Raw genomic sequence first — 288358 nt, 5'->3', positions numbered from 1 at the left:
AAGTATCATACAAGATCCATAAAGCATATGAATCCCGTCCATATATACCATAGCGTTTACAGTGATATAAATAGTAAAAAACATACTGGTAGACATGGTGCAGGAGAAGCCCGACAGTCCGGATGTCCCGCCTTCTGACCAAGCGGGGAAGGAACACGTGGTGTCAGAGATGCGTCACCCCGACAACAACGTGATCCAACCCGGCAAAAGCCAAGCAAAGCGGGCAACGTCACAGACAAGGGAATTCCCGGAAGTCCCGCCCCTGACTGTGTTAGCCTGGAGAGGGGAGAATAATCTCCATAACACAGGGCATTGAAGGCGCGTAGCCCTAACAACAACTTGACGGGGCAGGGGGTGTCACGGACAAAGAAATTCCCGGGAGTCCCGCCCCAGGCTGTATTGACATGGGGGAGATTGTCTCTGTGGCACAAGAAGTTAAGAATGCGTAGCCCTGACAACAACTTGACAGGGCAGGGGGCGTCACAGACAGGGAATTCCCGGAAATCCCGCCCCTGGCTGTCTTACCACAGAACAGAAGATAGTTATCTCCGTGACAACCAGCAGATAAGTAAGACAAATAGGGCATTCATACAAAACCAAGTCCCCTGCCATTAGATAAAGGGGGGGCATACAATACCCATAAAACATCCCAATAAAAATCATTTCAAGGTTAACACAGAAGAAATTATATATATCGGGATGTGTACAAAATACAAGGAAACGATGGAAGGTGTCTTTCAAAGGACTAAATCCCCATGCTATAAATATAAAACAAATTTCTTATATCAATGGTTGCTATAGCAACCTAAGATATAGCATGGGCATATGTATATATGACAAGAAGAAGAGGGGTGAATGAAATGACTAGATAAGAAAAACTGATGAAAACGGACCGGTCCTGCAATCAGCAGTGAATATCACGGAGTGCAGGCGTGCCGCCCCAGGTACGCGTAACCAAAAGGGCAGGACGCCGACCCCCTAGATAAACCGCCAAGAGCAAGGGCGTCAGTAAGCATCAGGGTAGTGGCATATCCATAGAAGTGCCCCAAATAGATGTAACTACCAGGCCAAACAACCCCTCACAGTAAAATGCATAAGGAGGAGGGGGGGATTATATTCCAAACAAACCACCCATCCACCTGTAATACAATTTCAACCCTGAAGAGAGTATCAGTATGGGGATATGTAAACATGAATACACATTAATCAAAAGAATGATGATCCTCCAGGAAAAAGGGCAGTGTTTCAAAAAGCATATAACCAATGAAGAATGTCCATAAATAGATGACGTGGATCGAGAAGACATCCGTTCGGTATTCATCCATGAAATTAAAAGATAGCCATGAGGATTGTAGACACCGGCTTGGGAACATCAAATACTGGAAATATTATTCCGAGATTCATACGATGGATCAGAAAGTACATCAGAGAGCGACTATAGCCAAAAAATGGTAAAGAGAAGCAGAGTAAATACACACACAATGACTAGCGAGGCAGAGCACACATACCATAATAAAAAATGAGTTAAAGGTAGAAAAGTGAAAACAAATTTAAAAACAATAACAAATAATAAAATAGACCAGATGAAAAAGAGAAGGCCAGTATCTAATTGAAACCAAAATAAAAAGAAAAACAAAACCAAACCACAAAAAGGGCCCTATAGAAAAGAAACAAAACTGATGTTTTCATTGAAACCTGCAGGCGTTAAAGTGCCAAGGGTGGCGATCCAGCGGGCTTCAACTTTAGCCATTCGCTTTTTAAGATCACCACCCAGGGAGCCGCCACGGATAACATCAATGCCTCTAACCTTAAGGCCAGAGGAATCGCACTTATGGAATCTCCTGAAGTGCCGCGGAAGTGTCTTCAGGAGACTCTCATCAGTGACATCTGCTGCACCACGAATGTCACGTACGTGCTCTCTGGTACGTACCCGCAGCTCACGTGATGTAAGACCTATATATACCAGACAACACGGACAAGTAGCATAATAAATCACGTACGTGGTGGTGCAGGTGATGTAATGCCGTATGTTCATAGTCCGTGTACCGTCCGATGATGAAAAAGTCATGGCACGAAGGATATTAGGACATGCAACGCAACGCCCACAGGGAAAACATCCCTGTAAAGGGCCACGAGTGCCGAAAGGATTTGGAGGACAAGGTACATAGTGACTCCTTACCAAGATGTCACGGAGATTTTTCGCTCGGCGAGCTGTCATGAGAGGACCTGAAGGTAAAATATCAGCCAAAATTGGATCTGTACGTAGAACAGGCCAGTGTCTCCTGAGGATTTCCCGCATCAGTTGCCATTGGTTGTTAAAAGTCCCTATAAAACGAATAGGGAGATCAGTCTGTGGTTGTTGTTGTTTACACTTATACTGAAGCAGCTGAATGCGGGGGGTGTTCTTAGCCCACAAATATCCCTTTTTAATGCAGCGGTTACTGTATCCGCGATCCTGGAAACGGCGCCTGAGTTCTGTGGCCTGTCTTTCAAATGATTGGTCAGAGGAGCAGATCCGCCTGATCCTTAAAAACTGACCGGTCGAGATGGCGCGTATGGTAGAAGAAGTATGAGCTGACGATGCATGCAGCAGGGCATTGACTGAAGTGGATTTACGATACATGGTTGTCTGTATAGATGATAGAGAATCCACTTCAATGTTAATATCAAGGAAGTCAATGCGCCTGCTGCTGTATTTGTATGTCAATTTAATATTTAAATCATTAGTATTAAGTTGACCCATAAATTCATCAAGCTGCTCCACTGTGCCCTGCCCAAAAAATAATACATCGTCGATGTATCGAAGCCAGCACTGCACATGGGAGCTGGCGCCTATGCCCCCATCGCCAAATACCAACCTCTCCCACATGCCGAGGAAGAGGTTGGCATACGAAGGGGCACAGGCCGCCCCCATGGCAGTGCCGCGCTGCTGTAAATAAAAAGTTTCCTTAAAAATAAAAAAATTATGTGTAAGGACAAAGTGGAGCATCTCGAGGATGAACAGGTTCAACTCGCCATCCCGATCGCTCATTTCAAGAAAGAGGCGGACCGCCCTCAGACCATCTGAATGTGATATACACGTATAGAGGCTCTCCACGTCTGCTGTAACAATCAGCATATCTTGATCCATAAAGATGCCATCAATCCTCCCGAGGACGTCCGTCGTGTCACGAACATACGAGGGTAAGGTTTCAACAATAGGTTTAAGATGGTAATCGATAAATTTACATATTGGGTCACACAAACCCTCGATGCCGGACACAATAGGGCGCCCCGGGGGACTAAGGGCATCTTTATGGATTTTAGGTAGTAAATAAAAGGTCGGTATCTTAGGATATTTCGTGGAGAGCCCCTCCATCATTTTTTTATTGATTATGCCACTCTCAAGCGCCGTCTCCAGGATTTTGGACAACTCCAATGAAAAGCGCTGTAAGGGATTATGGGGTAGTTTCAAGTAAGTACCCCTATCACGAAGTTGCCGGAAGGCTTCTTTTTCGTAATTTTCCACTGCCCAGATCACAATGTTCCCCCCCTTGTCTGCTGGTTTGATGATGATATCATTATAATTAATCAGCTGAGTAAGAGCAGTTCTTGGTTTATGAGTTAAATTATCACCCTGTCTTCTGACTGAGATTTGTTTGAATTCATCAGTCACCAGTCTGGTGAAAACATCTACAGCAGGACATAGCGACAAGGGGGGGAACTTTGTAGATCTGGGCAGTAGTGAAGCAGGGAACACACCTGTAGAGACACTGGACTGTTCAAGTAGAAGATCCTCAAGGACCTGTAGCGCCTCCTGTTCAGCAGGGCTATCCAGACCATTACTGTCTCGTTTATGGTGAAGTTTTTTAAGGACCATTTTACGTGCGAATAAATGGATGTCTTTCAAAGCTGAAAAAAATTCAAAATTGTTAGTTGGAGAAAAAGTTAAACCTTTGGCCAGAACATCCAGCTGGGTGTCAGAAAGAGTGCGTGAGGAGAGGTTAATCACCTGTAATTTATTTTTTCCTTGTTTGTCATTTTGTTTGACGGCTGTTTGTATATTTCTAATGGTCTTAACACGGGCTCCCACACTCTGTTCAAAATCACATACTCCACTTGACACATCAGAGGATGAACCGCCAGCGGAAGCCAATGAAGACATGGAGACAGATTGCCCACGAGACAGAGTCCTGGTCCGGTAACCCGGACGTGACCTGGAGTGCCATCTATAGACTGAAGTATTGGTGTAATCTGAGAGATCCCTGTTATATTTCTTCAATTTCTGGCCACTGATCTCTTTTTCTAACTTGGAAATCTCATGCTCAATCTCCGTTTCCATCTTGGTAATCCTCTCAGCTGAGCAGTTGGTCTTAATCAATCGTTCTAATTCCTCCAATTCTGCTTCCATGGCGGATAAGGAGGTATTATTGTGGTCCCTGAGCAGGGACAGGAACCCCCTAGAGCAGGCGTGGGCCAGAGACTCCCACTTCTCCCGGAAGGAGGGATCCTCCACCGGGAAGGAGGGGAATATCTGGACACGCAGCCCCCGGGGGATAATGTCCCCATCCAGATATCGGGTTAACAGGGCCCGGTTCCAACAGATTTTCAACCTCTTTTTTAGAAGTTCCCTATATTTAAAAATGGTAGTTTCATGATTGGGAGGGTTAACATCACTGGTCGTGCTGTTACGGTGCTCACGCAAAACGTCATCAAAACATGCGTGCCACGCCCGGTCGCGGGCACGGAAGTCCATGCTCAAATGAGAAGGTGCTGTGAAAAACACAGAAAAGCATACAATAAGAACAATTCTCACATGAAGAGCCATGTAATAAGCACTCTGCCGTCATATGTATACCGGCAGAGTGCATGCACTACTCATTTAGTAGAAGAACAGGAGAACAGCGAGTATGATGCAAAAATACAAAATTTATTAATAAAGGTTGCACACGTATAGACAGCAAGGAAGGGTTAAAAATAACTACCAATAAATCATGGGGGGCACAGAGTACAAAGCGTTACCATAGCGTATAGCGTATACCATAGCGTTTATATCACTGTAAACGCTATGGTATATATGGACGGGATTCATATGCTTTATGGATCTTGTATGATACTTATCTTTTGAGCGACCTAATCCCTTTAGCAACCGCTGCCTAGCGCCACCTACTCTAATGAATACCCTATCAAAGTTTGCCTGGGCGGCTCTAAGAGTTTTGACACACCTTCTCCTCCCCCTGTGCTCCCGCACCTGATTGCAATGTTAATTCCCCTTGGGGCTTTTTATACCTGTCTAGCACACTCTACCAGTAGGATTTTCTCCCTTGAAAAAGCAACAGCACCCTCGCGAAACGCGCGTTGGTAGGCAATCCTGCTCTTTCTGGGTATGTGCACTTTATATTCTGCTTGGCTATTTGAACCTGTTATTGTCACATCTTCCCTTGCAATACCTCTTAAATCCCAGTTTTTACTTGTATGAGTCCTCTGGGACCCTGGTTGTTTGATGCACTTGCACTTCATTGATAACTTCTTTTTATGCTGTTATTAACCGATCCAGGTATTCCCACTGAGCTACATCCCTGTTTTCTGGTGTCTCTTTATGATAATCATGACTATTTCAGATATATACCAATGATTGTATTTCTATAACTGTTACTTGTTTGTATATGATCCTCCTGAATTGTAAAGCGCTACGGAATATGTTGGCGCTATAGAAATAAAGATTATTATTATTATTATTATTATGATCCTGACTTAGCTGTCGGTTTGGTCCTGCCTCCTCAGAACATGCTTTTGCATTTAAAATCAAGTATGTTTCACATCTCACACCTGACCACTGTAATCTGAGTTGGCAGATACTAACTAAAAAAACTTTCCCCTCCCCCCCACACAGTGGCCCCCCAGTGAGCCCCCCCCCTTTTTTTCTCTGTTTACCCTAAATCAATTTTGGTATCACCTCCCACACGGCTAACAGAGAAGATAGGTCTCTGGGTTTCACTTCTCCCACGGCTAGTTGTGACCATGCGCAATTTCTATACGCCTCTTTGTACTCTGTGCCCCCCATGATTTATTGGTAGTTGTTTTTAACCCTTCCTTGCTGTCTATACGTGTGCAACCTTTATTAATAAATTTTGTATTTTTGCATCATACTCGCTGTTCTCCTGTTCTTCCAGCCATGATATAGCCGACAGCTGGGAGCTGGTATTCTCATGCTGGACCCCCCAGGCTAAAAATAGCAGCCTGCAGCCATCTAGGATTATCTACTTTATCATGGATGGGTTCCAAAATTGTGATATGTATGTCTTATGTTGATACACAGCCTTCATCTGCGCTGGGTATCATAATATGGGGGACCCTACCTCAATTTTTTTTATTTATCTTTACACCAATCTAGACACACACAGAGTCTGTGATAGAAAGCAGTCAGACACGCTGTCACACCGGGGGGGCGCAGTCTGACTGCAACCAATCAGAGACTCTGCAACTGCCGGTGAGCAGGGAAAGCAGTGCATATGTATGAAGGCTGTTGAGCGGCCCCGGAAGTAGTATGAGCAGCCCCAGAAGCAGTGTTACAGCCGCACGTGAGACTGGTCAGTATAAGGTTCCTGCTTTTCCCTTTGTTTTGTGTTTCAGTTTTTGTTGCCATAAATTTCCTCATTCAGCTAAAATACGGATTATATATGGCTGACAGTGTGATAGCGGTATGTGTGATAACCCTGGCTGTGCATCTACAATATGGATTTAAGAATAAACTGAGATGATAGATCATCAATGACACATAAGAAACCTCATTTAGTATTTTTTATGATCCATCATGGCTCCAGGATTAATATGTAACGTATGTAGCAGTAGTAATTGTTTGGGGTTTTTTTTTTTACCTTAGTTTTATTAACAAAATAGTCAAGTCAGACATGGTACACCACGGATTGTAAATAGCAAAAAACAAATTATAAAGTACCAATCAAGCATAAAAGCTAATCTCAACCATATCTGGTGCAACGTTATCGTCTATCTACTTTTAACATTGGAACATTGGAACAATCAACGTATCTCTGTGATAGACATGCAGGCAGCCTATTCCGAATTAGTCTGAGATAACCATAACTAAAGATCACAGAAATAACACAACAGACAAAAATAAAGTATAACTGTCGCGGGCGGAGGAGGGCGCAGCGCTCACCCACAGCTCAGGTCCGGCTCTGCTGCGGCCTGCTTGCTCGCTGCTCGGTGGTGGCTCGAGCGGCGGGCTGGATCCCGGGGCCTCGAGCGGCGCTCCTCGCCCGTGAGTGAAAAGGGGATTTGGTGTTTTGGGGATTTGATTGTCCGTGACGCCACCCACGGTTGTGGTGAGATTGTGACACCACCGCTGCTCTGGACGGGGATCCCGGGAGCGATGACTGGGAGCAGCTTGGATGTTGGTTCTCCCCTCCGTGGGTAGGGGGTTGGTTGTCCCGGGGCCCGATGAGGGTTAGGGATTGCAGGCGGGTTGCAGGGCCTGGTGAGGTGCAGGGTCGCGGGGGCAGCGCTGTGCCGCACGGCACGGGGGCACTCACTCAGCCAATGATGAAGACACAGTTCTTGGTAAAACACACGGCTGGATGGACGGCTGCGGTGGTTTCTGCTCCTGGTAGGTTGATGGTGACTGCCTTTCCCTGCACCTGTGTAGTGTAGATGGCTCCAATGGGTTCCCACCGGTAACCTGCTCCCCAGGTTGGATATGTGCTGAAGGAGCCCCCTTTTGCCCGCAGGCTCTGGCCCTGGGAACTCTAGCCTTGGCGGTGGCTGTAATTCCCTCTAACGGTTGGACTGTTGCCTTCTATCGGGTCTTGACTGCTGGGAAACCCAGGAGGATCCCTTCACTAACGGATTTGACAAATTCAATGGCGACTCCTAGCCTTGTCGGGGTCCGTAAGCCCCTGCCGGATGGTGCTGGCTTCTCTTTGCGTACCGGTCCGGTACCGCCGGGCCACCGCCCGTCGACGGTCCTTACGGTCTGCTCCAATAGGCCTCTCCTGCAGACGGTCACCACCGTCTGCCAACCTTGCTGTACCGTCCGGGCCACACACCCGGACCAACTTCAGACTGCTCTCTTGCCACTTCACTTCCTCTCACTTTCTACTCCAAAACTAATCTGCTCTGTTTTCCCGCCTCCAGGACTGTGAACTCCTTGGTGGGTGGAGACCAACCGCCTGGGTCCACCCCCTGGTGTGGACATCAGCCCCTGGAGGAAGGCAACAAGGGTTTTGTAGTTGGCTTTGGTGTGCCTAACCGGGGTGTGGGGTGTGTTGGTGTTGTTCTGTGGTGACCTGGATTGTCCAGGGCGCCACATAACCATACTATCATTATTTGCCGCTGGAGGATGTCACACCTTCAAATTGCAAAAAGAATCATTAGCTACATTAACCTCTCTCTCAAGTTTCTGTGAGTGTGCTGGGAGATAGATCCCAGATTTTATCCCACAGGGGTGTACTAACATATTCAATGCGTCACCAGCGTTCCAGGTCAATGCTCTTCTGAATGCCAGGCACTTCCAGTCATGTGCATTAGATCTCTCTGAAGCTGGGACACATACACCCGGCTTCATACTTTGCTTGACTGGAAGTGCCTGGCATTCAGAAATGTGGTTGCAGCAAACACAGGTACACGCGTCACCACTGATGATGCTGAATTGAATAGCATGTTAGTACGCCCCTGTGGGCCCTTGTGGGCATACTAACATGCTAAGAAGGCAGACTACTCAGGGGATATAACGCCCATGGGACTAGTCCCCGTGGTCATTAGCATAAGATAAAGATTTTTAGAAATACTTTTTCTAAAGATCTCTTTATCTATGCTAGTGTACACAAGGACAGTTTTAGGCGGGCTTTGCACGTTGCGACATCGCAAGCCGATGCTGCGATGTCGCACGCGATAGTCCCCACCCCCGTCGCAGGTGCGATATCGTGTGATAGCTGGCGTAGCGAAAATTATCGCTACGCCAGCTTCACGTGCACTCACCCGCCCTGCGACCGTCGCTCTGGCCGGCGACCCGCCTCCTTCCTGAGGGGGCGGGTCGTACGGCGTTATAGCGACGTCACACGGCAGGCGGCCAATAGCGGCGGAGGGGCGGAGATGAGCAGGATGTAAACATCCCGCCTACCTCCTTCTTTCCGCATATCCTACGGAAGCCGCAGTGACGCCGGTAGGAGATGTTCCTCGCTCCTGCGACTTCACACACAGCGATGTGTGCTGCTGCAGGAACGAGGAACAACATCAGACCGTCGCGTCAGCGTAATTATGGATTACGCCGACGCTGCACCGATGATACGATTACGACGATTTTGTGCTCGTTAATCGTATCATCTAGGCTTTACACAGTACGATGTCGCATGCGATGCCGGATGTGCGTCACTTTCAATTTGACCCTACCGACATCGCACCTGCGATGTCGTAGTGTGCAAAGCCCGCCTTAGGCAGGAATTAGCAATATGCACCCAGAACTGCTCGTGGTTCTGGGTGCTTATTGCACCTGACAGGTTCCCTTTAACAACTACCTGTTAGATCACTGCAGCATATATGTGAAACTTAACCCTTTCACTGCTAGAAGAAATTTTAATATGCTCCAACTCAGGGTAAACGACGAGCAGACACAGGAGGGGATCTGCGATCAACAACACACAGTGACCTTCTGATCCCAGATCCCCCCTGAGATCACATCAGGCTGTGACACACTCATGACATAGTCACAGCCAGTAGTAGATTATAAGAGAAAGCAGAAAATTCCCTGGGTTTATCCAGCCTTATGTGTGCTGCAATGCCATTGCTTACTTATACACGAACATATGGCTCCTCCACCCCTGCACTGTGCAACTTGAGGTAGTCACCGAGGCGGTGCAAGGAGCTGTAAGGCTATGTGCCCACGTTTCGTTCTATTACGTAGCGTGTAAGTCACTGCATATGCGTCTCAGAATGCAGCCGAAATTCTGTATTCTGAGATGCAGTGTAACTGCAGAATTCCTGCAGAATTCATGCGTTCTGGATGCTTGCTCTGACATGGGAAAAGCATCCAGAACGCACATTTTTCACAGTGTGGTCCCACTCGCCTCTGCTGCATCCCCATAGACTTACAGCAGAGCCGAGTGGGACCGCACTGTCAAGAAGAACATGGCTGGCTGAGAGACTGTGCAGCGCGATCAGAATGAACTCAGATGAACTTCACCCGACTTCACTGTGATCGCGCGGCTGTCTGTGTGCCGCGGCTTGATTTGCAATCACAGGTGAAGAATTCCCCGGAGACCGCAAATCTCCTGAGTGAATGAAGTGAGCCGCGCGATCACCAGTGCCATCACTCAGGTTACCCGCGGCCAGCTCGAGTGATGTCTCCGCTGACAGTTCGAATCACTTCAGTTGCTGCGTGGAGCTGACAGGAGCGGCGGTGTTCTACGGCCGCTCCTGTCAGCTTCATGTAGCAGAGCTGGATGCGTCATGGGACCTCGTGAGGATTACGCCGGACCTGGAGGGGTGTTTGGGGATTTTAATAAAGTGGTGAAAGAGGGTGTTTTTTTGTCTTTTATTTCAAATAAAGGATTTTTTTGGGTGTATGTGTTTATTTACTTTCACTTACAGGTTAATTATTGGGGGATGTCTCATAGACGCCTGTAATGATTAACGTAGGACTTAGTGGCAGGTATGGGCTGCCATTAACTCCTTATTACCCAGATTGCCAACGCACCAGGGCAATTCTGGATGAGCCGGGTAGAGTCCCGGGACTCTAATCGATGCGGCAATTCCGGGCGGCTGCTGGCTGATATTTTTAGGCTGGAGGGCTTCCTATAACGTGGGTCTCCCCATCCTGAGAATACCAGCCTTCAGCCATGTGGCTTTATCTTGGCTGGTATCAAAATTGTGGGGGACCGCACACCGTTTTTTTTTAAATTTATTTATTTTACTGTGTCATGTAAAACTGTTGAAGGATCCTCACCCCCCTCCTCTTTGCCATCAGCCACAGATCGTCATGACTATTATCTGATCGGCCTGAAAGTCTAGGTATTTATGGCTTTGGGCGATGGTAGAGCTAAGCCAAGGGATGCAGAGAAAGACAATCCTTTGTGCTGTTGGAGGGAAAAACTCCTAAAACAGTTTTCAAGCGCTACGTTAATGCTAGAAAAATGAAAAACATATTGTCAAAATCCCTGTGGAGTGCTGAACCCAGTGCACCGTTTCACTTGACAAGGAGATCGCCGGTATCAGGACAAATTAGTATTGGCCAGTAAAATCGTGCTAGATGCGTTGTTTGGTATCTATATAAATGTAAAATCGAGATATAAAATATGACGCTAATATCTTTTACCTGAGTGGCCCAGGGGCAAAGCTATGTGGAAAGCTAGAATTAAGGAACCTTTGGACACTGTAAAATGAGGTCACAGAGAAGGGGGGTTACCTAAGGCATAAAAGCGACAGCTCCTTTCTGGGGGAGTCGGTCAGTACTGGAGGGCATCAGTAAGGGTGATGCTGGCCGATTTATACCATCTTCTTCTCTTGGAGTCCCTCCACTCCCTAACTTTGGGCGTCACTTCTATGGCACGAGTTTAGTAAGTTTCACGTTTATACCCTTTATCTTTATGTAACTGTCTATACTGTATTTGTATTGTTCCCTTTTGTAAATTCTTGTATATTTTTTAAACACTGCATATTTTCGGATTAAATATATAAAATTTAATAGTTTCTTTCCTCATGCTTTATATACGAATCCAAAATCTTGAAGGGCCTTATGCTATCTGTAACGGGTCCTCAGCTATCCCGAAAAGCTGGGTGGTGGCAGCATAATTATTATTGCATAGAATTATTGGAGTGCTATCATTAATCGTACCGAGGTATATATATATATATTCCATTAGCGGGAATCGGTGATATATACATTTACCCTTGCTGTGAGACCTCCAATATTTGGCATTATCAGCTCAGCAGCCTTATCTTATGCATTGTCCTGCAGTACCAAAAGTGTCCTGCAGACAAGGGGGGCGCTAGAGAGTAGTCATATTTGTGACAAATCAGCGAACAGCTGCGGGATATCTGAGTGACTCCCCCGGCTGTTCATGACAAATTGGTGGCAAGCAGTGGGATATAGAGCATTAGTGATCTGGTTTGAGCAATCATCCCTTTCACTAAAAACTTGCAAAAGTTTTGAGGATCGAACTCAGTGTTTAAATATACCTGGACCAATACTGTACATGTAGCAGTTACCCCTCCCTTCGCTCTTGTTTTTCTATCCTATCTTTTATTTGGCAATTATGGCTGCATTGACCGAAGCCTGGTACAGCCAGTTGACGAAGGAGACTCGGATTGCCATCTGCACGACCAGAGAGATTGATGTCAATGGCAAAAACAAGCCAGACCTCATTAAAGAACTGTTACAATGGGACGCAAAGCAAGTCCGTTCCCCCAGTGCTGATGACGGGGAGACCAGCCAAGCCCTGGATGATACTGCGACCAGGGCCTCTTCTGCAGCTTGAAGCCAGAGCAGCGACCGGGGCAGCATGGACTCCTACCTGCAGACGGCCCTACAGCAACTCGCTGCAGGTGACCGGGAGGGACGGCTGAAGCACATTCAGCAATTTCAGGAGAGAGCCGAGTGCCAGGCCCAGGCTGAGAGAGCCGAGCGCCAGGCCCAGGCTGAGAGGGCCGAGCGAGAGGCTGAGAGGGCCGAGCGCCAAGCCCAGAGAGACCATGAATTGAAGGTCATCCATGCCCAGCAGCAGACACCTTCCTCACTGAACGGTGAGTCCAATAATGCCAGCAGCTTTAAGCCCCGACCGGAGCACTTTCCTGTGATGGAAAAGGACGGGGATTTGGACACCTTTCTGAGGGGATTTGAAAAGACTTGCTTGCAGTACCAGTTGTCCCCAGCACAATAGGCACGATACTTAACCCCAGGGCTGCGAGGCAAGGCCCTGGACGCGTTTGCCAGTCTCCCTCAAGAGCAGAGTGGAGACTATGAGGCCATAAAGCAAGCCCTAATACGGAAGTATCAGCTGACTCCAGAGGTGTACCTTAAAAAAATTCTGGACCCTCCAGTGCGGACCTCATGACAGCTACAGTGATTTGGTGGGTGGGCTGCAAACCACCTTTGACCAGTGGATCCAAGGACTGTCCATTACAACCTCTGAGGAGCTAAGGGACCTAATGGTGAAGGACCAACTCCTACATCTTTGTCCTGTGGCGGTTCGACAGTTTGTTATGGACCGAGAGCCCAAGGAGGCCTCAAAAGCAGTCCAGATTGTCGACACCTATGAGGCCAACCGTGCATCAGGGGTGCGGAAGCCGTCCACCGCCAGCTGGAAAGGGGGTAAGATGACAACTACGACCACCCCTGCCCCTACCAGCCGACCTCCCGTAGGTCCTGTGTCATCCACCAGTGCCTGGCCCACCTCTGACACTTGCAGGTGTTTTTCCTGCAACCAACCTGGACACCTCAGCTCCGCTTGCCCAGAGAGGCAGAAGAGGAACCCCACATCCAAGGGCCTAGTGCAACTGTCCTTTTGGTGGGGGAGGCGGTGGTAGGGCCTGCGAAAACCTACACTCCGTCACCGTGGGCGGAACCCCCACTGCGAGGCTCAAGGATACTGGGGCCGACCGAACACGGATCCGCCCCGAACTGGTGCCTCCTGAAAACTTTATCCCGGGAAAACTCCTGACTGTCACTGGGGCTGGGGGTGTTCGCCAATCCTTCCCAATGGCCCGGGTTTTCCTCGACTGGGGTGCTGGGAGAAGGTGGAGGGAAGTGGGGGTGTCCGAACATCTACCAACCAATGTTTTATTGGGGACTGATCTGGGAAGATTGGTTGCACAATTTCTCCCTGATGACCCTCTCCAATCCGATAAGTCATGTGATACAAATGTTATTAAGTCATGTGATGCAAGCGCTGTTAAGTCATGTGACCCGAATGTGGATATCCAGAATGTGATTACAAATGTTGTGCATGGTAATAAAGTGGAGGTTTGTGCAGGGGAACTCAGCCATGCCACACTGCAGGGTGACATGGCTGAGGACGACCCCAAGGTAGCAAGTGTCTGTGCTGACAGAGATGGAGGCAGACATGAGAACCACGAGGAAAGTGGTGAAATGCAGCTGACCAGTGTCACAGCGGACAGTGACACAGCCGGTGGTAACTGCCCCAGGATTGGCACTCCTCCTAAGGTACTATGGGATGAGGAGCAAGTAGCACCCAGAGCCGGTCAGGCTGATGGGGAAGAATTATCCCCCGGGAAGACAGCCTTCATCAGTGCTGTCACCTGCAGTCAGAGTGCCCAGAACGCAAATTAAACCTTGCCTTCTGACACCTCTTCACCCAGAGGGATAACAGAACTGGTCACTGACCCAGAGCAGGTCCCAGAGGGTCCCGGTGAGGTTGGAACCTTAACGTCACTTTTGGCTGCCTCTAGCCAAGAGTTCCAGGCGGCTCTACGAACTGATGCCAGTCTAGAGACGTTAAGGGACCTCGCAGAGAAGCCTTCCTCCGAGACCGATGAGAGGATATTCTGGGACCAGGAAAGGTTGTACCGGGAGACTGGTCCCTGTAACCCCCAACAGGAGTGGCTGAAGGAAAGACAGCTGGTGGTGCCTCACCGCTTCAGGAGTGAGTTGCTGCGGATTGCCCATGAGATCCCACTCGCCGGACACTTGGGGGTCAGTAAAACCAAGGCCCGGCTGTCTCACCACTTCTATTGGCCCAAAATGGGGACAGATGTTGCCAATTACTGCACTCCTGTATCATATGTCAAAGAGTGCGAAAGTCAGGGCCTGCTCCCAAAGCTCCTCTGATCTCTTTGCCGGTGATAGAGGAGCCTTTCCAGAGGGTCGCTGTGGACATTGTCGGGCCTCTGGCCGTCCCCAGCAGCTCTGGAAAACGTTTCATCCTTACTGTAGTAGACTATGCTACCCGGTATCCGGAGGCAGTGGCTCTGTCCTCAGTTAGGGCCGATAAGGTGGCAGATGCCCTCCTGGCCATATTCTCCCGAGTAGGATTTCCCAGGGAGATGCTTACCGACCAGGGGACTCAGTTCATGTCTCGTCTAATGGAGGCTCTCTAAGAAAATGCAGGTGCAGCATCTGGTATCAAGCGCCTATCACCCACAGACCAATGGTTTATGTGAGCGATTTAATGGTACCCTTAAGCAGATGCTTAAGATGCTGGTTGAGTCACATGGACGCGACTGGGAGAGGTATCTCTCACACCTGCTGTTTGCCTACAGAGAGGTACCACAGGCCTTAACGGGGTTTTCCCCTTTCGAGCTCCTGTATGGCAGACGAGTCCGAGGGCCTCTTGGTCTGGTAAGGGAATCCTGGGAAGAGGAACTGAACTCCCCAGAAGTGTCCGTTGTGGAGTATGTCATTCAGCTCCGTGATAAAATGCAGTCAATGACGCGGCTGGTGCATGTGAATATGGTGCAAGCCCAGGCCAGCTAGAAGCTATGGTACGACCAACACGCTCAAGAGTGGGTGTACGAAGTGGGTCAGAAGGTGTGAGTCCTAGTCCCTATGACCCAAAACAAGCTTCAGTCGGCCTGGGAGGGTCCATACCTTTTGCATCAGCGCCTCAATGACGTAAACTACGTGGTTACCATCGACCATGCCAGGAAGAGGCAAAAGGTCTTCCATGTCAACATGATGAAAGCTCATCATGAAAGGGAAACCTTCGCCCTTCCTGTGTGTAGCCTTCCTGAGGAAGGCGAAAGCGAAGTCTTGGTGGACTTGGTCGCCTCGGCCCGGGATGGAGGGTCTATCGAGGAGGCGGCATTCAACCCACAGCTATCCATGGACCAAAGGTCCCAGCTGCGGGAGGTAATCTGGCCCTACCTGATGACCTTCACGAATGTCCCAGGGAAGACATCCCTAGCCACCCACCAGGTGGACACAGGGAGTCATTCCCCTGTTCGTCAACCCCCATACCGTGTCTCCCTAGAGGTACAAAAGGACATAAAAGGGAGATCGATGAAATGCTAGTCCTGAGATTGATCCAGAGGTCCAAACGTGCATGGGCCTAGCCTGTAGTTTTGGTTCCAAAAAAGGACCGGACAACCCGGTTTTGTGTGGACTACAGGAGGCTATATGCAATCACAGCACCCGATGTGTACCCAATGCCACGCATCGATGAGCTACTAGATTACTTAGCCGGGGCCCTGACAATCATGGACCTGAGTCGATGGTACTGGCAGATTCCTATGTCCATGTCCAAGGAAGCACAAGAAAGGTCCACATACATCACCCCATTCGCGCTGTACGAATCCCTCGTCATGCCCTTTGGCATGAGAAATGCTCCTGCCACTTTCCAGCGATTGGTCAACCAACTGCTTGAGGGACTAGGAGGGTTTGCAGTCGCTTACCTGGATGGCATTGCCATCTTTAGTCCCACTTGGGAGGAACACCTGGGGCACCTGGAGCAGGTGCTCAGGCGGATCCAAAGCGCTGGTCTGACTATAAAGCAAGGGAAGTGTCAGATCGGCATGACAGAGGTACAGTACCTCGGACGCCGAGTGGGTGGTGGGACCCTGAAACCAGAGCCAGGGAAGGTTGATGCCATCACCTCCTGGCCTACCCCCAAGTCAAAGAAGCAGGTGATGTCCTTCTTGGGTACGGCAGGGTACTATAGGAAGTTCGTTCCTAACTATAGTGCTCTTACTTAGCCGTTGATGGACCTCACCAAAAAGAAGCTACCGCAAGTAGTCCCCTGGACAGTTGACTGTGAACGGTCCTTCAGAGCACTGAAAGCTGCCCTCGCCAGTTCCCCAATCTTACAAGCCCCAGACTTCACCCGACGGTTCATAGTTCAGACAGATGCCAGTGCATTTGGCCTGGGTGCAGTACTCAGCCAGGTAAATGGGGAGGGAGAAGAGCATCCGGTGTTTCTCAGCCGCAAGCTCTTAGCCTGGGAAGTGTCCTACGCCACTGTGGAGAAGGAGTGCATCGCTATAGTGTGGGCCCTGCGGAAACTGCAGGCCTACCTATATGGGCGCAACTTCACCATCGTAACAGACCACAACCCTCTCAGCTGGCTACACCGGGTTGCTGGCGACAATGGTAAGCTACTGCGGTGGAGCTTGGCACTACAGCAGTATGATTTTACCATTCAACACAAGAAGGGTGTTGAGCATGGCAACGCCGATTGTTTGTCCCGGCAGGGGGATGCCAGCGAGGTAGGCTTAGGAGACGATCGGCAAATCAATATCCCACGCTACCTCAAAAAGGGGGAGGTGTCATGTAAAACTGTTGAAGGATCCTCACCCCCCTCCTCTTTTCCATCAGCCACAGATCGTCATGATGATTATCTGATCGGTCAGAAAGTCTAGGTATTTATGGCTTTGGGTGATGGTATAGCTAAGCCAAGGGATGCAGGGAAAGACAATCCTTTGTGCTGTTGGAGGGAAAAACTCCTAAAACAGTTTTCAAGCGCTACGTAAATGCTAGAAAATGAAAAACATATTGCCAGAATCCCTGTGGAGTGCTGAACCCAGCGCACCGTTTTGCTTGACGGGGAGATCGCCGGTATCACGACAAATTAGTATTGGCCAGTAAAATCGTGCTAGATGCGTTGTGTTTGGTATCTATGTAAATGTAAAATCGAGATATAAAATATGATGCTGAGTGGCCCAGGGGCAAAGATATGGGGAAAGCTAGAATTAAGGAACCTTTGGGACAATCTCGGCACAGCCCACAAGAGACTGTAAAATGAAGTAACAGAGAAGTGGGGTTACCTAAGGCATAAAAGCGACAGCTCGTTTCTGAGGGAGTCAGTCAGTACTGGACGGCATCAGTAAGGGTGATGCTGGCCGATTATACCATCTTCTTCTCTTGGAGTCCCTCCACTCCCTAACTTTGGACGTCACTTCTATGGCACGAGTTTAGTAAGTTTCACGTTTATACCCTTTATTTTTATGTAACTGTCTATACTGTAATTGTATTGTTTCCCTTTTGTAAAATCTTGTATATTTTTTAAACACTGCCTATTTTCAGATTAAATATATAAAATTTAATAGTTTCTTTCCTCATGCTTTATATACGAATCCAAAATCCTGAAGGGCCTTATGCTATCTGAAACAGGTCCCCAGCTATCCTGAAAAGCTGGGTGGTGGCAGCGTAATTATTATTGCATAGAATTATTGGAGTGCTATCATTAAGGGTACCGTATATGTGTGTGTGTGTATATATATATATATATATATATATATATAATTCCATTAGCGGGAATCGGTGATATATACATTTATAATACCTAAAATATAACTTTTAATAGTTCCTCTAAAAATAGGGAAGGATCACCTTGCCTATGCATAAAAAATCAATTCAGGGATTAAATCAGTTGCTAAAAATCCTCCAGATTACTAGGAGAGACCAGCAAACCCTGTGAAAATGCAAAAACACCTCAATAACGATTGGTGTTGGCAGATATAAACATATATTCGACTGAGATGGTCAAGATTATTCACACAACTGCTCATTCAAACTCTGTTCACAATAACGGCAGTGGTGTTATTCACAACCAATAGTATCCTCCAGTTGCTAATAGGAGGTAGTTTTTATAAGTGACCTTATTCTCCACACACATTTGGTCACATCACATCCGGTTAGAACAGATAAACAATATCCAGGGATGCAGAAATTCAAGTTGTTAACCTGATATTGTCTAAAAGGGAACAATCTCACCCAATTCCTGGTGTCTTGTTTCCCAATGGTCAGTGTGTCCTCATATCCGGTGTAGTCCAAAAGACCCTCATCAAACAGGTCTAGGACCCCTTATGAATGGACTCACTGTCCTCTCCCAGAGTCTCCTTCTCCCTTCTCCCGACGCGTTTCTTATACACCATTCATCAGGGGAGCATTAAGGAGTAAACCTATACTGGGTTAATCTAAAATAAATGAGAACATGGGAAGAGTAAGAGGGGTTCTCAATTGCAGCCCCCAAACATGAACCTCATACTACGTAGAGGAAACAGAGAAATGAGCGACTTACCAGACGGTGACAGCGCCAATCCTATAAGCTGTACACCGCCGCCCAGTAAAAGCACCTTTTTAAATAATCGCCACTCTCCTGCCGGCGTCTGACGTCACATCCGTGATCGCGCCCACCACCTCCGCCCGGTGGAGCGCATCTGTGGAACGCACGTCCCACAGGAAGTGACGTCGGACAACATCCGGCGCGCTCCTTGTACTACCATAATGATACAAGAGTGGGGCGTAACAACGCCCAGCGGCCCGCCCCCTCAACTGATCGGAACGGCGCAACCAATACTGTACTACCGCGCATGCGCCTAGTCCGTGATCCGGACTTTCCTAACCTTAGGAGGATAAATGTATTGACAAAAACGCACAATACTCAAAACGGGCGATAACCGCTAAAAATACCAGATGACATGACCATGTTTCAAAAATACATACAAACAAAAAAATGAGATTAGATATCAGAGCAGAGGCAAAAACTCAGAATTAGAAAAAAGCGGATTAAAGGACATTAAATCTTACAAATAGTTACTGAAGGTTAACAGAGGACAGTACAAGGCCATGAGAGAAGCACTGGAGGATGGCATCAGCTACAGTATTGCAGGGATAAGGGGATGGAAAGAAGCAGGTTGGAATTAAATGTTGGCAAATTTATATCAGAAAAACCACAGATCACCTTTAGACGAGCCAGGTCACTACAAGACAGGTTGACCCACAGTCACTTTGTGGACAATAGGGGCACGGGGTGCAACTGGCTCAGAAATGGTCCTAAGGGATGCTTTCGTTGTAGTGGGTGTGTGGCATGCAGTATGGTAAAGGTAGGAAAGAAATTTTGGAGTACCAACACAGGGAAGGAATATGACATTCGTTGCTTTGTCAATTGTCGCACTAAGGGTGTCATATACAAGGTTACATGTTCTTGTGGACTAGAATACATAGGGAAGACCAGGAGAGAATTTAGAAGGGTGGGAGAACACCTGAGAGACATAAGAGTTGGGAATGATACCCCATTGGCAAAACATCTGAACACTTTTCATGGGGGTTATATTGATCAAATCACCTTCCAAGGCATTGATGTGATTGTTCCGCTGAAGCGGGGAGGTGATTGGGATAAAAAAATCCTCCAGAAAGAGTGTAGGTGGATTTTCCGACTAAAATCAGTCCATCCTCTTGGTCTCAATGAATGTATTTCCTATGCACCCTTTTTGTAAGTGGAGTCTATAGTGACAGATAGGAGGGAAAGCCATCGGACGAGTGGGGGCGCCAATCACCGACTTTTTAGGGTGCCAACCCCCGCAGTAAGGTAGGGCCAGAACCATCAGATTAGCCTAGTTGGTGATGGAATTGTTAGCTCTTTCTCCACTGTCTTTCTATTCCTTTTAATTCCAACCTGCTTCTTTCCATCCCCTTATCCCTGCAATAATGTAGCTGATGCCATCCTCCAGTGCTTCTCTCATGGCCTTGTACTGTCCTCTGTTAACCTTCAGTAACTATTTGTAAGATTTAATGTCCTTTAATCCGCTTTTTTCTAATTCTGAGTTTTTGCCTCTGCTCTGATATCTAATCTCATTTTTTTGTTTGTATGTATTTTTGAAACATGGTCATGTCATCTGGTATTTTTAGCGGTTATCACCCGTTTTGAGTATTGTGCGTTTTTGTCAATACATTTATCCTCCTAAGGTTAGGAAAGTCCGGATCACGGACTAGGCGCATGCGCGGTAGTACAGTATTGGTTGCGCCGTTCCGATCAGTTGAGGGGGCGGGCCGCTGGGCGTTGTTACGCCCCACTCTTGTATCACTATGGTAGTACAAGGAGCGCGCCGGATGTTGTCCGACGTCACTTCCTGTGGGACGTGCGCTCCACAGATGCGCTCCACCGGGCGGAAGTGGTGGGCGCGATCACGGATGTGACGTCAGACGCCGGCAGGAGAGTGGCGATTATTTAAAAAGGTGCTTTTACTGGGCGGCGGTGTACAGCTTATAGGATTGGCGCTGTCACCGTCTGGTAAGTCGCTCATTTATCTGTTTCCTCTACGTAGTATGAGGTTCATGTTTGGGGGCTGCAATTGAGAACCCCTCTTACTCTTCCCATGTTCTCATTTATTTTAGATTAACCCAGTATAGATTTACTCCTTAATGCTCCCCTGATGAATGGTGTATAAGAAACGCGTCGGAAGAAGGGAGAAGGAGACTCTGGGAGAGGACAGTGAGTCCATTCATAAGGGGTCCTAGACCTGTTTGATGAGGGTCTTTTGGACTACGCCGGATATGAGGACACACTGACCATTGGGAAACAAGACACCAGGAATTGGGTGAGATTGTTCCCTTTTAGACAATATCAGGTTAACAACTTGAATTTCTGCATCCCTGGATATTGTTTATCTGTTCTAACCGGATGTGATGTGACCAAATGTGTGTGGAGAATAAGGTCACTTATAAAAACTACCTCCTATTAGCAACTGGAGGATACTATTGGTTGTGAATAACACCACTGCCGTTATTGTGAACAGAGTTTGAATGAGCAGTTGTGTGAATAATCTTGACCATCTCGGTTGAATATATGTTTATATTTGCCAACACCAATCGTTATTGAGGTGTTTTTGCATTTTCACAGGGTTTGCTGGTCTCTCCTAGTAATCTGGAGGATTTTTAGCAATTGATTTAATCCCTGAATTGATTTTTTATGCATAGGCAAGGTGATCCTTCCCTATTTTTAGAGGAACTATTAAAAGTTATATTTTAGGTATTATTGCTGTATTTCAGGTCCTTATAATTTATATACCATACCAGTGGCTGCATTATATATATATTTACCCTTGCTGTGAGACCTCCAATATTTGGCATTATCAGCTCAGCAGCCTCATCTTTTATGCATTGTCCTGCAGTACCAAAAGTGGCCTGCAGACAAGGGGGGCGCTAGAAAGTAGTCGTGTTTGTGACAAATCAGCGAACAGCTGCGGGATATCTGAGTGCTTCCCCCGGCTGTTCATGACATACTGCACTCAGGGCTGTATTTTGCCTTCGTGCTGCCCTAGGCACTTTAAGTGGTCGCGCCCCTTAGTGACAACGTAAAACTGAGTTTTTGCACACGACATCTGTTTAAGGCAGATCTACTTTGTAAAACACTTGAAAAAGTATCAATGAGAAACGAAGGGCACTAACCCCCCCAATAGGGATCACCACAGGCACATCAAAACATAGCATGAGTATAAAATATTCCCACCAAACCGTCCCCACTTATATACTGTGACTGTCACACTGCCCCTAATAAACTACACACTGCCCTCCCTTATAAATTATACCCACCACACCTTCCTCAATTATGAAATATGATCTGCACATTGTCCTCACATCATGCTGCCCCCTCCTCACAATGTCCCATGCATGCTGCCCCCTCCTCACAATGTCCCATGCATGCTGCCCCCTCCTCCCAATGTCCCATGCATGCTGCCCCCTCCTCACAATGTCCCATGCATGCTGCCCCATGCATGCTGCCCCCTCCTCACAATGTCCCATGCATGCTGCCCCATGCATGCTGCCCCCTCCTCACAGTGTCCCATGCATGCTGCCCCCTCCTCACAGTGTCCCATGCATGCTGCCCCCTCCTCACAGTGTCCCATGCATGCTGCCCCCCTCCTCACAGTGTCCCATGCATGCTGCCCCCTCCTCACAGTGTCCCATGCATGCTGCCCCCTCCTCACAGTGTCCCATGCATGCTGCCCCCTCCTCACAGTGTCCCATGCATGCTGCCCCCTCCTCACAGTGTCCCATGCATGCTGCCCCCTCCTCACAGTGTCCCATGCATGCTGCCCCCTCCTCACAGTGTCCCATGCATGCTGCCCCCTCCTCACAGTGTCCCATGCATGCTGCCCCCTCCTCACAGTGTCCCATGCATGCTGCCCCCTCCTCACAGTGTCCCATGCATGCTGCCCCCTCCTCACAATGTCCCATGCATGCTGCCCCCTCCTCAGTGTCCCATGCATGCTGCCCCCTCCTGACAGTGTCCCATGCATGCTGCCCCCTCCTCACAATGTCCCATGCATGCTGCCCCCTCCTCCCAATGTCCCATGCATGCTACCCCCTCCTCACAGTGTCCCATGCATGCTGCCCCCTCCTCACAGTGTCCCATGCATGCTGCCCCCTCCTCACAGTGTCCCATGCATGCTGCCCCCTCCTCACAGTGTCCCATGCATGCTGCCCCCTCCTCACAGTGTCCCATGCATGCTGCCCCCTCCTCACAGTGTCCCATGCATGCTGCCCCCTCCTCACAGTGTCCCATGCATGCTGCCCCCTCCTCACAGTGTCCCATGCATGCTGCCCCCTCCTCACAGTGTCCCATGCATGCTGCCCCCTCCTCACAGTGTCCCATGCATGCTGCCCCCTCCTCAGTGTCCCATGCATGCTGCCCCCTCCTGACAGTGTCCCATGCATGCTGCCCCCTCCTGACAGTGTCCCATGCATGCTGCCCCCTCCTGACAGTGTCCCATGCATGCTGCCCCCTCCTGACAGTGTCCCATGCATGCTGCCCCCTCCTCACAATGTCCCATGCATGCTGCCCCCTCCTCACAATGTCCCATGTATGCTGCCCCCTCCTCACAATGTCCCATGCATGCTGCCCCTCTCCATGAGCTCCTAATGCTGCCTTCCTCTTTTCCATAATGACACCTCCATGCTGCCCCACTCATCATACTAAGACCACCACACTAGCGCTTATGCTGACACACACACACACACACTACCCCACTCTTGATATTGACTCCCCTACATTGTTCCACTCCATACTGAGCCCAGACATGCTGCCCCTTCTCCATAATGAGCTCCCAATGCTGCCCCCCTCTTATTCTGAGTACTTACACTCCCCCCCCATCGATATTGTCATTGTTCTATCCCTCAACCCTTGTCCTCTGTCTCTAGCATTGGCCCCTCTCTTCCATTCCCCCAGCAGCAGCCTCTCTCCCCCCGCCTCCAGCAGCAGCCTCTCCCTCAGCATCAGCCTCTCTCCCCCCAGCCTCCCCCAGCATCAGCCTCTCTCCCCCCAGCCTCCCCCAGCTTCAGCCTCTCTCCCCCCAGCATCAGCCTCCCTGCTCCCAGCTTACCCCAGCATCAGCCCTCTCTCCTCCCATCCTCCCCCAGCATGAGCCTCCTCCAGCATCAGCCTCTCTCCTCCCAGCCTCCCCCAGCATGAGCCTCCTCCAGCATTAGCCTCTCTCCTCCCAGCCTCCCCCAGCATCAGCCTCCCTGCTCCCAGCTTCCCCCAGCATCAGCCTCCCTCCTCCCAGCTTCCCCCAGCATCAGCCTCCCTCCTCCCAGCCTCCCCCAGCATCAGCCTCCCTCCTCCCAGCCTCCCCCAGCATCAGCCTCCCTCCTCCCAGCATCAGCCTCCCTCCTCCCTCAGCCTCCCTCCTCCAAGTCTCCCTCAGCATCAACTTCACTCCTCCAAGCCTCACCCTCCCCCTCCCAGCCTCCCTCAGCATCAGCCTCCCTCAGCATCAGCCTCCCTCAGCATCAGCCTCCCCCAGCATCAGCCTCCCCCAGCATCAGCCTCCCCCAGCATCAGCCTCCCTCCTCCCAGGCTCCCCCAGCATTAGCTTCCCTCCTCCCAGCCTCCCCCAGCATCAGCCTCCCTCCTCCCAGCATCAGCCTCCCTCCTCCTAGCCTCCCCCAGCATCAGCCTCCCTCCTCCCAGCATCAGCCTCCCTCCTCCTAGCCTCCCCCAGCATCAGCCTCCCTCCTCCCAGCATCAGCCTCCCTCCTCCCTCAGCCTCCCTCCTCCAAGTCTCCCTCAGCATCAGCTTCCCTCCTCCAAGCCTCACCCTCCCCCTCCCAGCCTCCCCCAGCATCAGCCTCCCTCAGCATCAGCCTCCCTCAGCATCAGCCTCCCCCAGCATCAGCCTCCCTCCTCCCAGGCTCCCCCAGCATCAGCCTCCTTCCTCCCAGCCTCCCCCAGCATCAGCCTCCTACCTCCCAGCCTCCCCCAGCATCAGCCTCCCTCAGCATCAGCCTCCCTCAGCATCAGCCTCCCTCCTCCAAGCCTCACCCTCCCAGCTTCCCCCAGCATCAGCCTCCCTCCTCCCAGCATCAGCCTCCCTCCTCCTAGCCTCCCCCAGCATTAGCCTCCCTCCTCCCAGCATCAGCCTCCCTCCTCCCTCAGCCTCCCTCCTCCAAGTCTCCCTCAGCATCAGCTTCCCTCCTCCAACCCTCCTCCTCCCCGCCTCCCCCAGCATCAGCCTCCCTCAGCATCAGCCTCCCTCAGCATCAGCCTCCCTCAGCATCAGCCTCTCTCCTCCCAGCCTCCCCAGCGTCTGCCTCTCTCCACCCAGCCTCAGTCTCTCAGCCTCTCTCTCTCCCCCCCAGCCTCAGCCTCTCTCCTCCCAGCCTCAGTCTCTCAGCCTCTCTCTCTCCCCCCCAGCCTCAGCCTCTCTCTCCCCAGCCTCCCCCCCAGCCTCAGCCTCTCTCTCCCCCCAGCCTCCCTCAGCATCAGCCTCTCTCCTCTCAGCCTCTCTCTCCCCCCAGCTTCAGCCTCTCTCCCCCCAGCCTCAGCCTCTCTCCCCCCAGCCTCCCCCCAGCCTCAGCCTCTCTCCCCCCAGCCTCAGCGCCTCCCTCTCCCCCCCAGCCTCAGCGCCTACCTCTCCCCCAGCCTCAGCCTCTCTCTCCCCCCAGCCTCCCTCTCCCCCGGCCTCAGCCTCTCTCCCCCCAGCCTCAGCCTCTCTTCCCAGCCTCCCCCCAGCCTCAGCCTCTCTCTCTCTTCCCAGCCTCCCCCCAGGCCTCAGCCTCTCTCTTCCCAGCCTCTCTCTCTTCCCAGCCTCTCTCTCTTCCCAGCCTCTCTCTCTTCCCAGCCTCCCCCAGCCTCAGCCTCTCTCTTCCCAGCCTCTCTCTCTTCCCAGCCTCAGCCTCTTTCTCTTCCCAGCCTCTCTCTCTTCCCAGCCTCCCTCAGCCTCTTTCTCTACCCAGCCTCTCTCTCTTCCCAGCCTCTCTCTCCCCCAGCCTCCCCTTGCATGATTATAGTGGACAAAAAGAAACATCGCAACGATCATCAACTAACCTGTAAGGAGCCCATACATTCTAGGCTCTCCCCTCCCCCCATCGCATACAGTTAGCACAGGCATTTCTGAGTATGCAGTGCGCCCCTCCCCCATCACATACAATTAGCAGTAAGCACAGGCATTTCTGAGTATGCATGCAGTGCCCCCCTCCCCCCATCACATACAGTTAGCACAGGCATTTCTGAGTATGCAGTGCGCCCCTCCCCCATCACATAGAAATGCCTGTGCTTACTGCTAATTGTGAGTATGCATGCAGTGCACCCCTCCCCCCATCACATACAATTAGCAGTAAGCACAGGCATTTCTGAGTATGCAGTGCAGTGCACCCCTCCCCCCATCACATAGAAATGCCTGTGCTTACTGCTAATTGTGAGTATGCATGCAGTGCACCCCTCCCCCCATCACATACAGTTAGCAGTAAAGCCCCCCTTCACATATAGACAGCTTATTAGTATTACCTGCTCCGGACCCGGTGATTATCCTCCAGACGTCACACTGGTGCCTGCTGTGCCTGTGAGCTCTGCACAGGTTTGGATGTCCCAGCTCTTGGCAAGAAGCTGATTGGAGCGCGCGTGTTGTGACCCCGGAAATGCAGCTGTCGGCAGTTCCGGGTTCAATCAGCTCCCTGTGCCCGTTGCCTGCAGTGTATTTGTATCCGCTTTAAAGACGCGGATACATACAAATCAATAGAGGGGCGCCCATGCGCCCAACACAACACCCCCCTTTACCCCCCCCCCCCCCCCCCCCCGCGAAAAGACTGTGGATTTAGTGAGATAGGTTAAAAAAAAAAAAAAAAAAAATAATAATTTTAATTTTTTTTTTTTTTAATTTTTTTTTTTTTTTTTTTTTTTTTTGCTGCTAGAAGGCGCCGCCCCCCCGCACCGCGCCGCCCTAGGCACCGGACCACAGGTGCCTAGTGGTAAATACGGCCCTGACTGCACTACATAGACGCGCCCACCGACGGCTGTGATTGGTTGAAGTGAGAGATCTGTCACTCAACGTAGGGGTGTGTCTGACTGCAACCAATCATAGGCGCTGGTGGGCAGGGGAAGCAGTGAATATGAGATGGAATAATGAACGGCCGACATTTTCAAAAGCTGTAGAAGCCGCCGCAGTGTGACAGCCGTGCAGCACCGCGCCGGTGTTCGGTCAGTGATCGGTGAGTATGAGAGAGGGGGAAGAGGGATAGACCGACAGAGAGAGAGACACCGACCGATAGGGAGACAGAGAGACCGACATTGCAAACAAAACGCACAAAAGAAGTGACATGTTGCTTTTTAGAACGCAGCGTCTTGGAAGCGACCGAAACGCTGCGTTCTAAAACGTAACGTGAGGATGGAATTTGCACAATCTTCATAGATTGTGGTGGGGACGCAGGACGCATGCAGTTACGCTGCAGTGCGATACGCCGTGTAACTGCATGCAAATACGCAACGTGGGCACATAGCCTAACAGTCACTGCTCAGAGAGAGACGTCTGATACAACCCTCTACTGTCCCTGAAGACTGAAAGAGACCGGCTGCAGGGAGAATATAACTAATAATATAACAAGTTTGAGGCTCATTAACTTTCATTTTGATGTATACTGATGGTTTTTCTGTTCTCCTATGCATTTTTATGTTATGTTGCAGAACATTTACGTAAAGGGATACATTGCCAACAACAATAATTTTTACGCTGCTATAAAATATTCAATCATTGACAAATGTTTTATTGTTTGACATGTGATGTTTGCACTGAGCAGTGATCAGTAATCCACATTATTACAATCGATTCCCTAGGCAATCATCACATTTCTTAATGACACTTTAGACAGTTATTAATAGAACTAGATAGTGGCCCGATTCGAACGCATCGGGTATTCTTGAATATATTGTGTAGTTAATGTATGATTTTTGTTATATATATATATATATATGTTGTTGTGTGTAGTTGCCAAGTGTTTGTGTAGGGTGCTGTAAATGTGTTCTGGGTGTGGGGGGGATGTGAGCGGTGTTTGTGTGTTGCGTTGTGTGTGTTGCGTTGTTTGTGGAGCGCTGTATGTCTGCAGCGCTATGTGTGTGGTGCTGTGTGTGCTGTGCGGTTTGTGTGTGTGTGTGTGTGTGGTGTGTGTGTGTGTTTTGGGGGGGTGGTATGTTTTGTGCAGTGTGTGTGTTGCGCGGTGTGTGCGTATATTTGTGTGTGCCGCGTTGTTTGCGTGTTGGGTGTTGTGTGTGTGTAGGTGTCTGTGTGTGAATGTCTGTGTAGGGCGGTGTTTGTGGTTTCCAGTGGGTGTGTTGTGCGGTGCGTGCATGGCGGTGTATGTGTGTGTTTTGGGGGAGGTGTGCATCCCCATCGTGCTCCATCCCCCATGCTGCGCAATCCCCATCGTGCTCCATCCCCCATGCTGCGCACTCCCCATCGTGCAGTGGGTGTGTTGTGCGGTGCGTGTATGGCGGTGTATGTGTGTGTTTTGGGGGAGGTGTGCATCCCCATCGGGCTCCATCCCCCATGCTGCGCACTCCCCATCGTGCTCCATCCCCCATGCTGCGCACTCCCCATCGTGCTCCATCCCCCATGCTGCGCACCCCCATCGTGCTCCATCCCCCATGCTGCGCATTCCCCATCGTGCTCCATCCCCCATGCTGCGCACTCCCCATCGTACTCCATCCCCCATGCTGCGCACCCCTCAGAGAGGATGATAATAGGAGGACTATAATAAGAGTATAATAGGAGGAGTAGTCCTGGAAGTGAGGAGTACAATAGGAGGAGTAGTCCTGGGGGGAGAGGAGTACAATAGGAGTAGTTCTGGGGGGAGAGGAGTATAATAGGAGGAGTAGTCCTGAGGGGAGAGGAGTACAATAGGAGTAGTCCTGAGGGGAGAGGAGTACAATAGGAGTAGTCCTGGGGGGATAGGAGTATAATAGGAGGAGTAGTCCTGGGGGGATAGTAGTATAATAGGAGGAGTAGTCCTGGGGGGATAGGAGTATAATAGGAGTAGTAGTCCTGGGGGGAGAGGAGTATAATAGGAGGAGTAGTCCTGGGGGAGAGGAGTATAATAGGAGGAGTAGTCCTGGGGGGAGAGGAGTATAATAGGAGGAGTAGTCCTGGGGGGAGAGGAGTATGATAGGAGTAGTAGTCCTGGGGGGAGAGAAGTATAATAGGAGGAGTAGTCCTAGGGAGAGAGGAGTACAATAGGAGGAGTAGTCCTGGGAGGAGAGGAGTACAATAGGAGTAGTCCTGGGGGGAGTGGAGTATATTAGGAGGAGTAGTCCTGGGGGGAGAGGAGTATAATAGGAGGAGTAGTCCTAGGGAGAGAGGAGTACAATAGGAGGAGTAGTCCTGGGAGGAGAGGAGTACAATAGGAGTAGTCCTGGGGGAGTGGAGTATATTAGGAGGAGTAGTCCTGGGGGGAGGGGAGTATAATAGGAGTAGTAGTCCTGGGGGGATAGGAGTATAATAGGAGGAGTAGTCCTGGGGGGAGAGGAGTATAATAGGAGGAGTAGTCCTGGGGGGAGAGGAGTATATTAGGAGGAGTAGTCCTGGGGGGAGAGGAGTATAATAGGAGGAGTAGTCCTGGGGGGAGAGGAGTATAATAGGAGGAGTAGTCCTGGGGGGATAGTAGTATAATAGGAGGAGTAGTCCTGGGGGGATAGGAGTATAATAGGAGTAGTAGTCCTGGGGGGAGAGGAGTATAATAGGAGGAGTAGTCCTGGGGGGAGAGGAGTATAATAGGAGTCGTTCTGGGGGAGAGGAGTATAATAGGAGGAGTAGTCCTGGGGGGAGAGGAGTATAATAGGAGGAGTAGTCCTGGGGGGAGAGAAGTGTAATAGGAGTAGTCCTGGGGGGAGAGGAGTATAATAGGAGGAGTAGTCCTGGGGGGATAGTAGTATAATAGGAGGAGTAGTCCTGGGGGGATAGGAGTATAATAGGAGTAGTAGTCCTGGGGGGAGAGGAGTATAATAGGAGGAGTAGTCCTGGGGGGAGAGGAGTATAATAGGAGTCGTTCTGGGGGAGAGGAGTATAATAGGAGTAGTAGTCCTGGGGGAGAGGAGTATAATAGGAGGAGTAGTCCTGGGGGGAGAGGAGTATAATAGGAGGAGTAGTCCTGGGGGGAGAGGAGTACAATAGGAGTAGTCCTGGGGGGAGTGGAGTATATTAGGAGGAGTAGTCCTGGGGGGAGAGGAGTATAATAGGAGGAGTAGTCCTAGGGAGAGAGGAGTACAATAGGAGGAGTAGTCCTGGGAGGAGAGGAGTACAATAGGAGTAGTCCTGGGGGAGTGGAGTATATTAGGAGGAGTAGTCCTGGGGGGAGGGGAGTATAATAGGAGTAGTAGTCCTGGGGGGATAGGAGTATAATAGGAAGAGTAGTCCTGGGGGGAGAGGAGTATAATAGGAGGAGTAGTCCTGGGGGGAGAGGAGTATAATAGGAGTAGTAGTCCTGGGGGGAGAGGAGTATAATAGGAGGAGTAGTCCTGGGGGGAGAGGAGTATAATAGGAGTCGTTCTGGGGGAGAGGAGTATAATAGGAGTAGTAGTCCTGGGGGAGAGGAGTATAATAGGAGGAGTAGTCCTGGGGGGAGAGGAGTATAATAGGAGGAGTAGTCCTGGGGGGAGAGGAGTACAATAGGAGTAGTCCTGGGGGGAGTGGAGTATATTAGGAGGAGTAGTCCTGGGGGGAGAGGAGTATAATAGGAGGAGTAGTCCTAGGGAGAGAGGAGTACAATAGGAGGAGTAGTCCTGGGAGGAGAGGAGTACAATAGGAGTAGTCCTGGGGGAGTGGAGTATATTAGGAGGAGTAGTCCTGGGGGGAGGGGAGTATAATAGGAGTAGTAGTCCTGGGGGGATAGGAGTATAATAGGAAGAGTAGTCCTGGGGGGAGAGGAGTATAATAGGAGGAGTAGTCCTGGGGGGAGAGGAGTATATTAGGAGGAGTAGTCCTGGGGGGAGAGGAGTATAATAGGAGTAGTAGTTCTGGGGGGAGAGGAGTATAATAGGAGGAGTAGTCCTGGGGGGAGAGAAGTATAATAGGAGTAGTCCTGGGGGGAGAGGAGTATAATAGGAGGAGTAGTCCTGGGGGGGATAGTAGTATAATAGGAGGAGTAGTCCTGGGGGGATAGGAGTATAATAGGAGTAGTAGTCCTGGGGGGAGAGGAGTATAATAGGAGGAGTAGTCCTGGGGGGAGAGGAGTATAATAGGAGTCGTTCTGGGGGAGAGGAGTATAATAGGAGGAGTAGTCCTGGGGGAGAGGCGTATAATAGGAGGAGTAGTCCTGGGGGGAGAGGAGTATAATAGGAGGAGTAGTCCTGGGGGGAGAGGAGTATAATAGGAGGAGTAGTCCTGGGGGGAGAGGAGTATAATAGGAGTCGTCCTGGGGGAGAGGAGTATAATAGGAGGAGTCGTCCTGGGGAGAGAAGAGGAGTATAATAGGGGGAGTAGTCCTGGGGGGAGAAGAGGATAATAGGGGGAGTAGTCCTGGGGGGAGGTGTCTGATAGGTGGATTAGTCCTGGGGGGAGGTGTCTAGGTGCCCAATGTGTGCAGGGGGCGGGGCCAATCGGGCAATGTGTGCGGCGGGCGGGGCCGAGCAGAGCGGGCAATTTGTGCGGTGGGCAGGGTCGAGCGAAACGGGCAATGTGTGCGGGGGACAGGGCCGAGCGGAGTGACAAATGCGTGCGGGGGGTGGGGCCAAGCGGCTATAATGACGTCAATTTGGAGCAAGACAGACAGACCGACAGAATAAGGCAAATATATATATAATATAGATGTTACATATAATTTCTACGACATTTTTTACTTTTACTTAAATTTGTAATTTTCATATTTAATTACTATAATTTAAGTTTATTTTGTTTAAAAATAAAATCCGTTTTCTTCTTGGCAGATGACTGTACCAGCACTCTGGAAGGACATCTGATACCTTCATATTTTAAAGCAGATGATTGTAGCATCACACAAGATACATATGAAGAGCATGGAAACATCTCAAATATACTCTCAGCCAATGATAGGAAAGAACAATCATCTGATCCTGTTAAAGAACTATCTCCTAATCCATCAAAGACTGTTAAGCAAAACAATAGTGTCAGAAGTGTGAAAGATCAAAGAGCGCACACAAGGTTGAAGACCATTTTATGCTCAGAATGTGAGAAATGTTTTACAGATAAAAGGAAATTTGCTAATCATTGGAAAATTCACATAGGATATTCATGCTCAGAATGTGGGAAATGTTTTAATTCCAAATCTCAAATTCTTAGACATGAGAAAATTCACACAGGGGAGAATCCATTTTCATGTTCAGAATGTGGGAAATGTTTTAATTCCAAATCTCAAATTCTTAGACATGAGAGAATTCACACAGGGGAGAAGCCATTTTCATGCTCAGAATGTGGGAAATGTTTTACAGATAGATCTTCTCTTGTTACACATGAGAGAATTCACACAGGGGAGAAGCCATTTTCATGTTCAGAATGTGGGAAATGTTTTAGTTTGAAATCGTCTCTTGTTAAACATGAGAGAATTCACACAGGGGAGAAGCCATTTTCATGTTCAGAATGTGGGAAATGTTTTAGTCGCAAATTTTCTCTTATTAAACATGAGAGAATTCACACAGGGGAGAAGCCATTTTCATGTTCAGAATGTGACAAATGTTTTACAGATAGATCTTCTCTTCTTACACATGAGAGAATTCACACAGGGGAGAAGCCATTTTCATGTGCAGAATGTGGGAAATGTTTTATGAAGAAATGTTATCTTCTTGCACATGAGAGAATTCACACAGGGGAGAAGCCATTTTCTTGCTCAGAATGCGGGAAATGTTTTAAAGATAGATCTTCTCTTCTTTCACATGAGAGAATTCACACAGGGGAGAAGCCATTTTCATGTTCAGAATGTGACAAATGTTTTACAGATAGATCTTCTCTTCTTACACATGAGAGAATTCACACAGGGGAGAAGCCATTTTCATGTTCAGAATGTGACAAATGTTTTAAAGATAGATCTTCTCTTCTTTCACATGAGAGAATTCACACAGGGGAGAAGCCATTTTCTTGTTCAGAATGTGGGATTTTTTTTAAAGATAGATCTTCTCTTCTTACACATGAGAGAATTCACACAGGGGAGAAGCCATTTTTTTGCTCAGAATGTGGGAAATGTTTTAAATCCAAATCTCAAATTCTTATACATGAGAGAATTCACACAGGGGAGAAGCCATTTTCATGTTCAGAATGTGGGAAATGTTTTAAATCCAAATCTCAAATTCTTATACATGAGAGAATTCACACAGGTGAGAAGCCATTTTCATGTTCAGAATGTGGGAAATGCTTTAGTTGCAAATCTTCTCTTGTTAAACATGAGAGAATTCACACAGGGGAGAAGCAATTTTCATGTTCAGAATGTGGGAAATGTTTTAGTCGCAAATCTTCTCTTGTTCAACATGAGAGAGTTCACACAGGGGAGAAGCCATTTTCATGTTCAGAATGTAAGCACTGTTTTACAGATAGATCTTCTCTTCTTAGACATGAGAGAATTCACACAGGGGAGAAGCCATTTTCATGTTCAGAATGTAAGCAATGTTTTACAGATAGATCGTCTCTTCATACACATGAGAGAATTCACACAGGGGATAAGCCATTTTCATGTTCAGAATGTGGGAAATGTTTTATGAAGAAATGTTATCTTCTTGCACATGAGAGATTTCACACAGGGGAGAAGCCATTTTCTTGCTTAGAATGTGGGAAATGTTTTACAGATAGATCTTCTCTTCTTAAACATGAGAGAATTCACACAGGGGAAAAGCCATTTTCTTGCTCAGAATGTGGGAAATTTTTTAATCAAAAATCCCATCTTCTCAAACATGAGAAAATTCACACAGGGGAGAAGCCATTTTCTTGCTCAAAATGTGGGAAATGTTTTAAAGATAAATCTTCTCTTCTTACACATGAGAGAATTCACACAGGGGAGAAGCCTTTTTCTTGCTCAGAATGTGGGAAATCTTTTAATCAAAAAGCTAATCTTCTCACACATGAGAGAATTCACACAGGGAAGAAGCCATTTTTTTGCTCAGAATGTGGGAAATGTTTTACAGCTAGATCTACTCTTCGTAATCATCAAAGAACTCACACTGGGAAGAAGCCATGTTAATCCCTTGGTGACCTATTTTTTTTGTTATATGTTTATACCAATAAAACAAATGACTATTCTGCATAAAAAGAAGTTGATACATAAGATTTACCTTCTGTCTACTATGGGTGCTTTTACACTGAGTTCCTCTCTCTGTTCAGTGGTCCTGTCGTGGCCTCCATCTGAACCCCTCCCCCCCAACAAAAAAATGGGATTTGGACGTATTCACTTGTGGGGCCACTGACGATAATGGTGCAGATAGAGTCTGTAATGCACCATTTTTGGGTATATGCTTACTGGAGGTTGACACCCAGACGCAGTCTACTACAGCTGGGTATGCGCCTCCATTAGCCGTATACCTCGAAAATGATGCGTGTCAGAGTACACTGGGATTCCATCGGTGCATACTCCAAATCCTGTTTTGCGGGGGGTTCGAACGGAAGCTCCAATGGGACCAATGAACAGGGAGAGGAATGCAGTGTGAAAGCATCCTTATCCTTCAGATGCCCTTTTATTTTACCAAAAGGGTTAAACATTTAGCAGCAAGTTTTAGCTTTGATTATTTTAGGGCAATTTACACAACTTATTTTTTAGGGACCTATTTGTTTTCAAGTGACTTTCTGAGGCCTATGTATTGGACATTTCCTTGAAGGAATATCACTTTTAAAATAGCACCCCGCAAAATATTCAATACGGCTTTCAAGAGACTGTATCGTCTAATTTATTATTTTTTTTTGTAGGCCAAATCAGCAAACAATATTATTATAATTGTGTAACAATTATTTTCTTAATGTAATTCAACTTTTAAATATGTAAAATAAAACTTTTATATAAAAAATACTTATAATTACCAGTAGGGGGAGCATCTTCCTGTGTACACATCAAAAAGCTATAGTAATCCTTAGTAGAATTACGATAGCTGCAAATTTGGGCAGTCACTAGATGACATGCCTATTCTCATCCCCTTTTGGATGTTACACTGCACCCAAAAGGGGAGGTGGTGTATTTCATAGTAATGTGTCGCCATTTTATGGGTGACTGTATATGCATTGTACAGCTCCACCCAGAAGTAAAGTGGAAACACATTTATACATATATATACAGACTGCGGTCATCGCACCCACATATATACACTGACTGTTACACATATATACACTGACTGTTACACATCTGCTATATACACTGACTCGTCTCAGCCCACACATATATACACACTGACTGTTACACATATATACACAGACTGCGGTAATCGAATCCTCCCGGTACCGCCACCGCTGCTTCCATTTCCCACCCGGTACCATGTCCGCTCCCGTGCGAGAGATGAAGCAGCTGCTAAATCAAAAGTGAACAGTAGAAAAAAAAAAGACATACTCACCTGTCTGCAGACTCCCAGTGCCATGTCCGCTCCCAGCTCCTCTCCCGATACCACCGCTCCGGCTGTGTGCCGGCTCCCAGGCACGTCCGATGGGTGCAGGACCTGGCGGTGGATCACCTGATGCGGTCACCTGACGCATCAGCTGATCGTAAGTCTCGTGGTAACGTCGGGGACAGCTATCAGCTGATGCCGTCAGGAGACTTCATCAGCTGATTACCGGCAGCTCCTGGAGCGATCGGACAGAAGTCAGCACGTACGTGTGTAGGGGTTTTTTTGCACTGATGCATCAGCTGATTGTATAAACAGCTTTTATACAATCAGCGCTGTGTCATGTGATTCAGGCCCTTGAACCTGACACATCATCTGATCGCTTTGCCTTTCAGCAAACCGATCAGATTATATTAGATCCGGATTGGACGGCGCGGGACCCTTGACCTAGGATTACTGCGGAGGGGTGTTCTTTATTTCGATAAAGATGGAATCACTAATTGTGTTGTGTTTTACGTCTAAGAAAAATATTTTTCTGTGTTGTGGTTTTTTTTTTATCTGTATTAGAAATTCATGATGGCCATGTCTAATATTGGCGTGACACCATGAATTTCAGGCTTAGGGCCAGCTGATAATACACAGCTAGCACTAACCCCATTATTACCCAGCGAGCCACCCGGCATCAGGGCAGCTGGAAGTGTTGGATACAGCGCCAGAATATGGCGCTTCTATTAAAGCGCCATTTCCTGGGGAGGCTGCGGACTGCAATTCGCAGCGGGGTAGCTCAGAAAGCATGGGCACCCTGCGCTGTGGATTCCAATCCCCAGCTGCCTAGTTGTACCTGGTTGGACTCAAAAATTAGGCGAAGCCCACGTCATTTTTTTTTAATTATTTCATGAAATTCATGAAATAATTAAAAAAAAAAAGGCTTCACTATTTTTGGTTCACAGCCGGGTACAAATAGGCAGCTGGGGGTTGGGGGCAGCCCATACCTGCCTGCTGTACCTGGCTAGCATATGAAAATATGGCGAAGCCCACGTCATTTTTTTGAGGGGCAAAAAACTCCTGCATACAGTCCTGGATGGAGTATGCTGAGCCTTGTACTTCTGCAGCTGTGTGAGGCTCAGTGGTAATCACTATACGATGGCTCAGTGATTAGCACTGTATGGTGGCTCAGTAGTTAGCACTGTACGGTGGCTCAGTGGTTAGCACTGTATGGTGGATTAGGATAGGATTAGATACACAGCCCTGCAAACTGTCACACAGGAGAGGATTAGAAAACACAGACCTCCAGACAGTATTACACAGGAGATGATTAGATACACAGCCCTGCAAACAGTAGCACACAGGAGAGGATTAGATACATGGCTCAGCAGACAGTATCACAGGAGAGGATTAGCTACACGGCTCAGCAGACAGTATCACACAGGAGAGGATTAGATACACGGCTCAGCAGACAGTATCACACAGGACAGGATTAGATACACAGCTACACAGCTCAGCAGACTGTCACACAGGACAGGATTAGCTACACAGCTGTGCAGACAGTATCACACAGGACAGGATTAGATACACAGCTGTGCAGACAGTATCACAAAGGAGAGGATTAGATACACAGCTCAACAGACAGTATCACACAGGACAGGATTAGATACACAGCTCAGTAGACAGTATCACACAGGACAGGATTAGATACACAGCTGTGCAGACAGTATCACACAGGACAGGATTAGATACACAGCTCCGCAGACAGTATCACAAAGGAGAGGATTAGATACATGGCTCAGCAGACAGTATCACAGGAGAGGATTAGCTACACGGCTCAGCAGACAGTATCACACAGGAGAGGATTAGATACACGGCTCAGCAGACAGTATCACACAGGACAGGATTAGATACACAGCTCAGCAGACTGTCACACAGGACAGGATTAGATACACAGCTGTGCAGACAGTATCACACAGGACAGGATTAGATACACAGCTGTGCAGACAGTATCACAAAGGAGAGGATTAGATACACAGCTCAACAGACAGTATCACACAGGACAGGATTAGATACACAGCTCAGTAGACAGTATCACACAGGACAGGATTAGATACACAGCTGTGCAGACAGTATCACACAGGACAGGATTAGATACACAGCTCCGCAGACAGTATCACAAAGGAGAGGATTAGATACATGGCTCAGCAGACAGTATCACAGGAGAGGATTAGCTACACGGCTCAGCAGACAGTATCACACAGGATAGGATTAGATACACGGCTCAGCAGACAGTATCACACAGGACAGGATTAGATACACAGCTACACAGCTCAGCAGACTGTCACACAGGACAGGATTAGATACACAGCTGTGCAGACAGTATCACACAGGACAGGATTAGATACACAGCTGTGCAGACAGTATCACAAAGGAGAGGATTAGATACACAGCTCAACAGACAGTATCACACAGGACAGGATTAGATACACAGCTCAGTAGACAGTATCACACAGGACAGGATTAGATACACAGCTGTGCAGACAGTATCACACAGGACAGGATTAGATACACAGCTCCGCAGACAGTATCACAAAGGAGAGGATTAGATACATGGCTCAGCAGACAGTATCACACAGGAGGGGATTAGATACACAGCTCAGCAGACAGTATCACACAGGACAGGATTAGATACACGGCTCAGCAGACAGTATCACACAGGAGAGGATTAGATACACGGCTCAGCAGACAGTATCACACAGGAGGATTAGATACACGGCTCAGTAGACAGTATCACACAGGATAGGATTAGATACACGGCTCAGCAGATAGTATCACACAGGACAGGATTAGATACACAGCTCAGCAAACAGTATCACACAGGACAGGATTAGATACACATCTGTGCAGACAGTATCACACAGGACAGGATTAGATACACAGATCAGCAGACAGTATCACAAAGGAGAGGATTAGATACACGGCTCAGCAAACTATCACACAGGACAGGATTAGATACACATCTGTGCAGACAGTATCACACAGGACAGGATTAGATACACAGCTCAGCAGACAGTATCACACATGAGAGGATTAGATACACAGCTCAGCAGACAGTATCACAAAGGAGAGGATTAGCTACATGGCTCAGCAGACAGTATCACACAGGAGAGGATTAGATACACAGCCCTGCAGAAAGACACACACACACGGCTAGAACGGGGGCTGGGGAGAGCGGAGGGAGGGAGTTTCATTACAGACGGTAATGGGGGGGAGGGGCGGCGGCAGTTGCAGGGGCTGGGGAGAGTGGAGGTACGGGGTGTCATCGTTAACGGGGGGAGGGGAGGCGGCCCGGACTCACATCCCGGCGATTGACAGGTGTAAAGTGGTGCAAAAAGCATGGCTTGAAGCGCCACAAAAATGGCGCTGAGATCCTCCCTCTGCTGTGATCTGGACAGCCCAGGGGGTGCGTCCAGGTCACAGCAGACGCCCACTGTAACGTTACTCATAGGGTCGGATCACGACTACTGTTCTCTATGCACAGGGGCTGCCATAAAGGAGTGAGTAACTGTCGTTACACACACACCAAATCCAACATGGCCCCCAGTGCATACAGTAAAATTAGAATAACAGAAAAAGTAAATAAGCTGCGATTTTCATTTTGTATTACGATACGATACACTTTATTGATCCCGTAGGAAATTATGGTATTACAGCCGCACAACTTAAATCATAACATGAATTACTTAATTGACAAGACAGTAGAGGTGACAGAACGTTATACTTTAGATCAGGTCATACACAGCGGGTAAACTGAAAAGTAGAAGAAATAAAGAAGTAGACATTCACCTTGATGATTTAACACTAATGTTATTATTGTACATTCCCATAGCAGTTGACACAAATGATTTCCTATATTTTTCCTTCTTACACCTCAGGATTAGCCGGTTACTGAAGGTCTCTTCTGTCTTATGAATAGCTCGTATAATGGATGTGCATTATTATTCATAATCACCATACACTTTTTTCAGAGTTCTTCTCTCCACTACCTCCTCAAAAGAGTCCAGATTGCAGCCAACAGCTGTATTTCATAATAACTTGATTTCAAAATCACTATTTTTAATAAAAAAATAAAAAAACGTGATACAGTCCCTTTAAGGTAGTTTAACTCATTGGGTCCTTCATAAGAAATAATGCAAAATGGAATTATTGGAATGAAAAACTGTGAAACTACCATAATGTGTGGGGAGGCTGTGGGTGCCCTATAGTGGTGTGGGGGCCATCATATAGTGTGTGGGGGTCTGCAATCACTCTCTATGGGGAGTACTGTGGGGACCACCATCAATAGGGCCACTACATCGTGTGTTAGGCCCCTGTGGTGGCAGCCATCATACTGTGTGTGTGGGTGGGGGGCTGTGCTGCTTATGTCAACAGTTTCTGAGATCCGTACCATTTTAATTTTTCCGGTTAGAGCTGTGCAGGCGCTTATTTTTTGTGTACTGAGCTGATGATTTTATTATTTCCATTTTGGGGTGAATACAATGTTTTCATCACTTATTGCATTTGTTTGCAGAAGCATAATCAAGTGGCATAAACAATTTAATATTTTGATAGACCACACTTTTGTGTATGTGGATTTTATTTTTCTGTATTTTTAATGTGGGAAAAGAGGGGTAATTCAAGTAAAACTATTTTTTAGGATTTAAAAAAAAAAATATATATATATATTTTTATTGTATTTAGTAGTTCCTTTAGGGTAATTTACTCGCCATTAGCCGATTTGCTTGTACTACAGGATTGCTGTATATAGCAAAAAGTCATGGTCTCCGATGAACGCTAGCCATGGATTGGTTTTCTTAGCAGTACAATCTTGACGGGCACGGTGTCTTTAGCAGACCCCCAGTTCTCATGATAAACCATCGGCTCACTGTGATTGAGTATCGGGTGGAATGATGGCTGGTTAGAACCCTGTGCCCCTCGGCCACGCGCTGTACATTCCGCTTAGAATAAGGTTAAATGCTGCAGGATGAGCTGCTCTCCACTTGCGGCTGTTAGCGGCATGAGGATGGCTTAATAACAAAACCATCATTTGCCAGCAAACATGCGGGCTCAGCTGAGAGTGCATGAAAGACAGGGAGCCGGCAAATGTCGTGTCAGTACATCATATATGTTATGTTTTAATCCCTTCCCAACATATAAATTTAGCAATGGGATTAGATACAGTATCACATGTAAAATTAGGTTCAGCAGTCAAAATCACACTTGACAGTATTAGATACACAACTCCACATACAGTATCACTGGTGCTTGCATTATACACAGCAACTCAGTAGATTGACACAGATCACAGATGTCCTGATTTGATACATTGGCTTAGAACACAATATTACGCATGCTTAGATACAGTGACTAAGCAGATGGTATCACACATGATAGGATTAGATACACATAGCTCAACAGTGTGGCACAAGACCGGATTAGATACATTGGCTTATAAGACAGTGTGATGGTGGGATATGGTATACTGTGTATCATGTAGTGTAGGTTTGTATTTTACGCTTGGTTCACTGTCCATTATTTGTATTGCTTGTGTGTACATTGTATTGTCTGTAGGTAATCACCCCCTGTAGTGTTACTGTCCCTAAGTCTGGGGAAAGGGGGCCTGGGATCCACCTAAATTCTCTGCTTACCTGGGTGATATGTCATTCTGGGTGAGACTTACGAGAGAGAAGAAGCAGGATTGAACCTCTGAGGGAAAGCTGCGGCTCCTCAGAGAGACCTGGACATTTATCCCATTACTGGACTGTATTCGTGTTTCTTTACTATTTTTACCTTCTGTATGGTGGAATATGTTATGGACCATTTGATTTGCTTTGAATAAATGCTCTTTGGATTGTACAGCCATCTCTGTCTGTTGATTGTGTGATATGGGAGAAGGACCCGATCACAACTGGTGGCAGCAGTTGGGATCAACAAAGCGCAGCCTAATGGAGATCCACCCACAGAGTGAATACAGAAACTGGACCGTATCCAGTCTAAAGAAGCCTTAAAGGGAACCAAACATCAGGATTTTCGTATATAAGGTAAAGCCAGTGCAGTACTGGCACTATCAGGCACATTCTCTACATACCATTAGTGGGCAGCTTGGATGTTTAGGCTTTGAAATCCAAGTTTGTGAAGTTTGAAAATTCATCAGTTTTTTGACTGACAGCTGCACCTCTGCTGATAATATCCGGGCGGGTTATGCACCTGGTTTCCCGCCCAACCCCCCCTCCTCCCCGCCTTTTCCTCCCTCTCTCTGGCTCTATGCAAATTTTTCTATTCAGTAACCTGGCGTTGGAGTTGGCGCCTGCGCATGGCGCTTATCTCCGGCGCCATGTTTCTGAAGCCTGCATTACCAAGTCATTATACTCTTGTGCCTTAGAGGGTGGCGCATGCGCCCTTGATTCTTCAGATCTAGTTGTGACCGCGGGAGTGCGCGCAGTCACAACAGGACTGGAGAACTGAACTTACCGATTACTGCTGTGCTGGCCCGGTGTCCTGGGGCGGCACGATATCATCTGCTGCAGCTAATTGGTAAGATCAGCTGTTCTCCAGTCTTGTTGTGACCACGCGCGCTCCCGCGGTCACAACTAGATCTGAAGAAGCGATGGCGCATGCGCCGCCCTCTAAGGCAGAAGGAGTATAATGACTTGGTAATGCAGGCTTCAGAAACATGGCGCCGGAGATAAGCGCTATGCGCATGCACCAACTTCGATGCCAGGTTACTGAATAGAAAAATTTGCATAGAGCCAGAGAGAGGGAGGAACAGGCAGTGGGGGGGGGGGGGGCTGGAATCCATGTGCATAACCAGCCCGGATATTATTAGCAGAGGTGCAACTGTCAGTCAAAAAACTGATGAATTTTTAAACTTCACAAACTTGGATTTCAAAGCCTAAACATCCGAGCTGCCTACTAATGGTATGTAGAGAATGTGCCTGATAGTGCCAGTACTGCACTGGCTTTACCTTCTATATGAAAATCCTGATGTTTGGTTCCTTTTAATTGATCTACTTGTGGGTGAGAGCCAGTCCACCTCCTCCCAGATGTCTGACGGACAAGCACTGGGGACTGGGATCCCTGCCCCAAAAAGCCAGTGGGTGGTGTGGTTTGCAGAAGAGATGGTGGTTCTGGGCCCAGGTGTATCTCAGGAGTATAAGCAGGAGGCTGCTCGCCTAACACAGAGGAGACAAGAAGCAATGGAGTCCGATGGAGGGAGTAATGTGAGTTGGAGTCTAAACCCAGCGATCCGGGAGCATGTACGGATCACCCGAGCGGACTTCAAGCCATTTGATGAGACTTCCGGCGATATGGAAGGGTTTTTCAAGGACTTTGACTAGTAGTGTGCTGTGATGGAGGAGTCGCACTCGGCTGGATGCGTTTGTTAGTGGGACTCCTGAACGGAAGCCTGGTAGAGGCTTATCGCACCATTAACTCACAGCAGAACCGGGATTACAACATTGTAAAGCGGACTATCCTGGATTACCATGCCATCACCCCAGACTCCCATAGGGCACAGTTCCGAGGACTCCCATGCACCACGGGGGGAATTATTTAGGAAGTATGCCCATAAGATGTCCCAGGCATGTCGGAGATGGCTGGAAGTGGAAGATGCTTTCACTGTGGAAGACGTTATAAAGGTATTTCTTATAGAACAATTTCTTTCCAAGTGTCCCTCAGAAATACAGGAATGGGTCAGAGAGCGCACGCTGTGCAAATTGGATCAAGCTGCAGCCCTGGCTGATGAGGCCCTTACTATCCAACCGCAATGTAGGGGACTTCTGGACAATAAGCCACAGCCTGCTTCTGCTCCCCGATCCTCTCCAGTTATATCTTCCCCTCCACGCAGCTGCAGACCGATAATCACCACGACTCAGAATTCTGGGCCTCAACAGTTCCGACCACGCCCTGGGGGAATTACAGAGAGGAGATGTTATGGGTGCTGGCAACTGCAATCCAGTTGTCCCGCAAGGACTCTGAGGGACCCCCATGCACATCCACTTCGTCCGGTGCATCTTGTGCAGTCCATCCCACCTGAGGAAGAAGTACAACCACCTCCACCGGAATGCACTGCTGACCCCTGCACCATAGATGCCCCTGTTGGAGTGTATGGTCTCCGGCCTTTGTCAGGTTCTCCTACTGCCTTCTCCAGAATGCACACTGGAAGGAGTACGACGCAGAGGAGATGTTATCGATGTGGGCAGCCTGGGCATTTGCAAAACACTTGCCCTGCTGGTTGATTGAGGAATGACCTTGCATCAAATCGACCTGTTCATTCTCTACAGACAAATACAGTGGGGGAAGAGTTCTCATCCCTTCAAGTTGACTTGCTTAATGACTCAGATACTCGTGGTCGACCACTAGGGGTTTATGGGGTGCGAGACACAGCCCTGAGCTCTTCTCACCATCAAAGTAAGCACTTACAGGAGGTTGTGCTGGATGGACAGAGAGTCATTGGATTTTGTGACTGTGGGGAATTTCTCACAATAGCTGATCTCCGAGTGGTTTGGCCAAAGACTAGATACATCTTGGACCAGGGATTGTTATTGAATTGGCTGGAGGACAAAGGAGGAATATCCCAAAGGCGACTGTAGATGTGGACTTTGGCTTTGTGGTCAAGCAATGTGTGGTTGGGGTGATGAGCGGACCAGATATTCTCCTAGGAAATGATGTGGGAGATCTACAATGCCGATTTGTGGGTACAGAAAACACAGTTTGAGTGAAGGAGGACACAAAGGGAAGCTTGTTCTTCCAACCCTACCGCTGTACAAGGGACTATCTACAGCTTCTACATCCGATACAAGCGTGGGACCAACACCAGAATGCTGATGGATTGTCCCAGCAAGAAGAACCATAGCCTATCCACAGCTGAGCAACATCGACTTAAGTGACAATGAATATAGGTATTAAAATTATCTGCATAATGAAAATACAAATATATATCTCAAATATAATTATATAAATATAATCAGCAGACCATGAGGACTATCGTATGGACCAAATCGCAAAAACACTGAATTCAAGCAAAGAAGAGGAAGAGCGATCATATGGTCAAAAATATAAGATTTTATTCATAGAAAAAGTGATAGGGGAGAAAACACGGATTACATCACTGCAAACACCAGGTGTAAATGCATCAGAAATCGTGAAATTAATCATTAGACTGTGTCACGAACCACCGGGGGGGTCACTCAGAAATCCCCCGCGCTGGCTACCAGTACGTCACAATCGGGGGGTAACAAGTGGGGGTCACCCCTCCTTTATACCTCCCGACCGACAGACAGAGCACGTGACGCGCTCTCTAGCGCCCCTCTTATAGTCAGGCCAATTATGGAATTGCCCGACAATAAGCAAGGAGGCCGCTATACTACTTATGCCGATTATTGAAGGGTCCCCGGTGAGAGTAGGGTATATATTCCCCCGACCTCCGCGGGCGGAATATATAAAACCTCCCCGGATCTCACTGGCCTCCCCACAATAATCCTTGGCACAACTCGCTGCCACCAACCGCTTCACGGTAACTATTAGCCGAACACACAGACGTGGGATTCAAGATCGAGATAACAGAACAGCCCAAGATTAATTATATAATTTAATCAGCCTAAAGCACACTAGAAACTACAATATATACAATAGGGAATCTACAGAATATACATAGGTCAGAGTACAGTTACAGATAAAGCATGGTTTACAAACAGGTATGCAATTCAATCAGTTACCTTGTGCGTCTGGCCACAGGGGGGCGCTGTAGACCAGGTTTCTAGGAACTCCCACAGATGTTTCCTGCACGTGACCCCCAGCGAAAGAACACTGGAAAATGGCCGAAGTAGGGTTATCAACCTGGGCAAATCCAGGTCCCCTCCTACCTTCGTGACCTCAGAGGGAGCACTGCTCCACCCCTGGCTGGAGTTATGGACAAAATCCACAACATGGAATATGGCCATAACTTGGCCTGGGAGCGTCGTAGGCGGACGCCAATGCTCTCATTGTGACAGTTATGAATTTAGCTACAGAATGAGAGGTTTCATGACTTGTCTACTAGTTCCACATTGGCTGATATCACGCCTGGGGTATTTCCCAAGCTCCCGCTCCCATAAAAAAGGTGTGCCAGCATCGTCCGCATGCGAAAACACCATTTTTATGGTTGCCGTATTTATCGGAAATATGGCTTGCGAGATATGAACCATTTTTTACTGGAGTCGTTCTGTCTGGCTAGTTCCAGAGCCTTATAATGAGATACAACTCTTGTTACAGGGTGACGGCAGGGAGTCATCCTGTGTCCTTTGTTCCCACATCACCTAATTTCCATATCACAGGAGATGGCCATGGGATGGGTTGCTAAACAAGTTGTGTGAAGGAAAGGGGGGGTGACACCAGGAGAGGGCTTCCTGACATAACTTGAATATCATGATTTATCGTCATATCTCCGGATTTACCTCACACCTCCCCCCTTTTGAGGGCGCTAGGGGGCAGCACACTCCGGTGTTCCCCCGTGCGCCCGTCCGCGACCTCTCCTTGTCGGGACAGCCCGTCTGCGTTACCGTGGTCACGGCCCCTTTTGTGGCGAATGGTGAAGTTGTATTGCTGGAGCGCAAGGCTCCATCGCAACAGTCGCCCATTCGTCCCAGAGACGGTGTGCAACCAGCTGAGGGGGTTGTGGTCCGTCTCCACGATGAAGTGGCGCCCGTATAGATAGGGTTGCAGACGCTGCAGGGCCCACACTATGGCCAGGCACTCCTTCTCCATTGTGGAATAGGCCACTTCCCTCGGTAACAGCTTCCTGCTCAGGTACAAGACTGGGTGCTCTTGGCTCGCAGAGTCCACCTGGCTGAGCACCGCACCGAGGCCGAAGTCACTGGCGTCGGTCTGTACTACAAACGGCCGCGTGAAGTCGGCTGCCTGTAGCACGGGCGGGCTGGACAGGGCGTCCTTTAGGGCCCGGAAGGCTGTCTTGCAGTCCATTGTCCAATCGACTGCAGAGGGCAGCTTCTTCTTGGTGAGGTCCGTCAGGGGCTTTGCCAGGCTACTATAGCATGGAACAAACCTCCTATAGTACCCAGCGGTCCCCAAGAAGGACATCACCTGCTTCTTGGTCCTGGGGGTGGGCCAGGATGCGATGGCCTCCACTTTCTCAGGCTCGGGCTTCAGTGTTCTCCCGCCTACCCGGTGACCGAGGTACTGGACCTCGCTCATGGCCAGCTGACACTTTCCCGGCTTGATGGTCAAACCTGCCCGGTGGATCCGCCTGAGCACCTGTGCTAGATGCTCTAGGTGGTCCTCCCAGGTGGGACTGAAGACGGCAATGTCATCTAGGTACGCGGCCGCGTACCCTTCAAGTCCCTTGAGCAGGGTGTTGACCATCCGCTGGAAAGTGGCAGGGGCATTCCTCATCCCGAATGGCATCACCGTGGACTCGTATAGTCCAAATGGGGTAATAAAGGCAGAGCGTTCCCTGGCCTTGCGAGTCAGGGGGATCTGCCAATATCCCCGGCTCAGATCCATGATGGTCAGGTACTGAGCCCCGGCCAACTGATCGAGCAGGTCATCGATGCGTGGCATTGGGTACGCATCGGCGACCGTGACAGCATTGAGCCCCCTGTAGTCCACGCAGAACCGAGTGGTTCGGTCCTTCTTAGGGACGAGGACTACAGGCGAGGCCCAAGCGCTGTTGGATGCCTGGATCACCCCCAGCTTCAGCATCTCGTCAATCTCCTGGCGCATGTGTTGCTGCACCTCCAGGGAGACCCGATATGCTGAACGCCGGATCGGGGGATGATCCCCAGTGTCCACGTGATGGACAGCCAAGTTAGTCCTTCCGGGCTGGTTGGTAAACAACCCCCGGAAGGGGTGTAGGGTGGCCCACAGCTGGGACCGTTGGTCTTCCAAGAGCTGGTGGCCAACCTCCACATCCTCAATGGATCCGCCTGCCCTAACCTGGGCTAGCATATCCAAGAGGGTTTCCGCTTCTCCCTCCTCGGGCAGGTTGCACACGGGGAGCGCACATGCCTCCCGCTCATGATGTGCCTTCATCATGTTCACATGGAAGGGCTTCCGCCTTCCACGGGCAGGGTCCAGGGTGACCAGGTACGTCACAGGGTTGAGCTGCTGGTACACGAGGTATGGGCCTTCCCAGGCTGCCTGAAGCTTGTCCTGTGGTACGGGGACCAGTACCCACACCTTTTGACCCACTTGGTAGGTCCTCTCACAAGCGTTCTGGTCGTACCAACGCTTCTGATCGGCCTGGGCTTGAGCCATATTGTCGTGTACCAGTTGCGTCAAGGCCTGCATTTTGTCCCGGAAGCGCATGACATACTCGATAACCGACACTCCAGGGGTGGCCAAATCCCCTTCCCAAGCCTCTTTCACCAGAGCCAGGGGGCCCCGCACACGTCGCCCGTACAGGAGCTCAAACGGTGAGAATCCTGTTGAGGCCTGTGGAACCTCCCGGTAAGCAAATAACAGGTGTGGGAGATACCGCTCCCAGTCACGCCCATGGGAGTCGACCAACATCTTAAGCATCTGCTTTAAGGTGCCATTGAACCGCTCGCACAGGCCATTAGTCTGTGGATGGTACGGGCTGGCCACCAGATGTCGCACCTGGACTTGCTTACAGAGGGCCTCCATCAGCTGGGACATGAATTGGGTCCCCCGGTCAGTGAGCATTTCCTGGGGAAAACCCACTCGGGAGAAAATCTCCAGCAATGCGGTGGCCACCTTGTCAGCCCGAATGGACGACAAGGCCACTGCTTCTGGGTACCGGGTGGCATAGTCCACTACCGTCAGTATGAAGCGTTTCCCGGAGCTGCTGGGGATGGCCAGCGGGCCGACCAGATCCACAGCCACCCTCCTGAAAGGCTCATCGATGATGGGCAGAGATACCAGTGGGGCTTTGGGGCGTGGCCCCGCCTTCCCCACTCTCTGACAGGTTTCACACGAACGGCAGTAGGCAGCCACATCGGCCCCCATTTTTGGCCAGTAGAAATGCTGGTTTAACCTGGCCTTGGTCTTAGCGATCCCTAGGTGTCCGGCCATCGGAATCTCATGTGCGATCCGCAACAACTCCGTCCGGAACGGATAGGGTACCACCAACTGTCGGTCCCTGGGCCACGCCTCCGGTGAACCCTGCTGGACCGTGGCCCGGTACAGCCGTCCTTGGTCCCAGACCACTCGCTCCGGGTCCGAGTCCGAGGGAGGCTGGGCCGCCTGCTCCTTAAGAGCTTTCAGGCTGTCGTCAGCTTCTAACGCTGCCTGAAACCCCTGACTAGATGTGGCCAGAATCGACGAGACTGTCACATCTTCGGTCAGTACCCCGGGACCTGTGTCCTGGCCTCCACCTGACTCGGCTGCCACTTGGTCAGAAGGGGAAGAGCTATCGGACCTCCGGGAGGCCCCTTGGCTTCCAGCACTCCCACTGCGGGTGACAGCGGCCACAGCCGCTGCGACCGTGGGTCGTGCCTGCTCCTCCTCCGTTCCTGACCAAGTCGCCGGTTCAGGCAGACCTACCTGGCTTCCTGACACCCCGGTTGTGGGGGAACCATGCACCGAGATCTTACCTGGGAGCACTTCCGCTCCTGGACCGGCCCCAATCTCACCTGCCTGTTCCCCTCCTGCAGCAACAGAACCCCGCTGTGAAATCTCTGGGGACCCCACATTTGCTGTGGTAGCCCCCACCCCACACACTGGTCCTCCCCCTGCAGCACCCTGCTCTCTGCTTATCCCTGCAGAGGGCAACAGATCCCAGCTCACAGGCTGATTACTTGTAGAGGCATTGTCACACCTTTCTCTGACCCCCTCCCCTGTCACAGCTGCAGCTGTGTGTGTGTCTATGGTGTCTGTGCAAGCAGAAATATCAGAGTTCACTCCCCCCTCTCTCACATCATTCATAGATAACACATTAACATTGTCAGGAGTCATGTCCGTACTGGCTGAAGGTTCAGCCCTTGGTGGGGGCCCAAACTGGGAGGTTATCTGCCCCAAATCTGTCCCAAGTAGCACGTTTGCGGGGATCCGATCAGTTACCCCCACCTTCCTCACCCCTCGCCCTGCGCCCCAGTCCACATAAATGTCAGCAACAGGCAGCGCCGGGTCAATGCCTCCAATCCCGGAGACAGCGAGGGTTTTTCCAGGGATCAAGTCTTGGGGGGACACCATCTCAGGCCGCACCAGAGTCACCTCCGAGGCGCTGTCTCGCAGTCCTATGGTCACAGACCGGCCGACGGTGACAGGTTGGAAGCTGTCCAGGGACCTACCACCACCCCCACCCACACAATACACCTTGGGCGGCCCTTGGGACGGGGACGGAGCCGGGGCCTTGGGACGCTGAGGGCACATGGCCTTGAAGTGTCCAGGTAGGTTGCACTGGTGGCACCGTCTTGGTTCTGCCACGGGCCTGGAGAGGGGAGTTGAGGGGGACACCCCCTGCAGTCTAGGGGCAGGTGGGGCAGTCGCAGAGTTCATCTTACCCCCTCTCCAGGTGCTGCTGGTGGCTGCTCTCCTGGCTTCAGGAGCCCGATTGTTGGTGTAGTCATCGGCCAGGGCAGCTGTAGCCGTGGACCCCTTTGGCTTCTGGTCTCGGATGAACTGGCGGAGATCCTCAGGGCAGTTCCACAAGAGTTGCTCCGTGATGACCAAGTCCAGGATCTCTGGTCCGGTGGAAAGCTGCAGGCCTTGGGTCCAGTGGTCGGCAGCTCGGGCAAGTGCCCGCCGGTGGTCAGCCCAGGAGTCCTTTGGTCCCTTCTGCAGGGTCCGGAACTTCTTGCGGTAGGACTCCGGAGTGAGGTTGTACTGTTGGATCAGGGCCCGCTTGATGGTGTCGTAGCCCTGATCTGCCTCAGCAGGCAAGTCCCCAAGGATTTCCAGGGCCTTACCCCTTAAACGGGGGGTCAGGTATTTGGCCCACTGGTCCTTGTCCAGATGGTGCTGCAAGCAAGTCCGTTCAAAAGCAGTCAAGAAAGAGTCCAAGTCTCCATCCTTCTCCAGCACTGGGAAGTCCTCAACACGGACCTTTGGAAGTTTGGTGTCTTGAAGGTCACGTGTGGCTGATGAGGGCTGGAGCTTGGCTAGATGCAGCTGGTAGTCACGGTCTGCCTGTCGCTCCGCAGCCTCACGCTCTGCCTGGCGCTCTTCACGCGCTGCTTGCCGCTCCGCAGCCTCAGCATCACGCGCTGCCTGCCGCTCTGCCCTGCGCTCTGCCAGGAGTTCCTTGTAGCCCTTCTGGTCTCCAGCCTGGAGAAGGGCCATAGCCATTTGAAGAAGGCTATCCGAGCCTCCCAGGCTCGGTGGAATGGCACGTGGTGATCTGCGGCCCGCTGCGGAGCCTGGTGATTCACTGTCCATTGCAGAGCGGAGGGCTGGCATCTGGCTCGTTGAGGACCCTTGGGTGAGCTGCTCCTCATCTTGTCCAGCAGTGCCAGGTTGTGCAATGTCCTCTGCAGAGCTGTTTTCTGGCGTCGAGCTCCTGGAGGACTCGTGGGCAACCTCCTCATTACTGTCCACAGCACCGTCCTCCCTCTCTTCGGCTCCTGCTTTAGCATTGGCCAGTTGCCTAGCTCTGCTCCTGGTGCCATCAGCCATTCTTGCAGACTTTTGGTCACTGACACAGAACTGACACCTGATGCCTCCACACACCTTACAGTATCTGCACTCTGACACTCTAGTGTTGAGCTAGTCTGAAGACCCCAGCAGCCACAGCTGCTGCAGGCAGTCTTTAGTGTCTGGGAGTATGGGTCTCACACTCACACACACTATTATCTCGATCCCACCGCTTGCCACCAATATGTCACGAACCACCGGGGGGGTCACTCAGAAATCCCCCGCGCTGGCTACCAGTACGTCACAATCGGGGGGTAACAAGTGGGGGTCACCCCTCCTTTATACCTCCCGACCGACAGACAGAGCACGTGACGCGCTCTCTAGCGCCCCTCTTATAGTCAGGCCAATTATGGAATTGCCCGACAATAAGCAAGGAGGCCGCTATACTACTTATGCCGATTATTGAAGGGTCCCCGGTGAGAGTAGGGTATATATTCCCCCGACCTCCGCGGGCGGAATATATAAAACCTCCCCGGATCTCACTGGCCTCCCCACAATAATCCTTGGCACAACTCGCTGCCAACAACCGCTTCACGGTAACTATTAGCCGAACACACAGACGTGGGATTCAAGATCGAGATAACAGAACAGCCCAAGATTAATTATATAATTTAATCAGCCTAAAGCACACTAGAAACTACAATATATACAATAGGGAATCTACAGAATATACATAGGTCAGAGTACAGTTACAGATAAAGCATGGTTTACAAACAGGTATGCAATTCAATCAGTTACCTTGTGCGTCTGGCCACAGGGGGGCGCTGTAGACCAGGTTTCTAGGAACTCCCACAGATGTTTCCTGCACGTGACCCCCAGCGAAAGAACACTGGAAAATGGCCGAAGTAGGGTTATCAACCTGGGCAAATCCAGGTCCCCTCCTACCTTCGTGACCTCAGAGGGAGCACTGCTCCACCCCTGGCTGGAGTTATGGACAAAATCCACAACATGGAATATGGCCATAACTTGGCCTGGGAGCGTCGTAGGCGGACGCCAATGCTCTCATTGTGACAGTTATGAATTTAGCTACAGAATGAGAGGTTTCATGACTTGTCTACTAGTTCCACATTGGCTGATATCACGCCTGGGGTATTTCCCAAGCTCCCGCTCCCATAAAAAAGGTGTGCCAGCATCGTCCGCATGCGAAAACACCATTTTTATGGTTGCCGTATTTATCGGAAATATGGCTTGCGAGATATGAACCATTTTTTACTGGAGTCGTTCTGTCTGGCTAGTTCCAGAGCCTTATAATGAGATACAACTCTTGTTACAGGGTGACGGCAGGGAGTCATCCTGTGTCCTTTGTTCCCACATCACCTAATTTCCATATCACAGGAGATGGCCATGGGATGGGTTGCTAAACAAGTTGTGTGAAGGAAAGGGGGGGTGACACCAGGAGAGGGCTTCCTGACATAACTTGAATATCATGATTTATCGTCATATCTCCGGATTTACCTCACAGACTGCATATATCACAGTCGGTAATTGACGGGTCACTGAAATGGCCTACAATAAAACTAATATACTTATATTTCCAACATACTCACGGAGATGAAATGAAATCCTTAATATAAGGTATACACAAAGATACTAATATTATATTAATTGTTATTTAAACCATGCAGGAAGGACACCTAAAAGTGCATAGAGAAAGAGTATATGGAAATATTATACATCTATTCATAGAACAGATGCACACCACCTGCAGCAAGGGCAAAATATCTAATTTCCCCTAATACATGATATGCCAGTAGTATACCAAAATTCACAATTTAACGTCTATAGACTATTAGAAGGTGCCACTACTTAATCTAAAGGCAATCAATAGAAAATGGAAAGAAGTGCATAACATAGTGCCCGAAGCAGCAAGTGGTCATATGCATATAAACACCGCATGACTGCGGGGGAACAAAGTCATGTAAGCCAAACACAATAGAAGAAACATAATCTCATCAATGAAGTAAGGTGATTACCTGCAGGGTATATAATAAAAAACAAACACGCCACAGGACAAGAATTCCATTTGAGGACAAGAGTTTTTAAAATCATTACTACGGGGAGCGCAGCCACTACAGAATTGGTTTACTTCATTTTATAATCTCATCAAGACATAGATAACGTTACCTAGGAATGGGTGGAGGCAGTGTAAATGCACCCGATGCGCATTTCGGTGTAAACCTTCATCAGGGGGCGTGACTGAAAACGGAGGAATTGACATAAATATATAGGCCGCATCTCCCAACTGATCGGATATCAGAGTGACGCATGCATCGCCAATCATGAGGGAAATCCCGCCTCCCAGCCGCAACATGGCCCCAGGGATGCCGGGTAGACAACCCGGCGTCACAGTAACCATGGATACACAGCTGATAGGAACGGGAGATCCAGACAGGCGGCGCATGCGTACATGCCCATAAATAGATAGAAGAAGAGGAGAACGCAGACTGCCACGTATAAAAGGAGCAGGACATCATCTAACAGGATATATAATGCTAGAAATATATGTAAGCATAGTTAAAGCATAAATAAATTGAATACAGCCACTACAATACATGCACTTATATAAAGCCACATCAATGTATATCCATAATAACAGACTAATACATTTTAAACATATCTCTGTTTATAATATACAACGATGGACTCAATACAAAAACATGCCAAACAATACCATATAATCAAGTATAATAATATACATATTAAAAAGAACAGATATATTGTTCAAATAGTAAGATATATATAAATTCATTTAATATACATAATATGAACAGAATAGTATAAGTATATGATTAGATTTTCTTCATGGGTATGCATGCATGTACAGTCAGGGCCAGAAATATTTGTACAGTGACACAAGTATTGTTATTTTAGCTGTTTACAAAAACATGTTCAGAAATACAATTCTATATATAATATGGGCTGAAAGTGCACACTCCCAGCTGCAATATGAGAGTTTTCACATCCAAATCGGAGAAAGGGTTTAGGAATCATAGCTCTGTAATGCATAGCCTCCTCTTTTTCAAGGGACCAAAAGTAATTGGACAAGGGACTCTAAGGGCTGCAATTAACTCTGAAGGCGTCTCCCTCGTTAACCTGTAATCAATGAAGTAGTTAAAAGGTCTGGGGTTGATTACATGTGTGTGGTTTTGCATTTGGAAGCTGTTGCTGTGACCAGACAACATGCGGTCTAAGGAACTCTCAATTGAGGTGAAGCAGAACATCCTGAGGCTGAAAAAAAAGAAAAAATCCATCAGAGAGATAGCAGACATGCTTGGAGTAGCAAAATCAACAGTCGGGTACATTCTGAGAAAAAAGGAATTGACTGGTGAGCTTGGGAACTCAAAAAGGCTTGGGCGTCCACGGATGACAACAGTGGTGGATGATCGCCGCATACTTTCTTTGGTGAAGAAGAACCCGTTCACAACATCAACTGAAGTCCAGAACACTCTCAGTGAAGTAGGTGTATCTGTCTCTAAGTCAACAGTAAAGAGAAGACTCCATGAAAGTAAATACAAAGGGTTCACATCTAGATGCAAACCATTCATCAATTCCAAAAATAGACAGGCCAGAGTTAAATTTGCTGAAAAACACCTCATGAAGCCAGCTCAGTTCTGGAAAAGTATTCTATGGACAGATGAGACAAAGATCAACCTGTACCAGAATGATGGGAAGAAAAAAGTTTGGAGAAGAAAGGGAACGGCACATGATCCAAGGCACACCACATCCTCTGTAAAACATGGTGGAGGCAACGTGATGGCATGGGCATGCATGGCTTTCAATGGCACTGGGTCACTTGTGTTTATTGATGACATAACAGCAGACAAGAGTAGCCGGATGAAGTCTGAAGTGTACCGGGATATACTTTCAGCCCAGATTCAGCCAAATGCCGCAAAGTTGATCGGACGGCGCTTCATAGTACAGATGGACAATGACCCCAAGCATACAGCCAAAGCTACCCAGGAGTTCATGAGTGCAAAAAAGTGGAACATTCTGCAATGGCCAAGTCAATCACCAGATCTTAACCCAATTGAGCATGCATTTCACTTGCTCAAATCCAGACTTAAGACGGAAAGACCCACAAACAAGCAAGACCTGAAGGCTGCGGCTGTAAAGGCCTGGCAAAGCATTAAGAAGGAGGAAACCCAGCATTTGGTGATGTCCATGGGTTCCAGACTTAAGGCAGTGATTGCCTGCAAAGGATTCGCAACAAAATATTGAAAATAAAAATATTTTGTTTGGGTTTAGTTTATTTGTCCAATTACTTTTGACCTCCTAAAATGTGGAGTGTTTGTAAAGAAATGTGGACAATTCCTACAATTTCTATCAGATATTTTTGTTCAAACCTTCAAATTAAACGTTACAATCTGCACTTGAATTCGGTTGTAGAGGTTTCATTTCAAATCCAATGTGGTGGCATGCAGAGCCCAACTCGCGAAAATTGTGTCACTGTCCAAATATTTCTGGACCTAACTGTAGATGCGCCATACTGTAATTCCAATTCAGATCAACATAATCATCCTGTAATGGTTGAAGCATGATGAATGATCCAGTAATATCAGGCTCTCAGTACACGTATCTCACTCATAAATATATCGTGTAAGAAGAGGAGGCCGAAATATAGAGAAAAGACATAAATAAATAACAGTATTCTAAAATTAAAACCAACGACAATTGCCCAAATGTCTAGAGGAATGGGATAAAACTCATTCTCATTTAATCCGTGAGGCTGAACAGTCTGTAGGCGCCATATCCATTTTGTCAAAATGTTCATGCACGGTCAGACATGGTCAGTACATAGCAGGGGCACATACTGTATTTTCTGGATTGTAAGACGCACTCTTTTCCCCAAAAAATTGGGGGTAAAATGGGGGTGTGTCTTACAAAACGGATGTGGCTTACCGGGATGGCAGTGGTGGAGCGGCACCATAGGAGACAGGGTCACAGGACATGCTCAGGGGTGTCGCGGTGGTCGCCATTGATCTGCTGGCAGGATGCGAGGGTGTCACAGGATGGGGTATCTTGGCAACGGGTGCATTGAGCTGACTGCCGGCTCCATTGAATCACGCAATGAATTTCAAGAAAATGGCTGCGGAGGTGGTGCGTGCTAAGATTGATGCGATGGATTTCAAGAAAATGGCTGCGGAGTCATATCTGCGCACGCGCTGCTTCCGCGGCCATTTTCTTGAAATCCATCTCATCAACTGCAGGTGATTCAATGGAGCCCGCAGTCAGCCCAATGCACCTGCTGCCGAGAAACCCCGTCCTGTGACACCCCTGCAGCTCCCCTGCCTGCAGATCAATGGTGCCCGCTGCGACACCCCCTAACTCGTCCTGTGACCCTGCTTCCTATGACCCTGCTGCACCACCGTCTCCCCGGAAAGCCATATCCAGGGGATGCAATGGTGCATGCCGCTACACCCCCGAGCCCGCAGTATTGCCGACCCTACTGAGCCACAACACCCCCTTTTCTGAGCCCGCAGCATCACCTACCCTGCCTCCTGTGACCTTCCTGAGCCGCTCCACCACCGCCACTCCCACTGGTGAGCATTAGGATTTAAACGCACTAGGATTAAGATGAACTCTCATTTTAACATTACATTTTTTTTTCACTATCTTCCTCCTCTAAATTTGGGGTGCGTCTTATAATCCTGTGCATCTTATAAAACAAAAAATACGGTATATGAGAATTTTTTTATCACATTTGTGAAACTTATTTTTATTTCAAGATCTATTGAGTAAAACATACTTTGTGGAACAACCCATTTAAGAATAGACTGAGATGGCAGATGACAAATCTCATGGGAAATGGTATCTCATTACTGTTTTATTTAAAATCCATCATGGCTTTTATTAATATATTACTTAAGTTACCTGCTTGATATATTGAACCAGGTAGAGCTTGAAAAAAAAACAACTGTATTAAGGCAATTGCATCATAGTCACAGCCAGGAGTAGATGATAAGAGAAAACAGAAAACTGCCCGAACCTATCCAACCATAAATTTGACCCAATACCATGCCTTGCTAGTATACAACTACATGGCTCCTCCACTCTGCGCTGTGCATGAGGCTGTCAGGGAGTGAGATGGACACCACATAATAGCACTGACTCCTGAGCATTTCTCCAGACACGAGTGGTACAATGTGAGCGTGTCCAGCAATCTGTCACTCGGAAGATAGGATGATAGTGGTCAACCTGAAGAAGTCACTGAACCATAGACATAATTTCCACATAAAACACTCATGCAATATGGAATCAATTTATTTATTATTATTATTGAAAAACAGTCCAGACCACAGACATGTAATTAGTGATTTTAGTATAGACATGCAATTATACCTGAATTTGCGGTCTCTCCCAAATCCTCCATAGACATGAACATTCTACCAAGCGTTCATCTTTTCTGTACGTGGAGAGAGAAGAACGATGCTCCCATATTATCAATCAGTGCTCGTTATAAGCCAATATCTGCATGTGTAATTTGATCTTTAAAAAGAACCTGTCAGGTACAAAATCACTATTTACCTGCAGCCATAGGAGGTAAATAGTGATTTTGCACCATACGGTCAAGCTGCTTCCACAACAGCTCTATAGGGTTGAGATCTGGTGACTGGGATGGCCACTCCATTACAGGTAGAATACCAGCTGCTGCTTCTTCCCTAAATAGTTCATGTATAATTTGGAGGTGTTCTTTGGGTCATTTGTCCTGTTGTAGGATGAAATTGGCTCTAATCAAGCGCTGTCCAAAGGGTATGGCATGGCATTGCAAAATGGAGTGATAGAATTCCTTATTCAAAATCCCTTTTACCTTGTATAAATCTCCCACTTTACCAGCACCAAGGGCAACCCCAGACCATCACATTACCTCCACCATGCTTGACAGATGGCGTCAGGCAGTCTTCTAGCATCTTTTCAGTTGTTCTGCGTTTCACAAATGTTTTTCTGTGCGATCCAAACACCTCAAACTTCAATTCGTCTGTCCATAACACTTTTTTTCCAATCTTCCTCTGTCCAATGTCTGTGTTCTTTTGCCCATATTAATCTTTTCCTTTTATTATGCAGTCTCGGATATGGCTTTTTCTTTGCCACTCTGCCCTGAAGGCCAGCATCCTGGAGTAACCTCTTCACTGTAGACATTGACACTGGCGTTTTGCAAGTACTGTTTAATGAAGCTGCCAGTTGAGGACCTGTGAGGCATCGATTTCTCAAACTAGAGACTCTAATGTACTTGTCTTGTTGCTCAATTGTGCAGCGCGGCCTCCCACTTCTCTTTCTACTCTGGTTAGAGCCTGTTTGTGCTCTCTTCTGAAGGGAGTAGTACACACTGTTGTAGGAAATCTTCAGTTTCTTGGCAATTTCTTGCATGGAATATCCTTCATTTCTAAGAACAAGAATAACTGTCAAGTTCTCTTTTTCTGGCCATTTTGAGAGTTTAATGGAACCAACAAATGTAATGCTCCAGATTCTCAACTAGTTCAAAGGAAGGTCAGTTTTATACCTTCTCTAATCAGCAAAACTATTTTCAGCTGTGCCAACATACTTGCACAAGGGTTTTCAAGGGATTTCTAAACATCCATTAGCCTTCTAACACAGTTAGCAAACACAAGGTAGCATTAGAACACTGGAGTGGTGGTTGTTGGAAATGGGCCTCTATACACCTATGTAGATATTGCATTAAAAACCAGACGTTTGAAGCTAGAATAGTATAGAATAGTATTTACCACATTAACAATGTATAGAGTGTATTTCTGCTTAATTTAATGTTAGCGCCCTTGAAAAAAAGTGCTTTTCTTTCAAAAATAAGGAAATATCCAAGTGACCCTAAATTTTTGAACTGTAGTGTATATGTCCGCTAAAGGAATCCGCACCGTCTCATTGACAATCACAAAATTTTGCATAGACACCTCATTTGACTCAGGGAACGTCATAGACTATGTTTTGAGGGAAATTTTAACCCTGCGCTTTAAAGTTATTTGCCAAAAAACTGTTTACATTAAAGTCAATTGAGCTGGGAGCTACAGGTCATTAACAGGAGCTGTGATTGATTGCTATAGGCAACTAAGGACATTCTTAGTATAAGAAGCTTGTGTGTGAGGTAATATGATATCAGTGGAGAGACAGACAGACAGGGAAAGAAAAAGACAGGGAAAGAGGCAAACAGACAGGGAAAGAGGTAGACAGGGAAAGAGACAGACTGAAAGAAAAAACGACCAGGCGTCCTGATTGCAGGTGAAAAAATGTATATATATTTATTGATAAAATAAGGTGGACACACTAATATACAGTGTATATATATATATATATATATATATATATATATATATATATATATATATATATATATATATATATATATAAAATATTCTGTATATCTTCTCTATGAGATAAATTGGTATTTATTATAGTTGTCCAGTCTTGATGATAGTGTTCCTGCATTACATATATCTAGTATTCATATACGTTATCTGGATGTATTATTAATTTCAATGGTACCTATATCAGGCTACCCTATATAGCCACCAATGTTGTGAGGACCATCACTATGCCAGGAACCCCTGTTGTTCTTGTTGTTTTTAATCACATGGTGTTTCCACCTTTTTTGATCAATAAATATATTTTTTTCAACTGCAATCAGGACGTCTGGTCGTTTCTTTAATTTTTGCTTTAATTTGGTTGTTTCAATTGCGACCTGTCCAGTATATATATATGTAGTCAATCAGTTGCTGTCAATGCTGCATTAGACTCAGATTTATATGCAAATAATCAATATGCAACTATTTTCACTGTGGCTTCTGCTTTTCTGTAGACAGGGAAAGAGGCAGACAGAGAGACAGACAGAGTCAGACTGACAGAGAGAGACTTGGAGAGAGGGAGAGCGCCAGAGAAACAGTTACTATCCTGGGCAATGCCGGGTAGTGCAGCTAGTATATACACATTATATATATATCTCTGTCTCTATGCAGATACTCAGAGTTGCACCATGTATATAAGGCCCGTTTCACACGTCAGTGAAAAACACAGACGTTTTTCACTGGCGTGTAAAACACGTACATGTCCCTGCGTGTGCCGTGAATCTCGGCACACGTGGGTTGTCTAAGTGCAATCCGGGCTCCGTTCTCCGTGGCCCGTGATTGCACTTAGAAATCAACTCACCTGCGCCCGCTCCCGCTCTCCATGGTGCTGAATCCTCCCGCGGTGCAGCATCCGGCCGGCGCTGACCCCTGCAGCAGCTGCTTCCGGGTCGGCTGTGTCGCGCATAATGAATATGCGCGACAGTAATCAGCCGGCTTAGAAGCAGCAGGGAGAACGGGCTGCAGAGGACATCGCTGGACGCCGGGTGAGTTAAAATGTTTTTTATTTTAAAAGCACGTTTTTTTCTGGCACGTGTTTCACGGACCACACCACTGCGTGGTCCGTGGGACATCAGTGATGCCAGAAAAAAATGGACATGTCTCCGTGCGGCAAACACGCACACGCGGGTACGCTGCACGGAGACACGTGCAGTGAAAAATCACTGACGTGTGAGCAGACCCATTCATTATAATGGGTCTGCGTATGTCAGCGATTCTGGTACGTTTAAAAAAAAGCACAAACGTACCAGAATCACTGACGTGTGAAAGGGGCCTAAGACAGGACACGTATGCTCAGCTGCAAGCTGTTATATCCACAGCTCAACACTATATACTGTGGAGCTGTGTATATACTACATAGTGTAGAGACGTGTATATACTGTAGTGTGGATTCCGCAATATATACACAGGACCAAACTATATAAACATCTGTACAGTATACACACACACGACTCTACATTATATACTATATATACCCAGCACCATACTATATTCTGCTGTATACATCACATATGATACACAAAGACTGGTGTTTATACATCCCATGGGAGATAGTAACTGCAGGCATATATCCTGGCTTATATACAGATGCACATATAAAGGGAGGATTACACACACACACACACACACACACACAGGCAGGTTTATACACTGTATATATAAATATATATATAGGCTAGCATGTGAAATAGAACAAACAATAAGTAAAGACAGAAAGAAACCATCAGTATATAAAGACTGCAATAAGTAACGGGTACGGAGAAAACCCACATGTCCCAAATAGCACAAATATCATGCACCTACCTCAGAGGAATGGCAGTGTGTGTGTGTGTGCTGCTCGGCAGTGTGTATGTGTGCTGCTCGGCAGTGTGTGTGTGCGCTGCTCGGCAGTGTGTGTGTGTGTGTGCTGCTCGGCAGTGTGTGTGTGTGTGTGCTGCCCAGCAGTGTGTGTGGGCTGCCCGGCAGTGTGTGTGGGTGGGCTGCTCGGCAGTGTGTGTGGGTGGGCTGCTCGGCAGTGTGTGTGGGTGGGCTGCTCGGCAGTGTGTGTGGGCTGCTCGGCAGTGTGTGTATATGTGTATGTGCGCTGCTCGGCAGTGTGTGTGTGTGTGTGTGTGCGCTGCTCGGCAGTGTGTGTGTGCGCTGCTCGGCAGTGTGTGTGTGTGTGTGTGTGCGCGCTGCTCGGCAGTGTGTGTGTGCGCTGCTCGGCAGTGTGTGTGTGTGGGCTGCTCAGCAGTGTGTGTGTCGCGGGCGGAGGAGGGGACGCTTCACTCTCCCACTGCTCGGGTCCGGCTGCCGCTACTCTGCGGCTGCTGCTGCTCGGTGGCTCGAGCGATGGGCCGGATCCCGGGGACTCGAGCGGCGCTCCTCGCCCGTGAGTGAAAAGGGGGTTTTGGATTGTGGGGATTTATTGTCCGTGACGCCACCCACGGTTGTGGTGATAATGGTGACACCACCGCTGCTCTGGACGGGGATCCCGGGAGCGGTGACTGGGAGCAGCTTGGTTGTTATTCCTCCCCTCCGTGGGTAGGGGGTGGGTTGTCCCGGGGCCCGGTGATGGGGTAGGGATGGATGACAGGTGGGTTGCGGGGCCTGATCAGGTGCAGGGTCGCAGGGGCAGCGCTGTGCCACACGGCACGGAGGTACTCACTCAGCCCAATGATGAGGACACAGTTCACGGTAAAACAAGCGGCTGAATGGACGGGTCCCTCGGACGGCTGCGGTGTTGTTGCTCCCTGCAGGTTAGCGGTGACTGTCTTTTCCCTGCACCTACGCTGTCTGTACGGTTCCAATGGGTTCCCACCGGTAAACCGCTCCCCGACTTGGATATGGGCCGGAGGAGCCCCTTTTGCCCGCAGGCGCTGGCCCTGAGAAACAGTTGCCTTGGCGGTGGCGGTGTCTCTCTCACTGGGTTGGACTGTTGCCTTCTGTCGGGACTTGACTGTTTGGAAACCCAGGAGGTCCCCTTCACTAACGGATTCGGCAAATTCACGGCGACTCCTAGCCTTGCCGGGGTCCGAAAAGCCCCTGCCACTGGTGCTGGCTTCTCTTTGTGTACCGGTCCGGTACCGCCGGGCCACCACCCGTCCACGGTCCTTACGGTAGACTCCAATCAGCCACTCCTGCAGACGGTCACCACCGTCTGCCAACCTTGCTGTTCTGTCCGGGCCACACACCCGGACCAACTTCAGGCTGCTTGTTCTGCCTTCGGCCACGTGTGAGCTGTGGGACTCCGGCATACAGCTAACCTTCATCCACTGTTTCAATAAACAGACTGTGTTGCCTTTAAGTCTTTATTTATTAAATGATGATGGATAGGTGGATGATCATAAGAAATGGATGATTGATTGGTAAAAACTATAACAAAAGATACAAATCCATATCAGTACAGGCATATCACAAATAACAGAATGACATACATAGTAGTACTGGTATTTACAGAATCTGCATAACATAGAGAGCAATGCATATGACTGAACACAACATTTACACTGCTGAAGCTGCCCTACACCTGCTCTGCATGTATCACGGCCTATGTAATCTGAGTAGAGCCACTGCCACTTCACAGTGCCTACATAACAACTGTACACATATTCCAACACAAATATGTAGTCTAGTACAATGATTCCTACCGGGATCCATTAGTCAGGAGGAACGATTGAAGAACAGGTACTGGAGCCAACCATAGCACCTCTGAATCCTATGGAGGCACCAAGACATCTGTGTTTCCAACTCAGTAAGGGAAGGGAAAAGGGGCAGTCCAAGGAAGTATCTTTTCCTTAAAGCAACAGGCTCCAACCCACAGAAATACTGTAGAGATGTATGAGGAAAACATAAGAAAGCCAACAGTGACCTCTTGTGGGCAACAAACGATATTACCCTTATCCTATTTAATGAATAGGAGACAGAACACTCCCCGCTTGGCGTTAACCAATGCCACTATTGGACTCCTGAGGGGATAACAACAACACAAGTTCAGTGACTGGTCTGGTGAACAGTTTGTTCTCTCCGAGCTTGCTCACTCGGACCTCTACCTTGCGTACTCTCCCATCCTGGCTGGGAAAGGGTTTGGTGACTAGGCCGAGTGGCCACTCATTTCGGTGTGATTGACTGTCCTTTATAAGTACCACATCGCCAAGTCTGATGTTTGGATGGTCTTTCTGCCATTTTGTTCTGGTTTGCAGAGTGGAGAAATATTGTTTCCTCCATCTGTCCCAAAAGGCATTGGACACGTTTTGTACTTGCCTCCATTGTCTTCTGTAGAGGTCTTTCTCGGTGAATTCTCCAGGTGGAGCTCCTGGGACACAGGTTTTCTGTGTAAGTAACATGGCAGGAGTAAGAACTGTTGAGTCTCCAGAATCTCCAGAAAGAGCTGTCAATGGCCTAGCATTCATGATAGCTGTAACTTCGGCCAAGAACGTAGTCAAGCTTTCGTGGGTAAGTCTGGTGTTTGCTTGCAAGAGGATAGAATCTAGAATCTTGCGTGCAATTCCTATCATTCTTTCCCAGGTGCCTCCCATGTGCGAAGAGTGTGGCGGGTTGAAGGTCCAGGTGCATCCTTGCTCACCTAGGTACCTCTCTACATTTGTAATGTCTAGATTGGAAGGGATTTGGAGTTCTCTTGCTGCTCCAATAAAGTTCGTGCCTCTATCAGAACGAATGTGCTTCACAGGGCCTCTGATAGCGATGAAGCGTCGAAGTGCATTTATGAAACTTGAAGTGTCCATAGATTCTATTACCTCGATATGAACAGCTCTGACAGACAAACAGGTGAATAGAACTGCCCAACACTTTGCTTCGGCATGGACCTTCCTAGTGCGTCTTGTAGCTACGGACCAGGGGCCGAACACATCCAGTCCCACGTTGGTGAAAGGGGGTTCAGTACTGAGCCTGTCAGGTGGAAGATTAGCCATCTTCTGGTTTTGAAAAATGCCACGAAGTTTGCGACACGTAACGCAGTTGAAGATGAGTTTGCTCACGCTTCTCTTCGCTCCGACTATCCATAGTCCAGCCGTTCGTAGACTCCCTTCGGTAAACAAATGACCTTGATGTCTCACCAAGATGTGATGATGTTGAATGAGCAAGGTTATGACGTGATGACGTCCGGGAATTATTACCGGGTGTTTCTCTGAGACTTCTACCTTAGCTTCTTGAATGCGGCCACCTATTCTCAGCAGCCCATCTTTGTCAATGAACGGGTCAAGTTTCCTCAACGCACTGTCTCTAGGAATGGGTAGTCCTTTGTCGAGATTGTCTATCTCCTTGTTGTAGGCTTCATTTTGTACAACATGGAGTATTGTAATCTTGGCTTTCTCTAGGTTGGGAGCAGTACACGCATGCTTGCAGTGATGCCAACCTTTACTGCATCTCTGATTTGTTGGTAGTTCGGACTTGTAAAACTGAGTCACGTGTAGTAAAAAAGCGATGGCTCTAACAAGTGAGTTCCAGGTTGAGAATCTACTGAACCGATGAGATCCGAGGTGACGTCCTGAAACCACTGTATGAAGAGCTGACACTTGAGGACGAAGGTCTTCATCGACATCTGGATCCACCAGTTCGAATGTATCGGGCCTGCTGATGTAGGATGTTGTTCGGTACAGGAAGGCAGGGCCTGTGAACCATGTAGTGTCCTTAAGGTGACTTGGTGCAACGGATCTAGTCGCATGGTCGGCGGGATTGTGATGAGTAGATACGTAATGCCACTGATCAGGGCGAGTTGATCTTCTTATTCTCAATACCCGGTTGCTGACGTAGATATAGAAGCGTCGTGTTTCGTTGAAGATGTATCCTAGTACCACCTTGCTGTCAGTGTAGAACTCTGCATCTTTGATCTCCTGATTCATTCCATCTGAGATAAGTTCAGCCAGCTCTACTGCAATGACGGCAGCACAGAGTTCCAGTCTAGGTATCGTGTGTTCACGGAGTGGCGCCAGTTTTGTCCGACTCATGACGAACCCAATATGGATCTGTTCATTCACATCGGTGGTTTTAAGGTATACTACTGCTGCGATTGCTTTGACTGATGCATCGCAGAAGATACAAAGTCTTTGAGATTTGACTTCTGTGGATGGCACAGGAGCGTATGGTCGGTTCACATGAAGATCGGTCAAGGCCTCTAGAGACTTCCTCCACTCTGCCCACAGGTCTGCTTTTTCTGCCGGAAGTGGATCATCCCAATCAGATGTCTCTTGGGTGAAGTCTCTTAGCATCATTTTACCTTGGACGGTAACTGGAGCTACGAATCCCACAGGATCGTACAAACTATTCACAAAGGAAAGGACACCTCTACGTGTGAAGGATTTTTCTTCTTTGTTGATCTGAAAGGTGAAGGCATCTGTCTTCAAGTCCCAAAGTAGTCCTAGGCTCCGTTGCATGGGAAGAGAGTCGATGCTCAGGTCTATGCCCTTCAGATCACTGGAATAGTCTTGAGAGGGAAAGGCTTCCATCAGTTCTTGGCTATTGGATGCAATCTTATGCAACCTTAAGTTGGACTGAGCGAGCATTTCTTGAGCTCTTTTTAGAAGACTGATTGCTGCCTCGTTTGTGGGTGTGGATTTTAAGCAGTCGTCTACGTAGAAATCCTTTTCCACAAAGGATCTAACATCTGACCCGTACTTCTCTTCACCTTCTTTGGCGGAATTCCTGAGACCGTAGATAGCCACGGCGGGGGAAGGACTGTTCCCGAAGATATGTACCCTCATCCGGTACTCTATGATGTCTTTATCTGGGTCGTTGTCACGGTACTAGAAGAACCTCAGGTAGTTTCTGTGTTCCTTTTTGACGAGAAAGCAGTGGAACATCTGTTGGATGTCAGCCATAAATGCCACCGTATCTCTGCGGAAACAGAGTAGAACTTCTAAGAGTCTGTTGTTGAGGTCTGGGCCAGATAGTAGGACATCATTCAACGAGACGTCTTCGCACTTGGCACTTGAGTCGAACACCACTCTTATTTGGCCTGGCTTTTTAGGATGGTACACTCCGAAGATGGGTAAGTACCAGCGTTCCTCAGAGTCTCGTAGTGTAGGTGCGATCTCTGCATGGTTATTTTGGAATATCTTCTCCATGAAGGTAAAGAAATGTTCTCTCATCTCGGGAGACTTCTTGAGCTTGTGTCTGAGGGAGACAAATCGACTGTAGACCTGTTCCCTGTTGTTGGGTAGGCGTTGTCTCCGTGGTCGGAATGGTAAGGGTGCCACCCAGCTGTTCGACTTGCCTTTGGTTATTTCTTGGTCCATGATATCCAAGAACATCCTGTCTTCTATGGACTTTGCTGTTTTGTTGTCCTCTTTGGTCCTGTGAAAGACTGTACAGCCTATGTGGTCTTGTTCGCCCTCACAAGCGTGGTCTTCGTTGGAAGGAACTGCGAAAGGACATGGCAGAGGAGTACTGCTTGGTAATTCCTTTACCAACAGACTGTTGTGACATGGTCGGAAGAAAGACGGACGTCCATTTTCTAGTGTGTTGGTGAGCATACTGTTGACTGAGGCTGGCTTGTGTGCTCCTCCTAGACAGACATCTCCTATTACGACCCATCCTAGGTCAAGTCTCTGCGCATATGGAGCGTTCTGGGAGCCGTTAATGGACTCTCTAGCCTTATGCACACGTAGCATGTCTCTTCCAAGGAGTAAGGCTATTGGAGCTTCTGAGTCCAGTTCTGGAATCAGGTGAGCTATACGCTTCAGATGGGGGTGATGAGCTGCTACCTCTGGTGAAGGTATCTCGGACCTGTTGTCAGGAATCTGGTTGCACTCCAGTATGGTAGGTAATGATAGGCAGGTCTGGCCATCTATGGATTCCACCTTGTATCCGGTTGCCTTCCTCCCCGCCGTCTCAACGGTGCCTGAACATGTCTTCAAGGAGTAGGGAGAACCGGAGCCCGCAATGTTGAAACTGCTGAAGAAGATGGACTTGGCAAGAGATCTGTTGCTCTGGTCGTCCAAGATCGCATAGACCTTAATTGTTTTGTCCCTATGGCCTGCTGGGTAGACTCTGACAAGGCAGATTTTCGAACAGGACCTTCCTCCTGTGAGTCCTTTACAGATCTCCGTACATTGAGAGGTAACCACCGTGGTGTCTTCATCAGTGTTCTTCTGTTTTCCATCGTGTTCTTCTGCTTGCGGCAACACTCGTGTAGGTGGTCCAGGGTGTAAGGCTGTATTGTGATCCGTGCTGTCACATTCTGCACACTTCACACTAGCTTCGCAGTTCCTGGCCATGTGCGATGTTGCAGCACAGCATTTGAAGCAGATGTTGTGTTCCTTGAGGAAGCCTTTGCGATCCTCTAGAGACTTCTCCCTGAAGGCTCTGCATTTTAGTAGAGGATGTGGTTTCCGGTGTAGAGGACACTGTTTACTGATATCCTGGGGTTTGTTCTCTTCTGGAGGATGCTTACTCTCTTTGTGAGCAGGACCTGAGGAGACAATGTTAGTTTTGTGGACTGCCACGGGTGTCCTACTGGGTTTGACACCGGGGGCAGTGGTACACGACAGAGTAAAATCAAAACTAGGGTCATTTCTGATTTTAGCTTGCTGAGCTACAAAATCTACAAATACAACAAAAGGAGGGAATGGCACGTTATGTGTTTGCTTATAGCGTGAACCGTGTGAGACCCACTTTTCTTGTAGATTGTAAGGAAGTTTTTGCACTATCGGATTGACACCCCTAGCGGTATCCAAGAATGCCAATCCGGGCAAATCTCCTTCCTCTTGGGCAACCTGTAACTCTACTAACAGATCACTTAGCTCTCTTAGCCTTTGAAAGCCTTTGGGTCCTATCTTAGGGAAGTCATCAATTCTTTTAAACAAAGCATTTTCAATAACTTCTATGGACCCATAGCATTCATCAAGTCTCTTCCACGCCAAGTGTAGACCTTTGGGTGGTTTTTTAATGTTAATGTCTCTTAGTCTTTTGGCGTGTTCTACCGATTCACTACCAAGCCATTTTACCAGGAGGTCTAACTCCTCACTACAAGAAAGGTCCAAACCTCTTATGGTGTTCTGGAACGAGGCTCGCCACGACCTATAATTCTCGGCGCGATCATTGAACTTTACAAGTCCTTTTGTGACCAGATCTCGACGAGCAAAGAACTTTGCAAAGTCCATGGTGGCTTGGTCAGTGCTGGTGCGAGCCGGTGTGTGGTCGTGTCTATTGTGTGGTGTATCACCATACCTGTAGGGTGTTTCCGCCTTCGGAAAGTCAGCATAGTACCTCCCCGGAGAGGAAGGTGTCTCTTTGTGGTATGATGGTGGTTGTACCTTCCGCTCTGTGGGATAGTAGTTTTGGTGAACCTCCTCGTGCTGTACACTCTCTTGCTTGAAGCGGTGTAATTCGAGGTTGGATGGCTGGCCGTCTGCGTAGTCTATTCGGTAAAGCACATCTGAGCTGTCATCTATCCTGGAGTATTGGTAGACGTATTCTGCGACGTGCTGTACTGGATCCTGCTGGTCTAGGTCCGGCCTAAGAACATCGCTGCGTCTTTCTTCGGGGTGCTCTGTCGCTTCCAAAAACTCTGCCTTGGCTATTGCGGCCGCTGTCTCCTTTTCTACGGCAAGTCTTTCTAGAGTCAGTTGCAGACGTGCACTCTCTGCTTCTTGCTCCGCTTGTAGGCGTGCACTCTATGCTTCTAGCTCCGCTTGCAGACGTGCACTCTCTGTCTGTTTTAGTTTGAGTTGCATTTCCCGTTCAGCGAAGGAGGACCTCACTTTAGCTGCTTCGGCCTCAGCGTGTGCGACGGCAGCAAGCTCCCTAATTGAGGACTTAGTAGAACTTGCCCGTGACCTTGTCTTCAGGGAAGACGCTCGGCTGACAGACATTGTGCACTTGGCTGCAGACTACTTTAGCGGGAAACAGAGTCTATTTGCGGACGGCCTTCCGCGTAGTGGAGAGTGGAATGGTGGTTTCTGGCGTACTGCGGTCTAGTCACTGCGGCTGTATGGTGGCTGCTGCGACATCCATATGCGGTACAGCGTGGATGTTAGCGGTCCCGTACTACAGCCTGCGACCGGCTATCTTTACTGGAGTTGGACTGCGCTCTTGTTCTATGTAGCTGTATGGCGGCTGCTGTAATACCCGTGTGCCGTGTAGCGTGGGTCTTAGCTGTCCCGTACAGTTCGTACAATCGCTGCCTGCGACCAGCAGCCCGTTTTTACTGGAGCTGGACTGCGCTCTTGTTCTATGTAGCTGTATGGCGGCTGCTGTAATACCCGTGTGCCGTGTAGCGTGGGTGTTAGCTGTCCCGTACAGTTCGTACAATCGCTGCCTGCGACCAGCATCCCGTTTTTACTGTTCTGCCTTCGGCCACGTGTGAGCTGTGTGGACTCCGGCATACAGCTAACCTTCATCCACTGTTTCAATAAACAGACTGTGTTGCCTTTAAGTCTTTATTAAATGATGATGGATAGGTGGATGATCATAAGAAATGGATGATTGATTGGTAAAAACTATAACAAAAGATACAAATCCATATCAGTACAGGCATATCACAAATAACAGAATGACATACATAGTAGTACTGGTATTTACAGAATCTGCATAACATAGAGAGCAATGCATATGACTGAACACAACATTTACACTGCTGAAGCTGCCCTACACCTGCTCTGCATGTATCACGGCCTATGTAATCTGAGTAGAGCCACTGCCACTTCACAGTGCCTACATAACAACTGTACACATATTCCAACACAAATATGTAGTCTAGTACAATGATTCCTACCGGGATCCATTAGTCAGGAGGAACGATTGAAGAAAAGGTACTGGAGCCAACCATAGCACCTCTGAATCCTATGGAGGCACCAAGACATCTGCATTTCCAACTCAGTAAGGGAAGGGAAAAGGGGCAGTCCAAGGAAGTATCTTTTCCTTAAAGCAACAGGCTCCAACCCACAGAAATACTGTAGAGATGTATGAGGAAAACATAAGAAAGCCAACAGTGACCTCTTGTGGGCAACAAACGATATTACCCTTATCCTATTTAATGAATAGGAGACAGAACACTGCTCTTTTACTACTTCCCTCCTTCCACTTTCACTTCTCAAACTGTCCTCTCTCCTCTCCAAAACGAATCTGCCTGGTTTTCCCGCCTCCAGGACTGTGAACTCCTCGGTGGGTGGGGCCAACCGCCTGGCCTACCCCCTGGTGTGAACCTCAGCCCCTGGAGGAAGGCAACAAGGGTTTTGTGTACTGGCTTTGGTGTGCCTGCTGGGAGTGTGGGGGTGTTGTGATGTTGTTCTCTGTGGCCCCTGGCTTGTCCAGGGCGCCACATGTGTGTGTGTGTGTGTGTGTACACGCTGCTCGGCAGTGTGTGGGCTGCTCGGCAGTGTGTGTGGGCTACTCGGCAGTGTGTGTGTGCGCTGCTCTGCAGTGTGTGTGTGGGCTGATCTGCAGTGTGTGTGTGGGCTGCTCTGCAGTGTGTGTGTGCTGCTCGGCAGTGTGTGTGTGCGCGCTGCTCGGCAGTGTGTGTGTGTGCGCTGCTCGGCAGTGTGTGTGTGTTATGGGGGCTGTCTGATTATAAAAACCAAAGGGATATCAGACAGTCAGGGTCCACCGTGTAAAGTCTCTGCTGCAGACTATGGCAGAGGATAAGGGATATCTTGTACTACGGAAGCAGTACTGACACTGATACGTCTCAGTGACACTAGAGCCAATCACGGCATGTACTGTTAAAGTCACAGCGACTACCGTATTTAGCATTAACGTAAAAGGACTAGGTTAATGAGAGAGGAAGAGTATATAAGTGTGCCGCTGTAAATAGTAGTAGCATAAGTGCAGAGTGCAATACCTCTGTTAAACTCACAGAGGAATATAATTAGGAAATAAAGCAATTCCTCCCTTACTCGGAGGGTGTGTGGTATGGTCTCTGTTAATGATCACAGAGACAAAAACAGTGAGTGTGAAATGGCACCTACCTAGGTCCATTCCTCTAGCGGTGCCAGGAGACGGACAGCAGCGTAAGCCGCACAAAGCTCCTACCTGCATTCGCTCCACTAGTGTGCGAGGACACGAACCACTAGATATGGCACCTGCCTAGGTCTGCTCCACTAGTGGTGCAAAAGAGACGAACAGCAGCATAAGCCGCACAAAGCTCCTACCTATGTTCGCTCCCCTAGTGTGCGAGGATACGAACAACTGCCAGACACAGTATAAGGAACGTTACCCTAGCGGCAACGTCCACCTACGAGTAGAATCACAAGGCCCAGTCGGACCATGTGCCTCAGGCACCTGCCTATGTCCGCTCCACTAAGATGTAAGGATACGGACAGCAGCCGAAGCTGTAAGGTACAAGAACGCTACTCTGCCGTTAGTGCTCACCTAGCATAGACAGAGAGATGCCTAGAGGGACGTGCACAGAGCGTCTACTCTCATGCATGAACCAAGAGGACTGAGCGCCGGGCGGCATGCGTCAGGGTCTAATATAGACTCTGTGCCTCATCCAAGATGGAGGACACCAGAGCCAATCCGCTGCCAGAACGACAGCAATGACGTCACGCTGGCCTATCACGAAGCAAAGCGTCACAAGCACATGACCAGCGACCCATCGGCATAGAAGGTGTCAGAGACATGTGACCTCGTGTCAGCGATGATGTCACCCGCACATGTGCAATGGCTCCAAGATAGGACTTAGACTCCAGCACTTGCACATGTGCAGTAGCAAGATATCCGGACATAGTCTCCAGTGCCACAGCAAGTGTGTGTGTGTGTGTGTGTGTGTGTGACCATGAGGCGGGGTGGCTTCTACAGTAGTGATGGGTAGTTCATGAGTAGTTCAAAATTAACTAATCTTCATCTAGTCACCATCCTGACAGAGATTAGTTCTTGCTGTTAGTTATGAACTAAACAGCAAGTGTGAGGAGACAGAGTGATCCTCTACAGCTCCAGGAGCTCCTGCTCTCACACTGGCTCTTTATAGCTCCTGATGCTGGAAAAGAAGGTAGTAAAACACTAGACTACACATCAAATACAAATATAATAGGAATAATAATATTAATAAAAACTGAAATTGCACAGTAGACAGACACAGCTCATATGTGTGTATGAGAGAGAGTGTTTGTGTGTGGTTCATGCCTCTCACCCGTCTGTGTGATAAGGTCAGCCTCCTGTAGAGGATCAGCCTCCTGTAGAGGATCACCCTCCTGTAGAGGATCACCCTCCTGTAGAGGATCAGCCTCCTGTAGAGGATCAGCCTCCTGTAGAGGATCAGCCTCCTGTAGAGGATCACCCTCCTGTAGCCTAGAAGATCAGTCTTGCTAAAATCTTTACCACTAGCTCCTGTTCTGTTCTCAAAATGGTGGCTGCTGAACTGCTCCTCAGCTCCCTCATACACATTCATTAGGAGTCAGTACTCTACACTACCACATGGGGCGCTGCTGCGCTCAGATGCATCAGACTGAAATACTGTGCTGATTCATTCTCAATAGAACATTTAGTTCAGCAGCTCATATAGTTCATAGGTCACATGATGCATTTCCTATCAGCTCCGCTCAGGATAGGGTGGAGAGAAATACTCAACTAGATGAACTAATCTTTTGAACTTATCACCAAAATGAACTAGATTTCTCATCACTACTCTAGAGTGGAGTTGATGTTTTGGGGGAAGACATCACCAGAAGGGGCGGGGCCTCCTCAGTGCAGAGCTGTGGGCGGGAAGCAGCAGTGCCCGGTAGTGATGGGCAGTCCGGCTCTTTTTGGTGATCCGGTTCCTATGGCTCCGTTCACCAAAAAGAGCCGGATCTTTCAGCTCGTTCTCGGCTCCTTATGTGTTCACCACAGGTGAATACATATTTAAGATTATAGTAACGCCAAAAAAGCCCCGCCCACCCGCGGTTAAGCCCTGCCCACTTACAAGTGGCCAATTAGATTGCTGAGTAGGCGGAGTTTAGCCGGGGGTGGGCGGGGTTTTGACGGCGAAAAGAGCCGTTTAGTGATTTCAGTGGTTCACCCTGGTGATCTGGCTCCTCTCGTTCACTGCACGGAGCCGGATCTTTGTGTCGAATCGTTCACGACCGACACATCACTAGTGCCCGGGCCCTGTGCAGAGCGGACGGATCCTGACCCTGAGGTGGAGAATATTCAGCTTTTGGTGATTAGTTATAAATCTGGGGTCTAAGGCTATGTGCGCACGTTGCGTAAAAACATGCAGTTACGCTGCGCTTTGTAGCGCAGCGTAACTGCATGCGTCCTGCGGCCCCTGCACAGTCTATGGAGATTGTGCAGGGGCCGTGCGCACGTGGCGTGTTTGAGCGCAGCGCTTCGGCTACTGCCGAAGCGCTGCGCAAAAAGAAGTGACATGTCACTTCTTTCCTGCGCTTTGCCGGCAGCCCCTGCTCTGTCTATGGGAGGAGCTGCAGGCAGAGCGCATGGAATCGGCTTTTTTTTTTTTTCACTACGGACATTTTCGGCAGCGATTTGAAGCGCACATGTGCTCTTCAGATCGCTGCAGAAAATTCTGCAGTGAAGTACGCAACGTGCGCACATAGCCTTACACTGTATTTTAGGGGCAGAAATAAGTGTCTCCTGTCAGTGCTGGGGGCTGCAGCTCGTGTATGTTTAACAGGGAATGTACTGAAGCTGCAGCACGGTGCTGTGGAAGTTTCCATAAAGAAGAGGGGGGGGAGGGTTACACAGGACAGGGGGCGACGCTGCACGGGTAGAGGGGCTTGCAGGGGGAGAGAGGCTGCACGTTGGGGGGCTTACACTAGGCGATACTGCATGTTGGAGGGCTTGCAGTGGAAAAGACTACATGTTGGGAGCTTATACTAGGCGATGCTGCGTGTTGGGGGGATTGCAGGGGGAGAGGCTGCATGTTGGGGGTTTTGCAGGGGGAGAGGCTGCATGTTGGGGGATTTGCAGGGGGAGAGGCTGCATGTTGGGTGGTTTGCGGGGGGAGAGGCTGCATGTTGGGGGGGTTTGCGGGGGGAGAGGCTGCATATTGGGGGGGTTTGCAGGGGGAGAGGCTGCACGTTGGGGGCTTCGCAGGGGGAGAGGCTGCACGTTGGGGGGGCTTCGCAGGGGGAGAGGCTGCACGTTGGGGGGCTTCGCAGGGGGAGAGGCTGCACGTTGGGGGGCTTCGCAGGGGGAGAAGCTGCACGTTGGGGGCTTCGCAAGGGGAGATGCTGCACATTGGGGGGGGGTTCACGGGGGGAGAGGCTGCACGTTGGGGGGGTTGGCAGATGGAGAGGCTGCACGTTGGGAGGGCTGGCAGGGGGAGAGGCTGCACGTTGGGGGGGCTCGCAGGGGGAGAGGCTGGACGTTGGGGGGCTCGCAGGGGGAGAGGCTGGACGTTGGGGGGGCTCGCAGGGGGAGAGGCTGCACGTTGGGGGGGCTCGGGGGGGAGCGGCTGCACGTTGGGGGGGGCTCGCAGAGGGAGAGGCTGCACATTGGGGGGGCTCGCAGGGGGCCGTGCTGCATGTTGGGGAAGTATTTTTAGCCAAGGAGGAGAACATCATAATTTGCAGCAACTCAAAACTATAGTACATACCGTAGATGGGGATCCATAAGGTCCGTGTTTAAACAGGTGCAAGCCACATGTACCGGTATGGTCGTCCGTGTGGTACCGGTAAAAAATGCATGATACTGAAATGAATGGTTTTTAATGTGTAAAGCCTGAAACATTATAGATAGATATAGAAAGATAAATAAAACAGGTATACATGTAGTTAGCTTGACCAGCTGTTTTACACCATTTTTATATTTAAAAAAAAATAAAAAAAAGACGTGGGGTCCCCCCCAACTTTCATATTTAGCACAGGAAAAGAAGCAGGTGGAGGCTGCATCCCTCAGCTGTCTGCTGTAAATTGGCTGGTTATAAAAAAATAGAGGGGATCCCACGTTTATTTTTAAAATTTTTAGATTTAAAAAATTACGTGGGGCCCCTCCATTTTACTAAAAACCAGCCATGGTACAGCAGAGAACTGGGAGAGGATATTATTAGGCTATGTGCGCACGCTGCGTTTTTTTGATGCTGCGTTTTTGTGCGTTTTTGGCCGCTAAAAACGCACAAAAACGCACCTGCGTCGAAAAAATGCATAAAAAAACGCATGCGTTTTTACCACGATTTGGTGCGTTTTTGGCTGCGTTTTGCTGCGTTTTTGATCTCTGCATTTTGCTGCATTTTTCCAATGCATTGCATGGCCGGAAAACGCAGAAAAACGCAGGAAAGAATTGACATGTCCATTTCTTTTTTCAAGCTCAAAAACGCAGCTTAAAAAAACAGTTGTGTGCGGACAGCAAAAATGAAAACTCATAGACTTTGCTGGGGAAGCAAAGTCATGCAGTTTTGAGGCCAAAAACGCACCCAAAAAACGCGCAAAAATGCAGCGAAAAACGCACTGTGTGCACATAGCCTTAGGCTAGGTTCACACACTGCGTTTTTTTGACGCTGCGTTTTTGTGCGTTTTTTGCGGCAAAAACCGCACAACAACGCACCCGCGTCAAAAAAACGCGGCCATAAACGCACGCGTTTTTGCCTTGATTTGGTGCGTTTTTTGCTGCGTTTTGCTGCGTTTTTGCTCACTGCGTCTTTATGCGTTTTTTATCAGTAAACAAAAAAAAAAGGTCTGATGTCATTTCCTTCTTCAATATGTTCTTCATTCTCCACTAGTGTATGCAGGAGAGCAGACAGCTGCAGAACTACAGGGCTCAGCATACTCCATCCAATAGTGTATGCAGGAGAGCAGACAGCTGCAGAACTACAAGGCTCAGCATACTCCATCCAATAGTGTATGCAGGAGAGCAGACAGCAGCTGCAGAACTAAAAGGCTCAGCATGCTCCATCCAGGACTGTATGCTGGAGCGAGAGTCAGGGGGAACAGACCTACAAGGCTCAGCATCCTCCATCCAATAGTGTAGGCAGGAGAGCAGACAGCAGCTGTCGAACTACAAGGCTCAGCATCCTCCTTCCAGGACTGTATGCAGAATTTCTTTGCCCCCCCCCAAACAAAAAAAATGACGTGGGTTTCGCCATATTTTTGTATGCTAGCCGGGTACAGCAGGCAGGTACGGGCTGCCCCCAACCCCCAGCTGCCTATTTGTACCCGGCTGGGAACCAAAAATATAGAGAAGCCCTTTTTTTTTAATTATTTCATGAATTTCATGAAATAATAAAAAAAAAAAAATGACGTGAGCTTCGCCTAATTTTTGTGTCCAGCCGGGTACAACTAGGCAGCTGGGGATTGGAATCCACAGTGCAGGGTGCCCATGCTTTCTGGGCACCCCCACTGCGAATTGCAGTACGCAGCCACCCCAGAAAATGGCGCTTTCATAGAAGCGCCATCTTCTGGCGCTGTATCCAACTCTTCCAGCTGCCCTGATGCCGGGTGGCTCACTGGGTAACAATGGGGTTAGGGCTAGCTGTATATTATCAGCTGGCCCTAAGCCCGAAATTCATGGTGTCACGCCAATATTAGACATGGCCACCATGAATTTCTAGTAAAGATAAAAAAAACACAACACACAGAAAAATATTTTTATTAGAAATAAAACACAACACAATTAGTGACTCCATCTTTATTGAAATAAAGAACCCCCCTCCGCAGTAATCCTGGGTCAAGAGTCCCGCGCCGTCCAATCCGGATCCAATATCATCTGATCGGTTTGCTTGAAGGCAAAGCGATCAGATGATGTGTCAGGATCAAGTGCCTGAATCACATCACACATCAGCTGATTATATAAAAGCCGATTATACAATCAGCAGATGCATCGGTGCAAAAGAAAAAAAAACAACTCACTTATGTGCTGATTACCGGCAGCTCCTGGGGCGGAGACTGATCCCGTCCGATCGCTGCAGGAGCTGCCGGTAATCAGGGATGAAGTCTCCTGATGGCATCCGCTGACAGGTTAAGCCGGCCGGGCGCCCGCGTCACCGCGATACTTACGATCAGCTGACGCGTCAGGTGACTGCATCAGGTGATCCATCGCCAGGTCCTGCATCCTGCAGGCATACGTACCCGGGGAGACTGCACACAGCTGGAGCGGCGATACCGTGAGAGGAGATGGGAGAGGGCATGGCACCGGGACCCTGCAGACAGGTGAGTATGACTTTTTTTTTTTCTACTGTTCACTTTTGTTTTCGCAGCCGCTTCCACCTCCTGCCCGTACATGGCGCCACACGGCAGCATACATGCACAGGACTGGAGGTGGAAGCGGTGGTGACGGTACCGGGAGGATTCACGCTTCTGTGTTTACTGACAGAAGGAATCCTCTTCCTGTACATGTCACTTTACTACCCACCTCCTGCGTTTATAGCTGCGTTTTTGGTCTTAGAAACGCACTAAAACGCACCTATTTGCGTTTCTCATTGCGTCTTTCAACATCCCATTGCACTCAATGGATGAAAAGCGCAGTGAAAAACGCGGGAATAATTGACATGCTGCATTTTTGTGGCACCACAAAAACGCAGCTGAAAAAAAAACGCTGTGTGCAGACAGCAAAAATGAAAACTCATAGACTTTGCTGGGGAAGCAAAGTCATGCAGTTTTCTGAGCAAAAACGCACCCGAAAACTGCGCAAAAACGCCGCGAAAAACGCACTGTGTGAACTTACCCTTAGGGTGGAAAGGGCCATGGTTATCAGCAAATAGTCTTATCTGTCAGATATAAGGAAAACATATAAAATGCCAAATAGAAAAAAAACACTTAGAGCAAATATAAGTTTAAAGGGAACCTGTCACCACTTTTTTTGTGTATAAGCTGCGGCCACCACCACCGGGCTCTTATATACATACAGCATTCTAACATGCTGTATATAATAGCCCAGGCTGCTGTGACAACATAATAAACACTCTGTAATACTTACCTAACGGTCGCTCTGCGGTGGAATAGGGCCTAATGGGTGTCTCCGTTGTCCGGTGCCGGAGCCCCCTCTTTCGGCCATCTTTGTTCTCCTGCTCTAGCTGTGGTGCATGACGGGTCCGACGTCATACACACTCGCCGGCATTCAGGTCCTGAGCAGGACCGGCGAGTGTATGACGTAGCCGCATCATGCACACAGGCTTCAGAAAGAATTCGAAGATGGCCGAAAGGGGAGGTGCCCGTATCGGACAACGGAGACGCCCATTAGGCCCTCATCCACCACAGAGCGACCGTTAGGTAAGTATTATAAAGTGTTTTTTTTATGTTATCACAGCGGCCTGGGCTCTTATATACAGCATGTTAGAATGCTGTCTATAAGAGCCTGGTGGTGGTGGCCGCAGCTTATACACCAAAAAAGTGTTGACAGGTTCCCTTTAATACCATAACTGAAATAGAGCAACCATTTCAATTAAATATAACCTGGTGGTCAGAAACAGCAAGGTCCATCAAGATATGGAGAAAAGAGTACTATGGGAACAATCTCTGCCTCATAATAAAGAGAGGTGCAAGGAGACCTGGTCCGACGCGTGTCGCTAGTTCAGCTTCATCAGGGGCGGTGGGTGTGACACAGGTGAGAGATAATAGCATCATATTTTATATCTCGATTCTTCATTTGCCTAGATACCAAACACAACGTTTCTAGCATGCTTTTATTGGCCAATATCCTTTTCTCGCGATACCAGCAATCTCCTAGCAAAGCCAAATGGTGCGCTGGATTCAGCACTCCGTGGGGATTCTGGCATTATGCTTTTAATTTTTCTAACATTAATGTGGCACGTAAAAAACTGGGTTAATACTTTTTCTATTTAAAAGAACAAAGATGTTTCTGTGTGCACTACTTTGGCTGTAGCTGTTTCAACCCCCAAGTTGTAAACACCTAACCTCTCAGGCCGATAAGATAGTCGTCATGGCGATCTCCATTTCTGTTCCATCTGATAATGGGTAGAGGGGTGGAATAGGAGCCTTCAAGAGTTCTAACATGACACCGCCTCCTTTTTGAGGTAGAATGGGAGATTGATTTGCCGATAGTCTCCCAAGCCTACGTCGCTGGCATCCTCCTGCCAGGACAGCCCGTCAGTGTTGCCATGCTCAATGCCCTTCTTGTGTTGAATAGTGAAATCGTACAGCTGTAGAACCAAGCTCCACCACAGTAGCTTACCATTGTCGCCACCCACCCAGTATAGCCAGCTGAGAGGGTTATGGTCTGTTACTATGGTGAAGTTGTGTCCATATAGGTAGGAGTGCAGCTTCCGCAGGGCCCACACTGTAGTGAGGCACTACTTCTCCACAGTGGCGTAGGCCACTTCCTGGGGTAAGAGCTTGCAGCTGAGAAACACCACTGGATGCTCTTCCCCTCCCCGTTTACCTGGCTGAGTACTGCACCCAAACCAAATGCACTGGCATCTGTCTGAACTATGAACCGTTGGGTGAAGTCTGGGGCTTGTAGGATTGGGGAACTGGCGAGGGCAGCTTTCAACGCTCTGAAGGACCGCTCACAGTCATCTGTCCAGGCGATTAATTGCACTATAGTTAGGAACTAACTTCCTATAGTAGCCTGCTGTACCCAAGAAGGACATTACCTTCTTCTTTGACTTGGGGGTAGGCCAGGAGGTGATGGCATCAATACTCCTGTACATCCAGGGGACTTGGTGTTAGGGCCAGGTGGACGGGCAGACCCAGGAGGTGGATACACTGGGCCGAACACCTTAATGAAGGCAAGGAGTCCGGTAGCCGGAGCACTACGGGTAGCAGGACAGTCCGTGCAAAAAGAATGGAATGGAGAAGTCCCTGGAACCACGGAGTCACTGATGGTAGTCCGGGTGACGGAGCTCAGGTTCGGAGGCCGGGATGTGGTCAGGCAGAGTCCAGAACCGATGGAGCGAGAGGACGGGTCACCACAGGGATCAGAGATGGTACGGACTGACGAGATGGCAGATAGTCAGCGTTCGGGGTTCGGGAATCAGCAGGACCGGATGGCGAGGCAGGAGCGGCTCTAGAAGAGAGATAGGTGAGTATATCACAGAGACAAAAGGAGACCTGACTCCTAGCTTAGGAAACACGAAGAACAGGCCCCGCCCACTTGAACATTAAACCCCTTTATACCCTGTACCTGTGTGTTCAATATCCTGTCTGTGGACGCTGGCCCTTTAAGAAAGGGTCAATGACCGCGCGCGCGCCCTAATGCGCATGCGCGAGGCCCGGGTGCCAGAAGCCAGTGCAGGGAGCGGCGAACAGGAGGCAGGGGAGCCGGGCTGGAGCGAAGCTGCCGGCGGACGCTGGGAGCGGGGACCGGGACGCCTGGGGATCCTAGGTGAGGAGGCCTGGAGGCTGTGGAGCGGGGAACGCCGGACAGAGGAGCCGGGGAGCGAGCCAGGGAAGCCGGGGAGCGTGGCAGGGGAGCCGGGGAGCTGGACAGGGGACCCGGGGAGCGTGACAGTACCCCCCCCCACGCCCCCCTCCCCGCAACCGGGATAGGAAGGCACGTATCAGAGGAGTACCCACATTCTCCCGGGGTTCCCAGGACCTATCCTCAGGACCATACCCCGCCCAGTCCACCAAGAAGAACTGCCGGCCCCGTACGGTTTTCATGGCCACGATATCCCTTACCGCATAGATGTCGTCATCGGCAATAGGAGGAGGAGCCGAACTGGCAGCAGCGGAGAAGGAACCAAGGACAACCGGCTTGAGCAGGGAGACGTGGAAGGAGTTGGGTATCCTCATCATGGCCGGGAGCTGCAGCTTGTAGGAGACCTCATTTATTCTGCTGAGGACTTTAAACGGCCCGATGTAGCGAGGACCCAGCTTGTAAGATGGTAGCTTCAATCGGACATACTTGGAGGCAAGCCAGACCAGATCTCCTGGAGAGAAACATGGGGGATCCAGACGCCTCTTGTCTGCATGTCTCTTCATCCGAAGGGAAGCACGTCCAAGGGATGCCTTGACAGAGTCCCAAATAGTTGCAAAGTCACGGACTACAGCATCAGCAGCAGGGACATCCGAGGAAGAGGATACAGGCAATGGGACGGAAGGCTGAAGCCCATAAACAACATGGAAGGGAGAGCTGGAGGAGGACTCACTGACGTGGTGGTTATGGGAGAATTCAGCCCAAGGAAGAAGCGTGGACCAGTCGTCATGATGGGCGTTGACGTAGTGACGTAAGAAGGAGGTCAAGATCTGATTGACTCGTTCCACTTGGCCATTCGACTGAGGATGGTAGGCTGAAGAAAAGTCCAGAGTCACTCCCAGATGTTTGCAGAGAGCCCTCCAGAAGCGGGAGGTGAACTGAGTTCCTCTGTCGGATACAATGTGGGATGGAAAGCCATGCAACCGGAAGATGTGCTGTATGTAGGCGTCAGCGAGTTCCTGGGCTGAGGGCAGTCCAGCCATAGGGACGAAATGAGCCATTTTGGAGAACCGATCCACCACGACCCATATGACTGTGTGACCGGAGGACAGGGGCAAGTCCGTAATGAAGTCCATTGCGATGTGTTGCCACGGAACAGAGGGTATAGGCAGAGGCAGAAGACGGCCATATGGCAGATGTTTGGGCGTCTTATTCCTGGCACAAGAGGAGCAGGCTGAGACAAAAGAAGCGACGTCTGTGCGAAGGGATGGCCACCAGTAGTGACGCACAATTGTACTCCATGTTCTCTTCTGACCAGCATGGCCGGCTGTTTTCGAGGCATGGCCCCAGTGCAACACATTTTGCCTGTCGGTCTCAGAGACATAGGTCTTCCCAGGCGGTATCTGGGCCAGAGTGACAGGAGCCACCGGAATGATTTTACTAGGACAGATGGTGGGCTGGGATGCCTCCTCCTCCTGCTCCATGGGCAAGAATGACCTGGACAAGGCATCTGCGCGTACATTCTTATCCGCGGGTCGGAAATGGAGCTGAAAATCGAACCTGGCAAAGAACAAGGACCATCTGGCTTGTCGTGGGTTCAGTCGCTGAGCAGACCGCAGGTATTCCAGGTTCTTGTGGTCCGTGTAAATGATCACGGGGTACACTGCTCCCTCCAGAAGGTAGCGCCATTCCTCCAGAGCCAGTTTGACTGCCAATAGCTCTCGGTCACCAATGGTGTAGTTGCGTTCAGGCGCTGAGAAGCTCTTGGAGAAGAAACCGCAAGTCACCATCTTCCCGGAGGAGGACTTCTGCATGAGCACAGCTCCGGCTCCCGAGGAGGAGGCATCCACCTCCAAGGTGAACTGTCGGTTTAACTCCGGACGGTGGAGCACAGGGGAGGAAGCAAATGCCCGCTTCAGGGAGCCAAACGCGGCGTCGGCCGCAGGTGACCAGTCCTTTGGATTAGCCCCCTTCTTGGTCAAGGCGGAGAGAGGTGCAGTCAGAGCAGAGAAGTGAGGGATGAACTGACGGTAATAGTTTGCGAATCCCAGAAAGCGTTGGATTGCCTTCAGTCCAGAAGGAGGGGGCCATTTGAGAATGGCAGAGACCTTCTCCGGATCCATCTGCAGACCGGTATCGGAGATCATGTAACCCAGGAAGGGAAGAGAAGACTGCTCGAAGACACACTTCTCGTACTTGGCGTACAGACGATTCTCCCTCAGTCTTTGTAGTACCAGCTGCACGTTGTCTCTGTGGGTCTGGAGGTCCGGAGAAAAGACCAGGATGTCATCAAGATACACCACCACACAGACGTAGAGAAGGTCTCGAAACACGTCGTTCACCAATTCCTGGAAGACTGCTGGTGCGTTACACAGGCCGAAGGGCATCACACAGTATTCATAGTGCCCAGTATTGAACGCGGTCTTCCATTCGTCCCCTGAGCGAATGCGGACCAGGTTGTAGGCACCCCGAAGATCCAACTTGGTGAACATACGAGCTCCTCTAAGCCGATCAAACAATTCGGGGATGAACGGCAGGGGGTACTTATTTTTCACGGTGATTTGGTTCAATCCCCGGTAGTCTATGCATGGGCGTAGGTCGCCTTCTTTCTTCTTAACGAAGAAGAAGCCTGCTCCAGCAGGAGAGGAGGATCTCCGAATGAATCCCCTTGCCAGGTTCTCTGTGATGTAGGTAGACATGGCCCTTGTTTCGGCGGGAGACAGCGGATATATCCGTCCTCGAGGTGGTGTAGTTCCCGGGAGCAGGTCGATGGCACAATCGTAAGGACGATGTGGCGGAAGTACCTCTGATTCCTTTTTGTCAAAGACGTCCGCGAAGGACCAATTGGCTGAGGGCAGTCCCGGTAGGGACTCTGGAACCGGAGGTCGTCGGATGGGTTGTATAGTCTTCAGACAGTTCTCGTGGCAAGAGGAGCCCCATCGGGTGATTTCACCAGTGCCCCAGCTGACTGACGGGTCGTGTGTCCGTAACCAGGGGAGTCCCAGCAGGATTTGATGGGACATGTGTGGGAGGACGTAGAGAGCGATGTTCTCGGTGTGCAGGGCACCGATACGCAGTTCCACTGGCTTGGTGATCCACGAGATGGTGTCAGAGAGGGGTTTCCCATCCACAGAGGCAATCACGAGGGGTTTGTCGAGTGGAGTAACAGGCACCTGGTACTTGTCCACCGTGGCCTGCTGGATGAAATTGCCTGCTGCCCCGGAATCGAGGTACGCCTCGGCCGTGAACCGCGTCTCTCCCGTTGTTACTTGAACAGTCCACGTAACTGGGTCTGAGAGAGTCCCAGCACCTAGGGTGGCCTCTCCTACCAACCCTAGGCTTTGGAGTTTCCCGGCCTCTCTGGACAGGAGCGTAGAAGGTGTGTGCCCTCTCCGCAGTAGAAGCAGAGGCCCTTGGCGAGCCGTTCTGCTCGGCGTTGTTCAGACTGCCGCAAACGGTCGATCTGCATGGGCTCGTGGACGGAGACACCAGATGAAGTTGACTGAAGTACGGCGGGCTTCTGCGGAGGAGAGGAATGCCGTTTCGGACGTCTCTCACGGGACACCTCTTTGGAATGTTCCTGAAAACAAATGTCCACTCGAGTTGCTAGGGCAATCAGGGCATCCAGGGTGGACGGCACGTCACGACCAGCCAGCTCGTCTTTAATTCGACCCGAGAGACCTTCCCAGAAGGCGGCGGTTAGAGCCTCATTGTTCCACCCGAGTTCCGAAGCCAATGTGCGAAAACGGATGGCATACTGCCATAGCCTGAGGAGAGATGAGGCAGACGCAGAGGCGCGTCCGGGCTCGTCAAAGGTGCCACGAAATGCCTGCAGGAACTCCTGGATGTTGGTGGTCACCGGATCCTCCTTCTCCCACAAGGGGTTCATCCAGGCCAGCGCCTCACCCTCTAGATGGGACATCATGAACGCGACCTTGGCTTGGTCAGAGGAAAAAAGGTGCGGCAGCAGCTTGAAATGGAGAGAGCATTGGTTGATGAAACCCCTGCAGGTCTTGGGATCTCCGGCGTACCGGGGTGGTGAGGCCAAACGAAGTCTGGAAGCATCCGAGGAGGCTGCCACGGGAGCCGTGGCCGTGGATTGTACAGTGGAAGCTCGAGATGCCGAGGATGTGACCGACGCTTGCAGCGTGTTCAGACGGGCGTCCACAGAAGTCATGAAGTTCAGCATGCGGGTCTGGGTCTCACGCTGGCGTGTGAGTTCTTCCTGCAAGGCCGCTAGTGCTTCGGCGGGATCCATGGCCTGTTCTTACTGTTAGGGCCAGGTGGACGGGCAGACCCAGGAGGTGGATCCACTGGGCCGAACACCTTAATGAAGGCAAGGGGTCCGGTAGCCGGAGCACTACGGGTAGCAGGACAGTCCGTGCAAAAAGAGTGGAATGGAGAAGTCCCTGGGACCACGGAGTCACTGATGGTAGTCCGGGTGACGGAGCTCAGGTTCGGAGGCCAGGATGTGGTCAGGCAGAGTCCAGAACCGATGGAGCGAGAGGACGGGTCACCACAGGGATCAGAGATGGTACGGACTGACGAGATGGCAGATAGTCAGCGTTCGGGGTTCGGGAATCAGCAGGACCGGATGGCGAGGCAGGAGCGGCTCTAGAAGAGAGATAGGTGAGTATATCACAGAGACAAAAGGAGACCTGACTCCTAGCTTAGGAAACACGAAGAACAGGCCCCGCCCACTTGAACATTAAACCCCTTTATACCCTGTACCTGTGTGTTCAATATCCTGTCTGTGGACGCTGGCCCTTTAAGAAAGGGTCAATGACCGCGCGCGCGCCCTAATGCGCATGCGCGAGGCCCGGGTGCCAGACGCCAGTGCAGGGAGCGGCGAACAGGAGGCAGGGGAGCCGGGCTGGAGCGAAGCTGCCGGCGGACGCTGGGAGCGGGGACCGGGACGCCTGGGGATCCTAGGTGAGGAGGCCTGGAGGCTGTGGAGCGGGGAACGCCGGACAGAGGAGCTGGGGAGCGAGCCAGGGAAGCCGGGGAGCTGGACAGGGGACCCGGGGAGCGTGACACTTGGGCACATGATCCCCTGCCAGTAGAGGGGGCCCTCCTCCTGCTGCATGAAAAGGTCGGAGAGTGAACGAGGAAAAATGGCGGAGAGGATGCTGGTGTAAGGGTTCAGGCCCTCATTAAAAATAGTAAAAAAATAAACATAACACACACTGTTGTAATTACCATATTCTTGCACTAATAGAAGTAGATAATCAATTATTTTGGATTATCAGATGATTGTAAAGAAAAACAGGAGAGGATTGCAGTTGTATCAATCTCAGATGTAGCTTTAGTGTGTGTGAGCATAACATCTGGCAGATGCCAGCTGTAATACACAGCTGACACCTTTCTGTAAGGCTGGGGTCACACAAGTGTTCTCATGCAAGAGAATCAGATCACAGGTGAGGAGAAGATGGAGAACAGTTCTCAGTGTCGGGGTAAACCTGAAAGCACTCGGATAACAGTAGAGTGCAGTCCGATGTTTTACACGCTCCTATAGACTTCAATGAGTGCGCGCCATACGATATACACTGCAATTTTTTTTCTCAATCTGATTTGGCATTTGAAAAAAAAGCGCTGGTCGGCGCTGCCCTATAGAATAACACTGGAGTGAGTGCTATCCAATAAACCATCAGACAGCCCTCGTCCGAGTTATACACTCACATGAGCGAACCCTAAGACCGGCGGCCGGAGCGCGCTCTAATCGCTGCTGTTTAAACATTAAAAAACGCTGTGTTTAATCCCTGCGTTAGTATTAATATAGCGCAATCATATCAATACTGAGGGGAGAAAGTCATGTGAAAAGAACTACTGAGCATCCACAAAACCACCGGTCACTACAGGCTTTATTACTGAAGGATATTTACCTCCTGGGCCAGCGTCTATGTCCTGAGAGTGTACAGACTATCAGCGAGCGCTCATCAGCTGCAACCTTCACAACCCCACTCTCTGAAGGCTACAGAAGGGGCTTTTATATGTAAAGAGGACCAACCTCCAGGATTTCCCTATATAAACTAAAGCCAGTGCTATACTGGCGCTATCATGCTGATTCTATACATAACTTTAGTTGTGAGATCGGATGTATAGTGTCTGAAATACAGACAAGTAAAGCTTGTGAAATGCACTGTTATTTCATTGATAGCAGCTACAGAATATCTAATAGGTGAGTCGGGTTTTTCTACTTATTCCCGTTCCTCCTCTGTTATTTATGCTAATTACAGTAAAAATGAAATGAAAGATTTACTACATCTCTTTACTAAGATGGCGTCTGAGTTGGCGTCTGTGCATAGCACTTATCTCCGGCACCATCTTTGTGAAGACAGTGTAACATCATCTTATTGTTTTGTGGCCTGTGCGAGGGTGGCGCATGCGCTCCTGCGGTAACAACAAAGGCAGAGGATGCGAGGGCGCATGCACCACCCTCACATAGGCCGCAAAATAATAAGAAGAGAGAGAGACAGGAGGAAAGAGAGAGAAACGAGGGAAAAGAGACAAGAGGGAAAAAAGAGAGACAGAAGACAAGAGGGACACGAAGGAAGAGAGAGACAGGAGGCGCGAGAGAGAGACAGGAGGGAAGAGAGAGAGAGACAGGAGGGAGGAGAGAGAAACAGAAGGGAAGAGAGAGACAGGAGGGAAGAGAGAGACAGGAGGGAAGAGAGAGACAGGAGGGAAGAGAAAGACAGGAGGGAAGAGAGAGACAGGAGGGAAGAGAGAGACAGGAGGGAAGAGAGAGACAGGAGGGAAGAGAGAGACAGGAGGGAGGAGAGAGAAACAGAAGGGAAGAGAGAGACAGGAGGGAAGAGAGAGACAGGAGGGAAGAGAGAGACAGGAGGGAAGAGAGAGAGACAGGAGGGAAGAGAGAAAGACAGGAGGGAAGAGAAAGACAGGAGGGAAGAGAAAGACAGGAGGGAAGGGAGAGACAGGAGGGAAGAGAGAGACAGGAGGGAAGAGAGAGACAGGAGGGAAGAGAGAGACAGGAGGGAAGAGAGAGACAGGAGGGAAGAGAGAGACAGGAGGGAAGAGAGAGACTGGAGGGAAGAGAGAGACAGGAGGGGAGAGAGAGACTGGAGGGAAGAGAGAGACAGGAGGGAAGAGAGAGACAGGAGGGAAGAGAGAGACAAGAGGGAAGAGAGAGACAGGAGGGAAGAGAGAGAGACTGGAGGGAAGAGAAAGACAGGAGGGAAGGGAGAGACAGGAGGGAAGAGAGAGACAGGAGGGAAGAGAGAGACAGGAGGGAAGAGAGAGACTGGAGGGAAGAGAGAGACAGGAGGGGAGAGAGAGACTGGAGGGAAGAGAGAGACAGGAGGGAAGAGAGAGACAGGAGGGAAGAGAGAGACAGGAGGGAAGAGAGAGACAGGAGGGAAGAGAGAGACTGGAGGGAAGAGAGAGACAGGAGGGAAGAGAGAGAGACAGGAGGGAAGAGAGAGACAGGAGGGAAGAGAGAGACAGGAGGGAAGAGAGAGAGACAGGAGGGAAGAGAGAGAGACAGGAGGGAAGCGAGAGACAGGAGGGAAGAGAGAGACAGGAGGGAAGCGAGAGACAGGAGGGAAGAGAGAGACAGGAGGGAAGAGAGAGACAGGAGGGAAGAGAGAGACAGGAGGGAAGAGAGAGACTGGAGGGAAGAGAGAGACAGGAGGGGAGAGAGAGACTGGAGGGAAGAGAGAGACAGGAGGGAAGAGAGAGACAGGAGGGAAGAGAGAGACAGGAGGGAAGAGAGAGACAGGAGGGAAGAGAGAGACAGGAGGGAAGAGAGAAAGACAGGAGGGAAGAGAGAGACAGGAGGGAAGAGAGAGACAGGAGGGAAGAGAGAGACAGGAGGGAAGAGAGAGACAGGAGGGAAGAGAGAGACTGGAGGGAAGAGAGAGACAGGAGGGAAGAGAGAGACTGGAGGGAAGAGAGAGAGACAGGAGGGAAGAGAGAGACTGGAGGGAAGAGAGAGAGACAGGAGGGAAGAGAGAGACAGGAGGGAAGAGAGAGACAGGAGGGAAGAGAGAGACTGGAGGGAAGAGAGAGACAGGAGGGAAGAGAGAGACAGGAGGGAAGAGAGAGAGACAGGAGGGAAGAGAGAGACAGGAGGGAAGAGAGAGACAGGAGGGAAGAGAGAGACAGGAGGGAAGAGAGACTGGAGGGAAGAGAGAGACAGGAGGGAAGCGAGAGACAGGAGGGAAGAGAGAGACAGGAGGGAAGAGAGAGACAGGAGGGAAGAGAGAGAGACAGGAGGGAAGAGAGAGAGACAGGAGGGAAGAGAGAGACAGGAGGGAAGAGAGAGACAGGAGGGAAGAGAGAGACAGGAGGGAAGAGAGAGACAGGAGGGAAGAGAGAGACAGGAGGGAAGAGAGACTGGAGGGAAGAGAGAGACAGGAGGCAAGAGAGAGACAGGAGGGAAGAGAGAGACTGGAGGGAAGAGAGAGACAGGAGGGAAGAGAGAGACAGGAGGGAAGAGAGAGACAGGAGGGAAGAGAGAGAGAGACTGGAGGGAAGAGAGAGAGACTGGAGGGAAGAGAGAGAGACAGGAGGGAAGAGAGAGAGACAGGAGGGAAGAGAGAGACAGGAGGGAAGAGAGAGACAGGAGGGAAGAGAGAGAGAGACAGGAGGGAAGAGAGAGACAGGAGGGAAGAGAGAGACAGGAGGGAAGAGAGAGAGAGACAGGAGGGAAGAGAGAGACAGGAGACGAGAGACAAAATTAAAGAGCGAGAGACAGGAAGTAAACGGTAAATTTCTGAATGTAGGTGGGAATATGGTGAATAATATTACATGAACACGATGCACAATTTTGTGATCAGCAGTTTCCAAACAATGCACAATTGCCGCTTTACGACATGGAGTAATAGGAGACTACAGACCCTCCCTACAGGTCTCAACAGAGAGATTAATTGTCCTGTGTGATATCTTTTCCAACTGACACTACTATTTACCCGATTTGCATTCCTCCACTTCCTCCCCCCCCCTGATCCCTATCTTTCTCTTTCCCAGGTCTAATCTGGTTATTGGATCCATTTGGTCGCTTTTTAGGTCTCGCTGCCATTTTTTTTTGTATTATTTCTCTCAATTCTTTTCTTTCTAATCTTCTCTTCCTAATTTTTGTTAGCTCCACTCTCTTTTCAGTACATATCTGCTTATATCTTGGGCGGCATGGTGGCTCAGTGGTTATCACTGCAGTCTTGTGGTGGCTCAGTGGTTATCACTGCAGTCTTGTGGTGGCTCAGTGGTTAGCACTGCAGTCTTGTGGTGGCTCAGTGGTTAGCACTGCAGTCTTGTGGTGGCTCAGTGGTTAGCACTGCAGTCTTGTAGCGCTGGGGTCCTGGGTTCAAATCCCACCAAGGACACCATCTGCAAGGAGTTTGTATGTTCTCCCCGTGTTTGCGTGGCATTTCTCCGGGTTCTCCGGTTTCCTCCCACACTCCAAACACATACAGATAGGGACTCCAGATTGTGAGCCCCAATGGGGACAGTGTTGCTGATGTATGTAAAGCGCTGTGGAATTAATAGCGCTATATAAATGAATAAAATTATTATTATATTGTCCCTCTTATTCCCTACTTCAGCTATCTTTATTGTACAGATATTGCCCCACTTCCGTCCTGTTGCTCCTCCTTTCTTGGCCGCACTTCCTGTGCTATTCCTTATACACATTCCATGCCCCACTTCCTGCTGCTCCAGCTTTGTCACTTCCAGTTAGCCCCTTTTACACCCCCCGCCTCATGGTGACACACACGGATGAGCAGCACACACACACTGCCGAGCAGCACACACACACTCCCAAGCAGCACACACACACTGCGGAGCAGCACACACACACTGCCATTCCTCACACACACACTGCCATTCCTCTGAGGTAAGTGCATGATATTTGGGACATGTGGATTTTCTCTGTATCCGTCACTTATTGCAGTCTTTATATACTGATGGTCTCTTTCTGTCTTTACTTTGTTCGATTTCACATTGTAAAAACATTAAATATTATTAATATTAATACATCTAGCTACCGTATCAAACCCATTATAATAGGACTTATTGAGTATATATGCTGACAGACCGGTCTATATTGGAGGCTTACATCATGTGTACAGCAAAATCTCCCTATATGGTCTTGAGCAGCTGCATATATAACATGACACTTCTCAGGAGAGGGGGGGGGGGGGCACTCTTTCTCCGGGGAGTCAATCTGCACGTACACATGTCAGCTGCCGAGCCAAAAACCATCCGCCCACCCGGAGCAACACATGGTGACAGGTCTCCAGCATGACCTAACCCATTCAGGAACCAGGGAAAGATGAATGAAGACTTCTACTGATTTAGTAAAGATATGGACTATTATTGAACTCTTCACGTAAGCTCACGAAGAATACTATTTCTCATTTCTGTAACTGAACTAATGAACTTGTCATTTTTACTCAATATAAAATACATTATTTATTTTTACATTTTTGAAGTCTTTATCGGATTTTTAAGCTCATCGCGTATATAAAGAAAAATATATTTAAGGGGTATATTTTTAACACATGCTAGCCTATATATATATATATATATATACAATATATAAACCACGATGCTGAAGTTGGTTTCTTATTCGTCCAGTTTCTTATTCGGCAATTTAGTTTTTTATGCATTTATCAACAAAAATGACACATCACAATAATAAAATACAATGCACTGATGAGCCCTAATATAAATACACTCAAAACCAGCTGCGAAAATTATAAAACTGGCAAAAAAATGGGCATCAAAGTGGGCACCAAAGTATGTTAGTGAAAGGGTTAAATGGCTTTGGGCCACTGATCTAACACCAGAATTACCTATCTAGTGATGCCTCTAATCAAACTCAAGTGTCTCCAGCCTGGCCCAAAGGGGTTCTGGGCATCAGAACTGGCATCAAAGTGGGCAAAACCCCAGTTTTCACAGATTTGAATAAGTAACCAGTGTTTTTGAGGGGTTAAATGGCTTTGGGCCACTGATCTCACACCACATTTACATACCTAGTGATGCCACACATCAAATTCAGATCACTCCAGCCTGGCCCAAACAGGTTCTGGGCATCAGAACTGGCATCAAAGTGGGCAAAACCCAAACAGGCTGGAGTGATCTGAATTTGATGTGTGGCATCACTAGGTATGTAAATGTGGTGTGAGATCAGTGGCCCAAAGCCATTTAACCCCTCAAAAACACTGGTTACTTATTCAAATCTGTGAAAAGTGGGTTTTGCCCACTTTGATGCTTGTTTTGATGCCCAGAACCTGTTTGGGCCAGGCTGGAGTGATCTGAATTTGATGTGCGGCATCACTAGGTATGTAAATGTGGTGTGAGATCAGTGGCCCAAAGCCATTTAACCCCTCAAAAACACCAGTTACTTATTCAAATCTGTGAAAACTGGGGTTTTGCCCACTTTGATGCCAGTTCTGATGCCCAGAACCTGTTTGGGCCAGGCTGGAGTGATCTGAATTTGATGTGTGGCATCACTAGGTATGTAAATGTGGTGTCAGATCAGTGGCCCAAAGCCATTTAACCCCTCAAAAACACCAGTTACTTATTCAAATCTGTGAAAATTGGCTGTGTGCCCACTTTGATGCCAGTTTTGATGCCCAGAACCCCTTTGGGCCAGGCTGGAGACACTTGAGTTTGATTAGAGGCATCACTAGATAGGTAATTCTGGTGTTAGATCAGTGGCCCAAAGCCATTTAACCCTTTCACTAACATACTTTGGTGCCCACTTTGATGCCCATTTTTTTGCCAGTTTTTTAATTTTCGCAGCTGTTTTTGAGTGTATGTATATTAGGGCACATCAGTGCATTGTATTTTATTATTGTGATGTCATTTTTGTTGATAAATGCATAAAAAACTGAAAAAACTAAATTGCCGAATAAGAAACCAACTTCAGCCCCGAATAAGAAACCAACTTCAGCATCGTATATACGGTAAACCTGCCTGTGTCCATGTGTGTGGAATCCTGCCTCCGTATCCGTTACTTATTGCAGTCTTTACTTATTGTTTGTTCTATTTTACATGCTAGCTTATATATAGTGTGTGTGTGTGTGTGTGTGTGTGTGTGTGTATATATATATATATGTGTATATATATATATATATATATATATATATATATATATATATATATATATATATATATATATATATATATATATATATATATATATATATAAAATATATTACACACACAGTATATAAACCTGCCTGTGTCTATATTTGTGGAATCTTGCCTATATATGTGCATCTGGATATAATCCAGGATATATGCCTGCAGTTACTATCTCCCATAGAATGTATAAACACCAGTCTTTGTGTATCATATGTGATGTATACAGCAGAATATAGTATGGTGCTGGGTATATATAGTATATAATGTAGAGGGGGGTGTGTGTGTGTATATTGTATAATATCTATCTATATCTATATCTATATATCTATCTCTATATACACAGTGCTGGCCAAAAGTATTGGCACCCCTGCAATTCTGTCAGAGAATACTCAGTTTCTTCCTAATAAATAATTGCAATCACAAATTCTTTGGTATTATCTTCATTTAATTTGTCTTCAATGAAGAAAAAAAAATATAGTCAAAAAGCCAAACATAAAAATGGGGTGGACAAAAGTATTGGCACTGTTTGAAAAATCATGTGATGCTTCTGTAATTTGTGTAATAACAGCGCCTGTAACTTACCTGTGGAACCTAACAGGTGTTGGCAATAATAAATCACACTTGCAGCAGGTGACATGGATTAAAGTTGACTCAACCTCTGTCCTGTGTCCTTGTGTGTACCACATTGAGCATGGAGCAAAGAAAGAAGACCAAAGAACTGTCTGAGGACTTGAGAATCCAAATTGTGAGGAAGCATGAGCAATCTCAAGGCTACAAGTCCATCTGCAAAGACCTGAAAGTTCCTGTGTCTACGGTGCGCAGTGTCATCAAGAAGTGTAAAGCCCATGGCACTGTGGCTAACCTCCCTAGATGTGGAAGGAAAAGAAAACTTGACGAGAGATTTCAACGCAAGATTGTGCGGATGGTGGATAAAGAACCTCGACTAACATCCAAACAAGTTCAAGCTGCCCTGCAGTCCGAGGGTACAACAGTGTCAACCCGTGCTATCCGTCGGCGTCTGAATGAAAAGGGACTGTATGGTAGGATACCCAGGAAGACCCCACTTCTTACCCCGAGACATAAAAAAGCCAGGCTGGAGTTTGCCAAAACTTACCTGAGAGCCTAAAACATTTTGGAAGAATGTTCTCTGGTCAGATGAGACAAAAGAAGAGCTTTTTGGGAAAAGCCATCAACATAGAGTTTACAGGGGAAAAAAAAGAGGCATTCAAAGAAAAGAACATGGTCCCCACAGTCAAACATGGCGGAGGTTCCCTGATTTTTTGGGGTTGCTTCATAATGCTATGTACACGGTCAAGCAGTCCAGTGCCAGAGGCATCAAAGCAACCCCAAAACATCAGGGAACCTCCGCCATGTTTGACTGTAGGGACCGTGTTCTTTTCTTTGAATGCCTCTTTTTTTTTTACCTGTAAACTCTATGTTGATGGCTTTTCCCAAAAAGCTCTACTTTTGTCTCATCTGACCAGAGAACATTCTTCCAAAACGTTTTAGGCTTTCTCAGGTAAGTTTTGGCAAACTCCAGCCAAAACTTACTTGGCTTTTTTATGTCTCTGGGTAAGAAGTGGGGCCTTCCTGGGTATCCTACCATTCAGTCCCTTTTCATTCAGACACCGACGGATAGTACGGGTTGACACTGTTGTACCCTCGGACTGCAGGGCAGCTTGAACTTGTTTGGATGTTAGTCGAGGTTCTTTATCCACCATCCACACAATCTTGCGTTGAAATCTCTCGTCAATTTTTCTTTTCCTTCCACATCTAGGGAGGTTAGCCACAGTGCCATGGGCTTTACACTTCTTGATGACACTGCGCACTGTAGACACAGGAACTTTCAGGTCTTTGGAGATCGACTTGTAGCCTCGAGATTGCTCATGCTTCCTCACAATTTGGAGTCTCAAGTCCTCAGACAGTTCCTTGGTCTTCTTTCTTTTCTCCATGCTCAATGTGGTACACACAAGGACACAGAACAGAGGTTGAGTCAACTTTAATCCATGTCAACTGGCTGCAAGTGTGATTTAGTTATTGCCAACACCTGTTAGGTGCCACAGGTAAGTTACAGGTACTGTTAATTACACAAATTAGAGAAGCATCACATGATTTTTCAAACAGTGCCAATACTTTTGTCCACCCCCTTTTTTATGTTTGGTGTGGAATTATATCCAATTTGGCTTTTTGACATTTTTTTTTTCCCATTGAAGACAAATTAAATTAAGATAATAATACCAAAGAATTTGTGATTGCAATCATTTTCAAGAAGAAACTGAGTATTCTCTGACAGAATTGCAGGGGTGCCAATACTTTTGGCCAGCACTGTATATACACAGCTCCACAGTATATAGTTTTGAGCTGTGTATATAATGGCTTGCAGCATATATTTTGGAGCTGAGCATACGTGTCCGGTCTTAGGTCCCCTTCACACGTCCGTGATTCTGGTATGTTTGTGCTTTTTTTTAAACGTACTAGACTCACTGACATACGCAGACCCATTATAATCAATGGGTCTGCTCACACAGTGATTTTTCACTGAACTTGTCTCCGTGCAGCGTACACCTGTGGCCGTGATTCTGCACGGAGAGACAAGTCAGTTTTTTACTGGTATCACTGATGACCCACGGACCACACTATGGTGTGATCCGTGTGTGATCTGTGAAACACGTGCCAGAAAATCACTGACACATTAAATATTATCAACTTACCTTGCCTGCGATTCGCTCTGCCTGCTCCGCTCTCGGCAGCTCCTGCGTGGCTCATGAATATTCATGAGAGCAGGAACAGCCGACCAGGAAGTAACTGCAGAGAGTGGTGGGCGGACGCTGCAGAGCAGGAGCCTTCAGCACCATGGACAGCAGGAACGAAGGCAGGTGAGTAATGTCCATATGCAATCACGGATTGCACATGGACAACCCACGTGTGCCGTAAATCACAGAACACGGAGGGACATGTGCGTGTTTTACACGTCAGTGAAGAACATCAGTGTTTTTCACTGACGTGTGAAACGGGCCTTAAACATGGTGCAACTATGAATATCTGCATGGAGATTATATAATTTATATTACACATACTAGCTGTACTACCCGGCATTGCACAGGATAGTAACTGTCTCTCTGGCGCTCTCTGTCTCTCAAAGTCTCCGTCTGTCTACAGAAAATCAAAAGCCACAGGAAAAATAGTTGCATATTGATTATTTGCATATAAATCTAAGAGTCTAATGCAGCATTGACAGCAGCTTATTGACTATCTACCGCCCCGTGCTCGGCGGCAGCCGAGCCGCTCAGATCCGGGGTCGCTGGTGGGTGGCTCGAGCGTCTCCGGACCCGGGCGCCCTGTGGCCACTTCGACCCAAAAGGGAGGGCTGGCGCTTTAGGGGAACGTAGGTGTACGGCCGGAGCCGTGTTTGTAAGTTCGTGACGCCACCCATGGGTTGTGGTGAAGGTGGACCGGCCGCACGTCGCCCTGAACTGCCCCGCTCCCCCCAACGGGTCTCGGGGCCACCACTCCTACTCACGGAGGGGTTAACAACTTGCTGCACAACATCTCCCCCGGGTGCCCCGTAAAACAGCAGCGGTGGTGTCCACCTTCACCACAAAACGTGGGTGGCGTTACGAACTTATAAACACTGCTCCAGCTGTAAACCTAGGTCCCCTAAAGCGCCAGCCCTCCCTTTCGGGTCGAAGTGACCACTGGGCTCCCGGGTCCGGAGACGCTCGAGCCACCCACCAGTGAGCCCGGATCTGCACGGGGCGGTACAGTACAATTGGAGGGCTTTTTAAAACTGAATACTGGAGGGAGCAGGCTAGGTATCATTCAGCCTTGCTCCCCAGCAAACAATGGATGACGAACAGCAATCACCGCAGCGGTGTCCACAGTGGCAGTTGCAGCAACAAATGAAGCTACAAACTTCACCATCTCGAGAAAAAACTTCAAGGCCACGATCTGCCTCACCTAAAATGAAGACGACGTTCCATAAAGGTCGAGACAGTCGTGCAACTAACCCAGGGGTGGGATTCAAATTTTTAACAACAGGTTCTCTGTAAACCCCGCCCATTTGAAAACCACACCAATTCTGTAACCAAACCCATTTTGTTAGCCACACCCATTTTCACGCACTTTCCTCAACCAAAATATACAAGTAATTTAAAGTATAATCTCTTTCCCCTTCTTCCGCTCCTATGCTTTCACTCTCCTGTCCAGCACCAATTGTTCCAGTCACTGTCAGTCATATTGTATTAAACGGTTTTTCTAAAATTTTTAAAAATGATTACTAAAGTATTCCTGCTAAAATTGGAACGGACGAAATTCCCCATACAGATCTCATGCCATGTGGCTGCTTTCCCCCTGCAGATCCCATCCCATTATGACCTCTTTTCCCCTGCAGATCCCATCCCATCATGGTCTCTTTTCTCCTGCAGATCCCATCCCATCATGGACTCTTTCCCCCATCAGATCCCATCCTATCATGGCCTCTTTCCCCAGCAGATCTCATCCCATATGCTCCTTCTCCCCTGCAGATCTTGTCCCATATGGCTCCTTTTCCCATATAGCTCCCACCTATGCGGCATCCTCTCCCCATATAGCTCCCATCTTTTGCGACCTCCTCTCCCCATATAGCTCCCATCTTATATTGTCTCCTTTGCCCACATAGCTCCAATCTTATGTGGCCCCTCTCCCCATATAGCTCCCGTCTTATGCGACCCCTCTCCCCATACTTAGCTCCCGTCTTATGCGACCCCTCTCCCCATATTTAGCTCCCGTCTTATGCGACCCCTCTCCCCATATTTAGCTCCCGTCTTTTTGCGGCCCCTCTCCCCATATTTAGCTCCCGTCTTATGCGACCCCTCTCCCCATATTTAGCTTCCGTCTTATGCAGCCCCTCTCCCCATATTTAGCTCCCGTCTTATGCAGCCCCTCTCCCCATATTTAGCTCCCGTCTTATGCGGCCCCTCTCCCCATATTTAGCTCCCATCTTATGCGGCCCCTCTCCCCATATTTAGCTCCCATCTTATGTGGCTCCTCTCCCTGCATCTTCGGCTCACTGAGCGCTTACCTGCTCCAGGCACTGGCAGCTCCTCCTGTGTCTTCCATCCTCCGCGGCACTGAGCAGGCACACTGACGCTGACAGATGGCAGTGGAGGAGCAACCTCCCCATGCTGCCTTGACCTCTCTGCAGCGTCAGCGCCGGGTCAGGGAGTCGACAGGCTTCACTGAACACGGAAGTGCTGCGCGGAGGTACAGGCATTCATTTGTGTTAGAGTCTTAAAGACACCAACACAAATGAATACAGGGAACCAGATCGCCGCAGCCGTTTCAAGGAACCGGCTGCTATTTTAACAACCGGTTCTCCTGAACTGGACAGAACCGGCTGAATCCCACTACCCCAAGTAGTCGATGCTCAGGGAAGAGTGATGAAGGGGCCGGTCAGCATAAAGTGACGTCTGGTAAATCCAGGGAGCCCTCCAGAGGAGAATCATCAGCTGATGTGAATATTCCAACTTCTAGTCTGGTACGGCCTTTATTCTGCTTCTGAAGGGTGAGTCATCTCTCTGAAAGTTCACATAAAGAGCCCCCCTGTTTTTCTGTTTTTATTTCAGGCTCCTGATAGACCTAGAAAGTGCAGTTCTAAGTCCAAGCACAGGGAATGTGCTCTATGCAACAAAGAGTTGTGTGCCCGTTATTGTCTCCATGTAGAAAACACAGGAAAATTAGTCAAATCAGTATTATCAACTATGGGTATCCAGGAAGAGAAGGTTGAGAAGACAATGCAGGACCGCATGTCTAGCGGGCTAGATTGGAAAAAGCGCCGTACGTTCCCAGTGGGGGATAAGATTGTCTCTGATTTCCAGGGAATGGAAGAAATACTTTTCTCCCAAGCAGGGCCGGATTAAGGTTGGTGGGGGCCCCTGGGCAGAAAATCTGGTGGGGGCCCCATAACGTTAACATTTTTAGCCATAACAGTAGAGCGCGAACTGTAGCATTTAGATAGAAATCCAATGAACATTTATCCTGTTCTGCCACATTCAGATTTACAGTACTACAATACAGACAAAGTCCAGGATCACTCACAGCCGTCACTTATACACGGAAAGTAGAGTTAAGGCTGCTTTACACATTTCGATCTCGTATGCGATCACACCATATGTGCGGAACAGGCAATTTGTTGCCCTTGTCGCACAAACGATTACCCCCCATCACACGTACCTTCCAATTGACCTCGCTGTGGGCAGCGAACATCCACTTCCTGGAGTGGGAGGGACATTCGGCGTCACAGCAACGTCACACAGCGGCCGGCCAATAGAAGCGGAGGGGCGGAGATGAGCGGGGCGTAAACATCCCGCCCACCTCCTTCCTTCCGCATTGCCGGCAGTACGCAGGTAAGCTGCAGTTCATTGTTCCCGGGGTATAACACGGAGCGATGTGTGCTGCCTCAAGAATGATGAACAACCAGACGTTCAATTTTTAGAAAATGAACGACGTGTCAGCGATCAACGTTTTAACGCACAATCAGGGTCGCACGTAGCTGTCACACACTACAATATCACTAACGATGCCGGATGTGCGTCACTTACGACGTGACACATTGTTAGATATATTGTAGAGTGTAAAGCTTTACTCACATTTTTTACTGATCCCAATGTTAAGGCAGCCAGGGCCGGCTCCAGGTTTTTGTGGCCTCCGGGTGAAAGAGTCTCAGTGGACCCCATCCACACACAGACACGCACACACACATACAGGCATACATATACATATTTGAAGACAAATTCAGAAAAATACATATAAACAGACAAATATATGCACAGTCATATACACTGACATATATGCAAACACAGACGCATTAGGGGTCGTGCGCACATTGTGTAATTCCATGCATTTACACTGCGTATAGCACTGCAGTGTAAATGCATGCGTTCTGCGTCCCCTATACAAGCTATGTAGATTGTGCATGATACGCGCGCACGTAGCTTTTATGAACGCAGTGATTTGGGTGCTAAAATGTTGACCCAAATCTGTGCGTTCATAAAATGAGCATGTCAATTATTCCGTGCGCTATGGATGCAGCTCCCGCTCTGTCTATGGTGGGGGCAGCAGCCATAGCGCATGAAATCGGATTTTCTGTACAGAAAAACTGAATCCATTATGCAGTGTTTCTGCAGCGATTTGACGCGCACATGTGCTGTCAACTCGCTGCAGAATATTCAGCAGTTACGTGTGCATGAGCCTTTACAGGTATTAATATGGGGAAGTCGCCAGCAGCCTCACTCACCTCTCCCGCTTGTTTCCGTCCAGCTCCTTCAGGACATGTGGCTGTGTTTCACGATGGCTGTCACTAACAGACATGACTGCACACTGACAGCACCGCTGTATATACATCACAGGAGGGGCAGGGGGCATAGACGTTACTGGAGTGGCAAACAGCTCTGGTGGTGTACTCATTACTGCGATGGGTGACATAGCGCTCTGGGGGACCCATATAGTTCTGGGGGGGGCCGCACAGACTGCTCTAATTCATATATACACACACACACAGTACTGCTTCTTACACACACAGCTCTGACACACACACACTACAATGCACCCTCTACACACACACACAATGCACCCCACATCACCTCCTACACACACACAATGCACCCCACATCACCACACACTACAATGCAGCCCCCCACACACACACACTGCACCCCACATCACCTCCTACACACACACACACACACAATGCACCCCACATCACCTCGCACACACACACACACACAATGCACCCCACATCACCACACACACACACAATGCACCCCACATCATCTCACACACACACACACACAAAATGCACCCCACATCACCACACACATACACACACACACAATGCACCCCACATCATCTCACACACACACACACACACACACACACAATGCACCCCACATCACCTCACACACAATGCACCCCACATCACCTCACAAAAACACACACAATGCACCCCACATCACCTCACACACACACAGAGAATACAATGCACCCCCCATTACACCTCCCCCCACATAAAATACAATGCACCCCCCCATTAAGCCTCCCCCACACACAATACAATGCACCCCCCCATTAACCCTCCCCCACACACAATACAATGCACCCCTCATTACCCTTCCCCACACAGAATACAATGCACCCTCCATTACCCTTCCCCACACACACGATACAATGCACCCTCCATTACCCCTCCCCCCACACACAATACAACCCTCATCACCCCCTACACACACAAATTACACTGCCCCATCACTACACACTCCTCCCCCCTTCCTCGGAATACAGTACTCCTCCTCTGCCTGTCACAGAGCTGTGTTCCTTCACAAATGTTCCCCGTTGTGTCCTCAGCTCCTCCTCACTCATCCCCATTAATTACACCTGTCTCTTCAGCTCCTTCATGGAGCGCTCGCTTCCTCTTGTCCCCTGTGTGGCGCCTGCAGCACTGTGATGACGTCAGCAAGGTGCTGATCTCATCACGTTGCTGCACGTCGGGGGCGGGGCCGGGTCCCGGCACGCTGTTCAAATGTATTTACGTCTGAAAGATGCAAATACATTTGAATAGGAACGGAAAGAGGAAGCTGCGGTCATCGGCTCTGCTGCGCTCCTCTACACTGGGTGCATGCCGAGCACAGCACACAGCAGAGCCGACAGAGCACAGCGCGCTGCCTCCTGCTAGTGTGCCTGGCATGCACACAGTGTAGAGGAGCGCAGCGGGGACAGCAGATACAGCAGCGCACTACACCGTGCCCCTGCTTCTAGGGAGGGGGAGAGAGGGGAGGGGGGGCAGCTGCCCGCCCCTCGCTGGGTACGGCCGCAGCACATAGCAGGGAGCATTAGCACACCTGACCCCGGAAGTACAAGCGGCCGCTGGTACTTCCGGTGTCAATCAGCGTCCTGTGCCCGCAGTTTGTTTTTGCGTCTTCAAGACGCAGATACAAATAAATAGCGGTGCTTCAACACCCCGCGCCTCCCCCCCCGAAAACACAGCTGATTTATTAGACTGTCTTTACGGAGGGGGAGAGGGTGTGAAGAAAAAAAAATGCTGACAGGTGCCAAGTATGGTGGGGGCCCCCTTAAAAGCTCTTTTGGTGGGGGCCCCTGGGCTGGAGCCCCGTCTGCCCTGCCTATAATCCGGCCCTGCTCCCAAGGCAGGCATCCGCTGACGCCTGGGTGTGCACCTGGTAAAACCTGGCAAAGGTATGTAGGCTGGACCACGTGACAGCTCTGCAGACTTGTTCGGCCGACGCCTGATGTCTGATTGCCCAAGACGCCCCTACTGCATGGGTGGAATGTATCTTTACTCCCCTCAGAGGAGACATGTTCCTAATCCTGTAGGCTTCCGATATGGCCGACCTGATCCATCTTGCAATCGTGGCCTTGGACGCCGGCATGCCCCTCTTGGGACCAGTAGGCAGGACAAACAGACTGTCTGACTTGCGGAAAGGAGCAGTTCATGAGATGTAAATTCTGAGAGCTCCCACTAGGTCTAGTGTATGCAAGGACCTTTCCAGGCTGTGTGCGGGGGCCGGACAGAAAGATGGAAGTACGATCTCCTCGTTCAAATGAAAAGGAGATACTACCTTTGGCAAAAATGATGGAGTTGGGCGCAAGACAACAGGAGTACTTGGGAATCATAAATAAATTATGTTAGGGCATACGAAATGTCAAGACAAAATAATGAAAGAAATCACTTTGTTGTAATGTGGTACACTTACCGGACCCTGGTCCAGTGACGCCTGCTTCTACCACTAGATGCCGCTGTACTGACTCTGAGGGCAGCACTGGTGATAGATGAGGTGGTGATGTTGGCAGCGATTGGTGGCTCAGTGCCCACATGAGATTCTAGTAAAAGCGTCCATCTAAAACATTCCACGAGAGTTTTCTTTCTGTCTGTGACTTACATTTATTATTTTGGATTTTTATAGCAAAACGGGGATCACCGCCGCGCTAGACACCAATGACATTTAGTAGTTATTGTTCCAAGTCATTTATTCAAAGAGCATATACAGGTCTACGCGTTTCAGGGGTCTCTGCCCCTTCCTCAGGACAGTATATTAATGACACAGAAGATCTGACATTCAAAAATGCCCTTTGAATAAATGACTTGTAACAATAACTACTAAGTGTCATTTGTGACAAGCGCGGCGGTGATCCCCGTTTTCCTATGAAGATCCATTTCCACTATTGCGAGTCCGCAGCTGTCTCCACCAGCGATTATGAGTCATTAGGTGTTGTGACTTTCACAACATCTATAGGTGAGTGCACTTTGTAATTTTTCATAATTGTTTTTATTGGTTAAGACCCTATGCGCCTGTCTTTCCTCCACAGTCTTTGAAATCCCACATTTATTATTTTCACAGTTTTGAAATCCAGGCAAATATCCGAGGAAGAGTCATCTTGAAGGCATAATGGAGAAAGGAGAAAGCAATGTGTGGGGAGATAAGCGGTGCAAAGAGGAGGATCCTACAGGTAATCGCCATGGCGAGGAGTAATGACTTGTGATGGGCAGACCCGGGATTGGCAGATGCAACCAGGTCTATAGGGACCTGAATCAGGCGCTTTAAAATAGTGTAGAACTTTAAAGAATATGTGACCCACCCCTAAAGTATAAAGCCAAAATTGTTAATTAGGGGAAACCCAAAAGTTACCACAGGACCACAATATAAATGCAAAAGTGAAAAAATATTTTATTGAAATAATTTACAAAGGAAGGTGAAGCAGTAAAACAAGGAAGAGTGGCTAAGATGGAAAATGCCACACAAGGGGAACAGAGTAAAATACACTCCAACCAACCTCCGTAGTGACACCCAGTAAAGGGTTAATTACATATAGTAGTGCAAATTACAGCAGCATATAAATAACCAGAAAAATTGAAAACTGGTCAGCGACTCACAGGTTAAACTGTTTGATTGTTACAAGTGAAAAGGTTTTGGTACCATGATAGCCAGTTGAAAAATTATTGAATGTTCTCAGTGAAAGGAACAAAATTATAATCTTGTGATACCTTTTAATGGCTAACTAAAATAAAATAAAGTGATGTTACAAAGCAAGCTTTCGAGACATCTCAGGTCCTTTCATCAGGTATGGTATGACAAAATATCTGAAGAAACAAATATATGCACAAACAGAGCAGAGGGATGGCATAATAAAAGACATTTTAAATAAACACTGAGCTTAGAAAGTGAATCCTTAAATCCTCAACACTTAAATAGTGTTGTGAGAGTTTTATTGTCCCAATATCCATGTAGGATCAGAGGTCTGGTGAGTCTCTGGAATAGATTCCTCATATTTTGTAATGGGCCATAAATCCTCCTGACAGGTTGAGTCCTGTGTCCACAGAGTTAAACAGTTAAACATTTTAATGAATTTGTATTCCCAGACCCTGCAATAGCTCTGTGATCTGAAGTTGCCTTTTAATATGACAACTTTCAAATGTTTTATGTTGTGTCCTGAAGCACAGAAATGTTTGGCCATAGGTAAATGGATTTTTTTTTGTCTGTAATTGTGTGGCGGTAAGATCTCATCCTTGCTCTCAGTCTCTATCCTGTTTCTCCAACATAGAGGCCCCCAATAGGACATATAGTGCACAGGATTAAGTACACCACGTTGGAAGAGGAACATGTGAATGTCCCAGGAATTTTATAGTCCTTCTGTGTGTTAGGGATCTGTATCCGGTCTTTGGTCTCTACATGAGTGCTGGTTTTGCAGCTCTTTACATTGCAAGGATAAGTTCCTCTTGGTGTCTCTGAGGGCATAGAGCTTCGGATCATGATGCTCCCTAAATTAGGAGGTTGCCTGTAGAACAGCAATGGAGGATCTTTGAATATTGTTTTAACCGGTTATCCTTGTGTAGAATGTGGTGAAGTTTCTTGGCTGTTCTCAGTACCTCAAGCTGTGGGTTGTAGGTCACCACTCGACTATTTTCCTCTTTTTGTTTGTATTGAAACAGTTCACTTCTAGGGGTCCTTGTTGCTCTAATGATCTGATCATCTATGGAGGTGGGGTGGTAGCCTTGGTTTAGAAATGTCTTTTTAAGATGGGTTAAGAGTTCATCCCTGTCTGCAATGCTGGAACAGATACGACTATATCTGAGGGCCTGGCTGTAGACAATGGAGTTTTTAATGTGTTTGGGGTGAAAGCTGTTCAATCTGAGTTATGTGGGACGGTCAATAGGTTTCCGATACACCGATGTCTGGATTGAACCATTTTGAATTTTTATGGTTGTATCCAGGAAGTTGATTTCTGTTTTTGAGTGGTCCAATGTCAAGTTTATGGTTGGATGAAATGCATTCAATTTTTCATGGAATTTTAGAAGCTCTTGTTCAGATTCAGTCCAGATTATTAAGATGTCATCGATGAAACGGAAATAGGCCAATGGTTTGAGGTTGCAGGATGCTAAAAAGTCATTTTCCAGTTTAGCCATGAAAAGGTTGGCATACTGTGATACTGTGGTGCCATTTTGCTTCCCATAGCAGTTCCTGTGCGTTGTAAGTATAGCTCCTTGCCAAAAGAGAAAAAGTTGTGTCTGAGGATGAATTTGGTGAGTCTTAATACAGACTCAGGAGGGATCCCATTAGCTACAAGAAACATTTGGCAGGTGGTTAGTCCATCTTCATGTGGGATATTAGAGTATATGGATTCCACATCCATGGTAGCTAAGATGGTACTCTCGGGTAGGGGGCCTATTGTAGATAGCTTTTTCAAAAGGTCAGTGGTGTCCTGTATATAGCTGGTTGTGTTTCTCAACAGTGGCTTAAGGACATTTTCTACCCACCCAGAGAGTTTTTCAGTGAGCGTTCCCACCCCTGAGATGATTGGGTTACCTGGTTTATGAATCTTGGGTAGCATTTAGAAAACTCCCATCCTTGGATGCTCAGGTATTAGGTCCAGGAGGTTTGTGAAATCTGTGCCCAGACATCTGATGACTCTTTTCAACTCCCTCATATTTTGGGGTTGGGTCATCATCCAGTCTGGTGTAGTACTGTATATCCGTCAGTTGTCTGTTTGCTTCTTTAATGTAGTCCATTGTATTCAGGAGAACTACGGCACCCTCTTTATCTGCTGGCCTAATGGTGATCTCCTTGTTTTTCTTCAGGCTGTGAATTGCCCTTCTCTCCTGCACACTGATATTAGATGTTTCTTCTGCTTTTTTGTCCAATATTGTTGAGTGTACCGAATATTTAAATGAGTCAATATGCTGGTCCAAAATGGTGTTGCGGCCAGGAGGAGGTGTCCAGTCAGGTTTTCTTGTTCTTTATTTTGATTTGTTTTTGGCTGTTTAGAAGCTTCAAGCTTTCTTTAGCATCAAAGAATTCCTTCAGTCTCAGTCTCCTAAAGTATTGTTCCATGTCTGTTATGATACGATGTTCAACAACTACCATAAGCAGTTTACCCGAGCCGTATCGCCCTAATGCTGACTGCAGTCCTGAACCTGACGCCAACTAGAAGTAGCTGAGCAACACGCCTAACGCTCCCTATGTACCTCAAACCCAGCCGGAGAAACCTAAAGGCAGAAAGTGGAAAAGCTATCTTGCCTTAGAGCAAATTTTCCCCAAGAGATAGGAGGACCACCACATATAATAACGGTTAGCAAGATGAAAGGACGCACACAGTCAGAACTAGATTGAACAAAGTGAGGCCATATGCTAATTTCTAGGATACAAAAAGGACAGGATAGTAAACTCTACAGTCCGCATAAAAATCCTAATATCCTACACTGAGTATGCAAAAAGGTGTGAGTAACCTAGTACTCATATATACGTACTCCGTACAATGCTCGAGTAACCCTGCAGAAAAAATGACTAACAAAGCCCTGCAACTAAGATCTCCAACATGGATTACCAGGGAGAAAATTCCCCCTTTTTGAAGGTAAAAACAATTCTAGGTAAACACAAATACCTTCAGAAATAATATGCAAACGCACGAATCACATAGCATACAAAATGTATGAAACAAAACTTATGGACTTAGCTTCAGGCCAGAGTAGTTCTGCTCTCCTGCCTTCCACTATCAGATGACTGGCAACAGCATGAGGTCCAAACACCCCTATATCCAAATCAAGCCAGCACTGAAAATCAGCTGTGCAACCATCCAGTCACAGACCTCAAAGCACCAACACCGGCGACCACCGGGGGGAGCCCAAGAGCGGAACCCATCCAGACAGCATTTACAACACATGTCACTACAAAGCTCTGTTTTGTCTAGAGATTTTGTAGGACAAAATGTGAGACCTCTGGAAAGCACACTGAGTTCTAGATTAGTGGGTTTGTGGGATGACAAATTAATAACACAGCTGACGGTACCTGTGTCCCTCTGGCAGTTTTGCTCCATGCTGCTGTGTTTAGGAGGAACTTGGCTGGTGCTTGAGAAAAATCCTGCTTTCAGCCAAAGTCTGTAGAGTTTCTATTTCTTGTTGGCTATTAGGTATGACTGCAGTGCTGTATAAAAATTCGGAGCCAGCTATATACATGACACCACTGACCTTTTGAAAAAGCTATCTACAATAGGTCCCCTACCCGAGAGTACCATCTTAGCTACCATGGATGTGGAATCCTGATACTCTAACATCCCACATGAAGATGGACTAACCGCCTGCCAAATGTTTCTTGTAGCTAATGGGATCCCTCCTGAGTCTGTATTAAGACTCACCAAATTCATCCTCAGACACAACGTTTTCTCTTTTGGCGAGGAGCTATACTTACAACGCACAGGAACTGCTATGGGAAGCAAAATGGCACCACAGTATCACAGTATGCCAACCTTTTCATGGCTAAACTGGAAAATTACTTTTTGCATCCTGCAACCTCAAATCATTGGCCTATTTCCGTTTCCATCAATGACATCTTAATAATCTGGACCGAGTCTGAACAAAAGCTTCTAAAATTCCATGAAAAATTCAATGCATTTCATCCAACCACAAACTTGACATTGGAACACTCAAAAACAGAAATCAACTTCCTGGATACAACCATAAAAATTCAAAATGGTTCAATCCAGACATCGGTGTATCGGAAACCTATTGACCGTCCCACATAACTCAGATAGAACAGCTTTCACCCCAAACACATTAAAAAGTCCATTGTCTACAGCCAGGCCCTCAGATATGGTTGTATCTGTTCCAGCATTGCAGACAGGGATGAACTCTTAACCCATCTTAAAAAGACATTTCTAAACCAAGGCTACCACCCCACCTCCATAGATGATCAGATCATTAGAGCAACAAGGACCACTAGAAGTGAACTGCTTCAATACAAACAAAAAGAGGAAAATAGTCGAGTTTCTCTGGTGGTAACCTACAACCCACAGGTTGAGGTACTGAGTAGAACGGCCAAGAAACTTCACCACATTCTACACAAGGATAACCGGTTAAAAACAATATTCAAAGATCCATCATTGCTGTTCTACAGGCAACCTCCTAATTTAAGGAGCATCATGATCCGAAGCTCTATGCCCTCAGACACACCAAGAGGAACTTATCCTTGCAATGTAAAGAGCTGAAAAACCTGCACTCATGTAGAGATCAAAGACCGGATGCAGATCTCTAACACACAGAAGGACTATAAAATTCCTGGGACATTCACATGATCCTCTTTCAACCTGGTGTACCTAATCCTGTGCACTATATGTCCTATTGGGGGCCCCTATGTTGGAGAAACAGGACAGAGACTGAGAGCAAGGATGAGATCTCACCGCCACACAATTACAGCCAAAAAAATCCATTTACCTGTGGCCAAACATTTCTGTGCTTCAGGACACAACATAAACCATCTGAAGTTGTCTTTTAATATGACAACTTTCATATCACAGAGCCATCACAGGGTCTGGGAATACAAATTCATTAAAATGTTTAACTCTGTGGACACAGGACTTAACCTGTCAGGAGGATTTATGGCCCATTACAAAATCTGAGTAATCTATTCCTGAGACTCACCAGACCTCTGATCCTACATGGATATTGGGACAATAAAACTCTCACAACACTAATCAAAGCTAATTAAGGATTCACTTTCTAAGCTCAGTGTTTATTTAAAATGTCTTTTATTATGCCATCCCTCTGCTCTGTTTGTGCATATATTTGTGTTTCTTCAGATATTTTGTCATACCAAGCCTGATGAAGGGACCTGAGATGTCTCGAAAGCTTGCTTTGTAACATCACTTTATTTTATTTTAGTTAGCCATTAAAAGGTATCACAAGATTATAATTTTGTTCCTCTCACTGACAACATTCAATACTGTTTGATTGCACACACTATAGACATTCCACATAGCTATTCACTCATTAAGTGTGTACAGCAGCAGTTAAGCTGGTTAGTAACTGCTGTGATGCTGCGTACGCCTCATAAGCAGACACTAACACAAACAGACCCCCATAAAACAACACTATTTCAGTGCCAGTCAGCATGCAAAAATAAGGGGGATATATACATATATTCATATATATTACAGTACAGACCAAAAGTTTGGACACACCTCATTCAAAGAGTTTTCTTTATTTTCAAGACTCTGAAAATTGTAGATTCACATTGAAGGCATCAAAACTATGAATTAAAAAGTGTGAAACAACTGAAAATATGTCTTATATTCTAGGTTCTTCAAAGTAGCCACCTTTTTGTTTTCATTACTACTTTGCACACTCTTGGCATTCTCTTGATGAGCTTCAAGAGGTAGTCACCGGAAATGGTTTTCCAATAGTCTTGAAGGAGTTCCCAGAGATGCTTAGCACTTGTTGGCCCTTTTGCCTTCACTCTGCGGTCCAGCTCACCCCAAACCATATTGATTGGGATCAGGTCTGGTGACTGTGGAGGCCAGGTCATCTGGCGTAGCACCCCATCACTCTCCTTCTTGGTCAAATAGCCCTTACACAGCCTGGAGGTGTGTTTGGGGTCATTGTTCTGTTGAAAAATAAATGATAGTCCAACTAAACGCAAACCGGATGGAATAGCACGCCGCTGCAAGATGCTGTGGTAGCCATGCTGGTTCTGTATGCCTTCAATTTTGAATAAATTCCCAACAGTGTCACCAGCAAAGCACCCCCCACACCATCACACCTCCTCCTCCATGCTTCACGGTGGGATCCAGCCATGTAGAGTCCATCCGTTCACCTTTTCTACAAAGACACGGTGGTTGGATCCAAAGATCTCAAATTTGGACTCATCAGACCAAAGCACAGATTTCCACTGGTCTAATGTCCATTCCTTGTGTTCTTTAGCCCAAACAAGTCTATTCTGCTTGTTTCCTGTCCTTAGCAGTGGTTTCCTAGCAGCTATTTTACCATGAAGGCCTGCTGCACAAAGTCTCCTCTTAACAGTTGTTTTAGAGATGAGAAGGTGTGTCCAAACTTTTGATCTGTACTGTGTGTAATATATATAATTTATTTATAAATATACAGACCATTAAAACCCACATTACCTTGAGTCATGCTGTTAGCACACAAAGACTTGGGGCACAGGGAGGCCGGACGCACCTCGACGTATTTTTCACCTGAACGGCTTTGTCAGGAGGCGTGGCTATATGGGGAGGGAAGGGTTTTAATACCCCTTTTCACAAAGTCCCAAATAGAACAAATCAACACGCTCAGCGCCATGTTGTCCTGCTCCCCCACATAATGCGCCTGTGGCCCACCGAGGATGATGGGAAGGAGGACATATGTCATCCCCCCCATCACCACGGCAACGCTCAACTACCACAGTGCGAGGTAGTCCGGGACAGCACATGCGTATGTGTCCATGGGAATGTATAGAGGAAAGAGTAGAGCAGGTCAAGTGCGTCCAGTGTCACGCCATCCTGCCCTCCCCTTCCGCACGATGCGGCGGCAGCCCACCGAGGAAAAAGGGGGAGTGATATGATACGATGTTCAACAACTACCATGTAGCTGTTTACCCGAGCCGTAGGGCCCTAATGCTGACTTCAGCCCTGAACCTAACAACAACTAGAAGCAGCCGGGCAGTACGCCTAACGCTCCCTATGTACCTAAAACTCAGCTGGAGAACTACATAAACCTAAAAGCAGAAAGTGGAAAAGCTATCTTGACTCAGAGCAGATTTTCCCAAAGGAGATTGGAAGACCACCACATATAATAACGGTTAGCAAGATGAAAGGGCGCACACAGTCAGAGCTAGATTGAGCAAAGTGAGGCCATATGCTAATTTCTAGGATACAAAAAGACAGGATAGTGAACTCTGGAGTCCGCATAAAAATCCTAATATCCTACACGGAGTATGCAAAAAGGGGTGAGTAACCTAGTACTCATATGTACGTACTCCGTACAATGCTCGGTAACACTGCAGAAAAAAGGACTAACAAGAAACCCTGTAACTAAGATCTCCAACATGGATTACCAGGGAGAAAATTCCCCCTTTCTGAAGGTACAAACAATTCTAGGTAAACACAAATACCTTCAGAAATAATATGCAAACGCACGAATCACAAAGCATACAAAATGTATGAAACAAAACTATAGACTTATCTTAGTGGAAGGCAGGAGAGCAGAACCACTCTGGCCTGAAGCTATCAGACGACTGGCAACAGCATGAGGTCCAAACACCCCTATATCCAAATCAAGCCAGCACTAAAAATCAGGTGTGCAACAATCCAGTCACAGACCTCAATGCACCAACACCGGCGACCACCGGGGGGAGCCCAAGAGCGGAACCCATCCAGACAGCATTCACAACATTTCTCATTTTACTCGGCTGTACATGACTGCTACTCCAGGTTAGACCTCTTTTTCCTTAAACATGGGGATCTACATTCTCTGGTGGCTTCCTCAATCGAGTGCATATCATTCTCTGATCACGCCCTGATCACAATAACTCTATCCCTCGGTTGCCCCATTGGGAGGCAGAGTCAGTGGACCCTGAACACTTCGCTACTCGACGAACCAGTGACAATGCAGGAAATAAGGGAGGCCTTGAGGGAATATTTCAGCTGTAGTGGGGGGGGGTGAGGTGTCCCCGGGCATAGTCTGGGAGGCGCACAAATGTGTTGTGAGGGGACTGTTCATCAAACATGGGGCTCGTCTGAAGAGAGAACGGGAAGCTAAGGTTACATCTATTCTGGCAGACATTAGAGAGCTGGAGGCAATACACAAGGGGTCTCTGGGAGGGGACGTGGGGGCCACTTTGGTCAAGAAGAGGGAGGAGCTGCGGTCCCTGCTATATTATAAGGCTAGGGGAACATTGGCTAAGTGTAGACGGCATTTCTACAAATTTGGCAATAAGAGTGGCAGGACCCTGGCTAGAGCTCTGAGGACACAGAGAGCGAGAGGATACGTCTCTAAGGTGCACACCTCGGGAGACAGGTGGGCTACTTTGCCGAAAGACATTGCCTCCGCTTTTAAAGATTTCTATTCCACCCTCTATGCAATTGATGAGGGGCGGTCTGAGAGGGCCAGGACGGAATTGCGTAGCCGTATACGGAGGTACATCGCGGACTCCGGCTTGGGACATCTCAAGCCGGAGGCTGTGGCCGACCTGGAAAGGCCCATATCGAAGGAGGAATACCGGTCCGCAATTAAAAAATCCCCCACAGGTAAGGCCCCTGGCCCGGATGGTTTCCCTCTGCTCTATTACAAAAAACTGGATTCCATTTTGACTTCCCCATTTCTCTCAGCATTCAACCGTGTTCCACATTCTGTAGCTGCCCCCTTGCCAAGGGATACCCTAGCTGCTAATATAGTAGTCATCCCTAAAGAGGGCAAAGACCCTACTTCGTGCTCTAGTTACCGACCCATTTCCCTCCTCAACACAGATTTGAAGCTCTTCACTAGGATTCTTTCGGATAGGCTATCTCCATTGCTGGGGGAGATTGTTCACCCGGACCAGGCTGGGTTCATGACGGGTAGGGAAGCAAGGGACAACACGACTAAGGCTTTGAACTTAATACACAAGGCAAAATCCGATGGGCTGCCTTTGATGCTTCTGTCGACCGACGCAGAAAAAGCGTTTGACAGAATGAACTGGATTTTTATGGAGGAGGTTTTGCGGGCGGTGGGGTTGGGGAGCATGATGCTTCCTTGGATTTGTTCCTTGTACAGCAGCCCTTCAGCAGCAGTCAGAGTGAACGGTCTCCTTTCAGAGAAATTCCCCATTCGTAATGGAACAAGACAGGGTTTGCCCTCTTTCGCCCCTGATTTTTATTTTGACTTTGGAACCCCTGCTCAGTCGGATTAGAGGCAACATTAACATATCGGGCCCTAACGTCTCAGGTACTACTTATAAAATTGCGGCTTATGCGGACGACTTGCTTTTCTTCATTACCGATCCTCGGGTTTCCCTCCCTAATCTTCTGAGCGAGTTGGAAACATACTCCTCTCTATCCAACTTTAGAATTAATATGTCAAAATCGGAGGCCCTAAATATATCTCTCCCCCTTGAGCAAGTCACATCGTTACAATCCGCATTCGAGTTTAGGTGGGCTAGCCAGTCTTTGAAGTATTTGGGCGTTCAGTTGTCTGCGGACGCTGGCCAAATCTATAAGTTGAATTATCTCCCTCTTCTGCAATCTATTAGAAAAGATTGCGCTAACCGGGGGAAGGGTTACTTCACATGGTTTGGGAGATGTTCAATATTGAAGATGAATATCCTGCCACGTCTCTTATACCTCTTTCAATCCCTGCCGATTAGGATTCCTAACTCTTTCTTCAAGGAACTGGCCTCTCTACATATTAAATTTATCTGGGCCAACAGACCTGCGAGACTTTCCCGGTCCCTCTTGTGCAGACCTAAGAGTAGGGGTGGCCTGGGTATCCCAGACCTTAAAAAGTACTATTTGGCCACGCATATGGTTAGGGTATTGGATTGGTGCCGCCATTCCAGAACAAAGCCGTGGGTGGCCCTAGAACAGAGTTTCTCGGAAATACACCTCCCGGCCACCCCCTGGCTTTTGAACCTCTCCCTGCCTGCCCTGAGATCCCATCCCACCATTGGCGCCACTCTGGAATGCTGTTCGAGAGGGGAGGTCAGACGTCTCCTCTTGCCAGTGCCTTCCCCTATGTCACCCATACTAGGTGATCCGGAATTCCGTCCTGGTCTTTCGGACCCGGTCTTTAGAAATTTGGTTCAGGGGGGCAAATTCAGAGCTTGCCATCTGGGTAGAGAGGGGGAATGGCCTTCACTAGCGGATATCCGGGGCCTCTTGCCCTCGGGTCCCCTGGGGGAATGGAGGGCTATGCAGTTGAGGCACTTCATGCACTCCCTCTCTCATTTCAGTCGGTATGCCGGACCTCCTACGGGATTCGAGAAGTTGTGCCTAGCAGAGGGAGTCCTTCGACACTCACTATCCCTGGTATACAATATGTTAACAGATCCGGGAGATTTGCCCCCCCCCCCCCGGCCTACCTACTGCAGTGGGAGAGGGACCTGGGGATCAGTTTATCCGACTCACAAAGAAACAACATCCTCCAGTTGGCACATAGAACTTCGATCAGTTCCAGACTGTTGGAAGCTAATTACAAACTGTTGGCTAGGTGGTACAGGGTCCCGACCAGACTCCATAGAATGTTTCCCTCAGCTGACCCTGCTTGTTGGAGATGCGGTCTGGGGGAGGGTGATTTTGTGCACATTTTTTGGTCTTGTCCTTCTCTGCAGTGGTTTTGGTCAGAGGTGGGGGAGGTAATCAGACGGGTGACCAGCACATCTGAGACACTGGGTCCGGAGCTATTTATCCTTCAGCTATCCGAACTCCCGGTCTCTAAATATAGGAGATCGTTGCTTAGATTCCTGGTCATGTCTGCCAGGTCTTGCATTCCGCTTGGCTGGAAGTCTACTACCCCCCCCACGCTGACACAGTGGGTTTCTCGGATTAACGATCTGATGCATATGGAGGATTTGACATCCTCTATTAACGACCGTCAGGAAGACTTTTATAGGACATGGTTTCCATGGTTGGAGTTCACCTACTCGGCAGAGTACGCGGATTTGTTCTCTGTTCCTCAGGAGTCGTGATCCTCCTTCCCCCCCCCCTTTTTTTTTTTTTTTTTTTTTCTCTCTCTCTTCCTCTTCCCCCCTCCCTCCCTTCCCTTTTTCCTACACCACTCTCTGGCCCCCCCTCCTGCTTTCTCCTCCCTCCCCTTTCTTTTCATCTCTCTCTCTCTCTATAGACCTTCAACCTTCTTTAGGCTTTGATCTCTTTTTCTTTGCTCTTCTCCCTACTATCATTAAGCTGGGTCGGCTTATAAAAAGTGTAAACTGGGCCAGACTCGAGTAGTAGTGGGGATGGGAACTGTAGATGTGTGCTGACTGTTTGTATATACATTATGTCATTGCTGTAATAATACCTGCGTCCCCGCGGGGAGCAGGGGATGTTTTGTCTAGTTACGAGTTTGGCTTTAAAATAAAGAATTTAAAAAAAAAAACAAAAAAAAAAAAAAACCAAACATTTTATTTGTTCCTATAGCAACCACTGACAGTTTCTATTAATAGCCTGTAGCTCCCACCTCCCTTCAGTTTAATGGAGGCAGGATTGCGTAGAGTAACTGTAAAGCGCGGGGTTAAATTTTCCCGTCAAAACATAGTCTATGACGTTCCCTGGGTCACGTGGAGTGTCTGTGCAAAATTTCGTGATTGTAAATGCAATGGTGCAAATTCCTTTAGCGGACATACATACATACATACATACATACATACATACACTCAGCTTTAGACCCGTTTCACACGTCAGTGAAAAACACTGATGTTCTTCACTGGCGTGTAAAACACGCACATGTCCCTCCGTGTTCCGTGATTCACGGCACACATGGGTTGTCCATGTGCAATCCGTGATCCGTGATTGCACATGGACATTACTCACCTGCCTTCATTACTGCTGTCCACGGCGCTGAAGTCTCCTGCTCTGCAGCGTCCGCCCTCCGCTCTCAGCACCTACTTCCTGGTCTGCAGTTCCTGCCCTCATGAATATTCATGAGCCAGGCAGGAGCTGCCGAGAACGGAGCAGGCAGAGCGAATCACAGGCAAGGTAAGTTGAAAATATTTAATATGTCCGTGATTTTATGGTGCGTGTTTCACTGATCACACACGGATCACAGCATAGTGTGATCCGTGGGTTATCAGTGATGCCATAAAAAAAACTGACAGGTCTCCGTGCAGAATCACGGCCACGGGTGCACGCTGCATGGAGACAAGTTCAGTGAAAAATCACTGATGTGTGAGCAGACCCATTGATTATAATGGGTCTGCGTATGTCAGTGATTCTGGTACATTTTTAAAAAAAGCACAAACGTACCAGAATCACTGACCTGTGAAAGAGGCCTTATATTAAAGATTTACTGGGTGTCACTAGGGAGGTTGGTTGCAGTGTATTTTCCTCTTTTTCCCTTGTGTGGCATTTTCCATCTCGGCCACTCTTCCTTGTTTTACTGCTTCACCTTCCTTTATAAATGATTTCAATAAAATATTTCTTCACTTTTTCATTTTTATTGTGGTCCTGTGGAAATTTTTTGGGTTTTTCCCTAATTAACAATTTTGGCGTTATACTTTAGGGGTCACCTATTCTTTTAGGTTCTATGTCTATCCTCTTGGACCAGACCATTCCTTTTAGGAATAATTTCTAGGTTTTGCTTTAAAATGGTGGTAGAAGGGATAGGGGAATTAGAGCAAGCGCATTATACTTACCGGTCTCACACACAGCTATAACGCTACTTCCAGGGCCACTCATTATCCTTCATACATATGCACTGCTACCCTCGCCCATAGGCAATGCTGGTGTCTGTGATTAGTTACAGTCATACTGCGCCCCCACCCTGTGTGTCCGACTGCTTTCAATCACAGACGCTGTATGAGTTCCTAGATTGGTGTAAAAATAAATAAAATTGGCTTAGGGTCCACCATATTCAGATACTTAGCACAGGTAAAGCAGATGGCTACAGGCTGCAGCACCCAGCCGTGTGCTTATCTTGGCTGTGTAACAAAATAAGAAGGACCGCATGCAGCTTTTTTTATACAAATAACTTAAATAAATAATTTTTAAAAACCTGTATGTGGTCTCCTTCAATTTTGATACCCAGCCATGATGTAGCCGACAGCTGGGAGCTGGTATTCTCAGGCTGGACCCCCCCAGCCTAAAAATAGCAGCCTGCAGCCATCCAGGATTGTTTGCTTTATCATGACTGGGTTACAAAATTGGGATATGTATGTCTTATGTTGATACATAGCCTTTATCTGCGCTGGGTATCATAATATGGGGGACCCTACCTCAATTTTTTTTATTTATCTTTACACCAATCTAGACACACACAGCGTCTGTGATTGAAAGTAGTCAGACACGCTGTCACAACGGGAGGGGCGCGGTCTGACTGCAACTAATCGGAGACGCTGCAACTGCCGGTGGACAGGGAAAGCGGTGCATATGTATGAAGGCTGTTGAGTAGCCCCGGAGGTAGTATGAGCAGCCCCAGAAGCAGTGTTACAGACGGACGTGAGACTGGTCAGTATAAGGCTCCTGCTTTTCCCTTTGTTTTGTGTGTTTCAGTTTTTGTTGCCATAAATTCCCTCATTCAGCTAAAATATGGATTATATATGGCTGACAATGTGATTAGCGGTATGTGTGAGAACCCTGGCTGTGCTGTATGTCGCAGTAGTATTATTTTATTTATTTTTTACTTCGTTTTATTAACAAAATAGTCAAGTCAGACATGGTACACCACGGATTGTACATAGCAAAAAACAAATTATAAAGTACCAATCAAGCATCAAAGCTAATCTCAACCATATCTGGTGCAACGTTATCGTCTATCTACTTTAACATTGGAACAATCAACGTATCTCTGTGATAGACATGCAGGCAGCTTATTCAGAATTAGTCTGAGATAACCATAACTAAAGATCACAGAAATAACACAACAGACAAAAATAAAGTATAACCATACTATCACTATTTGCCGCTGGAGGATGTCACACCTTCAAATAGCAAAAAGAATCATTAGCTACATTAACCTCTCTCTCAAGTTTCTGTGAGTGTGCTGGGAGAGGAATTCCATAGATCCCAGATTTTACCCCACAGGGGCGTACTAACATATTCAATGCGTCACCAGCATTCCCGGTCAACGCTCTTCTGAATGCCAGGCACTTCCAGTCATGCGCATTAGACCTCTCTGAAGCTGGGACACATACACCCGGCTTCATACTTCACTTGACCGGACGTGCCTGGCATTCAGAAATGCGGTTGCAGCAAACACAGGTACGCGCGTCACCACTGGTGATGCTGAATTGAATAGCATGTTAGTACGCCCCTGTGGGCCCTGGTGGGCATACTTACATGCTAAAAAGGCGGACTACTCGGGGGATATAACGCCCATGGGACTAGTCCCCCATGGTCATTAGCATAAGATAAAGATCTTTAGAAATACTTTTTCTAAAGATCTCTTTATCTATGCTAGTGTATACAAGGACAGTTAAGGTCCAGTCACACTAAACAACTTACCAGCGATCCCAACAACGATAGGGATCGCTGGTAAGTTGCTAGGAGGTTGCTAGTGAGATGTCACACTGCGACGCTCCAGCGATCCCACCAGCAACCTGACCTGGCAGGGATCGCTGGAGCGTCGCTACACGAGCTCACCAGCAACCAGTGACCAGCCCCCAGCGCCGCGTGGAAGATGCTGTGCTTGGTAACTAAGGTAAATATCGGGTAACCAACCCGATATTTACCTTGGTTACCAGCGCACGCAGCTACACGTGCAGAGAGCAGGGAGCAGCGCACACCGCTTAGCGCTGGCTCCCTGCTCTCCTAGTTACAGCACACATCGGGTTAATTACCCGATGTGTGCTGCAGCTACATGTGCACAGAGCAGGGAGCAGCGCACACTGCTTAGCGCTGGTTCCCTGCTCTCCTAGCTACAGTACACATCGGGTTAATTACCCGATGTGTGCTGCAGCCACATGTGCAAGGAGCAGGAGCCGGCACTGACAGAGCGGCGGAGGCTGGTAACGAAGGTAAATATCGGGTAACCAAGGACAGGGCTTCTTGGTTACCCGATGTTTACCGTAGTTACCAGCCTCCGCAGAAGCCGGCTCCTGCTGCCTGCACATTTAGTTGTTGCTGTCTCGCTGTCACACACAGCGATCTGTGCTTCACAGCGGGACAGCAACAACTAAAAAATGGCCCAGGACATTCAGCAACAACCAACGACCTCACAGCAGGGGCCAGGTTGTTGCTGGATGTCACACTAAGCAACATCACTAGCAACATCGCTGCTACGTCACAAAAGCTGTTCGTTAGCAGCGATGTAGCTAGCGATGTTGCTAGCGATGTTGCTTAGTGTGACAGGGCCTTTAGGCAGGAATTAGCAATATGCACCCAGAACTGCTCGTGGTTCTGGATGCATATTGCACCTGACAGGTTCCCTTTAACAGCTAACTCAATGAATGCCCTATTGGAATCCCATCCAAGGGATAATCAATGCGATTGCACTTTAGATGTTTAATCAAATGCGATTTTATTGTGAAAAAATATATAAAACATCCAAAAAAGTGGAAAACAGGGAGCCACCAGGAGGGACATCAACCTAAGTGCTGAAGTTGATGGTTCCACCTGCGTTCCAGTGTGCGCAATGCGGAAGTGATTTGAATGGAGGTGAGCAGTCAGAGCTCCATGCGCCATAATCACCTGAGAAAAGCACAGGTTCTTATTTAAAATGCATCGTTTTAATTGGTTACGGGTACTTTATATAGACTGCTTGACCCCACCCTGACATGCCTCTTTGAGAAAGCATTAGTGAAACGTACGTCAGAGGTGGAGGGGCACGCCAATGCTGTTGAATGTAATAAGGTAAATGCTGTTTTTCAATGCCATTGATTCTATTAACAGATAGTTTTTACAGGATTGGTAATATCGCCAATATGAGCTTTTGCATGTGTTATATGTGATGCCATGTCTGTGATATACCTGCATGTGATGTGGACAATGTGTAAAATTTTGGGTTACTATGGAGCCTTTTATATGAACACAGCCAGCTGGCCTTCACTTATATGCTAACGATATCGGACATATAGCCGCAGGTCAGTGCCATCTCCCTCACATGCGGTTATATTGTTTGACGGGTCGCATATACCTATGCGCATTCTATTTCCTTTGTATACTGCACCTTAATTGGCTCTGTGGGTGGTGTATACACTTGGTTATCCACGATACACAGACCCAGCTTTTAGGGGATGCGGCTATAAGGTTTAATTATTTGTAGTTTCACGAGCGCAATCTTCAATTGTTATATACATATTAAATTCTGTCTATAAATGGATACTGATAATTGACTTTATTAATAGTATATGTAATTTTATATTATACGCATACATATATATACACACACACAAATATTGTATAATTACAGTGTATTATAACAGTTGGCGGATTATTTATTATAATTATACATATCAGCTTCAGCACTTTGGTTTATGTCCCTCCTGGTGGCCCGTAACCAATTAAAACGATGCATTTTAAATAAGAACCTGTGCGTTGGTTTATGGTTTATAGCACTTTGGTTTATGTCCCTCCTGGTGGCTCCCTGCTTTCCACTTTTTTGGAAGTTTTGTATATTTTTTCACATAAAATCGCATTTGATTAAACATCTATAGTGCAATCGCATTCATTGTCCCTTGGATGGGATTCCAATCGGGCATTTATTGAGTTAGTTTATGCACACACGATAATATAAACTAATTGTAAAGGACAAATTTGTTGATTAACTATCCCTTTAACAACTACCTGTTAGATCACTGCAGCATTTACATGAACCTTAACCCTTTCACTGCTAGAAGAAATTTTAATATTCTCCAACTCGGGGTAAACGACGAGCAGACACAGAAGGGGATCTGCGATCAACAACACACAGTGACCTTCTGATCCCAGATCCCCCCTGAGATCACATCAGGCTGTGACACACTCATGACAGTCACAGCCAGGAGTAGATTATAAGGCTATGTGCCCACGCTGCGGAAAATTTGCGGGATTTGCCACGATTTTTTCTCGGAAATTCCGCGGATTTTTCAAAAATCCGCAGTACAGCGAGTCCCCAGCCATTTCTATGGCATTTGAGGAGTGCTGTGCCCATACTGCGTTTTTTTCCGCAGTGGAAATAATGCGAATTTCCCTGCGGAAAAATCTGCAGCATGTGAATTATTCCTGCGGATTTCTCTGCAGGGTCCCATACTTACCTGCCTTGATAGCAGCGGTGCAGACTGGAGCACAGTGGAGCTAGGAGCAGGAAGGAGGTGGGCGGGGCCTGCACGAGCTCCAGTCATGTGACAGCCAGAGCTAGTGCAGGCCCGCCCACCTTCTCCTGCACAGTGCAGAGATACGGCGGGAAAGTGACGTGTTGCGTGATATAGGAAAGTATGCACCCCTGGGGGATCACTCCAGCACTGGTTCTGCATTGAGGTTACAGTGCCGAAGCCATGGTACTGTATCCTCAATGCAGGACACCACAGCATATCCGTAGGATATTCCGCAGCATGTAAACAGACAAAGTTGTGCTGCGGTTTTCTGCGAGCTCCTACAGAATGTTCTGCGGATATATCCGCAGGACACTCTTCCCGTGGGCACATAGCCTAAGAGAAAGCAGAATATTCCCTGGGTTTATCCAGACTTATGTGTGCTGCAATGCCCTTGCTTCCTAATACACGAACATATGGCTCCTCCACCCTGCACTGTGCAACTTGAAGTAGTCACCGAGGCGGTGGAAGGAGCTGTAACAGTCACTGCTCAGAGAGAGAGGTCTGATACAACCCTCTACTGTCCCTGAAGGCTCAAAGAGACCGGCTGCAGGGAGAATATGACTGATGATAAAACAAGTTTGAGGCTCATTAACTTTCATTTTGATGTATACTGATGGTTTTTCTGTTCTCTTATGCATTTTATATTGCAGAACATTCTCTATTTACACAAAGGGATACGTTGCCAACAACGATAATTTTAACGCCGGTATAAAATATTCGATCAATGACAAATGTTTTATTGTTTGACATGTGATGTTTGCACTGAGCAGTGATCAGTAATCCACATTATTACAATTGATTTCCTAGGCAATCATCACATTTTAGACACTTAATAGAATATTACAGACAATTTCTACGACATTTTTTACTTTTACTTAAATTTGTAATTTTCATATTTAGATTACTATAATTTAAGTTTATTTTGTTTAAAAATCAAATAAGTTTTCTTCTTGGCAGATGACTGTACCAGCACCTCCGAAGCACATCTGATACCTTCATATTTTAAAGCAGATGATTGTAGCATCACACAAGATACATATGAAGAGCAAGGACACATCTCAAATATACTCTCAGCAAATCATCAGAAAGAACTATCATCTGATCCTGTTAAAGAACTATCTCCTAATCTATCAAAGACTGTTAAGCAAAACAGTAGTGTCAGAAGTGTGAAAGATCAAAGAGCGCACACAAGGTTGAAGACAATTTTATGCTTAGAATGTGAGAAATGTTTTACAGATAAAAGGAGATTTGCTATTCATTGGAGAATTCACATAGGAGTGAAGCCATTTTCATGCTCAGAATGTGGGAAATGTTTTAGTTGCAAATATTCTCTTGTTAAACATGAGAGAATTCACACAGGGGAGAAGCCATTTTCTTGCTCAGAATGTGGGAAATGTTTTACAGATAGATCTTCTCTTCGTACACATGAGAGAATTCACACAGGGGAGAAGTCATTTTCATGTTCAGAATGTGGGAAATGTTTTCTGAAGAAAAGTAATCTTCTTACACATGAGAGAATTCACACGGGGGAGAAGCCATTTTCTTGCTCAGAATGTGGGAAATGTTTTCATCATAAACCTCATCTTCTCACACATGAGAGAATTCACACAGGGGAGAAGCCATTTTCATGTTCAGAATGTGGGAAATGTTTTCTGAAGAAAAGTAATCTTCTTACACATGAGAGAATTCACACGGGGGAGAAGCCATTTTCTTGCTCAGAATGTGGGAAATGTTTTCATCATAAACCTCATCTTCTCACACATGAGAGAATTCACACAGGGGAGAAGTCATTTTCTTGCTCAGAATGTGGGAAATGTTTTAGACATAGATCTTCTCTTCTTACACATGAGAGAATTCACACAGGGGAGAAGCCATTTTCTTGCTCAGAATGTGGGAAATGTTTTCATCATAAACCTCATCTTCTCACACATGAGAGAATTCACACAGGGGAGAAGCCATTTTCATGTTCAGAATGTGGGAAATGTTTTCTGAAGAAAAGTAATCTTCTTACACATGAGAGAATTCACACGGGGGAGAAGCCATTTTCTTGCTCAGAATGTGGGAAATGTTTTCATCATAAACCTCATCTTCTCACACATGAGAGAATTCACACAGGGGAGAAGTCATTTTCTTGCTCAGAATGTGGGAAATGTTTTAGACATAGATCTTCTCTTCTTAGACATGAGAGAATTCACACAGGGGAGAAGCCATTTTCTTGCTCAGAATGTGGGAAATTTTTTAGAAATAGATATTCTCTTTTTGAACATGAGAGAATTCACACAGGGGAGAAGCCATTTTCTTGCTCAGAATGTGGGAAATGTTTTACAGATAGATCTTCTCTTCGTACACATGAGAGAATTCACACAGGGGAGAAGTCATTTTCTTGCTCAGAATGTGGGAAATGTTTTAGACATAGATCTTCTCTTCTTACACATGAGAGAATTCACACAGGGGAGAAGCCATTTTCTTGCTCAGAATGTGGGAAATGTTTTACAGATAGATCTTCTCTTCGTACACATGAGAGAATTCACACAGGGGAGAAGTCATTTTCATGTTCAGAATGTGGGAAATGTTTTGTTAGGAAATTACAACTTGTTAGACATAAAAGAACTCACACTGGGAAGAAGCCATGTTAACTCCATGGTGACAACCTAATTCTTTTGTTATGTTTTTACCAATAAAACAAATGACTATACTACATAAAAAGTTAATACATAACATTTACCTTCTGTCTACTATGTCAGCTTAAGGGTGCTTTTACACTGAGTTCCTCTCCCTGTTCAGTGGTCCTGTCGAGGCCTCTATCTGAACCCCCCCCCCCACCCAACTCCCCTCCCAAAAAAAAAAAAACCGGAATTTGGATGTATGCGCTGATAGGGCCACGGACAATAATGGTGCAGATGGAGTCTGTTGTGCTCCATTTTCGGGGGTTTATGCTTACTCGAAGTTGATACCCAGATGCAGTCTGCTACAGCTGGGTGTGCGCCTCCAATAGGCGTATATGCCTGAAAATGGTGCGCGACAGAGTTCCATTGGTGCATACGTCCAAACCCTGTTTTGCGGGGGGTTCGAACGGATGCTCCAATGGGACCAATGAGCGGGGAGAGGAACGCAGTGTAAAAGCGGCCTTATCCTTCAGATGTCCTTTTATTTTGCCAAAAGGGTTAAACATTTAACAGCAAGTTTGAGCTTTGATTATTTTAGGGCAATTAACACAACTTATTTTTTAGGGACCTATTTGTTTTCAAGTGACTTTCAGGGGCCTATGTATTAGACATTTCCTTGAAGGAATATCAGTTTTAAAATACCACCCCACAAAATATTTAATACGGCTTTCAGGAGGTTTAAGTCTTCGGGTGCTTCATAAGAAATGCAAAATGGAATTATTGGAATGAAAAACTGTGAAACTATCATAATGTGTGGGGGGGCTGTGGGTAACCTGTAGTGGTGTGGGGGCCATCATATAGTGTGTGGGGGTCTGCAATCACTCTCTATGGGGAGGACTCTGGGGACCACCATCAACAGGGCCACCTCATCGTGTGTTAGGCCCCTGTGGTGGCAGCCATAATACTGTGGGGGTGAGGGGGGTTGCTGTGGTGCTTATGTCAACATTTTCTGAGATCCGTACCATTTTCATTTTTCAGGTTAGATCTGTGCGGGCGCTTATATTTTGCGTCCTGAGCTGATGTGTTTTTATTATTACCATTTTGGGGTAAATACAATGTTTTCATCGCTTATTGCATTTGTTTGCTAGAGGATAATCAATTTAATATTTTGATAGACCAGACTTTTGCGTATGAGGATTTTATTTTTCTTTATTTTTAATGTGGGAATAGAGGGGTAATTCAACTAAAACTATTTTTTATGATTAAAAAAAAAATCTATATATTTTTTATTGTATTTAGTAGTTCTTTTAGGGTAATTTACTCGCCATCAGCCGATTGCTTGTACTTCAGGATTGCTGTATATAACAAAAAGTCATGGTTTCCGATGAACGCTACCCATGGATTGGTTTTCTTAGCAGTACAATCTTGATGGGCAAGATGTCTTTAGCAGACCCCCAGTGGTCATGATAAACCATCCGCTCACTGTGATTGTTTATCAGGTGGGACGATGGCTAGTTAGAACCATGTGCCCCTCAGCCACGCGCTGTACATTCCGCTTAGAACAAGGTTAAATGCTGCAGGCGGAGCGCCTCTCCACTTGTGGCTGTTAGCGGCATGAGGATGGCTTAAAAACAAAACCATTTGCCAGCAAACATGTGGGCTCAGCTAACTGAGACTGCATCAAAGACAGGGAGCCGGCAAATGTTGTGTAAGTACATCATATATGTTATGTTTCAATCCCTTACCAACATATAAATTCAGCAAACAGTATCACATGTGCTCAGATTAGATACAGTAGTTTAGAAGATGACATCACATGATTTGGATTTTATAACCGCTCCGTATATGGCATCACACATGCCTACATTAGATACTATTTTGGGATTAGATACAGTATTACATGTAAAATTAGGTTCAGCAGTCAATATTACACTTGACAGGATTAGATACACAACTCAGCATACAGTATCACTGGTGCTTGCATTATACACAGCCAGCGGATCAGTAGATTGTATCACAGATGACCTGATTTGATACATTGGCTTAGAAGACAATATTACACATGCTTAGTTACAGTGAAAAAGCAGATGGTATCACACATGATAGGATTAGATACACATAGCTCAGCAGTGTGGCACAAGACCGGATTAGATACATTGGCTTAGAAGACAGTGTGATGGTGGGATATGGTGTACTGTGTATCAAGTTGAGTAGGTTCATATTTTATGCTTGGTTCACTGTCCATTATTTGTATTGCCTATGTGTACATTGTATTGTCTGTAGGTAATCACCCCCTGCAGTGTTCCTGTCCCTCAGTCTGGGGGAAGGGGGCCTGGGATCCACCTAAATTCTCTGCTTACCTGGAGGATTTGTCGTTCTGGGTGAGACTTACGAGAGAAGAAGCAGGATTGAACCTCTGAGGGAAAAGCTGCGGCTCCTCAGAGAGACCTGGACATTTATCCCATTACTGGACTATATTCGTGTTTCTTTACTATTTTTACCTTCTGTATGGTGGATTATGTTATGGACCATTTGATTTGCTTGGAATAAATGCTCTTTGGATTATACAGCCATCTCTAGGTCTGTTGATTGTGTGATATGGGAAAGGGACTCTACCACAGACAGTATCACACAAGATTAGATACAATAGTTCAGCAGTCAGAATCACACTTGATAGGATTAGATAAAAAGCTCAGCAGACATTATCATGATAGGATTAAATACAGTAGATTAGTAGACGGTATCACACATGATGGGATTAGATACAGTGGGTTAGACCGTATCACACATGATGGGATTAGATACAGTAGATTAATTAACAATTAATACACATATGAAGATCATTTACATAATCACAAGTAACTCCATGAGTTCCTACAAGCAAGTCAATACAAATATAATGTAATTATACAAATATAATTCATTCCCTTAGGTTATTTTGTATCCAATTTTATAATCCAATATAGTTCTCTTAACAAAAGGGTTTTTTTTTTCGTATATCTCCCCCTGTAATCTGATCATCCATTTTCTCTATACCATAAAATGTGAAATTATGCAGCTCACTATTATGTTTCTCCACAAAGTGTTTGCATGCACCTGAATATCCAGAATTTTTATTTTTGATATTCGTGATATTTTCCGCTATCCGTTTTTTTATTTCCCTTATTGTACAACCTATATATTTAATTTCATGTTTTTTTTGCAGTATATACAATAAACTACAAAGTTCGTATTGCAGTTAATTCATTTTTTATATCCGTTTTCATATAAATTTTTTGCGTTTGTAACGTATATTGGCATACATTACATTTTGGGCACGTGCATTTATAAAAGCCATTACAACAGTGTCACGTCTTTTTGGGGTTTTTTTGTGGCACATATAAACTCGGTGACAAAATCGCACTCAATGATTTTCCCCTTCTTGGAGCACAAGTAAATCCATCACTAAGAATTTTATTCAAATGTTGGTCTTGATATAGAATTGGGATATATTTCTGTATTTTTTTTTTATCTCATGAAACTGGCAACTATAAGGGGTGCTGAAAACTACATTAGATTTACCCGATCTCATGTTATTGCTTGATTCCATATTCTTTTCTCCAATTTTCATGGTGTCTTTTTCAATTACTTTTTTATGCCTCCATCAACCTGTCCTTTCTTGTATCCCCTTTCAAAAAGTCTTATTTTTGCTAACTCACTTTGTTCTTTAAAGGGAACCTGTCACCACTTTTTTGCCCTATAAGCTGCAGCCACCACCACCGGGCTCTTATATACAGCATTCTAGCATGCTGTATAAAAGAGCCCAGGACGCTGTGTAGAACATAAAAAATACTTTATTTATTTATTTATTTACATGTTAGAATACTGTATATAAGAGCCAGTGGTGGTCGCCGCAGGTGATCGTCCAAAAAAGTGGTGACAGGTTCCCTTTAAACCATATTTTATTCAAACAGTTTCTATAGATTCTGTTCATCTCTCCATACGGTATGGAATTAATAGTATGACCTGGATGGCAACTATCTGCTCTTAAGGCTGCTTTACACGTAACGATATCGCTAGCAATATCATTAGTGAAAGCACCCACCCCCATCGTTTGTGCGTCACATGCAAATTGTTGCCCGTGGTGAACAAACTCGGTAGTACGCGTCACACGTACTTACCTCCCTAATGACTTCTATGTGGGCGGCGAACAACCTCTTCCTGAAGGGGGAGGTTCGTGTGCCGTCACAGAGCAGTCCACTAATAGAAGCGGAGGGGCGGAGAGTAGACGCATGAACGTCACTCCCACCTCGTTGCTGACGGACGCAGGTAAACTGTTGTTAGTTGTTCCTGGGGTGTCACACGTAGCGATGTGTGCTGCCTCAGGAACGACGAACAACCTGCGTCCAGGAATGTCAACGATATTTTGAAAATGAACGACATGTCAACAATTGGTAAGTATTTTTGGATCGTTAACACTCGTTCGGAGGTGTTACACGTAACGACATCTCTAACGATGCCGGATGTGCGTCACGAATTCCGTGACCCCAGCGATATATCGTTGCGTGTAAAGCCGCCTTTAGGGTTGTGTTCCCACTAATCGGTTTCCTGTAGTTGCGGTAATTGATTTTATGTTTCCTGACTGCCCCTTAAATATAAATCTAAAAAACTGACTTGATTTTGCAGTTCAGTATATGTAAATTTTAGATTATTATCGTTTGTATTAATGTATTTAATAAATAGTGGGACCCTCTCCAATTCTCCCACCCAAATTATTAGTATGTCATCCAAATATCTTAAATATAGATCTACAGGCTGCTTTACACGTTTCAATTTCTCGTGCGATCGCATTTGCGATCGCACCTGCCCCCCATCGTTTGTGCGGCACCGGCAATTCCTTGCCCGTGTCGCACAAAGTCATAAATCCCCGTCACACGTACTTACCTTCCAAACGACCTCGCTGTGGGCGGCGAACATCCACTTCCTGAAGGGGGAGGGATGTTCGGCGTCACAGCGACGTCCCACAGCGGCCGCCCAATAGAAGCAGAGGGGTGGAGATGAGCGGGACGTAAACATCCCGCCCACCTCCTTCCTTCGCATTACCGGTGGCCGCAGGTAAGCTGCAGTTCATCATTCCCGGGGTGTCACACGGAGCGATGTGTGCTGCCTCGGGAACGATGAACAACCGGAGCACAGAAGGAAGTTCGTTTTTTTCAAAATGAGCAACGTATCAACGAGCAACGATAAGGTATTTTTGCTTGTTCACGTCGCTCATTTGTGTTACACGCTAGGATATGTCAAATGAGGCCGGATATGCGTCACTAACGACGTGACCCCAACGACATATTGTTTGATATATCGTAGCGTGTAAAGCCCGCTTATGTCTTTTATAAATGGGTTTTTGCAGAGAACATCAAATTCTCTTCCCACCAAACATAACCACCAGAACATAAAAAGAATAGCCAATGAAGGCGAGAAACACGAGCCCATCGGGCAGCCCTCAATTTACATATAATATTCCTCATTAAACATGAAAAAATTATATTTCAACAAATATTCTATGCTGCGTACAAGAATTTCCTTTGTTTCATCAGTATACCCACTATATTTCGGAAAGTGATGATAAACAGTCGTAACTGCTAATTCATGAGGGATAGAAGAAAATTGGTTTATAACATCACAAGACAAAAATCTGGATTTTTCAGACCGTTTAGTTTGTTTCATATAATCTATTACCGTTGAGGTGTCTTTCAAATATCCCGGGTTCTGGAAATCAGAGGCTGTAAATGAAAATCTACCCATTTACTTAGATTTTCATGCAGCGACGAAATACTAGATATAATGGGTCGCAGTGGAATGGGGAACTCATTTTTATGGGTTTTCGGTAAACTGTGAAAAATTGGAGCAATGGGATTATTTTTTTTTTTTAAAAAACTCCCATTCTTTGCCCATCTTCCAGCTATTGATTCAGGATTCTAGTACAGGATTCTGTGGGATTTGATTGGATTTTTTTGTATGTTTTATTGTTGTCCAAAATTTCATAAACACATTTTTCAGAATATTTTTTATCCATAACTACAATACATCCTGCCTCATCTGATCATCTCTTTTTGAAAGACTAGCAATTGCTTTTCTCTCCTCAAGGGTTAAATTGTCACCACCCCTCCATCCATTATCCTTGGTGTTTTTAAATTATTCCTTCAAATCTCTCTCTCCCTGTGTCAGACCTGCAGTGCTGAGTGCGGTCTCTCCCTGTGTCAGGCCTGCAGTGCTGAGTGCGGTCTCTCCCTGTGTCAGGCCTGCAGTGCTGAGTGCGGTCTCTCCCTGTGTCAGGCCTGCGGTGCTGAGTGCGGTCTCTCCCTGTGTCAGGCCTGTGGTGCTGAGTGCGGTCTCTCCCTGTGTCAGGCCTGCAGTGCTGAGTGCGATCTCTCCCTGTGTCAGGCCTGCAGTGCTGAGTGCAATCTCTCCCTGTGTCAGGCCTGCGGTGCTGAGTGCGATCTCTCCCTGTGTCAGGCCTGCGATGCTGAGTGCGGTCTCTCCCTGTGTCAGGCCTGCAGTGCTGAGTGCAATCTCTCCCTGTGTCAGGCCTGCGGTGCTGAGTGCGATCTCTCCCTGTGTCAGGCCTGCGATGCTGAGTGCGGTCTCTCCCTGTGTCAGGCCTGCGGTGCTGAGTGCGATCTCTCCCTGTGTCAGGCCTGTGGTGCTGAGTGCGGTCTCTCCCTGTGTCAGGCCATATCAAAAGGAAACTGGAGAAAAACAGGTTTTTCGCCGCGCTTGAAGACCACAGACTTTGGTGTCAGACAAATGATTCTTTTTATTTCATCCTACGCGTTTCGGAGACCCCAACTGTCTCCTTCTTCAGGGAAAGGAATATTCATTTCCCTGAAGAAGGAGACAGTTGGGGTCTCCGAAACGCGTAGGTGAAATAAAAAGAATCATTTGTCTGACACCAAAGTCTGTGGTCTTCAAGCGCGGCGAAAAACCTGTTTTTCTCCAGTTTCCTTTTGATATTCCATTTGTGCAACAGGGCTGCTGCTGGACTACTTAGGCGCTCACTCTATGCTGGTAAAGGAGTTGTGACTGGCACAACCCGATCAGGTGAGTGCACCACTTCTATATGATTTTTACCCAATATATCGGGTAAGACCCTATTGCGCCTTCTCTCTCCTATTTAGATTTTCCTGTGTCAGGCCTGCAGTGCTGAGTGCGATCTCTCCCTATGTCAGGCCCATACCTCCCAACTTTTCAAGAAAGGAAAGAGGGACAGCGGCAAATTTTGACCACGCCCCTAGCCACACCCATTTGGCAGTAAGGGTCATTCAGCAGATGTCCCGCACTGTTCATTCATATTCATAGCAGTCAGAATTTTTTTATATTTCTGTGTGTCACTATATGACATGTTGCTTATTTGTACCTATAAATCCGTGTTCACACGTTGCATAAATTCTTTTTGTTTCTGTCTGCACCAAACTACACAATAACTATCTTCTCCATTTCCATTTTTGCTGCATTTTTTTCTGCCTTTTCTCCATTATTTAATGTGTTTTTGGTTCAGATGTGAATCTGTGTTTTTAAGTGTTTTTATTGTACAGAGAAGCTTTTTCCTGCATTTTTTTAAGCTCCACATAGAAACCTCCAGAGAAAAAAAACCCCCGAAACCGCAGAATTCAGCGGCGTCTTTTCATGAAATCACATCCACTTTACTTGGACAATTAAACACAGCGGAATAAATGTGCAAAAAACAGCAGAAAAAAAATGCAGCATTTACACTACATGGGAATATGGACTAATGGTCCAAGCAAAGTGGATGAGACGTCATGCAATCTCCGCCCCTGGTGCGTAGAAAGACACCGCTGAACTGTGCAGATTTGGTGTTTCTTTCTTTATAAGCTTTAGGATTCACATCAGCAACAAACATGTATCAAATAAGGGGGACAATGTATTATTATTTATTATTATTTATTTATAGAGCACCATTAGTTCCATGGTGCTGTACATGAGAAGGGGGTTACATACAAAATACATATACAAGTTACAGTAGACAGACTAGTACAGAGGGAAGAGGACCCTACCCTTGGGGGCTTACATTCTATAGGATTATGGGGAGGAGACAGTAGGTGGGGTGTAGATGGGGCGGCAGCTCCGCACGGTGGTGGGGCGGCAGCTCCGCACGGTGGTGGGGCGGCAGCTCCGCACGGTGGTGGGGCGGCAGCTCCGCACGGTGGTGAAGCAGTGAGGTCATTGAAGGTTATAGGTATTTCTGAACAGATGAGTCTTTAGGTTCCGTTTGAAGTTTGCAAGTGTAGTAGATAATCTGACGTGTTGAGGCAGTGAGTTCCAGAAGACTGGGGATGCTCGGGAGAAGTCTTGGAGGCGGTTGCATGAGGAGCGAATGAGAGCGGAGGAGAGAAGGAGATCTTGGGAGCACCGGAGATTACGTTTTGGAGTGTAGTGAGAGATTAGTTCAGAGATATATGGAGGAGACAATTTGTGGATGGCTTTGTAAGTCAGTATTAGTAGTTTGAATTGGATACGATGGAAGATTGGGAGCCAGTGAAGGGACATGCAGAGAGGAGAAGCAGGGTGGTAGTGAGGCAATGTATAAAAAATACCGCAAACACGCAATAATCAGAGAACATTGTTATTGCACTCGTGGCGCGGACACCTGCAGAAAAAATGCAGCATTTACGCTATGTGTGAACACGGCCTCAGTGATACATTTTTATTACATTTTTTATGGGTTTTAATAAAGAAAAATAATAAATTGCACCATTTTTTTCCCGCCATTTACCAATCCCCATAAATAACCTGATCGCTGTGTTGTTCAGGTCATTACGATTACAGGGACACCAAATATGCCCATGTTATTTGCTGATTTGTGATGTTTATTATTTTATAAAAAAGTGTAATAAAATTACATTATTCTATTTTTTTATTATTTTTAGTAATTTTATTAGAAGAAAAAAAAAATCTTCTTTTCCTCTCTCTCTCTAGAATACAGGAGATAGAGACACTGCTGTGTACAATGGAGATGTGTCCTGTGTAATCTGCTGCATTGTAGGTTCATTTATGTAAAATCCTCCCTCTGACAGCATCAATCCTAGTGGCTCAACAGCTAGCGCAGCTAGGAAAGCTAGGAGGCTGCTGGACACAAGTTTTGAACATTGCTGGTTTGAATCCAAGGTGGTGAAGGTGAAAAAAAAAAATTGTATTTGTATTTTTTTCCTCATTTCTTTATAGTAGTTTTATGGGAACAAATGAATCTGACTCTTTCCTTCACCTACATTGAGATACAGTATCTATCTATCTATCTATCTATCTCTATCTATCTATGATTCTATCTATCTATGATTCTATCTCTCTATCTATGATTCTCTCTATCTATGATTCTATCTATCTATGATTCTATCTCTATCTAGTATCTGTCCTGTATCTATATATACCTCTATCATCCATCCATCCCACTATCATCCATCCATCCATCCCTCCCTCTATCCCTCCATTCATCCCTCTATCATCCATCCATCCATCCCTCCCTCTATCCCTCCATTCATCCCTCCATTCATTCCTCCATTCAGCCATCTATCCCTCCATTCATCCCTCTATCATCCATCCTCCCTCCCTCTATCCCTCCCTCCATTCATGCCTCCATTCATCCCTCCATTCATCCCTCTATCCTTCCATTCATCTCTCTATCATCCATCCATCCCTCCATCTATCCCTCCATTCATCACTCCATTCATCCCTCTATCATCCATCCATCCCTCCCTCTATCTCTCCATTCATCCCTCCCTCTATCCCTCCATTCATCCCTCTATCATCCATCCATCCCTCCATTCATCCCTCTATCATCCATCCATCTCTCCATTCATCCCTCTATCCCTCCCTCTATCCCTCCATTCATCCCTCCATTCATCCCTCTATCATCCATCCATCCCTCCCTCTATCCCTCCATTCATCCATCCATCCATCCCTCCCTCTATCCCTTTATTCATCCCTCTATCATCCATCTATCCCTCCCTCTATACCTCCATTCATCCCTCTAATCATCCATCCATCTATCCATCCCTCCCTCTACCCCTCCACTCATCTCTCCATTCATCCATCCCTCCATCCATCTTTGCAGCTGAATAATCTGCTTCTGGTGTCTCACCTGCAGTATAGAGGTCAAGATAACAAAATCTTCCTATGGGTTTCAATACAGGAAGTAGCTCAGTGGTAGAGCTGCTGCCTTTGGGAACAATGAACTCACAGTTCCATGGGGTTGAGTCCCGGCTGCCCCGAAAATCCAGAGCCGATGATAATTTAATTTAATTTATTCACTGCACTGAGGGGAGGAGCCGGGACATCAGCTGTGAGCCGCGGGGCTGCAGGACACACCTCTAAAATCGTGGCAGTCCCGCAGAATCCGGGACGGTTGGGAGGTATGGTCAGGCCTGCGGTGCTGAATGCGATCTCTCCCTGTGTCAGGCCTGCGGTGCTGAGTGTGATCTCTCCCTGTGTCAGGCCTGCAGTGCTGAGTGCGATCTCTCCCTGTGTCAGGCCTGCGGTGCTGAGTGCGATCTCTCCCTGTGTCAGGCCTGCGGTGCTGAGTGTGGTCTCTCCCTGTGTCAGGCCTGCGGTGCTGAATGTGATCTCTCCCTGTGTCAGGCCTGCGGTGCTGAGTGCGATCTCTCCCTGTGTCAGGCCTGCGGTGCTGAGTGCGATCTCTCCCTGTGTCAGGCCTGCGGTGCTGAATGCGATCTCTCCCTGTGTTGGGCCTGCAGGAGCGGCACTAGATGGATTAGGAGTAGAGTTGAGCGCGGTTCGCGGTTCGAGTGATTTTGGGGGCTGTTCTGGATTGAACTAGAACTCGAGCTTTTTGCTAAAAGCTCAATAGCTCGAGTTATGTTCGAGAACGGTTCTAGCAGCAAAAAGCCAAGCTAATTAGTAGCTGGCTTTTCGCTGTAATAGTGTAAGTCACTCTGTGACTCACACTATTATGAAATTTCAGCGTATAGTGTGCAGGGACAGCGCGTTCAGATCACTGCTGCTGGGATAATGGCGATCGCCATTTTTTTTTTTCTCTTCTTCCTTCCCTAAGAGCGCGTGTAGTGGGGCGGGCCAGCATGTCAGCCAATCCCAGACACACACACAGCTAAGTGGACGTTTTGCCAGACAAGCAAGGACATGTGTCATAGGCTGTCTATGTCACATATCCCTGCATTATAAAAACGGGTATCTGCCTTCTGCGTCTGGGTGTCAGTCACCGCTGGCGCAGCTCCTGTCGCCGATCCTGTTGTGTACGCTCTAGACACAGCGCTATACAGAATAGGGATAGAAGTTTCTTTCAGCCCTTGTAAGGGCTAATTACAGCTTGCTCAGAGCCATAGGTGATAGTCAGGTGCGTGGAAACAGCTACGGCTACCGTTACAGTTTTTAACAGCTACAGATAACAGCGTCTGTGTAGCTAAGCTCAGGGACTTCCTTGCTGCATTTCACCATTAGGAGGGATAGAAAGTGAGGCTTCCTTTCCTCTACACTGACCCACAACCCGGCCACTGTACCCTCCTGCCCTTTTTAGCAAAGCCATTTTAATTGCAAAGTGCTGCCAGTTAGTGCCATCCTAAAAATGGCTGTTGGACTTCATTAGTGTCCCATTGGTGCCAAGCTATTTGCAGCACCTCTGCATTGCACCATCAAACTCATTTTTACTAAGCCATTATAATAGCAAACACTGAGGAAACTTAGTGGCATCCAAAAAGTAGCTGTTGGACTTCATTAGTGTCCCACTAGTGCAAAGCAATTTGCAGCACCTCTGGATTGCACCCTCAAGCTCATTGTTACTAAGCCATTATAATAGCAAACACTGAGGAAACTTAGTGGCATCCTAAAAGTGGCTGTTGGACTTCATTAGTGTCCCACTGGTGCCAAGGTATTTGCAGGACTTCTGCATTGCACCGTCAAACTCATTTTTACTAAGCTATTAGAATAGCAAACTGTGCTGCCAGTTTAAGGGCCATAGTTGCATTGTCAGGGATAGTTATTGTTGTTTATTCTGCTGTCAATAAAGGTAGTCCACCGCTGCAATCTACGCCACCTCTCAATTTTTACTCCCGCATTTTAAGTGCACAATCTTGTCGCAAACAAAATGAGTGGCAAAATGACAGATGCTGGTGGAAAGGGGAACAGGCGTGTTGGAAAAGGAAAAAAAGTGTTTGTCCGTGGGGAAGGTGGCAAAGCTCCATTAACATCTGCTGAAGATAGGCCATCCTCCAGCAAAAGTAAGATGTCTACTACTTACCGTGGACAATCCGATGTGCTCCCTTTTTTACGGACACGAACAACTGGAACAAAGGTAGATGATGGCCAAAAAAAGAAAATGCTTGAATGTATCTCAAGTGGTCCAACAAGTGCCCTCTCCGCCACCTCAACTACCGCATCCAAAAAACACCAGTCCTCTGAGTTGTCATCCCAATCACACTTGCTTTCTCCCAGCTCTCAAGTCTCCATCCGCCCTGCACAATATGGTGGAACAGAGATGGCTGAGTCTGCAGAGCTGTTCAGTCACACTATAGCCTGGGAATCAGAGGTCTGCTCCCAAGCTACAGTGAGTACAGACCAGGAAATGGTCTGCAGTGATGCCCAGAACCTTTGTGACTCAGATTCAGGCCGTGATGACTAAGTTTCTGATCATAATGTTGAGCCTTATTCACAAACTGTAACACCTGTTGTAATAGACAATGAGGAACATACTAATGACGATGAGACACAGATACCAGATTGGGATGACAACTTAAATATTCATTCAGGGCAGGAAGAGGCTCGGTCTGAGGGTGAGGGGAGTGCAAACACAACGCTTGATGAGGAAGTTCTAGATCCCACCTACTGTCAACCCACAGTCAGTCACTAGAGGAGGTCAACAAAGGCGGTGGAGGAGGATGCAACTGAGGACGAAGTTACCTTGCGCCTTCCTGGACAGAGGAGGAGTACTGGTAGCACGTCTACAACTGCATCCTCAGCCACCACTCTGCCTTTGAGCACTAGTCGGGGGGGCTCAGCAGGTCGCATGCCCTCTAAGCCTTGCCTAGCCTGGTCCTTTTTTGACCTAGCAAAGGATCGCCCAAATCATGTGATCTGTAAAATTTGTCGGGAATCTGTTAGTAGAGGCAAAAACCTCAGCAGTTTGACAACTTCTTCCATGAATCGTCACATGAATAAATATCATATGTCCCAGTGGGAAGCTCACTGTGATGCAATGCGGCCTAGCGGAGCGGACCATCCACCGCCTGCCTCTTCCAGTGCATCCGCGCGCTCTTCTTCTTCTAGGACTGTGGGGACAGCTGTCACACCTGGTTCTCCACGCACAACTTCCACCACTGTAACCGCAACAGGCAGTTTGCTTGGTAGGTCGTCAGTTGGTTTGGAAGGGGAAACAAGTGCGTGTGTACAGGTCTCTCAGACATCGATAGCATCAACGTTGGATGAAGGCAATATCATGTCTATGCCTGCACTTTCCTCACAAAGCTGCATTTTTCCAGGGACACCCTACTCAACACCGTCTACACACAGCAGCCAGATCTCTGTCCCTCAGATGTGGACAAATAAAAGGCCATTTCCTGCGACCCATGACAAAGCTAAGAGGTTGACTTTATCCCTCTGTAAGCTCTTGGCTACCGAAATGCTGCCTTTCCGCCTGGTGGACACACAGGGTTTTAGAGACCTTATGTCTGTCGCTGTGCCCCAGTACCAGATGCCCAGTCGCCACTACTTCTCTAAGAAAGGTGTGCCTGCGCTACACCAGCATGTCGCACACAACATCACCACTTCCTTGAGAAACTCTGTATGTGAACGGGTGCATTTCACCACCGATACTTGGACCAGTAAGCATGGACAGGGACGATACATGTCGCTGACTGGGCACTGGGTAACTATGGTGATAGATAGTGAAGGGTCTGCTGCACAAGTCTTGCCGTCTCCACGACTTGTGCGTCAATCCTCTGTCTGTCCAAGTTCCTCCACTGCTTCTGTCTCCGCAACCTCGTCTGGGTCCTCCACCTCCGCCCCAAGCCTGCCTGGTCAGGCCACCAGCGTTGTAACTGCGCAGAAGTAATCACGCACCCCTCATTACTATGCTGGCAGCAGAGCGCAACGTCATCAGGCGGTCTTTATCTTGAAATGTCTTGGAAATAAGAGTCACACAGCGCCTGAGTTGTGGGCAGCTCTGGAGACTGAGTTTGGTAAATGATTGTCTCCACTCAACCTGCAGCCTGGTAAGGCCGTGTGCGACAATGCTGCAAACATGGGTGCGGCCCTTCGCCTGGGCAAGGTGACACACGTGCCTTCTATGGCTCACGTGTTGAACCTTGTTGTCCAGCAATTTTTAACACACTATCCCGGCCTAGATGGCCTTCTGAACAGGGCACGAAAACTGTCTGCTCACTTCCGCCATTCAACCGCCGCAGCTGAGCGACTTGCATCGCTCCAGAAGTCTTTCGGCCTGCTGGTTCATCGCCTGAAATGCGATGTGCCGACACGCTGGAATTCGACTCTCCACATGTTACAGCGACTGTGGCAGCACCGCCGAGCCCTGGTGCAATACGTCATGACGTATAGCCTGGGCCAACGAGATGCAGAGGTGGGGCAGATTACCCTGATGGAGTGGTCTCAGATCAAGGACCTATGCACCCTTCTGCACAGTTTCGACATGGCGACGAATATGTTTAGCGCTGACAATGCCATTATCAGCATGACAATTCCAGTCATTTACATGCTGGAGCACACGCTAAACATTATTCGTAGTCAGATGGTGGGACAACAGGAAGGGGAGGAACTACAGGAGGATTCATATGCGCAAGGGACAACAACATCACCAAGGTCCAGACGTTCATCATCACCAAGGCGGCAGGCATGGGACCATGGGGGACAGGGATCAACAAGGGTGCATGCTAGCAGGCGAAATGTTGAGGAAGCTGCAGGAGAACATGAAGAAATGGAGGACGAACTGTCCATGGACATGGAAGACTCAGCGGATGAGGGAGACCTTGGTCAAATTTCAGTTGAAAGAGGTTGGGGGGAGATGTCAGAGGAAGAAAGAACGGTTAGCACCTCTATACCACAAACACAGCGTGGACTTGATCCGCATGGCTGCGCAAGACACATGAGCGCCTTCTTGCTGCACTACCTCCAACATGACCCTCGTATTGTCAAAATTAGAAGTGATGATGACTACTGGCTTGCCACACTATTAGATCCCCGGTACAAGTCCAAATTTTGTGACATAATTCCAGCCATAGAAAGGGACGCACGTATGCAGGAGTATCAGCAAAAGCTGTTACTCTATCTTAAAGGGAACCTGTCAGCAGAAATGTCCCCTAAAACCTAACAGATTCCCCCTCTGCAGCTCCTGGGCTGCATTCTATAAAGGTCCCTGTTATGATTGTGTCCACTTTCTGACCGAAAAAAAGTGTTTATAAAGTTGTACCTTTTTGGCTTCTGATTCTGTAAATCCGTCACGGGGGCGGGTTGCCTGATGGCCGTTATTCTGCCCCCTGGTCCTGTATGCCGCCCCCATCGCTGATTTCAATACTTCTGGACACCGCCCACTGCTCCAGCCATCCCCGCGCATGCCCAGTGCCCATCTCTCGGGGATGAGCACTGTGCCCAGCGTCACCGCTGGTGACGTGCACGCAGGGTTAAGATTATGGGCGGTGCTGTGATGTTTATTCCTAAGCAACCGCCCATAATCGCGGGACCGCGCTTTCCCCCTCGGCCTGCTTCTTTCTGCGCAAGCGCGCTGCTGCTGACCTCACTTCGCCTCCTTCCCATCTTGCCCCGAGGCAGGAAATAGATGGGAAGAGCGCGGAGCAGTGACTACACCGAAAGCGCGGTCCCGCGATTATGGGCGGTTGCTTAGGAATAAACATCACAGCACCGCCCATAATCTTAACCCTGCGTGCACGTGACGCTGGGCACAGTGCTCATCCCCGAGAGATGGGCACTGGGCATGCGCGGGGATGGCTGGAGCAGTGGGCGGCGTCCAGAAGTATTGAAATCAGTGATGGGGGCGGCATACAGGACCAGGGGGCAGAATAACGGCCATCAGGCAGCCCGCCCCCGTGACGGATTTACAGAATCAGAAGCCAAAAAGGTACAACTTTATAAACACTTTTTTTCGGTCAGAAAGTGGGCACAATCATAACAGGGACCTTTATAGAATGCAGCCCAGGAGCTGCAGAGGGGGAATCTGTTAGGTTTTAGGGGACATTTCTGCTGACAGGTTCCCTTTAACTCGGCTTTTCCACCAAACAGTGAATCTCCCAGTTGTAACTCGACAAACATGGGACGGTCTCGTCATCTTCAACAGTCTACCCGTACCAGCAGCACCATATCTGGTGCTGGTAACAGCAATTTTATTGAATCTGTTCATAATTTTTTTAGACCCTCCTTTGCAAGGCCACCAGAGACAACAAGTTTGACACATAGTCAATGGCTGGAGAGGATGATACAGGAGTATCTCCAAATGAACATCGATGCCATGACTTTGCAAATGGAGCCTTGCTCATTTTTGGCTTCAAATCTTGAAAAATGGCCAGAGCTCTCCACTTACGCCTTGGAGATCTTGTCGTGTCCAGCTGTCAGCGTTGTCTCTGAACGTGTCTTCAGTGCTGCTGGGTGTGTTCTGACAGATAAGCGCACGCGTCTATCCAGTGACAATGTGGACAGACATGGATCCACAAGGAATTTACTACCCCTGTGTCATCCTGGGGAGAGTAAATGCTTGTGGATTTGGAATGTGCTTGATGCAAATCTACCTGTGAAGTGTACAACTGGGGCACAAGTGCTGCCACTGAAGGGGTGGGTGTCTGTGTGGCCCAATTTTTGGAAAAAAGGGAGACTCCGCTTGGAGTAACCCTTGGTTGCAGTGTTTCTAAAAATGATCCAAGATGAACAGATCTGGGATCAGCAAAGACTTTGCTACCTACCCCAGTGTCATCCTAGGGACGGTTAAGGATGGAATATTTTTGAATGTGCTTGATGCAAATCTACCTGTGAAGTGTACAACTGTGACACAAGGGCTGCCACTGAAGGGGTGTCTGTGTGGCCCAATTTTCGGAAAAAAGGGAGACTCCGCTTGGAGTCACCTTGCAGTGTTTTACATGATTTTAGAAGGGCATGCCATGCCTATATCTGTGTCTCGTCCTCTTTTTCCTCGTAAAGCTGTTTTGTTTTCGCATGAGAATTTGTTCTTGTCACTTTCCCATGTGTTTGTGTTGTGTTGTGAGTTGTTTGTCACCTTTTGGACCCCTTTGAGGGTGTTTTCTAGGTGTTTTTATGTGTTTGTGATTGCCTCCCATTGTTTCCTATGGGTTCGAGCGGTTCGCCAAACCGAACTAGAACCAGACCTCGGTTCGGCGAACCAAGCTTGAGCCGAACCGCGAACGGTTCGCTCATCTCTACCCTATTCCTCTTTTGATAGAGTGAAATCTGTTAGAGCAGGGGGGGACCTTTTTTCTGCTGGGGGCCATTTGGAAATTTCTGACAACCTTCAAGGGCCGTACAAAATGATCAATGTGAAAATGAACCGGCTATATTTGGTCAAACAATTAATTAACTCACCCCTACTGTGGTGGTTGGAGCTGCTTCTTTTTGGTTAGGCTGTGATGTTCAGCAATACTTCTGTTGCTTCTCACAACTGCTTTTCCAGGTTTATCTCGGTCTGGAGCGCAGTCAACTCTTTTTGATAATAAGATTGGTAGACCATATATCTCACATAACAGATGCAGGGACTGCTGTATATAAATCCCAGGAGACACATACATGACTGAAGGGGCTGTTGGCATATAGATCACATAGGAGACGCTGGGACTGCTGTATATACATCACATAGGAGATGCTGGGACGGCTGTATATACATCACATAGTAGACATATACATCACAGGAGACACTGGGGGCACATACATCACACGAGGGGCTGGGGACATGTATATCCCCCAGCCCCTCCTGTGATGTATATGCTTCCAGCCTTTCCTGTGAAGTATATACTTCCAGACCCTCCTGTGAGATACATGCTGCCAGCCCCTCCTGTGATATATATGCCCCCAGCTTCTCCTGTGATGTATATGCCACAGCCTCTCCTGTGATATGTATGGCCCCAGCGCCTCATATGTGATGTATATGCCCCAGCGTGTGATATATATGCCCCCAGCATCTTCAATGTGATGTATATGCTTCATCCTCTTCTGTGATGTATATGCATCTTGTATCTCCATTGTGATGTATATATCACAGGAGGAGTTGGGGCATACACATAACAGGAGACGCTGGGGCATAACATCGCATGAGGGGCTGGGGGTATGTACATCACAGAAGGGTCTGGGGGCATATACATGACAGGAGGGGCTGGGGTATATACACGACAAGAGGGGCTTGGGTATATACATGAGAAGAGGGGCTGAGGAACAGACATCACTAGGTCACTGGGAGGCATAAGAATTGCTGTGGTGCACAGATGGCACTGGGTGGGCACAGACATCACTAGGGTGGCACAGAGCACTAGGGGCACATACATCACTAAATGGACACAGACATCACTAGGGGTGCACAGTCATCTCAGGGCAGCCACAGGCATCACTAGGAGGCACAGACATCTCTAGAGGGGCACAGACATCACTAGGGGGGCACAGACATCAGTGTGGGATGCACAGACATCACTAGGGAGGCACAGACAGCACTGGGCAGCCGCAGGCATAACTAGGAGGCACACAGACATCAGTAAGGGGCACACAGACATCATTAAGTGGGGGCACAGACATCACTAGGAGGAGACTGGGACAGCACTTGCAGAGCACAGACATCAATAGGGGGTACACAGCACTGGGGGTGGTACAGGCATTGGAGGGAACACAACACGGAGTAATACACATCACTGGGGAGGCTGCATACAGCACTAAGAGCTGCACACAGCACTGGAGGGGGCACGCTGCACCGAAGAGGGGGAAAGCGGGTGGCACACAGCACCGGAGAGCAGGCGCCACACAGTGCCAGAGAGCGGGTGCCACACAGCGCTGGAGAGCGGGTGGACACAGTGCCGGAGAGCGGGCGGCACACAGCGCCGGAGACCTGCCACACAATGCTGGAAGCAGTGATGGTGAAGCTGCTGTGGGACGGAAGCGCAGATCTCTAAACTCGTCCACAAAGTAAGTCCTGAGCACGCTGGCATTTTCTGGCGAGAGAGCCCAATGGTGCACGCAAGCAGCGCATGTGGGGATTTAAAGGGCCGGCAGCCGGAAAAGACTGCGGCCATGGCCGGACCACTACCACCCCCGGGAATCTGCCCAAGAGCCGCAGAAAAGGTCATCGGCCCGCGGGCCGGAGATTCCCCACCCCTGTGTTAGGGTAAGCTCACATAATGCGTTTTTCGCAGCGTTTTTGCGCGTTTTTTGGGTGCGTTTTTGCTCAGAAAACTGCATGACTTTGCTTCCCCAGCAAAGTCTAAGAGTTTTCAATTTTGCTGTCTGCACACAGCGTTTTTTTTCAGCTGCGTTTTTGTGGTGCCCACAAAAACGCAGCAAGTCAATTATTTCCGCGTTTTTCACCGTGTTTTTCATCCATTGAGTGCAATGGGATGTTGAAAAACGCAATGACAAATGCAAATTGTTATTATAGCTGCGTTTTGGTGCGTTTCTATGACCAGAAATGCAGCTATAAACGCAAGGGGTGGGTAGTAAAGTGACATGTACAGGAAGAGGATTCCTTCTGTCAGTTAACAACAGAAGCGTGAATGCTCCCGGTACCGCCACCGCTGCTTTAATCTTCCGTCCAGTGCCATGTCCGGCTCCCGTGCGGCGCCATGTATGGGTGGGAGATGGCAGCTGCTGCAAAACCAAAAGTGACAGTAGAAAAAAAAAGTCATACTCACCTGTCAGCAGACTCCCGGTGCCATGTCCGCTCCCAGCTCCTATCCAGGTACCCCCGCTCCAGCTGTGTGAAGTCTCCCCAGGCACGTCCGATGCCTGCAGGACCTGGCGGTGGATCACCTGATGCAGTCACCTGACGCATCAGCTGATCGTAAGTCTCGCGGTGACGCCGGCTTTTTACCGCGGCCGGCTATCAGCTGATGCCGTCAGGAGACTTCATAAGATGATTACCGGCAGCTCCTGCAGCGATCAGACAGCAGACAGGAATCAGCACGGGTGTGTAGGGTTTTTTTTTTGCACCGATGCATCAGCTGATTGTATAAACGGCTTTTATACAATCAGCTGATGTGTGATGTGCTTCAGCCCCTTGAACCTGACATCATCTGATCGCTTTGCCTTCCAGCAAAGCGATCAGATGATATTGGATCTGAATTGGACGGCGCGGGACCCTTGACCTAGGATTACTGCGGAGGAGGGTTCTTTATTTCAATAAAGATGGAGTCACTAATTGTGTTGTGTTTTATTTCTAATAAAATATTTTTCTGTGTGTTGTGTTTTTTTTATCTTTACTAGAAATTCATGGTGGCCATGTCTAATATTGGCGTGACACAATGAATTTCGGGCTTAGGGCCAGCTGATAATATACAGCTAGCCCTAACGCCATTATTACCCAGCGAGCCACCCGGCATCAGGGCCACTGGAAGAGTTGGATACAGCGCCAGAACATGGCGCTTCTATGAAAGCGCCATTTTCTGGGGTGGCTGCGGACTGCAATTCGCAGTGGGGGTGCCCAGAAAGCTTGGGCACCCTGCTTACGGATTCCAATCCCCAGCTGCCTAGTTGTACCTGGCTGGACTCAAAATTTGGTCGAAGCCCACTTCATTTTTTTTTAAATTATTTCATGAAATTCATGAAATAATGAAAAAAAAGGGTTTCCCTATATTGTTGGTTCGCAGCCGGGTTCAAATAGGCAGCTGGGGGTTGGGGGCAGCCCGTAGCTGCCTGCTGTACCTGGCTAGCATACAAAAATTTGGCGAAGCCCACGTCATTTTTTTGGGGGGACAAAAGACTCCTGCATGCAGTCCTGGATGGAGGATGCTGAGCCTTGTAGTTCTGCAGCTGGTGTCTGCTCTCCTGCATATACTAGTGGATGGAGCATGATGAGCCTTGTAGTTCTGCTCCCCCTGCCTCTCCCTCCAGCATACAGTCCTGGATGGAGCATGCTGAGCCTTGTAGCTCTGCAGCTGTCTGCTCTCCTGCACTAGTGGAGAATAAGAACATATTGAAGAAGGAAATGACATCAGACCTTTTTTCTTTTTTTTCACTGATAAAAAACGCATAAAAACGCAGTGAGCAAAAACGCAGCAAATTGCCGCAAAAAAACGCACTAAAACGCGGTAAAAACGCATGCGTTTTTTTGCCGCGGTTTTTCGCCGTGGGTGCGTTTTTGTGCGTTTTTTTGTCGCAAAAAGCACACAAAAACGCAGCGTCAAAAAAAATGCAGTGTGTGAACATAGCCATAGAGTGAAATCTGTATGGGAAACCTTTTGTCATGTGAGTGTGAGATTATTTTCTCGCTTAGCATCCATCATGCGTTTTTTTCTTGAGATCACTGAGCACCTGAGCTCTGATATTACAGGACACTTATCGGCTCATAGCAAATTGAAGCGCAGTTAAATCTAATGCACAAATCTGTGATATCTACCATATACAGTGGAACCTTGATTAACGAGAACAATCTGTTCTGGGAGTGTGCTTGTTAACCAAGTTACTCGTTAAGCAAAGCAAGATTTCCCATAGGAAATCATTGCAATGCAGACAATTCATTCCACAACTTGTTAAATGTCCCATCCACACACGTACAAACACACAGAAACTCACACAAACATGTACAAACACGTACAAACACGTACAAACACACACAAACTCACACAAACTCACACGTACACATTATATGCTCACCTTACCTTCCGTTCCATCGCCGGCCTGCTGGGACTTGCTGTTCAGTAGCATGGGCTGTGTATCGGGTAACCATGACGACGAGGGAGGAACTTCCGCACCCAGAGCGCTGACGTCAAAGGCAGGAGCCTCTGATTGGTCAGCGCGCTGCCTTTGAGTAGCGGTGATAGGAAGTTCCTGCCTCGTCGCCGATGGTTACCGATACACATCCTGGAGTGGCGAATTACAGGATCCAGGAGGCCGGCGATGGAACTGAAGGTACACATATTATGTTCACCTTACCTTCCGTTCCATCGCCGGTCTCCTGGGACTTGCTGTTCTCCGGTGCGGGCTGTGTATCGGGTTACCATAACGACGAGGGAGGTACTTCCGCTGCCAGAGCGCTGACGTCAAAGGCAGGAGACGCTTGCCTCTGATTGGCCAGCGCGCTGCCTTTGAGTAGCGGTGACAGGAAGTTCCTGCTTTGTCGCTATGTTTGCCGATGCACAGCCTGGAGTGGAGCGGCGAACTACAGGACCCAGGAGGCCGGCGATGGAACTGAAGGTACACCATATTATATGCTCACCTTACCTTTCGTTCCATCGCCGTCCTCCTGGGTCTTGTACTTCGCTACGAGGACGTGGCAATGTACCCGGGAACTACAAGAACCATGAGGGCGGCGGTGGAACGGAAGGTAAGGTGAGCATAATACTGTATGTGAGTACGTGCGTGTGTGTTTGTGCGTGCTTGTGTGTGTTTGTGTGGACTGCAAGAGCGGGTCAGAGAGCAGTGGATGTACGGAACCGGAAGTGTGTGCGGTGAGGATTTTGCTCGTACAGCAAAGCTTTCTCGTAAATCGAGTTACAAATTTATAGAAAGCTTTGCTTGTTAAGCGAAATTCTCGTTAAGTGGGTTACTCGTTAAGCGAGGTTCCACTATACTTCAAAAGATTGAAAAACAACTTAAATGGAACCAAACAACACGATTTTCATGTATAAGCTGCAGCCAGTGCAGTACTGGCACTATCATGCACAATGTTTACATACCATTAGGGTGCTGCCCGGCTGTTTAGTCAGTGAAATCCATCTTTATAAAGTTTGAAAATTCGTGCACATTTTGAATGACGTGTGCACCTCTCTCCTAATGTCCGGGCGTGTTATGGACGTTTATCCCCGCACCCGGGGGGGTCCTGTTCCTCCCTGTCACTGGCCGTACGTAAATTTCTCTCTTTAGAAACATGGCGCCGGATTTGGCACCTGCGCATAGCGCTTATCTCCGGCGCCATGTTTCTGAAGCCCGCTGTACTTAGTATTTTGCAGGAGAGGGCGGCGCATGCGCCCTCGCTGCTTCAGATCCCGTTGTGACCGCGGGAGCATGCGTGGTCACAACAGGACTGCAGAACAGCTGATGAGAGGACGCGATTAGCTGCAATCGTGTCCTCTCATCAGCTGTTCTGCAGTCCTGTTGTGACCACGCGCGCATCGCGTCCTCTCATCAGCTGTTCTGCAGTCCTGTTGTTACCACGCGCGCTCCCGCGGTCACAACGGGATCTGAAGCAGCGAGGGCGCATGCGCCGCTCTCTCCTGCAAAATACTAAGTACAGCGGGCTTCAGAAACATGGCGCCAAAGATAAGCGCTAGGCGCAGGTGCCAACTCCAGCGCCATGTTTCTAAAGAGAGAAATTTACATACGGCCAGTGACAGGGAGGAAAAGGCGGCGATGGGGCGGGGATAAACATCCATAACACGCCTGGACATTAGGAGAGAGGTGCACACGTCAATCAAAATGTGCACGAATTTTCAAACTTTATAAAGATGGATTTCACTGACTAAACAGCCGAGCAGCACCCTAATGGTATGTAAACATTGTGCATGATAGTGCCAGTACTGCACTGGCTGCACCTTATACATGAAAATCGTGATATTTGGTTCCCTTTAAAATTTGTTGCGCTCTACTGCTACCTTGTGATGTTTCTTGTAACTACATTATTGACTCTAAACTCTCAGATTGAAATATTCACTTTTTTTTCCCACTGCAGAAGACTTCACCTACCTAAATAATAACTGAAAAAAGCAACAAAAAGTCTAATTATTTTTTGAGGTGTTTAGCATATCAGAATGGCCATATGGCCATTCTCATACCTACCCAGTAGCTACATTAAGGCAACCTCATTGTACTGGGTCCTACTCTATATTACTACTTCTTTCATGGTATAAAAACAATTTTCCTTTAATGGTGGTTCTCTTTTTTTCTTTTCTTTCTTTTCTTTCTTTTCTTTTTTTTTCCCCCCAATTATATGTGGTTTTTATACCATGAAAATAATATTTAGAATTTCTTTTGCTTTTTTTTTTTTTTAGTTTTGGCATATATACAAGTCTTTTTTTTTGTCTAAAAACCGATCTGGACCTAGCGGTGGAGCTAATAAATAATACATGACGGCCACATAAAAGAGCTGTTCTAGACTTCACCGTCTCCAGAGAGAAAATAATCTGGCATCTGTATACAACACACCGGCCAAAATGAAGGGGGAGAGACGAGCTGAATCATTACGGAGGACGCATCCAGCATCCCTGGATCGGTGTCTGTAAAAGGAGCCCATTCTACTGGAGACATTGTGCCACCAGAGTCACAACGGCAATCAATTCACAAGGGAGGATCAGTAAAAAACCATGATGCCCGGTCAGACCCTCATAGTGCTGCCGCCAGGAATTTCAGGGCCCCACACTGGCAAAATTTTCGGTCCTCCTTGAGACTCCACCCAAGCTCTGCCTTCACCCCTCGAACTTCCCACAGTCCCACCGCCACTCTTGGAAAAACTCCCCTTCTGAAAACTGTCCTCACCAATCACACAACAATTGCTGTTTGGCTCCGCTGTGCAGTGCAGTCGTCATTTTGACGGCCCAAAAATACCTGCATGCACCATTTTTCTCGCGTTATCCAAATGACAATCCCCGGACAGATTCATAAGCCATATGCGAATATACAGTGGGTACGGAAAATATTAAGAGCCCTTTAAATTTTTCACTCTTTGTTTCATTGCAGCCATTTGGTAAATTCAAAAAAGTTCATTTTTTTCTCATTAATGTACTCTCTGAGCCCCATCACCCTTCTTGACAGAAACAAAAACAAATGTAGAAATTTTTGCAAATTTATTAAACAAGAAAAACTGAAATATCACATGGTCATAAGTATTCAGCCCCTTTGCTCAGTATTGAGTAGAAGCCCTCTTAAGCTAGTACAGCCATGAGTCTTCTTGGGAATGATGCAACAAGATTTTCACACTTGGATTTGGGGATCCTCGGCCATTCTTCCTTGCAGATCCGTTCCAGTTCCGTCAGGTTGGATGGTGAACGTTGGTGGACAGCCATTTTCAGGTCTCTCCAGAGATGCTCAATTGGGTTTAGTCAGAGCTCTGGCTGGGCCGGTCAGGAATGGTCACAGAGTTGTTCTGAAGCCACACCTTTGTTATTTTAGCTGTGTGCTTAGGGTCATTGTCTTGTTGGAAGGTGAGCCTTTGGCCAAGTCTGAGGTCAAGAGCACTCTGAAAGAGGCTTTCTTCCAGGATATCTCTGTACTTGGCCGCTTTCATCTTTCTTTCAATTGCAACCAATCGTCCTGTTCCTGCAACTGAAAAACACCCCCATGATGCAGCCACCACCATGTTTCACTGTTGGGATTGTATTGGGCAGGTGATGAGCAGTGCCTGGTTTTTGCCACACATACCACTTAGAGTTATCACCAAAAAGTTCTATCTTCATCTGGTGTTGGACGCAGTAGCGTAACAACCACGGTCGCAGAAGTCACCACTGCGACCGGGCCCGGGAGTGCAGGGGTCCGCCGGCCCTAACCCCTGATTCAGATGGATGTGTGTTGGAAGCTGTGCATCCAGCTGAAAATAGGCCATGAATATTGCTCCCCACGCACATGACCTGTGCATGGTGAGAAGGGAATATGCTGATAGCTGATGCTGCTGTAAGTGTCCACGCATGACACTAACATCATGGGCTGTGTTGCTTACACGCAAGTCACTTGCCGGCATGCCAGCATCAAAGGACACCGGTGGAGTGTAGGGTTGGTGAGTACCATGGCCACCAGTCACACAGGGCCCCTTCCGGCAGACAGCAGATGGGGCACTGCAGGGAGCAGTAGTTTACTGTCACTTGCTGCTCCTGCAGTGCACAGGCTCCAGCACAGGGCACCCTCCCCTCCTGTATGTCCTGTCTGCTCCCGTCTTCACCACACAGAGAGAGGGGGGAGGGCGCCTGCACTGCTGCAGAGGAAGACCCGGTGGCATCCCCGAAGCTGGAGCGACACACCTTCTCCATGCTTGTAGCATGATTTCTTCCTTGAGCTTATAATCAGTGACACAACAGATGATGTCTCTAGGTGTTTGAGACGCATTTTTTTGGCCGGAGGGCTCTGTGTGCTCTGTCTAAGCTTATTTTATGAGATGGCGGAGCTTTCAGAATTTTGTTGAATATGGTTTGTAGGACCATAAATAAATTTTCCTCTCCATTATGCTCAGGGAGACCCCTGACTCTGATGTTATGACGTCGCCCCCTATTGTCCAGATCCTCCAGGTGACGTTGATATTCACAGAGGGTGTCATGTTGTGCTGCTACTGTAGATTACAGGCTAGCTACATAATTTCTTGTGTCATCATGGTCATTCTCTAGAGTTTCTACTCTTTGGGCCACATGTTGAATATCCTGTCTGACAGCCGAAATTTCTGTTCTGCAAACCTCCTTGATTTCCTGTATCATGGACTGCAAGTCCTCTTTTGTAGATAATTGTGCCATGTACAACCTCCAGTCCCTCATAGATATATCTTGAGAGTCATCATCTGGCAAAAGAGGGGTATCTGGGGTGCTGGAGAAAAGAGTGACTGATTGTGCATATCTGGCATATCTGGACATGGGGGGGGGGTAGCAGATAGGCAGAAATCTTCTGCAGGTCTCTGTGTCTGTGGGGGGTCACTGTGTTGTTCCTTGGTTTTTGTATCTTGGATTGTCAGGGAGTGAGCTTCCTGTCTTAGCTGTTGTAATGCCTGGCTCCCTGCTGGGACTTGTAGGCCTTCTCCCTCCATGTGTCCTGCCCCCTCCCACTGTTCTGCTGTGTACTGCTGGGAGCTGCGTTTTCCTGTGCCCTCCTCCTCTCCCTCTCTGCCCGGTATCTTCCGCTCGTTCTATGGTGTTATGCAGCCGTTATGGCCCAGGCTCCCCTCCTGCTGTGGAGGTCTGGCGTCGCTCTCCAGAGTTTCCCGGCGTGCCGCCGCCATGTTACCTGCGTGTGTTTTCCCAGCGCCAGGATAGAGGAACACGTCCAGGGGTCCTGATGCTGAAGCAGGCTGTGAGGAGGGCACCGATCCATTCAGCGGCTTCTGCTGGGGCTTCCTCACCATCTCTGGAGCATCGGCAGTGGGTTTGTAATTAATTATGGCCGCAAATGTAGCTGTGACCACGGGGAGAGCTCAGCCAGGCGTCTGACTCCATGAACTTCCGGTCCTGCCCCAGATTTGGTAATCTTCACCTCTGTATTGCAGTAGAGAAACCAGAAGAAGATTATTCAGCTACAAAGATGGATGGATGACTGCAGGGATGGAGGGACGGACGGAGGGATGGATAGATACATGGGTAGTTAGATAGATAGAAGGATAGATAATAGATAGATACATGATAGATAATAGATACATGATAGATAGATGGATAGAAAGATGAAGAGATACATGATAGAGCAGGGGTCTCAAACTCAGCTGGGTGTATGGGCCGCATATAGAAAAAAAAATGAGGGGGGCCGCATTATTTGCAGGACAAAGTGAACATTTTTAATGAATCCATGTTTTTTTTTCTATACATCTTGGATCACTTTTGTAAACATTTTTCGCTTGTTTATTATAACAAACGTGCACTTTTTTTGTTAAGTTTATATACAGCAAAGCATTTTAATGTACAGTTAGGTCCAGAAATATTTGGACAGTGACACAAGTTTTGTTATTTTAGCTGTTTACAAAAACATGTTCAGAAATACAATTATATATATAATATGGGCTGAAAGTGCACACTCCCAGCTGCAATATGAGAGTTTTCACATCCAAATCGGAGAAAGGGTTTAGGAATCATAGCTCTGTAATGCATAGCCTCCTCTTTTTCAAGGGACCAAAAGTAATTGGACAAGGGACTCTAAGGGCTGCAATTAACTCTGAAGGCGTCTCCCTCGTTAACCTGTAATCAATGAAGTAGTTAAAAGGTCTGGGGTTGATTACAGGTGTGTGGTTTTGCATTTGGAAGCTGTTGCTGTGACCAGACAACATGCGGTCTAAGGAACTCTCAATTAAGGTGAAGCAGAACATCCTGAGGCTGAAAAAAAAGAAAAAATCCATCAGAGAGATAGCAGACATGCTTGGAGTAGCAAAATCAACAGTCGGGTACATTCTGAGAAAAAAGGAATTGACTGGTGAGCTTGGGAACTCAAAAAGGCCTGGGCGTCCACGGATGACAACAGTGGTGGATGATCGCCGCATACTTTCTTTGGTGAAGAAGAACCCGTTCACAACATCAACTGAAGTCCAGAACACTCTCAGTGAAGTAGGTGTATCTGTCTCTAAGTCAACAGTAAAGAGAAGACTCCATGAAAGTAAATACAAAGGGTTCACATCTAGATGCAAACCATTCATCAATTCCAAAAATAGACAGGCCAGAGTTAAATTTGCTGAAAAACACCTCCTGAAGCCAGCTCAGTTCTGGAAAAGTATTCTATGGACAGATGAGACCAAGATCAACCTGTACCAGAATGATGGGAAGAAAAAAGTTTGGAGAAGAAAGGGAACGGCACATGATCCAAGGCACACCACATTCTCTGTAAAACATGGTGGAGGCAACGTGATGGCATGGGCATGCATGGCTTTCAATGGCACTGGGTCACTTGTGTTTATTGATGACATAACAGCAGACAAGAGTAGCCGGATGAATTCTGAAGTGTACCGGGATATACTTTCAGCCCAGATTCAGCCAAATGCCGCAAAGTTGATCGGACGGCGCTTCATACTACAGATGGACAATGGCCCCAAGCATACAGCCAAAGCTACCCAGGAGTTCATGAGTGCAAAAAAGTGGAACATTCTGCAATGGCCAAGTCAATCACCAGATCTTAACCCAATTGAGCATGCATTTCACTTGCTCAAATCCAGACTTAAGACGGAAAGACCCACAAACAAGCAAGACCTGAAGGCTGCGGCTGTAAAGGCCTGGCAAAGCATTAAGAAGGAGGAAACCCAGCGTTTGGTGATGTCCATGGGTTCCAGACTTAAGGCAGTGATTGCCTCCAAAGGATTCGCAACAAAATATTGAAAATAAAAATTTTTTTTTTGGGTTTGGTTTATTTGTCCGATTACTTTTGACCTCCTAAAATGTGGGGTGTTTGTAAAGAAATGTGACAATTCCTACAATTTCTATCAGATATTTTTGTTCAAACCTTCAAATTAAACGTTACAATCTGCACTTGAATTCTGTTGTAGAGGTTTCATTTCAAATCCAATGTGGTGGCATGCAGAGCCCAACTCGCGAAAATTGTGTCACTGTCCAAATATTTCTGGACCTAACTGTATAATAGATAGATAAATACTGCATTTCTTTGTAGGTGAAGAGATTAATTTATTCCATAAAACTACTATAAAGAAATGAGAAAAAAATACAAATATATATATAAAAATTTCTTTATTTTCACCACCTTAGATTAAACCAGCAACTTTCAAACATGTGTCCAGCAGCCCATCTAGCTTTTTTTGCTGTTCTAGCTGTTGAGCCACTAGGATTGATGATGTCAGAAGGAGGATTTTAGATATATGAACCTAGAATGCAGCCTCTGATTGCACAGCAGATTACCAATATGTCACAAACCACCGGGGGGGTCACTCAGAAATCCCCCGCGCTGGCTACCAGTACGTCACAATCGGGGGGTAACAAGTGGGGGTCACCCCTCCTTTATACCTCCCGACCGACAGACAGAGCACGTGACGCGCTCTCTAGCGCCCCTCTTATAGTCAGGCCAATTATGGAATTGCCCGACCATAAGCAAGGAGGCCGCTATACTACTTATGCCGATTATTGAAGGGTCCCCGGTGAGAGTAAGGTATATATTCCCCCGACCTCCGCGGGCGGAATATATAAAATCTCCCCGAATCTCACTGGCCTCCCCACAATAATCCTTGGCACAATTCGCTGCCACCAACCGCTTCACGGTAACTATTAGCCGAACACACAGACGTGGGATTCAAGATCGAGATAACAGAACAGCCCAAGATTAATTATATAATTTAATCAGCCTAAAGCACACTAGAAACTACAATATATACAATAGGGAATCTACAGAATATACATATGTCAGAGTACAGTTACAATCAAAGCATGGGTTACAAACAGGCATACACAGTTCCAGCAGTTACCTTGTTGCGTCTGGCCACAGGGGGGCGCTGTAGACCAGGTTTCCAGGAACTCCCTCACAGGTCTTTCCCAACCAGGCCCCCGAGCAGAAGAACACTGGAAAATGGCCGAAGTAGGGTTATCAACCTGGCCAAATCCAGGTCCCCTCCTACCTTCGTGACCTCACAGGGAGCACTGCTCCACCCCTGGCTTGAGTTATGGACAATATCCCAACATGGAATATGGGCCATAACTTTGCCTGGGAGCGTCGTAGGCGGACGCCAATGCTCTCATTGTGACAGTTATGAATTTAGCTACAGAACGAGGGGACTCATGACCTGTCTGCCAGTTCCCCATTGGCTGATATCACGCCTGGGGCATTACCCAATGTCCTGCTCCCATAAAAAGGGTGTGCCGGCATCGTCTGCATGCGGAGACACCATTTTTATGGTTGCCATATTTATCGGAAATATGGCTTGCGAGATATGAACCATTTTTTACTGGAGTCGTTCTGTCTGGCTACTTCCAGAGCCTTGCTAATTAGATAGCAGCTCCTACTACAGGGTGACGGCAGGGAGTCATCCTGTGTCCATTGTTCCCACACCACCTCATCTCCATATCTGAGGCAAGCCTCATGTAATTGTGCCTTTACTATTCTAGCTATTTTTCGGTCTTCACCATATGTTTTTAAGATTTTCAAATAAAGACTCGAATGTTTTAAACCAAGGAGGACTCGTGCTGGATCACTCCCTCTCCCCTCTCCTTCCACATCTTTGCTACCGGTCAGGATAGACCGTGGGATCCCAGGCACCCGCAAGGCAGAGCAGTCCGGGCAGCAGGTGAGCTGAAGACCTTTTCGTTCTTCCAAGCATTAAGCATGGTATGAACTACCCTGGAAGAAAGACCCGATTTGGCTAGAATCAGGGATTCAAGCGCCACGCCATCAAATGCAGCTGTGTTGTATTCTGGTGGAATATTGGACCTTGCGACAGAAGATCCGGGCGGTCGGGAAGACGCCAGGGAGTGTCGCTGAGAAGTTGGAGGAGCTCTGGATACCAGGCTCTCCTGGGCCAGTCCGGGGCAACGAGGATCGCCGGGATTCCCTCTACTTTGATTTTCTTGATTACTCTTGGAATGAGAGGAAATGGAGGGAAGATGTAGGGCAGGCGAAACTGCGACCATGGAAAGACTAGAGCGTCGGAGCCAAGCGCTAGCGGGTCTCTCGACCGAGGTATGAAGGGACGTATTTTGGCATTCATTCGAGACGCCATGAGGTCCACATCCGGGAGTCCCCAACGAAGAGTGATCTGATGGAACACTTCGTCGTGGAGGGACCATTTCCATGCTACTAGACCTTGCCTGCTGAGAAAGTCTGCAGCCCAGTTGTCTACCCCTGGGATATGGACAGCTGAAATAATGGGGATGTGCTTCTCTGCCCAAAGAAGAATCCTGGATACTTCCTTCATCGCTGCCTTGCTGCGAGTTCCTCCCTGACGGTTGATGTAAGCCACAGCCGTGGCATTGTCTGACTGGGTCCGAACAGGGAGACCCAATAGTATGGGGTTGAAAATTCTGAAGGGCCAAAAATATGGCTCTGATATCCAGAACATTGAACATTGATGTGCAGGGAGCGCTCGGAAGGAGACCAGCGCCCCTGAACAGTGTGGTGGAGAAACACCGCCCCAAGCCTATCAGGCTGGCATCCGTCGTGACTACCTGCCAGTGGACCGGGTGGAAGGACTTCCCTTGAGATAGGGATGAGGCTTGAGTCCACCAGACGAGGGAACTGAGCGTAGACCGAGATAGGCGGACTGACCGATCCAGGGAAGCTGGATTCTTGTCCCAGGAGGATAGAAGATCCAGTTGTAGAGGGCGCAGATGGAATTGGGCAAAGGACACGGCTTCTATGACCGCCACCATCTTGCCTAACACTCTCATTCCATTCCGAAGGAATGTGTGACGGCGAGAGCGGAGGGATTGGGCGGGCCGGATCAGGGAAGACCTCTTGTCCTCTGGAAGAAAAACCCGGGACTTAGCCGTGTCTATCAGCATACCTAAAAAGGTGATGCGCTGATGAGGAATGAGGGATGACTTGTTGAAGTTGATAAGCCACCCTAGCTTTGACAGCGTGTCTAGGCAAATCTGCACGCTTTCTAAGCAAACGTGAAGAGAGCTCCCTTTGACAAGAAGGTCGTCCAAATAGGGAACGACCAGGATGCCTCTGGGGTGTAAAATGGACATGACGGCTGCCATGACCTTTGTGAAGACCCGAGGCACAGTGGCCAGCTCAAAGGGGAGGGCCCTGAATTGGAAATGACAATGTCCTACGGCAAAGCGAAGGAACCGTTGATGAGAGACACATATGGGAATGTGTAAATAAGCATCTTGAACGTCTATGGAAGCTAGGAATTCTCCAGGTTCTATGGCGGCTAGCACTGCTCTCCATGATTCCATTCGGAAAGTTCGAACCCGTACGAATTTATTCAGCCGTTTGAGGTCCAAGATAGGGCGGACAGAGACATCTTTTTTGGGAACGACAAAAAGGTTTGAATAGAAACCTTTGCCGCGCTGTTCCAGGGGCACTGGAATGATAACATTTGCTTTCTGTAAAAGAGGCTATGGCCTGAAATAAGGCCTGGATTTGCGTTTTGGACTTTGGAAGACGAGAACGCAGAAACCTGTTGGCCGGCAGGGAATGGAAATCGATCTTGTAACCTGAGGTGACGATTTCTCAAACCCAAGCATCGTGAGTGTGGTCTAGCCAGATATCCTGAAAAAGCAGAAGCCGCCCTCCCACAGGAGTGGGATCTGAGGGATACCTGGCGTCATGCTGAGGGGGCCTGTACAGAGCGAGGTCCTTTGGGTTTAGGTTGCTTGGAGTGGGAACGCCAAGAAGAGCCCCTTGAGGGACCGGATCCTTGATCTGAGTGTTGGGACGATCCTTGGGCTGTTGGTTTTTGGGGGCAGGCGAAAGGACTGCCTGCGCCAAGAAGATTTTTTGAAATTTCTAGCTACAGGCCGCTTTTGTGGTAGAATGGTACTTTTACCATCCGTCGCCTCAGATATGAGTTTGTCCAGGAATTCACCAAACAGACGAAGACCCTGGAAAGGAAGTGTGGACAGGGACTTCTTGGAGGCACTGTCCGCATTCCATATTTTTAGCCACAGAACCCTGCGGGTGAAGACAGCATTGGCTGCCGTTAGGGCTGACCAGCTAGCTGCATCTAGGGAGCTGTGAAGAAAATAATTACAAGCTAGAGAGAACAAATCAAGAATCTCAAGAGCCTCTGGAGGAATATTGCAAGGGCGAAGCAACTTGCGCAGATTCCTACTCCACACACTCATAGCTCTTGCCACCCATGTCATGGCAAACAGGGGGCGCAGAGAGGAGCCCGAAGCCTGGAAAATAAATTTGACCGCAGCCTCAACTGCGCGGTCGGACGAGTCCTTGAGAGACGCGTTGTCTGAAACAGACATAACCGTGTGTTTAGCCAGTCTGGATACTGGCGGATCCACAATGGGGGGTACCGACCAGGGCTTAACCATTTCCGGAGGAAAGGGATAAGCGAATGAAGAGGAGGATTTTTTATTAAACCTCCTATCAGGGTGATCCCACCATTTAGATATGATTTGATGAAAAATCGGATCCTGGGCAAAGGACTTAGGAGGCTTCTTGGCTCGCTTGATTGCCGACTGAGAAGTCGGGTCCGAGGGCTGATCAGAAATCGACAGAGAGTGATTGAGAGCCGCTATTAAAGTGTCTTCCATATGCCTAGACTCAGAAGGGACATCTGAATCAGAGTCAGAGTCTCAGGAATTGTGACTACTAAAGGTCACGGAGCCTGAGTCAGACTGACCATCGTGTGAGTCAGACGAGGCGGAGCAGTCGCAATGGTGCCTTTTGGAAACAGCCTTTTTACGTACTGGGGATGATACACCAGACGAAGGCGGGCTCGTCTGAAGGAGCTGAGCCGGGGGGAGGCTGCGGGAGCCTGTGGAAGGCTGGGATATCTGAGCGGCCAGGTCATCTAACCTTTTAGACATCAGAAGAGCCCATGCAGGGATAGCCTCCTCAGACGGGGGTGCTGCCTGAATGGTGGCCGAGGCCGAACCCACAGACTGCATGACCCCCTCCGGCAACGCCTGTTGTGACACTGTAGTAGGGGCATCGCAGCCCCGGCAGAGTGGATAGCTTCGACCATTGGGAAACGAGCTTCCACAGGTGGTACAAGCATAGTACAGGTCCATAGAGGATGCCTGGGAAGCTTTATCACCCTTGCGGTTTCGCATGTCAGCAACAAACGTACAATTAGTACTGTGAGCCTCTAGCAGTATTACACTACTCTGGGTGAGGAGCTACTAGCAGTATTAGAAAGGGACTGCTATACAGAGCTGGTATATACCAATAGTAAAGTGGCATACACTGCCAAACAGTCGGTATATACCTGCAGGCCCAGTCAGTATATACCGCTAAAAGCTGATAAACACCGCCAGCCAGCAGGCACACACCGCTAGAAAGACAGCGATATACCGCTGAACAGAGCGGTATATAGTGCTGCAGAGTTGCAGAGCCAAGGAGGCGATCTCATCCGTGTCTGCTCCCCACATGTAATGGCGTCCAGTGTCCTCTGGCAGCATGGAGGGGAGAGACGGCCCACTAGAGGGAGCGGCTTCTGGAGAAGTGGAGGGGGCGTTGCTAAGAATGCAGGCCGAAGGCGGGAGCTAAATTTATGATGCTTCCCCGGGAACACGGCCTGCATCGCCCCACCGGCGCCTCCTCAGGCGGCGGTTGGATGCAGGGGACGGAAACACATCGTCTCTCTACCTGCTCTTGCTCCGTCTGAAGACGCGTCGGTCCTGGGATGCGGAGATCTCGGGGACGCATCTTCGGCTCAAGGCTAGCAGGTGCTCGGCTCTGCTTAGCCCTCTGGAGCTACCTTTGTGAGGGGCTTCCAGGGAGGCTGGAGGGGTACGCAGACCCGACCACTTGGGCGCAAGGGAAGACTGACGGCTTTTGCATGCCAGGTTTCCTCTGCCCGTAAGCGGGGGGAATGAGGGTGAGCACACCCTGGTATTGCCCCATAGTCAAAAATAGAATAAAATCACAAAGAAAAAGAAATAAATAAATAAAAAACATGAGCTGGCCTGGGGCTCAGGCCAGACGTGTCAGCCTCCCTCCTGACACTAAAAAGAACTGAGCTAGTTCCCGCCTAGCTGGGGTTATATGCTGTGGGAGGAGGAGCTAACTCTTTTTTTAAACCTAGTGTCAAGCCTCCCCTGGAGACAACATATAACCCACTGTCTGTGTCCCCCAATGAAAAGGCGAGAAAGGAATGTGCAATCTGCATTTAAACTAAATTTGACAGGTGCATAAGTATGGGCAATCAATTTCTTGTTTTGAACACTCCTAACAACTTTTTACTGACTTACTGAAGCACTAAATTGGTTTTGTAACCTCATTGAGCTTTGAACTTCATAGGCCGGTGTATCCAATCATGAGAAAAGGTATTTAAGGTGGCCACTTGCAAGTACTTCTCCTATTTGAATCTCTTATGAAGAGTGGCATCATGGGCTCCTCAAAACAACTTTCAAATGATCTGAAAACAAATATTATTCAACATAGTTGTTCAGGGGAAGGATACAAAAAGTTGTCTCAGAGATTTAAACTGTCAGTTTCCACTGTGAGGAACATAGTAAGGAAATGGAAGAACACAGGTACAGTTCTTGTTGAGCCCAGAAGTGGCAGGCCAAGAAAAATATCAGAAAGGCAGAGAAGAAGAATGGTGAGAATAGTCAAGGACAATCCACAGGCCACCTCCAAAGACCTGCAGCATCATCTTGCTGCAGATGGTGTCACTGTGCCTCGGTCAACAATACAGCGCACTTTGCACAAGGAGAAGCTGTATGGGAGAGTGATGCGAAAGAAGCCATTTCTGCAAGCACGCCACAAACAGAGTCGCCTGAGGTATGCAAAAGCACATTTGGACAAGCCAGTTACATTTTGGACGAAGGTCCTGTGGACTGATGAAACAAAGATTGAGTGGTTTGGTCATACAAAAAGGCGTTATGCATGGAGGCAAAAAAACCACGGCATTCCAAGAAAAGCACTTGCTACCCACAGTAAAATTTGGAGGAGGTTCCATTATGCTTTGGGGCTGTGTGGCCAATGCCGGCACCGGGAATCTTGTTAAAGTTGAGGGTTGCATGGATTCAACTCAGCAGTATCAGCAGATTCTTGACAATAATGTGCAAGAATCAGTGATGAAGTTGAAGTTACGCAGGGGATGGATATTTCAGCAAGACAATGATCCAAAACACCGCTCCAAATCTACTCAGGCATTCATGCAGAGGAACAATTACAATGTTCTGGAATGGCCATCCCAGTCCCCAGACCTGAATATCATTGAACATCTGTGGGATGATTTGAAGCGGGCTGTCCATGCTCGGCGACCATCAAACTTAACTGTACTGGAATTGTTTTGTAAACAGGAATGGTCAAAAATATCTTCATCCAGGAACTCATTAAAACCTACAGAAAGCGACTAGAGGCTGTGATTTTTGTAAAAGGAGGCTCTACAAAATATTCATGTCACTTTTATGTTGAGGTGCCCATACTTATGCACCTGTCAAATTTAGTTTAAATGCAGATCGCACATTTTCTGTTAGTACAATAAACCTCATTTCAATTCAGAAATATTACTGAGTCCATCATTTATTAGATATATGAAACTGAAATAGCTGCTGCAAAAACCCAAATTGTTATCAAGAAAAAAGGTTAACATTAATAGGGGTGTCCAAACTTTTTCATATGACTGTATATATAAGAAAATTCTGGCTACTATGACTATGACTGAACAGTCCAGGGCACCTGCTGAATAACCCTTACTGCCAAAGAGACTACAGATTTTGACACAAAGAAAGTCCCATCATGCCAGATGTACCCAAAGCCCTGTAGAAGCAAGGTGCAGTAAAAGTACAGAAATGCTGGCAGGTTAAAGGGTGTATAAAAGTTGTGAGCTCTCCTATGGACTGTTAAAGTACAGCCACTCCAGAGTCTGACCAGTAAAATTTGGAAGAAGACTAATTTGGGAGAGGCGGATATCGGCAACGGCAAAACAGAAGATTCAGAAAGACAGACTGTATTCTGTGGATGGAGACTGTAGATTCCGGTGAACGACAGGAAAGAGATGAGATGGGTGATATCTTTATACCTAAGTGCAATATTTTACTTCATTCCATCATCAACAATAAAGTTGAGTAGACAAATATGTTCCTACACTTCTCTCATGTGATACTTTATCGGGTCAACAATACTGACAACAGGGGGATTGTAGAGGGAAGTGTCCTCCAATAATATCAATATATATACAGTATGTGTGTGTGTATATATATGTGTCCACCCATATCCTGTCCACCGCCATTAACTTGAGAACGGTGGCAGCTATAGGAGTTAGCATTTTTATCTCGAAACCGGAATGAGATAGAGAAAAAAAGTGAATTACAAAGTTGTAGGTATCATCAATTCAATACGAATCGACACCTTGCATAAAGAAATGCTATGATTAGAACGTGTAAAACTCACAAGGCTGCGGATGTGAAGCGATACCTCATGAAGACAATTTTTAACTTCACTTTTATTCTCTCTCATTTCGTTTTCGAGATAAATATAGTAACTCCGTTGTTTTCCACCAGGTGGCGCTATAGGCGGTTTCATTGCATAGCGCATGGCTACTTTACTATACCTAGACACCACTTCTATGCCTATAGCTGCCGCTGTTCTCAAGTTAATGGCGGTGGACAGGATATGGGTAGACACACATCTCTATATCTATCTCTATCTATCAATCTATATCTCTATAGCTACACATACACATACATACACACACAGTACCCGGGTTGTTCCCTGCGTTTTTTGACCATTATCTACGGCAAAAACCACAGGGATCTGCAGAAAAAGAAGTGACATGCACATTCTTTTTCCTGCAGAAATCCTGCAGCAAAAGCTGTAGGTGAAAAAAAACGCACTCTGCGCACAGCATTTTTTTTTACATAGGTTTTGCTGGGGAAGGACTGCAGCAAGCTTATGAACATTTTCTGCAGCAAAACTGCAGTAAAAAATGCAGTGTGTGCACAGGGCCTTATACATGTTTGTGCTTTTTGATGACATTTTTGTCATCTGGGGGGGGAGCCGCCTCGGAGCTTGAGGGCTTTGTACGTCACTTGAACTCCAACTCCTATAACATCTATCTCCCATTCCAGGCTGATCTGGCTAAGGTCTACTTTTTGGATATTAGCATATCTATTGGTGATCAGGGTTTCCTGACCACTGATATCTACCGGAAGACCTCCTCTGTGAATGCTCTGCTGCACGCATCCTCCAGCCATCCGAGATCCACTATTAATGCCATCCCTACAGGACAATTTATCCGTTTGAAACGGATTTGTTCTGACAAGCGTGTATTTGAGGATCGAGCCGGTGAGATGCGTGACAGGTTTAGAGAGAGGCTACAGTGCTAGATCCATTAAGAAGGCATATAGACGTGCCAAATCGGCCTTGCGAGACCAACTTCTGTTGAGATTTAACCCCGACAAGACACGACGTGCTGAGCCGAGGGTTCGTTTTGTCTCTTCCTTCAATCGTCAGTGGGACCACATTTGAGGTATCCTCACAAAACATTGGTCTGTGTTAAAAACAGAACCTGTTTTGAGGGATATACTACCCGAGCGACCTCTTATGACGGCTCGTCGGCGCCGGAGCCTGTGCGATATGTTGGTCCACAGTCACTATGTGACACGAAATAAATTACCATTCTCGACTGGACGTTCCAGATGTGGATCCTTTCCATGTGGCTCATGCCTCACGTGCCGTCATGGCAACATTATCAGGGCGACATTCTTTGCTTCCTCCAATGGATCGAAAACGTTCGAGATCCGACACTATATTTCTTGCAGCAGCACGGGCGTAATTTATTACGCCATGTGTGAATGCAATTTAATATATGTCGGACTCACAAGTCGTGAACTTAGGGTCCGGACGAGGGAGCATATCAGGGATATTATTGCCGCCAAGCAGGCAAAACCAGAGGATGTTGATACCCTAAAGACTATTCCCCGCCACTTCAGGTTGAATCACGGTTCGGACCCCTCAGGCTTTAAGGTGAGGGGGATCGACCGGGTGCACCTTGGACTAAGAGGTGGGGATATTCATAAGGCGTTGGTACGGGCGGAATTTCGGTGGATTTTTCTTCTCGACACAGTGGTACCCAGTGGATTGAATGAGAGACAGACTTTTGCGTCTTTCTTATGATCCAGCATGTCTCTTCTGCGATTTATTGGCTTTAATGGGCTCTATGTTGGTTGTGTGATCTATGTGTCGGTCGCTTTTTTCGAGTCTTTTTAATCATTTTTATTTTTTCCTTTTATAAATTAAAATTTTTCCCCTGTATTTGTTTTTTTCACAGTTTACCTCGTCTTTCCTATTTTGTGTCCTTGCCTGATGACCCCTATGTCATACCTAAAACCATTGTCCTACTGCTCAGTAAAAAAAGAGAGAAAGATAGAAAGGAAAAGAAGTAAAAAAGCTTCTATATATGATCATCACTGAGTATGAACTTATTCTATCACTCTACAGTTGTATTATTAACTTATATTATGATATGGTGATCTACTTCATATGTGTAATTTCAGCTATTGCTGCGATACTATAACTACAATGAAGTGTTAATTATTCCTATTTTTTATGATGCTCTTAGCCTGTTTTGTATAAACTGTACGACTTGCCTTTACTCTTGCCAGTATATGACATGGCATCTGCAGTCGTGCTCCCTGGTTGCGGGATTGCGCATGCGCAGTGGGTGCGGCTCTCCTCTCAGCGTTCCCTGGGTAACATTGACGTCACTAAGGGAGTTTCCCTAGCCCAGGCGATGCTGGAGTAGCCGCCCACACCGGTGCCGTGCATCCCTGCCCCATGGAACCGCGACAGGTGCTGCAGATATAATACTCACATCTCCCCTTGTTGTCCACGGTCCCCCGAGGAAGTCATTACACGAAACACGTGTTGGGACTGTTCCCCATGTGTGCCCGCATGTGTTCTCATCCACTCTGGTAAGCCCCTTCTTGGTTCTTGTGCTGTGGTGATTATGTATGCACCCTCTGTTTTACTGATATTTAAACTCTGTGTTTCTGTTCAGTGTATCACCCCTTTGGGGGTAAGCTGGCTGTATATTGAATCTTACCTTATTGGTCAGCATGTACCATTGTGGGGAGCTAGTATATCTCCTATACCTCTATACCTTTTGCATGCGGCCCCACATGGGGAATCTATTCGCCTCTCCTTGTCTAAAAACCTTTTCTTAATGTTTTATGATTGTCTATACCCCTGTTATTTCTTGTGTCTGACCAATTAAAATAATTTTCAGGTGCACTAGTGCATATGATTGCTGATTTTGTGATCATGGGGTAAAGGGCTATTCAGGCAAATTAAAAGACTTCTGTTTCTCCTTTATGCATATGTTTATTGAAGTTGTTGCATATCATCTTCGATGAAATCCATATACACTGCTCTGTTTGTTCTATTTGTGCATGGTCTGAAGAGCAGGCTTCAGATCACGCGCAGTGCGCTTGTGAATCCGACAAGCGTACACCCGGATAAGAAAGCTGCGCAAATAAGAAGTGCGCACGATTTTCAGGAGCTCATGGTGATGTCGCTCATGTAAATCCATGGTATTGTGCCTACAGGGGCGTGTTACCACAGAAAGAGGGCAAAAAAGACGGGGTGAAACAATGCCCACGGGACTAGTCATTCTGCTCATTTACATATGGAACATGCAACTTATAAAACTTTTTTTTTTTTACAAATTAATTTTACACAAAATTACAATACAGGGATGGGTAGGAAGGGATTTCTAGGCCACACATCACCCTGGTTGTAGGTTACAAGGCATATGGGACCTGATAGGTTCCCTTTAATTAATTGCTTGATCAAATATAGGAGGGTAATTTTCTCATTGCTAATTTTGTGCTGCTGTCGAAGGTTAGTAGAAATTTACAAATAATCCCAGCCCCTGGTTTAAACATAAAAGTCAAACATAGTAACTTAAATGTATGACTAACATAAAATTGAACACTGCAGATAATAAAAACCATTGTCAGAAAACAAAAAAAAAATGGTTTAGTCACCAAGGGCTTAAAATAGCTTCTTCCCAGTGTGAGTTCTTTGATGTCTAACAAGGTATAATTTCCTAATAAAACATTTCCCACATTCTGAACATGAAAATTACTTTTCTGTGTGAATTTTCTCATGTGTACGAAGGTTACGTTTGATATTAAAACATTTCCCACATTCTGAGCATGAAAATGGCTTCTCCCCTGTGTGAATTCTCTCATGTCTAAGAAGAGAAGATCTTTCTGTAAAACATTTCCCACATTCTGAGCATGAAAATGGCTTCACCCCTGTGTGAATTCTCTCATGTTTAAGAAGATGAGATTTGCTATTAAAACATTTCCCACATTCTGAGCATGAAAATGGCTTCTCCCCTGTGTGAATTCTCTCATGTTTAAGAAGATTAGATTTGATATTAAAACATTTCCCACATTCTGAACATGAAAATGGCTTCTCCCCTGTGTGAATTCTCTCATGTCTAAGAACAGAAAATTTTGTCATAAAACATTTACCACATTCTGAACATGAAAATGGCTTCTCCTCAGTGTGAATTTGCTCATGTTTAAGAAGATGAGATTTGATATTAAAACATTTCCCACATTCTGAATATGAAAATGGCTTCTCCCCTGTGTGAATTCTCTCATGTCTAAGAACAGAAAATTTCGTCATAAAACATTTCCCACATTCTGAACATGAAAATGGCCTCTCCCCTGTGTGAATTTGCTCATGTTTAAGAAGATGAGATTTGATATTAAAACATTTCCCACATTCTGAACATGAAAATGGCTTCTCCCCTGTGTGAATTCTCTCATGTCTAAGAAGAGAAGGCCTACCTGTAAAACATTTCCCACATTCTGAACATGAAAATGGCTTCTCCCCTGTGTGAATTCTCTCATGTCTAAGAAGAGAAGGTCTATCTGTAAAACATTTCCCACATTCTGAGCATGAAAATGGCTTCACCCCTGTGTGAATTCTCTCATGTCTAAGAAGAGAAGGTCTATCTGTGAAACATTTCCCACATTCTGAACATGAAAATGGCTTCTTCCCTGTGTGAAATCTCTCATGTGTAAGAAGATAAGATTTGCTATTAAAACATTTCCCACATTCTGAACATGAAAATGGCTTCTCCCCTGTGTGAATTCTCTCATGTTTAAGAAGATTAGATTTGATATTAAAACATTTCCCACATTCTGAACATGAAAATGGCTTCTCCCCTATGTGAATTCTCTCATGTGTAACAAAAGAACATCTATCTGTAAAACATTTCCCACATTCTGAACATGAAAATGGCTTCTCCCCTGTGTGAATTCTCTCATGTTTAAGAAGATTAGATTTGCTATTAAAACATTTCCCACATTCTGAACATGCAAATGGCTTCTCCCCTGTGTGAATTCTCTCATGTCTATGAAGATGAGATTTGCCAATAAAACATTTCCCACATTCTGAGCATGAAAATGCCTTCACTCCTATGTGATTTCTCCAATGATAAGCAAATATCTTTTTATCTGTAAAACATTTCTCACATTCGGAGCATGAAATTGTTTTCAACCTTGTGTGCGCTCTTTGATCTTTCACATTTCTGACACTATTGTTTTGCTTAACAGTCTGTGGTGGATTAGGAGATAGTTCTTTCCTTTGATGGACTGAGAGTATATTTGAGATGTTTACATGCTCTTCATATGTATCTTGTGTGTTGCTACAATTATCTGCTTTACAATATGAAGATATCAGATGTCCTTCGGAGGTGCTGGTACAGTCATCTGCCAAGAAGAAACCAGATTTCATTTTTAAACAAAATAAACTTAAAAATTTAAGTAATCTAAATATGAAAATTACAAATATAAGAAAGTAGAAAATGTCATAGAAATTGTATGTAACAATATTATTAATAACTCAAAGTGATCGAATATTTTATATGTGCGTAAAAATAATCATTGTTAGCAACGTATCCCTTTGTGTAAATAGAGCATGTTCTGCAATATGAAACCGCATAAGAGAACAGAAAAACCATCAGTATACATCAAAATGAAAGTTAATGAGCCTCAATAAACTTGTTATATCATCAGTTATATTCTCCCTGCAGCCGGTCGCTTTCAATCTTCAGGGACAGTAGAGGGGCTGCTGATAAGTCTTTGGCTTTACCCAGAAAGAAACGAGATTGGATGATGAAACTTTACATTTATTTCAAATACTCTCCACTAATGTCAACACACTTCTTACATCGGTATTCCTGGTTCTGTAAGCCTAGCAAAAAGAAGGATTTCGGTTGTGCCTCAAACCAGGCATCCGTAGCAGTGGCATCAGAAATGGTGTGAAATTTGGTACCTTGAGGTGTTTCTTCAGGTTTGGAAACAAATGATAGTCGGAGGGAGCTAGATCTGGTGAATAAGGTGGGTGGTTAACCAGCTGGAAGCCCAGCTCTGTCAGTTTTGCCGTGGTCGCTTGTGCAGTGTGAGCGGAGGCATTATCTTGCAGGAACAAGATTCCTTTGGACAGCTTGCCACGCCTTTTGGCCTTCAGAGCTGCTTTCAGTTGGTCCAAAAGTTCAATGTAATTCCTTGCATTGATGGTGGACACCTTTTGAAGGTTGTCCACTAGCAGCACACCCTCCTTATCCCAGAACACAGATGCCATCACCTTAGTGGCTGATTTTTGCAGCCTAAACTTCTTTGGACAAGGAGAACCACTGTGCCTCCACTCTTTTGACTTCTCCTTGTTTTCAGGGTCATACAAATAAATCCAGGTCTCATCCATAGTGACCAGTCGATCCAGGAAGTTTTTAATAGCTTTATGTCCAAATGGTCATGGATAATGAGTGACACAAACATGTTCACGGAAAATCTCCATGATGTCTGCTGTAACTTTACCTGAAATTTGTGGATTCTCCAGTATGAGGTTGAGTACAGCATCGACGATCTCCAAAAACAACAACAAAAACAAAAACAACAACCACTCTCAGTTGTGCAGGACGTTTCTCATCATTGGTGCTGAAGTGGCCCATTTTAAATTTGGCAACCCAATTCTTAACTGTGGAATATGAAGGGCATTGATCCCCCAATGTCTGCGACATATCACCATGAATATCCTTCGCGGACTTCCTTTGCAGAAACAAGAATTTTACCACTCCTCTGCTCTCAGTTGCTGTGAATAACGCATTAAACTCCGCGTGCGTAGAACACTGTTGCCATAAGCAACAAACACAAAAGTTTGAAAACATATTACACACATAAGGCTTTCATGTGATGTAACATTCGTTGCCATGGAAACAAAAAAAGATCACAAAGCCAAAGACTTATCAGCAGCCCCTTGTATCAGACATCTCTCTCTGAGCAGTGCCTGTTACAGCTCCTTGCACCGCCTCGGTGACTACCTCAAGTTGCACAGTGCAGGGTGGAGGAGCCACATGTTCATGTATTAGGAAGCGATTGCATTGCAGCACACATAAGGATGGATAAACGCAGGGAATTTTCTGCTTTCTCTTATAATCTAGTCCTGGCTGTGACTATGTCATGAGTGTGCCACAACCTGATGTGACCTCAGAGGGGATCTGGGATCAGAAGGTCACAGTGTGTTGTTGATCGCAGATCTGCTTCTGTCTGCTTGTCATTTGCAGAGTTGGAGTGTATTTAATTTCCTTCAGGCAGTGAAAAGGTTAAGGTTCACTTGTATGCTACAGTGATCTAACAGGTATTTGTAATCTCAACTGCAACCACTCCCTTCTGCTATAAAAATCTTCTTCCTCACGCCTTCCTATGTCGGCTATAGCTCATACCTATACTGTCCACTTGGAAGGAGCCAGTTCCTGAAGAAAGCTGAGGTGTCACTTCAGTTGCAGCTGAAGTTCCCGGCTGCAGTGTTATTTGTTGTGTCTTTCCTCCTGTTTGTCTTTCCTACAGGCCGCTTTACACGCAGTGACATCGCTAAAGCGATGTCGTTGGGGTAACGGAATTCGTGACGCACATCCAGCCTCGTTAGCGATGTCAATGCGTGTGACACCTACGTGCGATCGGAAAAGGTCGCAACATCGTTCAAAATCGCTAATCGTTGACATGCTCCCCTATTCCCAATTATCGTTGCTACTGCAGGTACGATGTTGTTCGTCGTTCCTGCGGCAGCACACATCGCTATTGTGACACCGCAGGAATGAGGAACCTCACCTTACCTGCGTCCCGCCAGCAATGAGGAAGGAGGTGAGCGGGATGTTCGTCCCGCTTATCTCCGCCCCCCGCTTTGATTGGGCGGTCGCTTAGTGAAGGAGGTCCTTAGAAAGGAGGTGGTTTGCCGGTCACAGCGACGTTGCTAGGCAGGTAAGTATGTGTGACGGGTCCGAGCGATGTTGCGCGCCACGGGCAGAGATTTGCCCGTGACGCACAACCGATGGGGGCAGGTACGCACGCTAGCCATCTCGCTAGCGAGATCGCAGCGTGTAAAGCAGCCTTACCTCATGTTGTCTAATTGCAGTGACAAGACTAGCGTCTTATTGGCCTTCACTTGTCAGGATGATTTCAGAGTCAGCGAGAGCTTAAGCACGTGATCATCATGTGGAGGGAAAGACTTGTCTAGAGACGTTAGGGAGTGCAGGTATCAGCCTCACGTAAATGCTGGGAGGTGACCCCATTCCCCTCTCCCTAGCGCCAGGGCCCTGCATTGTAGCGTTAATTTGATGTTCTCCCTGTGCTAAGCAGCTCGCAAGGTGAATTCTTGGACCAGGCGCAACAGGTGAAGTCATGCCGTGACAAACTATGAGACAAATACCGTATTTTTCGGACTATAAGACGCACCGGACTATAAGACACACCCTGGTTTTAGAGGAGGAAAATAAAATTTTAAGCAAAAAATGTGGTCATGACACAGTGTTATGGGACGAAGATCTGCTGCTGACACTGTTATGTAGGTAATGTCCCCAAATTCTCTAAGGTACCCCATCCTGGTAATGATCCTCCTGCCTTGTATATGATACTGCTCCTATACCCGCATCCTGCTCCTATACCCGCATCCTGCTCCTATACCCGCATCCTGCTCCTATACCCGCATCCTGCTCCTATACCCGCATCCTGCTCCTATACCCGCATCGATCCTGCTCATATACCCCCAGTCATCCTGCTCATATACCCCCCTCCTGCTATATGCCCCCATTGTGCTCATATACCAGCATCCTGCTCATAATATACCCCCATCCTGGTATATGGCCTGTATCCTATGGCACAGAGAAAAAAAAATAAACGTTTATAATCACCTTTCCTCACTCCCTGCAACATCGATCATCTTCCTTTCTGTCACAGCAGCAGTGTCTCTGACTTGTGTGGTGCCATTCCCCTGCAGCATCGCGATGTCTTCCTGTCTGTGCCGGTCAGCTGATCTGTGTGGACACTAGCGGCGTGCACAGCGATGACGTCATCGCTGTGCTCACCGCTCTCTACAAAGATCAGGTGACCGGCACAGAAAGGAAGACATCACGAAGCTGTAGGGGAACGGTGACGGGTGAGTTTACTGATTCACTGCACCCCGCGCTGATAATGACGCGCGGGGAGCAGTGAATACAGCCACACATGATCACTCCAGGCTGTAGTTGCCAGGGGTGATCATGCGGACCGGCTCTTTACTATGCGCGCGTCCCCGCCCACCTGTCAGCGTCGGCTTCAGCGCTGAGATGGGCGGGGGGATGAGCATGCATATGTAATGAGCGGGCCCACATGGTCATGGCAGGCTGCTACAGCCTGCTCGTGCCCCCGATGACCCGCTCCACCCTCATTCCCCGCAGCCCTACATTTAGACTATAAAATGCACCCCCCACTTTCCCCAAACATTTGGGGGGAAAAAAGTGCGTCTTATAGGCCGAAAAATACGGTACCTTAAAACTGTTTTAGGTTTTTTTTTTTTTTTTTAAGTGAACTAACCAGCAGGATTTTGCTATATCAGGTATAACGGCACTGAGATACAGTGGGAACCTCCAGCTGTGACCGCAAATAATTTGAGTGATGTCACTGTTCATTGTTGCAACTCAGTCTTTGCCTAAAGCCCACAGTGTGTGGTCATGTTCCTTGTGGGATATTGTGTGGATTACTTCAGAACAGGGTGTTTTGGGGGTTAATAAATTGTGAAAGAGGGTGTATTTTTTGTATTTTATTTCAAATAAATAATTTTTTGGTGTTTTGTGTTTATTCCTTTTCACTTACACATTAGTAATGGGAGGAGAGTCACATAGATGCCTCTAGGGCTTAGCAGCAGCTGAGCTGTCATTAAACCCTTATTACCCCAATTGCCACCACACCAGGGCAATTGGGATGAGTTGGGTAAGGTGCTGGGATTGCTCCTCGAAAGGATGCGACAATCCTGGATGGCTGCAAACTGTTATTTTTAGGCTGGAGGTCCAGCCTGAGAATACCAGCTCCCAGCTGTCGGCTATATCATGGCTGGATATCAAAATTGAGGGGGACCGCATGCCGATTTTTAGAAAATATTTATTTAATTATAAAAAGCCGCATGCGGTCCTTCTTATTTTGTTACAAAGCCAAGATAAGCACACAGCTGGGTGCTGCAGCCGTATGCTTTATCTGTGCTACGTATCCTAATATGGGGGGACCCTAAGCCAATTTTATTTATTTATTTTTACACTAATCTAGGCACTCACACAGCATCTGTGATTGAAAGCAGTCAGACATGCGGTCACACAGGGTGGGGGGCGCAGTATGACTGCAACCAATCACAAACACCGGGACAACCAGTGGACGAGGTAAGCAGTGCATATGTATGAAGGATAATGAGCGGCCCTGGAAGTAGCGTTACAGCCATGTGGGAGACTGGTAAGTATAGTGTGCTTGCTCTAATCCCCCTTTCTCTTCTATCACCATTTTAAAGCGCCTGATTCAGGTCCCTATAGACCTGGTTGCATCTGCCGATCCCGGGTATCTGCGGGTCCGGCCATCACTAGTCATTACTCCTTGCCGGAGCGATTACCTGTAGGATCCTCCTCTTTGCGCCGTTCATCTCCCCACACACACCTTTCTCCTTTCTCCATTAAGGCTTCAAGATGAATCTTCCTCGGATATTTGCCTCGATTTCAAAACTGTGAAAATAATAAATGTAAAAAAGTCACAAACAGAAGGAAAACTGTTCTGGAATGTTCTAGATGGATGCTTTTATTAGACTCTCGTGTGGCAACTGAGCCGCCAATTGCAAAAAACATCACCACCTCCTATATCACCAGTGCTGCCCTGAGAGTCAGTACAGCGGCAACTAGTGGTAGAAGCAGGCGTCTCTGGAGCAGGGTCCGATAAATGTACCACATTATGACAAAGTGATGTCTTTCATTATTTTGTCTTGACGTTTCAGATACCCTAACATTTTTTTTTATCAAATGTGAATGGTTTTGTTTGGAAATGTTGTAGTTTTTGGGTATATAGTATTATCTTGTTTAATGGTGTCCGAAACATTTTTTTAAGTGCTATTAATTTGCTGTTAGACAGATCTGTTCCTTTTTTATTTATATTTGCAGCTCAGTATGGTCTAAGCCAGGGGTGGGGACCTTTTCTGTAGCCCCCAGGCAGATTGCTGGGGACCGAAGCGCTCAGGCAGGCAGCCGCAACATGCTGGATGCCATCCCTTTAAATCCCCATGTACACTGCGAGGATGCGCACGCAGCATTCATTAATGAACGCTGCGTGGGCAAACATTTAGGTCCTCACGCTGAGAACTTACTTTGTGGGCAGGGTTAGCACATGTTGGGCTCCCGTCCCAACATCCTGAACATGCCTTCCCCCACAGTGCTGTGTGCCACCCCCAGTGCTGTGTGCTCTTGTGATGTCTATGATCTCCCAGTGCTGTCTGTGCCCCAGCCCCTACTGTGATAATGTGAACTAGGGCCAGTAGGCGGTAGTCACAGGCAAAGGCTTCCTTCCCATAGGCGACCTGGCCCCACTTCAGAGGAAAACTGTTGTGGTCCTGGCTGGGTGTGTGGAGAGGTGCGGTGCTGTTCATTCCTCTCAGGAGGGACGCTTCTTGCCACTGTCTTGGGCAGGCCAGGACCGAATCGTGGAGGAAACTGAGACTGAGTTCTTATTAGGCTGGGGCCACACGGGGCACTACTGCGATGCTCGCATGAGACTCGGCTTGTGCTGGCAGCACAGCAGGAGCCGAGTGTCATACGAGTGTGCCTACATCTGAGGTCCGACCCTGCGAGCAGACCTCAGCTGCGGGGGGCGGGCTGGCTCTCAGGAGGGGAGGGAGGGATTTCTATCCCTCTCTCCTCCGTAGTCGGCTATTGCCATTCTCGCACTGCACTGGCAATACACCGGTGTACCGCGAGTGAAGTGCGATTTTTCTCTAGCCCCATTCACTTGAATAGGTGCGAGAGAAAGAGTCTCTGCTTACAATCGCAGCATGCTGCGATTGTTTTCTCGGTCCGATTATGGCTGAGAAAATAATCGCTCATGTGTGCTGACACACAGGTTAGAATTGGTTCGAGGGGAATGCGATGTTTTATCGCACTCCACTCGCACCGATTTTCTCGCCGTGTGGCTTAGGCCTTAGGCTGAGGCCACACAGTGATTACTGAGAGTCCTTGCATGACACTCGGCTCACGCTCGCACCCTAGTGGGAGCTGAGTGTCATGTGACTGTAGTCCGATCGTGTGATCAGACCACAGCTGCAGAGGGGAGAGCCAGTGCTGCAGAGGGGAGGGATTTATCTCCCCATCTCCTCCATTGCCAACTGATGTAAGAATTGCACTGGCCCCATAGAGTAATATTGGTCCGAGTGGAATGCGATTTTTATCACATTCCACTCTCTCCGTATTATTCGCCGTGTGTGCTGAGCCTTAAGGGGGCTTTACACACTACGACATCGCTAATGCTAAGTCGTTGGGGTCACGGAATTCGTGACGCACATCCGGCCGCATTAGCGATGCCGTTGCGTGTGACACCTATGAGCGATTTTGCATCGTCGCAAAAAAGTGCAAAATCGCACATCGGTGACATGGGGGTCCATTCTCGATTATCGTTACTGCAGCAGTAACGAAGTTGTTCTTCGTTGCTGCGGAAGCACACAACGCTGCGTGTGACGCCGCAGTAACGAGGAAGCTCCCCTACCTGCCTCCCGGCCACAATGCGGAAGGAAGGAGGTGGGCGGGATGTTACATCCCGCTCATCTCCGCCCCTCCGCTGCTATTGGGCGGCGGTTCAGTGACGCCGCACGGACCGCCCCCTTAGAAAGGAGGCGGTTCGCCGGTCACAGCGACGTCGCAGGGAAGGCAAGTATGTGTGACTGCTCTGGGCGATGTTGTGCGCCACGGGCAGCGATTTGCCCGTTTCGCACAACAGATGGGGGCGGGTACCCACACTAGCGATATCGGTACCGATATCGCATTGTGTAAAGTGGCCTTTACACAACAGTTCTTTACTACACAGTTTCTGGAAGGCAACTTTACACGAGAAGTAGCGGGCACATCTCATAGTACGCTTCATTAGTATCAAACACCAACACCCGCATTTCCTCTAAGTTCACCTCAGCTGTTATTATTGTGGATGCTCCCTGTCCTCCTGCCACTGCCCAGCCTAGCACAACGGAGCCGTCTGTGAGAGTCAATCCAGTCCCTATGCAGTTCCACGTCCTCCCAGGAACAGGCAGTAGCGACGCTCTCATATCTGCCACACTAGACTGCATACTCGTCTCGCATCCAACTCCAGTCCCTACCCACAAGGGGCGCTACGGCCGACAACCAGTATTAGATTTTTCTACTGGTTTTCATTTTGGGTTACAACCACCCTCCGTGTGTCCATATGTTTTCTCACACTATCCTTGTGAGTAGGGGTATGGGGGAGGGAGGCAGTAATAAGTCTTCCATTTGTTTGTAAAGACCTGTCCCATCCTTTGTTGCTCATCCCCCATCCAGTAAAGTCGCCTCCAGGGGAGGGATCAGGATAACTGCATTTTATGGCTTTTCCTGTTGATGTTCTCTCTGCACCTCTGGATTGTGATGTGGAACTTCAAGGAAATCTAATTCCCAGACACAATAAGAAAATAACAGTCACAGGAATCCTATTACAATGCAATGTCACTTCCCATGACTCCTGTCCCTTTTTATTGTATAAATTGAACATGATGCACATGACATATTAAAATATTTGCAGACCAATATGAGATGTGAGAGCCGAGATCCAGTACCGTTTATACCACTTAGGGCTCTTGTCCACTTGCACACCACTTCCGATGCGACAGCATCGGAAACAATATGCTAATGACCCTCTGCTGCGGGTGTCAGCCGAGGGTCATGCGACTGTAATGCGATCGCATCACAGGAGCGGAGAAGATGGAGGGAGCACTTTCTCCCATCTCCTCCGTTATCTGTCTCTCCGTGCACTGCACTCGCATAACATGCGAGTGCAGTGCGATTTGACACACGCGTGAGCCGAGACTCGGTGCAAAACGCAGCATGCTGCAATTGCACCGAAAGCACGATTCGTGCCGGAGAAAATTAAGCACGAGGACACTGTCTCATAGTTTAACACTGGTGCGAGTGCGATCCGACTTTTTATCGGATCGCACTCGTACATGGAAATCGCAAGTGGACAAGAGCCAATACATTTACCATAGGGGTTGTCAGGGGCGTTGGTAAGGTAAGAAAAGATCAGGGAAGAAGTCATGAGATATATTTTGCCACCGATCCTCCCACCCAAACAAAAATGTAATACAACAGTCTGCACCCCAGAATATAGCCCACACCCCATATACCCCCTATACAGCCCACACCCCATATACCCCCCTATACAGCCCACACCCCATAGACCCCCCTATATAGCCCACACCCCATAGACCCCCCTATACAGCCCACACCCCATAGACCCCCCTATACAGCCCACACCCCATAGACCCCCCTATACAGCCTGCACCTCATATACCCCCCTATACAGACCACACCCCATATACCACCATATAAAGTCCTCACACCATATAAAACCCACTCCCCATATACCCCCCCTATAAAGCCCGCACCCCATATACCCCCTATACAGCCCGCACCCCATATACCCCCCTATACAGCCCACACACCACCATATAAAGCCCTCACACCATATACAACCCACACCCCATACACCACCATATAAAGCCCTCACACCATATACAACCCACACCCCATACACCACCATATAAAGCCCTCACACCATGTACAACCCACACCCCATATGCCCCCATATAAAGGCCGCACCCCATATACAACCCACACCCCATATACCCCCCATAAACAGCCCGCACCCCGTGTATCCCCCATATACAGCCCGCACCCCGAGTATCCCCCATATACCTCCAGCACGCCCATATACAGCCACACCCCATGTATCCCCCATATACAGCCTGCACCCCATGTATCCCCCATATACAGCCCGCACCCCATGTATGCCCTGTACCCTGATCTCTCTCCGGTGTCCCGTCTTCGTCACGTGTTGCTGCTGCTGCTGCTTTCCGCTCTGGAATAGTCTCGTAGAGAAGCTGCCGCCGGGAGGGGTGACGTCACAGGAAGTAGGCGGAGTCCAAGGAAGCACAGTGCTGTGGACATGGACACTGGAGACTGAGATCACAGTGAAGAGGAGCGGGTTGAGGGGAAGGGCTGTGTGAGGCTGAGGAGAAGGGCTGTGTGAGGCTGAGGAGAAGGGCTGTGTGAGGCTGAGGAGAAGGGCTCTGTGAGGCTGAGGAGAAGGGCTGTGTGAGGCTGAGGAGAAGGGCTGTGTGAGGCTGAGGAGAAGGGCTGTGTGAGGCTGAGGAGAAGGGCTGTGTGAGGCTGAGGAGAAGGGCTCTGTGAGGCTGAGGAGAAGGGCTCTGTGAGGCTGAGGAGAAGGGCTCTGTGAGGCTGAAGAGAAGGTCTGTGTGAGGCTGAGGAGAAGGGCTATGTGAGGAAGGGGAGAGGGGATGTGAGGATGGGATGTGAGGATGGGATGTGAGGATGGGATGTGAGGGGCTGTGAGGATGGGATGTGAGGGGCTGTGAGGATGGGATGTGAGGGGCTGTGAGGATGGGGAGAGGGGCTGTGAGGATGGAATGTGAGGGGCTGTGAGGATGGGATGTGAGGGTTTGTGAGGATGGGATGTGAGGGGCTGTGAGGATGGATGGGATGTGAGGGGCTGTGAGGATGGATGGGATGTGAGGGGCTGTGAGGATGGATGGGATGTGAGGGGCTGTGAGGATGGATGGGATGTGAGGGGCTGTGAGGATGGATGGGATGTGAGGGGCTGTGAGGATGGATGGGATGCGAGGGGCTGTGAGGATGGGATGCGAGGGGCTGTGAGGATGGGATGCGAGGGGCTGTGAGGATGGGATGCGAGGGGCTGTGAGGATGGGATGCGAGGGGCTGTGAGGATGGGATGCGAGGGGCTGTGAGGATGGGATGGTTGGGGCTGTGAGGATGGGATGCGAGGGGCTGTGAGGATGGGATGCGAGGGGCTGTGAGGATGGGATGCGAGGGGCTGTGAGGATGGGATGCGAGGGGCTGTGAGGATGGGATGCGAGGGGCTGTGAGGATGGGATGCGAGGGGCTGTGAGGATGGGATGCGAGGGGCTGTGAGGATGGGATGCGAGGGGCTGTGAGGATGGGATGCGAGGGTCTGTGAGGATGGGATGCGAGGGTCTGTGAGGATGGGATGCGAGGGTCTGTGAGGATGGGATGCGAGGGGCTGTGAGGATGGGATGCGAGGGGCTGTGAGGATGGGATGCGAGGGGCTGTGCAGATGGGGAGAGGGGCTGTGGTGAGGGGCTGTGAGGAGGGGATGTGAGGGGCTGTGAGGAGGGGATGTGAGGGGCTGTGAGGAGGGGATGTGAGGGGCTGTGAGGAGGGGATGTGAGGGGCTGTGAGGAGGGGATGTTGAGGGGCTGTGAGGATGGGATGTGAGGGGCTGTGAGGATGGGATGTGAGGGGCTGTGAGGATGGGATGTGAGGGGCTGTGAGGATGGGATGTGAGGGGCTGTGAGGATGGGATGTGAGGGGCTGTGAGGATGGGATGTGAGGGGCTGTGAGGATGGGATGTGAGGGGCTGTGAGGATGGGATGTGAGGGGCTGTGAGGATGGGGAGAGGGGATGTGAGGGGCTGTGAGGATGGGGAGAGGGGATGTGAGGATGGAATGTGAGGGGCTGTGAGGATGGGATGTGAGGGTTTGTGAGGATGGGATGTGAAGGGCTGTGAGGATGGGATGTGAAGGGCTGTGAGGATGGGATGTGAGGGGCTGTGAGGATGGGATGTGAGGGGCTGTGAGGATGGGATGTGAGGGGCTGTGAGGAGGGGATGTGAGGGGCTGTGAGGAGGGGATGTGAGGGGCTGTGAGGAGGGGATGTGAGGGGCTGTGAGGAGGGGATGTGAGGGGCTGTGAGGAGGGGATGTGAGGGGCTGTGAGGAGGGGATGTGAGGGGCTGTGAGGAGGGGATGTGAGGGGCTGTGAGGAGGGGATGTGAGGGGCTGTGAGGAGGGGATGTGAGGGGCTGTGAGGAGGGGATGTTGAGGGGCTGTGAGGATGGGATGTGAGGGGCTGTGAGGATGGGATGTGAGGGGCTGTGAGGATGGGATGTGAGGGGCTGTGAGGATGGGATGTGAGGGGCTGTGAGGATGGGATGTGAGGGGCTGTGAGGATGGGATGTGAGGGGCTGTGAGGATGGGATGTGAGGGGCTGTGAGGATGGGGAGAGGGGATGTGAGGGGCTGTGAGGATGGGGAGAGGGGATGTGAGGATGGAATGTGAGGGGCTGTGAGGATGGGATGTGAGGGTTTGTGAGGATGGGATGTGAGGGGCTGTGAGGATGGGATGTGAGGGGCTGTGAGGATGGGATGTGAGGGGCTGTGAGGAGGGGATGTGAGGGGCTGTGAGGAGGGGATGTGAGGGGCTGTGAGGAGGGGATGTGAGGGGCTGTGAGGAGGGGATGTGAGGGGCTGTGAGGAGGGGATGTGAGGGGCTGTGAGGAGGGGATGTGAGGGGCTGTGAGGAGGGGATGTGAGGGGCTGTGAGGAGGGGATGTGAGGGGCTGTGAGGAGGGGATGTGAGGGGCTGTGAGGAGGGGATGTGAGGGGCTGTGAGGAGGGGATGTGAGGGGCTGTGAGGAGGGGATGTGAGGGGCTGTGAGGAGGGGATGTGAGGGGCTGTGAGGAGGGGATGTGAGGGGCTGTGAGGAGGGGATGTGAGGGGCTGTGAGGAGGGGATGTGAGGGGCTGTGAGGAGGGGATGTGAGGGGCTGTGAGGAGGGGCTGTGAGGAGGGGCTGTGAGGAGGGGCTGTGAGGAGGGGATGTTGAGGGGCTGTGAGGATGGGATGCGAGGGGCTGTGAGGATGGGATGCGAGGGGCTGTGAGGATGGGATGCGAGGGGCTGTGAGGATGGGATGCGGGGGGCTGTGAGGATGGGATGCGGGGGGCTGTGAGGATGGGATGCGGGGGGCTGTGAGGATGGGATGCGAGGGGCTGTGAGGATGGGATGCGAGGGGCTGTGAGGATGGGATGCGAGGGGCTGTGAGGATGGGATGCGAGGGGCTGTGAGGATGGGATGCGAGGGGCTGTGAGGATGGGATGCGAGGGGCTGTGAGGATGGGATGCGAGGGGCTGTGAGGATGGGATGCGAGGGGCTGTGAGGATGGGATGCGAGGGGCTGTGAGGATGGGATGCGAGGGGCTGTGAGGATGGGATGCGAGGGGCTGTGAGGATGGGATGCGAGGGGCTGTGAGGATGGGATGCGAGGGGCTGTGAGGATGGGATGCGAGGGGCTGTGAGGATGGGATGCGAGGGGCTGTGAGGATGGGATGCGAGGGGCTGTGAGGATGGGATGCGAGGGGCTGTGAGGATGGGATGCGAGGGGCTGTGAGGATGGGATGCGAGGGGCTGTGAGGATGGGATGCGAGGGGCTGTGAGGATGGGATGCGAGGGGCTGTGAGGATGGGATGCGAGGGGCTGTGAGGATGGGATGCGAGGGGCTGTGAGGATGGGATGCGAGGGGCTGTGAGGATGGGATGCGAGGGGCTGTGAGGATGGGATGCGAGGGGCTGTGAGGATGGGATGCGAGGGGCTGTGAGGATGGGATGCGAGGGGCTGTGAGGATGGGATGCGAGGGGCTGTGAGGATGGGATGCGAGGGGCTGTGAGGATGGGATGCGAGGGGCTGTGAGGATGGGATGCGAGGGGCTGTGAGGATGGGATGCGAGGGGCTGTGAGGATGGGATGCGAGGGGCTGTGAGGATGGGATGCGAGGGGCTGTGAGGATGGGATGCGAGGGGCTGTGAGGATGGGATGCGAGGGGCTGTGAGGATGGGATGCGAGGGGCTGTGAGGATGGGATGCGAGGGGCTGTGAGGATGGGATGCGAGGGGCTGTGAGGATGGGATGCGAGGGGCTGTGAGGATGGGATGCGAGGGGCTGTGAGGATGGGATGCGAGGGGCTGTGAGGATGGGATGCGAGGGGCTGTGAGGATGGGATGCGAGGGGCTGTGTGGATGGGATGCGAGGGGCTGTGAGGATGGGATGCGAGGGGCTGTGTGGATGGGATGCGAGGGGCTGTGAGGATGGGATGCGAGGGGCTGTGAGGATGGGATGCGAGGGGCTGTGAGGATGGGATGCGAGGGGCTGTGAGGATGGGATGCGAGGGGCTGTGAGGATGGGATGCGAGGGGCTGTGAGGATGGGATGCGAGGGGCTGTGAGGATGGGATGTGAGGGGCTGTGAGGATGGGATGTGAGGGGCTGGGAGGATGGGATGTGAGAGGCTGGGAGGATGGGATGTGAGGGGCTGTGCGGATGGGGAGAGGGGCTGTGGTGAGGGGATGTGAGGGGCTGTGGTGAGGGGATGTGAGGGGCTGTGGTGAGGGGATGTGAGGGGCTGTGGTGAGGGGATGTGAGGGGCTGTGAGGAGGTGATGTGAGGGGCTGTGAGGATGGGATGTGAGGGGCTGTGAGGATGGGATGTGAGGCTGGGATGAGGGGCTGTAAGCAGTGGCATAACTAGAGTTTGATGCAAAGTGCAAAGTTCAGACCTGGGCCCTCCCTCCACATACACTGACACTCGGGGTACAGGATAATGATGCTGACACTTGGCTCTTACCCACAGCACCCAGATTTCCCATGATCTGAAATCCCTTTATCAGCACCCAGCTTTCCTATGTTCTGATATCCATCTTCTCCTCGGCACCCAGCTTCCCCTTGCTCTGCTATACATCTTTCCCTCAGCACCCAGCTTTCCCATATCAGAGCATGGGAAAGCTGGGTGCTGAGGGAAAGAGCCTTTTTCCCTCAGCACAAAACGTTCCCATCCCGATTGTATCTTTGTCCCCCCTTGTATATATTTCTCCAAATACAATAATGGCCCCAACATAGCCTTCCAAATAGTATAAAGGGTCCCACATAACCCTTCATATATTAGAATACACTTCCATAGTCCTCCATGTGTTATAATGCATTTCCCATAGTTCTCCATGCATTATAATGCACCCCATAGTACTCAATATATAATACTGCGCCACATAGTCCTCCATATATTATAATGCACCCCCATAGTCCTCCATGTATAAAGTAGCCCTCCAATTATTATAATGAATTTCTCATAGTTCTCCATATATTATAATTCACCCCATAGTACTCCATATATTATACTGCACAACCTAGTCCCCAATGTTATATAATGCACCCCCATAGTCCATGTATAAGGAAGGCTCCATAGTCCTCCATATATTATAATGTAGCCCCTATAGTCCTCTATATATATTATAATGCAACCCCATAAAACTTCATATTGTATTATGCAGCCCCATACTCCTCCATGTATAATGCACCCCTATATTCCATGTACAAGGTGTCCTTCATTTTGTATTATGCAGCCCCCCCAGACCTCCATATATAATAATGCAGCCAGCCTCTCCAGGCCTCCATGTATAATGTAGCAGCCAGCCTCTCCAGGCCTCCATTTATAACAATGCACCCAGCTTCGCCAGGCCTCCATGTATAATATAGCAGCCATCCTCTCCAGACCTCCATCTATAATAATGCAGCCAGCCTCCCCAGTTCCCCATGTATAATAATGTATCCAGCCTCCCCAGTCCTCCATGTATAATACAGCCAGCCTCCCCAGGCGTCGATGTATAAAATGGCAGCCAGCCTCCCCAGGCCTCCATGTATAATAATGCAGCTAGCTTCCTCAGGCCTCCATGCATAATAATGCAGCCAGCCCTCCATGTATAATAATGCAGCCAGCCTCCCCAGACCTCCATCTATAATAATGCAGCCAGCCTCGCCAGTCCTCTATGTATAATAATGAATCCAGCTTCTCCAGGTTTCCATGTATAGTAATACAGCCAGCCTCCCCAGGCCTCCATGTATAATATAGCAGCCAGCCTCTCCAGGCCCCCATGTATAATGTAGCAGCCAGCCTCTCCAGGTATAATAATGCAGCCTCCCCAGACCTCCATGTATAATGCAGCCTCTCCAGGCCTCCATGTATAATGCAGCCTCTCCAGGCCTCCATGTATAATGCAGCCTCTCCAGGCCTCCATGTATAATGCAGCCTCTCCAGGCCTCCATGTATAATAATGCAGCCTCCCCAGACCTCCATGTATAATAATGCAGCCTCCCCAGACCTCCATGTATAATAATGCAGCCTCTCCAGGCCACCATGTATAATAATGCAGCCTCCCAAGACCTCCATGTATAATAATGCAGCCTCCCCAGACCTCCATGTATAATGCAGCCTCTCCAGGCCTCGATGTATAATAATGCAGCCTCCCCAGGCCTCCATGTATAATAATGCAGCCTCCCCCAGGCCTCCATGTATAATAGTGCAGCCTCCCCAGACCTCCATGTATAATGCAGCCTCTCCAGGCCTCCATGTATAATGCAGCCTCTTCAGGCCTCCATGTATAATAATTGAGCCTGCCCAGACCTCCATGTATAATAATGCAGCCTCCCCAGACCTCCATGTATAATGCAGCCTCTCCAAGCCTTTATGTATAATGCAGCTTCTCCAGGCCTCCATGTATAATGCAGCCTCTCCAGGCCTCCATGTATAATGCAGCCTCTCCAGGCCTCCATGTATAATAATGCAGCCTCTCCAGGCCTCCATGTATAATAATGCAGCCTCTCCAGGCCTCCATGTATAATAATGCAGCCTCTCCAGGCCTCCATGTATAATAATGCAGCCTCTCCAGGCCTCCATGTATAATAATGCAGCCTCCCCAGGCCTCCATGTATAGTAATGCAGCCTCCCCAGGCCTCCATGTATAGTAATGCAGCCTCCCCAGGCCTCCATGTATAGTAATGCAGCCTCCCCAGGCCTCCATGTATAGTAATGCAGCCTCCCCAGGCCTCCATGTATAATGCAGCCTCTCCAGGCCTCCATGTATAATGCAGCCTTCCCAAGCCTCTGGCCACCGTGTACTCACTAATTTATATTAAAAACAAAAAAACAATTATCGCTCTCTCTTCCTTCCACTGCTGCTCGTCCTCCCCTTTCCTCGTTCTCCCGGTGCTGCGGTCGGCGTCCTCCCGTCCAGCGCTATGTGGACTCAACACAGCAGTCGCACGGGAGTGATGTCACCGCGCAGGCACAGGGGGAGAATGATGATGTAGAGCGCGACACCAGCCACGCTATGCTTCATCATTACTGTGCGCGGTGACGGGGGAGTCGCCGCAGCCGCTGACACCAGGCAGGGGGCCCTGGTGCCGCCGCCGACACCAGGCAGGGGGGCCTGGTGTCGGCGACAGCACCGGGTCATATTGCGGCCACGTGGTCTGTGACAGATCAGTGCAGCTCCTCTCTCAATGACAGGAGCTGGATGCTGATCTGCCTGGCGGACGCCAGGCCCCTAACCTCCCAGGCCCGGTTGCAATGGCGACTGCTGCGACCGCGGTAGTTACGCCTCTGGCTGTGAGGCTGGGTTGAGGGGCTGTGAGGCTGGGTTGAGGGGCTGTGAGGCTGGGTTGAGGGGCTGTGAGGCTGGGTTGAGGGGCTGTGAGGCTGGGTTGAGGGGCTGTGAGGCTGGGGTGAGGGGCTGTGAGGCTGGGGTGAGGGGCTGTGAGGCTGGGGTGAGGGGCTGTGAGGCTGGGGTGAGAGGCTGTGAGGCTGGTTTGAGGGGGCTGTGAGGCTGGGGTGAAGGGCTTTGGTGAGGGGATGTGAGGCTGGGGTGAGGGGCTTTGGTGAGAGGCTTTGAGGCCGGGGTGAGGGGCTGTGAGGCTGTAAATATGTAATACACTATGTAATATAGATTACATTAGATTACAAATATATATATATATATATATTACAGGCATACACACTATGTAATAAACTATGTAAGTGACAAAAAACAGTTTTCAACAAAAACATACTAAATAACATTTGTGCAGTCTATGAATTTGTTCTAAGAAATAGAATTGCCTCCTTCATAGATGGCCTCAAATTTGACCTATTGATTTTAAGGCTAGAGAACAACCTCTCTTCACTAACTTCGGTTGAAGGCAAAGCCGTAACCACATGGGCAACATCTCTAACAATTTCCGGGTTTTAAAGGGAACCTGTCACCAGTTTGTTGGTGTATAAGCTGCGGCCACCACCACCGGGCTCCTATATACAGCATTCTAACATGCTGTATATAAGAGCCCAGGCCGCTGTGACAACATAAAAAACACTTACCTAACGGTTGCGCGGTTGGCCATATGGGCGTCTCTGTTGTCCGGTGCGGGTGCCTCCTCTTTCGGCCATCTTCGTCCTCTTTCTAAAGCCTGCGTGCATGACGCGTCTACGTCGTACACACTCACGAGTCCTGCGAAGGCGCACTATAATACTTTGATCTGCCCTGCTCAGGGCAGATCAAAGTGCGCCTACTCAGAACCCGAATGCCGGCGAGTGTGTATGATGTCGGATGCGTCATGCACCGCGGCTTCAGAAGATGAAAGACGAAGATGTCCGAAAGAGGCGGCGCTGGCATCAGACAATGGAGACGCCCATATGGCCAACCGCGTCACCGTTAGGTAAGTATTTATAAACTGTTTTTTATGTTCTCACAGCGGCCTGGGCTCTTCTATACAGCATGTTAGAATGTTGTATATAAGAGCCCGGCGGTGGTGGCCGCAGCTTATAGGGCAAAAAAGTGGTGACAGGTTCCCTTTAAGGAATTGTCTCATATACAGTCAGTTTTGATGAATGGTTGAATTTTTCTATTTCTTTGAGAGCAAGTGAAAAAGTTTGCTAAAATATGGTCAATCTGCTGCTATAGGAGACGGAGTGAAATCTTTTTCCTTGCGGCAATGCTTTGCCTGCTCCATGTCATCCAAATACTTGTCAAAGTTAAACTCATCTGATGAGGATGAAGATATGGTAGCAGTAGCACTGTCAGGACCCCAGTCCTCTTGCACCTGGCAGTCCTGTAGCCACTCATCCTAACTGCTACCTCTCAAAGCTTCTTTTCCTTTAGTAAGCTGTTGATCATCAAGCAGTATACGATGACTGGGGTCCACATAAACAGCTGCTATTTTCCAATAGGTGTGTCTTTCTCCGTTTCATTGAAGCAGAAATACCATCTGCGATTAAACCACCTGTTTGGGACAGGCAAAATAGCAAGGTCTTCCACTCCCTTATGAAAATGTCAGGAGTTAAATTCTCAGCTTGTAATTTTTTAGTCACGGTAAATGGGTGATAAAGCAATTGCTTCAATTCAGCCACCTGTGTCCTTTGTCCTTCATTTAGGGTTACCTGAGGGTTCACCATAGCTATAAGAAACTGTTTTAGTTCAAGCTATCGCTCAATCATTAAATAAGTGCTGCCCCACCGACTGGCTTTGACAATTGCTCCTTTCCCAGCACATCTCTTCAAGATGGAATCAATTTTAGGGGTTCTGGCAGGAATAACCAATTTCCTCACTTTTCCAATCAGATTTCCAGCATGCCCCTCTTGCAAACTATCTCTTATTGCCAGCTGCAGCGTGTGCACAACACAGCGCATGGGATGAATATGAAAGTGTTTTGAAGCAGCTTCAACAAGATCATCTAATCCTAAAGTATCATTTTGCTGTTCTTCTGTTGTAATATCTGTTTGTTCCTCAGTTACATGAACAGCGGTGTGGCTCTATCTCACACATACTGAATCCTAAATGTTCTAGCTGTTCATTACACTCATTCATCAGTGTAATTGTACTTATCATGTTTGAAGCATTGTCCGTTACAATAGCAAGAACCTGTTCTTTTTCGAGTTCGTAATCTTGCAGAACGTTTTCCACTAAGGCCTGGAGAAACTGGCTGGTGTGATGAGCTTTACTATCTGTTACTGCCAGTGTCATGGTAACAATTTCTTTGTTGTCACAAACATATCGAACATTGATGACAAAATAATTCACTCTGTGACGTGTGCAGGCATCCATTTTAAGAAACATGAGGTGTCTTTTGAGTCTTTTTAAGATCTTCCTTTTGTTTAAGGGCTTCTTCAATCACTAATTTTCTAATACTTTCTCTTTCCAGAGAAACGCCAAGTTTGTGGGCCATTTCTTCATTAAGAGCTGTAAAAGCTGGTTGTGCAAATAATGATAATGGTACACTGTCCTTCACAAGAAGCTGTATGAGCTGTCTTTTAAACATCTGCTGTCATTGTTACAGTAACTTTGTAACTTCCAAAATATCTTGTTAATAATGTTCGAGATGTTCTTTCCTCCACCTTTGGCAGGAAGTGCTGGGCACTGGTTTCTTGGTGCTGCTGTTATCTTTCTCAATCACGGCTTTGAAAATGTCTGGGTGGAAGCGTTGTAAATGTCTTTTTAGATTGGAAGCTCTTGTAGGAGCATTCTTATCACTGTCTGAGTATGCACTGATTTTGGCATCATAGCATTTGTTTTCATCTGGGTCACTTGTCACTGGGTCACATTGACACAAAATATTTTTCATCTTGAGTCACTGTGAAATGCTCAAATACAGCTGACTTCATAGGGAGCTTCTTAGACATTTTGTAATCATATAAATTAACTCTCAAAATAATTTTTTCCTATAAAAAAATAATTTATATTATAATTCCAGCAACAACAGGGAACCATGTACAGTGGGGAAAATAAGTATTTGATACATTAACAATTTTGAAAGTTTTCCCACCTACAAAGAATGGAGAGGTCTATAATTGTACACTTCACCTGTGAGAGACAGAATCTAAAAAAATCCTATAAATATTTGCATTTTATTGCATGAAAAAATACGTCTTTGATACAATAGAAAAACAGAACTTAATATTTGGGACAGAAACCTTTGTTTGCAATTTCAGAGGTCAGACGTTTCCTGTGGATTCTGTTTCTCTCAGTTGAAGTGTACATAAGAAAAATTTCAAACCTCTCCATTCTTTGTAGGTGGGAATCGACAGTGTATCAAATACTTGTTTTCCCCACTGTATAATTTTAGATAGAAATAAAACAAACTTTGCATAAATCAATAGTACAGATGACAAATATAGTTTGTAAAATATGTCATTATATACTTTACTTTGAATTTCCAATCTCAGGCTTTTCTTAGGTACAGCTCACCAAGGCTATGTGCCCACGCTGCGGATTTACCGCGGATTTTGCCGCGGATTTGCCGCGGATTTACCGCGGATTTGCCGAAAATCTGCAGCAGCACTTCCAAGCCATTTCAATGGCATTTTGGAAATGCTGTGCCCATGCTGCGGATTTTTCCGCGGCGGATTTGCCGCGGATTTTGATCCGGAAAAATCTGCAGCATGTCAATTATTGTTGCGGATTTTGGTGCGGGTTTTTCCCAGGGAAGTCAATGCAAGGTGTAAAATCCGCAAGAAATCCGCAGGTCTGTTCCCACAGGCTCTTTTTCCTGCGGATTTGGTGCGGATCTCGCAAACAAATCCGCAGGAAGTGATGTAGGATAGTTCAGGAAGAGGAAGTTTCACCATTTTGTAGTGTAGAGTAGTGGCAGTGTAGTCGTGTTGTGTCCGGACTCTGGATTGCCAGCTAAAAGCAGCTAGTTACAGACTGCTTGCTTTTAGCTGGCAAAACAGGATCCCAGCTCTTTTTTCACAATTCTTTTCTAAAAAAAAAAAAAAAAAAGTGCTCCGCTGTATTTTCACTGTCCAGCCCGATGCAAGCAAGCAACTGAGGGCTGTGCTTCTCAGCGGGATAAGGCTGAAGCATTCTCTGCCCCTCCCGCTGAGAAAAACAGTCCTCAGCTGCCCCTGAAAATGGCGGCTCCGTTGTGAAGCGCCATTCTCAGGTGCTGTACCGAGGCTCATCCAGCTGCCCTGATGCATTTGGCTGGCTGGGTAATATAAGGGGTTAATGCCAGTTTTCTGCAAACTGGCTCTAAGCCCGAGGTTCATAATGTCATGCCTGTGTAGACACGGCCATTATGAACCTCCGTTTGGTAATAAAGAAAAGAAAACACTTTTTGAAAAATTTTATTTGAAATAAAAACACACATACACATCCCTGATTCCCATCTTTATTACTCCCTGAATCCCCCGACGATAATCCATGACAGCTCCGATGTGCAGTCATGTGACCCGGGCGCTGACGTCAGCCGGTCACAGCAGCCGTCAGTGTACGAGATGCTGCAAAGCTCTCTTCCGTCTGCTGGGACCGGCTGACGTCCGTGCCCGGGTCAGATGAGTGCACATCGGAGCCTGGCACATCAGCTGGTCGGTGTGCAGTCAGCTGACCCGCCTGCGCTCGCGAATTAAGTCAGCTGACGATGTGCAGTCATGTGACCCGGGCACGGACGTCAGCCGGTCCCAGCAGCCGTCAGTGTACGAGATGCTGCAAAGCTCTCTTCCGTCTGCTGGGACCGGCTGACGTCCGTGCCCGGGTCAGATGAGTGCACATCGGCCGACTATTCAGCTGTCGGTGTGCACTCAGCTGACCCGCCTGCGCTCGCGAATTAAGTCAGCTGACCGGCTGACTTCTGTGCCCGGGTCAGCTGATGCTGTCAAGTCAGCTGACCCGAGCTCAGCTATGAACTGAGCTGACCCGGCCAGTGAGTTCTGCCGCTCCCAGCAGCCGGCAGAGAGCTTTCCTGTGATATTGTCCTGGATTAACCTCTGAGGCTTGGGAGTAATAAAGATGGGAATCAGGGATGTGTGTGTGTTTTTCTTTCAATTAAAATTTTTAATAAAGGTGTTGTGTTTTCTTTATTACCAAATGGAGGTTCATAATGGCCGTGTCTACACAGGCATGACATTATGAACCTCGGGCTTAGTGCCAGTTTGCAGAAAACTGGCATTAACCCCGTATTACCTAGCCAGCCAAATGCATCAGGGCAGCTGGATGAGCCTCGGTACAGCACCTGAGAATGGCGCTTCACAACGGAGCCGCCATTTTCAGGGGCAGCTGAGGACTGTTTTTCTCAGCGGGAGGGGCAGAGAATGCTTCAGCCTTATCCCGCTGAGAAGCACAGCCCTCAGTTGCTTGCTTGCATCGGGCTGGACAGTGAAAATACAGCGGAGCACATTTTTTTTTTTTTTTTTAAATAACAGTGAAAGGGAACATGGGACCACATTTTTTGGCTATAAGCTGCGGCCACCACCACTGGGTTATTATATACAGCCTGTTAGAATGTAAGAGCCCAGTGGTGTTGGCAGAGCCCAGTGGTGTTGGCCGCAGCTTTTCTGTATAAGCACACTGTGAGACTGCTAACAAAATGGATAATGGAGAAAAAAGGAGGGTTGGGACAGGAAATGACACAAAGAGACTTTTTTTTGCCTTCAAAACAGTCAAAGCTTTATTCAAAAACACATTGGACAAAATCCGCATCAAAATCCGCATCAAAATCCGCAACGAAATCCGCGTCAAATCCGCAGCTATGCTAAGGTGCGCATTCTGGGGGAAAGCTGCGGATTTTGAGGCAGAAAAATCCGCAGGTACATTCTACCGTGGACACATAGCCCAAATGTTTCACATCAGATTGCTTCAGTCTATAAAGAGGGGAGGAGGGAGGGAACAAGTTTGTTGTGTATCATACTCCAGGAGCAAAGAAACTGATAACAGAGCTAATAACTTGATGTTTTGGCTTCTATACCTATATAAGCCCTCATCAATCCTATTGCTGTATTTTCCCTGTATATTGTATGTATATTGTATAGAAGCTATCCTCCCAAAAGTACATGAGCTCATAGAAAAAACAATCATCCAGCATATAGAGAGAACATACAGTATACTGGACTATTGCTTTATGCACAGTTTATTGAAAATTTAAATATGCTTTAAGAAGTAATGACCTTAATCTTGTTATCCTGTTCAGTCTAGCAATTCTGAGATGAGTGCAGCCTTCCTTCCTTCTGAGTGTGTTTACCTTTAACCCTTGCCTGTAGAGGAGGAGCTTCACTGGTGCTCAAGTGCAGCACAGACTTATCTCAGCTAAGACAAAGCCTAGATCTTCAGGCTACATACATTCACACACAGCGTTTTTGCGGATCCGTTTTTTTTTTGCACTAACTCTGGGCATCCCAACAAAGTCAATGGGTATCATGATATGACATTCAGACACAGCGTTTTGTGGGGATCCGTTTTTTGGCTCAAAAATGGATCCTCACAAAGAGTGAGCATGTCAGTTTGTGGTGTTTTTCTAATCTGCTTTTGCTATTGAAAACATCTATGAACTCAAATACCTTTCAGGTGATGCGTTTTTTTTAAAAAGCTGATCTGCTTTTGCAGCTGAAAAACGGATCCTTAAAAAACACAGCAAAAACGCTGTGTGTGAATGTAGCCTTAGATCAGGAATAGAACAGCCATTTATAGGACATTTCATAACTTTCCCAAATTCATATGAACAATATTCAGCATATTCTGCATTGCACTACTGTAGCCAATTTATTATATATTTTAGGAGTCGGAGTCGCTCCATTTTATACGGACTCCGACTCTACCAAAGTGAACCCTGACTGTGACTCCACGACTCCGACTCCACAGCCCTGCAGGACACTAGAGAGACATGAGGTAATAGAGGGACAGGAGACGAGAGAGAGACAGGAGGTAATAGAGGGATAGGAGACGAGAGAGAGACAGGAGGTAATAGAGCAGGGGCGGGGAACCTCTGGCCCGCGGGCCGCATGCAGCCCGCCATGACCTTTAATGCGGCCCCCGGGCAGATTCCCGGGGCTGGCAGTGCTCCGGCCACCGTTGTGGTCTTGCCGGCCCTTTAAGTCTTCACATGCGCTGCTTGCATGCACCAATGAGCTCTTTCGCTGGCAGTAGCCAGCGTGCTCAGGACTGACTTTGTGGGCGGGTTTAGCGTCCCACAGCAGCTTCACCATTTCCAGCATTGTGCCGCCCGCTCTCCACCCCTTCTCCCGTGCAGTGTGCTCCAATCAGTGCAGTGTGCCACCTGCTCTCTTCCCCTTCTTCGCTGCAGCGTGCCCCCTGCAGTGCTGTGTGCAGACTCCCCAGCAATGTGGATCACCCCCACTGTTGAGTTCTCTCCAGTGCTCCGTACCACCCCAAGTGCAGTGTACCCCCTAGTGACGTCTGTGCTCTGCAAGTGCTGTCTGTGCCCCCCACTCTCCTCTTAGTGATGTCTGTGTGACGCCCCCCTTAGTGATGTCTGTGTGCCCCCCCCCTTAGTGATGTCTGTGTGCCCTCCCTTAGTGATGTCTGTGTGCCGCCACCTAGTGATGTCTGTGCCCCCCCTAGTGCTCTCTGTGCCCACCTAGTGATGTGTGTGCCCCCCCAGTGCCATCTGTGCCCCACAGCAATGCTTATGCCTCCCTGTGACCTAGTAATGTGTGTTCCCCAGCATCTCCTGTTATGTATATGCTCCCAGCCCTTCCTGTCATAGATATGCCCCAGCGTCTCCTGTGATGTGTATGCCCCAACCCCTCCTGTGATATATACATCACACACTGGGGTATATATACATCACATTGGAAATGCTGGGGCTGTATATATCACAGGAGGGGCTAGGGGCATATACCTCATAGGAGAGGCTGTGCGCATATACCTCACAGGAGGGGCTGGGCGGATATACATCAAAGGAGAGGCCGAAAGCATATACATCACAGGAGGGGGCTGGGGGCACATACATCACAGGAGGGGGCTGGGAGCATATACATGTCCCAGCTCCTCGTGTGATGTATGTGCCCCCAGTGTCTTCTGTGATGTATATACAGCAGTCCCAGCGTTTCCTATGTGATCTATATGCCAACAGCCACTTCAGTGATGTATGTGTCTCCTGTGATTTATATACACCAGTCCCTGTGTCTGTTGTGTGATGTATATAGTCTACCAATTTTATTATCACAAAGAGTTGCCTGCGCTCCAGACCGTGACAAACCTGGAAAGGAGAGAAGCAACATAAGTATCATCGAACATCACAGCCACACAAAAGAGAAGCAGCTCTGGCCACCACAATAGGGGTGAGTTAACTAACTGTTTGACCAAATATAGTTGGTTCATTTTCACATTGATAATTTTGTGCGGCCCCCCGAAGGTTGGGAGGAATTTCCAAATGGTCCCTGGCAGTAAAAAGGTTCCTCACCCCTGTAATAGAGGGACAGGAGACAAGAGAGAGAGACAGGTGGTAATAGAGGGACAGGAGACGAGAGAGAGACAGGAGGTAATAGAGGGACAGGAGACGAGAGAGAGACAGGAGACGAGAGAGAGACAGGAGGTAATAGAGGGACAGGAGACGAGAGAGAGAGACAGGAGGTAATAGAGGGACAGGAAACTTGAGACAAAATTAAAGAGCGAGAGACAGGAAGTAAAAGGTAAATTTCTGAATGTAGGTGGGAATATGGTGAATAATATTACATCAAAACAATCCCCAATTGCCCCTTCACGACATGGAGGTAATAGGAGACTACAGACTCTCCCTACAGGTCTCAACAGAGAGTTCAATTGTCCTGGGTGACATCTTTTCCAATTGATACGGTATATGATACTATTTACTCGATTTGCATCCATTTCCCCCCCACCCTGATCCCTATCTTTCCCTTTTCCCAGGTCTAATCTGGTTATTGGAGCCTTTTCGTTGCTTTATAGGTTTTGCTGCAATTTATCTTTTGTATAATTTCTTTTCTTTCTAATCTTCTCTTTTCTAATTTTTGTTATCTCCACTCTCTTTTCAGTACATATCTGCTCTTATATATACTTGTTCTTTAAATTGTCCTTCTTAGTCCTAACTTCAGCTATCTTTATTGTACACATATTGCCCCACTTCCGTCCTGTTGCTCCTCCTTTCTTGGCCGCACTTCCTGTGCTATTCCTTATACACATTCCATGCCCCACTTCCTGCTGCTCCAGCTTTGTCACTTCCAGTTAGCGCCCTTTTACACCCCTCCCCTCTCAGGCTGACACACACGGCTGAGCAGCACACACACACTGCCGAGCAGCACACACACTGCCATTCCTCTGAGGTAAGTGCATGATATTTGTGATATCTGGGACATGTGGTTTTTCTCAGTACCCGTTACTTATTGCAGTCTTTATATACTGATGGTCTCTTTCTATCTATACTTTTTGTTTGTTCTATTTCCCATGCTAGCCACTATATATATATATATATATATATATATATATATATATATATATATAAATAAGTATATATGTTTATAAGCCTGTCTGTGTATGTGTGGAATCCTGCCTATATATGTGCATCTGTATATAAGCCTTGACAAGCTTCAAAAGGAACCTGAAGACCCACCTCTTCCGACAAGCCTCCAACCTGAAATAACCCTCAGTCTGATGCAGCGCCGCACACTCAGCTCTACCCTCACCTATCCCTTGTAGATAACAGAGAGAGATAGCGGAGATGGGTTTTAAAAAACGCGCCAGAGATCCCAGATGTAAACTTGATCAATGTACACTTTATTTCAGCATAGGTCTACGCGTTTCAGGGGTCTCAGCCCCCTTCCTCAGGACCAGCAAGCACAAGATACATCAAATCTTTGATTTGATGTATCTTGTGCTTGCTGGTCCTGAGGAAGGGGGCTGAGACCCCTGAAACGCGTAGACCTATGCTGAAATAAAGTGTACATTGATCAAGTTTACATCTGGGATCTCTGGCGCGGTTTTTAAAACCCATCTCCGCTATCTCTCTCTGTTATCTGCCAATCGGGGTACTGCTGCCGTTGATCTACATATGCGGTTACAGGAGTTGTGCCTTTCACAACTCTAATAGGTGAGTAGGATTACTCTTATTACACCCCCTGTTTGTCAGGGTAAGACCCTATGCGCTTTTTCCCCACAGGTTTCTTGCTTATGTTTCACCTATCCCTTGTAGACTGTCAGCCCACGCGGGCAGGGACCTCTATCCTCCTGTACCTGTCTGTGTCTTGTATTGTTTATGATTATTGTACTTGCCGTTATGTATACCCCTTTCACATGTAAAGCGCCATGGAATTGATGGCGCTATAATAATAAATAATAATAAGGATGTATGCCTACTGTTAATGTCTCCCATGGCATGTATAAACACCAGTCTTTGTGTATCATGTGTGAGGTATACAACACAATATAGTATGGTGCTGGGTATATATAGTATATAATGTAGAGTTGTGTGTATATAGTGTAGAGATGTTTATATAGTTTGGTCCTGTGTATATATTGCGGAATCCACACTACAGTATATACACTGGCACATCTCTACACTATGTAGTATATACACAGCTCCACAGTATATAGTGTTGAGCTGTGTATATAATGGCTTGCAGCATATATTTTGGAGCTGAGTATATGTGTCCTGTCTTATATACATGGTGCAACTCTGAGTATCTGCATAGCTCTATATATATATATTATAAAATTTCTAGCTGTACTACCCAGCATTGCCCAGGATAGTAATTGTCTCTCTGGCGCTCTCCCTCTCTCTAAAGGTCCAGTCACACTAAGCAACTTACCAGCGATCCCAACAACGATAGGGATCGCTGGTAAGTTGCTAGGAGGTTGCTGGTGAGATGTCACACTGCGACGCTCCAGCGATCCCACCAGCAACCTGACCTGGCAGGGATCGCTGGAGCGTCGCTACACGAGTTGCTGGTGAGCTCACCAGCAACCAGTGACCAGCCCCCAGCGCCGCGTGGAAGATGCTGCACTTGGTAACTAAGGTAAATATCGGGTAACCAACCCGATATTTACCTTGGTTACCAGCGCACGGAGCTACACGTGCAGAGAGCAGGGAGCAGCGCACACTGAGCGCTGGCTCCCTGCTCTCCTAGTTACAGCACACATCGGGTTAATTACCCGATGTGTGCTGCAGCTACATGTGCACAGAGCAGGGAGCAGCGCACACCGCTTAGCGCTGGCTCCCTGCTCTCCTAGTTACAGCACACATTGGGTTAATTAACCCGATGTGTGCTGCAGCTAAATGTGCACAGAGCAGGAGCCGGCACTGACAGTGAGAGCGGCGGAGGCTGGTAACAAAGGTAAATATTGGGTAACCAAGGACAGGGCTTCTTGGTTACCCTATGTTTACTGTGGTTACCAGCCTCCGCAGAAGCCGGCTCCTGCTGCCTGCACATTTAGTTGTTGCTGTCTCGCTGTCACACACAGCGATCTGTGCTTCACAGCGGGATAGCAACAACTAAAAAATGGCCCAGGACATTCAGCAACAACCAACGACCTCACAGCAGGGGCCAGGTTGTTGCTGGATGTCACACACAGCAACATCGCTAGCAACGTCACAAAAGTTGTTCGTTAGCAGCGATGTTGCTTAGTGTGATGGGGCCTCAAGTCTCTGTCTCTCTATCTCTGTCTCTCTGTCTGTCTGTCTCTCTTTCTGTCCTATCTCTGTCTGTCCTGTCTCTATTTCTGTCTGTTTGTCTCTGTCTGTCTATCTCTGTCTCTCTCTGTCTGTTTGTCTCTGTCTAACTCTCTGTATCTCTCTGTATCTCTCTGTGTGTCTCTGTGTGTCTCTGTGTGTCTCTGTGTGTCTGTCTGCCTCTCTCTGTCTTTGTCTGTCTCGCTCTGTCTGTCTCGCTCTGTCTGTCTCGCTCTGTCTGTCTCGCTCTGTCTGCCTCGCTCTGTCTGCCTCGCTCTCTGTCTCGCTCTGTCTGTCTCGCTCTGTCTGTCGGGAGATAAGGTATGCACACCAGTGACTATGTAAGGGGAATACATGAAATAGCAGAAACTGCTGTGTGAATACTGACTTGAAAAATCCAATAGCTATATGTAAGAGTGAAAATGTGAAAAATGGAATCTGCATTACTGCCATGAACATATGAATCAAGAGAAATTTAGCTACTGAATTGATCAATGCAATAGAGCCCCAACACTACGCCAAAGTATTTCTCTACGTTGGGGTCCCTAGCTTGTGTGTATCCTCTCATGCAGTTAAAAAACTTACCGTGTATGGGAAGCTGAGACCCAGGCTATTTATGCGTATGATATGGATTGGCAATAGGTGTGGTTGGGGAGGGTTCACAAACGAAAAACTACTAACAAATAAGGAATAACGTTTGGAACACCATTCTAAGTCTGAACTGGGTGCAAAAACCTAAAAAAAATCCAATAGCTATATGTAAGAGTGAAAATGTGAAAAATGGAATCTGCATTACTGCCATTACTGTCACTCTTACATATAGCTATTGGATTTTTCAAGTCAGTATTCACACAGCAGTTTCTGCTATTTCATGTATTCCCCTTACATAGTCACTGGTGTGCATACCTTATCTCCCCATAGTGATGTTTTTTAGGTTTTTGCACCCAGTTCAGACTTAGAATGGTGTTCCAAACGTTATTCCTTATTTGTTAGTAGTTTTTCGTTTGTGAACCCTCCCCAACCACACCTATTGCAAATCCATATCATACGCATAAATAGCCTGGGTCTCAGCTTCCCATACACGGTAAGTTTTTTAACTGCATGAGAGGATACACACAAGCTAGGGACCCCAACGTAGAGAAATACTTTGGCGTAGTGTTGGGGCTCTATTGCATTGATCAATTCAGTAGCTAAATTTCTCTTGATTCATATGTTCATGGCAGTAATGCAGATTCCATTTTTCACATTTTCACTCTTACATATAGCTATTGGATTTTTCAAGTCAGTATTCACACAGCAGTTTCTGCTATTTCATGTATTCCCCTTACATAGTCACTGGTGTGCATACCTTATCTCCCCATAGTGATGTTTTTTAGGTTTTTGCACCCAGTTCAGACTTAGAATGGTGTTCCAAACGTTATTCCTTATTTGTCTCGCTCTGTCTGTCTTGCTCTCTGTCTGTCTTGCTCTCTGTCTGTCTTGCTCTCTGTCTGTCTCGCTCTCTGTCTGTCTCGCTCTCTGTCTGTCTCGCTCTCTGTCTGTCTCGCTCTCTGTCTGTCTGGCTCTCTGTGTCTGTCTGGCTCTCTGTGTCTGTCTGGCTCTCTGTGTCTGTCTGGCTCTCTGTGTCTGTCTGGCTCTCTGTGTCTGTCTGGCTCTCTGTGTCTGTCTGGCTCTCTGTGTCTGTCTGGCTCTCTTTCTCTCTCTTTGTCTATCTTTCTCTGCCTATCTCTGTCTCTCTTTCTGTTTCTGTCTGTCTCTTTCCCTGTCTACAGAAAAGCAAAATAGCAAAATCCACAGGGAAAATAGTTGCATATTGATTATTTGCGTATAAATCTAGGAGTCTAATGCACCATTGATAGCAACTTATTGACTAATATATATATATATATATATATATATATATATATATATATATATATATATATATATATATATATATATATATATATATATATATATATATATATATATATATATATATATATATATATATACACTGGACAGGTCACAATTGGAACAACCAAAATGAAAGCAAAAAGAAAAACGACCAGACGTCCTGATTGCAGGTGAAAAAAATATATATTTGATCAAATAAGCTTGATACACCATGTGATTAAAAACAACAAGAAAAACGGGTTACTGGCATAGTCACGGTCCTCAAAACATTGATGGCTATATAGGGTAGTCTGACATGGGTACCTTTGAAATTAATAATACATCCAGATAACGTATAGAAATAATAGATTTAAATAATGCAGGAACACTATCATCAAGTCAAGTCATCATATATATATATATATATATATATAATATATAGTATTCTGTATATTTTCTCTGAGATAAATTGGTATTTTTTTCACCTGCAATCAGGACGTCTGGTCGTTTTTCTTTTTGCTTTCATTTTGCATCTTTCCCTGTCTGTATGTCTTTTTCCCTGTCTGTCTCTTTCCCTGTCTGCCTCTTTCCCTGTCCGGCTGCCTCTTTCCCTGTCCGGCTGCCTCTTTCCCTGTCCGGCTGCCTCTTTCCCTGTCCGGCTGCCTCTTTTCCTGTCCGGCTGCCTCTTTCCCTGTCCGGCTGCCTCTTTCCTTGTTTGGCTGCTTGCCTTTTTCCCTGGCTGGCTGCCTGCCTCTTTCCCTGGCTAGCTGCCTGCCTCTTTCCCTGGCTGGCTGCCTGCCTCTTTCCCTGGCTGGCTGCCTGCCTCTTTCCCTGGCTGGCTGCCTGCCTCTTTCCCTGGCTGGCTGCCTGCCTCTTTCCCTGGCTGGCTGCCTGCCTCTTTTCCTGGCAAAATTTTTTTTATGTTCTACACAGTGGCCTGGGCTTTGATATACAGCATGTTAGAATGCTGTATATAAGAGCCCACTGGTGGTGGCCGCAGCTTATAGGCCCCAAAACTGGTGACAGGTTCCCTTTAAATACCTGTAGCTCCCAGCTCAATTGACTTTAATGTAAACAGGTTTTTTGGCGAATAACTGTAAAGCGCAGGGTTAAAATTTCCCCTCAAAATATAGTATGACGTTCCCTGAGTCAAATGAGGTATCTGTGTAAGATTTTGTGATTGTAATATATACTGTATATCATGCCAATACAAGTGTTATGGGTGCATGTGTAACATCGGACTGGTCTCGGTTGACATCCAAGGGCAGTGTAATGTATGCAGAGATGGAGAAAATGGAGAAATTAATCTCTCCATCTTCTCCGCTCCTCTGATCTGATTCCAGCATGTGAGAGAATCACATCACAGTGAATGATACTCTGCTCATGCTCGCAGCAAAGACTAAACCTAGTGTCATTAATATATCGTATCCAATGCTTTCTACTAGTGTGACCCCGATCTTATTCTGTATATACACACCACAGAGTATCACTTCTCCTGTCCTGTGTACTGGGTGTAATCCTCAGTATCTGTATTATTCTGTGTGCATGTGTAAGTGTGTGTATAATATAATATATATATAATACCGTATTTTTCGGACTATAAGACGCACCGGACCATAAGACGCACCCTGGTTTTAGAGGAGGAAAATAGGAAAATAGAATTTTAAGCAAAAAATGTGGTCATGACACGTTGTTATGGGGCGAGTATCTGCTGCTGACACTATTATGGGGGTAATGTTTCCAAATTCTCTACTAAGGTACCCCATCCTGGTAATGATCCCTCCTGCCTTGTGTATATATTGTCCCTCATCCTGGTATAGCCCCATCTTGCTATATACGCCATCATCCTGCTATATACGCCATCATCCTGCTATATACGCCATCATCCTGCTATATACGCCATCATCCTGCTCATACCCCCATAATCTGCTCATATACCCTCATCATCCTGCTCATATACCCCCATCATCCTGCTCATATATCCCCATCATCCTGCTCATATACCCCCCATCATCCTGCTCATATACCCCCATCATCCTGCTCATATACCCCCCATCATCCTGCTCATATACCCCATCATCCGGCTCATATGCCTCCATCATCCTGCTCATATACCCCATCATCCTGCTCATATACCCTTTCATCCTGCTCATATACCCCCATCATCCTGCTCATATACCCCCATCATCCTGCTCATATACCCCCATCATCCTGCTCATATACCCCCATCATCCTGCTCATATACCCCATCATCCTGCTCATATACCCCCATCATCCTGCTCATATACCCCCATCATCCTGCTCATATACCCCATCATCTGCTCATATACCCCCATCATCCTGCTCATATACCCCCATTATCCTGCTCATATACCCCCATCATCCTGCTCATATACCCCATTATCCTGCTCATATACCCCCATCATCCTGCTCATATACCCCCATCATCTGCTCATATACCCCCATCCTGCTATATGTCCTGCATCCTGTGGCACACAAAAGAAAAAGTTTACACTCACCTTTCCTCGCTGCACGCAGCATCGCTCCTCCTCTTGTCTGTGCCGGCAGCACTGTGTGGAGCCGGCCACGATCCCGGTAGCACCGCGATGTCCTTCTGTCTGTGCCGGCGCGGCTGTGTGGACACGTGCGCACAGCAATGACGTCATCGCTGGGAACACCGCTAGTCTCCATACAGCGCGGCCGGCAGACAGGAAGAGATTGCGGTGCTGCAGGGGAACGGTGAGTACATTGATTCACTGGACCCCGCTCTGATGATGATGCGCGGGGAGCAGTGAATACAGCCGCACATGATCACTCCAGGCTGTAGTTGCCAGGGGTGATCATGCGTCTGGCTGTTGTTTACTATGCGGGTGTCCCCGCCCATCATCCCACCCACCTGTCAGCATCGGCTTCAGCGCTGATAGATGGGCGGGAAGATGGGCGTGCATATGTAATGAGCGGGCCCGCGTGGTCAAGGCAGGCGCTGCTGCAGCCTGCTCGTGCCCCCGATGACCCGCTCCACCGCACACCCTCATTCCCCGCAGCCCTACATTCAGACCATAAGACGCACCCCACAGTTTCCCCCAACATTTGGGGAGAAAAGAGTGCGTCTTATAGTCTGAAAAATACGGTGTGTATATATAATATATATATAGATATATAGATATATAGATATATATATAGATAGATAGATAGATATATATATATATATATATATATATATATATATATATATATATATATATATATATATATATATATATATAGATGCACAGTACAGACCAAAAGTTTGTGCATACCTCATTCAATGAGTTTTCTTTATTTTCATGACTGATAATTGTAGATTCACATTCAAGGCATCAAAACTATGAATTAACACATGTGGAATGAAATACTTAACAAAAAAGTGTGAAACAACTGAAGATATGTCTTATATTCTAGGTTCTTCAAAGTAGCCACCTTTTGCTTTGATTACTGCTTTGCACACTCTTGGCATTCTCTTGATGAGCTTCAAGAAGTAGTCACCGGAAATGGTTTTCCAACAGTCTTGAAGGAGTTACCAGAGATGCTTAGCACTTGTTGGCCCTTTTGCCTTCACTCTGCGGTCCAGCTCACTCCATACCATCTCGATTGGGTTCAGGTCTAGTGAATGTGGAGGCCAGGTCTTCTGGCGTAGCACCCCATCACTCTCCTTAGTCAAATAGCCCTTACACAGCCCGAATATCACACTCTATTATTATGCTTCACACCTACGTTGCCTGGCCTCCTGGACGACTCTACCAGCCTTCAATAAATGGACAGAAATAGAGAAGCTTTGGATGGCTCCTTTTCATCCAGGCTCTCTAATCTGGGGCTGCCCTGTCGACACCCCCTCTAGAGACCTCTTGGGCCCAATGGCATTCACAAGAGACTTGTGGCGACAGTGTAGGATGAAGTTCCAGTTGGCATCACAGTCTTCCCTGTTGACCCCCTTCCTGTTCACCCCACATCTAACTTCAGGTATGAACCCGGAGGTGGTCGGGAGGTGGGCAGGGGCAGGTCTCTATTGCTTTCGGGATATAGTTAATCCAACCACATTAAAACTCAGGCCATTTTCGGACTTGCGACACAAATATAAGCTACCCTTACACCTATATTTCTCGTACCAGCAGATATCACACTTCTATGCAGATGTTATGGGACAGGGGGAGGTAAACCGCCCTTCGGCATTTGAGACTCTCTGCTCAGGCCGGTCCTCGACCAGGGGACTAATCTCAGCCATTTATGCAATACTGGCGGCGAGGAATCCCTCGGACACAGTGAAGCACACATATATGAGGAGATGGGAGGGCTGGGTGGGGAGACCGCTGTCGGAGGCACTCTGGTCGGTCATATGGGCGAGGACATTCAGGTCCTCAATTAGTACTCTCTATAAAGAAAACCAAGTAAAAGTCCTTATGACATGGTACCATACCCCGGAGCTACTGCATAAATTTAACCGTGCTTGCCCAGATGTATGTTGGAGATGTGGGCTCAGCGGGGCATCCTTATACCATGTATTTTGGACATGCCCAGCCATAGAGGGTTTCTGGGGGGGAGGTGGAAACCCTGATAGGCAGATTGGTCGGTAAAAATATAAGCAGGGACCCGGTGGTCTACCTACTGAATGCCCTCCCATCGTTTCTAAGTAAGCCAGAGATAAAATTGTTGCTTCATATTCTCACAGCTGCCAAGTGCTTGGTGGCATTGTTCTGGAAAAGGGTGGCGCCTCCGTCTGTTTCAGATCTGTATGCTCGAGTAACAGATGTCAGAAATATGGAGAGATTAACGGCCCAGCTTCATAACAGAATGGATGGGTTTATAACAACTTGGTCCTTGTGGGACACTTTTGCGAATTCATATCAGATATAGGGTAATGCACTTATGGACGGTTGGCAGGAGCCACCCAGATAGGTTACTATGCAGTTGATGACTGTTCAGGAATTTAAACCGTTATGTGCTCTTAGGGTTATGTTTAGCCCCACTTCCCTCTGTTTGAGAGGAATGTCCTGGTTTACTGTGTATGTTTTTATGTTGTTTGACCTTTTTGTTTTATGCACCTGTTTGGTCTATGCTCATCTATGGGAACTGCTGCAGATGGGTCCGGGGGTCCCCGCTTGCTGCCCCCTGCTGTTACATATGTGCACTCACCCTTATGGCGAAGGAGGTTAATATAGTGGCCTGGAATGTGCGAGGATTGGGTGAAGCCACTAAAAGATGTGCAGTTTTTCTGTTTCTACAGCAGCTTAAGCCAGACATAATATTCTTATCAGAAACGCACTTGGTGAAGGAGCGGCTCCACTTGCTCCACAAAAAATGGATAGCCCATGAGTATCACTCTGTATATACCACACATTCCAGGGGGGTGAGTGTCCTGATACACAGGACAGTGCCGTTTGAGTGTCTTAAAGCTTCTGTGGATCAGGAGGGTAGATTTGTATGTCTTTACTGTGTCCTTCATAATGTGCGCTGTGTTCTAGTTGCAATTTATATTCCGCCGCCATACACAGGGGAACCATTGAAACGTATCCTCAATTTTGTTGCTTCCCTCCCTGAGGTCCCCACCCTATTAGTAGGAGACTATAATAATTACTTGCACCCGTATTGGGATAAGTTACATACAGGGAATATCTCAGTGGGGGCGGCAGCTACATCCCTTGCCAGACTGATGGAGGAGGTGGGATATGTAGATATTTGGCGTATTAGAAACCCGCAGGTCCGGCAGTATTCATGCTATTCTAGTTCTCATCATTCACTGTCCCGGATTGACCTGGCCATTGGAAATGCTCAGCTGCTGCCTTGTGTAGCTTCAGTCACGTACCTGGCCAGTGGGGTGTCTGACCACTCCCCACTACAGGTCCGTCTAAGGCTTGGGGACCCAGACCGGGTGGCGGGGATACCTTGGCGGCTTAACCCTTTTTGGATACAACTGATAGGGGGCACTCTGACTGACACTATACGGGAATATTTTGTGACAAATGACGGTACGGCATCTAAACATATAGTGTGGGACGCAATGAAGGCGTATGTTCGTGGGACATATATTAGGGAAATTTGCACCCGAAAGGCGAAAACAAGAGAGCGCACTAAGTATCTGACGGACACTTTAGGTGATGCAGAACGACTTCTTATATCTAACCCTACAGATGATGCCAAGCGGGACTTAGAGAGGGCACAGAGAGCTCTGAGAGACCATATGACTTCCTTGGCCACTAACAAACGCTTTTTCCTTAAGCAGCGGTACTTTACGGAGGGGGAGAGTGTGGGACATCTCTTGGCTACAATTGCTAGGGCGCAGGAGGGATTGACCTATATCACCAAATTGAAACTTGACACTGGAGAGGAGGTGAGGGACAGCGGGAGGATTGTGGAGGTCATGCAACAGTATTACACCCAATTATACTCCTCTAAATCGCATTATGGGGATGAGGAACTGCGGGGCTTTGTGGAGGAGATCACTCTCCCCAGTCTGTCAGATAGTGAGAGAGAATCCCTGAATAGAGATATAGACCTGGAGGAGCTGGAGGAGGCGCTCGGTCAAATCCAAAATGAAAAGGCCCCAGGTGCGGACGGACTCCCGGGTGAATTCTACAAATTATATACCCATCTGCTGCTGCCAAGACTCTTGGATGTGTTCAGAGATGCTGAGGAGAAGGGATCCCTCCCTGCATCCATGAGGGAGGCTATTATTGTTCTGATTTTAAAACCCGGGAAAGATCCGACCGCGCCTGACTCCTATCGCCCAATCTCGCTGCTTACATTAGATATTAAATTAATCGCTAAAATTCTAGCTAACAGATTGTCCCGGGTGATCACGTCAGTGATCCACGAGGATCAGACTGGATTCATCCCCAATAAATCTACTTCCATTAATTTGCGACGTTTATTCCTGGGGATACAGCTAAGTTCTGAGGGGAGAAACAAGGAGAGAGCAGTCCTGTCATTAGATGCAGCCAAAGCCTTTGACAGTATTGAATGGAATTTCCTATGGGTAGTTTTGGAGAAATTGGGTCTTGGCTCCAGATTTATTGGCTGGGTCAAATTGTTATATGCCTCTCCGCGGGCCAGGATTCGAGTTAATCGTTGTACCTCCTCGTCTTTTAATTTGGCCAGGGGCACGAGACAGGGCTGTCCTCTCTCTCCATTACTATTTGCAGCGGCAATTGAGCCATTGGCGGCTATGCTTCGTGCATCCGCTGGCGTAAAGGGGTTTGAGATAGGTGGTCTGGAGCATAAGGTTTCCCTCTATGCGGACGATTTGTTGCTGTATCTCAGGGAGGTGGGGACATCGGTGGGCCCAGCAATAAATATTATTATAGAATTTGGTAGGCGCTCGGGACTCCTAATAAACTGGAAGAAATCGGCCCTGCTCCCTATAGATCCACTCCCATCTAATTTTAGTACTCTGGGGCTGCCAATTCCGACGGTGGATAAATTTAAATACCTGGGGATTGTGGTTAGTGCCCGACCGCGTGATTACTACTCTCAAAATCTGGAACCAGTGTTGGCTCAGTTTAGGAACAAGATAGATGCCTGGTGTCGACTCCCACTGTCCCTTATTGGCCGTGCTAATCTACTAAAAATGGTACTGATGCCCAAACTTCTGTATCTTCTCCACAACGCCCCAATATGGATCCACTGGAAATTTTTCCGTAAAATCAACACTTTGTTTCGGGAACTCTTGTGGCAAAAGCAGCAGGCTAGAATCCGCCTTGAGACCCTGCAGAGAGGGAAGGAGGATGGGGGTCTGGCAGTCCCCAACCCGTGGGTTTATTATGTTGCGGCACAGATGCAGCACTTCAGGGGGTGGGGAAAGGATGAGGCATATGACGCTGGGGGCAAATTGGTGAGGGGCCTTGCAGAATGGGGACACCCAGTGGCTTTTTTGGATGCAGGATTCTCACCCAGAGGAGGAACATTATATCCAACATTATCATTGATGTACAAGGTGTGGGATAGAGGGAAGCAGTTGCTGGGAATATCAGGAATGACTGAGTACTGGCCCTTATGGCATAATCGTGGACTGGCGGAGCTGCAGAGACTCCCGGGTTGGAGAATGTGGGTGAGCAGGGGGGTGCATCAGGTGTCTCAGATTCTTCAGAATAATATACTTAAAAGATTTGACCAGCTTCAAGCTGAGTTTGGGATACCGCACAGTTCCTTTTACCAATACCTGCAGCTCCGTCATGCCTATGAGACACAGACACGTCGTATGGACATTAGGATAGAGCGGAATCACACTCTTACTGAATTGTTGACATCTGATCGCTCCTATGGTATTATTTCTAGGTTGTATACAGTGATGTTATCTAGACACCTCGACAAATTCCCTTTGCAGGCTAGAGAGAAGTGGGAGAGGGACCTAGGCCCTATGATAGAGGAACAGTGGGGTGAGGTCCTGTCTCAGACTCCAAGCCTTGCTGTATCTGAAGGCCAACGACTGTCACAGCTATTCCTGTTACATAGAGTATATAGGACACCTAGTCTATTGCATAAGATGGGAGTTAGGATGGATGATCTGTGTCCTAGGTGCGGACAGGAAGGTGCGAATCTGATGCATATGATGTGGTCCTGTGGGAACATTGAAGATTACTGGAGGGCAGTACTAGATTTGGTTAGACAAGTTTTCAATATCCGTCTACAGCCAAGACCTATTATATGTATCCTGGGTCTACTGGAGGGGGGGGTGGACTTGAGTTCGCCGGTAATGGTCGGTATTACACGTCTCTTGTACCAGGCTAGGAAACTGTTGGCCTACCACTGGTTGGACCCAGCGCCTCCGGTCATCGGGGATTTTAGGGAAAGAGTAAACGCTATACTTCGACTGGAGAGAGGAGTATACCTTAAAAGAAATGCATTGAAAAAGTTCTATAAGATCTGGGGGGCATGGTTGGATACCCCAGGCCTTCCCTCCTCGGCGTTACTGCAGGACAGTGCGAGCGACCAGGTCCTTCTCCTTCTGACCGGTTAACAAATTTCTTCAAATAGGGTGATATGCGTACTGCTGGAAGGTGTGTGCATGTATATGTGTGTGCATGTATATGTGTGTGCATGTATATGTATGTGTGTGCGTGCGTGCGTGTATGTATATGTGTATATATATATAATGTCATAATGATGCTGGGTAAGCTATACTATGGAGAATATATTGGGAAATAATATGCACTTTGAGACCCATATTGAAATGAGACGTGGACTGCGGGTGCATTGTTTATTATGTTATTTGTGTGGTTTTTCTTATTGACTAAAGGTTTTTTCCCTTTCTGTGATATTTCTATGGAGGGAATTATTTTATGTGTTGTATAATTTTGATGTTAAATAAAAATGAACCTGATTTAAAAAAAAAAGATATAGGGTAATGAAGGTCTCTATTGTATTGAATGTTTTTGCACTATATATTAACGAGATCTGGAATTTGCTATTGAGACCTCCAGGGTGGGCTCTGACCCCTATCTTCTCTTACTCGTATATGGAATAACAAACTGTTTAATTTCCATTTTTCTTCGGATATGCTCCCATTGCATTGTATTTGACTGCATACCTGATAATTATTTCTGATACCTGTGTATTTGTCTTACTTTTGGTTGTAAAAGATGTTAAAAAAATCTTCTCAAAATAAAAAGTTGAAGAAAAAAAAAAAAAAAAATGGATCCGCTCCGGAATCTGATACCTATATAAGTTTATGGGGACCAGAATCTGGAGATTAAAAACGTTGGTGGAAGGGATAAGGGGGTAGGAGCGTGCGGTGTACTCACTGAGGCTGTGTTATGGCGGCAAGCTGCTTCCGGGTCACGCTTTCCCTTCCAGAGCCCACAATTAACTCTCATTGAATATTCACTGCTTTGCCTGCCCACGTGTAATTGGTTGCAGTTAGACACGTCCCCACCTTAAGTGGCAACATGTGAGCTGACTGCAACCAATCACAAGCGCCAGGACGGCCGGTGGGCTGGGAAAGCAGTGCAAGTGTCTGCGGGTCATTATGGTGGTATCAAATTAAATGAATAAATAAAATAATCGGCCCAGGGTCCTCCATATTCTGATGCCAGCACAGATAAAGCCCAAGGCTGCGGCCCCCAGCTGTCGGGCTTTATCTGTGCTGTGTATCAAAATAAGCCCAGGGTCACATGTACAAGGGACTCTCATCACATCACCCGACATGGCCTGCCTCTCTCCGAACATGAGCGTGCAGCTCCATAGAAACACAACAGCCGACCCGCCCCTATCAGGAGAGTGTGCAGCTGTGCCGGGTGATGCGAGACGACACGAGACTCGCGCGAGTCCCTTGAAAGTGTGACTCCGGCCTAAGAGAAACCGCATGTAGCTTTTTTTTTTTTTTTATTTAAATAATTAGTTTAAAAAAAAAAAAACAATTTGCGGTCCCCTCCAATTTTGATACTCAGCCAAGATAAAGCCAGCTGTGGAGTGGTATTCTCAGCCCGCAGCTGCCTGGTATTGCATCCATTACATGTGACAATTCTGGTGCTTTACAGGCTCTTCCATTGCCCTGGTGCGGTGGCAATCGTGGTAATAGCAGGGGTTAATAACAGCGCACAGCTGCTACTAAACCCTAGGTTAGTGATGGCACTGGTGTCTGAGAGACCTGCATCACTAACCTGTAAATGAAAGTAAATAAGTACAAACACAAAGAAAAATCCTTTATTTGGAATAAAATACAAAAACACACCCTCCTTCACCACTTTATTAACCCCAAACACCCTTCCAGGCCAGGCGTAATCCACACGAGCCGTGATGAGCAATGACTGCAGGCAGACGCTGTCACAGGCTGGGGGCGCATCTGACTGTAACCAATCACAGACGGCAGGTGGACGGGGAATGCTGTGTTTGTGCGATGAGCCTATTGCACAATACAGGAAGTGAATGCGTGACCCGGAAGGAGTTTGGTGCCATGACACAGAGTCGCCATAAGTATGAAATGCTCACTTAATTCTTGTTTTCTTTATTTTTCCTTTAATTTCCCCAGTGCCAAATCTGGATAGTACAACCGGAATCCTGTGCCTGGGTTTGGCACCCGGGCATCTTTGAAACCGCGCGGAACCAGACTTTTAGGCGGGCTTTGCACGTTGTGACATCGGTAACAATGTGTTACCGACGCTGCAGTGATAGTCCCTGCCCCCGTCGCAGCTGCGATATCTTGTGATTGTTGGCATAGCGAATATTATCGCTACGCCAGCTTCACATGCACTCAACTGCCCTGCGACGTGGCTCTGGCCGGCAACCTGCCTCCTTCCTAAGGGGGCGGGTCGTGCGGCGTCACAGCGACGTCACACGGCAGGCGGCCAATAGGAGCGGAGGGGCGGAGATGAACGGGACGTAAACATCTCCCCCCCCACCTCCTTCCTTCCACATTGCAGCCGGGACACAGGTAGGAGATGTTCATCGCTCCAGCGGCTTCATACACAGCGATGTGTGCTGCCGCAGGAATGAGGAACAAAATCGTACCTGTCGCTGCAGCGAATTTATGAAAATGACCGACGCTACACCGATCACCCGATTGTGATGTTTTTGAGATTGGTGTATCTAGGCTTTACACGCTGTGACATTGAAAGTGAAATCCGGCACCGGTAACAATTTGACCCCAACGAGATCGCAGGTGCGATGTCGCAGCATGCAAAGTGCCCCTTATAGTCCGGGTCCGCTCAGCCTTAGTCCAGACAAAACAATGAAAGAAATCACTTTGTTGTAATGTGGTAAACTTACCGGACCCTGCTCCAGAAACGCCTGCTTCTACCACTAGGTGCCGCTGTACTGACGCTGAGGGCAGCACTGGTGATATAGGAGGTGGTTATGTTGACAGCGATTGGTGGCTCAGTGCCCACACGAGATTCTAGTAAAAGCATCCATCTAAAACATTCCACAAGAGTTTTCCTTCTGTCTGTAACTTTTACATTTATTATTTTCAGTTTTGAAATCCGGGCAAATATCCGAGGAAGATTCATCTTGAAGCCATAATGGAGAAAGGAGAAAGCGATGTGTGGGGAGATAAGCGGTGCAAAGAGGAGGAACCTACAGGTAATCACCCCGGCGAGGAGTAATGACTAGTGATGGGCGGACCCGCAGATACCCGGGATCGGCGGATGCAACCAGGTCTATAGGGACCTGAATCAGGCGTTTTTAAAATAGTGTAGAACTTAAAAGAATAGGTGACCCCTAAAGTATAACGCCAAAATTGTTAATTCGGGAAAACTCAAAAAATTACCACAGGACCACAATACAAATGCAAAAGGGAAAAATATTTTATTGAAATAATTTACAAAAGATGGTGAAGCCATAAAACAAGGAAGAGTGGCTAAGATGGAAAATGCCACACAAGGGGAACAGAGTAAAATACACTCCAACCAACCTCCCTAGTGACACCCAGTAATAATAAAGGGTTAATTACATATAGTAGTGCAAATTACAGCAGCATATAAGTAACCAGAAAAATTGAAAATTGGTCAGCGACTCACAGATTGCACACACTATAGACATTCCACAGAGCTATCCACTCATCAAGTCTGTACAGCAGCAATTAAGCTGGTTAGTAACTGCTGTGATACTGCGTGCGCCTCATAAGCAGACACTAACACAAACAGACCCCCATAAAACAACACTTTCAGTGCCAGGCAGCATGCAAAAATAAGGCGATTGTGTACATATATATATATAATATATATACAGTATATGCAGACCATTGAAACCCACATTACCTTAAGTCATGCTGTTAGCACACAACGACCTGGGCACAGGGAGGCCGGACGCACCTCGACGTACGTTTCACCTGATCGGCTTCATCAGGAGGCGTGGCTATACGGGGAGGAAAGGGTTTAAATGCTCCTTTTCACAAAGTCCCAAATAGAACAAATAAGCACGCTTAGTGCCATGTTGTCCTGTTCCCCCACATAAGGGCGCTTTCACACTTGCGTTGAACGGCAGCCGTTGCTATCTGCCGTCTTGAGGAATTACGGTAACCGTTGCAGGAAACCGTTTTATTCCTCATAGACTTTTATTAGCTACGGATAGCAACGGATGGTCTTGCGTTGCATCAACCCCGCGGCGCATCAGTTGTTTTGTCGCTGACCGTCAGTGATCGTCAGGCGAAGGGAACGCTGCATGTAGCGGTTTTTGTTGCTGTAACAGAACACACTCCGCAGGATATCGTTGGAATCCGTTACAAGGCAAAATGAATGTCTATGATGTAGGATTCCGTCACGTTCTACTGAGCATTTCCAGCAGAACGTTCTAAATCGTTTAAAAGCACTCCTGGTCTCTCTCTCTGTCTGTCGGTGTCTCTCTCTGTCGGTTGGTCGGTCTCTCTCGGTCTCTATCTCTCTGTCGGTCTATCTCTCTCTTTCTGTCAATGTCGGTCTATCTCTCTCTCTGTCAATGTCGGTCTCTCTCTCTCTCTCTGTCAGTCTGTCTCTCCCTCTCACCCCCTCTTTCATACTCCCCGATCACGGGCACGACACTGCACAGCTGTCACACTTCTCTGGTGGGTTCTCCTCTTTTGAAAATGCTGGCTGCTCATTATTCCATCTCGTATTCCCTGCTTCCCCCGCCCATCGGTGCCTATGATTGGTTGCAGTCAGACGCACCCCCATGATGAGTGACAGCTGTTTCACTGCAACCAATCACAGCCGCCGGTGGACGGGTTTATATCGTGCAGTACAATAATTAAGTAAATAATTAAAAAAAAACCGACATGCGGTCCCCCCCAATTTTGATACCAGCCAAGATAAAGCCACACGGCTGAAGGCTGGTATTCTCAGGCTGGGGAGCCCTACATTACGGAGAGCCCCGCAGCCTAAAAATATCAGCCAGCAGCCGCCTGGAATTGCCGCATCCTTTCCATGCGACAGTCCCGGAACTCTACCCGGCTCATCTCGAATTGCCCTGGTGCGGTGGCAATTGGGGTAATAAGGAGTTAATGGCAGCACTTAGCTGCCACTAAGTCCTAAGTTAATCATGTCAGGCGTCTATGAGACACCCCCAATGATTAACCTGTAAGTGAACGTAAATAAACACATACACCCGAAAAAATACTTTGCTTGGAATAAAAGACAAAAAACACCCTCTTTCCCCACTTTATTAATCCCCTAGCCGATGCCGAGCGCGATAGCCCCTGCCCCCGTCGCACATGCGATATGTAGTGCGAGCTGCCGTAGCGAACATTATCGCTACGGCAGCTTCACATGCACTTACCTGCCCTGCGACGTCGCTCTGGCCGGCGACCCGCCTCCTTCCTAAGGGGGTGGGTCGTGCGGCGTCACACGGCAGGCAGCCAATAGAAGCGGAGGGGCGGAAATGAGCGGGACGTAAACATCCCGCCCACCTCCTTCCTTCCACATAGCCGATGGACGCTGGGCGCAGGTAAGGAGATGTTTGTCGCTCCTACGGCTTCACACACAGCGATGTGTGGAGCTGCAGGAACGACAAACAACATCGTACCTGCGGACGCACCGACATTATGAAAATGAACGACGTGACACAGATCACCGATTTTGGACTGTTTCACGTTCGTTCATCTTCTCTCCTAGGCTTTACACGTTGTGACATCGTTACCGGCGCCGGATGTGCGTCACTTTCGATGTGACCCCGACGATATCGCAGGTGCGATGTCGCAATGTGCAAAGTACCCCTAAGTTGAATCATTACTGGTAACTAAAAAAGGGGTATAGATTGCAGATACTGCCTTGATAAATGTAAGGATATTTGATGACTGCAAGGATATGATATTACATAAACAAAAAGTATGTGCAAATATAAACCTGCACAATTGTTTAGTGACACAAAATACAAAACACGGCAGTGCATACATTAGTCCAGCACTCCAAAGAGTATCCGGAGTAAAATATATATATATATATATATATATATATATATATATATATATATATATATATATATATATATTATACAATTTAATCATAGATATCAAAAAATAACAAATGAGAGCACATGCCACCAAAATCATCGCCAACAGAGGATGGAGCTTGTCAGAAGTTGATGGACGACTCCGCAATACTCAATAGGTGCAAATGACCAATCTGAGAAAAACTATGGACACAATCCAAAAGGGACCTAAAAAAAGGATAAGGAAATTAAAAACAGAATAATATTTACTGGGTGTCACTAGGGAGGTTGGTTGGAGTGTATTTTACTCTGTTCCCCTTGTGTGGCATTTACCATCTCAGCCACTCTTTCTTGTTTTACTGCTTCACCTTCCTTTGTAAATTATTTCAATAAAATATTTTTCCCTTTTGCATTTATATTGTGGTCCTGTGGTAATTTTTTGGGTTTTCCCCTAATTAACAATTTTGGCTTTATACTTTAGGGGTCACCTATTCTTTTAGGTTCTATGTCTATCCTCTTGGACCAGACCATTCCTTTTAGGAATTATTTCTAAGTTTTGCTTTAGGCCCCCTTCACATGTCCGTGATACACGTGCGTGTTTGGTCCGTTTCCGTATATACCGGAGACACGGCCCAACGTGCACCAATGTTATTTAATATTTGAGGACACATGTGCGTTTTTCATTAAGGTCCGTGGGTCCGTGTGCGTGCTACGTTTGTGTCTCCGTTTTGCATGGATGCATGTCCGTTTTCAGCACGCAGCACGGACCCAATGAAAGTCAATGGGTCTGTGCACACGTCCGAGTGACACGGACGCATCTCTGTTTGCTCCCTGTACATTTTGTGCTTTTTTCATGTGATGTCGGTCTTTTTTGTTTTTCTGTTTCGTTCTCTCCCTCAGTCCGTCGGTCGGTCAGTCTCTCTCTATGTCTGTCGGTCGGTCTCTCTGTCTTATCTGTCCCTCTCACTGTCTGTCGGTCAGTTCCACCCCTCTCTCATACTTACCGTTCCCCGATCACCGGCGCGGCGCTGAACGGCTGTTCTCTAAACTCCGGCGGCTTTTCCTCTTTTGAAAAAGCCGGCCGCTCATTAAACAATCTCGTATTCCCTGCTTTCCCCGCCCACCGGAAAATATGATTGGTTGCAGTGAGACACGCCCCCACACGCTGAGTGACAGCTGTCTAACTGCAACCAATCACAGCCGCCGGTGGGTGTGTCACTATGGAGCAGAGAAATAAATAATTAAATAATTTAAAAAAAACGGCGTGCGGTCCCCCCAATTTTAATACCAGACAGATATAAAGCCATACGGCTGAAGGCTGGTATTCTCAGGATGGGGAGCTCCACGTTATGGGGAGCCCCCCAGCCTAACAATATCAGTCAGCAGCCGCCCAGAATTGCCGCATACATTAGATGCAACAGTTCTGGAACTGTACCCGCCTCTTCCCGATTTGCCCTGGTGCGTTGGCAAATCGGGGTAATAAGGAGTTAATGGCAGCCCATAGCTGCCACTAAATCCTAGATTAATCATGTCAGGCGTCTCCACAAGATACCTTCCATGATTAATCTCTAAGTTACAGTAAATAAACACACACACCTGAAAAAATAATTTATTAGAAATAAAAAACACTAACAAATTCCCTGGTTCACCAATTTAATAAGCCCCAAAAAGCCCTCCATGTCCGGCGTAATCCAGGATGGTCCAGCGTCGCTTCCAGCTCTGCTGCATGAAGGTGACAGGAGCAGCAGAATACACCACCGCTCCTGTCAGCTCCACGCAGCAAATAAGGTGAGTAGCGCGATCAGCTGAGCTGTCACTGAGGTTAATCGCGACCACCGCTGGATCCAGTGGCGGCCACCTGGTGACCTCAGTGACAGCTCAGCTGATCGCGCTACTCACCTCATTTGCTGCGTGGAGCTGACAGGAGCGGCAGTGTATTCTGCTGCTCCTGTCACCTTCATGCAGCAGAGCTGGAAGCGACGCTGGACCATCCTGGATTACGCCGGACATGGAGGGCTTTTTGGGGCTTATTAAATTGTTGAACCAGGGAATTTGTTAGTGTTTTTTATTTCTAATAAATGAATTTTTCAGGTGTGTGTGTTTATTAACTGTAACTTAAAGATTAATCATGGAAGGTATGGGGGCGTGTCCTGGACATGGAAGAGTGAGGACGCTCATAGCCGGAGCTCCTGGGCCCAAAATCTCACATACTCTCCTCCTCCGGCTGCACGCTGACACAATGCCCCCAAAGAAGCGACCACCTACAGTATCGGATCCGGCACCTGACAGACGACCCTCCGGAGGCCTGGCAAGATTTCTCTCCTCATCAGCAGCGGCTCCTCTCAGCGCGAGTACAGGCAAGATGGCGGCGGCTGGAGCTGGGAGCGTGGTGGAGGGAAAGTCCCCGCAAGCGGCGCGGCTGCAGCGCCAGTTAAGTGAAGGGGAGAGGGGGGAGGAGGTGGCTGGAAGCAATGCCGCTCATACAGGGAGCCCTGCCACTTCTAACTCAGCGGGGCCCCCACAGAGAAAAGAGGGGGAGCAGACCCCGGGAGGCACCCTCATAATGGAGCCGCAGGCCACTTCCAGGCCCCTTAGTGCCCCCAGCCTGAGGGTCGGTGACTCTGGGAACCTGGATGCCCCCTCTGACATGTTGGACACTCAGACCCTGAGGGAGCTCATTGCAGCCCTCCCCAGCAAAAAGGACTTGGATGAGGTGGCCTCCAGAATAGAACAGGCCCAGCTGGCAGCACTGTCCTCAGTGAGGGAGGAGATGGGGGTTCTGGAGGACAGGATCACGGCCACTGAGCAGGTCCAGGGATCAATGGAGGGCAGGCTGGAGCGTCTGGAGAAAGGCTGGGAAGCTTCTACCTTACGTATCAGAGACATGGCCCTGCTTCTGGATGACCAAGAAAACAGAAGCAGGAGAAACAATGTCCGACTAAAAGGCATTCCAGAGGACTGGTCACCTGAACTCCTACGCTCCAACGTTCTGGCTATCTTTAATACTGTCACAGGCAGACCTCCTGACGCGACCTATCTCTTCGACAGGATCCACAGGGTGGCTCGCCCGATCACCAGGGCATCCTCCAACACCAGAGACGTTCTTTGCCGTCTCCACTATTATGGAGATAAGGAGCGGATTCTCCAAGGGGCATGGGCACATGGCCCAATGGAGATGGATGGTGCACTTGTGTCGTTGTTTCCAGATGTCTCCAGTCGCACCCTATATATGAGGAGGCTGCTTCAACCGCTCTTACTCCGAATCAAAGAGGCGGGCGCCACCTACCGCTGGGGACACCCCTTCCATCTTATAGCCCGCAAAGGGACTGCCATCTATTTTCTGAGGAGACCCTCAGATCTAACGGGTCTGTTTACATTCCTGGGGATCGACGAGATGTCTGTCCCGGACTGGCTCGCCTGGGACCCCCCGACCCCTGTGAGGCGGAGGGAGAGGGGCGAGGGGGGAGGCCCTTCCTCCTCGTCGGATGAGCGGGGCTGATCCCGCTTGACCATAGAGCCCCTTGGCACCTCTGCAGTATTGTATGTCGACATATGCATAATGTCCACTTTCTAGGTGCTGTAGGGTTCAAAGTTTAAGGTCGCTTCTCTCAAATGTCATTATCTTCGTGTTGTGTGCGGCCGGGGGGGGAGGGGGGACTTTTCCTGGCGCCAGTTGGAGCGCCGGGATGTAAAGTCCGGTCTTTCTATAGCTGGGCCCAGACTTTGGCCCCTCCGTGACTCCAGACTTGTACCCGCTTTCCTATTTCCTGGTGGACCCGTGGCTGGTCCCAAGTCTGCGAGCTTTGTGTGAGCTTCTATACCCTGTGTGTTTCTCTCTCCATCTTTCTTTTTTCTTTCTCTTTTCTCTTTTTCCCTTGTCTTGGCTGTACTTCTGTTTCTCTCCACCCCCTGACTCCTCGTTAGTTCACGCTTCTCCCTCTAGCAGGGCGGACTTACTCTCCCCCTTTCTACCCCCTCCCTAAACCCTTGCTCACTCTCCTTCATCCAAATCTACTCCTCCTTCTCCCCATCCCCCCCCCTTTTTTTTTCTCTTCTTCACCCTCCCTTTTTCCCGCCCAGGGGCTAAGGTCAGACAGTGATGAAAAAGACGTGCTCTGAGTTACGCATTGGCTCATTGAATGTGAGGGGACTGCATGATCCCGGGAAGCGCTCAATTTTCCTGAACCTCCTGTGGAGGAGCCGCATACAAGTTGCTTTCCTGCAGGAGACTCACTACAGCCTAGAGAAACCATATAAGCTCTCGGACAAAAGGTACCCGGTTGTGTTTCACTCCCCCTCTCCTGACCCCAGATCCAGGGGAACCAGTATACTAATAGCAGGTTCACTGCAATGGGAGACACTGGAGTCAAGGACTGAAGGGGAGGGGAGACTTCTACTGGTGAAGGGGCGCATCGCCTCCCAATTATACACATTTGCGGTAATATACCTACCAAACACAGGACAATGCACAACGTTCTTACGCTTCCTTGACATAATAGATGACTTTGCTGAAGGCACTTTAGTGATAGGAGGGGACTTCAATTTCACTCTAGACCCTAAAATAGACAACTCTGGGGGAGTTTCTTGTCTACCACAAAGGGCAACACAACGTATCAAACGAGGGCTGCTTGAATTTCAGCTGATAGACACTTGGAGGCTTCTCCATCCTTCAGACAAGGACTATTCATTCTACTCTGCAGTTCATGATAGTTACTCCCGCCTCGACCACCTCTTCGTCCGCCACAGGGACCTCCACGCCCTGCTGGCAGCGACAATTGAAAGCATTCATTTCTCTGACCATGCGTTGATTACGATCTCACTTGCCTTGGACTATCCCGTCGACAGGCAGTGTCAATGGACCTTGAACAACTCACTACTAAATGATCCGACAGTCATGGATGAGATCCAATCGGCTTTGTCGGAATACTTTGGGCAAAATGCAGCTGGGGAGGTGTCACCCAATATGGTATGGGAAGCTCACAAATGCGTCGCGCGGGGGCTTTTTATCAAGCATGGTTCGCGTCTGAAAAAAGAGCGGGCGGCGGAGGTGGCTGCTCTTCTTTCCGAAATTCACCAACTAGAGGTCCTGCATAAGAGATCCTGTGACCCTGGGTCCAGATCTCGTCTGACCCAAAAGCGGGAAGAGCTGCGCACCCTATTGACTCACAAGGCAAAGAGTGCCATGGTTAAATGCAGGAGACATTTCTATGAGTTCTGAAATAAGAGTGGCAGAACATTGGCCAGAGCGCTACGTTTACAAAGAACGCGGGGTTATGTCCAGCGGGTCCAAAATCCGGGTGGGAGGCTAGCGACTTTGCCCAGGGATATCGCCACGGCCTTTGGTAACTTCTATGCTTCCCTTTACTCCATTGATGGAGATAAAACCAATTCTGCCCGAGCAGACTTACGCTTGCGGATCAGGAAATATATTAGTGATTCAGGAATGCAAGGGCTCCGAGCGGAGGATGCAGAAGGCCTGGAGAGACCCATTACAGAACTAGAATTGCTCGAGGCTATCAAAAACCCCGGGCCCCGACGGCCTTCCCCTAGCCTATTATAAAAAGTTGGGATCAACGCTAAATACCCCCTTTCTTCAGGCCTTTAATAACGTTGCAACAAGCGGCTTGTCCCCCATCCCTAGAGACACTCTGTCGGCTACCATAGTGGTCATCCCGAAAGAGGGTAAGGACCCTTCTCAGTGCGCGAGTTACCGACCCATCTCCCTGTTAAATATGGACTTAAAGCTCTTTGCGAAGATCCTGGCGGACAGGCTCTCACCTCTGATGGGAGGCCTTATTCACCCGGACCAGGTTGGGTTTCTGGGAGGGAGAGAGGCCAGGGACAACACGACCAAAGCGCTAAACCTGATTCATAAAGCCCGTCTGTAGAAGCAGCCGCTGATGCTCCTCTCCACAGACGCCGAAAAGGCCTTCGATCATGTTAACTGGGTTTTCATGACGGAGGCCTTGAGAGCGATTGGGTTGGGCGGGTCTATGTTGAACTGGATTGGCTCTCTCTACAGTGGTCCTACCGCAGCGGTCAGGGTGAACGGTCTTCTTTCCGATAGGTTCCCGATTAATAATGGGACCAGGCAGGGATGCCCCCTGTCTCCTTTAATATTTGTTTTGACCCTGGAGCCCCTTCTGTGTCACATTAGAAGAAACCGTGACATTACTGGCCCTCTCACTGAGGTTCACAAATTCAAAATTGCAGCCTACGCAGATGATCTCCTATTTTTCCTCACGAACCCCTTGGTCTCCCTGCCCAACCTGCTCCGGGAATTCGAGACTTATTCCTGCCTATCCAATTTTAAAATAAATATGACGAAGTCTGAAGCTCTGAACGTGAACCTGCCTCCGAGCACGGTTACTTCACTCCAATCATCTTTTAGCTTTAAATGGGCCTCTGGTTCTCTTGGGTACCTGGGGGTTCGGTTGGCGGCTGACACTAACTCGCTATTCAAATTGAACTTTCTTCCCCTCCTTGGGACTATCAGAGAGGATTGTACGAGATGGGCGAAAGGCTGGTTCACTTGGTTTGGTAGATGCGACATCTTTAAAATGAATGTCCTCCTTCACATCCTTTACCTTTTCCAGGCTCTTCCGATACGGATTCCCAGCTCCTTTTTTAAGGAGCTGGCTGCTCTACAAACCAAGTTCATCTGGGACAACAAGCCAGCTCGAATCTCCCGCTCCTTACTGTGTAGACCCAAGAGGAGGGGGGGATGGGAATCCCAGACCTGAAGGTATACTGCTGGGCTTCACATATGGTCAGTTATCGACTGGTGTCGCCACGCCAAGACGAAACCCTGGGTGGCATTGGAACAAAGTTTGTCTGCGATCAGTCTTTCCGCAGCCCCTTGGATATCGAGCCCTCTTCCCGCTAGTCTGAGACACCATCCCACAATTGGCGCCACCCTGGAGTGCTGTTCCCTGAGACAGGTCCGCAGATTACTACTGCCAGTCCCCTCTCCTCTCTCACCCATAATTGGCTCCCCAGATTTTTATCCGAGTCTGACGGACCCTGTCTTTCGTCGCTGGATAGAGGGGGGGCGCTTTCGGGCATGTCACCTAATAACTGATGGGGGCTGGCCCTCACTCGGGGCACTTACAGAGTGCGAGACCCCGAGACAGTTGGGAGCCTGGAGGTCCATGCAACTCAGACACTACATCAGCTCTCTCCCTGACCACTTGCTATACACAGCTCGCCCCACGGAGTTTGAAGCGCTGTGTACCCGGGAGGGAGTGCTTCGGCACTCTCTGTCCCTGGTGTACAGGATGCTGACGGACCCTGGCGACCTCATTTCTCGCACACTGGGAACAAGACCTGGGCCTCTCCTTGACAGATACGCAAAGGAACAAAATTTTGACGCTTGCCCATAAGACCTCAATAAGCTCCAGACTTCAGGAATCCAATTACAAACTCCTGTCGAGGTGGTATAGGGTCCCAACCAGGGTACACAAGATGTTTCCTGGCGTAGACCCTCGCTGTTGGAGATGTGGGACGGCTGAGGGGGACTTTGTGCACATATTCTGGTCGTGTCCGGCCCTCCGAGGGTTCTGGAGCGGAGTGGGGGAGGTGATCAAACACGTGACTGGAACAACGCAGACCTTGGGTCCGGAGTTGTTCCTTCTTCAACTGACTGAGATGTCCGTCTCTGCATACAAACAGTCGCTTCTGCACTTTCTAGTGATGGCGGCCAGGTCATGCATCCCCTTGAAGTGGAAGTCGGACGCTCCACCTACTCTGTCCCTCTGGGCCTCCAGGGTCAATGAGCTTCTACAGATGGAGGACTTGACCTCCTCCCTGCACGATCGGTATGAGCGCTTCCACGGGATCTGGCTTCCCTGGTTGCAATTTAAGTTTTCTAGTGAATACGACCTCCTGCTGTGTGATGCGTAGGATGAGCGTACCCCCTCTGTCGCTGGCCCTTCCCCCTGGCAAACCCACCCCCTCAAATTAAAAGGGGGGTTGGGGTTTGTTTTTTTTTTTTCTCTCTCTCCCCTCCCCATATTCTCTCCCCTCCTTCTCCCCTTCTCTCACCTTATCCCCCTTTTTCCCTTTCCTTTTCCTCTCTCTTCCTCCTTTCCCACCTCCCTTCCGCTGTGCTTTATCCCCTTCCCTTTCCACTCTTCCTTTATATTCCCCCCTTTTCCTTTTTCTCAGCTGGTGCGAACCCTTCACTGCTCAGAGTTGTCTGAGTCATCTTTAGGCACTCTTGCCTCCTTTTCTGTACTTCTCTTCTTGTCTTTGATAAAAATTGAAAAAGAACGGACCCGTTTGTCATATTGTGGGGTTGGCACAGTTGTAAGTGATTTTGTATTGAGATGTATTCTCCCAAACTCTGTTGAATTGATTTTGTCTGCTATGTCAACTGACTGCTTTATGGTTTGCAAGAGTCTGTTGTATAAATAAAGAATTTAAAAAAAAAAAAAATCATGGAAGGTATCTCATGGAGACGCCTGACATGATTAATCTAGGATTTAGTGGCAGCTATGGGCTGCCATTAACTCCTTATTACCCTGATTTGCCAACGCACCAGGGCAAATCGGGAAGAGCCGGGTACAGTTCCAGAACTGTCGCATCTAATGTATGCGGCAATTCTGGGCGGCTGCTGACTGATATTGTTAGGCTGGGGGGCTCCTCATAACGTGGAGCTCCAGATCCTGAGAATACCAGCCTTCAGCCGTATGGCTTTATCTGGCTGGTATTAAAATTGGGGGGACCGCACGCCGTTTTTTTTTAATTATTTAATTATTTATTTCTCTGCTCCATAGTGACATGCCCACCGGCGGCTGTGATTGGTTGCAGTTAGACATCTGTCACTCAGCGTGTGGGCGTGTCTCACTGCAACCAATCATATTTGCCGGTGGGCGGGGAAAGCAGGGAATACGAGATTGTTTAATGAGCGGCCGGCTTTTTCAAAAGCGAAAAGGCCGCCGGAGTTTAGAGAACAGCCGTGCAGTGCCGCGCCGTTGATCGAGGAACGGTGAGTATGCGAGATGGGTACTCCATTCAGTCACTCTGGTGATTAGCGGTCACCGGTGAGTCCTTCACGGGTGACCGCTAATCAGGACGCGACACAGACAGACCCGCGGTATGAGGATGAAGTCGGGTGAAGTTCACCCGAGTTCATTCTCAGCGCGCGACTGTCTGCTGTCAGCCGGCATGTATCAACGACATTTAACATCACACACGGACATTTCACACGGACAACGCACACACACGTCAGTTAAGTTTCACACGCACACACGGCCATTCCACACGCACACACGGCTAGCATACGCAGTTCACACAGATGCCACACGGACCATAAAAACGGACACAAAAACGGAAAACGGACCCGAAAAACGGACGTAACACGTGCGTGTTTTTTCACGGACGTATGAAGGGGGCCTTAAAATGGTGGTAGAAGAGATAGGGGAATTACAGCAAGCGCGTTATACTTACCAGTCTCACACACGGCTATAATGCTACTTCCGGGGCCACTCATTATCCTTCATACATATGCACTACTACCCTCGCCCATCGGCAGTGCCGGTGTCTGTGATTGGCTACAGTCATACTGCGCCCCCACCCTGTGTGTCTGACTGCCTTCAATCACAGACGCTGTATGAGTTCCTAGATTGGTGTAAAAATAAATAAAATTGGCTTAGTTTCATGGCAGTAATGCAGATTCCATTTTTCACATTTTCACTCTTGCATATAGCTATTGGATTTTTCAAGTCAGTATTCACACAGCAGTTTCTGCTATTTCATGTATTCCCCTTACATAGTCACTGGTGTGCATACCTTATCTCCCCATAGTGATGTTTTTTTAGGTTTTTGCACCCAGTTCGTACTTAGAATGGTGTTCCAAACGTTATTCCTATTTGTGATTGGTTACAGTCATACTGCGCCCCCACCCTGTGTGTCTGACTGCCTTCAATCACAGACACTGTATGAGTTCCTAGATTGGTGTAAAAATAAATAAAATTGGCTTAGGTTCCCCCCCATATTCGGATACTTACCACAGGTAAAGCATATGGCTACAGGCCGCAGCACCCAGCCGTGTGCTTATCTTGGCTGTGTAACAAAATAAGAGGGACCGCAACCGGCTTTTTCCAAAAATTATTTAAATAAATAATTTTTAAAAACCTGCATGCGGTCCTCCTCAATTTTGATACCCAGCCATGATATAGCCGACAGCTGGGAGCTGCTATTCTCAGGCTGGACCCCCCCAGCCTAAAAATAGCAGCCTGCAGCCATCCAGGATTGTTTGCTTTATCATAGCTGGGTTCCAAAATTGGGATATGTATGTCTTATGTTGATACACAGCCTTTATCTGCGCTGGGTAGAATAATATGGGGGACCCTACCTCAGATTTTTTTTATTTATCTTTACACCAATCTAGACACACAGCGTATGTGATAGAAAGCAGTCAGACACGCTGTCACACCGGGGGGGGTGGTCTGACTGCAACTAATCAGAGACGCTGCAACTGCCGGTGGGCAGGGAAAGCAGTGCATATGTATGAAGGCTATTGAGTGGCCCCGGAGGTAGTATGAGCAGCCCCAGAAGCAGTGTTACAGCCGCACGTGAGACTGGTCAGTATAAGGCTTCTGCTTTTCCCTTTGTTTTATGTGTTTTCTCAGTTTTTGTTGCCATAAATTCCCTCATTCAGCTAAAATACAGATTATATATGGCTGACAGTGTGATAGCGGTATGTGTGATAACCCTGGCTGTGCATCTACAATATAAATTTAAGAATAAACTGAGATGATAGATCATCAATGACACATAAGAAACCTCATTTGGTGTTTTTTATGATATCCATCATGGCTCCAGGATTAATATGTAACGTATGTAGCAGCAGTAATTTTTTTTATTTTTTTTTAACTTCGTTTTAACAAAATAGTCAAGTCAGACATGGTACACCACAGATTTGTAAATAGCAAAAAACAAATTATAAAGTACCAATCAAGCATAAAAGCTAATCTCAACCATCTCTGGTGCAACGTTATCGTCTATCTACTTTAACATTGGGACAATCAACGTATCTCTGTGATAGACATGCAGGCAGCTTATTCAGAATTAGTCTGAGATAACTATAACTAAAGATCACAGAAATAACACAACAGACAAAAATAAAGTATAACCATACTATCACTATTTGTTGCTGGAGGATGTCACACCTTCAAATTGCAAAAAAAGAATCATTAGCTACATTAACCTCTCTCTCAAGTTTCTGTGAGTGTGCTGGGAGAGGAATTCCATAGATCCCAGATTTTACCCCACAGGGGTGTACTAACATATTTAATGCGTCACCAGCGTTCCCGGCCAACGCTCTTCTGAATGCCAGGCACTTCCAGTCATGCGCATTAGACCTCTCTGAAGCTGGGACACATACACCCGGCTTCATACTTCGCTTGACCGGAAGTGCCCGGCATTCAGAAATGCGGTCGCAGCAAACACAGGTACGCTCGTCACCACTGGTGATGCTGAATTGAATAGCAAGTTAATACGCCCCTGTGGGCCCTGGTGGGCATACTAACATGCTAAGGTGGTGGACTACTCGGGGGGATATAACGCCCATGGGACTAGTCCCCCGTGGTCATTAGCATGAGATAAAGATCTTTAGAAATACTTTTTCTAAATATCCCTTTATCTATGCTAGTGTATACAAGGACAGGAATTAGCAATATGCACCTAGAACTGCTCGTGGTTCTGGATGCATATTGCACCTGACAGGTTCCCTTTAACAACTAACTCAATAAATGCCCAATTGGAATCCCATCCAAGGGACAATGAATGCGATTGCACTATAGATGTTTAATCAAATGCGATTTTATTGTGAAAAAATATATAAAACATCCAAAAAAGTGGAAAATACGCAGCCACCAGGAGGGACATAAACCTAAGTGCTGAAGCTGATGGTTCCACCTGCGTTCCAGCGCGCGCAATGCAGAAGTGATTTGAATGGAAGTGAGCAGTCGGAGCTCCATGCGCCATAATCACCTGAGAAACGCACAGGTTCTTTTTTTTTTTTTTAAATTCTTTATTTAACTATAAACATGGAAACATTCCAAAATTAATCAATTTCAGTGCATTTCACATCCATTGTATGACATCTAATAACAGACTAACTGTGTCACATGAAAATTTCTACACTTTGACCCCTCCATGTTTACCCGAAAATTTTTATAATACGGGAAAACCAGGGTAAATTAAGAATAAGAGAAGAAAGAAACGAGTAAGGGTGGCTTTACATGCTGCGATATCCGGTCCGATATCGCTAGCATGAGACCCGCCCCCATCGTTTGTGCGCGACGGGCATATCGCTGTCCGTCGCGTTCAAAATCGCGCACCCCCGTCACACGTACTTACATGGCCTTCGACGTCGCTGTGACCGGCGAACCGCCTCCTTTCTAAGGGGGCGGTCCGTTTGGCGTCACAGCAACGTCACTAAGCGGCCGCCCAATGATAGCGGAGGGGCGGAGATGAGCGGGACGTAACATCCCGCCCACCTCCTTCCTTCCGCATTGTGGCCGGAGGCAGGTAAGGAGATGATCCTCGTTCCTGCGGCGTCACACGTAGCGATGTGTGCTGCTGCAGGGACGAGGATCAACTTCGCCTCAGCGACAGCAGCGATAATTGGGAGTAGACCCCCATGTCAACGAGGAGTGATTTTGAACGTTTTTGCAACGATCCAAAATCGCTCCTAGGAGTCACACGCTACGACATCGCTACAGCAGCCGGATGTGCGTCACAAAATCCGTGACCCCAACTAGATCGCTGTAGCGAAATCGTAGCGTGTAAAGCCCGCTTAAGACAAGAAAGATTTGACAAGTGACGAGTAAGAGGGGGAAGACACAAAAGGAAAAAGGGGAAGGGAAGAGGGAAACACTGGGGCTCGAACGGACACAAAGCAGGGATCAACCTTCTCAGAACACCTCCGTCCCTAGGCATCATAGGCCCTCCCTCAGTCAGGGGGTGTCCAAGTGCCGTAGTCATTAGAGTATTTAAACTCGATCCAGGAGAACCATGTCCCGTGAAAGGCCTCATATCTGTCATGGAGAGACGCCGTCAGGTCCTCCATGTACAACAGTTCGTTCACCCTGTTTGCCCACATTGATAACGTCGGCGGGGAGGAGGATCTCCACTTCAGAGGGATGCACATCCTGGCGGCCATCACCAGAAAGCTTATTAGAGACCCTTTGTATGCACGGACAGAGGACCCGGATAATTGGAGCAGGAAGAGTTCCGGGCCCAGGGTCTGCGTATATCCAGTCACATGCCTGATCACTCTCCCTACCCCCTCCCAAAACTGCTGTAACACTGGCCAGTCCCAAAATATATGTAACGCACAGGTTCTTAATTAAAATGCATCGTTTTAATTGGTTATGGGTAGTTTATATAGACGGCTTGACCTCACCCTGACATGCCTCTTTGAGAAAGCATTAGTGAAACGTACGTCAGAGGTGGAGGGACACGCCAATGCTGTTGAATGTATTAGGGCTGCTTCTCACTTGCGAGTTTCTCGCAGTAGAGCAATGCGAGAAAATCTCGCATTGGAATCGGACACATGTTAGTGAATGATTCAGCTCTCATCAGCGATTTTTTTCTCACTCCAAATCGGACTGAGAAAAAAATCGCAGCATGCTGCTTTTTTGCGAGTTTCTACTGCGAGTCTCTCCAATGCAAGTCTATGGGAGCGTGTAAAAAATCGGATGTCACGGGACGGCACTCACACCATCCTAGTGACATCCGATTTTCTAAATACATTTCTCGCATGTTTCCTAAAACACTGGAAACTAGTGATGTCTCACAATGTCTGTCAATCACTATTCTCTGTCAGTCGGTCTCTCCCTCTCGGTCTCTATTCTCTCTCTGTCGGTCCGTCACTATCTCTGTCCCTCTCTCACAGTCTGTCGGTCATTTTCCCCTCCTCTCTCATACTCACCGATCCCCGGCGCGGCGCTGCACGGCGGTCACACTGCTGCGGCGGCTTTTACTATTTTGAAAAAGCCGGCCGCTCATTAATCAATTTCGTATTCCCTACTTTCCCCGCCCACAGGCGCCTATGATTGGTTGCAGTGAGACACGCCCCCACGCTGAGTGACAGGTGTCTCACTGCACCCAATCACAGCAGCCGGTGGGCGGGTCTATACTGTGCAGTGAAATAAATAATTAAATAATTTAAAAAAACGCCGTGCGGTCCCCCCCAATTTTAAAACCAGCCAGATAAAGCCATACGGCTGAAGGCTGGTATTCTCAGGATGGGGAGCTCCACGTTATGGGAAGCCCCCCAGCCTAACAATATCAGTCAGCAGCCGCCCAGAATTGCTGCATACATTATATGCGACAGTTCTGGGACAGTACCCGGCTCTTCCCGATTTGCCCTGCTGCGTTGGCAAATCGGGGTAATAAGGAGTTATTGGCAGCCCATAGCTGCCAATAAGTCCTAGATTAATCATGTCAGGCGTCTCCCCGAGAAACCTGACCTGATTAATCTGTAAATTACAGTAAATAAACACACACACCCGAAAAAATCATTTATTAGAAATAAAAAACACAAATTCCCTCATCACCAATTTAATCAGCCCCAAAAAGCCCTCCATGCCCGGCGTAATCCACGGTCCTCCAGCGTCACAACCAGTTCAGCTGCATGCAGGTGACAGGAGCAGCAGAAGACACCGCCGCTCCTGTCACCTCCACACAGCTAATGAAGACAGCCGCGCGATCGGCTGAGCTGTCACTGAGGTTACCCGCTGTCACTGGATCCAGCGGTGGCCGCGGGTAACCTCAGTGACAGCTCAGCTGATCGCGCTACTCACCGCCGCTCCGGTCAGCTCCACGCAGCAACTGAGGTGAGTAGCGCGTAAATAGTAAAAGCTGCTGTCATCTGCCATTCAGCTCTGCTACATGGCTGTCTGTGTCTGCTGTCAGCGGCCATGTAGCAGAGCTGAATGGCAGATGACATAGTAAAAAATACGCATTACACACGCTTTACACACGCTAGTAAAATCATTAATTTATTCAGAAAAAGCATCGCACTTGCGTTGCACTCGGACCTAACGTGAACTAAAATCAGCCGAGTTTTTTTCAGCCCAGTCGGACCGATTTTACTCGCATAGATGTGTTTCCAGCCTTAAGGTAAATGCTGTTTTTCAATGCCATTGATTCTATTAAGAGGCTGTGGACAAAAAAGCGCAAATAGGGTCTTACCCCGATATATGTGGGGTGGGGAAGGGGGAGTAAACTCACTCACCTGATGTAGTTGTGACAGTCACAACTACTATAAGTGCATGTAAAACAAGATCCACGGCTGCAGCCACCCAGTGGCAGACATCAGAGAGCAATAGAGAAGGGTGTTCAATTGCCGCGCCAACAGATCACTCATTCAGATGATGAAGACCAATGTCACTTTATTTTCATACAGGTCTACGCGTTTCTGGAGCACCTGCTCCCTTCCTCAGGACCATCAGGTTAAAAATAACATCAGGATTTGATGTTATTTTTAACCTGATGGTCCTGAGGAAGGGAGCAGGTGCTCCAGAAACGCGTAGACCTGTATGAAAATAAAGTGACATTGGTCTTCATCATCTGAATGAGTGATCTGTTGGCGCGGCAATTGAACACCCTTCTCTATTGCTCTCTGATGATTGATTCTATTAACACAGTTTTTTACAGGATTGGTAATATCGCCAATATGAGCTTTTGCATGTGGTATATGTGATGCTATGTCTGTGGTATACCTTCATGTGATGTGAACAATGTGTCAAATTTTGAGTTACCACATAGACTATATATGAGTGTACCGCCCCCGTGCCAGAGGCCGAGCCGCTCGGATTCGGAGCCGCGGCGGCTTGAGGGGTCTCTGGATCTGGGGGGTCCGTGCAGACACTCGAATTAAAAGAGGTGAGGGGGGGAATGTACAAAAGGAGGTTAGAAAGTTTGTGACGCCATCCACGGTCCGTGGTAATGTGAGGGACCACCGCTGCTGTTGGGGAGCCCAGTGAAGATGGCGTAGCAGCAGGGTGTTTAACCCCTCCGTGGGTAGGGGGTTTGTTTCCCGGGGCCCGTTGGGTTGTTGGTGTTGGGGTGCCGTTGGGGATAGGAAAAGGGTTTTTCAGTGTACTCACTCAGTCCAGGAATAACAATAAAGACAGCTTGTAAACCAGAGTTCTGAGCACCACTGCAGCTTGCAGGGAGTACGCTTGGGTCCGTGCCCTTGGTGTTGCTGTTAGCCTGTGGCCCTTTCCTTGGCACCTTTGTCTCTATTTGGACCCTAAAGTATGGAACTCTTCTGGTCCCGCTCACCCGTATGGCTAACGGAGTGAGCTTGCTCTCAGGGTTCACGCGTAGGATTTCTTTGGACTGTATTGGAAAAGTCCTATCCCATTGGTGCGCTAGTACCCCGATTTTGGAGCGGGTTGGGGATGAATCTTGAAGTCTTCACCCCCGTCGGGTAAATTACCGGAATGCGTGAAGCTACTTTCCGGCCTAGGGTCCACGTACCCCGTCGTGCCCTGGCCCCTTCCCAGTGATAGCTTAAGGCCGCCGGCTGCCCTCCTCGGCAGTCCGTGCCCCTTGACACAATCCCCTGCGACCGGGGTTCCAGCTCCTACCGGGTCCAGACAAACGTCTGCCACCTAGTAACTACAGGAGCCCTGCTACAGGCCAGTGACCGCTCCCTCTCAGAGAGTCACCTCAGCCTCCTTACTCTTGCTCCACTCTCCTTTGCTCAGCTGTCACTTTTTCACTTTCCCCTTACCAACCCCTCAAGTGGGTGGTCCTATTCCCTTCAGGCCCCCCAATGGTGTGTCTGGTGGGTACAGTGTAAGGTGTTCCTAGGATTTTGATTGGCTAAGCTGTTAGCAACACCAAAGAACCAGGACCCGTAACCAAGGAGAGTGGATACTGTGCAGGAGGGCAGATTGCACAATACCCTGTGACGACCTGATAGGCCAGGCCGTCACATGAGCACAGCCAGCTGGCTTATTATTTATATGCTAATGATAATGTACATATAGCCGCGGCTCAGTGCTATTTCCCTCACATGCAGTTATATTGTTTGATGGGTCGCATATACCTATGCGCATTATATACTGAATGTAATAAGGTAAATGCTATTTTTCAATGCTATTGATTCTATTAATAGACCGTTTTTCACAGGATCGTTAATATCGCTAATATGATCTTTCGCTTGTGTTATATGTGATGCCATGTCTGTGGTATACCTGCATGTGATGAGGACAATGTGTCAAATTTTGGGTTACTATGGAGCCTTTATATGAGCACAGCCAGCTGGCCTTTCACTTATATGCTAACGATATCGGACATATAGCCACAGCTTAGTGCCATCTCCCTCACATGCGGGTATATTGTTTGACGGGTCGCATATACCTATGCGCATTCTATTTCCTTTGTACGCTGCATCTTAATTGGCTCTGTGGGTGGTGTATACACTTGGTTATCCACGATACACAGACCCAGCTTTTAGGGGATGCGGCTATAAGGTTTAATTTTTTTGTAGTTTCACGAGCGCAATCTTCAATTGTTATATACATATTAAATTCTGTCTATAAATGGATACTGATAATTGACCTTATTAATAGTATATGTAATAGCTTATATAATATACAAATATTAATTGTATAATTACAGCGTATTATAACAATTGGCGGATTATTTATTATAATTATACATATTATCATCTTCAGCACTTTGGTTTATGTCCCCCCTGGTGGCTCCCTGTTTTCCACTTTTTTATATGTTTTATAGATTTTTTTCACAATAAAATCGCATTTGATTAAACATCTATAGTGCAATCGCATTCATTGTCCCTTGCATGGGATTCCAATCGGGCATTTAGTGAGATAGGTTATGCACACACGATAATATAAACTAATTGTAAAGGACAAATTTGTTGATTAACTATCCCTTTAACCCTGTTATCTATTGATTTATTTATCTATTATTTATTGTTATCTATTGACCCTGTTGAGGTCACTGGTGCGTCACAAAAACCGTGACTCAGCAGCGATCTCGCTATGTGAGAAGTATCCCATAGTCACAGCCAAGAGTAGATTATAAGGGAAAGCAGAAAATTCCCTGGGTTTATCCAGCCTTATGTGTGCTGCAATACCATCGCTTCCTAATACACGAACATATGGCTCCTCCACCCTGCACTGTGCAACTTGAGGTAGTCACCGAGGCGGTGCAAGGAGCTGTAAGGCTATGTGCGCACGTTGCGTAAAAACATGCAGTTACGCTGCGCTTTGTAGCGCAGCGTAACTGCATGCGTCCTGCGGCCCCTGCACAGTCTATGGAGATTGTGCAGGGGCCGTGCGCACGTGGCGTCTAAGAGCGCAGCGCTTCGGCTACTGCCGAAGCGCTGCGCAAAAAGAAGTGACATGTCACTTCTTTCCTGCGCTTTGCCGGCAGCTCCTGCTCTGTCTATGGCAGGAGCTGCAGGCAGAGCGCATGGAATCGGCGCTCACTACGGACATTTCTGCAGCGATCTAAAGCGCACATGTGCTCTTCAGATCGCTGCAGAAATTTCTGCAGGGCTTGTACGCAACGTGCGCACATAGCCTAACAGTCACTGCTCAGAGAGAGACGTCTGATACAACCCTCTACTGTCCCTGAAGGCTGAAAGAGACCGGCTGCAGGGAGAATATAACTGATGATATAACAAGTTTGAGGCTCATTAACTTTCATTTTGATGTATACTTATGGTTTTTCTGTTCTCTTATGCATTTTATGTTGTAGAACATTCTCTATTTACACAAAGGGATACGTTGCCAACAACAATAATCTTTACGCCGGTATAAAATATCCGATCAATGACAAATGTTTTATTGTTTGACATGTGATGTTTGCACTGAGCAGTGATCAGTAATCCACATTATTACAATTGATTTCCTAGGCAATCATCACATTTTTTTAATGACACTTTAGAGCAGGGGTCTCAAACTCTGAGGGTGTATGGGCCGCACATAGAAAAAAAAAATAATTTGAGGGGCGGCATTCTGTTCAGGACAAAGTGACATTGGTAGCGGTACCATTTTTTTCTTTCTATACACCCCTGGATCACTGTTTTTGAACATTTTTCATTTGTCTATTATAACAAATGTGTACTTTTTTTTGTAAAATGTACACACATATACATACTTTTTTTTCCCCCTTTTTGTAAGTAATAGAGATTTACAATAAGCACCACATAGTAATTTTGGCGAACATCTTGTAGTAGCAGTTATCAGTGCTGCTACTACAAGATGCCTCATGGTGCCCCATCCTGTTCCCCATTCTGTAAAAATGTGCGCATCCTTGTCCCCTTGTAGCAATGTTCCCCATGCAGCTCCCCTTCTTGTAGTAATGTGCCCCAGGCAGGACTCCTTCTTGTAGCAATGTGCCCATCCTGGTCCCACCTTGTAGCAATGTGCCTAATGCATGACCCCTTCTTGTAGTAATGTGCCCCATATGCAGGTCCCCTTCTTGTGGTAATGTGCTTCATGCAGGTCCCATTCTTGTGGTAATGTGCTTCATGCAGGTCCCCTTCTTGTGGTAATGTGCCCCATGCATGTCGTCTTCTTGTAGTGAACACACACACACACACACACACACACACACACACTATTGAGCCTCAGCTAGCAACACACACACACCCTGTGCAGCCTCAGCTAGCAACACACACACCCTGTGCAGCCTCAGCTAACACACACCCCCTGTGCAGCCTCAGCTAACACACACACACACCCTGTGCAGCCTCAGCTCACATGCACACACACACCCCCTGTGCATCCTCAGCTAATACATTACACACACACCCCCTGTGCAGCCTCAGCTAACACACACACACACACACACACACCCTATGCAGCCTCAGCTAACACATACACACACCCTGTGCAACCATAGCCAGCAACAGAAACACACACAAACACACACACACACAAAAACATTCTGCTCACCTATCCTCCATCGCAGGCACGTGCACCCGGTAATGATCACAGCTGCTGTCACCGCTGAACTTTCTGCCGGCGTGTGCAGAGCAGTTCTCACTGCACAACAGCCACTAGCCAATCACAGGCAAGCATCTGAGATCATATGCAGCAGGTGCTTTCCTCTGATTGGCAGGCAGCTGTTATTGCATTCTGCAGCGAGAACTTCACTGTGCGCGGCAAAGGCAAAACTGTAAGCTGAAATAAATAGCTGGTGGCTGCGGCCCCTGCACCGGTCGCCATCTTTAACGGGTCCACAGGCCTGCAGGCTGCAAGAAGCCGCCTGAAGGGCCGCATGCGGCCCGCGGGCCCCGTGTTTGAGACCCCTGCTTTAGACAGTTATTAATAGAATGCAATACAATTTCTATGACATTTTTTGCTTTTAATTTGTAATTTTCATATTTAGATTACTATAATTTAAGTTTATTTTGTTTAAAAATCAAATCCGTTTTCTTCTTGGCAGATGACTGTGCCAGTATCTCCGAAGGACATTTGATACCTTCATATTTTAAAGCAGATGATTGTAGCATCACACAAGATACATATGAAGAGCAAGGACACATCTCAAATATACTCTCAGCCAATCATCGGAAAGAACTATCATCTGATCCTGTTAAAGAACTATCTCCTAATCCATCAAAGACAGTTAAGCAAAACAATAGTGTCAGAAGTGTGAAAGATCAAACAGCGCACACCAGGTTGAAGACTATTTCATGCACAGAATGTGAGAAATGTTTTACAGATAAAACGAAATTTGCTATTCATTGGAGAATTCACATTGGAGTGAAGCCATTTTCATGCTCAGAATGTGGGAAATGTTTTATTAGCAAATCTCAATTTCTTAGACATGAGAGAAGTCACACAGGGGAGAAACCATTTTCATGCTCAGAATGTGGGAAATGTTTTCGTCAGAAATCGCAAATTGTTGCACATGAGAGAATTCACACAGGGGAGAATCCATTTTCATGCTCAGAATGTGGGAAATGTTTTATGAAGAAATTTAGTCTTCTTAGACATGAGAGAAGTCACACAGGGGAGAAGCCATTTTCATGCTCAGAATGTGGGAAATGTTTTAGTCAGAAATCGCAAATTGTTGCACATGAGAGAATTCACACAGGGGAGAAGCCATTTTCATGTTCAGAATGTGGGAAATGTTTTCATCATAAACCTCATCTTGTCACACATGAGAAAATTCACACAGGGGAGAAGCCATTTTCATGTTCAGAATGTGGGAAATGTTTTAGTCGCAAATCTGATCTTCTTACACATGAGAGAATTCACACAGGGGAGAAGCCATTTTCATGTTCAGAATGTGGGAAATGTTTTACAGATAAATCTTCTCTTCGTGGACATGAGAGGCTTCACACAGGGGAGAAGCCATTTTCTTGCTCAGAGTGTGGGAAATCTTTTACAGATAGATCTTCCCTTCGTATACATGAGAGGCTTCACACTGGGGAGAAGCCATTTTCTTGCTCAGAATGTGGGAAATATTTTACAGATAGATCTTCTCTTCGTGCACATGAAAGACTTCACACAGGGGAAAAGCCATTTTCTTGCTCAGAATGTGGGAAATCTTTTACAGATAGATCTTGTCTTCGTACACATAAGAAGCTTCACACAGGAGAGAAGCCATTTTCTTGCTCAGAATGTGGGAAATCTTTTACAGATAGATCTTCTCTTTTTACACATGAGAGAATTCACACTGGGGAGAAGCCATTTTCTTGCTCAGAATGTGGGAAATGTTTTACAGCTAGATCAGCTCTTCGTAAACATGAGCGCATTCACACAGGGGAGAAGCCATTTTCATGTTCAGAATGTGGGAAATGTTTTAGTCGCAAATTGTCTCTTGTTATACATGAGAGAATTCACACAGGGGAGAAGCCATTTTCTTGCTCAGAATGTGGGAAATCTTTTACAGATATATCTTCTCTTCGTACACATGAGAGGCTTCACACAGGGGAGAAGCCATTTTCTTGCTCAGAATGTGGGAAATCTTTTACAGATAGATCTTCTCTTCGTACACATGAGAGGCTTCACACAGGGGAGAAGCCATTTTCTTGCTCAGAATGTGGGAAATGTTTTACAGATAGATCTTCTCTTTTTACACATGAGAAAATTCACACAGGGGAGAAGCCATTTTCATGTTCAGAATGTGGAAAATGTTTTCTTAGGAAATTACAACTTGTTAGACATCAAAGAACTCACACTGGGAAGAAGCCATGTTAACCTATTGGTGACAACCTAATTTTTTGGTTATATGTTTATACCAATAAAACAAAGGATTATATTGCATAAAAAGAAGTTGATACGTAACATTTACCTTCTGTCTACTATGTCAGCCTAAGGGTGCTTTTACACTGAGTTCCTCTCCCTGTTCAGTGATCCTGTCGAGGCCTTCATCCGAACCCCTCCCCTCAAAAAAAAAAAACGGGATTTGGACATATGCGCTGATGGGGCCACTGACTATAATGGTGCAGATGAAGTCTGTTGTGCACCATTTTCGGGGCTATATGCTTACTGGAGGTTGACACCCAGACGCAGACTTCTACACCTGGGTGTGCGCCTCCAGTAGGCGTATACGCCAAAAATGGGGCGCGACCGAGCACACTTGGATTCTGTCAGTGCATACGTCAGAATCCTGTTTTGTGGGGGGTTCGGACGGAAGCTCCAATAGGACCAATGAATGGGGAGAGGAACGTAGTGTGAAAGCACCCTTATCCGTCAGATGTCCTTTTATTTTGCCAAAAGGGTTAAACATTTAGCAGCAAGTTTTAGCTTTGATTATTTTAGAGCAATTTACACAACTTATTTTTTAGGGGCATACTTGTTTTCAAGTGACATTCAGGGGCCTATGTATTGGACAGTTCTTTGAAGGAATATCACTTTTAAAATGGCACCCCACGGAGTTTTGGATCCAGTCCTGGCTGAGGTGGAAGTATAGAGGGGAATCTCCCACCCCCCCCCAGAGAAACCGACTGATACAAGCTCCCCCGATCAAGTGGCCGAGCCGAGAACAACACAGTGGGCAACCGGAAGGTGGCAGCTATGGAACGGTACCTGTTAAGGAGTGCCGGCGGCGGAGAGGGATCTGGGAGAAGCGGCGACACTGACGGGCCGCGAGGAGAGGAAGGAACCAGCATGGCGCTGGTGAGTCTGACAGGGGAGGAGCCAGAGTTTCAGGCGCAAGACGCGGTAAAACAGCCGGAGAGATGAGGGAGACGTGAGTGGGGTGACAGAGGAAGGAGCTGGAGAGAGATGGATGCAGGGGAACAAAGAGGGAGGATCGCAATGGGAAGATAAGGGTGATATGGAGGGAGAAGAGAGAGGAGGAGGAAGATGGCGGCAAGGCAGGGGTGCATGGAGGAACAGAAGTGCTGGATGAAAACACAGACAAGCAGAACATGGCGAACAGCTCTGACCAGATCCACCAAAAGCTGAATGCAAACTATAATACCCCTAACAAAGGGAATAAAAAGCATCCTGGTACACTGCTATCACAAACCTGCAAGCTACTGGGAGAGGGAGGCAAAGGATCAGTGCAGACAAGGAGATGCAAGAAAGCAGCACCACCTGTAGGACAAAAGAAGTACACACGAGTTTAATGTGGACTATAAAAAACTAGCTGAAGAAGTGGCATCTCATCTGTCTAAAGAGATTAAGGTAGCATCACTAGCTGCTATGCAAAAGCAGCTAAATGATCATGTAACTAGACTGTCAGAAACATAACAGAGAATATCTGAATCTGAGTGGAAAGAGCCCACAGAGTGGGACCACTGAGACAACAGGAGGCGAATATAGGAGAGGGTCAAAACCCACATAAGAAAACCTTACCAAGAGTCAGGCAGGTGATAATCAAGTACCTCGAGTACAAACACAAAGAGGAAATACCGAAGGCCTTTAGAGACCGAAAACGCCCACTGCAATATCAAGGCAACAAACTTAATCTTTGGAGATTATTCGGTTGAAGTCTCCAAAAGGAAAAAGGAATTCAGTAAAATATGCTCATTCCTGTACAACAAAAAAGTAAAATGCCAGCTGCTATACCCTGCTACATTGAAAGGTAGAAACCCCGAGTCCAAAATGGCCGCCGATGCAGGAGGATGTATCTGACAGAGCTCTGAGACATCCAGAGACATCTGAGCCCCTGCCCGACTTAGATCCATCTGAAGCCTCCATATACCGTCCCTGAGAGCCAGCGGACCCCAGGAGACGAGTATTGTGGGACAGGACCCTACCTGAATCCCAGCAGACATCATTCTCCAGGGAGGCCTGGGACCACGCTGCAGACGCTGAGACCAGGAGTGCGGTGAAAACCGCCCAGAGGAAGGAGAGCCGACGGGTGAAGAGGGAGCAGAGGCTTGAAAATCCGGGAAGAACACAAGGGAGGAAGGGATACCCAGAAGTCCCAAAGCAGAGGAGAAGCAGACACTTACCCGGCCTGGAGGAGGGAGAGACACTGAAGCAGAGTGGAGCACGAGCCAGACACAGTGAGGGGGAGCCGCCTGGTGACTGTCGGGCCTGAGAGAGAGCCGGCTGGAAGCAGGCAGTGAAGTGACAGGCGACCGGCAAGAGAGAGGAGGCTGGTGAGTGGAAATCCCCCGTGCATAGGGGCGACAACCAGCCGGGTAACTGGCTGGTCCTAGGACACATACACCCCCTGGCTCTAAAGCCAGTGCCATGCACGAGAGCACCATTATTCACTAGGGCTGTAAATTAACCCTCACCCCCGCAGCACGAGTCGCATTGCTCTGATAAGAAACACAGGGGCTGCATACGGGTGTGGAGGAGGCTGAGGCTGGTTTACCTGGAGGGGGGGAGAAGAGGGAAAGCTAAGACCTCCAGAGAAGAAAGTAAGCCCTGAGATCTGATAACATCCGGTGCCCTTATAACATCTGAAGAGTTAACCCCTGACTCAAGTCTGATCCTGTGGTAGTACAAGGAGAGGGGTGCTACGGTTTCCTCTTCCATGATATAAGTTAAGAAGGGAGAAGGAAGAAAATTCGGGGTAGTGCTGTATAACTGTCTTTTCAGAGCCTGCCTTTTCTCTATATAGAAAAATCCCTCACTTTCTGCACTGTACTCTGCTGCCATCTTGTGGACATTGGAATAATAACTTGCTGCAAAAGAGATTTTCACAGAACGGAGCCATGAAAGAGATGTGCACCCCTGTATACTGTCTGAGTAGAGGGGGGCTTGTCTTACCGCCCAGATAGAGGACATAAGTGAACAACTATAACTTTAACGGTCTTACATCTATAAACAATATTGAAAGGTGACATAATATATTGTGCAGACCAGGTGACGATCTGGCTGGGGTGAGGAGGAGAAGAGGTCCAAGCTGGTCATATAGACTGAAAGGGGGGCAGTCGTTTGTGACCCCTCTAGACAAGTTTCTTACTAAAAGAGACCGTGCAGTGAGTGACCCCATGCCACCAAAGTCACGACAACAATCAACCCATAAAAGCAATCAAGCGAAAAATAAAACTACGCAGTCGGGTTCTGTGAATATGGAGCTAGACTCTACGCCTTCGCTGTCTGCTTTGATGTCTCAACAGGAAGACGGAGGAGGGTCACGCGACTCCCCATCAGAATCTGAGCCGGGAGATATGGAACACCATTTTGACCACAGAAAATTAAAAAAGTATCTGGATCTCCTTCCTACCAAGGAAGACTTCAGATCCCTGATCTCGGAAGTAAAAGAAACCTGTATGTCAGAGATTAACTCAATCCGCCAAGATGTTGGGCTTCTAGCAGATAGAGTGGACTCAGTGGAAAAGGATCACGATACCACTAGACAGTACATCATCAAATTACAAAAGAACGTGACCTCTTATGCTCGGGCTCTGAGTGAAACTAACAAACATCTGGAGGACCTAGACAATAGGGGGCGCCGTAATAATATCCGAGTGAGAGGCGTCCCTGAGGCTACAGGTAGTGAAGACGTCCACGCCATACTTGAAACCATATTCAACACTGTACTGGAGCGCCCTATAACTCAAAGGATAAAATTGGACAGAACACATAGAGCATTACGCCCCAGGGGGCCTCAAAATTACTCTCGTGACATTATTTGTTGTGTCCATGACTTCCAACTAAAAGAGTCTATCATGGCCAAAGCCCGCACTTCGGAGGGAATTGAATATAAAGGGACTCGGATCCAATTATTCCCTGATCTATCTTGGATCACCTTACAGAAAAGGAGACATCTGCAGCCACTACTTGCATCCCTAAAAGATAAGGGCATCCGATACCGCTGGGGGTTCCCGTTTGCCCTCATAGCCTCAAAAGATGGTCGTACGGCTGTGCTACGCTCTACTCAGGACCTCCCAGCCTTCTGCACTGATCTGGGAATCCCTTCGCCTTCCCTGGTGGACTGGGAATTGGAGATGCCATCCAATCCACCCCGTCCGATCTGGCAACAAGTGGACTCTAAGGGGGGTTCTCCCTCATCACGGCCTAAGGCACGACCGGCTCCGACCTGAGACGACAATTTTATTTTTTCTTTCTTCTAGGAACAGGAGCCCTGAGTTTGAGTCTCTGGTTCCAGGCTGTAGTCCCCCCTTGGGGGGGTGGCTTCATGCCTTCCCCGATTTATTATAAGGACTTTGGTTGGTCTTTTCTTTCATAACTAGTTGTTCACTTTCTTTTTTCTTTTCTGATATTGATATATCTGGTTACGATTCCTCATATCATTTGCATTGGTTTGCTACTAGGGTGGTGAGATCCGAGTGCTCCCCTCTCTTAGATGTTTAGAATCTAGCTTTAGACACTGACTGTGATAGCACAAACTCCCTGTAAGGGTTAGAATTACCCTGGTTCCTCCTACGGAAGAGTGGGTATAGGAGGTTAGGGTTTAGATATTGGTAAAGTTTTAAATTATGCCAATTTTTTCTTCTTTGACCCTGACCGGGGAGGACGGAGGCGGAGGTGAAGGCTTTTGCCTGCGGCTTCACTCCTCACCGGTAACATTTATGACATGTAAATGTTATGCTTTATATGTTATGTGTTTTGTCATTGTCTTTTACCATTCCTTATGTGTTTACCCTGATTGTGGTGAGGGAATCTTTAGTACCCCATTGAGAGACATCCATCATGGGCCGTCAGGCAAGTTTGAGATGGGCAATACCCGGTTAGCCTTTGTATGTAATGCTAATTTTGCTTTATACTACTATAACTTAAAATATGGTTAAAATTTTAACACTAAATGTTAAGGGTTTAAACTCAAACATTAAGAGGCGAATGGCACTAGGTGAGATGCGGACCCAGCGAGCTGATGTGGTTTTCTTGCAGGAAACGCACTTGAATCTCAACGGGAACTGCAATTTCGCCAAACACCTTTACCCTACGATTTTTTTAGCCTCTCAGGAAAGGAAAAAAGCTGGTGTGGCGATCTTGATATCAAGGACCTGTCCCATTCAAGTTACTACTTCCCTGGCAGACCCACAGGGTAGATACCTTATCCTACAAGGGACATATTAGGAAGTTCCAATCCTTTTGTGTAACATTTATGCCCCTAACACCTCCCAGATCCTTTTTTTGAACCGGGTATTCCTCAAATTAACACGCCTTCCCCCCTCAGTGTGGATAGTGGGTGGAGATTTTAACACTATTTTCTCTGACTCTTTAGACAGGTTGACCATTAACAATCAATTGTCGAGCCCGTCTCAACGTAAATTGACAGCTGCCTTTCGAAGACTGATCCGCAGGTTTGCCTTATTTGATTTGTGGCGAGTTAAACATCCCTCAGAAAAAACCTTTACCTTCTACTCTCCCCCTCATGGTACACACACCGGGATCGATTTCTTCTTTGGCAACATTCAGGCCCTTAGATGGACGAGCAAAGTGGATATTGGTGCAATAACGTGGTCAGACCACGCGCCAATGACTCTCACCCTAGATCAGACAACCCAACGTACAAGAGTCTGCCACTGGAGGCTCAATGAGTCCCTCCTCAAGAGAACTTCCTACAGAGACAAACTGGAAGCAGGATTGATGGAATACTTTGAGAACAATGAGGGGTCAGTGCCCAATTTTTCTACTATCTGGGAAGCCCATAAGGCCGTCTTTAGAGGGCAATGCATAGCTTTAAGCTCCCGCATCAAAAAAGATAGACTATATCAGAGAGATCAGCTCCTTAAAAGTCTCAGAGACTTAGAAAATAGGATGACCCTTAACCCATCAATACGTACCATTAGAGATATAGTAAAGACTCGTGCCCAACTGAAGGACCTAGAGGTCAATATAACAGAAAAATTACTACTCTATAGCAGGCATAAATACTATGACAAAGGAAATAAATCGCACTCTCTTTTAGCCCGCCAACTTAGGGAGGAGAGGGGGAACTCATCCGTTTATGCCTTGAGAGATTCGGGAGGGAATACGTTATATGACCCCACTAAAGTTGCAAAGATTTTTCAGGATTATTTGTCAAGATTGTATTCTTTGCCCAGCACTCTTCCTACAGACCCAGGAAAACAGAGGGAGCTAATCCACTCCTTTCTTGAGCAGTGTAAGCTGCCTACCCTTACTAAGACTGCCGTAAACACACTAAATAAAGAAATCACGTGTGAAGAGGTAGGGGAGGTGCTTAAACTACTTCCTAATGGAAAATCACCGGGTCCAGACGGCCTGACATACTTCTACTACAAGGCATTTGCGGATCGACTTACCCCCTATTTAGTTAAATTATTTAATAGCTTCCTCACGGGCTCCCCTATACCCACAAGTATGTTACATTCATATATTACGCTTATACCCAAACCTGGGAAGGATGCTATGGAATGTGCCAACTATAGGCCCATAGCACTCCTTAATGCTGATTTGAAAATCTTCACTAAACTACTAGCTCTACGCCTTTCAGTTCTACTTCCTCACCTAATACATAAAGACCAGGTGGGTTTTGTCCCTTGTAGACAGGGAGGGGACAATACTAGGAAGATCATTGACTTAAGGTCCAGTCACACATAACGAGATCGTGAACGAGATCGCTACTACGTCACACTTTCTGGATCGTTTATGAGTCGTTGTTGAAATCGCATGTTGGGTGTCACACATAACGAGTTTATGAACGAGCATGCGTCCCGTATAACGATCTTTCAAATCGCTGGGACCCTGTCACACAGCTACTATGTTAACGATTCCAATCCCATTAGGGGCGTAGTAAAATGCAGTGAGTCACGTAGGCGTGCATTTGTGTCGCCTTTTCCGCTTTCATTGGCGGCCAATACTGCGTTCTGATTGGGCGGCCGGGCGGGCGTCGCTTTTTCCACCCCCTCCGCTCTGATTGATAAAGGACCCTGTCACACAGCTACTATGTTAACGATTCCAATCCCATTATGCAGTGAGTCACGTAGGCGTGCATTTGCGTCGCCTTTTCCATACCCCCCTCCGCTTTCTTTGGCGGCCAATACTGCGTTCTGATTGGGCGGCCGGGCGGGCGTCGCCTTTTCCACCCCCTCCGCTCTGATTGATAAGGACCCTGTCACACAGCTACTATGTTAACGATTCCAATCCCATTATGCAGTGAGTCACGTAGGCGTGCATTTGCGTCGCCTTCGTGCATCTCATCTAGGTCGTCAACGAAATCGTAAATAGGGTGTCAAACATACAGATTCATGCAGCCCAGCAGGACTCCAACGAGCCAAAAATGGCCCAAGCTGTTCGGCATCGATCAGCGATTTCGCAGCAGGGGGTGAATCGTTGGTACGTGTCAAACATGACGAGATCGCAATTGAAGTCGTTCTTGCGTCACAGAAACTGTGACGTAGTAACGATCTCGTTGTACGATCTCGTTATGTGTGAAGTGGCCTTTAGTAGAGGTTGTTAATAAGACAGAGAGTGAAGCACTCCTTCTTAGTTTGGATGCGGAGAAGGCGTTTGACCGTCTGGGGTGGCCATTCATGTTCGAAACATTGCATCAATTTGGAATTTCAGGTCCATTTATTACTGCCCTGAAAAGTCTATATTCATGCCCCTCAGCTTCAGTCAAGCTTCCTTATGCCACATCCCAACCCTTTCAAATACACAATGGCACTCGTCAGGGATGCCCTTTGTCCCCCCTTCTCTTTGTCATGTGTATTGAACCATTGGCTGCTGCTATTCGCAATGACCCTAATATACATGGAGTAATGGTACGAGATAAGGAGTTTAAGCTATCTCTATATGCGGATGATGTCCTATTGATCTTGTCCCAACCACATATCACCCTCCCGAATTTGCATTCCTTGTTACTACAATTTGGAAGGTTGTCAGGGTATAAGGTCAATCAGAACAAAACAGAAGCTCTGCCTCTTAATATTCCACAGATGCGGGTCTCCTCCTTAGGCTATGTGCCCACGCTACAGGATTTATCGCGGCTTTGACGCGGATTTTGACGCGGATTTAGCGCGGATTTGCCGAAAATCTGCAGCACAGCTACTCCCCAGCCATTTCAATGGCATTTTGGAAATGCTGTGCCCATGCTGCGGATTTTTCCGCTGCGGATTTTGCCGCGGATTTTGATGCGGAACAAACTGCAGCATGTCAATTGTTTGGTGCAGTTTTGGTGCGGATTTTCTGTTTTGAATGGGGGGAAAAAAAAAAAATGAAATCCGCATCTAAATCTAAAATCTAAAAGTTGCGGATTTTCAGGCAAAAAAATCCGCATGGACATTCTAGCGTGGGCACATAGCCTTACAGGGAAACTACAATTATAAATGGAGAAATATATCCTTGACATACCTTGGGATACAATTAACATCTAAGTATAAGCTCTTGTATCAGCAGAACTATCCTAGTTTATTTACTGAGATAAAAAGGCTCCTGCTCAATTGGAACAAGCTCCCATTGTCTCTGTTTGGAAGAATCTCTGCAGTCAAAATGTCTGTTCTGCCAAAGCTCCTTTACCTGTTTGAGACCCTTCCGGTGTGTGTACCATACAAAGAATTGCGCAACATTCAGTCTAGTATACTTCAATTTGTTTGGGCCCATAAGAGACATAGAATCAAGAAAACAACATTATTTGACAGTAAACTGAGAGGAGGCCTGGGGGTCCCTGATATTACTAGGTACTATTGGGCAGCACACTTACGTCACATCCCTGCATGGTCTAATCGCAGTGCCTTCTCTAGATGGATGGAACTAGAGAAGTTATGGCTAGCCCCAATACACCCTAACTCCTACCTTTGGGGCACCTCATCTAATAAGCCTGACCCACATACCCTGGGCCCTATAGCCTTTACGAAGAGGATATGGGACTGTTGTGTCAAGAAGTTTCCACTTAAATCTGAACACTCTCCATTGACTTCTTTTCTTTTTAATCCCAGATTGCTAGACGGTATGCATGGTATAACGACAAAAACATGGTTTGACAGGAAACTCTTTTGCTTTGCTGACATAGTAGACGCACACTCCAGAGTCCTTCTCCCATACGCCACCATAGCTGCTAAATTTAATCTCCCAGGCAATTCCCAATATCGGTATTTACAAGTTAGACACCTGATGCACTCCCTTTTTACCTCCTTAGAGGTCTCTATCCCTACACTTTTTGAGAGATTGTGCAGAGCTGGGGCCTCTACTAAAGGCCTCATCTCCGATATATATCGTATTTTAATGGCTCCGTGCCCGGAAGACAAGCCAAATCATACATATATGAGGAAATGGGAAGATTTCCTTGGTGAGTCCATTCCCTTGTGTATGTGGAGGCGGATCTGGGATACGGCCTCTAAGACATCTTCATGCTATGTCTATAAGGAAAATCAGTATAAATTACTCATGTATTGGTATCACACCCCATCACTACTACATAAACTAAACCCAGCTATACCTGACAACTGTTGGAGGTGTGGAGCCACAGGAGGAGACATACCGCACATATTCTGGGTATGCCCCAATATCCAGTGTTTCTGGAGGTTGGTGCAATCTCTTATTTATAAAGTAACTAATCTTCGGATTCCCCTGGACCCTAAATTCTATTTATTAAATATACCACTTGCTCAGCTGGGGAAAAGAGTGAAGCGGTTACTATTACACATGACCACAGCAGCTAGATGTCTGATTGCCCGCAACTGGAAGTTAGCTCATCCACCCTCACGTACCGATCTCCAATCTCGGATCCAAGATGTGAGAAGGATGGAGTATTTATCTGCCCTGTCAAATAACACAGTAGATCTTTTTGAGAGTGTTTGGTCACTTTGGGATACTTATTGGGCCAACAAAGAATAACAGTGAAGTACGGCCTTAATGGAAGCCTGATATGCTCACCCTCCCCAATCCATCCCCCCTCCCTTATGTTTCCCTGTCTAGTATTGTATTGTTCGTCTTGTCATATTCCCTGTTTTCAGTGTATTAGTGGATAATATGGATACTGATTTCTGGTTTACAGTCATTAACAAGTTTGTGAGACATATCCATGCATCCATGTATTTTTTTTTGTATCTGTTTTGAAAATCTTAATAAAACATTCAGTTATAAAAAAAAGAAAGGTAGAAACCCCAATGGTTCGTTTGCATATTACAAAGATTATAAGGAAGCAGAAAACATTTTCATGTCAGAGCACGACAAGAACCGGACGGATGGATAAGAGAGAGGACCTAAGGGAGAAGGGAATAGCAGAAGAGGTTCTCCTACGGGCATGGGAAGAAACACAGGACAATCCAGGGGGCAAACACAAGCAGAAGTAAGAGATGAAAGGAGACTAAAGGGTGCTTTACACGCTGCAACATCGCTAGCGATCTCGTTAGCGATGTGACACGCCAGATCGCACATAGGTCGTTTTTATAGCGCCGGTCACATGTGCGATCTCGGCAGATCGCATCTGCGATCTGGCGTGTCACATCGCCAACAAGATCGCTAGCGATGTCGCAGCGTGTAAAGTACCCTTAAGTCCAGGACAGCAGCACAGCCCTCGTATGGGACACAGGGACCAGCTCAAGAGTCAAGATATCTGAACTGGATTTTACTTGTTTTTCGTTCAAGGAAAGGCGTTAATGACAACTTGTTAAGAGGAGAGAGACATTGCAAAGAAGGAGGTGGGAGGGTCCTCCAAATTCCAAGCCCCCCCCCTTTTTTTTTTCTTCAAACTTTACTTCTAGGCTCAGGGACGCCTTTCAGATCCAAACGAAGTAGAACTGATCTGAACGGTCTGATGGCTCCCCAGAACCAGAGTTAAATCAGATTTGAAATTATTAATGAGGTTTCAGCATATTGTACTAATTTCTGCATAAGGTTCAAGGCCTTTGTATGTTGATATGGGGATAGAATATGTATGTTATGGGGGGTGACTAGGGAGCATAATATTTTGGCCAGGAAAAGGGTAAGTCACTAACATGTCGAAAAGTTCCGAAAATTTCTCAAAAGGGAAAGCTTGTTTCATAGTTATTTGTTTTCTGTTATATGTACAAGGTCGGAAAAGGGAATGTCAATTTTGTGGTGCAGATTGTGAACTTAAGCGGGCTTTACACGCTACGATATCGTTAATGAATTATCGTCGGGGTCACGTTGTTTGTGACGCACATCTGGCGTCATTAACGATATCGCAGTGTGACATTTATGTGCGTCCTAAAACGATCGCAAAAGTGGCAAAAATCGTTTGCCGTGGAGAGGTCGTCCTAAAACAAAAAATAATTTTCTTCTAATTAGCGATGTTCCTCATTCCTGCGGCAGCACACATCGCTGTGTGTGATACCGCAGGAGCGAGGAACATCTCCTTACCTGCCTTCACCGGCTATGCGGATGGAAGGAGGTGGGCGGGATGTTACGTCCCGCTCATCTCAGCCCCTCCGCTTCTATTGGACCGCTGCCGTGTCGTGTGACGCCGCACGACCCGCCCCCTTACAAAGGAGGCGGATCGCCAGCCAGAGCGACGTCGCAGGACAGGTAAGTGCGTGTGACGGGGGTAAGCAAGGTTGTGCGCGACGGGCAGCGATTTGCCCGTGTCGCACAACCGACGGGGGCAGGTACGATTGCAGCATGTAAAGCCCGCTATAGTGTCTGTCGTCTCGTCTCCCTCAATGTTGGGGTCCAAAGGGGGGGAAACAGTAAGGACAGAATATACATAGGTAACCATGGTACAAATAACGTAGAATGTTAAAGGTCTGAGGTCACTCAACAAACGAGCAATGATATTAAGACACTTGAAAAGACTAAAAACAGATATTCAAATTGTCTCTCCAGCAAAGGAGACAAACTCTAGCGCAGCGCCACCTATTGGAAGTAGCGATCCTAAAAGTCAAATGTGGATTTTTAACAATCCTTTGCATATGACCTAGGATATATAAGCCAGATCAGAATCCCAATTTGCAGACACAGTGTTTCGGGGTGCTTGGCCCTCGTCAGTGCAAAGTATGGGGTGTCTGATCTGGCTCATGAGAAGCTTTGTGGGGACTACGGGGGAACACTATTCTCCTTAAGGAGATTTTTGCAAGCCAGTCTGGCTGCCAGTAAAGTGAGGGGGCTTATAGCTGCCACGCCCCTCTGGGGAATATTGAAATTGTCTCTCTAGCAAAGGAGACAAACTCTAGCGCAGCGCTACCTATTGGAAGTAGCGATCCTAAAAGTCAAATGTGGATTTTTAACAATCCTTTGTAAAAACAGATAGTGCTTTATTACAGTAAACCTACTTGGGGAGGGAGGATTTTTTTTGCATGAAGAAATACTGGGTGGGCATCGTCTTTGGGGCAGAGGCACAAGGTAGGAAGGCGGGTACCATGATTTTAATAAATTAAACAGCTCAGCCATGAAGTAGTGGCACATGAAGAAGACAATCAGGGAAGGTGGCAGCACTTATCAATCACTTTGAGTTTACGGCTCAAACTCACAACAGACCACATTCCATGACGGCATAAAGGCCACCATATTAACAGATGGGGAGTCCAACATCATAGTAGGAGGAGATTTCAACACAGTCCCAGACTCAGCTGAAGACAGAAGAAGAAGGGGGGAAGGGGCAGGTGGCGTGGACAGGAGTCCAGACAATAGGGATGTAACACTGGAAGACGTAGGACAGAAAGACATTTGGAGACTAACTGATCCGCACGATAGAGAGTATACACACTTCTCCCACCCACATGATAGTTGATCGCACATTGACCAGATTTGGATATCTCTAGACCTTGTGAATGGAGTACAAAATTGAATGATAGAGAATATGATTATTTCTGATCATAGTCTGGTGAGGTTGGGCATTAGAGAGAAATTCAAGAGAGGAACAGATATTATATGGCGATTTCCATCGTTCCTCCTTAGACAAGATAATTTCCATAAGAGTGGTGGGGAGAATTCACAGAGGATAACAAGGAACACACAGAGACCCCAGTGTTGTACTGGGAAATGGCAAAAGCGGTAGGTCCACCATGGCAAAAGATAGATGGTTTGAGGCAAAAAGGGGTTTTGATGAATGGGCCAAGAAGACGGAACAATTATTTTGGTCGCACAAGGAAGCTGACCTACATAGATTCGGTAACAGGGCGAGGAGGATGTTGACAAATCTGGCAAGGGGTAGCAGAAAAATGACGGTGATCTCTAAACTGAAAACAAAGGGGGAGATGTCACCACAGATCCCAAGGACATTAATAAATTGTTGGGAGACTATTATAAAAAGTTATACGGGCCAGGGAATAATGACACAACTGATGAGACAGAATGGTTAAGACAAGCCCAAATACCCAGCTTAACGGAGGAAGATCAGCATACCTCCCAACCGTCCCGGATACAGCGGGACTGTACCGGATTTCAGCGGGTGTCCCGGTGTCACGATCGTGAGGCTTTTGTCCCGTGGCTCCGCCCACCCACTCTCTCCTTGTCTGACTTTCTCCCCCTCCTAATGCACATGAGCAGAGCCGAGCGCTGCTTCACTGCTCTGGCTCTGTGCTGCCGCTGTTATGGGTGGGCGGCGCTGAATCGGCACCTGCAGCTCAGCGTGCACTGCTCTCAGCTGGGCTGCTTGTGTACGGAAGGAAGTGCATCTGTGGGCGGAGCTACCGAGCAACATGCTGGTCTCCGCCCACAGATGAACAGACTGGAGGAAGAGGAGCTGCAACACCTAGAAACGCTGTATGTGACCTACCCAGAGCTGTATGCCCCAGCCCCCTCCTCACCAGAGCTATATGCCTCCAGTCACCCCCCTCACCACATCTGTATGGCCCTCTCACCAAATTTGTATGCCCCCCAGCTCCCCCAACCAGATTTGTATACCCCCCCAGCCCCCACACCAGATTTGTATACCCCCCAGCCCCCACACCAGATTTGTATGCCCCCCAGCACCCCCACAAGATCTATATGCCCCCCAGCACCCCACAGCTCTGTATGCCTCCAGTCCCCTCCCACCAGATATGTATCCCAGCCCCCCTCACCAGATCTGTATGCCCCAGCAGCCCTCTCCTCACCAGAGCTATATGCCTCCAGCCACCCCCCCCTCACCAGATCTGTGTGCCCCCAGCCCCCACACCAGATTTGTATGCCCCTATTCCCCCCCCATCGGAGCTGTATGTGCGCCCAGAGCTGTATAAGCCCCAACACCAGAGCTATATGCCCCTTAGTAATATCTATGCTACCAGTAATTTTTATGCCCCACAATAAAGTGTATTTCCCCCAGTAATGTGTGTACCCCTTAGTAACGTGTATGTCCCTTGGTGAAAAACACAAACGATCTTCACTGACGTGTTAAACACGCATATGTCCCTTCATACTCCGTGATTCACGGCACACAGTGGTTGTCCATGTGCAATCCGTGATACGTGATCCATACTCTGTGATTGCACATGGACATATAATCACCTGCCCCCGCTCCTGCTCTCCGTGGTGCTGAAGAGTCCCTCGATTCAGCATCCAGCCACCGCTCTCTCACCTCTGCAGCTACTTCTGGGTCGGCTCTGGCTGCATAAATGTATATGCATGCCATAATGAGCCGGCCAGGAAGAAGCAGAGAGCAGCAGCCGAACTCAGCTTTTTCAACTCACCTTCTCCAGCGATGCTTTTTATTTTAAATGTCCGTGTTTTTCTGGTACGTGTTTCACGGATCACACCATAGTGTGGTCCGTGGGACATCAGTGATGCCAGAAAAAAACGGACATGTTTCTGTGCGGCAATCACGGATACGCATGTACGCCGCACTGAGACACGGTCAGTGAAAAATCACTGATGTGTGTGCAGATTCATTGATTATAATGAGTCTGCATAGGTCAGTGATTCTGGTACGTATAAAAACTAGCACATACATACCAGAATCACTGACATCTGAAACAGGCCTAATATGTATGCCCCCTCAAGTACTATCTATGCCCCAAGACCCTCCTGTGCTGTATATACTATAACCCCAGCCCCTCCTGTGCTGTATATACTGTAGCCCCCAGCCCCTCCTGTGCTGTATATACTGTAGCCCCCAGCCCCTCCTGTGATGTATATACTGTAGCCCCCATCCCCTCCTGTGCTGTATATACTGTAGCCCCCAGCCCCTCCTGTGCTGTATATACTGTAGCCACCAGCCCCTCCTGTGATGTGTATATACTGTAGCCCCCAGCCCCTCCTGTGATGTGTATATACTGTAGCCCCCAGCCCCTCCTGTGATGTATATACTGTAGCCCCCAGACCCTCCTGTGCTGTATATACTGTAGCCCCCAGCCCCTCCTGTGATGTGTATATACTGTAGCCCCCAGCCCCTCCTGTGATGTGTATATACTGTAGCCCCCAGCCCCTCCTGTGATGTATATACTGTAGCCCCCAGCTCCTCCTGTGATGTGTATATACTGTAGCCCCCAGCCCCTCCTGTGCTGTATATACTGTAGCCCCCAGCCCCTCCTGTGATATATACTGTATATATACAGTAGAAAGAGGTTTTTTGCCCAGCTCACCTGTGTGATGGAAGCCAGTAATCCTGGGCTGTGCACGGAGAAGAGGTTTGGAGAGCCAGTCCATGTGCATTGAAATTGGTTGAAGGATTTCACCAGCACAAAACTCCAGGCATTTTGTTCTTTAAAATAAAAATTCCTTTATTTTCTTATCATTAAAAAGTCCATGCTATGGTGGTCAAGCCCATGTCAGAGAGGACGCGTTTCGAACATCCAGTTCTTATTCAGTCTCTAAACCATCTAGTCACAGAACTGTTTAAAAAGGGCTGAACCCAAACATGTGATCAAATGCAAGGAGAGAGCAAGACAATTACAAAAACATTAACCCCTTGAGTTATATCACTCCATATAATGCTTATAACACTTATATATATACAAAGTTTTTTTAGCCAGATTAATATGCAAACATCAATTCATTTCTTTTATTTAAACCTTTCGGAAATCTTGTGCCCATTAAAAACATCCATCCACAACATTTTTTTCTCTCCTATGTCATTTAAAGAACAAATGGCTTTACAAGATTTGCATGATTTGTCAAGTGATAGTGGTGCCGGACCCAATCCACATTGTGCGGTTTCCCACTTTAATGTTCCTTTATGTCTAGAAATCCCTCCACTGTGCTTGTTCTGTACAATGCAGCATTTTAGACACGGCAAAAACACGCTACATCCAAAATGCTGCAAATACTGATCGTGGGCACGCAGCCTTAAACAGTGTGATCAGCAGTGCTGAAAAGGATTGGATGTGGGCGTGACAAATTTCAAAATGGGTGTGGTTAGGGGGCGTGGCTTAAAATTGCCGCGGTGCACTACGCGCGACGCATACTTTCTCCCTCTTTCTCATCTTTAAATGTTGGGAGGTATTAGATCAGGGAGCCTTAAACGCAGACATTACAGTGGAGGAGGTGGGAAGAGCAATCAGGGAGCTTAGCACTAATAAGGCATCGGGACCCGACGCTTCAACAGTGAATTTTATAAGGCACTGAAGGATCTGACCTCACCGGATCTAACCTCAGTCTTCAATGCAATCCTGGGAGGAGCAGAAATCCCCAAACATGCCAACATAGCGTACATCAAATTACTTCCTAAGGGGACCAAAGACCTCGACGATCCATCTAGTTACAGACCTATATCGCTCATTAATCAAGATTTTAAAATAATGTCCAAAATCATGGCTAATAAACTGGCCATGAGTTTACCCAAGATAATAACAGATCAACAGGTAGGGTTTACTAAAGGGAGAAATGCTGTTACCAACATCCGGAAGACAATTATAGTAGTAGAGGCGGCCAGATTGGGGCGCACTGAGGGAGGGGAAAGACCTGCACTAGTTACACTCGACGCCGAAAAGGCGTTCGATAACGTAAATTGGAGTTGGCTGGACAAGGTGATGGAGGCCACAGGGATTGTGGGTAAAAAGAGACTTTATATCAGAAGTCTATACGCCAACTCGGGAGCTAGGATACATACCCTGCGCTTTCTCTCGGACGTGTTTCCTTTGATGAAGGGGACAAGACAGGGTTGTCCGTTAGCTCCCTTGCTATTGAATCTGGCAATCGAACCACTATCAAGAATACTACAGGGACATAATAGTTTTAAAGGGATTAAGATAGGGGGATCAGAAATAAAAGCGCTTTTTGCCGATGACATTATACTGTATATGGGGGACCCTTACGTGGATTTGCCACAGACTCTTGCCTTAATTGAAAAATTTGGATCATTTTCAGGCTTCAAGTTAAACAAAAAGAAATGTGAGATCCAGTTCTTAAAGGGGTATCATAGGGCAACAGGGAGAAACTCAAGTGATGGTTGTCTATGTGGGATACCTATAGCACAAACATCAATCAAATACTTGGGAGTACATATAGGAAGAACGGTGGAAATAAACAATTGGAATTGGAAGTGGAATATACAAATTGAACTATGGTTCGCTAATCAGGAAAATTATAGCTCAATTAAAGGGATGGAAAGGTCTACCTTTACCATTATTGGCAAGGTGCCATCTGATAAACATGATGAGTTTTCCTAGGCTGCTGTACCCCTTTCAGACAATCCCGTTGCTGCTAAAACTAAATGATGTTAATACACTCAACTCAGCCTATGCGGATTTTGTGTGGAGGGGAAGGAAACCCAGAATAAAACTGCGTGCGCTGAAGTCAGTGGAGGAGGTAGGACTTAGTTTCCCAGACGTTCAGGGGTACAACCTTGTGTGTATCATGAGACACGTGATTGATTGGCTGAGATGAACGAGTAGACACTCAGACCATGGTATGGAAAACAAGTATTCATCACCATGGGATCTGACGTCCATTCTTCATTCCCCAATGTCTAGGGTTGAAGGGCACATAAGAAACGCAATTATATTCCGGGATACCATGCTAACCTGGAAATTGGGAAGAAGGAAACTGGGGCTTTTATGGAAAGTGTCTAAGTATCTAAATCCCTGGGCATTCCCAAACTTCCCTCTGGGACGAGACAATAAGTTATTAGATGGAAAGAAAAAGGCATCAAGAGAATGAAATATGTTATGAATGTGGAAGATAGACGGTGGATAAAAGGACGGGAAGTTCTCGATAGATTTGACCCCAACAGCTCACATATTATCCAGTATGAACAATTGAAGTATGTAATAATGAGAGAGATTGAAAGAGAACTGAACAAGAGTCCGATCGATGAGTTTCTGGAATGTGATGTAGCGAATGTAAATGTCTCTCAAATTTACCGAACATTTAGGGGTGTGCTTATATCTCGGGAGGATAGTCGTACCCTAACAGCGTGGGAGAAACAATTGAAAGGACGAGAAGTGGTAGGCGATATACTGAAAGGATGGGTACAAGTGCGGAAACACGTTACCAATGAGGGATGGAGAGACACTCAATTAGGATCATAGACAGGGCCATTGTAGGTTTTAATATACCGGGAAGGGATTCACTGTGTCCTAAATGTCAAAAAGAGAAAACTGATATGATAAATGGGTTATGGGAATGCAAGGAAATTCAGAGGTTTTGTAATCAAGTCAGAATATTTGCCCAGTCAACATGGGGCATATCTTGCAAACTAGAGTTAATGGTGAGGATTTTCCACTTCTTTGATGGAGGAGTTGGAGGGGGACCAAACATGCAGGACAAGAAGAATTTTGCAATAATACATGACATAGCCATGATAGCTAAACGGTGCATCTTAAGACACTGGATTCAAAGGGAGGGCCCATCTACAAAGGAGGTTATCGGCGAACTTCACAACCTCCTGAGGTTGGAGAAAATAGAAGCGGAAAGGGACAAAGGAAAGATGACAGCTAGGTTCTTTGGGAGGTGGAGAAATTTTATTGAAAGCCAACTCACACAGGGAGAAATAAACCTGATGACACCTTTTATACACTCGGAATGGTATCTTATGAACGAAATCCAAGATAGTTTGAGCAAACTGAGGACTACCTAAGATGGAGCTCTGGGAGGAGGGGGAGACGAGATGACGAGGAAGTATCAAGACACGCTATTACAAATTAAAGCATTTAAGGACGGCACAGGGGTTTAATGTTTTGTATTACATGTATTATATTTCAACGCTCTTGTTTTGGTTCAGTATGTATCATCCGAAATTGAAGAACAGTTTGGAATTTCAAGCTGGGGTATCACCCCTTTATACATCACATTGTGGAAGATGAATGTCCTTCTTATATAAGCATACCTTTTTTCTTATGTGTTTACAAAATTGAAAAACCAATAAAAAATGTTTGGAAAAAATACCACCCCACAAAATATTCAATACGGCTTTCAGGAAGTTTAACTCTTCGGGTGCTTCATAAAAAATAATGCAAAATGGAATTATTGGAATGAAAAACTGTGGCACTATCATAATGTGTGGGAAGGCTGTGGGTGCCCTATAGTGGTGTGGTGGCCATCATATAGTGTGTGGGGGTCTGCAATCACTCTATGGGGAGGACTGTGGGGACCACCATCAACAGAGCCACTACATTGTGTGTTAGGCCCCTGTGGTGGCATATTGCATCTTATATAACTAGTAAAAGCGTACATTGAAAAAACATGTCTATAAATCAGGTTCTTCCTCTGTATAAAAAAAAGGATTCTTAGATCAGTTATATAAATTGAGCCTACAAACAACATGGCTCCACAGATAAACAAAAGTTAAATTATGCAATAATACCTCCGTCTAATAGAAAAGTCTCCTCCATCAGCCACGTCGCTCCACATCATATTTCCATACCCGCTTGACTCTCTCTCCCAGTTTAGTCATCAATCACACCCTTCAGGCCCCTCCCACAGCGCCGCTCAAAGTCCACTCCGCCACGTAAAACACTAGTTTTAACTTTTACTCCAAACGTTCCATTCACTGCAAGCACAACAGTAACTGGTCCAACATTGCATCCTGCACTAGTGCCCCAGAGGGGAGACTCGGCGGCTCCATCCATGGCTGCCAGATTTTGTAAAACTTTCTCAGTGTTTTTATTTTTAAATAAACTCCCCTTTCCAATCTAATGACATTATTTAATTTATTTTTAAGCTCTGATAACGTTGGTGGTAGAGGATCTAACCAATGGTATGCCAGTATCTTCCTTGCTTGATACAGGATACGGGCTATTCCCAGGGCTGTTGGAGAGTCCGGGTCTACTCCTCCCTCCCACAGACTCAACAAACATAAACGAGGTGACGGCTGTATTGTGATATGATATATTTGGTCTATGAGTCCCAGGGTTTGTTTCCAGAAATCACCAATGTGTCCACACTCCCACATAACATGCATCAAATGGGCATCATCCTGTCCACACCTAACACATTGTGCATTTGGTCTAAGTCCCATTCTGAATAATAGGCTGGGAGTTTTATATACCCTGTGGATGAGATATATTTGAGAAAGCCTTTGGCACTCAGAGACCGCCAGTTTAGGGACCTGTTCTAGAATGTCGGACCACTGGTCTTCCGTCAGGGGACCAACGTCCTGTTCCCATTTACTTTTAACAGACAGTGGGTATGTCTCCAGATGGGCAGGTAGTAATCTTTTGTATAGTTCAGAAATAAGGCCTTTAGAGGACTCAGATGTAAGCAGCATATGTAATGTTTGATTATGTGTCACTGTCACCGGATTTGTCCTCCCCTATCTTTCCAGTGCGTGCCTCAGCTGTAAATACTGATAAAAGAAGACATGCGGAAGGTGAAACTCCGTTCTCAATTGCTCAAAACTCTTAAGAATATTATTTTGTAGTACTTGTGACACTAAATGGATCCCTTTATCTTCCTATTCTCTGAACCCCACTAATTTTTTAATTTCTGGCAATTCCGGGTTCCGCCACAGTGGCCAGAACTCTGTAGGCCCATTTATCTTCAAAAGAAACTTACTTCTGTCCCATACCCGAAATATCAGTGCCCCATTTATCTGTCTTTGTCTCACATCCAACTGGCAACCCGGATATTTCCATACCGATCCCTCTCTCACTATATCACCACTATTATCATACGCTTCTTCTTTGCCCCAACCCCTAAGATGTTGCATCTGGGAGGCTATATAGTGTGTATATATATATGGGTTTGGTACTGCCAGTCCTCCCTCCTCCTTTCCCCGCTGTAGCACTTCCAGTCGAATCCTAGCCTGTTTGTTCTTCCAGATAAGTTCCCGGAATAATGTATTAATTTTTGCAAAAAATTCCCAAAGTATCCACACTGGAGAATTATGTATAAGATATAGTAAGTGTGGCATCATTACCATTTTGATTAAGTTGGATCTACCGATATTTGATAGCGTCAAGCGACACCAGGTGTGTACCTTTGCTCTGAACCGCTGCAACAGGGGTTCCAGATTTAGGGCCTGGAAATCCTTCGGATTTGGGCTAACAGTTACTCCCAGATACCTAAACCCTCAGACCACAGGAACCGGTATCTGCAAGCCCGAGAAATCCACCGGGAGAGGGTCTATCAGCATTAAAGCCGATTTGGACCAATTAATCTGAAGGCCAGACCTCCGCCCAAATTATTGAATGGTATCCATTGCCGGCAAAATCGAGGAATGTACCCTGTCTAAATATAAAAGTAGGTCATCCGCATATAATGATATTTTCTGCTCCACTGCTCCACACCTAAATCCCGTTATCTCCCTGGTCTTCCGTATTGCAACTGCCAATGGCTCTACTGCGGTAGCAAATAGCAAGGGCAAGAGCGGACACCCCTGTCTAGTACCTCTTCCAAGAGGAAAAGACTCAGAGACCCTGCCATTAGCCCTAACCTTCGCCACCGGTGAGTCATATAGCAGCTTCACCCAATTTATAAATCTGTGTCCAAAACCCATTTTCCAAAGTACCGCCCACAAATACCCCCATTCTAAGCTATCGAACGCCTTAGCGGCGTCTAAGGACAAACTTGCCCTTTCCCCTGGCTTCTCAGAACTATGCTGAATCCCTAAGTATAATTTTCTAAGATTCATAGATGTGGCTCTACATGGCATAAATCCTGTTTGATCATTCTGTATAATAGATGAGATGACTCGGGACATCCTATTGGTGAGCACCTTGGCCAGTAATTTAACATCTGTTGGTAGTAGAGAGATTGGGCGGTACGAATCCGGGATCTCTGGATCTTTTCCAGGTTTTAATATTAAGACTATTAAAGCTTCCCTCATAGAAGGCGGGAGGACCCTCTGCCTTTCAGCCTCTTCAAATACTTTAAGTAGTTTAGGTAGTAGTAAGAGTGCATAAGTTTTATAAAACTCGCCAGGCAGGCCATCCGTTCCCGGAGCTTTTTCATTTTGCGTCTGGCCAAGCGCTTCCTCCAATTCTTCCAACATGATGTCTCGATCCAACAAATCCCTTTCTTCGTCGGCCAGTGTGGGGAGAGAGAGAGCATCCAAATATTGCTCAATCTCAGTCTCCGTAAAGTCACAGTCTGATGTGTATAGCCGCATATAATACCCCTTTATCTCCCTCACTATATCCTCACTTTCCGTTACAAAGTCACCCGACTCAGTCTTCAGCCTATTTATATATGAAGATCCTTCCTGCGCCCTAATGACCGTGGCTAGTAGGTGCCCTACTCCCTCCCCCTCTATGAAATATTTCTGCTTGAGGAAGTAACGTTTATTTGCTGCCGCCGACATGAGATTTTCCCTGAGTGACGTTTGTGCCTTCTCTAGAGTGTTTTTCGTTTCCTCTGTCGGGTTGAGCACCACCGCAGCCTCCGCAACAGATACTTCCTGAATCAGACTTTGGGTGTAGCATCTGTTTTGTTTTTTACGTATGCATATTTCTCTGATATAGATGCCCCTCACCACGGCTTTCATAGAGTCCTAGACTATATGTGATGGTGCGGAGCACTCATTAAGTTGCAAATATTCTAAAATATTATCAGGTAAAGATCCCCCTATAAGCTGGATCCAGAAGGGATTAAGTTTCCAGATAGGCCTAGACAGGGTGAGGGGGTTTCCCCATGAAAGTGTAACATGGAGTGGTGAGTGATCAGATACGCTTCTAGGTAGATAGGCCACCGTTTGTACATATGAGGTCATAAGTGTGTTCCCAATAGCCAGGTCTATCTGTGACATAGTGTGGTGGGAGCTAGAGTAGCTGGAAAACTGTTTGGATGTGGGGTTTTGGATGCGCCAAAGGTCTACCAAACCCAGTTCTGTCAGCATTCTAGCAAATGAAGTTGAGGCTGCGTCCTCTGATATGTTCCTCGAATGTAGCTTATCTAGATAAGGATGTAAATATGTGTTAAAATCTCCTATCAAAAAGAGTCGGCGCAGGGGGGAAGGAGTCTAAAACAGACAAGATTCTTTTTACTGGTTCGACTGAGTATGGTGGAGGGATGTATACTGCAACCAGAATAAATTGTATAACATACAGCGTGCAAAGTAAACAAACAAATCTGCCCCTAGGGTCAACCACTGATTTGGTACATGAGAACGGGATGGATTTGTGCACCAACACACTGACACCCCATGCATGGGTCGAGTATGTGGAATGATATTCATGTGTGATCCATCCCTTCCTCAGCCAATGAACATTATCTCTTACCATGTGGGTCTCAGATAAACATAGAATAGCCGGGAGAAACTTTTGCAAATGAGTAAATATAGCACACCTCTTATTCGCATCCCTGAGCCCCCTAACATTCCACGCTACAATATTAAGTGATGTCGCCATAAGAGCAGGTTAATAAATAATAAACCAGAGCATACTCCATTACTGGGGGAGAGAGGCAATCTCCACCAATTCCTGTTAGCATTAGGTTGAGCGACATGACTGAGGTACACCACACCCCACATATTAATTGCAAAATACAACAGTAAAACGAAAAAACAAGGAGGGAAATAGAGCCCTGCACACCAGTGCACAGCGCCTCCGCCCTCAAAAACAAGTGTAACTTGCACATTTCTCTAAGATAGAGAGAATCAGGGCTAGAAAACTCGCCCAGAGTCCATGCAGGGAGAAGGGTCCACAGCTTTTTCCCGTAACGAGTGGCCACAGTGAACCGGTCATCTCCCGCCCTGGATCCAAAATGAAATGATCAGTAGTAATTATACCAGCATAGCGTCTCAGACAAAAAGAAACAGCAGCACCTGGCGGTAGAAAGGGTGATCTTCAAGTATCCTTCCTCCTCATGGACCTCTCATTAATATCCAGCCAAGACAGCGCCGCTCCCGCCGTATCAAAAAAGTGAGTTTCTCCATTCACCGCAATTCGCAGTCTAGCAGGATACATCATGGAGTATGGCACTTGTAATCCGCGCAGTCGTTGTTTAATCTCAATAAATTGCGCCCTTTTACGTTGTACCTCCATGGAAAAATCAGGTAAAAAAGAGAGCTTCCTCCCATTAATAGCAAGTTCCTTAATATCTTTGGATCTGCGCAGAATAGCATCCCTGTCTTTAAAATGCAGAAGTTTGAGCAAGATAGGATGTGGGGATGCTCCTGGCAGGGGGGCACGTGTAGGGACCCTGTGCGCTCTCTCAATAGTAAAGAATGGAGATAAAACATCTTTGCCAAAGGTGTCCATTAGCCATTTTTCAAAAAAGCCCAGGGAGTCATTCCCTTCTGCCCTCTCTGGGACCCCCACCAGGCGCAGATTACTTCTACGGGAGCGGTTCTCCAAATCGTCCACCTTGTTCAGCAGTGTTGTGATATTTTGCGTGGCTTTTCCCAGCTCCCGTGTCATTGGTGGCAATTTATCCTCCACTGCACTCACACGTTCTTCCAACTCCCCCACTCTGGTAGTCACCCCCTGCAGCTCATGTTTGATACAGGCTATATCCCGAGTGACAGTTCCCATTTGGTTACTTAAAGTGGCCAGTGTGGTGTTGCAAGCGTTAGGCTATGTGCGCACGTTGCTACAGTCACTGCAGAAATTTCTGCAGCGATCTGAAGAGCACACGTGCGCTTCAAATCGCTGAAGAAAATGTCCGTAGAGAAAAAAAAAAGCCGATTCCATGCGCTCTGCCTGCAGCTCCTCCCATAGACAGAGCAGGAGCTGCCGGCAAAGCGCACGGAAGAAGTGACATGTCACTTCTTAGAACGCGCGCTTCGGGCAGCAGCCGAAGCGCTGCGCTCTAAAACGCCATGTGCGCACGGCTCCTGCATAATCTTCATAGATTATGCAGGGGACGCAGGACGCATGCAGTTACGCTGCGCTACAAAGCGCAGCGTAACTGCATGTAATTATGCAACGTGCGCACATAGCCTAAACTGCTGCCAGGATTTCTCCCAGCGTGGGTTCAGCGTCAGCATGCTGCTCCATATCTCTCACTCCCCCACCTTCAATCACAGGCCCCAACCTCTGTATTTGCTGAGCTACTGAACAAACAGGGCTCAAATTACTCACTGGATCCTCCACATTATGTTCAGTGTCTCTCACAGATTTCTCACCAGAAGACAGATCAGGAACAGGAACCACTCTGACATATCTCTCCAGTCTGCTGGCAGCCCCCACTGCTGCACTACAGGAGGGCCTGGTTTTTGCTGGAGCCATCTTGGCCACTGCAGGGACACATTCCTGTGGGTCTTTATCCTTATCTTTCTTGTTGATACGGATTGGCATGCTAGTATCCTCCCCTCTCCAGATGCCTGGGTGAATATTGCAAGGGAGAGATAAGCTCTGCGTCACTGAAATGTGCAGGTGCTCGGCGGTAAATACAGCAAAAAACAAGGAATAACCCCGGCACACTACTACTCCCAAAATAAGAGTCAATGGGTTTAAATATGCAAATTTTTTCTTTATTGATCAAAAAGTAAACTGGTGGATGCGTAATATGATTCGTCCGAAAGTCGACGTTTCGGCCTTAAGCCTTCGTCAGACCGGACATTATCATAATAATATGGTAGTATGGAGTCATATAAAGTACATTCTCAGCAATATGCGTGTGCACTCTGCATCAGTAATATGCTGAAATTAGATTCTGTGGCAATATCAATATGTGGACCGCGGGTCTGTCAGTCGTACGTTGTAAATAATGAACTATGACCTTAGAAGGGGCTCAGTAGGCTCAACGACCATAGCCGATACGGTGGCACCAGGTAAATTAGGTTGTGGTCTGGTAAGACAATAAGGGTACGCTACGTTTTCAGTGGTATGCGCAGGTATACTGGGATCCCGATTGGATCAGTAATATGGTTACCGTCGGTATGCCGTTGGTATATACTGCTTAAATGAATGGAGCCGTGGTAGGAGAACAATAGATTCAAACGCTAATGGGGTAGCCAGGTGTACGATATAACCGGTAGGACCGGAAGGGACTGTGGCCAAATCAATACGGTGCTGGAGCCGGGCGTGCGGTCCGTGTGTGAATCTCCTGTCCTGTGTTATAAATGTAAAAAACTGACTTGATTTTGCAGTTCAGTATATGTAAATTTTAGATTAATATAGTTTGTATTAATGTATTTAATAAATAGTGGGACCCTCTCCAATTCTCCCACCCAAATTATTAGTATGTCATCCAAATATCTTAAATATAGATCTGTCGTTTATAAATGGGTTTTTTCAGAGAAGATCAAATTCTCTTCCCACCGAACATAAAAAGAATAGCCAATGAAGGCGAACAACACGAGCCCTATCGGGCTGCCCTCAATTTGCATATAATATTCCTCATTAAACATGAAAAAATTATATTTCAACAAATATTCTCTGCTGCGTACAAGAATTTCCTTTGTTTCATCAGTATACCCACTATATTTCTGTAAGTGATGATAAATAGACGAAACTGCTAATTCATGAGCGATTGAAGAAAATAGGTTTATAACATCACAAGAGAAAAATCTGAATTTTTCAGACCATTTAGTTTGTTTCATATAATCTATTACCGTTGAGGTGTCTTTCAAATATCCCGGGTTCTGGAAATCAGAGGCTGTAAATGAAAATCTACCCATTTACTTAAATTTTCATGCAGCGACGAAATACTAGATACAGTCAGGGCCAGAAATATTTGGACACTGACACAAGTTTTGTTATTTTAGCTGTTTACAAAAACATGTTCAGAAATACAATTATATATATAATATGGGCTGAAAGTGCACACTCCCAGCTGCAATATGAGAGTTTTCACATCCAAATCAGAGAAAGGGTTTAGGAATCATAGCTCTGTAATGCATAGCCTCCTCTTTTTCAAGGGACCAAAAGTAATTGGACAAGGGACTCTAAGGGCTGCAATTAACTCTGAAGGCGTCTTCCTCGTTAACCTGTAATCAATGAAGTAGTTAAAAGGTCTGGGGTTGATTACAGGTGTGTGGTTTTGCATTTGGAAGCTGTTGCTGTGACCAGACAACATGCGGTCTAAGGAACTCTCAATTGAGGTGAAGCAGAACATCCTGAGGCTGAAAAAAAAGAAAAAATCCATCAGAGAGATAGCAGACATGCTTGGAGTAGCAAAATCAACAGTCGGGTACATTCTGAGAAAAAAGGAATTGACTGGTGAACTTGGGAACTCAAAAAGGCCTGGGCGTCCACGGATGACAACAGTGGTGGATGATCGCCGCATACTTTCTTTGGTGAAGAAGAACCCGTTCACAACATCAACTGAAGTCCAGAACACTCTCAGTGAAGTAGGTGTATCTGTCTCTAAGTCAACAGTAAAGAGAAGACTCCATGAAAGTAAATACAAAGGGTTCACATCTAGATGCAAACCATTCATCAATTCCAAAAATAGACAGGCCAGAGTTAAAGGGGTTGTCCGACATAAAAAAAATGTTTGAGTTTAAGCTAATCTGTGCTGTATTGTCATCTTAATCACCCCTACATTGTTATTTTTTGTTTTCTAACTTTTGTTCCTCATGAATTATACCTTTATTCTGTGCAGCTTCTTGTTTACATTCAGCTCCAGCAAACTGACCACTTCCTGTGCAAAACCTCAGTCAGAGCTGGCACCGCCCGGCCTCAGTGTTCAGCCCCACCCCAGTGTCCAGCCTCGCCCTCTGCCCGCCCCCTGCACACACATTCCCTGTTAGTATATTCTGCCCCAGCACTGACCTCTCATCACTACACGGCAGATCACTGCAGGGCAGGACATTACAGGGCAGCACATTACAGGACAGGACACTACAGGGCAGCACATTACAGGACAGGACACTACAGGGCAGCACATTACAGGACAGGACACTACAGGGCAGCACATTACAGGACAGGACACTACAGGGAAGCACATTACAGGACAGGACACTACAGGGCAGCACATTACAGGACAGGGCAGCACACTACAGGACACTACAAAGCAGCACAGGACAGGACACTACAGGGCAGCACACTACAGGACAGGACACTACAAAGCAGCACATTACAGGACAGGACACTGCAGGGCAGCACATTACAGGCCAGGACACTACAGGGCAGCACATTACAGGACAGGACACTACAGGGCAGCACACTACAGGACAGGACACTACAGGGCAGCACATTACAGGACAGGACACTACAGGGCAGCACATTACAGGACAGGACACTACAGGGCAGCACACTACAGGACAGGACACTACAGGGCAGCACATTACAGGACAGGACACTACAGGGCAGCACATTACAGGACAGGACACTACAAAGCAGCACATTACAGGACAGGACACTACAGGGCAGCACATTACAGGACAGGACACTACAGGGCAGCACATTACAGGACAGGACACTACAAAGCAGCACATTACAGGACAGGACACTACAGGGCAGCACATTACAGGACAGGACACTACAGGGCAGCACATTACAGGACAGGACACTACAGAGCAGCACATTACAGGACAGGACACTACAAAGCAGCACATTACAGGACAGGACACTACAAAGCAGCACATTACAGGACAGGACACTACAGGGCAGCACATTACAGGACAGAACACTACAAAGCAGCACATTACAGGACAGGACACTACAGGGCAGCACATTACAGGACAGGACACTACAGGGCAGCACATTACAGGACAGGACACTACAAAGCAGCACATTACAGGACAGGACACTACAGGGCAGCACATTACAGGACAGGACACTACAGGGCAGCACATTACAGGACAGGACACTACAGGGCAGCACATTACAGGACAGGACACTACAGGGCAGCACATTACAGGACAGGACACTACAGGGCAGCACATTACAGGACAGGACACTACAAAGCAGCACATTACAGGGCAGGACACTACAGGGCAGCACACTACAGGACAGGACACTACAAAGCAGCACATTACAGGACAGGACACTACAGGGCAGCACATTACAGGACAGGACACTACAAAGCAGCACATTACAGGACAGGACACTACAGGGCAGCACATTACAGGACAGGACACTACAGGGCAGCACATTACAGGACAGGACACTACAGAGCAGCACATTACAGGACAGGACACTACAGGGCAGCACATTACAGGACAGGACACTACAGGGCAGCACATTACAGGACAGGACACTACAAAGCAGCACATTACAGGACAGGACACTACAGGGCAGCACATTACAGGACAGGACACTACAGGGCAGCACATTACAGGACAGGACACTACAGGGCAGCACATTACAGGGCAGCACACTGCAGGGCAGCACATTACAGGACACTACAGGGCAGCACACTACAGGACAGGGCAGCACACTACAGGACACTACAGGGCAGCGCACTACAGAGCAGCACACTACACGGCAGCGCACTGCAGGGCAGGACACTACAGGGCAGGACACTACAGGGCAGCGCACTACAGGGCAGCACATTACACGGCAGCGCACTACAGCATTGCAAATAACAGCCCCACATCGGGCTCTGCACCCCACACCACATCAGGCTCTGCACCGCATACACATCGGGCTGTGCACTGCATACACAAACACACACACACACATCGGGCTGTGACACACACACACACACACACCACCCCATAGGGAGAACATACTCACCCGTCATCGGTCCCCGCCGCTCCTGCACGTTCGCGCTCTGTCTGTGCTCTGGACATATCAGCACAGTGGTGACGTCACCGCTGTGCTGAAGAGAGCACAGACAGCGGGAGGGACGGTGATGAGAAGCAGCGCTGCGCTGCTTCTCATCAGCACTTTCAAATGTACCGGCTTCGGTGATCTGCGATGCCGGTACATTTGAATGTGTGATCCTGAGCAGGGGGCCCGCTACTGGCGCTGACACCACGGCAGCCGCCGCCAGGCCCCGCCCCCAGGTCACGGACCCCCACAGCAGTGCAGGGGGAGGTGCGGGGGAATGTGTGGGAGGGTGCAGGGAAGGGGGTGGGGCTCATCGCACTGTACCCGCCCAGCAGGGAGGCAACATGCTGTTTCCACATTTGCATGTCAACATGGTCCTGCCCATGTTGACATGAAATGACCGGAAACAGCAAAATCGCGGCAGGAGCGGTCACATGACCACTCTGAGCCAGGGGAGAGGGGCTGACAGCAGGGCAGGTAAGTGGTCTCTATCTACTTACCTGCCCCAATGTAGCCCAATAGGGAAATAATAAAAAAAAAGCAAATTAAGCCGGATAACCCCTTTAAATTTGCTGAAAAACACCTCATGAAGCCAGCTCAGTTCTGGAAAAGTATTCTATGGACAAATGAGACAAAGATCAACCTTTACCAGAATGATGGGAAGAAATAAGTTTGGAGAACAAAAGGGAACGGCACATGATCCAAGGCACACCACATCCTCTGTAAAACATGGTGGAGGCAACGTGATGGCATGGGCATGCATGGCTTTCAATGGCACTGGGTCACTTGTGTTTATTGATGACATAACAGCAGACAAGAGTAGCCGGATGAATTCTGAAGTGTACCGGGATATACTTTCAGCCCAGATTCAGCCAAATGCCGCAAAGTTGATCGGACGGCGCTTCATAGTACAGATGGATAATGACCCCAAGCATGCAGCCAAAGCTACCCAGGAGTTCATGAGTACAAAAAAGTGGAACATTCTGCAATGGCAAAGTCAATCACCAGATCTTAACCCAATTGAGCATGCATTTCACTTGCTCAAATCCAGACTTAAGACGGAAAGACCCACAAACAAGCAAGACCTGAAGGCTGCGGCTGCAAAGGCCTGGCAAAGCATTAAGAAGGAGGAAACCCAGCGTTTGGTGATGTCCATGGGTTCCAGACTTAAGGCAGTGATTGCCTCCAAAGGATTCGCAACAAAATATTGAAAATAAAAATATTTTATTTGGGTTTGGTTTATTTGTCCAATTACTTTTGACCTCCTAAAATGTGGAGTGTTTGTAAAGAAATGTGACAATTCCTACAATTTCTATCAGATATTTTTGTTCAAACCTTCAAATTAAACGTTACAATCTGCACTTGAATTCTGTTGTAGAGGTTTCATTTCAAATCCAATGTGGTGGCATGCAGAGCCCAACTCGCGAAAATTGTGTCACTGTCCAAATATTTCTGGACCTAACTGTATAATGGGTCGCAGTGGAATGGGGGAACTCATTTTTATGGGTTTTCGGTAAACCGTGAAAAATTGGAGTAATGGGATTTTTTTTATTATTATAAAAAACTCCTATTCTTTCCCCGTCTTCCAGCATTTGATTCGGGATTCTAGTACAGGATTCTGTGGGATTTGATTGGATTTTTTTGTATGTTTTATTCTTGTTCAAAATTTCATAAACCCATTTTTCAGAATATTTTTTATCCATAACTACAATACATCCTGCCTCATCTGATCATCCCTTTTTATAGTGCTAAAAAACAGAAGCGCTGATAGGGTTTTACCAGATAAGTACAGGTTAGTATATAGATAAATACACTCACCAAAAATGGTTGTGAAGGGTCACAACCACCGTAGATAGCATAGGATAATAGCGGCTGCCGCGGCTCCACGTGCAGAAGTCTTCAGTGTAGGAGGAGAAAAAGGGGTTAAACCCGCGCAATCCGCCAAATAAGATGTAGAGATGTTGATAGTTTAATCACTCTATTATTCCATAGGTCTACGCGTTTCAAGGTGCAGGGACCTCTTCCTCAGGACTGGTTGATTTTCTGGTCCTGAGGAAGAGGTCCCTGCACATTGAAACGCGTAGACCTATGGAATAAAAGAGTGATTAAACTATCAACATCTCTACATCTTATTTGGCGGATTGCGCGGGTTTAACCTCTTTTTCTCCTCCTACACTGAAGATCATCCCTTTTTGAAAGACTAGCAATTGCTTTTCTCTCCTCAAGGGTTAAATTTTCATTACCCCTCCATCCATTATCCTTGGTGATTTTAAATTATTCCTTCAAATCTCTCTCTCCCTGGGTCAGGCCTGCAGTGCTGAGTGCGGTCTCTCCCTGGGTCAGGCCTGCAGTGCTGAGTGCGGTCTCTCCCTGTGTCAGGCCTGCAGTGCTGAGTGCGATCTCCCCCTGTGTCAGGCCTGCAGTGCTGAGTGCGATCTCTCCCTGTGTCAGGCCTGCGGTGCTGAGTGCGGTCTCTCCCTGTGTCAGGGCTGCGGCGCTGAGTACGATCTCTGCATATGTCAGGCCTGCAGTGCTGAGTACGATCTCTCCCTGTGTCAGGCTTGCGGTGCTGAGTGCGGTCTCTCCCTGTGTCAGGCCTGCGGTGCTGAGTACAATCTCTCCCTGTGTCAGGCCTGCGGCGCTGAGTGCGGTCTCTCCCTGTGTCAGGCCTGCGGCGCTGAGTGCGGTCTCTCCCTGTGTCAGGCCTGCGGTGCTGAGTGCAGTCTCTCCCTGTGTCAGGCCTGCGGTGCTGAGTGCGGTCTCTCCCTGTGTCAGGCCTGCGGCGCTGAGTACGATCTCTGCATATGTCAGGCCTGCAGTGCTGAGTGCGATCTCTCCCTGTGTCAGGCTGGATTTTTGAGACCGTTTAGTTTGTTTCATATAATCTATTACCGTTGAGGTTTCTTTCAAATATCCCGGGTTCTGGAAATCAGAGGCTGTAAATGAAAATCTACCCATTTACTTAGATTTTCATGCAGCGACGAAATACTGGATATAATGGGTTGCAATGGAGTGGGGAACTCATTTTTATGGGTTTTCGGTAAACCGTGAAAAATTGGAGTAATGGGATTTTTTTTATTATTTTAAAAAACTCCTATTCTTTCCCCGTCTTCCAGCATTTGATTCAGGATTCTAGTACAGGATTCTGTGGGATTTGATTGGATTTTTTTGTATGTTTTATTGTTGTCCAAAATTTCATAAACACATTTTTCAGAATATTTTTTTATCCATAACTACAATACATCCTGCCTCATCTGATCATCCCTTTTTGAAAGATTAGCAATTGCTTTTCTCTCCTCAAGGGTTAAATTTTCACCACCCCTCCATCCATTATCCTTGGTGACTTTAAATTATTCCTTCAAATCTCTCTCTCCCTGTGTCAGGCCTGCGGTGCTGAGTGCGATCTCTCCCTGTGTCAGGCCTGCGGTGCTGAGTGCGATCTCTCCCTGTGTCAGGCCTGCGGTGCTGAGTGCGATCTCTCCCTGTGTCAGGCCTGCGGTGCTGAGTGCGATCTCTCCCTGTGTCAGGCCTGCGGCGCTGAGTACGATCTCTGCATATGTCAGGCCTGCAGTGCTGAGTAGAGATGAGCGAACCGGTCCCGGTTCGGCTCGAGGCGGTTCGCCGAACGGAGGTCCCGTTCGAGTTCAGTTCGTCGAACGTTCGACGAACCGAACTAGAACCAATAGGCTATAATGGGAGGCAATCACAAACACATAAAAATGCATTATAAATGTACACAAACAGTTAATAAACATTGACATAACACTTACCGGTCCTCGCGATCCCTTCTGCACTCTGTCTCCTGCCGCTATTCCATCCGATGATCGCTGAATCCACCCGGTGACCGGCATTGCCAGCAGAGATGCAGGACCTATCGTGACGTCAAAATAGCCATGTGACCAGTCACGTGGCTATTATCTCATTGGCTACAGACTGGTCACATGACTATGACACGTCATGTAGGACCTGCGAGTGCATCTCTCCGGTACACGGTGCACATATGTGTATCGCCGTGTACCGGCGACATGCACTAGCACACGGTCGACTCCCCGTTCCGTTAGGGACCGGCTGACACAGCCGGTCATTAACGGAGATCACCGTTGCCATAGCAATGCAGTTAGCGGTGACGTCACCGCTAACCGCGGCTCCGAGAGCACCATTGCTATGGTAACGTGTCTGTCAGCGTTACCGCTGTTACCGCTGACAGCCAGCACTGATCACTCACGGAGTGAAGGCTGCACGCTGCTTCCCGATTGTAGTGAGCATTGTAGTGAGGATGAGGTTCCCCAGCCCCAAGTGATGAGCTGGTGAACCTCATCCTTCCTCACTACAATCGTCACTACTACTACACTAGAAAGAAAGAAGACAGAAGAGCAGGATCATGGAGGGCTGACAGGGGGTAATAAAGATGGAGTCTCTAATGTGTCTGTGTATTTATTTCTATTAAAGTATTTTTTCTCTGTGTGGTGTTTTTTTTTTAACCCTTTATTGGAGATTCTTAATGGCCGGGTCAAACGTGCCTGACATTAAGAATCTCTGGCTTAATACTGGCTAGTAAAACAAAGCCAGTATTAACTCATGATTACCCAACAAGCCACCCGGCTCCAGGGCTGTTGGAAGAGTTGGATACAGCGCCAGATGATGGCGCTTCTATGAGAGCGCCATTTTCTGGGACGGCTGCGGACTGAAATTCGCAGCAGAGGCGCCCAGAAACCTCGGGCTAACCTGTGCTGCGGATTCCAATCCCCAGCTGCCTAGTTGTACCCGGCTGGACACAAAAATGGGGCGAAGCCCACGTCATTTGTTTTTTAATTATTTCATGAAATAAGTGAAATAATTAAAAAAAAACGGGCTTCCCTATATTTTTGGTTCCCAGCCGGGTACAATTAGGCAACTGGGGGTTGGAGGCAGCCCGTGGCTGCCTGCTGTACCTGGCTAGCATACAAAAATATGGCGAAGCCCACGTAATTTTTTTGGTGGGCAAAAAAATTCTGCATACAGTCCTGGATGGAGTATGCTGAGCCTTGTAGTTCTGCAGCTGCTGTCTGCTCTTCTCCATACAGACAGACAGCAGCTGCAGAACTACAAGGCTCAGCATACTCCATCCAGGACTGTATGCAGAAGTTTTTTGCCCCCTGAAAAAATTATGTGGGCTTCGCCATATTTTTGTATGCTAGCCAGGTACAGCAGGCAGGTACGGCTGCCCCCAGCCCCCAGTTGCCTATTTGTACCCGGCTGGGAACCAAAAATATAGGGAAGCCCTTTTTTATTATTTCATGAATTTCATGAAATAATTAGAAAACAAATGACGTAGGCTTTGCCCCATTTTTGTGTCCAGCCAGGTACAACAAGGCAGCTGGGGATTGGAATCCGCAGCACAGGTTGGCCTGAGCTTTCTGGGCCCCACTGCTGCGAATTGCAGTCTGCAGCCGCCTCAGAAAATGGAATTTTCATAGAAGCGCCATCTTCTGGCGCTGTATCCAACTCTTCCAGCACCTGCCTGCTATACCTGGCTAGCATACAAAAATATGGCGAAGCTCACGTCCTTTTTTTGTAGTTTTTTGGCAAAAAAAATAAAAAATGCTTCCCTGGATTTTCCATTGCCAGTGAAGGTAACACCAAGCAGTGGGGGTTAGCAGCCAGTAGCTGCTTGGATTACCCTTAGCTAGCAATACAAAAAATGCAGCGGGAGCCCATATATATTTTTTTAATTATTTATTTAAATAACTAAAAATAAAATGGGCTTCCCTGTATTTTGATTGCTGGACATCACAGTGCTGTAAAAATAAATCTTTAAAAAAATGACGTAGCGCTCCGCGGTATTTTTGATTCTCAGCGCAGATAAAGCAGACAGCTATGGGTTGCCACCCCCATCTGCCTGCCGTTACCTTGGTTGGCAATCAAAATACAGGGAAGCCCATTAATTTTTTCTATTTAAAAACTAGTTAAAAAAAAAAATGACGTTGGGTCCCCCCATTTTTGATAGCCAGCTAGGGTAAAGCAGACGGCTGTAGCCTGAAAACCACAGCTGGCAGCTTTACCGTGGTTGGGGATCCAATGTGGAGGTCCCCTCAGGCTCTTTTTTATAATTATTTTATAAATATTAATAATTACACAATAAAAGTAGGGTCCCCCCCAAATTGGATCACCAGCCAAGGTAAAGCGAACAGCTGTGGTCTGGTATTCTCAGGGTGGGAAGGTCCATAGTTATTGGGCCTTCACAGCCTAAAAATAGCAGGCCGCAGGCACCCCAGACGTGGCACATCCACTAGATGCGCCAATCCTGGCGCTTCACCCCAGCTCATCCCGTGCCCTGGTGCAGTGGCAAACGGGGTAATAAATCGGGTTGATACTAGCTGTAAAGTAACCTGAGATCAAGCCCAGCAGTTTGTGATGTCATGGCGTCTATTAGATACCCAACATCATAAACTGTCAGTACTAACAAAAAAAAAAAATCGACAAAAGAAATTTATTTGAAAAAACAGTCCCCAAAACATTTCCTCTTTCACCAATTTATTGTAAGAAAAAAAATAAAGGGGTCCCACGACGACTCTGGACCGTCTAGAATATGGGGGGAGACACTCAGGGAACGTATCCCCCATTTTCTAGGAGTGTGGACCCTTCATGTGAGGAGTGTGGGTGCAATGAATCTGCACTCACTCTTCTCGGGTCCACAGCAGCAGAGTCCATGTCGTAATGGTTGCTACCAAAGCTGCAATGCCCTGCTCATGAGGTAAGGGCATGCCTAATCAGGAGAATTACTGTAGAGGAAGCTCTGCTCACTGGTATATAGGTGCTCAGAGGTAATAATAGATAAAATTAGTGAGTAACCTCGGCACTCTAAATCTCCCAGACTAAGTCAGTAAGTCACAACGGATAGTAATGCAAAATCACTATTTATTGGTCCGTATTAAGAAAAAAAAAAATTTCATAAGCATATATGTTTTTGTCCAAAACAAGTTACAAATGACGTTTCGGCCTGAGCCTTCGTCAGATTGGACTTATCTGCATGTAATCATGAAAAATGACAATAATCAGTATCACATAAGAGTGAGAGAACAATAACATAAACTCGAACAATGTAGAGGTACAATTGGGATGCAGCAAAAAAATTGCAACACAGCAAGAAATGAAACACATGATACAAATGTCATAATACAGTACAAGGACAATATAGTAATGACAAATATGGGGTCAGAGTAGACTTAGACAGCTCTGGTACGAAAGAGATGTCAATCATAAAGTAACATGTGCAGTAGGTGTAGAGCTACAGTATGCATGGCAGAGCTAATGGGTAGACCGACCATAGAAAAAGAACGGAGAAAAAGTGGAGAAAAAGTGGAGAAAAAATGGAGAAAAAAATGGAGAAAAAATGGAGAAAAAGTGGAGAAAAAGTGGAGAAAAAGTGGAGAAAAAAATGGAGAAAAAGTGGAGAAAAAGTGGAGAAAAAGTGGAGCAAAAGTGGAGAAAAAGTGGAGAAAAAATGGAGAAAAAGTGGATAAAAAGTGGAGAAAAAGTGGAGAAAAAATGGAGAAAAAGTGGAGAAAAAGTGGAGAAAAAGTGGAGAAAAAAATGGAGAAAAAAATGGAGAAAAAGTGGAGAAAAAGTGGAGAAAAAGTGGAGAATAAGTGGAGAAATAATGGAGAAAAAGTGGAGAAAAAAATGGAGAAAAAGTGGAGAAAAAAATGGAGAAAAAATGGAGAAAAAGTGGAGAAAAAGTGGAGAAAAAGTGGAGAAAAAATGGAGAAAAAAATGGAGAAAAAGTGGAGAAAAAGTGGAGAAAAAATGGAGAAAAAAATGGAGAAAAAAATGGAGAAAAAATGGAGAAAAAGTGGAGAAAAAGTGGAGAAAAAGTGGAGAAAAAGTGGAGAACAAATAGAGGAAAAAGTGGAGAAAAAGTGGAGAAAAAATGGAGAAAAAATGGAGAAAAAGTGGAGAAAAAGTGGAGAACAAATGGAGAAAAAGTGGAGAAAAAGTGGAGAAAAAGTGGAGCAAAAGTGGAGAAAAAGTGGAGAAAAAATGGAGAAAAAGTGGAGAAAAAGTGGAGAAAAAAATGGATAAAAAGTGGAGAAAAAGTGGAGAAAAAGTGGAGAAAAAGTGGAGGAAAAAGTGGAGAAAAAATGGAGAAAAAAATGGAGAAAAAGTGGAGAAAAAGTGGAGAATAAGTGGAGAAATAATGGAGAAAAAGTGGAGAAAAAGTGGAGAAAAAGTGGAGAAAAAAATGGAGAAAAAGTGGAGAAAAAGTGGAGAAAAAATGGAGAAAAAAATGGAGAAAAAATGGAGAAAAAGTGGAGAAAAAGTGGAGAAAAAGTGGAGAAAAAATGGAGAAAAAAATGGAGAAAAAGTGGAGAAAAAGTGGAGAAAAAAATGGAGAAAAAATGGAGAAAAAGTGGAGAAAAAGTGGAGAAAAAAATGGAGAAAAAAATGGAGAAAAAATTGAGAAAAAGTGGAGAAAAAGTGGAGAAAAAAATGGAGAAAAAAATGGAGAAAAAGTGGAGAAAAAGTGGAGGAAAAAATGGAGAAAAAAATGGAGAAAAAATGGAGAAAAAGTGGAGAAATAGTGGAGAAAAAGTGGAGAAAAAGTGGAGAACAAATGGAGAAAAAAATGGAGAAAAAGTGGAGAAAAAGTGGAGAAAAAATGGAGAAAAAATGGAGAAAAAGTGGAGAAAAAGTGGAGAAAAAGTGGAGAAAAAGTGGAGAACAAATGGAGAAAAAAGTGGAGAAAAAATGGAGAAGAGGTGGAGAAAAAGTGGAGAAAAAGTGGAGAACAAATGGAGAAAAAAATGGAGAAAAAGTGGAGAAAAAGTGGAGAAAAAATGGAGAAAAAAATGGAGAAAAAGTGGAGAAAAAGTGGAGAAAAAATGGAGAAAAAATGGAGAAAAAGTGGAGAAAAAGTGGAGAAAAAGTGGAGAAAAAGTGGAGAAAAAAGTGGAGAAAAAGTGGAGAAAAAGTGGAGCAAAAGTGGAGAAAAAGTGGAGCAAAAGTGGAGAAAAAATGGAGAAAAAGTGGAGAAAAAAATGGAGAAAAAGTGGAGAAAAAGTGGAGAAAAAATGGAGAAAAAAATGGAGAAAAAGTGGAGAAAAAGTGGAGAAAAAAATGGAGAAAAAGTGGAGAAAAAATGGAGAAAAAGTGGAGCACCCTTTGGTGCCTTTCATGTGGCACTAAGGGGTGCTTAGCTTTGTATTTAGCCAAAAAAATGAAAAAAAAAAATGACGTAGGGTTCCCCCTAGTTTTGTAGCCAGCTAGGGTAAAGCAGACGGCTGCAGCCTGCAGACCACAGCTGGCAACCTCACCTTGGCTGGTAATCCAAAACTGAGGGCACCCCACGCTGTTATTTTAAATTAAATAAATAATTAAAAAAAAAAAACACGTAGGGGTCCCCCCAAAATTGGATCACCAGCCAAGGTAAAGCAGACAGCTGGGGCCTGATATTCTCAGACTAGGGAGGTCCATGGTTATTGGACTCTCCCCAGCCTAAAAATAGCATGCCGCAGCTGCCCCAGAAGTGGCGCATCCATTAGATGCGCCAATCCTGGTGCTTCGCCCCAGCTCATCCCGCGCCCTGGTGCGGTGGCAAACGGGGTAATATATGGGGTTAATACCAGATGTGTAATGTCACCTGGCATCAAGCCCTGGGGTTGGTGAGGTCAGGCGTCTATCAGATACCCGACATCACCAACCCAGTCAGTAATAAAAAAAAATAGACGACAAACACATTTTTATTTGAAAAAACACTCCCCAAAACATTCCCTCTTTAACCAATTTATTAGAATGAAAAACAAATCCAGGTCTGCTGTAATCCAAGGGGTTGCCATGACGATCCACACTGTCCCAGTCAATGAAGAGCAGAATGTTCCCCATTGGCTGGGAGAGCAATGCAGTGACCTGAGCTAACATCAATAGGTCAGCCCAGGTCACTGCAGGGCATGACAAGTGCTGCTGTCAGCGAGGTACATTACCTGCGCTGATCTCCAGCACTGCCGACAGCCCCTGTCACTGAGTTCAATGACCGGCGCCTTCACACCAAGTATCGCGAGAGGCCCGTGACGTCACCGCTAGTCAGTCTCGGGTCGGAAGCGAGAGAAGGGATGTGACAAGCGGTGGCCATGGAGGACAGTGACAGCACTGAGGTCGGGATGGCGGGACTTCATCACCGCAGGTAAGCCGAGCGGGACCGTGTGTGTGTGTGTGTGTGTGTGTGTATGTGTGTATGTGTGTGTGTGTGTGTGTGTGTGTGTGTGTGTACATGCCGCGGGCAGGAGGGGGCGGAGCGAGCTGAGCGGGGAAGTGTGAGCTTCCTGCACGTAACTAGGATAAACATCGGGTTACTAACCAAAGCGCTTTGGTTGGATACCCGATGTTTATCTTGGTTACCAGCTTCTGGCAGGCTGCCAGCGATGGCTCCTGCACACTGTAGCTGTAAAAAGCCCTGCTTTTTGCTGCTAGAACCGTTCTCGAACGTTTCTAGAACTATCGAGCTTTTGCAAAAAGCTCGAGTTCTAGTTCGATCTAGAACAGGCCCCAAAATCACTCGAACCTAGAACTGGAGAACCTCGAACCGCGAACCGCGCTCAACTCTAGTGCTGAGTGCGATCTCTCCCTATGTCAGGCTTGCGGTGCTGAGTACGATCTCTTCCTGTGTCAGGTCTGCAGCGCTGAGTGTGATCTCTCCCTGTGTCAGGCCTGCAGTGCTGAGTGCGATCTCTCCCTGTGTCAGGCCTGCGGCGCTGAGTGCGATCTCTCCCTGTGTCAGGCCTGCAGTGCTGAGTGTGATCTCTCCCTGTGTCAGGCCTGCAGTGCTGAGTGCGATCTCTCCCTGTGTCAGGCCTGCGGTGCTGAGTATGATCTCTCCCTGTGTCAGGCCTGCGGTGCTGAGTACGATCTCTGCATATGTCAGGCCTGCGGCGCTGAGTGCGATCTCTCCCTGTGTCAGGCCTGCAGTGCTGAGTGTGATCTCTCCCTGTGTCAGGCCTGCAGTGCTGAGTGCAATCTCTCCCTGTGTCAGGCCTGCGGCGCTGAGTGCGATCTCTCCCTGTGTCAGGCTTGCAGTGCTGAGTGTGATCTCTCCCTGTGTCAGGCCTGCGGCGCTGAGTGCGATCTCTCCCTGTGTCAGGCCTGCAGTGCTGAGTGCGATCTCTCCCTGTGTCAGGCCTGCGGCGCTGAGTGCGATCTCTCCCTGTGTCAGGCCTGCAGTGCTGAGTGCGATCTCTCCCTCTGTCAGGCCTGCGGTGCTGAGTGCGATCTCTCCCTGTGTCAGGCCTGCGGTGCTGAGTACGATCTCTGCATATGTCAGGCCTGCGATGCTGAGTGTGATCTCTCTCTGTGTCAGGCCTGCGGTGCTGAGTGCGATCTCTCCCTGTGTCAGGCCCATACCTCCCAACTTTTCAAGAAAGGAAAGAGGGATAAAGCATGCGGCGCGCGCAAATTTTGACCACGCCCCTAGCCACACCCATTTGGCAGTAAGGGTCATTCAGCAGATGTCCCGCACTGTTCATTCATATTCATAGTAGTCAGAATTTTTTTATATTTCTATGTGTCATTATATGACATGTTGCTTATTTGTACCTATAAATCCGTGTTCACACGTTGCATAAATTCTGTTTCTTTTTGTTTCTGTCTGCACCAAACTACACAATAACTATCTTCTCTGTTTTTTCCATTTTTGCTGCATTTTTTCTGCCTTTTCTCCATTATTTAATGTGTTTTTGGTTCAGATGTCATTTGCGTTTTTAAGTGTTTTTATTGTACAGAGAAGCTTTTTCCTGCATTTTTTTAAGCTCCACATAGAAACCTCCAGAGAAAAAAAACCCCGAAACCGCAGAATTCAGCGGCGTCTTTTCATGAAATCGCATCCACTTTACTTGGACAATTAAACACAGCGGAATAAATGTGCAAAAAACAGCAGAAAAAAATGCAGCATTTACACTACATGGGAATATGGACTAATGGTCCAAGCAAAGTGGATGAGACGTCCTGCAATCTCCGCTCCTGGTGCGTGGAAAGACACCGCTGAACTGTGCGGATTTGGTGTTTCTTTCTTTATAACCTTCAGGATTCACATCAGCAACAAACATGTATCAAATAAGGGGGACAATGTTTAAAAAATACCGCAAACTTGTAATAATCAGAGAACATTGTTATTGCACTCGTGGCGCGGACACCTGCAGAAAAAATGCAGCATTTACGCTATGTGTGAACACGGCCTCAGTGATAAATTTTTATTACATTTTTTATGGGTTTTAATAAAGAAAAATAACAAATTGCGCCATTTTGTTCCCGCCATTTACCGATCCCCATAAATAACCTGATCACTGTGTTGTTCAGGTCATTACGATTACAGGGACACCAAATATGTCCATGTTATTTGCTGATTTGTGATGTTTATTATTTTATAAAAAAGTGTAATAAAATTACATTATTCTATTTTTTTTTATTATTTTTAGTAATTTTATTAGAAGTAAAAAAAATCCTCTTTTCCTCTCTCTCTAGAATACAGGAGATAGAGACACTGCTGTGTACAATGGAGATGTGTCCTGTGTAATCTGCTGTGTAAGAGGCTGCATTGTAGGTTCATTTATGTAAAATACTCCCCCTGACATCATCAATTCTAGTGGCTCAACAGCTAGAGCAGCTAGGAAAGCCAGGAGGCTGCTGGACACAAGTTTTGAACGTTGCTGGTTTAAATCCAAGGTGGTGAAGATAAAAAAAAAAATTGTATTTGTGTTTTTTTCCTCATTTCTTTATAGTAGTTTTATGGGAACAAATAAATCTGACTCTTTCCTTCACCTACATTGAGATACAGTATCTATCTATCCCTCTATCTATCTATCTATCTATCTATCTCTATCCCTCTATGATTCTATCTATCTATGATTCTATCTATCTATGATTCTATCTCTATCTATTATCTGTCGTGTATCTATATATATCCCTCTATCATCCATCCCTCTATCATCCATCCATCCCACTATCATCCATCCATCCCTCCCTCTATCCCTCCATTCTCCCTCTATCATCCATCCATCCCTCCCTCTATCCCTCCCTCTATCCCTCCCTCTATCCCTCCCTCTATCCCTCCATTCATCCCTCCATTCATCCCTCTATCATCCATCTATCCCTCCCTCTATCCCTCCCTCTATCCCTCCATTCATCCCTCTATCATCCATCCATCCATCCCTCCCTCTATCCCTCCATTCATCCCTCCAATCATCCCACCATTCATCCCTTGATTCATCCCTCCATTCAACCATCTATCATCCATCCATCCCTCCCTCTATCCCTCCCTCTATCTCTCCATTCATCCCTCCATTCATCCCTCCATTCATCCCTCTATCATCCATCCATCCCTCCCTCTATTCTCCATTCATCCCTCCATTCATCCCTCTATCATCCATCCATCCCTCTATCTCTCCATTCATCCCTCCATTCATCCCTCTATCATCCGTCCCTCCCTCTAACCCTCCATTCATCCCTCCATTCATCCCTCTATCATCCATCCATCCCTCCCTCTATCCCTCCATTCATCCCTCCATTCATCCCTCTATCCCTCCCTCTATCCCTCCATTCATCCCTCTATCATCCATCCATCCCTCCCTCTATCCCTCCATTCATCCCTCCATTCATCCCTCCATTCATCCTTCCATTCATCCCTCCAATCATCCCTCTATTCATCCCTCTATCATCCATCCATCCATCCCTCCCTCTATCCCTCCATTCATCCCTCCATTCATCCCTCTATCATCCATCCATCCTTCCCTCTACCCCTCCCTCTATCCCTCCATTCATCCCTCTATCATCCATCTATCCCTCCCTCTATCCCTCCTTTCATCCCTCTATCATCCAACCATCCATCCCTCCCTCTACCCCTCCACTCATCTCTCTATTCATCCATCCCTCCATCCATCTTTGCAGCTGAATAATCTGCTTCTGGTATCTCACCTGCAGTATAGAGGTCAAGATAACAAAATCTTCCTATGGGTTTCAATACAGGAAGTAGCTCAGTGGTAGAGCTGCTGCCTTTGAAACAATGAACTCACAGTTCCACGGGTCCCTGCCGCCCCGAAAATCCAGAGCCGATGATAATTTAATTTAATTTATTCACTGCACTGAGGGGAGGAGTCGGGACATCAGCTGTGAGCCGCGGGGCTGCGGGACACACCTCTAAAATCGTGGCAGTCCCGCAGAATCCGGGACGGTTGGGAGGTATGGTCAGGCCTGCGGTGCTGAATGCGATCTCTCCCTGTGTCAGGCCTGCGGTGCTGAGTGTGATCTCTCCCTGTGTCAGGCCTGCGGTGCTGAGTGCGGTCTCTCCCTGTGTCAGGCCTGCGGCGCTGAGTGCGCTCTCTCCCTGTGTCAGGCCTGCGGTGCTGAGTTCGATCTCTCCCTGTGTCAGGCCTGCGGTGCTGAGTGCGATCTCTCCCTGTGTCAGGCCTGCGGTGCTGAATGCGATCTCTCCCTGTGTCAGGCCTGTGGTGCTGAATGCGATCTCTCCCTGTGTCAGGCCTGCGGTGCTGAGTGCGATCTCTCCCTGTGTCAGGCCTGCAGTGCTAAATGCGATCTCTCCCTGTGTTGGGCCTGCAGGAGCGGCACTAGATGGATTAGGAGTAGAGTTGAGCGTGGTTCGTGGTTCTCCAGTTCGCGGTTCGAGTGATTTTGGGGGCTGTTCTAGATCGAACTAGAACTCGAGCTGTTTGCTAAAAGCTCGATAGCTCGAGTTACGTTCGAGAACGGTTCTAGCAGCAAAAAGCCAAGCTAATTACTAGCTGGATTTTCGCTGTAATAGTGTTGTTAGGGATGCGATTATGAGTATATAAGTATATAAGAATTATATGGAGATATCCATAAAGAACAAGGTTTAAGATGCTGTTTCAGACTGTGTACCCCACCTAGTTCTGTATTTGGACATCAAACTCAGACAGTCTGGGCTATTCTTGTGACCAGTGAATCATGCTGACATTGCTTAATATAAATGAGGAACCAAGCACATTACAGTAAATTGTATATCACAGAATAAGCTGTTCTACTTTATCCAATAGGAGACGTGTTACGTATTCTTGGCACCTAGCCAATAAGATTATATATATCCGTACAATTTCCGGAAATAAAGCAGTCTTACTTTCTATTCATATCTGAGCACGTCTCTGGTGTGTGTGAAAGAGTGGTTGTGCATGCTACCACGAGTGACTCATAATTTGGACTGCAGACAGTTTAAGAGGGATGCATGATTAGATTGCATCAACCTAAATTACGGCCTTATCATTTGGCGCCCAACGAACCTTAGGACGGAGCTCTGGATGGCGGACAGCCGTGCTGACACCTTCAGTCGAAAGGCAAATACGCGAGAGGTGGAGAATTGCGCACTCCAGCTACAGGTGAGAACATTTGTATAATCTCACCTTGCAACCTCATGCGTGTACTTGCATTTCGAAGGGGGGGGTTGGGCTGTCCCAGTCTAGACACCTAATGACCGCCATCTCGCATGAGATAAGCCGTCCTAAGAGATCTCACACCAAGGTGGTCAGGTTCACCTTAAGCTGTCTGTAATTTATGTAATGTAATTGTAAATCACATGAAATGTAATGTGGTTTGAGGATTTGTCTGCTCATTGGAGAAAAGCAGAAGTTCTATGTTTTATTTTTCTCTGATTTAACTGCAGGGGAAAATGAGGAAGTTGTTATATACGCTGAATATATGAATATATATGGTTATATCTGCAGGTGAGATCAGCCACCTGGATGGTGTATATAGTGTCCTTATTGTTATGTCATTGTGTTGACCTGTGTCTAGCTGTTGAAATGTCTGTCTATTTGCTGCAGGTGGAGTACTTGCTGGTTACGAGAGAACCGTGAAGTTCTATGTGCTTTGTTCGTACTTGCTAGTTTACGCGAAAAGAGGAAGTTGTGTCACGGGAATGTACTTTGATATATGGAAGCTGGTTCTTCTATGAGTGAAGGAGAAATTTGGAAAACTTAACTGTTTACGTATATGGTGGATACACTGGTGTGTGTGACGTGTCCGGTCGATAGTTGATGTTTGATAAGGCCTTGGACGGACCTGATCTTCGGGGATAGAAGATTTGGAAGGGTTTTCTAGGTACAGGTGCAGTCTTGTAAAAAGTTACAAAAGTGGGGGACTGACCCTGGCTGTTACCTGGTACGGTGTTCCTGCTAAGCAGTGAGTTGAAGTTGTACTCATTGGTCTTGTTTTAGTGGATGTCAGTGTATTCTTACCTAGGAATTGAATATACTGGGGAAAACCCTTGATTTTAGGCTTAATCATTGAGTATTGATGTTCTGGACGGATTTGTTCAAATAAGGTGTATATAGTGTGAACAGAGGTTACTAGTACATGAAGTAAGAGATAGTGAGGGTGAATTTAGTTTCTATCACCCGCGTGACACTACTTCCTGGTAGGACAGCCTGTTTGTGTTGTGGTTTGTGGACTGAAGTAGAAATTCTGTGTATTCTGTGGATGTGGATAGTCGCTGGTCTAGGAGAGAAAGTGGCTAGCTCAGTCGGTAGAGCATCAGACATCCAGGTTGACGTGTTAGTTTTAAGTCGTGTACCCTTGAAGCATGGGGTCTAATCAGTCCACACCTGTCAAGTTAACGGCAGATGAATTAGTAAGCGAGCAAAAAGATACAAAGTATATTAAAAATGATGAAGTCGCTCTTGAAGGTGGCAGGAAGCACTGCCAAGAAAGGGAGATTAGAGAAGCAGGAATGGAAAGATATCTTGTTAAATAAGCAAGGGATTTTGAAAGATAAAATTGGCATAGTAGATGTTTCTATATTGCACCAGATCAGAAAATGGCACCTCAGGAAGTGGCCAAGCCCATTAGGAAACAATGCCCTCCTCCTTATAAGTCGTCCCCAGAGGGTTGGACTTGTGTAGTTGTCCCCCTGCCCACCAAACGCCCTCCCTAGCCTGCCCAGACGTCATTTCAGGTCGGGCCGCACCTAGTTCCCTTTTCCAGCCATCTTCAGTCCCAAGGCCACTGGCCTATTTGTTGCTGGAGCAACAGAAGACACCGAGGGGTGTCAGGAAGATGACAATGATTTAACAATGATTCACCCCACCACCAGAACTGATTTGTATAGGCTCACCCAGATTAAAGCTGGGGATTCTTTCTGGCCAGTAATGAAGCCAGGTTTGCAGGTTTACAGTGAGGGTGTATGTACCTTATCACCCAAGTGACACTGGAAGATGTTTTATGTATAATGTACGCAGTTTTTGGTGTGAAACACCGTAGGAGAGTTGAAAGGAAAAAAAAAAAACAAAACAGGGAAGTGTTAGTTTCCATTTCAGTCCTGTGAATGAAATTCTGTGAAGTTTAGTTGTAAATGACACACGTATGTTGAAATGGAGAATTCTAGATGAGAATTGATGAGTAATTCTGAATCTAGCAACTACACTATGTGTATTTTATCTGTCTGTGAAAATAGGAAACAAGAAACATAAGCTGATAGATAGGGTGGAGCACTGTCTGTGGAGCACTGTGTCCACGTAAGCCCACCCCATTATTTTCTGTCCTAAATCTAGATTTCTTTCTGTCACTCTGTGTTTTGCTCAGCTCTGGGTGGGGTATGGTATGGGGATAGTTATCAGGGTCTGACAGGAGATAGGGATACGCTGGAGGCTCGGCCCTGACCACCATCAGGTCTACCGTCGAGATGAGGGCAAGCACAGGGTCCCTAGTTACAGGGTCAGCCCAGGGGTCCCTATATAATCCATATTCCCAGTGACAGATTGAATACCTCCTGAATGTAGATGTCACAATACATGTCACTCCCTCCCAGGACTCTTCAGACGCCATTTTTGGCCAACACCTACTTCCTCTTTTAGCGGCTGTTTCTTATCGGTAATTATCTTTAGTGGACGTTTTAACTCAGACCACTACATAGTTCATCTTTAGACGCCATTTTAGTCCAGCCGACACCCAGTTCCCTATTTTTGTTTTAGCAGCCAAAGTCACTGCTCTGTTTATTGCTGACATAGCAGGGACTGCAGAGGGGGGATATAGGGACCTGAAACACACACTCCGTTTTTGGTCATATATGCAGTTGTTCCCCATTGTGTTCCCACTAATGAACCTTAGCAGAGGTTATTGCTGATAGTCCTGTGGAAACCTTTTCCCTTCACGTTTGCATGTTTGTTTTTGCTGGATGTTATACAATTTAGTAGACCATATAGACTGCTCACTATTAGTCCTGGTGGACAGTGAATATTTTTCTGCCTATGGCAGTTGCTGCTTAGCCTGGTTTTGAGATATTTTCACTTGTATGTTATCCTGCCTGGTGTCTTGCACAAGAGTTCCCTGATAGAGAGGGTGGAGGTTCATGTGGTCCCAAGGGGACATTGATCATCAGGAGTTGACATATATTAGAGTTTTCGTTGACAGCACCCAGTAATCCTTTGTGTCTTAGTTTGCAGGGTCTGACAGGAGAGAGTGATACGCTGGAGGCCCGACCCTGACCACCATCAGGTCTACCAGTCGGGATGAGGGAGAGTGCAGGGCCCCGAGTTACAGGGTCAGCACAGGAGAGGTAGAGTAGATACGCTCCACTGCTTTTTCCTAGTTGTGTAGATGTAGTCAGGGGGTGCTGCTTGCTAGTTTCCAAACACTCTTGTGCTCTTTTCTTTCCCCGGGGTTTTAGGGGATCTTAGTTTTTAGAATTTCAGTGTTCTCCTGACCCCAAAGTTAAGGTCCAGTCACACTAAGCAACTTACCAGCGATCCCAACAACGATAGGGATCGCTGGTAAGTTGCTAGGAGGTTGCTGGTGAGCTGTCACACTGCGACGCTCCAGCGATCCCACCAGCAACCTGACCTGGCAGGGATCGCTGGAGCGTGGCTACACGAGTTGCTGGTGAGCTCACCAGCAACCAGTGACCAGCCCCCAGTCTCCTAGTTACAGCACACATCAGGTTAATTAACCCGATGTGTGCTGCAGCTAAATGTGCACAGAGCAGGGAGCAGCGCACACTGAGCGCTGGCTCCTTGCTCTCCTAGTTACAGCACACATCGGGTTAATTGCCTGATGTGTGCTGCAGCTATCTGTGCACAGAGCAGGAGCAGCGCACACTGCTTAGTGCTGGCTCCTTGCTCTCCTAGTTACAGCACACATCGGGTTAATTGCCTGATGTGTGCTGCAGCTATCTGTGCACAGAGCAGGAGCCGGCAGCACAGGCAGTGAGAGCGGAGGAGGCTGGTATCAAAGGTAAATATCGGGTAACCAAGGACAGGGCTTCTTGGTTACCCGATGTTTACATTAGTTACCAGCCTCAGCAGAAGCCGGCTCCCTGCTCACTGCACATTAGTTGTTGCTGTCTCGCTGTCACACACAGCGATCTGTGCTTCACAGCAGGACAGCAACAACTAAAAAATGGCCCAGGACATTCAGCAACAACCAACGACCTCACAGCAGGGGCCAGGTTGTTGCTGGATGTCACACACAGCAACATCGCTAGCAACGTCACAAAAGTTGTTCGTTACCAGCGATGTTGCTAGCGATGTTGCTTAGTGTGACGGGGCCTTTACACTCATTGCTCTTTCTTACAAACCTAGGTATAGTCCTTTGTATCAGGTCTCCGAGAGCCCATATGCAAACAAACTACAGTCACAGTCACCTGAGTTAACAGTCACAGTCACCTGAAGAGTATCATCACGTCATCTCCAGCCCAGAAGTCATTCTACATGTTTGCCATGGAAGAAGATAGCAGCCCTTTGAACACTACTCAGCCAGATTGAACACCTACCGAAAGCACCAGTTGAAGATCAGTGCCCGTATGACATCACTGCTCCCTGACAAAGTCACCATCTCCCGGTGTGCGGTCCTTAATCCTGCTGAACTTCTCCCTCTTCCAAGGGGGGAGTGTCCCACCTCTGACACCTTGGTGGAAGAGGTAGTCGACTCTGGCATAGCTGAAACTCTGGATTCGATACCGTGACGGATACACCTTTGGACCCTGACTTAACACCTTTGGACCCTGACTTGATCCATCCACAAAGGGGTTAAGATGTGCATCAAGAAGACGGTTCCACATGGGTATGGTGCTGGTAGCAGAAGACGCTGTGCTGATAGAGCAGTCGCTACCCGCATGCCTGTCTGTGAAGAAGCAGATGTATGTGCTCTCGCTGAAGCCTGCAAGATGGCAGCCAGCATCTACTCTGTATGGAGGACAAGAGACTTGATCACTGCCAATGGAACTGTATGCCGCCATGAGGTCATAGAAGAACGGATGGAAGCTTTGCTATTGCCAGACAGAGTCGCGGTGAGCAGGGTTGAGGCCTACATTGGAGGAGCCAAGGGAAGCAGTAAGAAGTGCCCTCACTGACAGAACAGCCAAAGAAGCCCCAAGACCACTTACCAGAGAAACAGTCAGTCAATCTGAGCTTTTTGAATGACCCGATGTGAAGAAGAAAGGAAAGATGGAAAGTCTTGAGAAAACATTGTCCTGACCCTACAAGAGCAAGTCCCAGAAGAAGAAGAGGACTGAGATAGGGTGCAGCTGTGGGCTCCCGGAGATCATAGAAAGTGGCTAGTGACCTGCTTTCACTGCCAGCCAAAGAGATATGGCAGGCCTTAGACACAGAACTGACTCTACACACCCCATACCAGCCACAGAATAGAGGGAAGGTTGGGAAGATGGGGCAGTGTAGAAGGCAAGGGCATGAGAGTCTTCCCCTTGAATTGTTCAGTGTCAGACACACCCCAGCAGGGACCACTAGGTTGAGACCCTATGAAATCCTGTTTAGAAGTAGCCCCAGATACTTCAACTAAGCTTGTTGTTTGTTTAACTAAACATTTGCCTAATATACGTTTTTGAGTTTTTTCTTCTCCAGATCCAACCAGATCTAGATTTCTCTCTCTTTTCTTTTCTTCTTTTTCTCTCTCTTTTTTTCTCTCTTCCTCTCTTTCCTCAAATCTTTCTCTCTCTTCCTCTCTTCTCAATCTTTCTCTCTCTCTCTTCCTCTCTCTCCTCTCACTCTTTTTCTTCGGACGAAGATCCATGCATTCCACTACAAAGAGATGTCGGACCTGCCTGAGACCAGGAGATGGCTGTCTTCCCTTTCCTACCCTATACTTTGTGCCAGGACGATGATATCTAAGCATGTGGACCAGAAGACGACTGTGCATCCCACTTTTGATGATGTCCCACCATTACCGCCTGAGGACTGAGGAGCATGAGACTTCGAGTGAAACCAACCCTGATAAATATTAGCCCATTAAAGGACTAGTGCCACGTTCCCCCTTCCTGAATAACGTGTGCCAGCGGAATATAGCCATGAGGACAGTCTAGAGAACACGGTCAGGATCTGGCTTCCTATGCATAGTCTGTTGGGTGGGAAGATTCATCCACAAGGGATGGGTTATCTCGTATGTGAGTGAGGTAACCATCGGCATTAGGACAGATCAATAGACCTGGAAAAGCAAGGAAAGACTTTTTGGCTATCTCCAAAGGGGGGACTGTTAGGGATGCGATTATGAGTATATAAGTATATAAGAATTATATGGAGATATCCATAAAGAACAAGGTTTAAGATGCTGTTTCAGACTGTGTACCCCACCTAGTTCTGTATTTGGACATCAAACTCAGACAGTCTGGGCTATTCTTGTGACCAGTGAATCATGCTGACATTGCTTAATATAAATGAGGAACCAAGCACATTACAGTAAATTGTATATCACAGAATAAGCTGTTCTACTTTATCCAATAGGAGACGTGTTACGTATTCTTGGCACCTAGCCAATAAGATTATATATATCCGTACAATTTCCGGAAATAAAGCAGTCTTACTTTCTATTCATATCTGAGCACGTCTCTGGTGTGTGTGAAAGAGTGGTTATGCATGCTACCACGAGTGACTCATAATTTGGACTGCAGACAGTTTAAGAGGGATGCATGATTAGATTGCATCAACCTAAATTACGGCCTTATCAGTGTAAGTCACTCTGTGACTCACACTATTATGAAATTTCAGCGTATAGTTTGCGGGGACAGCACGTTCAGATCACTGCTGCTGGGATAATGGCGATCGCCATTTTTTTTTTTTCTGTTCTTCCTTCCCTAAGCGCGCGTGTAGTGGGGCGGGCCAGCATGTCAGTCAATCCCAGACACACACACACACAGCTAAGTGGACTTTTTGCCAGACAAGCAAGGACATGTGTCATAGGCTGTCTGTGAGGAAAATCCTGGGATATGAAGAGGAATTATGATTTCCAGTCATAATTGCTCTCATCACTCCATGGCAGTGCCCCCCTCCCTTCTTGTTCTCAGATGTCCAACATCTGGGAAGGTGTCACATCCCAGCAACACATCCCATGGCCATCTCCTGTGATATGGAGATTAGATGATCTGGGAACAGTGGACAAAGGATGACTCCCTGCCGTCACCCTGTAGCAGGGGCTGCTATCTAATTAGCAAGCTTGGAAGTATCCAGACAGAACGACTCCAGTAAAATATGGTTCATATCTCGCAAGCCATATTTCCGATAAAAATGGCAGGCATAAAAATGGTGTCTCCTAATGCGGACGATGCTGGCGCACCCTTTTTATGGGAGTAAGACCTGGGGAAATACCCCAGGCGTGATATCAGCCAATGGGGAACTAGTAGACAAGTCATGAGTCCTCTCGTTCTGTAGCTAAATTCATAACTGTCACAATGAGAGCATTGGCGTCTGCCTACGATGTTCCCAGGCCAAGTTATGGCCCATATCCCCTGTTGTGGATATTATCCATAACTCCAGCCAGGGGTGGAGCAGTGCTCCCTCTGAGGTCACAAAGGTAGGAGGGGACCTGGATTTGCCCAGGTTGATAACCCCAATTTGGCCATTTTCCAGGGTTCTTTTGCTCGGGGGTCTGGTCAGGGAAGACCTGTGAGGGAGATCCTGGAAGCCTGGTCCATGGCGCCCCCCTGTGGCCAGACGCACAAGGTAACTGCTCAAACTGTGTATGCCTGTTTGTAAACCATGCTTTAATTGTAACTGTACTCTGACCTACAGTTAGGTCCAGAAATATTTGGACAGTGACACAATTTTCGCGAGTTGGGCTCTGCATGCCACCACATTAGATTTGAAATGAAACCTCTACAACAGAATTCAAGTGCAGATTGTAACGTTTAATTTGAAGGTTTGAACAAAAATATCTGATAGAAATTGTAGGAATTGTACACATTTCTTTACAAACACTCCACATTTTAGGAGGTCAAAAGTAATTGGACAAATAAACCAAACCCAAACAAAATATTTTTATTTTCAATATTTTGTTGCGAATCCTTTGGAGGCAATCACTGCCTTAAGTCTGGAACCCATGGACATCACCAAACGCTGGGTTTCCTCCTTCTTAATGCTTTGCCAGGCCTTTACAGCCGCAGCCTTCAGGTCTTGCTTATTTGTGGGTCTTTCCGTCTTAAGTCTGGATTTGAGCAAGTGAAATGCATGCTCAATTGGGTTAAGATCTGGTGATTGACTTGGCCATTGCAGAATGTTCCACTTTTTTGCACTCATGAACTCCTGGGTAGCTTTGGCTGTATGCTTGGGGTCATTGTCCATCTGTACTATGAAGCGCCGTCCAATCAACTTTGCAGCATTTGGCTGAATCTGGACTGAAAGTATATCCCGGTATACTTCAGAATTCATCCGGCTACTCTTGTCTGCTGTTATGTCATCAATAAACACAAGTGACCCAGTGCCATTGAAAGCCATGCATGCCCATGCCATCACGTTGCCTCCACCATGTTTTACAGAGGATGTGGTGTGCCTTGGATCATGTGCCGTTCCCTTTCTTCTCCAAACTTTTTTCTTCCCATCAT

The 288358-nt window shown here is 47.4% G+C and overlaps 3 protein-coding genes across 5 annotated transcripts in view; 2 read left to right on the top strand and 1 right to left on the bottom strand.

Annotated features, from left to right (window-relative positions):
* LOC142246722 (uncharacterized) overlaps window positions 1–34447 on the top strand; it is a 294524-nt gene extending 260077 nt beyond the window's left edge. The window contains exon 12 of the mRNA XM_075319777.1: window positions 31857–34447. Within this exon, the coding sequence (XP_075175892.1) occupies window positions 31857–34114 (2258 nt within the window). The 3' untranslated portion in view covers window positions 34115–34447. The remainder of the gene's footprint in view (window positions 1–31856) is intronic.
* Window positions 34448–90323: 55876 nt separating this feature from the next.
* Window positions 90324–234551, top strand: LOC142245455 (uncharacterized). 3 transcript variants are annotated; one of them, XM_075318173.1, is made up of 3 exons: window positions 90324–90458; window positions 103108–103216; window positions 232788–234551. In XM_075318173.1, the coding sequence occupies exons 2-3, from the start codon at window positions 103156–103158 to the stop codon at window positions 234548–234550; spliced, it is 1824 nt and encodes a 607-aa protein (XP_075174288.1). In that variant the 5' UTR covers window positions 90324–90458; window positions 103108–103155; the 3' UTR covers window position 234551. The 3 variants fall into 3 exon arrangements, with proteins under 3 accessions (XP_075174288.1, XP_075174289.1, XP_075174287.1); XM_075318174.1 differs by lacking the exon at window positions 232788–234551 and adding an exon at window positions 121909–126749; XM_075318172.1 differs by lacking the exons at window positions 90324–90458; window positions 103108–103216 and adding exons at window positions 193167–193251; window positions 209408–209516.
* On the bottom strand, window positions 164292–176783 carry LOC142245461 (uncharacterized). Its single transcript, XM_075318185.1, has 3 exons — window positions 176354–176783; window positions 171909–172017; window positions 164292–166711 (listed from the first exon to the last, which is right to left on the bottom strand). Exons 2-3 carry the CDS (start codon window positions 171967–171969, stop codon window positions 165066–165068), a joined length of 1707 nt encoding a protein of 568 aa, XP_075174300.1. The 5' UTR covers window positions 171970–172017; window positions 176354–176783; the 3' UTR covers window positions 164292–165065.
* Window positions 234552–288358: the final 53807 nt, after the last annotated feature.

Source organism: Anomaloglossus baeobatrachus, chromosome 7 (assembly GCF_048569485.1).
Source record: "Anomaloglossus baeobatrachus isolate aAnoBae1 chromosome 7, aAnoBae1.hap1, whole genome shotgun sequence".
NCBI classification, from domain to species: Eukaryota; Metazoa; Chordata; class Amphibia; order Anura; family Aromobatidae; genus Anomaloglossus; species Anomaloglossus baeobatrachus.
Note: the sequence above shows the minus strand (reverse complement) of the source record. Positions and strands in the feature narration are given on the sequence as shown.

Excerpts from the sequence above, each read along its gene's own strand:
- LOC142245461 (XM_075318185.1), bottom strand. The coding sequence starts at position 171,969 with ATGGAGAAAGGAGAAAGGTGTGTGTGGGGAGATGAACGGCGCAAAGAG. Across the intron at positions 166,712-171,908 it reads CAAAGAGGAGGATCCTACAG|ATGACTGTACCAGCACCTCC; the intron begins GTAATCGCTCCG and ends TCTTCTTGGCAG.
- LOC142245455 (XM_075318173.1), top strand. The coding sequence starts at position 103,156 with ATGGAGAAAGGAGAAAGCAATGTGTGGGGAGATAAGCGGTGCAAAGAG. Across the intron at positions 103,217-232,787 it reads CAAAGAGGAGGATCCTACAG|ATGACTGTGCCAGTATCTCC; the intron begins GTAATCGCCATG and ends TCTTCTTGGCAG.